This window comes from Pongo abelii, chromosome 21 (genome assembly GCF_028885655.2).
Source record: "Pongo abelii isolate AG06213 chromosome 21, NHGRI_mPonAbe1-v2.0_pri, whole genome shotgun sequence".
Lineage (NCBI taxonomy): Eukaryota > Metazoa > Chordata > Mammalia > Primates > Hominidae > Pongo > Pongo abelii.
Window position 1 is genome coordinate 68,313,409 of NC_072006.2, and position 272,724 is coordinate 68,586,132.

At 56.5% G+C, this 272,724-nt stretch overlaps 14 protein-coding genes, 1 non-coding gene and 1 pseudogene across 53 annotated transcripts; 9 read left to right on the forward strand and 7 right to left on the reverse strand.

Moving 5' to 3' along the window:
- Positions 1-7,858: 7,858 nt before the first annotated feature.
- On the forward strand, positions 7,859-14,801 carry ABHD16B (abhydrolase domain containing 16B). The gene has a single exon (XM_024238792.3). The coding sequence runs from the start codon at positions 11,802-11,804 to the stop codon at positions 13,209-13,211; it is 1,410 nt and encodes a 469-aa protein (XP_024094560.1). The 5' UTR covers positions 7,859-11,801; the 3' UTR covers positions 13,212-14,801.
- A 96-nt stretch (positions 14,802-14,897) lies between these two features.
- TPD52L2 (TPD52 like 2) lies at positions 14,898-42,108 on the forward strand. 4 transcript variants are annotated; one of them, XM_054541411.2, is made up of 9 exons: positions 15,432-15,585; positions 19,500-19,645; positions 23,826-23,974; positions 25,995-26,054; positions 33,307-33,408; positions 36,585-36,611; positions 38,153-38,194; positions 39,780-39,828; positions 40,423-42,108. In XM_054541411.2, exons 1-9 carry the CDS (start codon positions 15,567-15,569, stop codon positions 40,516-40,518), a joined length of 690 nt encoding a protein of 229 aa, XP_054397386.1. In that variant the 5' UTR covers positions 15,432-15,566; the 3' UTR covers positions 40,519-42,108.
- Positions 26,821-27,322, forward strand: LOC129052172 (protein GVQW1-like; annotated as a pseudogene).
- A 4,909-nt stretch (positions 42,109-47,017) lies between the features above and the next one.
- On the forward strand, positions 47,018-90,076 carry DNAJC5 (DnaJ heat shock protein family (Hsp40) member C5). 2 transcript variants are annotated; one of them, XR_008517067.2, is made up of 6 exons: positions 47,076-47,297; positions 82,273-82,390; positions 83,252-83,465; positions 85,057-85,228; positions 85,315-85,388; positions 85,674-85,748. XR_008517067.2 is itself a non-coding variant. In XM_054541954.2 (5 exons), exons 2-5 carry the CDS (start codon positions 82,284-82,286, stop codon positions 85,775-85,777), a joined length of 597 nt encoding a protein of 198 aa, XP_054397929.1. In that variant the 5' UTR covers positions 47,018-47,297; positions 82,273-82,283; the 3' UTR covers positions 85,778-90,076. The 2 variants fall into 2 exon arrangements, 1 of the variants encoding a protein (XP_054397929.1); XM_054541954.2 differs by lacking the exon at positions 85,315-85,388 and having other exon boundaries at positions 47,018-47,297; positions 85,674-90,076.
- Positions 62,184-62,348, forward strand: LOC112130423 (U1 spliceosomal RNA). Its single transcript, XR_002912693.2, has one exon. It is a non-coding gene; the product is annotated as a U1 spliceosomal RNA (small nuclear RNA).
- A 3,775-nt stretch (positions 90,077-93,851) lies between the features above and the next one.
- Positions 93,852-111,168, reverse strand: UCKL1 (uridine-cytidine kinase 1 like 1). Of its 14 annotated transcripts, none has more exons than XM_024238781.3 (15): positions 110,810-111,168; positions 100,201-100,391; positions 99,910-100,016; positions 99,554-99,724; positions 99,400-99,471; positions 98,368-98,557; positions 98,221-98,282; positions 96,335-96,354; positions 95,192-95,290; positions 95,026-95,119; positions 94,877-94,939; positions 94,677-94,799; positions 94,485-94,592; positions 94,257-94,413; positions 93,852-94,078 (listed from the first exon to the last, which is right to left on the reverse strand). In XM_024238781.3, the coding sequence occupies exons 1-15, from the start codon at positions 110,920-110,922 to the stop codon at positions 93,999-94,001; spliced, it is 1,650 nt and encodes a 549-aa protein (XP_024094549.1). In that variant the 5' UTR covers positions 110,923-111,168; the 3' UTR covers positions 93,852-93,998. The 14 variants fall into 14 exon arrangements, with proteins under 14 accessions (XP_024094549.1, XP_054397941.1, XP_002830587.1 ...); XM_054541966.2 differs by having other exon boundaries at positions 96,335-96,357; positions 110,810-110,992; XM_002830541.5 differs by lacking the exon at positions 96,335-96,354 and adding an exon at positions 97,478-97,494 and having other exon boundaries at positions 110,810-110,992.
- A 269-nt stretch (positions 111,169-111,437) lies between these two features.
- On the reverse strand, positions 111,438-123,359 carry ZNF512B (zinc finger protein 512B). Of its 5 annotated transcripts, none has more exons than XM_024238770.3 (17): positions 123,280-123,359; positions 121,302-121,424; positions 120,853-120,995; positions 120,349-120,477; positions 119,615-120,255; positions 119,265-119,491; positions 119,095-119,166; positions 118,846-118,992; positions 118,564-118,688; positions 118,393-118,485; positions 118,117-118,215; positions 117,870-118,040; positions 117,364-117,558; positions 117,051-117,152; positions 116,721-116,783; positions 116,089-116,187; positions 111,438-114,908 (listed from the first exon to the last, which is right to left on the reverse strand). In XM_024238770.3, the coding sequence occupies exons 2-17, from the start codon at positions 121,420-121,422 to the stop codon at positions 114,657-114,659; spliced, it is 2,679 nt and encodes an 892-aa protein (XP_024094538.1). In that variant the 5' UTR covers positions 121,423-121,424; positions 123,280-123,359; the 3' UTR covers positions 111,438-114,656. The 5 variants fall into 5 exon arrangements, with proteins under 5 accessions (XP_024094538.1, XP_024094537.1, XP_063576651.1 ...); XM_024238769.3 differs by having other exon boundaries at positions 117,364-117,582; XM_063720581.1 differs by lacking the exon at positions 123,280-123,359 and adding an exon at positions 122,984-123,117.
- A 4,151-nt stretch (positions 123,360-127,510) lies between these two features.
- SAMD10 (sterile alpha motif domain containing 10) lies at positions 127,511-133,061 on the reverse strand. The gene is made up of 5 exons (XM_009233838.4): positions 132,795-133,061; positions 130,639-130,820; positions 130,385-130,556; positions 129,107-129,247; positions 127,511-128,947 (listed from the first exon to the last, which is right to left on the reverse strand). The coding sequence occupies exons 1-5, from the start codon at positions 132,883-132,885 to the stop codon at positions 128,925-128,927; spliced, it is 609 nt and encodes a 202-aa protein (XP_009232113.2). The 5' UTR covers positions 132,886-133,061; the 3' UTR covers positions 127,511-128,924.
- A 1,391-nt stretch (positions 133,062-134,452) lies between these two features.
- PRPF6 (pre-mRNA processing factor 6) lies at positions 134,453-185,175 on the forward strand. Of its 2 annotated transcripts, NM_001131843.1 has the most exon segments (21): positions 134,531-134,692; positions 136,454-136,622; positions 138,221-138,339; positions 146,718-146,796; positions 148,218-148,394; positions 148,626-148,781; positions 152,297-152,391; positions 152,854-153,010; positions 154,308-154,470; positions 163,481-163,599; positions 164,565-164,783; positions 168,972-169,094; positions 174,735-174,856; positions 176,580-176,718; positions 177,971-178,090; positions 179,009-179,185; positions 179,623-179,756; positions 180,506-180,597; positions 181,817-181,931; positions 183,992-184,118; positions 184,916-185,172. In NM_001131843.1, coding segments are annotated over 21 exon segments (2,826 nt in total). In that variant the 5' UTR covers positions 134,531-134,621; the 3' UTR covers positions 185,069-185,172.
- Positions 185,176-189,593: 4,418 nt separating this feature from the next.
- C21H20orf204 (chromosome 21 C20orf204 homolog) lies at positions 189,594-191,260 on the forward strand. The gene is made up of 3 exons (XM_054542012.1): positions 189,594-189,603; positions 189,983-190,623; positions 190,802-191,260. The coding sequence occupies exons 1-3, from the start codon at positions 189,594-189,596 to the stop codon at positions 190,937-190,939; spliced, it is 789 nt and encodes a 262-aa protein (XP_054397987.1). The 3' UTR covers positions 190,940-191,260.
- An 8,548-nt stretch (positions 191,261-199,808) lies between these two features.
- SOX18 (SRY-box transcription factor 18) lies at positions 199,809-201,901 on the reverse strand. The gene is made up of 2 exons (XM_024238796.2): positions 201,417-201,901; positions 199,809-201,189 (listed from the first exon to the last, which is right to left on the reverse strand). The coding sequence occupies exons 1-2, from the start codon at positions 201,772-201,774 to the stop codon at positions 200,393-200,395; spliced, it is 1,155 nt and encodes a 384-aa protein (XP_024094564.1). The 5' UTR covers positions 201,775-201,901; the 3' UTR covers positions 199,809-200,392.
- Positions 201,902-215,334: 13,433 nt separating this feature from the next.
- TCEA2 (transcription elongation factor A2) lies at positions 215,335-226,158 on the forward strand. 3 transcript variants are annotated; one of them, XM_009233839.3, is made up of 10 exons: positions 215,335-215,578; positions 218,596-218,658; positions 219,036-219,141; positions 220,162-220,249; positions 223,196-223,326; positions 223,577-223,633; positions 224,072-224,226; positions 224,301-224,447; positions 225,681-225,752; positions 225,983-226,158. In XM_009233839.3, the coding sequence occupies exons 1-10, from the start codon at positions 215,507-215,509 to the stop codon at positions 225,989-225,991; spliced, it is 900 nt and encodes a 299-aa protein (XP_009232114.2). In that variant the 5' UTR covers positions 215,335-215,506; the 3' UTR covers positions 225,992-226,158. The 3 variants fall into 3 exon arrangements, with proteins under 3 accessions (XP_009232114.2, XP_054397946.1, XP_054397947.1); XM_054541971.2 differs by having other exon boundaries at positions 215,407-215,578; positions 218,526-218,658; XM_054541972.2 differs by having other exon boundaries at positions 215,437-215,578; positions 218,529-218,658.
- An 838-nt stretch (positions 226,159-226,996) lies between these two features.
- RGS19 (regulator of G protein signaling 19) lies at positions 226,997-233,748 on the reverse strand. Of its 4 annotated transcripts, none has more exons than XM_024238805.3 (6): positions 233,587-233,720; positions 230,578-230,675; positions 230,246-230,367; positions 228,276-228,350; positions 227,954-228,188; positions 226,997-227,854 (listed from the first exon to the last, which is right to left on the reverse strand). In XM_024238805.3, the coding sequence occupies exons 2-6, from the start codon at positions 230,605-230,607 to the stop codon at positions 227,663-227,665; spliced, it is 654 nt and encodes a 217-aa protein (XP_024094573.1). In that variant the 5' UTR covers positions 230,608-230,675; positions 233,587-233,720; the 3' UTR covers positions 226,997-227,662. The 4 variants fall into 4 exon arrangements, with proteins under 4 accessions (XP_024094573.1, XP_024094572.1, XP_024094574.1 ...); XM_024238804.3 differs by lacking the exon at positions 233,587-233,720 and adding an exon at positions 233,002-233,552; XM_024238806.3 differs by lacking the exon at positions 230,578-230,675 and having other exon boundaries at positions 233,587-233,748.
- Positions 233,743-253,131, forward strand: OPRL1 (opioid related nociceptin receptor 1). 7 transcript variants are annotated; one of them, XM_054541974.2, is made up of 7 exons: positions 238,629-238,902; positions 239,361-239,479; positions 240,250-240,344; positions 244,633-244,798; positions 245,367-245,632; positions 250,300-250,655; positions 250,774-253,131. In XM_054541974.2, the coding sequence occupies exons 5-7, from the start codon at positions 245,400-245,402 to the stop codon at positions 251,295-251,297; spliced, it is 1,113 nt and encodes a 370-aa protein (XP_054397949.1). In that variant the 5' UTR covers positions 238,629-238,902; positions 239,361-239,479; positions 240,250-240,344; positions 244,633-244,798; positions 245,367-245,399; the 3' UTR covers positions 251,298-253,131. The 7 variants fall into 7 exon arrangements, with proteins under 7 accessions (XP_054397952.1, XP_054397954.1, XP_054397953.1 ...); XM_054541975.2 differs by lacking the exon at positions 239,361-239,479; XM_054541977.2 differs by lacking the exons at positions 238,629-238,902; positions 239,361-239,479; positions 240,250-240,344 and adding an exon at positions 233,743-234,101.
- LKAAEAR1 (LKAAEAR motif containing 1) lies at positions 237,134-238,742 on the reverse strand. Of its 6 annotated transcripts, none has more exons than XM_054541984.2 (4): positions 238,650-238,742; positions 237,561-237,970; positions 237,336-237,458; positions 237,134-237,247 (listed from the first exon to the last, which is right to left on the reverse strand). In XM_054541984.2, the coding sequence occupies exons 2-4, from the start codon at positions 237,960-237,962 to the stop codon at positions 237,188-237,190; spliced, it is 585 nt and encodes a 194-aa protein (XP_054397959.1). In that variant the 5' UTR covers positions 237,963-237,970; positions 238,650-238,742; the 3' UTR covers positions 237,134-237,187. The 6 variants fall into 6 exon arrangements, with proteins under 6 accessions (XP_054397959.1, XP_054397960.1, XP_054397957.1 ...); XM_054541985.1 differs by having other exon boundaries at positions 238,244-238,654; XM_054541982.2 differs by having other exon boundaries at positions 237,134-237,458.
- Positions 253,132-257,536: 4,405 nt separating the features above from the next.
- On the reverse strand, positions 257,537-258,613 carry NPBWR2 (neuropeptides B and W receptor 2). Its single transcript, XM_002830553.5, has one exon. The coding sequence runs from the start codon at positions 258,536-258,538 to the stop codon at positions 257,537-257,539; it is 1,002 nt and encodes a 333-aa protein (XP_002830599.1). The 5' UTR covers positions 258,539-258,613.
- Positions 258,614-272,724: the final 14,111 nt, after the last annotated feature.

The window sequence follows — 272,724 nt, forward strand, 5'->3', positions numbered from 1 at the left end:
AACACGGTGAAAACCCATCTCTACTAAAAACACAAAAAATTAGCTGGGCGCGGTGGCAGGCGCCTGTAGTCCCAGCTACTCAGGAGGCTGAGGCAGGAGAATGGCGTGAACCCGGGAGGCAGAGCTTGCAGTGAGCCGAGATCCCGCCACTGCACTCCAGCCTGGGCGACAGAGCGAGACTCTGTCTCAAAAAATAATAATAATAAAATAAATAAATAAAAATTGAGTTTTATTGAAGCATAATTTTACATACAACGATATTTACCAATTTTAAGCATCCTACTTGAAGAGCCTGGACAAAGAGAAAGCAGGAAACCACCTCCACTGCCCCAAGGTTCCCTGCCCTGCCAACCAACCACGCATCTGCTTTCTGCAAGGATAGTGTGGCCTTTGCTAGGATTTCACGTAAAGGAGGCCCTAAGCACGTGGTCTTTTGTGTGTGGCTTCTCTCACTTAGCATCTTGCTTTTGGGATTCATCCTGTAGCGGCGGCCTTGTCTTCCCACCGTAGGGATGAGCGACACCCTGTAACAGCGGCCTTGTCTTCCCACCATAGGGATGAGCCACGGTTCGCTTATCCACTCGCCAGCTGATGGATACTTGGTTTTCTCAGCTTTGCGAATGCTGCTGCTACAAAGGTTTGAGGTGAGTCTTCATGCAGACGTGTTTCATCTCTTTTGGGTAAATACCTGGGAGCCGGACGCTGAGTCACGCTACGTCTCCTTTTCTGAATCTCTTTTTTTTTTTTTCTTTGAGACACAGTCTCTCTCTGTCACCCAGGCTGGACTGCAGTGGCGTGATCTCGGCTCACTGCAACCTCCTCTTCCCGGGTTCAAGCAATTCTCCTGCCTCAGCCCCCCAAGTAGCTGGGATTACAGGTGCTCGTCACCACGCCCAGCTAATTTTTTTGTATTTTTAGTAGAGACGGGGTTTCACCATATTGGCCAGGCTGGTCTCAAACTCCTGACCTCGTGATCCACCCACCTCGGCCTCCCGAAGTGCTGGGATTACAGGTGTGAGCCACCGCGCCCGGCCTGAATCTCTTTATATGTTTTGGTCACCCCATGACTGCATCCCTAAGAGCAAGGACCTTGCCTGTGCTGCTTGCTGCAGTGACCAGAGCTCAACACGACTGCTCGCCCGGAGGATCTTCTGAATAGACATTCACCCACTGGGTGAACGGGTGGATGGCAGCGGTGCCAGGACGGTGGGTCCTGGTGATGCTAATGGGGAAGTGATGATGGGCTGGAGGCACCCCCGAAGATGCTGACAGTGACTGCGGTAAATGAGGTGGCAGCGACCGCGGCTGTCAGCAGTGATGCAGCTGTGGTTGGGTGATCGTAATGGGGAAGACCTCACACAGGCTGGAGACGCCTCCTTCATCCCTCCTTGAAACTAAACTCACCTGGGGAGATGTCATGTGGCTCCTCCACTGCCCCCTACTTCAGGCACCCACGCTCACTCAGACCTCGGAGCCAGCTGTCACCAAAACCCACGCACTCTGAAATGACTACTTCCAGTTTCCCCCTCTATGGTGCAACTGTCCCCCTCCCCGGCTGTCACACCTCACCAAGTGCTTCACTCCAGGACAACCCTCCTTTCTCCAAAACAGGCGGCCTTCCCCTTTCTTTGGCTTCCTTCTTATCCAGTTCAGATTTTGTGGTCCACTCTTAGTCATTCTCTCGAAAATGTGGGAAGTCTTCAAATGTCCCTCCTTTTGTGGCACCCTTCTGAGAACTTCAGCCTTGCCAGCACCTAAACCACTGCCCATTGTGGGGAAAATCAAGCCAGGAAGATGGGGGCCACCCAAAACCCATGTCTGGACGCTCTGCTGCACCCCGCTCCTGGGGAGTCCACACCTGGCAAACGGAGACGTCTATCCACTCAGTCCCCTCCGGACTTAGTCTCTGGATGGTTTGTATGTTAAGCTGTTCCCTGCCTTCCAGCCTTCCCACCAGCATTTACCACCCATTACCTCGCTGACATGCAGACAGGAGCCGAGAAATGTTTAGCTGAGAAATTTTCAGGAGCTTCTTAGAAGTGGCTTCCTTTCAGTGGGGCGCGGTGGCTCATGCCTGTAATCCCAGCACTTTGGGAGGCAGAGGTGGGGGGATCACGAGGTCAAGAGATTGAGACCAGCCTGGCCAACATGGTGAAACCCCATCTCTACTAAAAATACAAAAATTAGGCCAGGCATGGTAGCTCACGCCTGTAATCTCAGAACTTTGGAAGGCCGAGGTGGATGGATCACAAGGTCAGGAGTTCAAGACCAGCCTGACCAACATGCTGAAACCCCGTCTCTACTAAAGATATAAAAATTAGCCGGGTGTGGTGGCGTGTGCCTGTAATCCTAGCTACTGGGCAGGCTGAGGCAGGAGAATCGCTTGAACCTGGGAGGAGGAGGTTGCAGTGAGCCGAGATCGCGCCACTGCACTCCAGCCTGGGTAACAGGGCGAGACTCCGTCTCAAAAAAAAACAAAAACAAAAACAAAAATTACCCGGGCATGGTGGCACACGCCTGTAGTCCCAGCTACTCAGGAGGCTGAGGCAGGAGAAGCACTTAAATGAGGGAGAGGGAGGTTGCAGTGAGCCGAGATGGTGCCCCTGCACTCCAGCCTGGTGACAGAGTGAGACTCCGTCTCAAAAAAAAAAAAAAAAATTGGCTTCCTTTCCAACTCCTTGCACCAGTTTGCGAAGCCCTACCCATCTCCCCACTCCCCATCCCTAGCCTCATTCCTCCTGGTCCCTAAGGTCCCAGCCACTCTGGTCTCTGTTCTTATTCCTTCAGCACCAGGTCCTCTCCCAGGGTCAGCCCCAACTCCACGGCCTAATTCATAGGGTGAATTCCTACCCATCTCTCTGGTCTCAGCTCCTGATCCACCTCCCCTCCAGGATGGCAGCTGCTGGTGTTTGCTTCCTGCAAAACCCTTCTTGGCTGGGCGCAGTGGCTCACGCCTATAATCCCAGCAATTTGGGAGGCCGAGGTGGGCAGATCACGTGAGGTCAGGAGTTCGAGACCAGCCTGGCCAACATGGTGAAACCCCGTCTCTACTAAAAATACAAAAATTAGGCCGGGTGTGGTGGCTCACACTTGTAATCCCAGCACTTTGGGAGGCCAAGGTGGGTGGATCACCTGAGGCCAGGAGTTTGAGACCAGCCTGGGCAACCATGGCCAACATGGTGAAACCCCGTCTCTACCAAAAATACAAAAATTAGGCCAGGCATGTTGGCTCATGGCTGTAATCCCAACACTTTGGGAGGCTGAGGTGGGAGAATCACCTGAGGTCAGGAGTTGGTGGCGCGAGTCTGTAATCTCAGCTACTCGGGAGGCTGAGGCAGGAGGATTGCTTGAACCCGGGAGGCAGAGGTTGCAGTGAGCAGAGGTCGCGCCACTGCACTCCAGCCTGGGCAACAGAACAAACTCTGTCTCAAAATAAATAAATAAACAACATTAAAACATAAAATAGGCCAGGCTCAGTGGCTCATGCCTGTAATCCCAGCACTTTTGGAGGCCGAGGCGGGTGGATCACCTGAGGTCAGGAGTTTGAGACCAGCCTGGCCAACATGGTGAAACCCCGTCTCTACTAAAAATACAAAAATTACCCGGGTGTGGTGGCGGGCACCTGTAGTCCCAGCTACTTGGGAGGCTGAGGCAGGAGAATGGCTTGAACCCGGGAGGCGGAGCTTGCAGTGAGCTGAGATCGCGCCACTGCATGCCAGTCTGGGCGACAGAGCGAGATTCCGTCTCAAATAAATAAATAAATAATAAAAATAAAATAAAACCCCTCTTTGGGTTAAACCCCTACTTGCTCAGGGCAAGTACCCTGAGGGCAAGGATGGGACCGGCCAGTGCTTTGCCCAGCCCAGCAGGCCCGTGACACAGGTCTGCTGAATGAATGATTCCTGTTAAGGATGGTAAAGGGGGAAGGTGGGGAGGGTGGGGACATCAGGTCATTACCAGATGCAGAGAATGACTGAGGCAGGGAGAACTGCCTTCATGCTGCCCTCCTAGTGTCCATGGCAGGAGACCACCCAGGCCCAGAAGGACGTCAGCTGGTGGAAGGGGAAGCCCACCTGGAATGTGAGGGGTTCCAGCCACCCTCACCCTCCTGGTCCCAGCCTCCTCTCAGGTCAGCCACCCTCACCCTCCTGGTCCCAGCCTCCTCTCAGGTCAGCCACCCTCACCCTCCTGGTCCCAGCCTCCTCTCAGGTCAGCCACCCTCACCCTCCTGGTCCCAGCCTCCTCTCAGGTCAGCCACCCTCACCCTCCACTCAGGTCAGCCACCCTCACCCTCCTGGTCCCGGCCTCCTCTCAGGTCAGCCACCCTCACCCTCCACTCAGGCCAGCACAGCCTGGGACTTTCCAGGGGCTGAGCGGCTGACCAGGAGCCTTTGCTGGGGCGTCCAGGGCACCCGGGCACTTCCTGCAAGGCCTCCCTCCTTGCAGCCCCAGCTCCTGGCCTGCTCCTTCCTCCTCCGCCCCAGGGGCTTTCCGCAAAGCCTGAGGCCTGCTATTTTTAGCTGAGGGAGAGGGCCCAGTTCCTGGCCCCACTACCGCCCTGAAGGAGCTGGGGCTAAACTGGGGCTGGGGTTGGGTCTAGGGGTTGGGGGAGAGGCTGCAGTCCCCAGCCCAGGCACACCTGGGGTGCAGAGGGGACGCTGCAGGCTGGGCTCCCAGCCCAGTTGGTGGACCAGGCGCTTACCCTGGGGATTAGGGCCTGGGTGGGCTGCCGCCCACTTCCTGTGGCCGCACCCCAGCACTTCAAAGGCTGCTGGCCGCCCTGTGGTCAATCCAGGCTCCCACGCAGATGGAGGGGCTGGGCGGGCACACGCACCCCTGGCAGCTGGCCCCCCCTCCCCTCAGGGCAGCTTCAAAGCAGCAGGGGTGGGCAGCCCCCGTGATTAGCACGGATCCCAGGGCTGGGACGGGAGACACAAGGCGGTAATGGAGGTCCCGGCAGAGCCCCTCCTCTGCTCCTATGCTCCCCGTCCCACTGCCTTCCTGGGTTGGCTCAGGGCAAAGGCCCAGGTACCTTCCTGGCCCCCGGATCCTGTCTTGAGGCAGGGGCCACCTTTAGGGGTACCTGTGTATCTGCTCGGTGCCCGTGGGTTTCGGCGGCCTGGCCATGGAGTCAGTCCCAGTTAGAGAAGCCACGGAGCCATGGTGGGGGCACCCCTGCAGGACCCCTCAGGACAGCCTCTCTTACTCCTTTCCTCTCTTCCTTCCTCCCCACTTTCCAACTGGAAGTGGGGCTGGAGGGGAGGGGCCATAAAGAAGAAGGGGCTCCCTGTCCAGGCCTCCGGGCTGTGGTGGGCTTGACCTGACGCCAGCTCCCCAGGGACGGCCTGGGCGGAGGTATTGGGGGCAGGGACCTAGAAGCAGCTGCCCCAGAGTCCGGCAGACGCTGAGAACAGAGAGTGCCTGGGGGGCGGGGGGCAGCTTTCAGGGTCCCCTGGGGTCAGCTCTGGGACAGTTGCCGTTTTTAATCTGCACAAGTGATTTAGAAGGAGCCGCCAGGGCTGCAACCTAGATCCGCTCAGAGCGAGCTCGGGAAGTGTGGGGAGGCGCGGCCCAAGAACTGTGCCCTCCCCCCCGAGCTGTGGCCGCAGGGCAGTGGGGACCCCGGACGAAGCTTCCCCCCCAGCTGTGGCCACAGGGCAGTGGCGACCCCGGATGAAGCTTCCCCCTCTCCTGCCAGCCAGAACCTGGGTTCATGGCGACCCTGCATGTCCGAGGTCTGTCCATCCCGCCCCAGACTGGCTCTCCCCTCCCCTCCCCTCCCCTCCTCCTCCACTCTCAGGCGTCCAGGGACCGTCGCCCAGCCCGGCTGCAGGGCCGGAGGCTCCCCCAGATCTAGGGCCTTGAAGGAGCCCCGGTGCCTGAGCTCACAGCTGAAAGCCCTAGCGGATGCCGGCTTTCGGCCCACCCACCCGGCAGCTGGGAGCCACGCACCCCAGGAAGGAAGGGCTGGGGGTGGGCTGCGCATCCAGCTCGCCGGGGTCCCCACCAGGACCTTGACTAGGCTGCCAGCGACCACCCCACCCCTGCTGACACAAGCTGGGCGCTCCTCCCTCGGTCTTTGGGCGCAGGGAGGGAGGGCTGGGTCTCCAGTCCTTCTGACCACTCCGCTGGCCTCCTGTGCCTGCTCGAGGCCCGTCCCCACCACCCACCACCCACCACCCGAGCTGTAGGTGCGGTGGAGGCAGGGAGGGGAGAAGGCGCAGAGGCACACGGGCCGTCGCCCTCGCCATGAGGGATTTTCGATGGTTCCACGACTTGGGGAAACCAGGAAAAAGGGGCAACTTCTGCGGCCTCCCATGGACTTGGCGCCCCTGGTGGAGTCGGAATCCCCACAAGAGACTCCTGTGGGGAAACACATCCTAGGCCCTCTGGGCTGGGCCCCTGGTCCACCTGGGACGCAGGCTGGAGAGGCCAAATGCAGGGGCCAGGAAGCACCAAACCGGCTCTTAGGCCAAGAGCCAAGGGACCCCCACCCTTTCCATCCATCCCCCAATCCAGGCCCAGCGTCATCTCCCCTCCTCCCCCACACCCAGGGCTGACTGTCCGAGATCCAGGCTGTGGTTTCCATCCGGTCACCACGCGCCCCCCAGGTGAGGGTCTCCGAGGGGCAACGCGTGAAAAGCCGGAGCGGATCGCCTCATGGGGCGGAATGGCTGCTGGTGCCGGCCTGGTCAGAGGCCGGGATCGGTATTTGCTGAATATACAACACAGAGGGACCAATAAAAATACAGAGAAAGGCACGGAGCCGCCAGCGTGGCAGAAGAGCCTGCAGAGAAGCTCCCTCAAAGACTCACAGGCGACACAACCACAACCTGTGGAAAAGCAACTGGGGCAAAGCTCTTGGCTTTAAGAATACCCCCTTGGGGCTGGGCGCGGTGGCTCACATCTGTCATCCCAGCACTTTGGGAGGCCAAGGTGGGCAGACCACGAGGTCAGGAGCTCGAGACCATCCTGGCTAACACGGTAAAACCCCATCTGTACTAAAAATACAAAAAATCAGCCGGGCGTGGTGGCGGGCGCCTGTAGTCCCAGCTTCTCGGGAGGCTGAGGCAGGAGAATGGCGTGAACCCAGGAGACGGAGCTTGCAGTGAGCCGAGATCATGCCACTGCACTGGAGCCTGGGCGACAGAGCGAGACTCCATCTCAAAAAAAAAAAAAAAAAAAAAGGAAAAATAGAAAAGTCCCTAGAAGCCACGGTCCTTGAACAAAAGTGCGCGATGCCCCGTGTCTGCAGTGGGGAGAGATCTGGAGCCCGTGTGTCCAGCGGCAGAAGTGGACACAGTGGTGCCAGGGCAGGAACTCCGGGGGGCATTTGCAGGCCTGTGCTGTGAGACTGCAGCGGTGCTCAGGACGCACCTCAGAGAAGAGCAAGCCTGCTGCAGACTGACATGAACACCAGGTCTGTTTCTGTACAAGCAAGTGACAGAAGACCCCTAGATAAGACTCTATGTACGTATATGTTTGTAGGCTAATGGAGGGTGAGAAAGACACGGTCCCGACTAGCAACTCTGGATATCTAGGAGGAGTGTGGAAAGAACAGTTAATCGCCTTACATCCCTGTGTCACTGCATATGATGAGAATGTTACATTTCGAATAACAAAAATGAGCACTTATATCAAAAACTGGCTATTGCAGTGAGAGAAAGGACCCTGCTCTAGGGTCTTCCAAGCCGGGGTGAGCCTGGGCCTTGAACATACCCTTCAAAGTGTGTGTATGGGGCCCAGGGGACGATCTACCATTTCTGCACTGGAGTCTGAAGAAATGGTGCAGACCGCCCCAGAAGAATTCAGCCTACATCACACAGGCCAGCAGGACTTTTTTTTTTTTTTTAGTGCAGCAGTGCGATCATAGCTCACTGCAGCCTTGAACTCCTGGCCTCAAGCAATCCTCCTGATTCAGCCACCCAACTGGTTAGAACGGTAGGCTCGACCCACCATGCCTGGCTCCTGCAGGACTCTTGACCCCAACCCAGACTTTACCTTGATGTGGGGAGCTGTCCCCACTCCCTCCCCTGACAGTGCAGGGCACTGTGTCAAGGATTCTGGAGAGACCCTGGCTCATTCCCACAGGAGACGGGGAATAGGCCTAGGGAGGAGCCAAATGCCAGCGTGGGGGTGCCGGAGGCTCCAGTGGCAGTGCTTGTAGGCAGGGAGGACGGTGAGCCCTCCACACATACGCAGCATGGCCCCCAGGGGTGTGTACTTGGATGGGTGTTGGGGGGTACTCTGGGGAGGGCTGCTCACTGGTGTCCTTCATCCTGGGCAGGAGAGAGGCCCAGAGCACAGGCCCTGCAGGGAGCCAGGACGGAGAAGACTCCAGTGTACACCACTCCCCCACCAACCCCACCGTCCTTGAGGGCTCTGAGCAATTAATTCTCTGTGACTCCAGATGTTCAGCAGCTGTCTTGGCCATTTCCGCCCCTTCTCCTGACCCTGCATCCTCCAGGAAGCATCCCCTCCTGTCCTTGGGCTCCAAGCCACCCCCACCTTCCCTGCACCCCATTTCCTGAGCAGAGGCGTTTGTGCAGACTCAGCTCCCGCACCCACCAGGGTAGCTTCAGTTTTGCCAAGGCCTGGGCACTGCTGAGTCCAGGGCTGCTGGGGTCGGCTCACTCCCTGATGGATGCCCTCTGCCAGGGGCTCTGATCCTGGTTCCTGCCCCTCCGGGCTCTGGGACTGGTTTTCTCTCTCTCCTCTCCTTCCTTCTCCAAGGTTGGCTCTGCAGGCTCCACTGGCATAAATCAAGGGCCTCCAGGGAGGGTTCAGTGCAGGAGGGTTAGCAGAACTGGCCAGGGGGAGAGCCCTGCCCCAGTGCAGGAGGGTGGGAACCAAGGCGTGGAGGGCTCAGAGACTGGCAGGCCCTGTGGGGTTGGGGTGCACGCTCAGATGTCGGCCTGGAGGGCACCGCGGTGCAGGCAGGGATTGCCTCCACAAACAGATCAGCAGGGACACAGCACCCCCCTCCACCTTGTGGACACTTCCCTGAGCTGATGGCAGTGGAGGCACAAGAGGTCATGGCTGCTGCAGCTGGTCCAGTCTGGGGGCTCTTCTGGAGAGGGGACAGCTCCCTTCCTGTCACATGCTTTCCTGTCTCAACAGAGCTGGGGGTTCTGGGGCACTTGGACTCCCGTGGGCTGGTGGGGTCAGGGGCTGGGCCAGACACAGGATGAGGCATGGAACCCCTGGGGGCCAGTGGCTCCAGCCCGCTGACCTCTGCCCCTCAGAATCCGGTCCCAGGCTCTCCCCTCCTCCTCTCAAGAACTTCCTGCTCTGTGTGTGTGTGTGGGTGGGTTGTTGTGGGGGAAGCTAAGGGCAGGTGGGCCTGGCTAAAGAAAAGCCTCCATTTCCAAATCAGTCCCAGAGCAGATCAAGCTGGGAGACTGCCCCCAGGAGGACGAGACTCCTCCAAGCAGGATCTGCTCAGGGGAATCAAAATAAAGTTTAGCGCATCCAACATCCTGCGTGGACAGTCCTCCAGGACTCCTGCCGCTGCCAGGATCTGAACTGAGGCGGCAGGCACCACCCCATGTCAGATCCTCGGCTCTGTTGCTGGGTTCACTCCTGTGGTCTCACACAAAATGGGCCGGGAGCCTTTGGGCCCACAGCCCCAACCTGCCTAGAGTAAGCAGCCGCTGAGTTTATGAAAGAGGCTCCTGGGAAAGGAATCATCTCCCACCCTCTGCAGAAGTTTCCACCCCCACCCCTATCCACACCAGGCTCCTTTCCCCACAGGGTCGGGGTGGACACTTGAGCAGGAGCAGAACCACCAATCCCCAGGGGAAGCCTTACCCATCCCTTGGCCCCACAGGCAGTACACTGTGGGTTTTCTCCTGGGGCAGGGCTCCTGTTGCTGCCCAGGATCCAGTGGAAAGGATGGTGTGACAAATGCACCAGTGGACCCTGAGACACCCTCTTTGTCCTCAGGCCTTGACCAATGAGCACAGTAGCCAATCTGAGATCAAAGCTGGATAACCAGGAAAATCTGGATCTCAACTGTGTGTGTGCCTGGGGGTAGGACTGCCAGATTTAGCAAAACAAAAACAAATTTAAAAACAGGGTATATCTAGACCGGGCGCGGTGGCTCATGCCTGTAATCCCAGCACTTTGGGAGGCCAAGGCGGGTGATCCGCCTGAGGTCAGGAGTTAGAGGTCAGCCTGACCAACATGGTGAAACCCCGTCTCTACTAAAAGTACAAAAAGTTAGCCAGCCGGGCACGGTGGTGGGCGCCTGTAATCCCAGCTACTTGGGAGGCTGAGGCAGGAGAATTGCTTGAACACCCGGGAGGCAGAGGTTGCAGTGAGCTGAGATTGCACCATTGCACTCCAGCCTGGGTGACAAGAGTGAGACTCTGTCTCAAAAACAAACAAACAAACAAACAACCACCAAAAAAAACAGGATATCCAGTTAAATTTGAATTTCAGATAAACAATTTTAAAATGTCTCAAGCAGTAGTTGGAACATACTTATACCCAAAAAGTATTTGTTTATTTGTAATTCCAATTTAACTGGCATATTATTCTGTATTTTATCTGGCAACCTAGAATGGGGGTAATAGTCAGCCCCCCAAATTGCTCCCTTTGTTAATTGGTCCCTGTCTTCTGTCCCCCAACCCCTAAAGGCAGCAGCTGACTCCCCAACTAGGGGTGGGGCCTGTTTGGGTCAGGTAGTGCCTCTAACCCAGACACTGAGCAGGAGAGCAGAGAGGGGGTGCTTCAGCTTGAAACTACCCTTTCCCCAGAAGGCTGGGGTCTCAGGCAAGCCTGACACCTGGGCTCAGAGGCGCTGGCTGGATTTGCCAAACTCCCTGATTGCAGCATCTCTGTTTCTGGTCTGGGGAGCTGTTGAGTTCCCGGAGCTGCCCCTTTCCCTGGGGCTCCCCCTGGCGGGCGGCCTCCGACCCTGCCCTCAGGTGGGCTGGCCCTTTCCAGGGCAGGAGAAAAAGGGGAACCCACCATACCTCTCCAGAAAAGAGGGAGGTGCAGCCTGGGAGTGGGGGCTCAACCCGGGAGTGAGAAAGAGGAACCCCAGCCAGGCAGGATCCGCCCGAGAAGATCGCTGCTGTTGCTGGCAGCCAGTGAAAAGAGGATCCAGAAAAGGTGAGGGCTTGTTTCTGGTTAGCACAGAAGAAGGAAGGTGTGGAGGGGAGGGGCCGGGCCGAGAGCAAATACCGCCTTTTTGGTGCAGCGGCAGCCCTGTCTCTGACCCCAGCAGTCCTGGGGAGATGAGGTTGAAACCAGCAGACCCTGACGGGATGGGGGCAGGACCCACAGCAAGCCTGGTACAGGCGGAGGAGGCCTTGCTGTCCCTTTTTGGCCTGTGGGGTTGTCCATCTTAAATTTAAGGAAGAGGGAGGCGGGGTACAGGGACTCACACCTGTAATCCCAACACTGTGGGAGGTGGAGGTGGGAGGATCGCTTGAGCCCAGGAGTTCAAGATCAGCCTGGGCAGCATTGCGAGACCCCATCTCAATTTAATAAATACATAAGGAAGAAAGAGGGAGACAGTAGCTGCTCAAATCATGGGTGGGAAAGCTGGGCCTGGGAGCGTTTGGCTGGTGGGGTCTTGGCGAACACGGGTGACGGGCAGAACCTTGGGTTCATCATCTCTGGGAACGCTTTGTGCACCCATCACCTAGCAACAGGATGCAGCCTTCCCTCGGCCCTGGAAGGCCAGGTCACAAAGGCCATCAGGGCCTGTCCGGGAGCCGGTATCCCCTAAGACTGCCCTGTGCCTCTCGCAGCGATCCCGGCCTAGCGGCTGGGCGTTGGGGCCACCGCTCATGTGCGTCATCTGCTTCGTGAAGGCGCTGGTGCACGTGTTCAAGATCTACCTGACCGCCAGCTACACCTACACATTCCGTGGCTGGCCCGTGGCCTTCCGCTGGGATGACGTGCGCGCCGTGGGCGGGAGCAGCAGCCACCGGGCGTTGACCTGCGCGGCAGCTGCGGCGGGCGTGTGGCTGCTGCGGGAAGAGGCGCTGGGCGGGGATGCGCTGGGGCGGCCTCCACGTGGGGCGCGCAGCCAGGCGCAGTGCCTCTTGCAGCAGCTCCGCGAGCTGCCCGGCCAGCTCGCTAGCTACGCGCTGGCCCACTCGCTGGGCCGCTGGCTCGTGTACCCCGGCTCCGTGTCCCTGATGACGCGCGCGCTGCTGCCGCTGCTGCAGCAGGGCCAAGAGCGCCTCGTGGAGCGCTACCACGGCCGGCGCGCCAAGCTGGTGGCCTGTGACGGCAACGAGATCGACACCATGTTCATGGACCGCCGCCAGCACCCGGGCAGCCACGGGCACGGGCTGCGCCTCGTCATCTGCTGCGAAGGCAACGCGGGCTTCTATGAGATGGGCTGTGTGTCTGCACCACTCGAGGCCGGCTACTCCGTGCTGGGCTGGAACCACCCCGGCTTCGGCGGCAGCACTGGCGTGCCCTTCCCTCAGCACGACGCCAACGCCATGGACGTGGTGGTCAAGTACGCACTGCACCGCCTGCACTTCTCGCCCGCGCACCTGGTGGTCTACGGCTGGTCTGTTGGCGGCTTCACGGCCACCTGGGCCACCATGACCTACCCGGAGCTGGGTGCACTGGTGCTGGACGCCACCTTCGACGACCTCGTGCCGCTGGCGCTGAAGGTCATGCCCCACAGTTGGAAGGGGCTGGTGGTGCGCACCGTGCGCGAGCACTTCAACCTCAACGTGGCCGAGCAGCTGTGCTGCTACCCGGGGCCGGTGCTGCTGCTCCGACGCATGCAGGACGACGTGGTCAGCACCTCGGGCCGCCTGCGCCCCCTGTCACCCGGCGACGTGGAGGGCAACCGGGGCAATGAGCTGCTGCTGCGCCTGCTGGAGCACCGCTACCCCGTCGTGATGGCGCGAGAGGGCCGCGCCGTCGTCACCCGCTGGCTGCGCGCTGGCAGCTTGGCGCAGGAGGCCGCCTTCTATGCACGCTACCGCGTGGACGAAGACTGGTGTCTGGCGTTGCTGCGCTCCTACCGTGCACGCTGCGAAGAGGAGCTGGAGGGCGAGGAGGCCCTGGGGCCACACGGACCCGCCTTCCCATGGCTGGTGGGCCAGGGCCTGAGCTCACGGCGGCGCCGGCGGCTCGCACTGTTCCTGGCTCGGAAGCACCTCAAGAACGTGGAGGCGACTCACTTCAGCCCTCTGAAGCCTGAGGAGTTTCAGCTGCCCTGGGGGCTGTAACCTATACGCCCCAGTGGGGGATCACGCACTTGAACACCTTCCTGGCCTTCTTGGTTCACCTCCCCATACCCCCAACCACTGCGGGGGGCCGGCGCCGACGGCGTGGGGGGGGCGCGGGGTACTCCTGATCTGCTGTCTGGGGGAGGGTAGGCAGAACACGGGGACTTGGTGCTCTTCTTCCTTCACAGGGGCGTTCTGACCATCCTCCCATTCTTCCTTACTCCGTCCCCTCCTTTCTCTCTTCCTCCTAGAAATACTTTTGGCTGCCCCCACCCAGCTCCTAAGGGAATGAAAGGTTAACCTGACCCGGTTTATGGCAATACTGTGTGATGGGTGCCTCGATTACCACAAAAGGATGATGGGAACGGGGCTGTGGGGTCCCAGAGAGGAGCCCTTCACCTGGCCTGGGTTACAGGATGGCTCCTGGGAACACGATGCCAGCTGTGCGCTGAAAGTCTGTGCAAGCTGCTCCCGTGAAAAGGAGGACATTGGCATGGCAGGGCTGTGGGCAGGTCTTAGTGGCTGGGCATTCCCAGGAGTTCACACTGGCTATTATTCTGTAGGGCTCCCTCCCACCTCCAAACTCCTGGCTTCACAGACAGATTGCAGACTCACATGGTGGCATGTGAGGCTACAGATACACTTGCACAGGCCAGAGGACACTACTGCGTGTCCCCTGGAGCCGGGCCTGGGCTGGACTTTGTTCCTGGCTTAGGGATGCAACACAGTATGAGACAAGGCCTCTGCTCACAATGGTCTGTAATGTCACATCTCTGTGGTCTGCCCTGAACTGCCTAAAGCAGGGACTATTGTCCCTACATGTCCCTAGTCCCTGGGCTGGCCTGGTTGGGTTGAGCAAGAATCTCTGGAAAGAATGAAAGGCAGCAAATGGAGAAAACACTACTGAGAGCACCAGAGCAGGATAAGGCAGTGGTGGTAAGGGACTCGGGCCTGTGCAAGAGTACCAGGAAGACACCTGTGGGAGGAGGTGGCCGAGTGAAGGAAGGGGCAGTGGGAGGAGCTTCCATGCCTAGGGACCAGTACCACCCCAGGATGGAAGCCCAGAGTGGAGTCCTAGGACATCAGATCCTAAAGGGCTTGAATACCGTTTAAGGCCTTTCTTCCGGGAGCAAGTAGGAGCCAAAGAAGGGAAGTTGTGGGACTTGTTTTCGTGAGGCCAGTTGCCTGGTGGTTACGCGTCTCTCCTCTGAAGTCAGGCATCCTGTTCCAGAGTATCCTGGTTGCGCTTCAACTTGCGGAGTGACCTGGGGCAAGTGACTTTAACCTCAGCTTCCTCATCTGTGGAGTGGGGAGGGCGCAGCGCTGGTCGCCCTGAACAGGAAGTGAGACAACCTCGGGGTGCACACGCGCAGGCCCGAGCCGCAGGGTCCACGCCCGAGGCGAGGCGGCGAATCGCGATCTTTTTCAGAGTAATCCGCATACAATAAAAAGTCCCCATGAAAAGGACAAACTAGCCAGGCGTGAGGGGCGGTGGCTCACGCCTGTAATCCCAGCACTTTAGGAGGCCGAGGCGGGTGGATCACCTAAGGTCAGGAGTTCGAGACCAGCCTGGCCAACGTGGCGAAACCCCCGTCTCTACTAAAAATACGAAAATTAGCCGGACGTGTTGGCGCGCGCCTGTAATCCCAGCTACTCGGGAGGCTGAGGCCGGAGAATCGCTTGAAACCTGAGGGCAGAGACTGGAGTGAGTTGAGATCGCGCCACCGCACTCCAGCCTGGGCAACAAGAGTGAAACTCCGTCTCAAAAAAAAAAAGGACCAACTAAAAAAAGAATATAAATACAGGACTTACGGGGGGAGGCTGACCCCTAAAGTAAGGGGTCGGGCTGGAAAGGATCTCAAGGGGTCTGAGTTTGAGCCGCCGAGGCGCGCGAGCCCCAGCACTCCTAGGCAGCTGCATCCGCCCCGGAAGATCCCCTGGGGGCCCTGCGCTGGCTTTCCACAGCGCCATGTTGGACGGTCCTCCCACTTCCCACCTTCCCCGCCCTCCCGCTACTCTGACCGTTCTACCTGTGATTCTCGCTGGTGGAGTCAACTTGGAATGGATTCCCGCCGAACCACGCCTCCCTTTCCTGCTGCGCCCGCAGTTTCGGCCTATCAGGTTGAGTCGGGTAAACCGGGACGGGCCAAACGACGCTCTCATTGGACATCACTGGTGGGGGCGGGAAGAAGGCGGAGCACGTGCCCGGGCGGAAGTAGCCGTCGCATCGCGGATTACGTAACGCCGCGGAGCCGAGGCAGTTCCGCTGGCTAGTGTGTACGCGGCGAGCTACTCCCGGCGCCGCCCGCTCGGCTCCCATAGCGCCCGCGACAGCGGCCCGGACGCCGCCTGAACATGGACTCCGCCGGCCAAGGTACCTGCCGGGCCCGGCGCCTCCGCCGCAGATGGGCCCAGGCCGCCCGGTGTTCTCCGTCTCCCGGGGTCGCGTCTGCGACTTTCTGTCCTCTCGGTCTCTGTTCACCCACTCCGCGGCCCCTCTTCAGCACCCGGGCCACTGACCTCGAAGCTTTTGATGGTCGTGGTGTGTGTCTTTTGCCCGCGGCCCAGACCGCTTCCTGGGCTCTCTCCAGCCGCCCTCCCGGTCTCCCCTGGGACCGCTCCGAGGTGTGGTTCCCTGGCGCCCGCCGTTGCTCCCGTAGTTTGGGTTCTCTCCCTCCAAGCAGGTCTCGCTTATGCCGCCCACCCCGCGCCCTGCTCTTGCTTGCTCTGCCACCCCCCGGTCCCTGCGCGGGGCCCTCGGGTTCACGCTCTCTGGCCCTGGACCCAGTCCGAGGTGTTGAGGCCGGCACCCGAGCAGAGAAGGGCTTCGCGTTCAGCAGAGCTCCCCTTGGGCAGCAACTCTGCTCGGAGCTCAGCCTGCTTAGGGGTTGCCTCATGGAGAGGGGGTGGAGTGAGTCAGGGGCACACCCAGCATACCAGGCCTGTTTCCAGAACAGTCGCCCCAGAGCAGTATGAGATGGCCACTGAGGGGCGTGGAGCGAGCCCAGGAGATTAAAATCTTGAGAAGATGATAAAAGTCTGCCTTCCATTATGGGGCTCTAGAGAGGGATGCTAAATTTCTTTCTTTCTTTATTTTTTTGAGACGGAGTCTTGCTCTGACGCTAGGCTGGAGTGCAGTGGCGCGATCTCAGCTCATTGCAACCTCGACCTCCCAGGTTCAAGCGATTCTTCTGCCTCAGCCTCCTGAGTAGCTGGGACTACAGGCACGCACCACCACACCCAGCTAATTTTTGTATTTTTAGTAGAGACAGGGTTTCACCATGTTGCCCAGGATGGTCTCGATCTCTTGACCTTATGATCTGCCCGCCTCAGCCTCCCAAAGTGGTGGGATTACAGGTGTGAGCCACTGTGCCCGGCCACATAGTAAGCGTTATAATTCCTAGGTGCTGCATTATTCTGGAGGGTGTTTTTTGTTTGTTTGTTTTCGTTTTTTTGAGATGGAGTCTCACTCTGTCGCCCAGGCTGGAGTGCAGTGGCTAGATCTCGGCTCACTGCAAGCTCCGCCTCCCGGGTTCACGCCATTCTCCTGCCTCAGCCTCCCAACTAGCTGGGACTACAGGTGCCCGCCATCATGCCCGGCTGATTTTTTGTATCTTTAGTAGAGGCAGGGTTTCACTGTTAGACAGGATGGTCTTGATCTCCTGACCTTGTGATCTGCTTACCTCGGCCTCCCAAAGTGCTGGGATTACAGGCGTGAGCCACCGCGCCTGGCCTTTTTTTTTTTTTTTTTTTAATTTAATTTTTTTTTTAGGGACAGCGTCTCTCTCTGTCTCCCAGGCTGGAGTGCAGTGGTGCAATCATAGCTCAGTGCAATCTTCAACTCCTGGGCTCAAGGGATCTTCCTGCATCAACCTCCCAGGTAGCTGGGACTATAAGACTACCGGGACACCATGCCAGGTTAATTGGTCTTTCTACTTTTTTTTTTTTTGAGACGGATTTTCGCTCTTGTTGCCCACACTGCAGTGCAATGGTGCGATCATGGCTTACCACAACCTCTGCCTTCTGGGTTCAAGCGATTCTCCTGCCTCAGCCTCCCGAGTAGCTGGGATTACAGGCGGGCGCCACCATGCCTGGCTAATTTTGTATTTTTAGTAGAGATGGGGGTTTCTCCATGTTGGTCAGGCTGGTCTCGAACTTCCGACCTCAGGTGATCTGCCCGCCTCAGCCTCCAAAAGTGCTGGGATTACAGGTGTGAGCCATTGTGCCCAGCCTCATTTATCTTTTTTTAAATAGAAGAGAAAGGCTGGGCTCGGTGGCTTACGCCTGTAGTTCTAACATGCTGGGAGGCCGAGGCCAGTGGATCACTTGAGGTTAGGAGTTTGAGACCAGCCTGACCAACGTGCCAAAACCCCGTCTCTACTAAAAAAAAAATTAGCCGGGCATGGTGGTGCGCTCCTGTAGTCCCAGCTACTTGGGAGGCTGAGGCAGGAGAATCGATTGAACCCAGGAGGTGGAGGTTGCAGTGAGCGGAGATTGTGCCACTGCACTCCAGCCTGGGCGACAGAGTAAGACTCGTCTAAAAAAAAAAAAAAGAGAATCAGTGGATAAAAAAGTGGGTACGCTTCGTTTAGTAAGCATTTGTCGAGTGCCAAGGAAGTGCACGTCTCCAGTCCTGTGGGACATTTGAAGGGAGTGAGATGCAACCAGCTTTTAAGAAGAATATGTTTGTTAAGTGCATTTAATCTGGTTTCTTTGTGTTGTCTTTTAAAAGGCATAGTTTTTTTTCTTTTTTTCTTTTCTTTTTTTTTTTTTTGAGACAGTCTCAAAGAAAAAAAAAGAGTAGAGACAGGGTTTCACCATATTGGCTAGGCTGGTCTTGAACTCCTGACCTCAGGTGATCCGCCCGCCTCAGCCTCCCAAAGTGCTGGGATTACAGGCATGAGCCACCCCGCCCGATCAGTTTTTCTTTTCTTTTTTTTTTAAAAACAATTTTTTTTGGCTGGGCATGGTGGCTCAATGCCTGTAATCTCCCGGGTTCAAGTGATTCTCCTGCCTCAGCCTCCCAAGTAGCTGGGACTACAGGCGTGTGCCACCACGCTAACTAATTTTGTATTTTTAGTAGAGATGGGGTTTCACCATTTTGGTCAGGCTGGTCTCGAACTCCTGACCTCATGTGATCCACCTGCCTCGGCCTCCCAAAGTGCTGGGATTACAGGCGTGAGCCACTGCGCCCGGCAGTAAGCCTGTTTCTTTTCAGAATGTTCTGATCAGCAGGGAAAGTGTTACAATAGTCATGTGCTTGGATTTGGAGAAAATCGAAATAGACTATTTTTCCTTATGTGAAATCTTGTAGACTTTTAGTGTAGTCAGGAAGATGCATTTGGCATGAATTTAAAACAGTGGCTGCAGGAATTTGAATGTGATCTGGGTGTAGTTGAGGTGTGTGGCGGCAGCACACCGCTCTGCACCTCTCTGCCTGCTGGCGGCCTTCTGGCAGTGGGATGAGAATCGGGAGGTAAATGAAGGGAATTTTGTTTTGCCGACTCCCTGAAGGAGCTGAATGAGCAGCATGTGTTCCTAGTGTGTAATTTTAGCATGTGGCCTATCAGATGTGTTGAGAGGAAAGTGATGCTTATTGTGCATATTAACCATATTAAGTTCCTTTTTTTAAAAAAAGTGGAAATTTGTCAGGGTACGGTGGCTCACACCTGTAGTCCCAACACTTTGGGGGGCCAAGGCGGGCGGATCACCCGAGGTCGGGAATTGGAGACCAGCCTGGCCAACATGACGAAACCCCATCTCTACCGAAGATACAAAAATCAGCCGGCGTGGTGGTGCGCGCCTGTAATCCCAGCTACTCGAAGACTGAGGCAGGAGAATCACTTGAACCCGGGAGACGGAGGTTGCAGTGAGCTGAGATCGCACCATTGCACTCCAGCCTGGGCGACAGAGTGAGACTCCATCACACACACACAAAAAAGGTGGAAGGTCTGTTAGATTGAGCTGCTTTCTTTGTAGCAAGGGTTTCCTGCCTCTGAAGATAGTATTCTCACTGGGAAGCCAGAATTCGGGTTTGGCTGCCTTGGGCCGGCATTTCTTGTGCCCTGAAGCAGCACAAGTGGCATTGGCTTTTCATCTTAGGTGGCCTGAGGTGTGGCTGCCCTCGTCTACTGCCCATGCCGTCCTCACAGACCTTTCAGAGAAGAGGTGTTAGTCTCCAGGGTCTCACCCACTCCCACCTTTGCTTTTGTCCTGCTAGAGACCTCTACCGTATTTACTTGGAAGTAACTTATTTGACACTTTGTGGCCTCATTTTGTCTCTGGCAGATATCAACCTGAATTCTCCTAACAAAGGTCTGCTGTCTGACTCCATGACGGATGTTCCTGTCGACACAGGTGTGGCTGCCCGGACTCCTGCTGTTGAGGGTCTGACAGAGGCTGAGGAGGAGGAGCTCAGGGCTGAGCTTACCAAGGTGCTGTGGCTTGGCTGTCTGTCCTGGGGTGAATTGGAGTTAAGGCCCTCTTGGATTAGTGAGAGGCCAGGGTACTGGCCACGCTCGGGAGGAATTGCCCTGGGTGGTCACCTACCCTGCTCTGTGTTCCCACTGATAATGGGGTTCTCTTTGTATGTGCCCAGCTCCATGCACTGGACTCAGAGCCACCTGGCAGTGGAGACAGGGCATGACTCCTTTCCCATACGTCTGTGCCTGGCCCTTCCTAAGTGCTCCCTGAGGAGTGTTCACACATGAACCACCTCTGAGCAGCCATCTCCTGGGAGTGTCTGTGTTGGAATTAACACTTGATAATCATTTTTAAGACCCCATGAATCTCTCTGTCCTGTATCTTAAGTTTTCTTTTAAAAATATTTATTTTGGCTGGATGCAGTGGCTCATGCCTGTAATTCCAGTGCTTTGGGAGGACAGGGTGGTAAGGTGGGAAGATCACTTGAGCCCAGGAGTTTGAGAGCAGCTTGGGCAACACAGTGAGACCTTGTCTCTACCCCCTAAAATTAGCCAGGTGTGGTGGCATGTGCCTGTAGTCCCAGCTACTCAGGAGGCTGAGGTGAGAGGATTGCTTGAGGCCAGGAGGTCAAGGCTTCAGTGAGCTGTGATTACATCCTGCACAGCAGCCTGGGTGACAGGGCGAGACCCTGTCTCAAAAACAAAACAACTTCTTTTCTAAAAAGTATTTATGTGATCTTCTTTAAGTGAGAGTCCCTTAAGAGTAATTTAGGAATTAAGAACAAAAGCCTCCAACCATAATTTTTAGTCAAACCAACTGCCAAGAGTTTTCTTTTCACCTTGTGATGTAGTTTAATTCCGGAATCTGGGTCCAGGCCTAGGTCTGAGTAAGGTTGGTTGTGCCGCTGAGCCTGAGGACCAGGTTTCAGATCCTGAGGACATCACACAGCTATTTCTAGCCTAGAAGATTAAAGGAGAGTAGCAGGAAGTCCAAGGACTCTTTGCTTTCCATTTAACTTCAGAATATGTGAGTTTAGAAACTAAATCCACAAGGTTTTTTTCAGAGTTGAATTACAATAAGGTGAAGTTCTTTTTTTTTTTTGAGTCGGAGTCTCTGTTGCCTAGGCTGGAGTGCAGTGGCGCAATCTCGGCTCACTGCAACCTCCAATACCCGGGTTCACACTATTCTCCTGCCTCAGCCTCCTGAGTAGCTGGGACTACAGGCGCCCACCACCACGCCCGGCTAATTTTTTTGTATTTTTAGTCGAGATGGTTTTTTTTTTTTTTTTTTGGAGACAGAGTCTCGCCTTGTCGCCCAGGCTGGAGTGCAATGGTGTGATCTTGGCTCACTGCAATCTCCGCCTCCCAGGTTCAAGCGATTCTCCTGCCTCAGCCTCCTGAATATCTGGGATTACAGGCACGTGTCTCCATGCCCATCTAATTTTTGTATTTTTAGTAGAGACAGAGTTTCACCATGGTGGCCAGGCTGGTCTCAAACTCCTGATCTTGTGATCCACCCACCTTGGCCTCCCAAAGTGTTGGGATTACAGGTGTGAGCCACTGTGCCCGGCCCCTACAAGGTGAAGTTCTGTATTGCTTTTTTTTGTTGTTTTTCTTGAGACAGAGTCTTGCTTTGTCGCCCAGGCTGGAGTGCAGTGGCGTGATCTCAGCTCACTGGAGCCTCTGCCTCCCTGGTTCAAGTGATTTTCATGCCTCAGCCTCCCAAGTAGGTGGGATTACAGACGCCTGCCACCACACCTGGCTGATTTTTGTATTTTTAATAGAGACAAGAGTTTCACCATGTTGGCCAGGCTGGTCCCAAACTCCCAGTCTCAATAGTTCCTCCCAGCTCAGCCTCCCAAAGTGCTAGGATTACAAATGCGAGCCACTGTGCCCAGCCAAGAAAGATAATTTTTTTTTTTTTTAAGGATGGAGTCTCACTCTTGTCACCCAGGCTGGAGTGCAGTGGTGTGATCTCGGCTCGCTGCAGCCTCAACCTCCTGAGTTGAAGTGATTCTCTTGCCTCAGCCTCCCGAGTAGCCGGGATTACAGGCACACAGCACCATGCCTGGCTAATTTTTGTATTTTTAGTAGAGATGGAGTTTCACCATGTTGGCCAGGTTGGTCTCGAACTCCAGACCTCAGGTAATCTGCCTGCCTCAGCCTCCCATAGTGCTAGGATTACACGCAAGAAAGTTTTTTTTTTTTTTGAGACGTTTTGCTCTTGTTGCCCAGGCTGGAGTGGAATGGTGCGATCTTGGCTCACTGCAGCCTCTGCCTCCCAGGTTCAAGCGATTCTCGTCTCAGCCTCCCGAGTACCTGGGGTTACAGGCGCATGCCACCACGCCTGGCTAATTTTTGTATTTTTGGTAGAGATGGCGTTTCATCATATTTGTTAGGCTGGTCTCGAACTCCTGACCTCAGGTGATCTGCCCGCCTCAGCCTCCCAAAGTGCTGGGATTACAGGCGTGAGCCTTCGTGCCCGGCCAAGAAAGAGGATTTTTAAAGAGAAGCTAGTCATATATGAGCCGAAGATACTGAGAACTCATTCTACAGTGGTAAATCTTTGAATGATGCCCCTTTCAGAGGTCATGTTCTTTTTTTTTTTAAGACCTGAGAAAGTTCAAGTCTTCATGATCAGGAATCTTTCTGTTACTCAGTTCTAACTACCTTAAGCACAAAAGATAATTTACCTTTTGGTCCGTGTAACTGACTCTTGCCAAGGTTTGGAACTGACCTCAGGAACACAAGTGTTTTCTTAAGGGCGTTTTTTTCTGTCACCTGTGTCACTGTCCATCTGCTTCCTCCTCTCTGCATATGGAATTCTATGAGTGCAGACGGTGCCCGGCTGCCAACAGTTCCAGCTTCTATTGTCCAAGCCCAGACCGAGAGCCCTGAGGGAAAAGGATCCTCACTGTTTTTTGTTTGTTTGTTTTTGAGACAGTCTCGGTCTGTCACCTAGACTGGAGTGCAGTGGCATGATCTCGGCTCACTGCAACCTCTGTCTCCTGGGTTCAAACAATTTTCCTGCCTCAGCCTCCCGAGTAGCTGGGGTACAGGCGTGCACCACCATACCTGGCTAATTTTTGTATTTTTAGTAGAGACGGGGTTTTGTCATGTTGGCCAGGCTGGTCTCAAACTCCTGACCTCAGATAATCCACCTGCCTTGGCCTCACAAAGTGCTGGGATTACAGGTGTGAGCCACTGTGCCCGGCCAGGGTCTTCACCTTTTTTTTTTTTTTTTTTTTTTGAGATGGTGTCTTGCTGTGTCACCCAGGCTGGAGTGTAATGGCACAATCTCAGCTCACTACAAGCTCCGCCTCCTGGATTCACACCATTCTTCTGCCTCAGCCTCCTGAATAGCTGGGACTACAGGTGCCTGCCACCATGCCTGGCTAATTTTTTGTATTTTTTAGTAGAGACAAAGTTTCACTGTGTTAACTGTTAGCCAGGATGGTCTTGATCTCCTGACCTCGTGATCCGCCTGCCTTGGCCTCCCAAAGTGCTGGGATTACAGGCATGAGCCACTGCGCCCGGCCGGTCTTCACCTTTTTAATACCATGCCCAGTCCCAGTAAAGAGCTCGGACAAGCCTGGCATGGTCATCCTGGGCCATTCGTCATGACCACAAATGGACATGGTGATTGGTAGCTCTCCCAGAACTGTTTAGTTGTGGGGCGTGGGACAGTTCTCTGGAGTCAAGTTCCTAGTACCAGATAAAAACAGATGTCTGCTGGCTGGGCGCAGTGGCTAACGCCTGTAATCCCAGCACTTTGGGAGGCTGAGGTGGGAGGATCACCTGAGGTTGGGAGTTCGAGACCAGCCTGACCAACATGGTGAAACCCCATCTCTACTAAAAATACAAATTAGCCGGGCATGGTGGCACATGCCTGTAATCCCAGCTACTTGGGAGGCTGAGGCAGGAGAATCACTTGAATCTGGAAGGCAGAGGTTGTGGTGAGCCGAGGTCGTGCCATTACACTCCAGCCTGGGCGACGAGCGAAACTCCATCTCAAAAAAAAAAAAAACCAACACCCAAAAACCAGATATCTGCTGTAGATGCTATTATTCCCAGGACGAGTTAATGCTTCGGTAAGCGGAAAGTTCTTGTGTAACTCATGGCACTGTGCATGAGGATGTCAGTCACTTCCTGCAGTAGTGATGGCTCATCATGTCAACTGCATGCTTTGCAGGTGGAAGAGGAAATTGTCACTCTGCGCCAGGTCCTGGCAGCCAAGGAGAGGCACTGTGGAGAGCTCAAGAGGAGGCTGGGCCTCTCCACCCTGGGGGGGCTGAAACAGAACCTGTCCAGGAGCTGGCATGATGTGCAGGTCTCTAACGCGTAGGTACCTGCCCCAGGCGCACCCCTGGGGGCTGAAGAGAACGTGCACCACACGTGCCCCTGGCATGCCGGGGGGTGTCATCGTGCACAGGGACGAGTTGCAGCCATGGAGTTGAGTGGCCCGTTTGGAAGGAGCCAGAGAGAGGCTCTGAGCCCTTGGCCCAGGGACTGTGCCTTGTTTGTTCAAAAAGCTTGGTGTCTACATGTGTTTTATTTATTTTTAAGTTTTTGTGTACTTTATTTATTTATTTATTTTTTTTTGAGACAGAGTCTCACTCTGTCGCCCAGGCTGGAGTGCAGTGGCGTGATCTTGGCTCACTGCAACCTCTGCCCCCCGAGTTCAAGCGATTCGCCTGCCTCAGCCTCCCAAGTAGCTGGGATTACAGGTGCCTCCCACCGCGCCCGGCTGATTTTTTTTTTTTTTTTTTTGTATTTTTAGTAGAGATGGGGTTTCACCATGTTGGCCAGGCTGGTCTTGAACTCCTGACCTTGTGATCCACCCGCCTCAGCCTCCCAAAGTGCTGGGAATAAAGGCATGAGCCACCGCGCTGGCCTTTTTTTATTATTATTATTCTTTTTTGAGATGATTTTGCTCTGTCACCCAGGCTGGAGTGCAGTGGCGCAATCGTGATTCACTGCAACCTCAACCTCCTGGGTTCAAGCAATCCTCCCAACTCAACCCCCCTCGTAGCTGGGATGACAGGCGTGCACCACCACACCTGGTTAATTTTTTCACGTTTTATAGAGACAGGGTCTTGCTTTGTTACCTAGGCTGGTCTCAAGTTTCTGGGCTCAAGCAGTCCTCTTGTTTTGGCCTCCTAAAATGCTTGGGATTACACGTGTGAGCCACCACACCCGGCTTATATATGTGTTCTAAAAAGGCAGACACACTGGCTAGTTGTCCCGGTGGAAAATGATAGGAAGACTGTGTTTCAGGGTGCAGACTTGAGAGAGCACTGATCAGGTCCTTAGCAAGAATGGTTTTTCTGTGGTCCTTGTTGTGGGTGTGGCATGGTCACAGCCTCTGACCCAGATATGGCCATGTGGGCCGGGCATGGTGGCTCATGCCTATAATCCCAGCACTTTGGGAGGCTGAGGCGGGTGGATCACTTGAGGTTAGGAGTTCAAGACTAGCCTGACCAACATGGAGAAACCCTGTCTCTACTAAAAAATACAAAAATTTAGCTGGGTGTGGTGGTGCGCACCTGTGATCTTGGCTACTGGGGAGGGTGAGGCAGGAGAATCTCTTGAACCCGGGAGGTGGAAGTTGCAGTGAGCCAAAATGATGCCATTGCCCTCCAGCCTGGGTGACAGAGCAAGACTCTGCCTCAAAAAAAAAAAAAAAACAACACATATATATATATATATATATATATATATATATATATATATATAGGACCATATGGTCCCACAACCCTAGGGACTCTGACCCTCCCCAATGACGACGTGGTCCTACATGACGACGTGGTCCTATAACCCTGGGACACCTGTCCCAGATGTCGCTCAGCTTTGAATCTGGGGAGTGCTGCTTTCTCACTTGGCCCTGTCCACGTCACTTCTCTGAAACATACCCTTCAAGGTTGGGGCGGGTGTGGAATGTTTCCCAGAAGCCATGTTCCTACAGAAAGACAGAACAGGTCACATTTCATAAATCTCACATATGAGAGGCCCATGTTTTTGTCCTAGGACGTCGTAAGTTTTGAATCCCAAGGGTGTTTTGGAGCTGTGGGCTGTGCCCTTCCAGTCCCCCACAGCAGTGCTGTTGCCTGAGAATCTCCTAGCGAGAGACCAGGGGCTACTGCCGGGTGACAGAAAAGGGAACATCAGTTCCGTCATACCCACAGCTCACCTGGTGGCCTGGGGCCTGGTTGAGGCAGTGGACCCCATTTTTGGGCCGTCTGTGGAGTTGATGTTCCTGCCAGCTGGTCCTTCTCTGTCTTCCCTGGAACTTCACCTGCAGTTTGATGCCTGAGTTAAAATTGTTCTTCTAAATAATTCACTGTAGACTTTCTGTTTTTAGCTATGTGAAAACTTCTGAGAAACTTGGAGAGTGGAATGAGAAAGTGACCCAGTCAGACCTGTGAGTGCCTGTATCGTCAGCACCTCCTCCTTCCTCCTCTCCGCCTCCTGACACTCAGTCGGGGAAGGGGGCTGTGCACACTTGGCGCAAAGCTTGTTTTGGTATTTGCTGGCTATTTTTCTTACTATAACTTTTCTTCTCTCAGGTAAACTATCCTTTAAACTTTTGTGGAACAGGGAATAGTAGCTGAGAGAAACTCACTCAGCCACCTGACCACGCTTAAAACTCCCCTCTGCCTGATAATGCGTCCCTTATGTAAGAGGCCTGCACTGGTCCTGGCTATATCTCTAACTAATAGAGCTCCTTGGCTTCCGGCAGTGCACAAGCTGGACAACACCACTTGGCCTGGTTTTGTTGGTGGCGAATTTTTGTTTGTTCTAACCCTAACCCTTTTCTCTGCTTAGCTCCAGCTGTTGGGTTCTCAGAATTCTTTTCCTCCTTTAGGGGTAGTTCTTGAGTGGAGGGCGTGGTGTAGGATATGCTGGTGGAAATTTGAAATCCTTACGTTCTGGGAGGCACCGCATTGTCAGAGCATCAGCCAGTGTGGATCAAGTGTGGATAGTTTCGTATGTGTGTGTCAGTGGTGTAGCTCAGAGTGCCTCCTAATATTTGGAGATCCTTAAACTAGATAATAGTACTTCATTTACTTATGCTCTGATCTGATTATAATGTCTTTAAACTGAGGAGGGGAATATTTTTAAATAGTCTCTGTGGGATTTTTTCATCTGTTATTTAGAAGGAAGCGCTGTAATGGTTGCCACAGAACATGGGCAGAAAATCCTCCCATGTTGGGCTGAAAGGAAACGGTTGCTGCCGAGCTTGTCTTGAAGGTCCTGGGGGACCAGGCTGGCACTCTGTGCACGTGGAGCCTTTGCGTCTGGTGTCACGGTGGGAGGCTGGTGTCAGGAACCCCGGGCGGTTCATGGCATGTTGCCCTGGGTATTCCAGGGACCCGGGCAGTTCATGGCATGGCTACAGCAGCCAGCTGTACATCTGGGTGCTCTGGGGACCCGGGTGGTTCATGCCATGTTTACCTGGGTGTTTTTTTTTTTTTTGAGATGACGTCTCGCTCTGTCGCCCAGGCTGGAGTGCAGTGGCGCAATCTCCACTCACTGCAAGCTCCGCCTCCCGGGTTCAAGCCATTCTCCTGCCTCAGCCTCCCCAGTAGCTGGGACTACAGGCACCCGCCACCACGCCTGGCTAATTTTTTGTATTTTTAGTAGAGACGGGGTTTCACCGTGTTAGCCAGGATGGTCTCGATCTCCTGACCTCGTGATCCTCCCGCCTCGGCCTCCCGAAGTGCTGGAATGACAGGCGTGAGCCGCCACGCCCGGCCTGAGCTGGGTGTTCTAGGGACCCTGGTGGGCTGTGTCTCGGGCTGTTGGACAGTGACTTTGCTGGGCGGCAGATGGTTCCTAGGTTGGGACAGTGACAGTCATCCTTGGAGTTTGCTGGGCGGCAGTTGGTTCCTAGGTTGGGACAGTGACGGTCATCCTTGCAGTTTGGGCATCAGGCGGACGCACAGTGCAGACTCAGTCTGGAAATAGTCTTAGGAGACTTCAGTGCTGTTTTGTAAAACCAACTGACATAAAGCTGCCGGGATCTTATTTCAAATAAATAGTGTTTCAGAGAGCTTATTATAATACTCAGCGTCCCGACCCCTCTGGAGAAACCTGTGGCTCAGCATGGAAGTACATGGCCAGTGCATCACCTGGCCGAGGCCATTCCCCTGGGTTCTGTGGGGAGAGCTGTCAACTGACGGTTCCAGTGTGGAAGCGTTTCTGCCGGGACAGCCCAGGCCGAGGGCGATGGTTTCTGCCAGGACAGCCCAGGCTGAGGGTGATGGTTTCTGGTGGGACGGCCCAGGCCGAGGGCGATGGTTTCTGGTGGGACGGCCCAGGCCAAGGGCGATGGTTTCTGGTGGGATGGCCCAGGCGGAAGGGATGCGGCTCGGGAGGTGGGGCCTGAGGATGTGGCCGTGGCGCGTGCTCTTCCTGGCTGGTGCCTCTCCTAGGCAGCTTCAGGAGTTGGGCTGTAGGTGTGCCTCCACCGCCCAGAGCTCTTGCAGAAGAAGGCAGTAAAAGCTCCCTGCATCCTGACCCACATGTTTGTATATCCTTTCAGCCATTGGCGCCCTGGAGGATGGACGGGAAGGAGAACGTGGCCGGTGGGTGGAGGATAGCGCCAGTGCCTGGCCCCATGAGGCTGCAATGCGGCCGCATTCTCAGTGGGTCATGTCTGAATGCGAGAGCAGCTGTGTTCTGCGAGTGGTGAAACGATTGCCTGTTGCATTCTATTTATAGGCAGAGGCAACCAAAAACCTCAGTGCTGAGAGGGGTATCATACAGATCCTGCAGTTATGAGCTGGTTCACTTGGAGTTGTTTTGGTTGCAGGTGACAGAAAGCACGACTCAAGGTAGCATCAACCAAACAGGGAGGTGGGAGCACTCACCTGGCAGAGAAGTCCCTGCCCCTACTGCTGCAGCCCAACAGTGTGTCCCCATATGGGTCTCCCTGGACTAATGGCTGTGGCCTCGGAGGTGGTGTGCTCTGGCCAGGCCTGGATCACTTGTCCATCCTGACTGGGAGTGGGGGCAGCCCCCAGGGACAGACTCAGGAGAGGGGGAGTGCAAGGATGTCCCCCAGATGCCCTGTGCTGCCCAGGGGACGGCTCACTGGCAGTGGGATGAAACTGCTGTCTGTCCAGGGCTCTCTTCCTAGGAGGTCTTAGGAGCTCCCAAATGGGTGCTGGCTGGGGTTGCCTGGCCCGGTGCTCTCAAGGAGAGCTGAAGCTAGTTATTGGGTGCAGATGCTGGCTCTGACCCCTGCCCCTTCCTCTCGGGCTCAGCTTCCCCATCTGTCATGGAGTAATAACAACCTAGCCTTCTGGTCCACTGAGGAATGTGTGTGCCTGTGTGTTTGAGGCTCTCAGAACAGGTCTGCAGCGCTGTGAGCCTTGGAAGGGGGCCTCACAGCTGCTGCTGCCACCTCGGAGGCCCAGGATGGGACCGAGAAGGGGAAGGGAGAGGTCAGAGCCACAGCTGTGGGGCAGGGACCTGCTGTAGGAAGAGAAGGCCAGGGAGGCGCTGGTGGTGGCCTCAGGCTGTGCAGGTGATGCCCATTGTTTCCAGGGCCATCCCAGTTTGGAGGTTCCTGTTTCTAGAGGAGGTTCCCTTGTGACCCCTCGTTTCCACACCCAAGCAATGCTGAGGGCTGTGGGGCCCCCAGGGGCTTGGGTGTGGTTTATGGCACGGCAGGGACTGACCACAGTGGCACCTGGTGTCAGTGGTCAGTGGTCATTGGGTACTGAGGGTCCCTCAGGGCCCTCCTCCTTGTGTGGGTGGCACCCACCCACAGGTCACGCTCAGGACCCGCATCTCATTCCGATCCTCCTTGTGTGGGTGGCACTTACCCACCCACAGGTCACGCTCAAGACTGGCATCTCATTCCAAAGGCCGGGCACAGGCGGATGTTTTCTCTCCCACTTTGGTTTCCTCATGCCAACTCTTAGGGCACACATGCAGGTGCAGCTTCCCCATCCCCGCTCTTCAGGCACAAATGCAGGTGCAGCTTCCCCATCCCCGCTCTTCAGGCACAAATGCAGGTGCAGCTTCCCCATCCCCGCTCTTCAGGCACAAATGCAGGTGCAGCTTCCCCATCCCCGCTCTTCAGGCACAAATGCAGGTGCAGCTTCCCCATCCCCGCTCTTCAGGCACAAATGCAGGTGCAGCTTCCCCATCCCCGCTCTTCAGGCACAAATGCAGGTGCAGCTTCCCCATCCCCGCTCTTCAGGCACAAATGCAGGTGCAGCTTCCCCATCCCCGCTCTTCAGGCACAAATGCAGGTGCAGCTTCCCCATCCCCGCTCTTCAGGCACAAATGCAGGTGCAGCTTCCCCATCCCCGCTCTTCAGGCACAAATGCAGGTGCAGCTTCCCCATCCCCGCTCTTCAGGCACAAATGCAGGTGCAGCTTCCCCATCCCCGCTCTTCAGGCACAAATGCAGGTGCAGCTTCCCCATCCCCGCTCTTCAGGCACAAATGCAGGTGCAGCTTCCCCATCCCCGCTCTTCAGGCACAAATGCAGGTGCAGCTTCCCCATCCCCGCTCTTCAGGCACAAATGCAGGTGCAGCTTCCCCATCCCCGCTCTTCAGGCACAAATGCAGGTGCAGCTTCCCCATCCCCGCTCTTCAGGCGCAAATGCAGGTGCAGCTTCCCCATCCCCGCTCTTCAGGCGCAAATGCAGGTGCAGCTTCCCCATCCCCGCTCTTCAGGCGCAAATGCAGGTGCAGCTTCCCCATCCCCGCTCTTCAGGCGCAAATGCAGGTGCAGCTTCCCCATCCCCGCTCTTCAGGCGCAAATGCAGGTGCAGCTTCCCCATCCCCGCTCTTCAGGCGCAAATGCAGGTGCAGCTTCCCCATCCCCGCTCTTCAGGCGCAAATGCAGGTGCAGCTTCCCCATCCCCGCTCTTCAGGCGCAAATGCAGGTGCAGCTTCCCCATCCCCGCTCTTCAGGCGCAAATGCAGGTGCAGCTTCCCCATCCCCGCTCTTCAGGCGCAAATGCAGGTGCAGCTTCCCCATCCCCGCTCTTCAGGCGCAAATGCAGGTGCAGCTTCCCCATCCCCGCTCTTCAGGCGCAAATGCAGGTGCAGCTTCCCCATCCCCGCTCTTCAGGCGCAAATGCAGGTGCAGCTTCCCCATCCCCGCTCTTCAGGCGCAAATGCAGGTGCAGCTTCCCCATCCCCGCTCTTCAGGCGCAAATGCAGGTGCAGCTTCCCCATCCCCGCTCTTCAGGCGCAAATGCAGGTGCAGCTTCCCCATCCCCGCTCTTCAGGCGCAAATGCAGGTGCAGCTTCCCCATCCCCGCTCTTCAGGCGCAAATGCAGGTGCAGCTTCCCCATCCCCGCTCTTCAGGCGCAAATGCAGGCGCTGTGAGGACTGGAGAATCCTCTGCTGCGGGTGACTTTGCTTCAGCGAACCACAGAATGTTCACGTGGTTTTATGCATTTGTTATTTCAGGGAAAATCAAGGTGAAAGATGTCTTCAGAATTTGTATTTTTGGGCCGGGCACGGTGGCTCACACCTGTAATCCCAACACTTTGGGAGGCTGAGGCAGGCGGATCACGAGGTCAGGAGATCGAGACCATCCTGGCTAACATGGTGAAACTCTGTCTGTACTAAAAATACAAAAAAAATTAGCTGGATGTGGTGGCGGGCGCCTGTAGTCCCAGTTAGTCAGGAGGCTGAGGCAGGAGAATGGCGTGAACCCTGGAGGCAGAGCTTGCAGTGAGCCAAGATGGTGCTGCTGCACTCCAGCCTGGGCTACAGAGCAAGACTCTATCTCAAAAAAAAAAAAAGGATTTGTATTTTTGAAACTAAGTGTAGCAGGTCATTAGTTACTTATAACTGGTGTTTTATTAATAAAAAAATAAAAAATTAAAAAACAGCCATGGTTCCAGCTGCATGGAGCCTGCATGGGAAAGTGCATCCTCTGGGCTGGGCGCAGTGGCTCACACCTGTAATCCTAGTGGGCTGGGCGCCGTGGCTCACACCTGTCATCCCAGCACTGTGGGAGGCCGAGGCGGGTGGGTGTCTGGATGGGAAAGTGCATCCTCTGGGCTGGGCATAGTGGCTCACGCCTGTCATCCCAGCAGGCTGGGCGCGGTCCTGTCATCCCAGCACTGCGGGAGGCCGAGGCAGGTGGATCATCTGAGGTCAGGAGTTCAAGACCAGCCTGGCCAACATGGTGAAACCCTATCTGTACTAAAAAGACAAGATTAGCAGGGCGTGGTGGGGGGTGCCTGTAATCCCAGCTACTTGGGACGCTGAGGCAGGAGAATCTCTTGAACCCGGAGGCGGAGGTTGTAGTGAGCTGAGATTGCACCACTGCACTCCAGCCTGAGTGACAGAGCGAGACTTTGTCTCAAAAAAAAAAAAAAAAAAGAAAGTGTGTCCTCTGGTAGGCCTTGGGCTGGGGGCGGGCATGAGAGAGCTGTGCTGGGATATGCTGCCAGGGCACACTTGGTGGGTCACACACTCTTGTCAACTGGGGGTTGGAGAGTAGTAGCACTCAGCTCACACGGGCCTCCTGCAGGGAGTGGTGGGAGGGCCTGTGAGTAAGGGCTCCAGAAGGCTCATCGTTGGGACCTGGTGTCACCAGTGGGAGTGGGAGGGGCCTGTGCCTTCTCTGGCGCCAGTCATCCCAGATGCCACTCAGGGCTTGGCTGGGTTTGCCAGCTCTCCAGGTTGGCACTGGTAACGCCGAGATGGTCTTGGGAGCCCGTCTCCATTCAGCCTCGAGTTCCCTGGCTTCACTGAGGGAGGAGCTGTGATGAGGTGGCTGTGGGTTCGCATTTTGGGCTTTGTTATGTCGGAGTCTACTGTGTTTTGTGTTTATGGTGGCAGCTAGATGAGGGCCAGCGACTTCAGGTGTTGACTGTCATGTTGGGCCCACAGTATCCCTGCAGCCACAGCATCCTGCCTGCTGCCCTTCGCTTGTCCTGCGGACGCCAAGGCCCTGGAGCTTTGCTTTGATGGGATGGACACTGGAGGGGATGGAAGCGGGGCCTTCACTAGGGGCCGGGACAGACCCTTGCACTGTGAAAAGAGGCCTGGGAATGGAACTGTCCGATGTTCTGAAGGCACACGGGGCCGCGCCGTCTAGAGCAGGGGCACCTTGCGGGCTGCATGGCCACTCTGTGATGCTTGTTCCCCGCAGACGTGGTTGAGCTTGCATTTTCTCCCCTCAGCACAGTCTCATTTGGGCAGAGGAAAGGGAACCTTGCACGCATGGGCTGGTCAGGGCACTGAGAGGCCTTTCTGCTCTGGCACTGCCTGCCAGGCGTGCACCTCAGGGGGCCCGTCCGTTCTAGCAGGCAAATGGGGCATGTTCTCTGTAGTCAGAGGGGCTGTGAGAAGACAGGAAAGCGGGCTTAGTGGGTATCAGGCGAGGGGGTGAGATTGGATTGTGAGATGAGAAAGCAGTGTCATTGCAGGGCTGGGCGGCCGAGACTCGGCAGGGTCGCTGAGAGCTCAGTGAGCGAGCAACGCACAGGCGGCTCCTCGCCGCAGGGGCCTCTGGGGGCCGAGGGGCTCTGGGCCTGCACCCCCTCTGTAGACACATGGCGAGTGCCCACCTCTTGCCCCAGCTCCTTTCCTCAGTTTTCCTCGGGCGTGCTCCCGGTGCTTTGTTTGCTGGCTGTGGGTGGTGACCCACCCATGCTGTCTGGTTGATTTAACTGGTGTGTCTTCCAGCTACAAGAAGACTCAGGAAACTCTTTCACAGGCAGGACAGAAGACTTCAGCTGCCCTGTCCACCATGGGCTCTGCCATCAGCAGGAAGCTTGGAGACATGAGGTGAGACCCAACCCTGACTCTGCTGCCTTGAGACCTGGCCAGGAGTGAGGTGAGGTGTTGGAGGCACTACAGGAAGCCTGCCTGGAGATCAGGGCTCAGATGCACTGGCTCAGGGACGTGGCCATCATGGCCCCGACCAGTCTGTGTGCGGACCCTTGCCTGGAAGGTTCGTCCATCCCCGTTAGCTGCTTTTCTGCCATTTCTGTGTTCTTCAAGGAGGGTTGGCTGCCAGTGCTGTTGGGTAACTTGTGGTGCTCGGGGTTGGTGAGGGAGGAGTCTGCACCTTGAAGCTTCACTGAGAGGCAGCGACTCCAACCTGGAGGTCAGAGTCAGGTCAGCGTGGGATGGCAGTCCTCCACCATCTCCAGGACAGGGGCTCGGCGTGGTACTTCCTCAGGGTGTTTCCCAGGTCTCAGAAAGTGCAGTCAGACGCCAGGAGGCCCTGAATGAGCCTTCTCTCCCAGAGGCTGGTGAAAGCCTCCTGGCCATCAGAGGTCCCTCAGCAAGCAAGGCTGGGGCCAAGGAGTGAGCAGGGGGCCGGCGCTTTGTGGCTGGCACGTTTGCTCTTCCTTCCCTGTTCTAGGCTCCCTGACTACAGCACGGTGATGAGGGGATTGAGCCAGAATGAGGGGCTCAATGAGGGGATTGAGCCTGGGTATGATGCTTGGCTGGGCTACCTCCTGGCTGGGCACCCCAGCTGGGCCTCGGGCACGCCTTCTTTCACAGGGGTTGTAGGAGTGGATGATATAGGTTGTCACCATCACCAGCATCCTGGCCCCAACTTGGGTGCTGCTGCCCACCCTGCCCTGACCCCTTTCCCATTCTCAGAACTGGTCTTCTGGCTTTTGGATCTCAGGGAGTGCCTCCCTGTAGCTCTGACCCAATCCTGGCAAAGATGGGTGCAGGATTCCTAGAGGACCGGTGTGTGGAGCACAGTGCTGACCCCACCCAACCCTCCCCTCTTCCCCTCTTGTGGCCCCTGCAGGATTCAGAGATACGCACATCTGCTGGGCTGGCTCCCTGCCTGCCTGCCGTAGGTTAGGTGTGTCCTGCCTCCCCGTCTGTGGTTGCCACGTGGGGGTCGTCCTGCGCCCCTGACCACTGAGCCACAGGCCACGACACAGACGGCCACACACACCCAGGGACCCACCCTGCCAAGCAGAGGGGATGGCCAATGCCCAGGGGCTGTGCCCACTTTTATTTTTGTTTTTTTGAGGTAATCTACCTTCCCATCCCTGCAACTTCTGTTTCGAGAAGTTTTAAACCTCTGGAGAAGCTGCACACTCATCCGTATGCAATGTGTGTTTCCTCTGTGCACCCTCACACGCCCAAGGCTCCACACTCCCCAGCAGCTGTGACTTGGGGGGTCCTTGTGGGGCACCCTACAAATGCAAGTCTTCCCCACCACTGCTGAGCTTTGGACCCAGGAGGGACTCCCTGAGCTTCAGCTGAGCTCAGCCTCGCAGGGCTGTTTTCTTTCTGAAAATGCTGGTCTCACCACAGAGCATCTTCAGGAAGTAACAGGTGTCTGTTGTGCCTAAATTATGCCGGCCATCAGGAGGCGTTTGGCCACTCTTAGTGTCCACACTCCCTTTTGAGTTTGTTCAGAGCATCGTGGTGGAAATGGGCACGCGAAGTCCTTGGCACTGATTGGAATAGCCGTGCACAAGCCAGTCCTGGGGTTTTGATCCGGGCATTTGTTTGTATGGCCTGTTTTTCTCTGGAAGCACAGGGACACGGTCCTGGTTCTCTGTCTGCTCCTCCTTCTCTGATGGGGAGAAAGGCTTTTGCTCTCTGCTCAGTCCTGGGGTTGGCAGCTGTCCCCTGTGTCGTGTAGCCTCAGGGCATGGCTGGCAGTGAGCAGAGTTCCGGTTGCAGTGACGCTGGCACAGCTGTCAGTGTGCCCAGCCACACTGTGCCACGTGTTTGCACGTGTGCCCTGGTACGTGGGGCCAGCTGGGTGAGCGGAGCCTCAGGCTGACCTGGGAGGAGCCAGCTTGCTCCAGTTGGCTGGCCGTGTTAGTGGTGTCCTTGGAGGGTCCTGTTTGCTGGTGTGTCTTGCCCTGCTTGCTCCTCCGTTTATGCTTGTAGTGGTGGTGGGAACTCTGACGTCTGGAGCCCCTTGGTGTATCCCCATCATCTCCCCAAGCAGTCACAGGTGGTTTCTGAGGTCTGAGCCCATTCACCTCTTGACTTAGAGACTGAGGTTGAGAGCTCACTGCTTCCTGAAAGTAAAAATTGGGTTCTGGGAGGTTTATATCATGAGTTTAGGGCTGGATGAACCCCAGCGGACCCCTGCTGACTCTTGGGCGGAAGCCCCTCCGGACAGCTACCCAACGCCTGTGTCCATGATGGGCCTGTCCCAGGGCAGCCCCGGTCTGTGAGGCCTTTGGTGTGCCCTGGGGCACTGGTGATGGGAATGGGAGGAAGGGAACTAGATTCAGGTCAGAGTGGGGGGTTTACACCAGGGTCAGGTCACCATCCGACTCCGTGGTCTCAGATGAGGCATCGGCCCTCTCAGGACCTCGGGCGAGTTGAGCGTTTCCCAGTTCTTCGGTGGCTCCCTCCGTGTCGGAGTGGGCCTGGCTGCAGTGAGTGGCAGCAGCTGCCCTTGGACACACAGGTTTCCAGGTTGGCGTCTGTGGGCACGGATGGAACTCAGAGCAGAAATGCTCGGTGCCAAGGGTGTCCCACATCCTCCCACAGTGCGTGTGCTCCCTCAGCAGACGCGCTTTGGGGAACACGGGCCGCTCGTGTTCTGTGGAGCTGGCCAAGCCCAGCTGTCATGCTGTGGCACGTTTCATACCTTTGCGCACTGGATGGGGCCAGTTGTGCTCCAGGTGCTGTGGCTTCTCCAAACAGGTGTGCCTTGGGGCAGGCGTGGACAGGGCATGGGCCCAGGGGCCTCTTGTGCACAGCCGTGAGGCTGAGCAGTTGCTGGTCATGAGCTTGCGAGAGCCTCCTGTTGAGTCAGGACTTGAGGAGACTGGAGACAGGGCTGCTCTCCCTGGTGGTGTGCGGACTGGAGGAGCTGTCCTGGAGGGTCTTCCCCTGCCGGGCCTGACTGAGCATGAGCAGGAGGCCTCCCCTGGGGCTCCTCGAGGAGGGCTGTGAGTGGGTGCTGGCCTCCCTTGCTTACACTTCGTTTCCTCTTCTCTCCTGCTGCCACCTTCCAGGGCTCATCCATTTTCACGCTCCTTTAGGTAAGACTGAGCCTGGACACACCTGTGGAAGACTTTTCTCTGAATTGGGGCAGGGTGGACTCTAGCAGGGCCCGTGGGCGGCTGTGCTGGTAGAGGGTAGGTGAAAGTGGGATCACCCCTTCCAGGACAGCAGTGCCAGCCAGGCAGTTGCTGCATCTCAGGGAACAAAGCAGCAGCGTGGGATCGATGCAGAGGCCCCCTGGAACCGCCCGGCCCTTCTGTGTCCCCTCCTCGTGTTTCCCCCCAGGCTCACAGGCTGCCTGCTGCCGGGTCTGTGAATAACTGGCCTGGCGTCCAGGCCTGAGTTTACTCCTGAAAAGGAGCCTTTCTTTTTTTTTTTTTTGAGATGGAGTCTTGCTCTGTCACTCAGGCTGGAGTGCAGCGGCGTGATCTCGGCTCACTGCAAGCTCCGCCTCCCAGGTTCATGCCATTCTCCTGCCTCAGCCTCTTCAGGTAGCTGGGACCACAGGCGCCCGCCGCCACACCCAGCTAATTTTTTGTATTTTTAGTAAAGACGGGGTTTCACTGTGGTCTCAATCTCCTAACGTTGTGATCTGCCTGCCTCAGCCTCCCAAAGTGCTGGGATTACAAGCGTAAGCCACCGCGCCCGGCCTTTTTTTTTTTTTTTTTTTTTTTTTTTGAGATGGAGTCTTGCCCTATCGCCAGGCTGGACTGCAACCTCCAACTCCCTGGTTCAAGCGGTTCTCCTGCCTCAGGCTCCGGAGTAGCTGGGATTACAGGCACAAGCCACCACGCCCAGCTAATTTTTGTGTTTTTAGTAGAGACGGGGTTTCACCGTGTTGGCCAGCATGGTCTTGATCTCCTGACCTTGTGATCCACCCGCCTCGGCCTCCCAAAGTGCTGGGATTACAGGCGTGAGCCACCGTGACAGGCCTCAAAAGGAGCCTTTTCACGTGGGAGGGCTGTGCTGACTCTCACCACCTTCCTGTTCAACATCTGTCCTGTTTCCTTGTTTTCCTTCAGATGGAGTTTTGTCTTATTACCTGAGAGCCCGTAGGTGTGCCTCCCACAGGGCCCTCCTGCAGACCAGAGCAAGCTCCTCTAGGCCAACCCGGGGCGCCACCAGCACGTGCCCTTCTGGCTGGAACCGGGAGGTCTAGAGCCAGGCCCAGAACAATCTGTGATTTCTTGTGTTTTTACTTGACTTGGTGGTTTCTCTTTTGCCAAAAGGTCCTTGCCGAAGTCAAGTAAGGACATCTGAAGGCTGTTTGTACCAAATACTTTTCAAAAGCCCAGGCCTGGTCTCCTCACAGCTTCCTATGGCAGTGCTCTCCCCCCGCCCAGTGCTATGCGCTGGGCAACTTGGGGTGCCCCCCGTGAGGCCAAGGGAGGACCCTGGGGTCGAGTTTCCTTCGGGGGCATTGTGTGGAGGGGCAGGCAGCTCGCTCCAACTGCTGGGAGTGGGGGAATCCCAGCTCTGCCCATCCCCGCCAAGTTGGGGTTGTGTGTGGATCTTGGTGTTAACTCTTGCTTCCTCCTTGGTGTTAACTCTTGCTTCCTTCTGCCATGCTTCCAAGCAGCAGCTACTCCATCCGCCACTCAATAAGTATGCCAGCCATGAGGTAATGTATGCCTGCTCGCTGCAGCTCCAGAGCCGGGTGTCTCTGGTGGGGCTTGGGGCGGCTCCCGCCGGTTACACCTTGCCCTTCCCATATCCCTGGATTAATTAAGGACGCCATTCCCTTGGCAACCTCTGATGGCTAAAGGCTGGTAAAGACCCCCTCTAGGCTGACGAGGAAGAGCTGGTAGGGGGTCAGGCTCTTTACCTGCAGCCTCCAGAGGAGATCTTTGTGTCAAACTGGGCCGTGTCCTTTCCAAGTCCTGACTCTGGCTGCCTGCAGTGGGTGGAGTGGGGTTCGAGGGGCTCGCACACAGATCCCGGCACGTGGGGTTCGAGGGGCTCGCACACAGATCCCGCCACTTGCCCTGGTGAGCTGTCACTCAGGACACTTCACGGTCTCAGCCTTCACGGAAACACCCAGAGCCGTGGTCCCTATCAGGCACCACCCTGATTCTCAGGATTCTGTGCCTGTGCCGTGGGGCACTGCCCTGATTCTCAGGACAGCCCTGTTCTCCTTGTGGGGACTCCGGCTGGGTGTCGCAGACATGGTGGCCTCTAGAGGCCCCGGACCTGGGAGGGGTATCTGGTTGTGTGGGAGGGACTGAGTGGGATGGAGCTGGCCTGCTTTCTCCTCTTGTCTCCTTATCACTCTGCTGTCCCAGAAGTGTCCTTAGTCTTCCCTTCGCTTCTCTGAGAAATGTGCATGAAGAACTGCAGACTTTTAGTAATCTCAGTACAAGAGCCCAGGATGTCCCTGTAGGGTACAGCAGAGAGGGGCCGACAGCCCCCCATAACCTTTTCATAACCTCAGTACAGGAGCCCAGGGTGTCCCTGTGGGGTACAGCAGAGAGGGGCCGACAGCCCCCCATAACCTTTTCATAACCTCAGTACAGGAGCCCAGGGTGTCCCTGTAGGGTACAGCAGAGAAGGGCCAACAGCCCCCTATAACCTTTTCATAACCTCCATACAGGAGCCCAGGGTGTCCCTGTGGGGTACAGCAGAGAGGGGCCGACAGCCCCCCATAACCTTTTCATAACCTCAGTACAAGAGCCCAGGGTGTCCCTGTAGGGTATGACAGAGAGGGGCCGACATCTCCCCATAACCTTTTCATAACCTCAGTACAAGAGCCCAGGGTGTCCCTGTAGGATACAGCAGAGTGGGGCCGACAGCCCCCCATAACCTTTTCATAACCTCAGTACGGGAGCCTAGCGTGTCCCTGTAGGGTACAGCAGAGAGGGGCCGACAGCCCCCCGTAACCTTTTCATAACGTCAGTACAAGAGCCCAGGGTGTCCCTGTGGGGTACAGCAGAGGGGGGCCGACATCTCCCCAGCTGCACAGTCAAGGGGTTTCCAGTTGCCTTGTGTGACGTCTGGACCTGTCCCTGTGGTTGTTGGGCATGGCTGACCTCACTTTTGACCTGGGGAGTCTCCGAAATGACCTGGCTGTCTCACAGTTTTGCCATGAGATCTTGGGATGTTGTTAGGGGCCCTTTGGAGGCTGGCCCTAACCCTGAGGCCCTCCCGAGTTAGGAGAGCAGCACAACCCTTTCCTCTTGACACCAACACTCTTCCCTCTCTCTTTAAAGGAACTCTGCAACCTTCAAGTCGTTTGAGGACCGAGTTGGGACCATAAAGGTAATTGTACCCGGACTGTCTGATGGTCTTGGTAAGGTGTGACCTGTCACTTACAGCAACTTGTTTATTATTAGTCATTTAGTCATTGTAGACTCACATGCAGTTGTAGGAAGTAATGCAGGGAGGTTCCTTGTGCCTTTTACACAGTTCTCTCCTGCGACAACATCTTGGAGAATGCTGTAGTGCAGCCTCCCCACCAGGACATTGGCACTGACTCAGGACACAGAACGCCTCCACACCGCCCTTCCTGGTCCCCACTGCCCTTCCTGGTGCCTTCTTGGCCATGCCGACCTTCCTCCCGCCCTACCCCCAGCAACCCCATTCCACTCTCCCTTTGTATAATCGTGTCATTTCAAGAATGTCACGTAAATGGAACGATACAGTGTGCAGCTTTTTGGCATTCACTGTCTTCATTTGGCATCGTTCTCTGGAGACCTGTTCGGGCTGGTGCCCGTCCGTGATTTGCTCCCTGTCACTGCTGAGCAGTGTTCGTGTTACATAAGCTTTTGTAGAGCATTGAGCATGGGCTTGGGATCTGCCTTGTGTTGTGTGCTCTGTCTCAGGTTTTCTGTCTTCATCTTTTCTCTCCTGTAGTCTAAGGTTGTGGGTGACAGAGAGAACGGCAGTGACAGCCTCCCTTCCTCAGCGGGGAGTGGTGACAAGCCCCTGTCGGATCCCGCACCTTTCTAAGCCTGTGGTTGCTTCACCCGCTGCAGAGCACACGCAACACACCCTCAGCATCACAGCCCGCAGCTCTGTTCAGCGGAGCAGCCAGCCGGGGCGGATGAGCAGAGCCGGCTTTGAGGACAGTCCTGCCCATCCACATGGAGATGTGGCTGCCGCGTTCGCATGAATTTAAAGAACACAGGCTTGTACACAGATGTTTTACACTCAAGTTTGTAGATGAAACAGATCACTGTGCTGTCCTTCTTAGGGGTGCAGGAAGTGGACAAGGCGGAGGATTTGAAAGAATATTGAGCCAAAGCCCAGGCTCCCTTTGGGAATCATGTTAGCCCATCAGAATGTTGAAGGATTGAAGGGTTCTAAGCATAGAATAAGTGGCATTTTCTGACTTCTCCCTCCTCCTTCTTCCCTGACTCACAGAGGGAATGCAGTCACCCAGCAAGTCCTACCTGTTACGCAGTTTTTTATCTCAAAATGCCGAACGAGAAAACTGTCCATTTTCTGAGACCCCCAGAAAGGAAACTGATCCTCAGCAGCTGCCTAATTGTTGTGCTAATCTAGCTTTAACGGAAGCAAATTCATTATTTTTTAAATGCAGTGGACTTTTCAAAAAGTTTAAATTAGGCAAAGCAGCTTTAGCCTCACAGAATATTATTTCTTTGGACTCAAGCTGAAATACAAGCCTTACATTGCCTTATGCTTTATTTCTTTCTAATTTTTATATGTATATAGATGAGGGTTCCTTAATGGTTGTGAGCCTTGTGTGGAATTTTACACCTGGCCTGCATGGCAGCCTCTTCCAGTTGGGGTGTTTTATTTCACACACACTCCATCCCAGTGTACAAAACCTGCTTCTCTTCTCAACCATGGCAGCTCCCACTGGCTCCCCTGCCCTGCCCTAAAGGGCTCTTGAGCCTCTGGGAATGGGAGGGGCCAAGAGAAGGAAAACCCTGTCTTTAGCACCCTTTAAAAGAGCTGTGCCCCCCTTCTCAGTGCTGCCTTTGCATGGGCCTGGCCCGGCTCGCATTCGTCAGTGACTCCAACCCTCCTGCTTGCTGCACTTGGGATACCACCCCACAGGTCAGGTGGAGGGTGGGGCGTGGGCATCAGCCAGGATTGCTGTTGCCTTTTTCTCAGGAGCTACAAAGATCTCTTCCTGTTACTAAATGGTCACACCCCAGCAGCCTCTCTCCCACACCAGGGCCCTGCATGTCAGATGGCATGGTCTGCAGGGGGAGCTCTGTGCCTTAGTGGCCATTGGCAGGACACTGAGGGCCTGCCTGTGGTGTGCCCAGCTCTGCCACTCCCAGGAGGGGAAGGGCTGCTCAGCTCAAGGTGTCCTGTTTGGTAGAGCAAGTGTCCTCTGACAGCCGTGTCCCCGGACAGTTCAGACACCCTTGGGGATGGCACTCCACACACGACAGATATGCAGGGGCCAGGGAACCCCAGCGCTCGGTGCCCTTTGTCCAGGGTTAAAATCGGCCTGTGGGGTGTGGTGAGAAGGCAGGTTGTGCGGGTGTTAACTGATGTATTTTTTCCTGAAAGTTATAACAGTGGGTAATTTGTCAATAAAGCATTCCTTTGGGGGAAAGTCCACCTCGGCTTGTGTGATGTGTTGTTCAGGACCATGACGAGTAGTAAATGAACCGACACACGGTACCTGCCCTAATGAGTCCGCACCCTTGGGAGAGGCAGGCAGGGGACAGTCCTAAAGACAAAGGGCAGGTCCTCAATGCTGGGACAAGTGGAGCCAGCTGTGAGGGGAGAATGGTATATGGCCAACCTGTGAGGTTAGACCCAGCGTCTTGGGAAGAGGAGTTGAAACTGAGCCCCAGGAGGCTGAGGAGGAGCTCACCAGGCTCCAGGTTGGGCCAGGAGCTCCAGAGGCTTTGCCAGCTGCCCCTGCAAGCGCTGAGCTGCTGCTGGGCACACCTGTAGTCCCAGCATTCTGGAGGGCGAGGCAGATCACCTGAGTCCAAGAGTTCAGGACCAGCCTGGGCAACATACCGGGATTCCGTCTCAACTAAAAACAGTAGGCCGGGTGTGGTGGCTCATGTCTGTAAGCTCAGGACTTTGGAAGGCCAAGATGGGAGGATCACTTGAGCCTGGGAGTTTGACACCAGCTTGAGCATCGGAGCCAGGCCCTGACTCTACAAAAAAGTGAAATAATTAGCCGAGTGTGGTGGTGCACACCTGTAGTCCCAGCTACTCAGGAGGCTGAGGTGGTGGGGGGGTCCCTTGAGTCCAGAAGGTTGAGATTGCAAGTGAGCCATGATCACGCCACTGCACTCCAGTCTGGGTGAGACTGAGACCCTGTCTCAAAAAAATAGTAATAATAGTTGTAGGCCGAGTGTCGCGGCTCATGCCTGTAATCCCAGCACTTTGAGAGGCTGAGGCAGGTGGATCACAAGGTCAGGAATTCGAGACCAGCCTGGCCAAGATGGTGAAACCCCGTCTCTACTAAAAATACAAAAATTAGCCAGGCGCAGTGGCGGGCGCCTGTAATCCCAGCTACTGGGGAGGCTGAGGCAGGAGAATCACTTGAACCCAGGAGGCGGAGGTTGCGGTGAGCCGAGATCGCACCAGTGCACTCCAGCCTGGGTGACAAGAGCGAGACTGTCTCAAAAAAAAAAACACGAGACTGTCTCAAAAAAAAAAAAACAACAAAACTTGTATTATAGAGTGCTGTGCATTGGTAAAGCCGCATGCTGGCCCTCTTGCCTCAGGTGAAGAGCTAGGCTGCATCAGACACAAGTGCGGGGAGCCCGCCGGGCGGAAGTGGGTGGAAGTGGGTGGGCAGGGTCCCACTACCTGGGCCGGCACGTGATGGCTGTTAGGGGGTCGTGTTACTCCAGGCTCAATGGCCTTCAAAGGCTTGACGTCAATCTAGGGATGAGGGGATCATTTGGAATAACAGTGGGTACCTGAAGCCCCTCAGGTGCTGAATGAACAGGGCAAGTTTGGACTATTTGGCTCAGGTCAGAAGAGCAGCCAAGATGGCACAGGTGAAATGAAGCAGGGCCCTCCCTCAGGCCTGGCTCCGACAGCAGCTGCAGCAGCAGCCCCATCAGCTGCCACAGGAAGGATCCACCTGCCGCTGTGCAGAACGTTTGCTTCTGTGGGTTAGACAAGTGCACGTGTGACTCCGGGATGTCCCACAGTGGTGCAAGGGCTGCTTTGTTGTTAGGTGTTTTAAGGTAATTTACAGGATTCTAAAGTCAAAACTGGATACAAAGCCATGCTCAGAAACAGGCTCCGCTCCCCACCCACCGTCTGCCATGACTTAACTGCTCATCCTCCCAGTGTGTTTCATGCAAAAGCAAGCACGTATGAAGATGTGTTCTCATTCCCTTCCCTTCCTCAGTCAAACAAAGGCATATGGTGTTCTGCACTTTGCTCCTCCTTCCCAGCAACACGCTCCAGAGTGCTCACTGCATCATCTGTACAGACCCTTAAGGGGTGGCCGGGTGTGGTGGCTCACTCCTGTAATCCCAGCACTTTGGGAGGCCGAGGCAGGCAGATCACCTGAAGTCAGGAGTTTGAGACCAGCCTGGCCAACATGGTGAAACCCTGCCTCTACTAAAAATACAAAAATTAGCCAGGTGTGGTGGCGGTGCCTGTAATCCCAGCTGCTCAGGAGGCTGAGGCAGGAGAATCATTTGAACCCGGGAGGCGGAGGTTGCAGTTAGCTGAGATCACGCCATTGCACTCCGGCCTGGGCGATAAAGCGAGACTCTGTCTCAAAAAAAAAAAAAAAAAAAAAAAGACCCTTGAGGGGGAACCTCCACTCTGCCCCTGGTCTGGCGCTTTGCACGTATCCATTCCTAGTCTTTGGAGTTCCCATTGGAAAACTACTTTAGTGGGAGCACCAGTCTTCCTTTGGAGGTCAGAGGTAGCTGGGCTCACCCCAGATTTAAGTGCAGGGAAGGTTAGGTGACCTCGAATTGTATGGTACATAGGCCCCAATACAGCAGGGAGCTGGTACCAATAAAGGGTGAAATGCACTATTTCCGCCTGCAGTCAAGATTTACACTAATTTATTTTGGAATGAGTTCATGTGGTCTTCATTTATTGAACAGATACTGTAACTGCCCTGTGGTAAGAGTCTGCTAGGTTTTGTGGGGTACAAGGGTGAATCTGATGTGGACCCAGTGCTCAAGGACTTTGCAATCCATTTGTTGGGGAAGACATTCCCCTATGTAACTGGTTCGTGTTTGACGAGGTGAAACACTTGGAGAGCTTCGAGGACGGAGCAAGTGGAATAAGTGGACCTGAGGAGTGGGCAGCAATGCCCGAAGGCTCAGTCCTCTCTTCTCAGAGTGAGGGTGGTGGTATCTGCCTCATCATATTGAAGGGCTTAAGCTTATAAAGCACTTAGCACAGGGCCTGATGTATCAGAGGTAAACATCAGACTCTTCCCGACTGTAGCCGCTGTCAACCTTCCTGTCTTTTTTTTTTTTTGAGACAGGGTCTCACTCTGTCGCTCAGGCTGGAGTGCAGTGGTGCAATCTCAGCTCACTGCAACCTCCACCTACCGGGGTCAAGCGATTCTCCTGCCTCAGCCTCGAGAGCAGATGGGATTTACAGGGGCATGCCACCACGCCCAGCTAATTTTTGTATTTTTAGTAGAGACAGGATTTTGCCATGTTGGCCAGGCTGGTCTTGAACGCCTGACCTCAGGTGATCCACCCACCCTGGCCTCCCAAAGTGCTGGGATTACAGGTGTGAGCCACTGTGCCCGGGCGTACCTTCCTGTCTTATTTTCTCCAAGCAGGCTGGAGTGTTCATGGATAGATATATGTGTGATAACATACTTTTTACGTATCATGCATCGTGCTCATTTTAGTTTCAGGAGTTCTTTGCTCCTGTGTAGCCTTTCTACACATTATCTTTCTTTTTTTCTTCTTTTTAAATAAGAGATGGGGTCTTGCTCTGTCACCCTGGTAGGAATGCAGTGGCACAATCATGGCTCACTACAGCCTTGACCTCCCACCCGATCCAGCCTCCTGAGTAGCTGGGACTACAGGGGCATGCATGCCACTGTGGCCCGGCCAATTAAAACAAATTTTTTTTTTGTAGAGATGGGGGTCTCACTATATTGTCCAGGCAGGTCTCAAACTCCTGGGCTCCAGTGATCCTCCTGCCTTGGTCTACCAAAGTGCCGAGATTCCAGGCGTGAGCCATGGGTCCCGTTGTATACTTTCAGTAACTATATTATTCCATTTGAGTGCTCACTTGTGCAGTTGGGCAGGTTTCCATTCTCGCTATTAAAAATAGTGCCTTCATGAATATTTCAGTGCATATACCTTTTTCTGTATTTAGGAATATTTTCTTTGGAAGAATGTCCTTAAAGTGGAACTACTAGGTCTCAGAGGGACTCACTTAAGGCCTGGTTCATTCATTCTTGCAGCTCCCAGCACAAGTGGAATACAGCTTCAATCTGAGGTCGGTACCAGGCCCATTTCATTCTCTCATCCCTCCAATTCTGGCCTGAAATATTTCATTCTCTTGAATCTATAGTTGTAGATATGAATCTGGCCTTTCTGCTTCTTGGGTTCCATAGGCGTTTTCTTGCTGCCTGCTTGATGTTGCGCAGCTTAATGACTGCTAGGAGGCTTCCCAAGCTCTGACACTTCCAGGCTTTGAGACTAGAACTAGCTTGGCAATTCAAGACCGGCATTATGGCAGTGAGTTATGAGGGCAGAGGAATGAGGCCAGAGCGTGTTGAGAGAGAATTTGGGTTTCACGCAGTGTGTCACGGGAAGTCTTGGATGCCACTGGGTTTGTTTTAAAAAGATGACCGCACTAAACTCAGGTAAACGGGCAAGGGTGGAAGCGAGGAGGCAGGAGCACCGGCCGCAGAGGTCTGGGAGCTTCTAGGATGGGAAGTGGCCCAGGCAGCCTACGCGAGGCAGGCCGTCAGTGAGTGGCGGAGCGCCTGCAGTTACAGGGACAGGGAAGGGTGGCCGACGGGATGGGCAAGGGCAGAGGGAGGTGGAGTGGACGTTCGTCGTCCTGCCTCTCCACGCTGCTGTTTGGAGATGATTCCGGGAGGGTGGGAGGGCGCTGGCGACGGCATTTCAGTGGTTGGACAGGAAGGAAGGAAGTCCCATCTCGGCGCTCCAGGGGTGAGCAAATGTCAGTCCCAGGACGGTGGCTCTGGGTGGGGGCGGGGGCGACGGTCCGCAGCCATCTCCTACCAGCTCCCTGTTCAATTCTTTGATGAGAATGATTACGTTTTCTCAGCCTTACTTAAAGCGCTGAGTAAACTCACCTGCAAGACCAGCAAGCCCTGCGCTTCTCTTTCTGCGCGGTTCCCCGCAGCACATGGCGTGTCCACCGGGGACCCACCTGCGGCCACCTGAAGACTGGGAGGGCTGGCTCCGCCCCCGCGCGTAGTCCCCGCCCACTCGTGGGCGGAGCCTCCACCGGGAGCCTAGGCCCGGGCTGTCACTCGGGACTCCGCCCCTTCATGGGCGGAGCCTCCGCTCGGCTCTCTGAGCGCATGCGCAGCCTGTCCCACCCGCGGCTCCGACCCGCCGGAGCCCACGTCCTTCCGGGAGCGCGCGCGCCGGTGCGGGTGCGTGCGTGAGCGTGCTCGTCTCCGCTGCCGCTGCCGCTGCCGCTGCCGGTGCTGCACCCGCGCCCTCTGCCGCCGCCGCTGCCGCCGCCGCCGCCGCTCGGGGTCTCCACGCTGAGGAGTGCGTCGGCCGCTGCCCAGCAGCGCCGCGGATCGGGGAGCGGAGCCGCGGAGCCGGCGGGAGGGCGGGCGGGCGGACGGGCAGGTGAGCTCGCTGCGGGCCGGGCGGGCGGGTCGGCCCCGCGTCAGGCCCGGGCAGGCGGGCGCGGGTGGGGGCGGGGGCGGCACTCCAGAGCCGGAAATGGCGGCGACCCCCAGGCCGGGGCTGCGCGGCCGCTCGGGGCCCGAGCTGCTGCGACGCCGCGGCCTGGGCCGGGGCGGGGGCGCGGGAAGGTCGGCGCCGGAGTCTGCGGGAACCGGGCCGGGCCGGGCCGGGGGTCTGAGCACCGCGGTGGGGGCTGGGGCGGCGCTCTCCGCGGGTCTCTCCGGGCCCGGACGCACCCTCCGCTCTCCCAGGTCCCCGCGGCCGCCCCCAACCCCCCGGGGTCTCCTTTCCTGGGGGAGGACTGGAGAAGCTGGGCCATCGCTGGTTTTAGGGAGGCAGATAATTTAGTCCCTGGGTCGTTGTGTTTATAGCTCGAGGAATTGAAAATTGTTCTTTAACGCATCGTAAATTAATCTTTCCGACGTTGTAAATTCCAAAAAGCATTTGGTTTGTTAGAAAAAACCTGTTTTATCCGCTTTATAAAAACATTTGAAGCCATGCTTTATATTGAACTCTTAAGGAGAGTATTAGGAACTCATCCGTTCAGGTTCTAACTTGTTGGTGTTAAGTGTCTGGATTAAAGACTTTCTTTTTCGTGTGCCGAAGCCATGATTTCTCAAATTCATTCAGTTGTGTCATACAGGAAAAGGAAGCAAAAATTTCAGCTTTATTTTTGTTTTCCGGCTTAGGTTTGGTTGGGAAGATTTGATGGTGGTTAGACACTTCTGCCCTTATTTGCCTGTTTAGAAAAACCTATTCTCATGACAAAAACAGTTATATTGCTCCATCTATTGTCATGGTTACCTGAAGGCAAAAGTTTACTCAAAGCTTCTGAGATTTTATGTTCGTTTATTTGCTTCTCTTTTTAAAAAATGTCAGCTGAGTTTCAGGAATGAGTAAACTGTCAAACGAGATGAAATTAGAAGCCTGAATCTAAGGGCTCTGGGAAGTTTCGGTTGAGTTCATGGTTCCCCTTTCACTTGTGTCGGTGCTGTAGGACTCGGGGTGGCTCCAGCTGGCGTCTGGCCCAGCAGAGAACTGTAGGGGCCCGCTCTGTTTGCTGGCTGTGTGGACTGTGATGGACACCCCTGGCGAGGGTGTTAATGAGCCTGCAGCATCTGAGTCCACCCACCCTCAGACTGGCCCCTGACTCATTCTGCACCTGCCATACCAGCCTCCTTGCTAGTTCTGAACAGACCCACATGCTCTGTCCTTGGATCTTCCTGGAATTCTTGGTTCCTTAACCCCCTAGCCTGGCGACTGCCTGCCTGCCTTGCCACCCAATTCCCTTCCTCGCTTAATTTTCCCACAGCGCTGAATCCTTCTAGTGTCCTGCTTAATGCATTTATCATACTTAATATTTTACTGTGAGTTAGTAAGGTCCATGGAGAGAATGTTTTGTGAAAAAAACAGTTGCTGGCACATGATCTGGGCCCAGTAAATATTTGTTCAGTGAATGAACGTGAGGAGCTTAGCAGCAGCTGTGCGTGGTGCTGGCCTTGTCACCCGGAAGTCCTTGTGGGTGAGGACTGAGCACGTAGAGGTAAGGATTCCTGGAGTGTTGGCCCTCAGGACAGAGAGCCACCAGCTCTCACCTGCCCACTGGGGAAAGACAGCCAGGTAAGGGGTGGCTTGGAAGCGTGCATGGGACCCTTGTAAATCTTTTCGCAACTTTGAATCTATAATTATTTTGAAGTTAAAACGTTTCTAAAAAGTCAGATCTGTTGGGGCGCAGTGGCTCATGCCTGTAATCTCAGCACTTTAGGAGGCTGAGGCAGACGGATCACTTGGAGTCAGGAGTTCGAGACTAGCCTGGCCAACATGGTGAAACCCCATCTCTACTAAAAATACAAAATTAGCTGGGTGTGGTGGCGTGTGCCTGTAATCCCAGCTACTTGGGAGGCTGAGGCAGGAGAATCACTTGAACCCAGGAGGCGGAGGTTGCAGTGAGCCGAGATCGCGCCACTGCACTCCAGCCTGGGCAAAAAGAGCAAAACTCCATCTTAAAAAAAAAAAAAAAAAAAAAAATTAGCTGGTTGTGGTGGTGGGCGTCCATAATCCCAGCTACTCAGGAGGCTGAGGCAGGAGAATCCCTTGAACCTGGGAGGTGGAGGTTGCAGTGAGCCAAGGTCACGCCACACTGCACTCCAGCCTGGGTGGTAGAGCAAGACTCAGTCTCAAATAAATAAATATAAATAAAAAGTCAGATCTGCCCGTGGTAATAATGCTTTTAGAAATTTTGTCTTTGATTACTAGGAAAAACCCTGCATGCTAGTCCTTATAGTCTGTGGTGACATTTGATAATTAAGTAGAGTGAGGTGGAATGACCTCCCTGGCTCTTAATTCAGGAGAACTGCCTGAGAGGGACTGTGGCTGATCCCCTCAGCACGAGGCCCTTCAGCTGTGGTGCTGTGACAGAGCCACAGAGGCTGCTTGGTGACTTGCAGACTCTGGAGTCCTCTCCACAGCCTCCACCTCATGCCTACATTAACTCAGAGCGAGTGGGCTTCAGGGCTTTCCTGCATCCCCGAAGATGGTTGTGTTATCGTGGTTCAGAGATTGAACAGATGCACGTTTCTCAGGCATTTTTCCTCAGTTCCCCTTGCTTGGAGGGTGGATACCACTGAGCCCGGTTGTACAGCTGCCTCTGTGACCAGCACCTTTGCCCAAGGTCTCCCCGTTAATAATCGTCAGAGCTGGAACTTGAACTCAAGTCTTCTCTAGACCAGGTTTCTTCTAAGTATTTGGCGTCACCAGGTAGAGCCCTGTACAAGGTGCTGGTTGTTTTATCCTTAGAGCCCAGATGTGAGGTGCTCACGTGTATGCCTGGGGTTAGCAGTGTGGTGTTTGTTGAATGAATGACTAAAATGCAGCCTGGGGTTAGCAGTGTGGTGTTTGTTGAATGAATGACTAAAATGCAGCCTGGGGTTAGCAGTGTGGTGTTTGTTGAATGAGTGACTAAAATGCAGCGGGGTGGGGAGTCATGATAAGGTAGCATTTTATCCAGGGTGGAGTTTGCTCCTGAAATCAGGCAGTAAGGTGAATGTGATACCCAGTTAGGAGTATGTCATGCCGCAGGTAAACTATTATCAGCAAATGAAAGCAGTTTTTCTCCAGTAAGGAAACAGACCCCTGGGTCCTCGGGCTGGATTAGAAGAAGCCATTTGTAGAGAAATGGAACATGATGACTAGTCCTGCACAAGAGGTAGAGAAGAGACCCTTAACACTCCAATTATCTCCAAGTGGGCAGTTAAAATGAGTGCTTCTAGGCCGGGCGCGGTGGCTCACACCAGTAATCCCAGCACTTTGGGAGGCCGAGGCAGGCAGATCTTGAGATCGAGAGATTGAGACCATCCTGGCTAACATGGTGAAACCCCTGTCTCTACTAAAAATACAAAAAGTAGCTGGATGTGGTGGCGGGCACCTGTAATCCCAGCTACTTGGGAGGCTGAGGCAGGAGAATTGCTTGAACCCGGGAGGCAGAGGTTGCAGTGAGCTGAGATAGCACCACTGCACCCCAGCCTGGCCGACAGAGCGAGACTCCCTCTCACAACAAACAAACTGTAGTGCTTCTAAAATGAGACTCATTGTGATGTTCTGATTAGAACATTCTCATGCCACAAAGTCCTGAGATGTGTCCAGGGAACACCATCTTCTGTCAGACACACCTTCTGCCCCGCCATAGGCCTTCGCACTGTGGCAGCAGAGTCTGTGCTGGGCCTTCCTTCGTGAAAGAGGACAAGACCAGGGCTCATGTGACTGGGGCTGCTGTGACTCTGAGCCTCTGCGTTCTGTCAAATGAGGGTAGTGGTGTTTCCCTGCGTCCTGCTGGGAGAAAAAAGGAGGCAGTAAATGAAAGGTGTCTCATCACCTGCTTCCTAAATAGAAGTGACAAAGAGGCTGAAAAACAGTAATAGTCTTGTTTTATGAAAATGCTACCCCTAATCTAGGAGCTGGGACTGCCATGCCAGGACCCCGCAGATAATGACATCCCTGAAGAGGATTAGCAGCTAGTCTGTTATCAGTCACAGGCAGTTCAACCCAGAAGATTTAAGGATTAGATTACCCAACAACCTTGAGTGTAGATTTTGTCTCTCATCACCCTTTGCATTAACTTTGGGTGCATGTGTGTTAATGAGGAAGTGTGTTCTGCTTTATTCTTGGTACATAACAGACATTTAATAGATACAGGTCATTAGAAATAAAAATTGTTTTAACTTGAGTTTTGCAAGCATTGATATTTCACATTGAAATTGCAGAAATTAGGACAGCATCTCATTTTCTTTTGTTTTTTGAGACGGAGTCTCGTTCTGTCACACAGGCTGGAGTGCAGTGACGTGACCTTGGCTCACTGCAACCTCTGCCTCCCGTGTTCAAGTGATTCTTCTGTGTCAGCCTCCCGAGTAGCTGGGACTACAGGCACTCACCGCCACACCCGGCTAATTTTTTGTATTTTTAGTAGAGACGGGGTTTTACCTTGTTAGCCAGGATGGTCTTGATCTCCTGACCTCGTGATCCGCCCACCTTGGCCTCCCAAAGTGCTGGGATTGCAGGTGTGAGCCACTGCGCCCGGCCTTTTTTTTTTTTTTTTTTTTTTTTTGGTGGGGGGACGGAGTCTCACTCTGTTGCCCAGGCTTGAGTACAACGGTACGGTTTCCACTCATGGCAATCTCTGCCTCCTAGGTTCAAGTGATTCTCCTGCCTCAGCCTCCTGGATAGCTGGGATTACAGGCGCCTGCCATGACGCCTGGCTAATTTTTGTATTTTTAGTAGAGATGGGGTTTTGCCATGTTGGCCAGGCTGGTCTTGAACTCCTGACCTCAGGTGATCCACCCACTTTGGCCTCCCAAAGTGCTGGGATTACAGGCATGAGCCACTCCGCCCGGCCCCAAGTTGGTCTTGAGCTCCTGGACTCAAGTGATCGTCCAACCAGCATCTCATTTTCTAAAGAAAGAAGTACTTAGACCAGGTTTGGGACATGTCTCTGAAAATTCTGGGCTGGTGCAGTGGCTCATGCCTGTAATCCCAGCACTTAGAGAGGCCGAGGCAGGTGGATTGCTAGAGTCCAGAAGTGAAGACCAGCCTGGGCAACATGGCAAAACCCCATCTGTACTAAAAATAGAAACAATTAGCCGGGCATGGTGACGTGCAGCTGTAGTCCCAGCTACTCGGAGGCTGAGGTGGTAAGATCACCTGAGCCTGGGAGGTTGAGGCTGCAGCAAGCCATGATTGCACCACTGCACTCCAGTCTGGGTGACAGAGCAAGACACTGTCTCAAAAAAAAAAAAAGGAAGTTGTGTCTTGATCAATAATTTCCTCCTCAGGACAGACCTGCATATGCCAGAATTTAACTTTGTTGCAACATCATTCTACATTTTACATGAATGGTTTCAAAAAACTTACTTCTATGGCAGAGAACTTTGTCATTTATTCTTGACATATTAAACCTGAGTGATATTTTTAAATTTTTGTGATGTGTTGTGAGTGCTTAGTGAAGATTCCTTGAATATGGATATGAATGAACCTTATTTTTCATGGGTTTATAATTGTATTGTCCCTATAAGTATTCTACATTGAACATGTATCACCAGCAGAAATGATCATTTACGAGGTGAAGTGTCCAGAGCTATGTAGTGTCTGCATTTCTGTGTCCAGGGATTCTTTGTTTGAGACGGAGTCTCGCTCTGTCATCCAGGCTGGAGTGCAGTGGCACGATCGTGGCTCACTGCAGCTTCCACCTCCTGGATTCAAGTGATTCTTCTGCCTCAGCCTCCTGAGTAACTGGAATTACAGGAGTGTGCCACCTTGCCCAGCTAATTTTTGTATTTTCAGTAGAGATGTGGTTTCACCATGTTGCCCAGGCTGGTCTCAAACTCCTGAACTCAAGTAATCAGCCCACCTTGGCCTCCCAAGGTGCTGGGTTTACAGGCGTGAGCCGCTGTGCTCAGTCTGCGTTCTGAGGCATTCTGTGCCTGTTACGAAATCATGATGCTGGCAGGTCGGAAGATGGAATCGACTTCCCAGCCCCATCGGCTGTGCCCTGCCCTCCTTGCTGTCTCTAGAGTGCGGCTGACTTCCAGGAGAGCTCTCCCTGCCCTGTGCCTCTACTTTTTCACCAGGTAGAGTGGAAGTGTGTTCTAGTGAAACCGCAGAACGAAAATATCCCGTCTTACTCTTGACCCTTGAAGAAGCAGGAGCTGAATTCAGGTGCTAGAGGCCACGTCCGCATGCTCCACATCAGTCTCAGAGTGGAGGCGAGCCCAGGCCAGAGGCCTCTACCTCGGACGAGGCTGCAGGTGCCTGGCAGGAGGAGTGACTGCAGCTCAGCAGAGGGAGTGTGTGGAGTGTGCGGCCCTGCCTGGCTTTTATTTTGCTATTCCTGTTATTGGGAGGGATTAGCAGCAGAACAAATGTTTGGATTTTTGCTGGGCAGTCCCATCGGATTTTTCTTTATTAAATAGGATTGTGTTTTATTGTAAGAAGATTTCCCTGAGACAAGTAACGAAGGAATTCTGGGTCCAAGAGTACAGACTGTAATTTCTGTCATCTCTTGCCAAGTTCATAGCCCTCAGGTAGTGTCTGTCTGTCTTTCCCCTTTGCTTGCAGGGCATTTTAACACAGTATATTGGTGTTCTTTTAGCTACTGCAATAGGGCTTGCTGTGAAAATCTGAGATTTTAAATTTTTGCCAATTGCAATAAATTTTGTTAGTTCTTTCTTGATGTGTTCTTTAAAATAATAATTCTTTTCTTTTTGGGTGGGGGACAGAGTCTTGTGCGGTTGCCCAGGCTGGAGTGCAGTGGTGCGATCTTGGCTCACTGCAACCTCCGCCTCCCGGGTTCACGCCATTCTCCTGCCTCAGCCTCCTGAGTAGCTGGGACTACAGGTGCCCGCCACCACGCCCAGCTAATTTTTTGTATTTTTAGTAGAGATGGGGTTTCACCATGTTAGCCAGGATGGTCTCGATCTCCTGACCTTGTGATCCGCCCACCTCGGCCTCCGAAAGTGCTGGGATTACAGGCGTGAGCCACCGGGCCCGGCCTAAAACAAGAAATTTCTTATGAGCCCAGTGTGGTGGCATGCATCAGTAGTCTCAGCTGCTTGGGAGGCAAAGACTGGAGGATTGTTTGAGTCCATGCTGGGCAACATAGCAAGGCCCTCTCTCTTAAAAAATAATAAATTTCTTGTTATAAATGGACTTTAAAAAAATGCACAAAACCAGTCAACATCTGTTTTTTAAGTTAACGGAGAAAGAAGTTATATTCACATAAAGGCTTTACCTGGGCTGTATTCATCTCTTTTTTTTTTTTTTTTTTGTTTTTTTGAGATGGAGTCTCACTCTGTCCCCCAGGCTGGAGTGCATGCAGTGGCACCATCTCGGCTCACTGCAAGCTCCGCCTCCCGGGTTAACACCATTCTCCTGCCTCAGCCTCCCAAGTAGCTGGGACTACAGGCACCCGCCACCACGCCCAGCTAGTCTTTTGTATTTTTAGTAGAGATGGGGTTTCACCATGTTATCCAGGTTGGTCTCGATCTCCTGACCTCGTGATCTGCCCACCTAGGCCTCCCAAAGTGCTGGGATTACAGGCGTGAGCCACCCCTCCCGGCCTCATTTTTTTTTTTTTTTTGAGACGGAGTTTCACTCTTGTTTCCCAGGCTGGTGGAGTGCAACGGTGTGATCTTGGCTCACCGCAACCTCTGCCTTCTAGGTTCAAGTGATTCTCCTGCCTCAGCCTCCTGAGTAGCTGGGATTACAGGCGTGTGCCACTGCACCCAGCTAATTTTGTATTTTTAGTAGAGATGGGGTTTCTCCATGTTGGTCAGGCTGGTCTCGACCTCCCAACCTCAGGTGATCCACTCACCTCGGCTTCCCAAAGTGCTGGGATTACAGGCGTGAGCCACTGTGCCTGGCCTCATCTTGTTTTTTTTTTTTTTTTTTTTTTTCCTTTTTTTTTTTTGAGACAGAGTCTTGCTCTGTCGCCCAGGCTGGAGTGCAGTGGCTCAGTCTCGGCTCACTGAAAGCTCTGCCGCTCGGGTTCACGCCATTCTCCTGCCTCAGCCTCCCAAGTAGCTGGGACTACAGGCGCCTGCTGCCACGCCCAGCTAATTTTTTTTTGTATTTTTAGTAGAGACAGGATTTCACCGTGTTAGCCAGGATGGTCTCGATCTCCTGACCTCGTGATCCGCCTGCCTCGGCCTCCCAAAGTGCTGGGATTACAGGCGTGAGCCACCGCGCCCAGCCACATCTTGTTTTTTTTACAACAGGGTCTCACTCTGTCTCTCACCCAGGTTAGAGAGGAGTGACGCAGTCTTAGCTCACTGCATTCTCCCAGGCCCAAGCAATCCTCCTATCTCAGCCTCCCAAGTAGCTGGGACTTTAGGTATGTGTTACCACAGTTGACTAATGTTTTAATTTTTGTGGAGATGGGGCCTCAACATGTTGCCCGGGTTGGCCTTCCTGGGCTCAATCCTCCTGCCTCAGGCTCCCAAGGTGGTGCATGCCTACAGTCTCAGTAGATTAGAATCACCCTAACCCTCAGTAACTGAGATTGTAGGCACGCACCACCTCACTGACTCACCTCAAACTCTCTTTTTTGAGTTGGAGTCTCTGTCGCCAGACTGGAGAGCAGTGGCACGATCTTGGCACGCTGCAACCTCCACCTCCTGGGTTCAAGCGATTCTCCTGCCTCAGCCTCCGTAGCAGCTGGGACTACAGGCCTGCGCCACTACGCCCGGCTGATTTTTGTATTTTTAGTAGAGACGGGGTTTACACCATGTTGGCCGGGATAGTCTCGATCTCCTGACCTCGTGGTCTGTGCACCTTGGCCTCCCACAGTGCTGGGATTACAGGCATGAGCCACTGCGCCCGGCCTATCTCAAACTTTTAATAAGGCTCTTCACATAGAAATTTTTTAAAAATTAAAAGCATTTTTGGCCAGGCTTAGTGGCTTAAGCCTATAATCCCAGTGCTGTGGGAGGCCAGGGCAAGCAGATTACATGAGGCCAGGAGTTCGAGACTAGCCTGGCCAACATGGCGAAACCCTGTCTCTACTAAAAATACAAAAATTTGGGCAGGTGCAGTGGCTGACACCTGTAATCCCAACACTTTGGGAGGCTGAGGCGGATAGATCTCTTGAGTTCAGGAATTTGAGACCAGCCTGGGTAACATGAGGAAACCCCATCTCTGCAGAAAATACAAAAGTTAGCTGGGCGTGTTGGTGCATGCCTGTGGTCCCAGCTACTCGAGAGGCTGAGGGGCTGAGGTGAGAGGATCCCTGGAGCCTGGCAAGCGGAGATTGCAGTGGGGGATGAAAAAGAATACCCCATGTCCAAATAGCAAAACACTCTGAAATGAGGCAAACCGTGGTTGAACAGGTGTTCTGGGACAAGGTTGCCGAATATGCATTAGCCGTAATCCCCAGGACAGCCATGCACGGTGGGTCTTAAACAGATTTTTAGATTCTCGAGTATAAAGGTATAATATTGAAGAATAAGCACAAATAATGTCATCATACATGTTAGAGTGACAACACAGGATTTACAAAATTACTCTTTTTTCCCCAAAATTACCTCTTACGATGTGGTTTCTGTTGGTGCTGTTTTCTCTTGCATCATCCCGCCAGGTTGGGTAACCCTAACCGATTGTCACCAACAGACCAACAGACAGACTCACAGCATCCTTCTCCCTGGTGTGAGCACTGCTTAATTCACATTTATGAAAATACTTTAAGACAAGGGCACTGTAACTCACATAGAATCTGAAGTGGTCTTGAATAGGGAGCTGGTCCAGCTGCCTCTTAGTGTGTCTGACCTCCAGGTGGGCGGATTGAGATGCATGCAGGTGTTCATGGTATAGGTATCCTTGTAAACCTGCTCTAGTTGAGGATGAATAGGCAAAATTGTACTAATGCTGTTCCTACACTGGTCTTTGCCCTGAACTAACTCCAGAACAGCTGGCTGGCTGGCTGACTGACAGCTACCTCCCCCTAAAGCCTTAAACAGGCTTCTCTTATATTTTTAAAAGGTAGAGGACAATAAGGCAGATTAATAAACTATGGGTTTGTTTTTTTTTTTCTTGAGACGAAGTCTCGCTGTTGTCCCTCAGGCTGGAGTGCAATGGCGTGATCTTGGCTCACTGCAACCTCCGCCTCTCGGGTTCAAGCGATTCTCCTGCCTCAGCCTCCAGAGTAGCTGGGATTACAGGTGCCTGCCACCACGCCTGGCTAATTTTTGTATTTTTAGTAGAGACGGGGTTTCACCATGTTGGCCAGGCTGGTCTCGAACTCCTGACCTCAGGTGATCCGCCCGCCTCGGCCTCCCAAAGTGTCAGGATTATAGGGTGAGCCACCGTGCCTGGCCTTTTTTTTTTTTCTTGTCTTTTTTTGTGTATGTGATGGGGTCTCTCTCTTGTTGTCCAGGCTGGAGTGCCATGGCACAATCTCGGCTCAGTGCAACCTCTGCTTCCTGGATTCAAGTGACTCTCCTGCCTCAGCCTCCTGAGTAGCTGGAACTACAGGTGTGTACCACCATGTCCAGCTAATTTTTGTATTTTTAGTAGAGATGGGGTTTCACCATGTTGGCCAGGCCGATCTCGACCTCCTGACCTCAAGTGATTCACCCGCCTCAGCCTCCCAAAGTACTGGGATTACAGGTGTGAGCCACCACACCTGGGGCTGGATTTTTTTGTTTTAAGAGACAGGGTCTCACACTCTTGCCCAGGCTAGTTTACAGTGGTGCAGTCACTGCAGCCTTCAACTCTGGGCTCAAGTGATCCTCCCACCTCAGATTATAGGTGTGAGCCACCACACATGACCACACATGGCAGATTTTTTTTTTTTTTTTTTCCACGGAGTCTGGCTCCTGTCGCCCAGGCTAGAGTGCAATGACGTGATCTCAGCTCTCTCTGCAACCTCCACCTCCTGGGTTCAAGCAATTCTGCCTCAACCTCCTTAGTAGCTGGGATTATAGGGGTGTGCCACCGCGCCCAGCTAATTTTTTTTTTTTCTTGAGACGAAGTCTTGCTCTGTCACCCAGACTGGAGTGCAATGGCGCGATCTTGGCTCACTGCAACCTCCGCCTCCTGGGTTCGAGCGATTCTCCTGTCTCAGCCTCCCGAGTAGCTGGGATTACAGGCACGTGCCACCTCACCTGGCTAATTTTTATATTTTTAGTAGAGACGGAGTTTCACCATGTTGGCCAGGCTGGTCTTGAACTCCCTGACCTCAGGTGATCCGCTTCAGCCTCCCAAAGTGCTGGGATTACAGACGTAAGCCACTATGCCCGGCCCAGGATTTTTTTTTTTAATTAAGGAAAATACGTTTTATATCTAAAATTCTGTGCAACAATAATTAATGTGTCTTCAAGTTGATAATTAATTAAAATATAGCCAACAAAACATGTATTAAGCTTTGTAAACTTTGTCTATATATGTACTTATTTTACTTTTATTTAAAAATATGGGGCCAGGCACGGTGGCTCACACCTGTAATCCCAGCACTTCGGGAGGCCAAGACGGGTGGATCACTTGAGGTCAGGAGTTTGAGACTAGCCTGGCCAACATGGCAAAACCCTGTCCATCTCTACTAAAAATATGAAAATTAGCCAGGTGTGGTGCAGGCACCTGTAATTCCAGCTACTCAGGAGGCTGAGGTAGGACAATTGCTTGAACCCAGGAGGCGGAGGTTGCAGTGAGCTGAGATTGCTCCAGTGCACTCCAGCCTGGGCAATAGAAAGACTCCGTCTTGGCTGGGCGCGGTGGCTCACGCTTGTAATCCCAGCACTTTGGGAGGCCGAGGCGGGCGGATCACGAGGTCAGGAGATCGAGACCATGGTGAAACCCCATCTCTACTAAAAATAAAAAAAATTAGCCGGGCGTGGTGGTGGGCGCATGTAATCCCAGCTACTTGGAGAGGCTGAGGCAGGAGAATGGCGTGAACCCGGGAGGCGGAGCTTGCAGTGAGCTGAGATCGCGCCCCTGCACTCCAGCACTCCAGCCTGGGTGGCAGAGCGAGACTCCGTCTCAAAAAAAAAAAAAAAAGAGTCTCCGTCTTAATAAATAAGTTAGTAGCCGGGTGCAGTGGCTCACACCTGTAATCCCAGCACTTTGGGAGGCCGAGACGGGCAGATCACGAGGTCAGGAGATCGAGACCATCCTGGCTAACACGATGAAACCCCGTCTCTACTAAAAATACAAAAAAAGCCGGGTGTGATGGTGGGCACCTGTCGTCCCAGCTACTTGGGAGGCTGAGGCAGGAGAATGGCGTGAACCCGGGAGGCGGAGCTTGCAGCGAGCTGAGATCGCGCCACTGCACTCCAGCCTGGGCAAGTGATTGAGACTCCATCTCAAAAAAAAAAAAAATTAATTAATTAATAAAAATATGACAGTGGCCTGGGTGCCGTTGCTCACACCTGTAATCCCAGCACATTGGGAGTCTAAGGTGGGAGGATCACTTGAGCTCAGGAGTTTGCCTAGCCTGGGGCAACTTAGGGAGACCCTGCCTCTACAAAAAATAAAAAATTATCCAGGTGTGGTGGTTGCACACCTGTAGTCCCAACTACTTCGGTGGCTGAGGTGGGAGGATTGCAGGAGTCCAGGAGGTCAAGGCTTCCGTGAGTTGGGATTGAGCTACTGCACTCCTGCCTGGGTGATACAGTGAGACTCTGTTTCTAAAATAAAATAAATGACAGTGGTCCATATAGTACCTTATTCAGAAAAGGCTTGATGTACAAGAAAATAAGTTATTTGTGATCAGGACAGAGAAGAATTACTGCCTTTTGTGAAATGGATGCTGAGAATCAGTCACGATGGTACAGTGCTTGGGAAGCTGACTTTGATTTCAGTTACAGTCCTGCTGATCCTTAGCACAGTGACTGCAAATAGGTTACTCCACCTTCCTGAGTCTCAGTCTTCTTAGCCGAAAAGTACAGATCATCATTATAATAGCTAAAATTAACTGTGTGCCTGGCGTAGGGTCTGACCGCTTTATTCAAGCCAGCTCCCAGACATACCTTGCTGGACTGTTTAATGCCCATTCGACAAAGAGGAGATTGACATGGGGAGGTGCTGAGTAACTTGCCTGGCCACTGAGTCCCTGTCAATGGCAGCTCAGACAGGTGACCCCAGAGCTACCCTCCCACCCCCTGACCAGGCCTGTCTCACAGGCCTCTTAGGAAGGGCTCTGTTCAGTAGATGGCAGGCACGTGGTGAGTGTTTCCTAAGCTGCAGCTGCTGTGTAGGTAAAACTCACAGCAGATATCACAAGTTTTGTCAGATCATACTGTCTCAATTTTGAGGTGCATGCATGTGTTTTACCACTTAACTACCTCTGAAATTTAGGGTTTTTTTGTTTGTTCGTTTTGAGACGGAGTCTCGTTCTGTCGACAGGCTGGAGTGCAGTGGCGTGATCTCGGCTCACTGCATCCTCCGCCTCCCGGCTTCAAGTGATTCTCCTGTCTCAGCTTCCCCAGTAGCTGGGACTACAGGCATGTGCACCATCATGCCTGGCTAATTTTTGTATTTTTAGTAGAGTCGGGTTTTCACCAGGTTGGTGAGGCTAGTCTCGAACTCCTGAGCTTGTGATCCCCCCACCTTGGCCTCCCAAAGTGCTGGGATGACAGGCGTGAGCCACTGCGCCTGGCCCTGAAATTTCACGTGTTTTACGGTCGGCTTGTCAGGGTTGAATTGGTGCACCTTATACTTGATTGCATACTAGACTCACTGGCATCATTTGACTTTCGTCACAGTTGCAGAGGCACTCTGAAACCCTATGTGTGTGCTTCACCAGGGACAGCCCCACGCATGGGAGGTGGTGGCCAGCCGTCACCCCAGGGTGAATTTCTCTAAGAGCAGCCCTAGGCCAGGGGGTGAGTGGGAAAGTCAGGGCCGTTTCCATCAGTTACGTTTCAGAGCGGGCTCCCACTGGAAGTGCTGGAAATATCCGGATGCCATCTGTAGCATCTTATGAACTGTGGCGGATCCACTGTCTGTGTCTTGAGCTTCTGCTCTGCAGTCTGCTCGGTGGAGGCGTCCTGTCAGTCCACTGGACAGCGGGGCGGCTTCTGCTCTGCAGTCTGCTCGGTGGAGGCGTCCTGTCAGTCCACTGGACAGCGGGGCGGCTTCTGCTCTGCAGTCTGCTCGGTGGAGGCGTCCTGTCAGTCCACTGGACAGCGGGGTGGCTTCTGCTCTGCAGTCTGCTCGGTGGAGGCGTCCTGTCAGTCCACTGGACAGCGGGGTGGCTTCTGCTCTGCAGTCTGCTCGGTGGAGGCGTCCTGTCAGTCCACTGGACAGCGGGGCGGCTTCTGCTCTGCAGTCTGCTCGGTGGAGGCGTCCTGTCAGTCCACTGGACAGCGGGGCGGAGCCGCAGCCAGGGTGGGTGTGCCGTTTGATGGGTCATGGAACGAACAGGACAAAGGTCGCTAAGTAAATATGATAGTGCAAGTAGGATTGTGGTCATAGGTATTTTTATGAATTTATGTGTTATGTGAAGTTGAGGATTTGAATTTTGTGATTATTGTATCCAGATAAAGTTCTAGTCTGGCACAGTGCGGGCACGTGCCTGTGGTCCCAGCTGCTTGAATTGGGAGGAGAGCTTGAGCTCAGGATTTCCAGGCTATAGGGAGCTGTGGTCCCACCATTGCACCCCAGCCTGGGTGACAGAGTGAGACCCCATCTCAAAAATTAAAGAAAAGAGGCTGGGCACAGTGGCTTACACCTGTAATTCAAGCACTTTGAGAGGCTGAGGCAGGCGGATCACTTGAAGTCAGGAGTTCGAGACCAGCCTGGCCAACATGGTGAAACCCCCTCATCTCTATTAAAAATACAAAAATCATACTTACCTGGCAGGGGAGATACTGTGATTGTGAAGGTGGTTTTCCCAGGGCAAGGCTTAGCCATTGCACTCCGGATGTGCTGACCCCTGCGATTTCCCCAAATGTGGGAAACTCGACTGCATAATTTGTGGTAGTGGAGGGACTGTGTTCGCACTGTCCCCCCCGCAAAAAAAAATAAAAATACAAAAATCAGTCGGGCGTGGTGGCTCACGCCTGTCATCCCAGCACTTTGGGAAGCCGAGGTGGGTGGATCACCTGAAGTCAGGAGTTTGAGACCAGCCTGGCCAACATGGTGAAGCCCCATCTTTACTAAAAATACAAAAATTGGGAGGCCGAGGCGGGCAGATCACGAGGTCAGGAGATCGAGACCATCCTGGCTAACACAGTGAAACCCCGTCTCTACTAAAAATAAAAATAAAAATAAAAATTAGCGGGGCATGGTGGCCGGGCGCCTGTCGTCCCAGCTACTCGGGAGGTTGAGGCAGGAGAATGGCGTGAACCCCGGAGGCGGAGCTTGCAGTGAGCCGAGATCGCGCCACTGCACTGCAGCCTGGGCGACAGAGCGAGACTCTGTCTCAAAAACAACAACAACAACAAAAAATTAGCCAGGAGTGGTGACACGTGCTGTAGTCCCAGCTACTCTGGAGGCTGAGGCAGGAGAATCACTCGAGCCTGGGAGGCAGAGGCTGCAGTGAGCTGAGATTGCGCCCCTGCACTCCAGCCTGGGCGACAGAGCAAGACTCCGTCTCAAAGAAAGAAAAAAGAAAAGGAAAGAAAAGATTCTTCCCCATGAGAGTAGGTTTCTACTGAATCGATTGCTGGTTTTATGCCTTTTCTCCCATGATAGGAAGTATGTCCAGACTCATCTGGCTGGGGATCCTCAGCAGAGCCTGCGGGGGGCAGCAGAGGCCTGCCTGGGCCGGGGCGCGCACCAGACCAGAATCCTGTGGATTTAGTGTTGTGAGGGTAGAACACCAGCAACCAGACCAGCAACCGGCATGCCCTCGTGGTTACTAATGTTATGAAGAATACTTGTCTTTCATATTTGGGACTGTGTTAAGATTTTCTGGAATATTTTTGGTCATAGTAACGATTCTGCTCTAGGACCTTTCTTCTTTAGCATTGTACAGACGTGATTGATTTGAACAGCAGCGCTGCGATAACGGAAGATCACTCGTGTCTTCAGACTCGTTCTGTTCCTGGGGGTGCTTGCTTGTTCTAGGCCCCCTTTGTATGGAGAGGTTCAAACCTTGATTGAATAGTCGCTGCCCAGGTGTCATAACCTGTGGCCTCATTGGTGTCACCTGGACTTTTTGTCTGCTGTTTGCACCATCAAAAGTGATGTGCGCTGGCCGGGTGTGGTGGTTCATGCCTGTGGTCCCCACACTTTGGGAGGCGGGGGCAGGCGGATCACAAGGTCAGGAGATGGAGACTATCCTGGCTAACATGGTGAAACCCCATCTCTGCTAAAAATACAAAAATTAGCTGGGCATGGTTGCGGGTGTCTGTAGTCCCAGCTACTCGGGAGGCTGAGGCAGGAGAATGATGTGAACCTGGGAGGCGGAGCTTGCAGTGAGTGGAGATCGCGCCACTGCACTCCAGCCTGGGCAACAGAGCGAGACTCCCTCTCGAAAAAAAAAAAGTGATGTGCGCTTGGGACTGGGAGGGCGAGGCCCGAGGTACTTGGGTGCCCGGTGCCCAGGAGGAGCAGTGTTGGATAACCTGCTCTCCAAGTAATAGGGTTTTGAGAATGTTTGATTTTTTTTGTTTTTTTAATTGAGACAGAGTCTCACTCTGTCGCCCAGGCTGGAGTGCAATGGTATGATCTCGGCTCAGTGCAACCTCTGCCTCCCGGGTTCAAGCGATTCTCCTGTCTCAGCCTCCCAAGTAGCTGGGACTACAGGCGCCTGCCACCACACCCAGCTAATTTTTGTATTTTTAGTAGAGACGGGGGTTCACCATGTTGGCCAGGCTGGTCTCAATCTCCTGACCTCGTGATCCGCCTGCCTTGGCCTCCCAAAGTACTGGGATTACAGGCCTGAGCCACCGCGCCCGGCCTGTTTGATTCTTTGTATTTAAATGTATATCTAGAGTTATTTTGTTCAACTTCTGATCTGCTTTTCCTTTTGAATTAGTGTATTCTAAGCATCAGTTTACAAGAAAAAAAATCTTTATTAGGTTTCCAGACCCAAGTCAATACCGATAAAATTAATGCAGCAAACATTCACTGAATGCTATGTTAGGACCTGGGGCAGTAGATGAGTCTGTGAATTAAAAGGGCTTCAGCATGTGGGGTTTGGTTTTGTTTCTCTGTAGCTAGTCATACCTTTGGAATGGTTTTATAGTTTCAGGAAACCGTGGTTCTGGGCAGGGTAGCAGCTATGGGTTGAGGCAGTTGGATCCTTCCTCAGGTGTGGCCGCTGGTCTTGTTGCTTCTTGACATTAACTTTGTGACTCACGAGGGCAGGCGTTCGTTTTCTGTGGCACTCTGTGTGTGAGCAAGCACAGGGCTTGTTACTGTGTGAAAAGGGCTGGTTGCCTTGCCTGTCTGCTCCTCCCTGGCTCGGCCGGGCCGCCGCCATGGCTCCAGCTCAGATTCACTTCCTCTCGTACTTGGATGCTTGGTGATGGTCGTGGAAGCAGTTTTATTTTCTCTTGCTGTTCTCGTGTTGCGTTAAGCTCAGCATCACTGTTGCTTTTTATTCTTAGAATTAAGGAGGAAAGCTGAAATCTTTTGGGGATTTCTGTGTTTCCAGGGACTTTAGGAATTCTTTTTTTTTTTTTTGAGACAGGGTCTTGCTCTGTCAATCAGGCTGGAGTGCAGTGGCGCGATCTCGGCTCCCTGCAGCCTTGACCTCCTGGGCTCAAGTGATCCTCCCATTCCAACCACCTGAGTAACTGGGACCACAGGTGTGCACCATCACATCTGGCGAATTTTTGTTTTTTTTTTTTATAGAGATGGGGTTTCACCATGTTGCCCAGAATTATCAAACTTCTAGGCTCAGGCAGTCTCCCCACCTCAGCCTTCCAAAGTGTTGGGATTACAGGCATGAACTGCCATGGCTGGCTAGAAAGTCTTTACATTTGAAATTCATTTTAAGTTAGGAGGAAAGGCCGAGCACACTGGCTTATATATCTGTAATCCCATCACTTTGGGAGGCTGAGGTGGGCGGATCACTTGAGGCCAGGAGTTTGAGACCAACCTGGCCAATATAGCAAAACCTCATCTCTGCTAACAATACAAAAATTATCTGGGCATGGCGGCAGATGCCTGTGATACCAGCTACTCGGGAAGCTGAGGCAGGAGAATTGCTTGAACCCGGGAGGCGGAGGTTGCAGTGAGCTGAAAGTGCACTACTGCACTCCAGCCTGGGCGACAGAGCGGGAATCGGTCTCCAAAAAAAAAAAGAGTAAAGGCGAGGGACACCTGTGATGTGACACACAGCGTTTTTTCTGTAGCTTGCTTTGTTGACTCTTGCTTATAATTTCTTCAAGTGTATTTACAGAGTTAATCGGGTTTTTTTGGGATAGATCTATTCCAAATAAAAATCCAGAAGTACACATTCAAACTGTGGGGCTTTTACCCTTTTAACTGTGTTCCAAGTCCCTGTCCCTAGCATGCTCTGATTGTCAGCCCTTCCCTTGCCTGACCTACCTGTCTGAGTATCCTTTGGCAGTCAGGTTTTTGTTTGTTTGTTTTTGAGACGGAGTCTCGCTCTGTTGCCCAGGCTGCAGGCTGGAGTACAGTGGCGTGATCTCAGCTCACTGCAACCTCTGCCTCCCGGGTTCAAGCGATTCTTGTGCCTCAGCCTCCCGAGTAGCTGGGACTACAGGCGCCTGCCACCACACCCAGCTAATTTTTGTATTTTTTAGTTGAGACGGGGTTTCACCATGTTGGACAGGATGGTCTTGATCTCCTGACCTCGTGATCCGGCCACCTTGGCCTCCCAAAGTGCTGGGATGACAGGTTTGGCCACCGCGCCCGGCCGGCAGTCAGTTTTTACATGGTTCATCACAGATTTTAAATTAAGATTCCCCAGCAGGATAAAAGAAATGCCAGTTGTATTTTATTTTTCGTATTTGTATTTTTAGCAATTTTTTTTTTTTTGCATAGAATGAGCCAAGGGCATCTAGAGCAAAGAGGTAGTTCCCTGCCCCGTCTCCATCTCCCTGTCTGCACTGCTTCCCCTGCTCCATCTCCCCGTCTGCACCATCTCTCCCAGAGGTGTTTGCTGGTGCCTCCTTTGCAGTTGCCTGTGTTGTGTCATGCCCGTTTGCTGACAGTCCCTCCTGTGTCTTCCCCATCCCAGGGTGACTGTCGCTCTTGGTAGTTCCTCCGTGTTTCCTTTGTATCCTTAGGTGACTTGTCTTTGTCTCACTCCCCAGCAGTCTGCAGCACCTGTTGTCTCCTTCCCTCTCCTCCCCCTTCTCCTCAGACGTCATCGGTCCTTTCTAGCGTTGTTCCCCTTGCCCCAAGGTTCCTAACAGCCTTCTTTTTTTCTTTCTTTTTTTTTTTTTTTTTTTTGGGTGAGACAGAGTCTCGCTGTGTTGCCCAGGCTGGAGTGCGGTGGTGCGGTCTCAGCTCACTGCAGCCTCTGCCTCCTGGGTTCAAGTGATTCTCCTGCCTCAGTCTCCCGAGTACCTGGGACTATAGGTGTGCACTACCATACCTGGCTGATTTTTGTATTTTTATTTATTTTTTATTTATTTTTGAGACAGGGTCTCTTTGTTGCCCAAGCTGGAGTGCAGTGGCGCCATCTTGGCTCACTGCAACCTCCACCTCCCGGGTTCAAGTGATTCTCCTGCCTCAGCCTCCCAAGTAGCTTACAGTAGGGATTGCAGGCACCTACCACCACGCCCGGCTAATTTTGCATTTTTAGCACAGATAGGGTTTCACCATGTTGACCACCTGGTCTCAAACTCCTGACCTCAGGCGATCCGCCCACCTTGATCTCCCAAAGTGCTGGGATTGCAGGCGTGAGCCACCGCGCCCGGCCCTAACAGCCACCTTCTTAGCATCTGTGTATTCAGACCGTCCATTGCAGGATGTGTGATTTTGTGGCCTGGAATGGCTCTCTCTGAGCACTCTCCATCCTCCCACCCCTCAGGCAGTGTCTCTTGAGCCCACCTGCCCAGCCACTGTCTTGGGGTGACCACAGGAGGCTGGGGAGAAGAGTGAGGCAGTAGTGAGAAGCTGGGACGCTCACCGTTGGCTGAGCACCTTAGAGCAGCCCTGACGCCTGCTTCTGTCTCTTGGTGAAAGCGGCACCCAGACTTCAGTCCTTACAGCCCAGAACTCAGAACCGTGGAGGTGCCGTGACCCACAGGGTTTACCTCGTGATTGCTGTTCGGAACCGTGGAGGTGCTGTGACTCACAGGGTTTACCTTGTAATTGCTGTTAAAACCCTTCTGGGCTTCATAATGGAATGCTTATGTTGAAATATTATTTTAAGTACTATTATCTATGATGTGGTTAGAAATGCCAAAGAATTTTTACCTTTTTTTTTTTTTTTTTTTTGAGACGGAGTCTTGCTCTGTTGCCCAGGCTGGAGTGCAGTGGCGCGATCTCCGCTCACTGCAAGCTCCCCCTCCTGGGTTCACGAGATTCTCCCGCCTCAGTCTCCTGAGTAGCTCGGACTACAGGCACCTTCCACCATACCTGGCTAATTTTTTTTTTGTATTTTTTGTAGAGACGGGGTTTCACGATGTTACCCAGGATGGTCTTGATCTCCTGACCTCGTGATCCACCCGCCTCGGCCTCCCAAAGTGCTGGGATTACAGGCGTGAGCCACCGTGCCCAGCCTTTTTTTTTTTTTTTTTTTTTTTTTTGAGATGGAGTCTTGCTCTGTCGCCCAGTCTGGAGTGTGGTGGCATGATCTTGGCTCACTGCAGCTTCCACCTCCCGAGTTCAAACAATTCTTCTGCTTCAGCCTGCTGAGTAGCTGGGATTACAGGCACCTGCCACCACACCCTGCTAATTTCTGTATTTTTAGCAGAGATGGGGTTTCACTGTGTTGCCCAGGCTGGTCTCAAACTCCTGACCTCAGGTGATCTGCCCTCCTCGGCCTCCCAAAATGTTGGGATTACAGGTGTGAGCCACCACGCCCGGCCAAAATGTGTAGCTTTTGTAAAAGTTTTGGAAATGACCTCAGATAATTTCAGAGGTTTTTAAATAAAGGACGCTCAAAATGGAGCAAAATGGAGAGCCCCTGTATAGGCCTCCCGCATGGAGGTTTGCAGTAAGCCAGAGGCACCTGTGGGTCCCAGGGAGAGATGGGCTGCTCCATGGATGCTCCTGGGACCTGGGGCACTGGGCAGGCCTCAGGCAGATAGGAGCTGGTCCGAATCTCCTGCCACGCCCAGGCCAACTCCTGATGCAGCAGATTCCTGTGGGTGACAAGTGTCAGAAGATAGAATAGGACCTTAGGGTCAGGAAGGATTTCTTGAACAAAAAAGGGGGAAAACAGATTGAGAGATTCAGAAAGCTGTGATATATTCCGTGACCTCAGAGGTGACTTGGAGGAGGCTGTCGTTCAGCAATGGGCATGTAGTGAGCACTGGGGCATTTAAATGGTTCAGATGCTGAATTCGATGTTATATGTTTTTTACTACAATTGGTAAAAAAAAAAAAAAAAAAGCTTGTGCTCATCAAAACACACCATAATAAGTAAAAAAAGAACTATGAACTGGAAGATACTTGTAACATTTTTAACCAGTGAAGGGTCGGTGTCCTGGATATGTCCACTGGGCACCGCAGACAGAATGGCCTTGAAACAGGCTGGAGACGCCCACCCTCATCAGGCCAGGCAAGCATTGAGGAGCCTGGCCATACCAATCATTGTTGAGGCTGCAGGAATGGCAGGGAGCCCTAAGCTCCAGTGGCCACTGGTGCAGTCCTTGGAGAGCAGTTGGCACACCTTGTCAGGCTGAGCCTGCCCGTTCTTGGGCATCCAGAAGTTCCACTCTTAGATACACACCAGAAGAATTCTTCCTAGACTGTTTGTGCTGAAGGACCAGATTTAAGTTTTTAAAATTTCCAATGTCACAGACTGATGATATTTTTGTAAACTACAACAAAAGTGACTAGCTAGTAAAGGAAATCACAGAACATAAAATACAAACCCATGTCATTATTATTAATATTTTGAGGCAGAGTCTCGCTTTGTCACTCAGACTGGAGGGCAATGGTGCGATCTCGGCACACTGCAGCCTCGACCTCCTGGGCTCAAGTGATCCTCTTGTCTCAGCCTCCTGAGTAGCTGGGACCATAGGCACTCGCTGCCACACCCGGCTAATTTTTGTTTTTTTTGAGACAGAGTCTTGCTCTGTCACCCAGGCTGGAGTGCAGTGGCGTGACCTTGGCTCATTGCAACCTCCGCCTCCTGGGTTCAAGCGATTTTCCTGCCGCAGCCTTCCAAGTAGCTGGGATTACAGGCATGCGCCACCGTGCCTGGCTTAATTACGCCTGGCTAATTTTTGTATTTTTAGTAGAGATGGGGTTTTGCCGTGTTGATCAGGCTGGTCGCAAACTCCTGGCCTCAAGCGATCTGCATTCCTCAGCCTCCAAAAGTGCTAGGATTATGGGCATGAGCCATCACGCCTGGTTATCGGGGGAACCTGCCCCCAATATTTCAACATAGGTTCTTTCTATTTTCCATAAGTGTCGGCCGGCTGAGAAATAAAGAGAAAGAGTACAAAGAGAGGAATTTTACAGCTGGGCCTCCCGGGTGACATCATGTATCGGTAGGACCGTGATACCCACCTGAGCCACAAAACAAGCAAGTTTTATTAAGGATTTCAAAAGGGGAAGGGGTGCAAGAACAGGGAGTAGGTCACAAGATCACAGGCTTCAAAGGCAAAAAGGAGAACAAAGATCACAAGGCAAAGGGCAAAAGCGGAACTCCTGATAAGGGTCTGTGTTCAGCGGTGCACGTATTGTCTTGATAAACATGTGAAACAACAGAAAACAGGGTTCGAGAGCAGAGAACCAGTCTGACCAAAAATTTACCAGGGTGGGGTTTCCCAATCCTAGTAAACCTGAGGGTACTGCAGGAGACCAGGGCGTATTTCAGTCCTTATCTCAACCACATAAGACAGACATTCCCAGAGCGGCCTTCTGTAGACCTCCCCCCAGGAATGCATTCCTTTCCTGGAGTATTAATCCTTGCTAGGAAAAGAATTTAGTGATATCTTCCCTACTTGCACGTCGGTTTATAGGCTCTCTGCAAGAAGAAAAATATGGCTCTATTTTGCCCGACCACACAGGCAGTCAGACCTTATGGTTGTCTTCCCTTGTTCCCTGAAAATTGCGGTTATTCTGTTCTTTTTCAAGGTGTGCTGATTTTATATTGTTCAAACACGTTTTACAATCAGTTTGTACAGTTAACACAATTATAGTGGCCCTGAGGTGATGTACATCCTCAGTTTATGAAGATAACAGGATTAAGAGATTAAAGTAAGACAGGCGTAAGAAATTATGAAAGTATTATTTGGGAACTGGTAAATGTCCATGAAATCTTCACAATTTATGTTCCTCTGCTACGGCTCCAGCCGGTCCCCTCTGTTCAGGGTCCCTGACTTCCTGCAACACCAGGCTTCTATTACTTTTAAAAAATTTAATTAACTTTTTTCTTTTTTTTGAGATGAAGTCTCGCTCTGTCGCCCAGGCTGGAGTACAGTGGCGCGATCTCGGCTCACTGCAACTGCCGCCTCCTGGGTTCCAGCGATTCTCTTGCCTCAGCCTCCCAAGTAGCTGGGACTGCAGGGGCAATACAAAAAATGCAGAACTTTTGTATTTTCTGTAGAGATGGGGTTTCGCTGTGTTGTCCAGGCTGGTCTCAAACTCCTGAGCTCAAATGATATGCCCACCTTGGCCTCTCAAAGTTCTGGGATTATAGGCATGAGCCTCTGCATCCAGCCTTATTTATTTATTTATTATTTTGAGACAGAGTCTCGCTCTGTCCCCCAGGCTGGAGTGCAGTGGCGCCATCTTGGCTCACTGCAAGCTCCGCCTCCCGGGTTTACACCATTCTCCTGCCTCAGCCTCCTGAGTAGCTGGGACTACAGGTGCGCACCACCACGCCCGGCTAATTTTTTGTATTTTTAGTAGAGATGCGGTTTCACCGTGTTAGCCAGGATGGTCTCGATCTCCTGACCTCGTGATCTGCCCGCCTCGGCCTCCCAAAGTGCTGGGATTACAGACGTGAGCCACCACGCTCGGCCCAGCCTTATTTTTTTTTTGAGACGAGGTCTCGCTCTGTCGCCCAGGCTGGAGTACAGTGGCGCGATCTCGGCTCACTGCAACCTCTGCCTCCCGGATTCAAGCGGTTTTCCTGCCTCAGCCTCCTGAGTAGCTGGGACTACAGGCATGCGCCATCACACCGAGGTAATTTTTGTATTTTTTGGCAGAGACGGGGTTTCGCCATGTTGACCAGGCTGGTCTTGAACTCCTGACCTCAAGCCATCCGCCCACCTTGGCCTCCCAAAGTTCTGGGACTACTTTTTAAGCAGTTTTGATAGGTGTGTGCATAGTAGCGCTCTGTGGTTTAATTTGCATTTCCCAGGGAGTGGGGGCGCTGCCTGTCTTCTGACGCCTCAGTTACTTGTTGCTGTGACGGTCGCCCACTCTTGCTGCCAGTGTCTGTGCTGCTCACGGTAGCTGCATCAGCCTCACGCTGTCGGCCCTTCGCCACCCACCGCGCCTGCTGCTCAGGAACGTTCCGAGCAACTTGGTGATAACAGAAGCTGAGAACAGCCCAGATGTCCTTCGGTGCAAGAGTGGATGGATCAGTTGTGGTCTATTCACAGAATAGAATGTGACCACACTGGAGATGAATGAATTGTAGCTACAACCTGCAGTGTAGACGAATCTTAGGAACATAGGCGTTTCAGAAGCAGATCAAGCCAGGCACGATGCTGTGTGCCTATAGTCCCAGCTACTCAGAGCCTGAAGGTGGGAGATCACTTCAGCCTGGGAGTTTGAGGCCAGCCTGGGCAACATAGCAAGACCCTGTCTCAAAGGGAAAAAAAAAGCAGATTACAGAAAAGTAAATCCAGTGCTAGGCCGTATTTTTAAGCTCAAAAAATTAAAACTAAATAGCGTTTAGGGATAAACATGAGGTAATTTTTTAGAAGCAAGAGAATAGCATTGAATTTAAGGTATATATGGGGAAAATGAAACTTCCAAGTTATTGATAATTTTCCAGTTTTTAAATTAGAGATGGGATCATGGTGTTTATGCATCATAATTTGTATGTTCCATATATTTCTTTTTTTTGTTTGTTTTTTTGAGACGGAGTCTCGCTCTGTCACCCAGGCTGGAGTGCAGTGGCGCGATCTCGGCTCACGGCAGGCTCCACCTCTCAGGTTTACGCCATTCTCCGCCTCAGCCTCCCGAGTAGCTGGGACTACAGGCGCCCACCACCATGCCCGGCTAATGTGTTTGTATTTTTGTAGAGACAGGGTTTCACTGTGTTAGCCAGGATGGTCTTGATCTCCTGACCTTGTGACCCGCCCGCCTCGGCCTCCCAAAGTGCTGGGATTACAGGCGTGAGCCGCCGCACCCAGGCGGATATGTTCCATGTATTTCTTTCTGTATTTCACATAATACATAGTAAAATATTTAAAACAGAACAAAAATAGACTTCCTTTTAAGATGTTTTCATATCTGTTCTTACAAAGTTGGCCACAGTTTTTCCCCAACAGTAGTTTGAGTTCAGCAGCAGCTCTTTTATAAAACGTTTGCTGCACACACTGAGATTGCACCTGGAAGTACAGAAATAAGAAAACATGTACTTTATTTTATTTTCTTACCCCTGAAGATCTTTAAGTCTTCTGAGGAGCAGGGACCTGCTAGATTGCAAGCTGCTGCAGGCGGAGATTTTTGCCTGTTTGGTTTATTTGTTACCACTGAGTCCCCAGAGAACAAAGCGAGGCATGTGATTGATGCTTCGTAACTGTTGAACAAATGAATGCTGATCTATGACGGCACCGACGTGCGTCCGGGGAGAGGACGCACCTGGCTGTGTGGACATGTGCCCAGGGCCCAGGACAGCGCCACGGAAGAGGACACACCCTGCTGTGTGGCAGGAGAGGTTCTCAAGGGCAGGTTCAGGGTTCTGGGGTCTGAGCGAGAGCTCTCCAGCTAGCAGGGAGCAGGGTAGGGTGTTGAAGAGACGGCAGGTGCGTCAGGGGCTGACATGGGACTTGGCACTCTGTCTGTCCGGGAACAAGTAGTCCTGCGTTGGACTGGGAAGTGCGGTGGGTGTGGTGGGGGAAGGGGCTGGCGTCAGCAGGACTCTCATCCACCAATGTCTGGTGGGGCTGCCCACCATGCGGGGGCCTCAGGCTACAGCCAGGGCTGTGAAGGAGCCGAGGTCATTGAGTGGCTGCCCTGGCGTAGGGAGGGAGGACACAAGTCCCCGCCATTTCAGAAGCTCAGCATCCCTGCATGTGTGCGGTCTTGTCTGCTTAGGCATGTGTGCAGGCACCGGAGCTGCTGCCAGCAGAACGGACTGGGATACGCTGGATTTGTAAAATGTGACCCTTTTTGTTTGCTTTTAATTTTTAATTTTTATTTATTTATTTATTTTTGAGACTGAGTCTTACTCTGTCACCTAGGCTGGAGTGCAGTGGTGAGATCTCGGCTCACTGCAACCTTCCCCTCTAGGGTTCAAGCAATTCTCCTGCCTCAGCCTCCTGAGTAGCTGGGATTACAGGTGCGTGCCACCACACCCAGTTAATTTTGTATTTTTAGTAGAGACGGGGTTTCTCCATGTTGGTCAGGCTGGTCTTTAACTCGTGGCCTCAAGAAGCAGTCCACCTGCCTCAGCCTCCCAAAGCCTTGTTGCTTTTTTTTGTTTTGTTTTGTTTTGTTTTGAGACGGAGTTTCGCTCTTGTTGCGCAGACTGGAGTGCAACGGCACGGTCTCAGCTCGCTGCAACCTCCACCTCCCGGGTTCAAGTGATTCTTCTACCTCAGCCTCCCGAGTAGGTGGGATTACAGGCATGTGCCACCACGGCTGGCTAATTTTGCATTTTTAGTAGAGATGGGGTTTCTCCATGTTGGTCAGGCTGACCTCAAACTCCTGACCTCAGATGATACGCCCTCCTCGGCCTCCCAAAGTTTTGGGATTACAAGCGTGAGCCACTGTGCCCGGCCACCTTGTTTGCTTTTTAAAGATAATGATGTCACTAAAAGAGTTCCGACTGGGGCCGGGCGTGGTGGCTCATGCCTGTAATCCCAGCACTTTGGGGAGGCCAAGGCTGGTGGATCACGAGGTGTGGTGATCGAGACCATCCTGGCTAACACGGTGAAACCCCGTCTCTACTAAAACTGCAAAAAATTAGCCGGCCGTGGTGGCGGGCACCTGAAGTCCCAGCTACTCAGCAGGCTGAGGCAGAAGAATGGTGTGAACCTGGGAGGTAGAGCTTGCAGTGAGCCGAGATAGTGCCACTGCACTCCAGCCTGGGAGACAGAGCGAGACTCCGTCTCAAAAAAAAAAAAAAAAAAAAAAAAGAGTTCTGACTGAAGGTTGAAACTTAGCCCTCCAGAAACGAAGACTGCGAATAACGCTGATGGCAGCTCATCACTTGCAGCAGGTGCTGCTTGTGTAGCTGCAGCTGCACACACCAGGCCTCTCCTTTAACTGTGTTATAACCTTTCTGTTGACATGCGATCCCCTTGAAATTTTTTTTTTTTGGAGACAGAGTCTCGCTCTGTCACCCAGGCTGACGTCCAGTGGTACAATTTCAGCTCACTGCAACCTCCTCCTGCCGGGTTCAAGCCATCCTCTTGCCTCAGCCTCCTGACTAGCTGGGATTACAGATGCACACCACCACACCCGGCTAATTTTTGTATTTTTAGTAGAGATGAGGTTTCACCATGTTGGTCAGGCTGGTCTCGAACTCCTGATCTCAGGTGATTCAACCACCTCAGCCTCCCAAAGTGCTGGAATTACAGGCGTGAGCCACCACTCCCAGCCCCCTTGAAATTTAAACCAAGTTTAGGAAGAATGAAGTTGTGAGGTGCTACTTCAAACATCGGGTGGTAAACTCCCGGACTCATTACCCCAAGGAAATAGGCAGTCCAGGTTGGTGGCTCACGCCTATAATCCCAGCACTTCGAGAGGCCGAGGTGGGCGGGTCACCTGAGGTCAGGAGTTGAAGACTATCCTGGCCAACATGGTGAAGCCCATCTGTACTGAAAATACAAAAAGGTAGCTGGGTGTGGTGGCGCGCGCCTGTAATCCCAGCCACTTGGCAGGCTGAGGCAGGAGAATCGCTTGAACCTGGGTGGTGGAGGGTGCATGGAGCCAAGATTGCACCATTGCACTCCATCCAGTTTGGGTGACAGAGTGAGACTCTGTCTCAAAAGACATCAGAAAGGATTGGCTCCTGTGACCTCGGCACTGTGGTGACCGTGACCCAAGGCAGGAGGATCGCTTCAGCCAAGGAATTCAAGATCAGCCTGAGCAACATAGTGAGACCCTGTCTCTGCAAAAAATTTCTAAAACTTAGCTGGCATGGTGGCTCACGCCTGTAGTCCCACCTCTTCAGGAGGCTGTGTTGGGAGGATCACTTGAGTCTGAGAGGTTGAGGCTGCCATGATCCCTTATCACACCACTGCATTCCAGCCTGGGTGACAGAGCAAGACCCTGTCTCCAAACAAACAAAAAAGCAAAAAATGGTCTTTTACCCAGGTATTTACCATTTCCAGTGGTCTTCATTCCTTTCTAAAAATCTAGGTTTTAGCCGGACACGGTGGCTCACGCCTGTTATCCTCAGCACTTTGGGAGGCTGAGGTGGGTGGATCACCTGAGGTCAGGAGTTCAAGACCAGCCTAGCCAACATGGCAAAACCCCATCTCTACTAAAAATACAAAAATTAGCCAGGCGTGGTGGTACGTGCCTGTAGTCCCAGCTATTCAGGAGGCTGAGGCAGGAGAGTCACTTGAACCCAGGAGGTGGAGGTTGCAGTGAGCCAAGATCATGCCACTGCACTCTAGCCTGGGTGACAGAGTGAGACTCTGTCTCAAAAAAAAAACACCAAAAAACAAAAAACTAGGTTTTAATCTGGTACCATTTCCCTTCGGCTCAAATAACTTTGACGTTGCTTGTATTTTAGGTCTTTGTGATGGGTTCTTCTAGCTTCTTTTTATCTGAAAAAGTCTTCATTTCACCTTTATTTCTATAGAATGTTTTTGCCAGGAATAGAATTGTTTATTTTTTTATCTTATTAAATAAATTATATTGTATATAGGCCAGGCGCAGTGGCTCACGCCTGTAATCCCAGCCCTTTGGGAGGCTGAGATGGGCGGATCACCTGCAGTCGGGAGTTCAAGACCAGCCTGACCAACATGGGGAAACCCTGTCTCTACTAAAAATACAAAATTAGCTGGGCAGGGTGGCACATGCCTATAATCCCAGCTACTCGGGAGGCTGAGGCAGGAGAATCACTTGAACCTGGGAGGCGGAGGTTGTGGTGAGCTGAGATTGCACCATTGCACTCGAGCCTGGGCAACAAGAGGGAAACTCCATCTCAAAAAAAAAAAAAAAGAAAACATTGTGAATATTTTACCAGGCACAGTGGCTCACACCTATAATCCCAGCATTTTGGGAGGCCAAGGCAGGCAGATCACTTGAACCCAGGAATTCGAGACGAGCCTGGCCAAGATGGTGAAACCCTGTCTCTACTAAAAATACAAAATTAGCCAGGAGTGATGGCGCACGCCTGTAGTCCCAGCTACTCAGGAGGCTACGGCAGGAGAATCGCTTGAGCCTTGAAGGTGGAGGTTGCAGTGAGCCGAGATTACACCACTGCACTCCAGCCTGGGCAACAGAGTGAGACTCTGTCTCAAAAAAGAAAAAAAAAGAATAAGTCACATTTTGGTGAGGAGCAGTGGCTTGCACCTATAATCCCAGCACTTTGGGAGGCTGAGGCAGGAGGATCACTTGAGACCAGCCTGGGCAACAAAGGCAGACCGTGTCTCTATAGAAAATTTTAAAGTTAGCTGGGCATGGTGGCACATTCCTGTAGTCTTAGCTGCTTGGGATGCTGAGAAGGGAGGCTCTATTGAGTCCAGGATTTCAAGGCTGCAGTGAGCCAAGATCGCACCACTGCACTCCAGCCTGGGCAACAGGGAAAAACCTTGTTTCTAAAAAAAAAAATTAGGTTGGGTGGGGTGGCTCACACCTGTGATCCCAGCACTTTGGGAGGCTGTAGCAGGCAGATTGCTTGAGTCTAGGAGTTTGAGACCAACAAGATCCTGACTGTATAAAAATTTTAAAAAATAGCTGGGCGTGGTATTGCACACCTGTAGTCCCAGCTACTCAGGAGGCTGAGGTGGGGGGATCACCTGAGCCCAGGAGGCCAAGGTTGCACTGAGCCGAAATGTGGCCACTGCACTCCAGCCCGGGCAATAAAGTCAGGCGGGGAAAAGAAAGAATGAGTTAACATTTTCTCAGCTTTATGTGTTGAGTAATTTTAGATTCTATCCTGAAATGGTAAGAATGAGAAGAAAATCTGCCAAGTCCATCCCTTCCTACACTCTCACCGCCTCCAAGTCATTCTGCACTCTTCAGCCAGAATGACCTGGCCATTTTTAAAAATGGAGTTTTTTGCCTTAGTAATTGAGTTGTGTAAGAGTTCTTTATTCCACTTGTGAATTGTTTTTTATATGTACGTAATGTAAATATTTTCTCCCCTTCTGTGCCTTTCAGTATGAATCTGTCTGAACTCAATTCTGCTGTTGTGTGTCTGTCTTTTCCTCAGTACCAAACGGTCTTGATTACTGTAGATATATAGTATATGTCTTGAAATCAATAGGGTAAATTCTCTAACTTTTTTTCTTTTTATTAATGTTCCTGTGGCTAATCTGTCTGCTACATTTCCTTATACATTTAAAAAAAATTAGTTTATCAGTTTCTGCAAAAAAAAATCCTCTTGGATTAGGGTTAGGCTTGTGTCAAGTCTGTAGATCAGTTTGGGGAGAAGTGACTTCTTTATATTGAGGCTTCTAATCCATGAACATGAGGAATCTTTTTCTTATCTTTAATATCTTAGCAATGTGTGGTTTTCAACTTACAGATTTCATAGGTCTTGTTATTTCTTTTTATTTTTTTGAAATAAGGTCTCACTGTGTCACCCAGGCTGCAGTGCAGTGGCACGATCACGGCTCACTGCAGCCTCGAGCTCCTGGGCTCAGTCATCCTCCTATCTCAACCTCCTGAGTCACTAGGACCACAGACATGAGCCACCATGCCTATTTAACTTAAAAACAAAAACAAAAAGAAACCGGGCACGGTGGCTCATGCCTGTAATTCCAGCACTTTGGGAGGCCGAGGGGGGGGATCAACTGAGGCCAGGAGTCTGTGACCAGCCTGGGCAACATGGCAAAACCCTGTCTTTAAAAATACAAAAATTAGCTGGGTGCAGTGGTGTGTGCCTGTAGTCCCGTGCCTGCGGCATGGGAATGGGTTGAGCCTGGGAGGCAGAGGTTGCAGTGAGTTGATGACTTAGGATTTTTCTTCTCAGTCACTTTGCAAGCCGGGGACCCCTGGCCAGTGATGCCCCACCTGGGCCCTGCTTGGCCACGCTGGCGTGCCCCAACTCACCTGTGTTATAGCTTGCACTGTGTTCGGCAGTTCCTGAGCTCATGTACCGCACTCAAGATCAAGGATACACTGGACATTGAAGGGTGAGGAGGGTGGAGAAGAACTTCATTGAGCAGTGAAACGGCTTTCAGCGGACCAGGGGGATGCAGGGGTGGTTCCCCTACCTGAAGGCAGGAAGATCCGCCTGTGTGGCTGGGTCTGGGGCCTTTTATGGACTCAGGATGCGGAGTGCTTGCAGAGCTTGCTGATGGGTTTGTGAGTATGCAGAAAAGGTTAAAGTGGGCATGACAGTGTAGAAAACCAATTATAAGAGGTCGGGCGCGGTGGCTCACGCCTGTAATCCCGGCACTTTAGGAGGCTGAGGCAGACGGATCACAAGGTCAGGAGTTCAAGACCATCATGGTCAATGTGGTGAAACCCCATCTCTACTAAAAATACAAAAATTGGCGTGGTTCGCGTGCCTGTCCCAGTGACTTGGGAGGCTGAGGCGGCAGAATCGCTTGAACCCGGGAGGCAGAGATTGCAGTGAGCTGAGGTCACACCACTGCACTCCAGCCTGGGCAGCAGAGCGAGACTCCACCTAAATAAAAATTAGGAAAGGGTAGGTATGTGTAAAATAGGTGAAGAATGGGGATCAATCAGAGGAAAGTGTGGCAAACAGGAAGGCAAGTTCTTCATCTAGTCCGAGGATTTAACTTGTAGCTCAGCTGTCAGGCTTTAAACTGTCTTTGGCTTGGAGGTGGGTTTCACCGAGGACCCGCCCCATCTGCCTGGCATTCAGCTGCCTCCTGCCAGTATCACCGAGATCGCGTCACCACACTCCAGCCTGGGCAACAAAGCGAGACTGCGAGACTGTCTAAAAAAAATCCCACATTGATGTCATTTCCTAAATATTTGGTTTAAAAAAAAATCTGGGCCTGGAATTTTCTCTGGGTTTTTTTTTTTTTTTTTTTTTTTGAGACAGAGTCTCGCTCTGTTGCCCAGGCTGGAGTGCAGTGGCGCGATCACTGCTCACTGCAAGTTCCGCCTCCTGGGTTCACGTCATTCTCCTGCCTCAGCCTCCCGAGTAGCTGGGACTACAGGTGCCCGCCACCACGCCCGGCTAATTTTTTTGTATTTTTATTAGAGATGGGGTTTCACTGTGTTAGGATGGTCTCGATCTCCTGACCTCGTGATCTGCCCACCTCGGCCTCCCAAAGTGCTGGGATTACAGGCGTGAGCCATGGCGCCTGGCCCTCAGGGGATTTTTTATTACAAATATAACTTTATTTAAACAGATGCAGGCCTATTCAGATTTTCTATTTCATGTCAGTCTTGGTAAATTGTAATTTTCAAGGTATTTGTCCATTTCATAAAATTTTTCTAATTTCTTGGCATGAACTTGTTCGTATTTTATCCTTTTGGTGCCTCTAGGGTCTGTAGTGATGTCTTTCCTCGTGTTGCTGAAAGAAGCAACACTTTGTCCTTGTTAAAGTTATCTGTTTGTTTTCATTGATTTCTGTTCCTTATGATTTCCTTCCTTGCATTCATGTTGGGTTTATCCTGTTACTTTGTAGCTTCCTGAGGCGGAGCCTTAGGCCTTGATTAACGTGTTGTACTAGTCGGCTTTCTGCAGAGGAACGTTGCTGTTATCTGTGTCTTCTTTCTAAAGGAGATTTGTTATGAGGAATTGGCCCACAGAGTTATGGAGACAGAATCTCATGCTCTGCCATTTGCTGAAGATTGAGGAAAGCAGTGGAATAGGACAGTCCAAGGACAGGAGACACGTGGCCCCGCTCAGGCTGGCAGGCGAGAAGGAAAACCCAGGCCAACTTCTCCTCCCACCCCTTTCTATTCAGGACCCCCATGGACTGGGACGACACCCACCTGCACAGGGCAGCCCAGTTGGTCATGGAGCCCCCAGCTCAGGTGCTGCTGTTACCCAGAAACACCCTCCCAGACACACTCTGAAGTCTTGTTTAATCTGGGTACCCCACAATGCAGCGAAGGAGACATGAAATTCGCCGTCACATACACTGTATTTATTATTCAATCCAAAACATTTCCTCATTTCCCCTGTGAGTTCTTCTTTGAGCTACATGTTAGCTGGAGGTGTGTTGTTGAATATCAAGAGTGCTTGAGGTTTTATGATGTATCTTCCTCCTGGGTTTCCAGTTTGTAGCTAAGTCAGGGATTGTGCTGTGTGTGACCTCATTCCATTTACATTTATTGAAACCAGTTTGAAGCCCTAACATGTGGCTTGTCTTAGTATACAGCATTCAGTTAAAAACAATGTGTGTTCTCTAGATGTTGGGTGTTCTGTGACTGTCACGTCATGGTGGTTGATTAGTTAGAAACAATGTGTATTCACCAGGCGCTGTGGCTCACGCCTATAACCCCAGCACTGTGGGAGGCTGAGGCGGGTGGATCACCTGAGGTTGGGAGTTCAACCTGAGGTCGGGAGTTCAAGACTAGCCTGGTCAACATGGAGAAACCCCATCTCTACTAAAAATACCAAAATTAGCTGAGCGTGGTGGTGCACGCCTGTAATCCCAGCTACTCGTGAGGCTGAGGCAGGAGCGTTGCTTGAACCGGGGAGGCGGAGGTTGTGGTGAGCCGAGATCGCGCCATTGCACTCCAGCCTGGGCAACAAGAGCAAAACTGTCTCAAAAAAAAAAAAGAAAGAAACTGTGTGTTCTCTAGATGTTGGGTGCTCTGTGAAGATCAAGTCATGGTGGTTGATGGTGTTGTTCAGAACATCGATGTTTTTCCTGATTTTTGGTCTGTTCTGTCAATTTCTGAGAAAGTATTAAAATTAGAGTTGGGTCTTGCATTTTTATCCATTCTGGCAGTCCCTTCCTTTAATTGGAGTTTTTTGTCCACTAACATTGAATATAATTGTTGATATGTTTGGATTTAGATCTTCCAGGTAATTTTCTATTTGTTTCCTGTGTTTAGTTACTTTTTCATTTTTCTTTTAACTTTTTAGCTTATACCTCTTTGCATTTTTTATGCAGAGGTTGCTGTAAAGATTACAATTTGCATGTTTATTTTAATTAATTAATTTATTTTATTTATATATTTGTTTTTAAGGAACAGGGTCTGTGTCTCCCGGGCTGGAGTGCAGTGGTGTGATCATAGCTCACTGCAGCCTCAAACTCCTGGGCTCAAGTGGTCCTCCCGCCTCAGCCTCCCAAAATGCTGGGACTACAGGTGTGAGCCCCCGTGCCGGCCCACAGTATACAGCTCCAATTCTTCAGGATCTCTTGGGGTGGCCGTATTGCGGCACTTCGCATGCAGCGTAGAAACCATGTCCGCACTGGGGACTGCTGTCTCACACTTCTCCATGCCGTGGCGTCTGTCTGTGCACGTGGCAAACTCCACAAGGCAGGGTTGGATTCTTCTGCTTTGAACGGTCTTATGGAACAAAGTCCAACTCTGCCCTTGGTACTTTCATCTATACTTTGTGATACTTTCTTTTTATTTTTTCTTCTAGAATAGCCTAACATGGCAGACCAGAGACAGCGCTCACTGTCTACCTCTGGGGAGTCATTGTACCACGTCCTTGGGTTGGACAAGAACGCAACCTCAGATGACATTAAAAAGTCCTATCGGTAAGTGGACAAGTGTGGCCCCCACATCCCCCCAGGAAGACACACATGCCCTGTGTGGTTTAGTCTGCATTTTACCAAGAACCATTGCACATACTTTATCCTGGCCGACTCAGCGTTGAACTGGTCACAGCTCCGTAACACCTTTGTATGTGTAATGTGCTCCTTCTAGCTTAAAATTATTGTATTCATGTTCTCTTGCCAACAAAAAATAGCACTTAGTAGAAACTTACACACTGTCCACAGTTCCATAGGGAATCAGGGTCTAAACCTGTTAGAGGCCTCACAGGAGCCGCAGAGCGTTGGCATGGTCCTGTGGTCTCCTTGTTTTAGCACAGTGATGACAGAGACCCCTTACTCTGTTGTGGCCTTCTGATTGAACTTGAATAACTGCACTCTTAGGTACAGTTTCATTGAGTAACCTGTAAGAGACACCATCACTAATCCAGACAATTCAGATAGTCCTCCTCTCGTGTGCTAGCGTCGTGTAGTTCATAAAACACACCTTAAAATGCCCTCATTATGCCCCGCCATGCTTACCGTTCACTTGGCAGATGTGCAGTTAGCGGCTGGGACACCAGGGCTGGCCTTGGTGCTGCTGAACTTAGATGTGCCCTGGCACTCACAGCCCTTGGGGCTCCCTCCTCTAAGGCTGGGTCAGGGTGAGGAGGTTTACCTGAAACAACCGTGGAGCTTGCTTTTGTCCCTGGCCCCTGCAACCCTGGAGAGTCGGACAGTGAGGTGGCCTGGGTGGACTTGCCTTCCACTGCACCTGGCAGTGCGTGCGGGTGGGACAGACGCGGCAGCGGGTGCAGGTGGAACAAAGTCCAGGGTAGAGAGCCAGGACATGGTTTTGGTTTGCAGAAAGCTTGCCTTGAAATATCACCCCGACAAGAACCCCGACAACCCGGAGGCCGCAGACAAGTTTAAGGAGATCAACAACGCGCACGCCATCCTGACGGACGCCACAAAAAGGAACATCTACGACAAGTACGGCTCGCTGGGTCTCTACGTGGCCGAGCAGTTTGGGGAAGAGAACGTGAACACCTACTTCGTGCTGTCCAGCTGGTGGGCTAAGGTGAGGGCGAGCTCCTGCCGTGCGGGCACCCGAGTCACTCCTGCCGTGCGGGCACCCGAGTCACTCCTGCCGTGCGGGCACCCGGGTCACTCTTGCCGTGCGGGCACCCGGGTCACTCCTGCCGTGCGGGCACCCGAGTGTCTCCTGCCGTGCGGGCACCCGGGTCACTCCTGCCGTGCGGGCACCCGGGTCTCTCCTGCCGTGCGGGCACCCGGGTCACTCCTGCCGTGCGGGCACCCGGGTCACTCCTGCCGTGCGGGCACCCGGGTCTCTCCTGCCGTGCGGGCACCCGGGTCTCTCCTGCCGTGCGGGCACCCGGGTCTCTCCTGCCGTGCGGGCACCCGGGTCACTCCTGCCGTGCGGGCACCCGGGTCACTCCTGCCGTGCGGGCACCCGGGTCACTCCTGCCGTGCGGGCACCCGGGTCTCTCCTGCCGTGCGGGCACCCGGGTCTCTCCTGCCGTGCGGGCACCCGGGTCTCTCCTGCCGTGCGGGCACCCGGGTCACTCCATGCCTGCAGGGTTCCCCTCATTGCAGAGCCCGTGCGTTGATACCAGCAACTCTACACTCCTGAGAAAAGGCTTCTGGGCATATGGAGCCTTTCTCCTCACCTGTGTGATGGGCGAAGCTCTGTCACTGGCTTGGTGTCCTGCCTGGAACAAGCCATAGTGTCCAGATTGTCCCAGGGAAGAGCCGTGCGGAGCCGCCAGGTTTTCTTCTGTAAATGGCTCCCAGTCCTTCGCGAGACAGGAGGAAATGAGCCTCGATGTTACATCCGCATTTCTTCGTTTCCTTGTTTTGTTCCAAATGTCATATATGAGGCCAGAGGATTTGAATCACCGCGTGGCCTTTGTTTGTAAGAAGCCTGTATTTGGCTTTGACTAGTCGGCCTCCTCATTAGAACCCTTATAAAGTACTTTTTATTTAGTTAATGTTAGACAGAGTCTCCCTCTGTTGCCCTGACTGGAGTGCTGTGGTGAGATCCTGGCTCACTTTAACTTCAAACTCCTGGGTTCAAGTGATCCTCCCACTTCAGCTCCAGAACTGCAGGAATTGAGGCGTGAACCACCAACCATCGTGCCAAGCCTGGAGGCTGCTTTGTTTTTTTTGAGACGGAGTCTCGCTCTGTATCCCAGGCTGGAGTGCAGTGGCGCGACCTTGGCTCACTGCAAGCTCCACCTCCCGGGTTCACGCAATTCTCCTGCCTCAGCCTCCCGAATGGCTGGGACTACAGGTGCCCGCCACCACGTCCAGCTAATTTTTTGTATATTTAGTAGAGACGGGGTTTCACCGTGTTAGCCAGGATGGTCTCGATCTCCTGACCTCGTGATCCGCCTACCTCGGCCTCCTGGAGTGCTGGGATGACAGGTGTGGGCCACCGCGCCCGTCTTGGAGGCTGCTTTTCTTTAAGCCGCAGGTTTTTCTGTCTCTCCTCCTCCCGTCTTCAGTTCTTTCCTTCTGCTTCCTGTCTGGAAGGCAGTGTCCCCACCTGGAACGCACCCCCTGCCTTCTGCTGAGGGCATTTGGGAGTCCCGCCCCTCCCTCTCCAGGGGCCTTGGAGGCCATGCAACGCCACCTTCTTCTCCCTCCAGGCCCTGTTTGTCTTCTGCGGCCTCCTCACGTGCTGCTACTGCTGCTGCTGTCTGTGCTGCTGCTTCAACTGCTGCTGCGGGAAGTGTAAGCCCAAGGCGCCTGAGGGCGAGGAGACGGAGTTCTACGTGTCCCCCGAGGATCTGGAGGCACAGCTGCAGTCCGACGAGAGGGGTGAGTGCCTGCCCCAGGGCCCGTGTGTGTGTGTGGGGCAGAGCCAGAACGGGCCCTGAATGGTGTCAACCTGTCTTGTCAAACAGGAGGGCACTGACACTGTGCCGCGAGTGTTTGTGGTGGCAGCTGGGACTGTTGAGGTGTGAACGTGGACCCTGAGGTAAAGCAGGCGCATAGAGCTGTCCCCACCGTGACCTGCGGTAGCCGTAGATCCCAGGGACTGTGAGGCGGGGCAGGGCGGCAGGCAGTTGGGGCGGGGCTGAGGGCCGAGGGCTGGCGGTGACCCAAGGCGACGGAGGAAAGCCGTGTGGGGTGGAGGTCAGCAAGTAGCCTCTCCCCGTGGAGAGTTTGTCCAGGTGCCCGAAAGTCGCTCCACAGGACCAGCGTTGGTGGGTGTGCGCCAGGCTGTGGCCCTCGTGCAGTGCCCTGTGTGCTTGCTTTTCAGAGGCCACAGACACGCCGATCGTCATACAGCCGGCATCCGCCACCGAGACCACCCAGCTCACAGCCGACTCCCACCCCAGCTACCACACCGACGGGTTCAACTAAATCCGGGAGGAGCTGTGGTCAGAGGAGGAGCCAGCGCCTGGCCACGCCAACCTTAGAATCACGAACTGTAGTCACAGAGATGGGAAGGCAGCCTCCTGCCTGCCCTGGCCTCGCCGGGGCCCCTCCTGCCTCCACGCCCACCCAGCGTCGACCCTTGACCCACGAAGTGCGTAGCATGCAGTATTTAAAGCAGTGTCGCTACGGTCTTCTGTTTTTTTTCCTTTTTTAATAGCATGTACGGGGTTATGTTCCATGTCTGTGTTGTGGACATTCCGCGGCACGACCGCGTTAACCGCACGGTGGAGCTGCCTCAGGGCTGTCGGTCAGGTCGGTCCAGTGAGGGGTGACTTCAGCCGGTCAGGTGGGCGAGGAGAAGGGGGGCTGCCCCTTTCCTACCTGTGCTCGAGGGGCCGGAGGCAGGTGCTGCCTGGCAGAGCTGTGTTACCGTCTTGGCCTCGGGGTCTGGTCCACACTCTGTGCTCCCAGCCTTGAGGCTGCAGTAGGACTCTGATCTCACCTGCCAGAAGAGGGGTGGCGCCGCGTCTTCCTGGCATCACCGGCGTCACTGTCATTCCTTGGTGTCTGTGCTGGGCACAGTTGGCTTGGGGTCTGTGGTTTCCTGGGCCTTGTGGGAGGGTTTCTCCCGTGGGAGAATTTGGTGTGGAAAGCATAGGAGGCCCCTTCCGAGGTTGACACCGTGTCCTCCGCACAGTGTTTCTAGCCTGGTCTTGTCATGTGGACGCTGCGGTTCTGGTTCTCGGAGGTGTGTTCTTTGCCCGTGTTGGGGTTATTTGTCTGTGTTCCTGCACTTTTCCCGGGCTCTGAGCTGGATTCCCCCTCCCATCTTGGGGTCATTCTCCACATTCCTTCCAGCCCACCTGTCCTTTCCGTAGCCCTTTTTGGACCTTTAAAACCACAGATGGTAGGACCAGCCACAGTCAGAGAGTAGACTGTGCATGTGTGAGCACCCAGCTACTGGGGATGGGGGCTCTCCCAAGACCCCTCCTCCTGTGTTTGCCAGAGCTCCCATCTGCCCCACTCGCCTTTGCCCCGTCATCGATGATTCAGGCAGAGCCAGATTCGTTAGGTCCCTGTAGGAAGGACTGACTGGAACAGAGGGACCCTCTGGCTCAGGAGGGTTGGGTACCTGGGAGGCCGGCAGCCAGGCCACGGAATCCACATGTGGACCATTGTGGGTCCGTGGGAGGCCAGCAGCCAGACTATGGAATCCATGTGTGGACCATGGGAAGTCAGTCTCTTGTGTGTCCTAGACCTTCTGGGTGGCGCCCTGGGTAGGGGAGCAGGGGAAGCGGGTCTCATGTGCCTGTGCCTGCCTTTGGCCCCATGCTGCAGACTCCAGTGGGCCTGGTTTCTGCAGAATGTCCATGGTGGCCACTGCAGAGTTGCAGAGGTCCCTGTAGAGATAAAGCTGAGGAGGAGGCTGTGTGTGGTGGCTCTGGCTGGGACCAACCAGATGAGCCTCCTGAAGCCCCCTTTCCCCGCCTGCCTGCTGACCCATGACCCCAGCTCACTCATTGCCCTCAGCGGCCACCCGAGGCTGTGCAGATGGGTAGGTTCAGGTTGACCAGGAAGCTGCCAAGAGGGACATGGATGTGAGGACACATCTGGACGTGCTTAGGAACAAGGTGCTGGTTGAGGGCCCCCAGCTGACCCCTACTGCAGATCCGCATGTGGACCATGGCCGGCTGCCAGCACCAGGTCCTGGCAGCTTTGTTTGTCCCACTTTTCTTGTTTCTTCTCACTAAAATGATCATGAAGACTTTTGACAAGAGGAGAGAGATGCACTGTGATATTAAATTAGAAATAATTTGTCAAAATCAGATCTCTCCTAAAAGAATAAGAAATTCATTGTTTGGTGCGTCCTGAAATGTGAGGCAGCGAGACAGTGGGGTGCCTCCGTGCCGCTCGGCGCAGCAGCAAGTTCAGCCTGAGATGCCAGCTGTACTCAGCCTTTGCGATTTTTGTAGATGTAGCTTAGGACGTGAGTTATTTTTCCCCAGACTGGCCAAGAGCCAGGTTCTAAGCTTGGACCTAAGGTAGAAAGCTGCCCATCGGGGGCCATGGCTCAGCCCCACCAGGCCCTCTGTTGGGCCTGCACACAGCTCTGTGGCTAGAACACTCCAAGGCCCTTTGGTACCCATCAGAGTGGGCCCCTTGCCAGGTGGCTTTTCAGTTACAGAGTCCAGTGGACCATTTTGTAGAACCATGCAGCTCCCTGCAGAAGGTGGGGTAGGGTGGGAAAGAGGAGCAGGTCTGGAGGTTTGTGGAACCCAGTCCCCTGCAGAATTTGTAAACCCTAATAAATCATGGCTATGGCCATTCTCACGGTGGTGATTGTGATTATAAGACCCCCAGGAAGCCCAGACACTTGGGGCCTGGAGTTCCTCCCCCTGCCTGACTGTTTTCGGCGCCCTGCCCTGTTGGCTTTAAGGCTTTGTCTTAATTTAAGGAAAAAGATCCTCCCGGGTTTTATTTCTCTCTTTCTTGAGTGGACTGTTTCCCTATAATTAAAAGAGGTGGTGAGTCCTGGGGCAGCTTCCGCGCCTCCCTGTCCACATGCTAACAGATCAGGACGCCCCCAGCACCCCTGCCTGCTGGTGGCAGTGACGGGACCCCGACTCCTCACTCTCGGGCTGCAGACAATGCTGTGAGCGAGTGTGGCCGTGGGCACAAAATGTCCCTTTGGACACCGCTGCTGGGGGCTGCTAGGGGCCCTCTGGGGTCGTGCTTTGAGGCCTGTCTGGTTCACAAGGGGGTCCAGGCAGCACTGACAGCTTCCGACCTGCAGGAGGCATAGGAGCAGCCCCGCGGGCCCTTTCACGGCAGCTGCTGCTGTGTAGATTTGTCTCCACTCAGTGAGGTGGAATTTTTTTGTCTTCCTTTTGGCTTTATTTTTAAACTGCTTTAGATATTACTGCTCAGTGTTTGTGAACTTTCCTAGTTCTCTATGTTCAGTTAGCGCAGCCAGCACCCAGTGGGGACCTATTAGAAAAAGGAACTGGCATGCACACGTGCCCAGCAGGAAAAGCTTCATCTGCACATCGGCTGCTGCCGTCCAGAAGAGGCCCTGGAGCCTCACACCGTTGAGGCCGCTCTCAGGCGTTCTGTTCCGGGTGAGGCTTGTGCTGCAAGGGCACCAGCGTGGAGGCTGCCACTGGAGGGTCCGGGTGCTGCGGGCAGAGTTCAGCGCTTGTCCACCCTCCCTTAGCTCTGGCTCAGTGCATCCTACTGTGGGGACATCTCGTGAGGGGACACGAAATGACTGATCTCACCCTTTCCCAGTATTCAGAGCTGTGAACCCCTGTGGCGCAGGACTGGCTTGTGTCTGTTATTTTGGTTGTAAATCATTCTCCTGTGGAATTGGCAAAAGCTACATTTTTACTGTCCTTACCAGCAACGGTTCGTGTCGTCACATGCTGTGAGTGTGGGCTGTGTGTCCGTGTGTGTACATATGTGTATATGTATATATCACGCAGCAGGCGTATCATTCATGCTGCTGTCCCATGGTGAAGTGACAAGTACAATTAAAGGTGGCTCTGAAACGGCCTCTGGTTTCTTGGGAGTCGGGCAGGGACCTGCAGGAGGCTTTCCTGGCGGGTGCACAGAAGGAAGCGCTGAGCCCACTGTGTGCAGAGGGTGTGTGCCCAGGGCACTGCCACGGCCCCCACCGGCATTGGCCTCTGCTCTGCAGGGTGGGGTGCCCATCCTGGGGGCTGTGTGTCACGCTCACCTGACCCAGGTGTGTGTCCCAGTGTGAAATCGAGGAGGTGACTGGAAGCCCTTCCCTCCCTTGAAGTATGAAAGCTGATTTTCTGAGCAGCAGATACGGTCAGTGGCAAAGCTGCATCTGAAGGGCAGCCTGGGAAGGGGGCCCTGTGCTGGCCCCGGGTCCGCCCCAGAGGAGTCCACACAGCACCGCCTCCAGAAGGGGCTGGGCCCGGAGTCCTGCAGGCGGCAACTTTTGGTAGAGTTTGTTTCCCTGGAAAATGGGGAAAATGTTTCAAGCCAGGTGAGGCGGGAAGTTAACACTGAAGTATGTATTGTTTTTAAAAATCAAATGCACACGCATGGAAGCTGCTTGTCCATGCACTGGTTTTGTCACTGGCGTCCTGGAATCCGACCGTGTTGGGGTGCAGGCGCTGTCAGACTCCAGCTGATCCTGGCTCGAGCACACACATCTAAGGGCCAGACTGGTTCCGCATGGTGATCTCCGTCTTGTATGTCTGAATGTTGACATAAAATAAAGATTACTGTTGTAAAATAAATGTTTTCACTGCAGACCCCACGTATGTCTTATTCACTGGTCCCGCAGATCCCTGGTTTTGGAGAGCAGCAGCTGATCTTAGCCCCCCGCACCCCTTGTGGCTGGAACCTTGCTTCCCTCCTGCCTGGTCCAAATGTGGATAAATGTCCCCTCCTCTTGATTGTGTTTTCACCTCCACTTTCTAAATCCCAAGACTGGAGCAAAGAGGCTGAGCGTGGTGGCTCACGCCTATAATCCCAGCACTTTGGGAGGCCAGCGTGGGAGGATCGCTTGAGCCCAGGAGTTAAAGACCAACCTGGGCAACAGTGAGATCGTGTCACTACAAAAAAGAGTTTAAAATTATCTGGGTGTAGCTGTGCCTGAAGTCCCAGCTCCTCAGGAGGGAGATCACTTGAGCATGGGAAGTCCATGCTACAGTGAGCTGTGGTCACACCACCAAACTCCAGCCTGGGTGACAGAGGGAGACCCTGTCAACAAACTGACAAAAACTCAGAATAATGTAACAAACATCTTGAAATCCTCTATTCTGACTTAAGAAAAATGAAGGAAGGGCCGGGCATGGTGGCTCACGCTTGTAATCCCCAGCACTTTGGGGGGCCGAGGTGGGTGGATCACGAGGTCAGGAGATCCGAGACCATCCTGGCCAACATGGTGAAACCCCGTCTCTACTAAAAATACAAAAAAGATTAGCCGAGCATGGTGGTGTGCGCCTGTAGTCCCAGCTACTGAGGAGGCTTAGGCAGAAGAATCACTAGAACCCAGGAGGCGGAGGTTGCAGTGTGTGAGATTGTGCCATTGCTCTCCAGCCTGGGTGGGAGAGCGAGACTGTCTCAAAAAAAAAAAAAAAAAAATTGAGTCAGATTTTCCATTTTAAAAAAATGACAGCATCCAAGACCGTCTTGTGCCTCTCCCCATTTCCATCCTCTGCTTCCATAGCTTTAAACTCTGTCTACCACTGTCAGTCAGGTCCAATAAAACGTACTGTTGGTTTATACCGTTTTACATAAATTGTACTACACCATAGTATTGAGGACACCACCTGCCTTATGAGTTTGTTTTTTTTTTTTTTCTGAGACGGAGTCTCGCTTTGTCACCCAGGCTGGAGTGCAGTGGCGCGATCTCAGCTCACTGCAAGCTCTGCCTCCTGGGTTCACGCCATTTTCCTGCCTCAGCCTCCCGAGTAGCTGGGACTACAGGCGCCCGCCACCATGCCTGGCTGATTTTTTGTATTTTTAGTGGAGATGGGGTTTCACCATGTTAGCCAGGATGGTCTCGGATCTCCTGACCTTGTGATCTGCCCGCCTCGGCCTCCCAAAATGCTGGGATTACAGGCGTGAGCCACCGCGCCCGGCCTGTTTTTGTTTTTGACAGAGTCTTGCTCTGTTGTCCAGGCTGGAGTGCAGTGGCACAATCTCGGCTCACCGCAACCTTCATCTCCTGGGGTGAAGCGATTCTTGTGCTTCAGCCTCCTGAGTAGCTGGGATTACAGGCATGTGCCACCACGCCTGGCTAACTTTTTGTATTTGGTAGACGGAGTTTCACCATGTTGGCCAGCCTGATCTTGAACTCCGGACCTCAGGTAATCTGCCTGCCTCGGCTTCCCAGGGTGCTGGGATTACAGGCGTGAGCCACTGCACCAGGCCTAAGTTTTTCATTCGATACAGTAGTAGTTAAAAAATCAAGCCGTGTGGTTATATTAGGTCTGGTTCATTTTAGCTTCTGTACAGAACAGTCACGAATTAATCACTATCAGTCCTGGGCAAACTGACCACAGGTTTTTAGTTTCTCACTGTGGAAACAAAGCTGCCTGAATGTCGCTGCTGAGTTGTCTCGGGTGGGATCGCTGAGAGCGGGATCTGGAAACTTTCCCTTGACTGGTGGCCCCACACTGCCCTGCAAAGAGGCTCCCCGTCTTCTCGCTGCCCCTTCTAGCCTTAGCATTGTCAGACGTTTTTTTCTGGTTTGGTCTTTGAATTTTCTTAATTAAGTAGAATCCACGTTTATTACGTTCAGTTTTTTTTTTTCCTTTGAGACGGAGTCTTGCTCTGTCATCCAGGCTGGTGTGCAATGGCGCGATCTCGGTTCACTGCAACCTCCGCCTCCTGTGTTCAAGCGATTCTTGTACCTCAGCCTCCCGAGTAGCTGGGACTAAAGGCGCGCGCCACCACGCCCAGCTAATTTTTTGTATTTTTAGTAGAGACGGGGGTTTCACCATGTTGGCCCAGGCTGGTCTCCAACCTGCCTAGGCCACCCAAAGTGCTGGGATTACAGGTGTGAGGCAGCGCGCTCGGCCTACGTTAAGTATTTTATATATGGGATTCTTACAGAGAAATGTTAAGTAACAGCAAGCCGAGCACTGGACACTGGGTGGCGGGCAGCGGGACCCTTGCCAGTGAGGGTTGTCGGCCCTGTTTCTCCTGGTCCAGGGGACCGGGGTTAACAGGCGCTGCAGCAAAACTCTCCGTCCGTCCGGCGCCTCAGGAATCTCCTCCGTTTCCAAGACGGCGTCGGACCACCCTCCCCGCTCCCCGCGGCTATGCCTTCCTCGCGCCCCGCTCCCTGTGACCGAGGAACGCCAGGAAGGGACCACTTCCTAGCGCCAGCCCGGCTGCTCAGGGTCGGCTGGGGGCGGGGCCGGCGCAGGGGCGTGGCCACTCGGTGGGGCCCAGCGGGACCTGGCCTACCAGGCGGAGCGGGGGCGGGACAGGGGCGTGGCCAATCGGGACCGGTGGGGCGGGCGAGTGGCGGGAGCGCTGCACCCGCAGATGGGCCGCACACGTGGGGACCAGCGCCCACCCGGCCTGGTCGCATGGGCAATGGGAGACCCCACTGCAGCGCAAGGTCTCGCGGCATCTGGGAAGACCGGCCTTACGCCGTCCCTCCCTTCGTCAGCAGACCGCTGTCCAGAATCCGGGATCCGGCATAATCGAGGTGCCAGGCTCCGAGGACGCCGCGCTCTTGGCCGTGGACTTCCACGCAGGAAGACATTGGCGCCTGAGAGGACGGGGACGACCGCGTCCCGTGTCAGATGCGCCTGGCCCACGGCTGAGCCCGCAGCATCAGCCCTCAGCTCCACGGCTGAGCCCCGGGAGGCTGATTCAGTTATCTGGGCCTCTCCGGGGCCCGTCGTGTGGGCGCCGCGCGTGCACCTCCTTCCTCAGTAAACCACGGCGGCGACTCCTCTCGGGGAGCCCGGGGGGGGGACCTGCTCAGAAAGCAGGGTGGGCAGGACCTAAGGGAACCCACGCTTGCGAGCGTGGGCACGGCAGAGAGCACGGGATGCGGGTGGGCCTCCAGGTCTGGAGGGGTGCGCGAGGCGGGCCCTGAGCAGCAGTGGATCCAGGCTCGTGGGCCCCGGGTGGCCCCGCCTCCAAGCGCAGGTCCCCACTTCCGCCCTGGTCCGGCTCCTGGCTTTGCTGCCTCCAGCGACTTGTCCTGACGGGGAGGACCCTGATGATGATGGTACAAATATGTGGGTGGGGGGAAAACAGGCTGCCTCTTGTGAGACCCAGAGCACCAGGGGGCCGTGTCCCCTCCCTAGGTCCAGGCCAGGTGGCCGCCAAACTATGGGTTTTAGGGGCCCCACCTAGCAGAGCTAGGAGCTGCAGGGCCCAGTTCTACCCCTTCCTTCATCTGGCACAAGTGCAAGACTGGAAACGCCTGGTCCTGCCGGGGAGAAGGCAGGGCCCTCAGCTCCCTCCCTCCCTCCCTCCCCCCCCATGGGGAGTCTCCACAAACGCATGCCTCAGCCAGAACGCCACTCCTGTGCTGTAACTAACCAATCACACCTTCATTTTTCTAAAGCTTTATTTATTTTATAAAATGCATAGAATAAATTATACTGGTAACATTTTAAAAATTAACATCTTTGTATTCAGCAGTCCTAGGTCAGGAGGCAGGAGGAGGGTGGTGGGGACGGGTTGGCTCACTGGGCGGCTAACCCGTGTAGGCCACTTCCTCCTCGTCACTGCCATCGGGGACCGCGTCTGTCCCAAAGTAGCGGTCGCCAAAGTTCCCTGGAAAAAGCGGGGGTCCAGTGTGGTGGGGCCTCCCAGGGCCACCCCCCCTGCCCTCATGCGCAGCTGAAGGGCCTGGGCAAAGTTCCCTGGAGAAGGAAGTGGGCCAGTGTGGCAGGGCCTCCCAGGGCCACGCACCCGGCCCTCATGCGCGGCTGAAGGGCCTGGGCAGCCTCACCAATGCCTGGGATGATGCGGAAAAGGTCATTGACCCGCTTGTCCACCGCCGTGGTGATGATTCTCACTCGTGGAAATGCATAGGCCACTGAGTGCACGCCCATCTCTGCCATGAGCAGTGACAGCAAAAAGATCTTGTCCTCAGGCACGTCGTGGTCCTACCAAGTGTATTGGGCAGGTAAATCCCACCTCTGCCTGAACCTGCCCCGCCTACCCAGGGCCCACTCACCAGGAGCACGCGCACCGCCATCATGGCCGCGGCACCCGTGGACACGGTGCAGTCCATGAGGATCACGTGGTCATCGCTGATGTCCTTGGGCAGCCTCAGGTAGTGGAGCTGCGGGCAGCAGGGGTCAGGCTGCAGGTGGGGCTCCCTCTGCCCCCTACCCCTGGGCTCATCACCCAGGCTGCCCCCAGGCACCTCGGGCTCCCCGGTAAGCTGGTTGGTCTGGATGAGGATGGTGCCGATGCGCACATCTTTGCACACAGCGCGTAGCGCAGGCTCCATGGTTTCACCGGCGCGCAGGATGGACACACCGGTGATCTGCGGGGAGGGGAGGCTAAGCGCCCACATCCCGCCCCAGCAGCCTGTCCCGCGCCCAGGTGTGCCCAGGCAGGTACCTGCTTCCCCGCATAGCATTTGCCCGCATAGTCCTGCCCCTGCGGGGTCTGCACGACGCAGTCCTGTGGGGTGCAGGGTGAGGACTCCGGTGAGCGCAGGGAGCCCGCACTGGCTCCAGGACCCACCCTCCATCTCGTGGGCTACGAACCTGAAAGGGCAGAAAGGAGAGCGCGTGCTCGATGAGCAGCCGCATCAGTCTCTTGGAGTAGAAGATGAACTCGTCGCGACTGGTCTCCTTGTCCCTGTGGGGCCAACAGTTGAGCGGAAGCGCGCGCGCGGGCCCCCCCCTCCCCCGTCCCCAGGTGGGCCCTCACCTGATGATGGTGTGCATGCCCCGTACCTGCGGCGTGCTCTTCAGGACGCTCAGCGTCCGGGGCAGGGGGTGGCACTGGTGTGCCGAGGCCAGCGCAGCCCTGGGGACAAACCGATGGTGAACACTCAAGAAGGGGATCTTCTCCCAGAGCCCTCCCTCCCCACAGGACGGCTGTGCGTCACTGTGAGGGGAATACACGGGCCAGGCACAGCACGAGGTGCAGAACGGGCCTGACTTCTGCCTGGGGCTGAGCTGGGGGAAGACCTCGCCCTACCTGAGCTGTCAGGCAATGGCGAAAGATGGCGGCGAACAACGGGGCAAGCGCACCATCAGGCAGAAAGCTAGGGGGGGTAGGGTGTGAGGGCCCCTCCCAGTGCGGGACCCCTCCTGAGCTAAGCAGCAGCAGAAGTGGGACGGGCACAGGGCGGGCTCACACGTGCTGATAGGTCTCATACCCCAGAATGGGTAGCTTGTCCCCAGCCTCTCCCCGGAGGAACAACTAAAGCTTTGTGGGGTCAGGCCCCGCCCTGGCTCCTCCCCGAGGTGGTGCGCGGCCCCTCAAGAGAGGGGGGTGGGGGGCAAAGCTGGCTCAGTGCCTCTTGACTGCCCCGTCCCGCCCCGCTGCCCAAGCCTGGGGATGGCCGGGGCAGGAGCAGGTCTAGGAGCGGGCAGGAAAAGGGCGGGGTGGAGGCAAAAAAGAGGTGGGACAGGGAAGGGGCAGAGCAGAAAAGGGGCGTGACAGGCGCAGGGAATGGGGCGGGGCAGGAAAGGGGGTGATGCAGGGGCAGGAAGAGGAAAGCGGCAGAGCACGGAATTGGATGTGGCCGGGGCAGGGAAATAGGCGGGGCAGGGAAGGGGTATGGCGGGGGCAGAAAAGAGGCGTGACACGGGCAGGGAAAGGGGCGGGGCCGGGAATGGGGTGTGGCAGGGGCAGAAAAGAGGCGTGACAGTGGCAGGGAAAGGGGCGGGGCAGGAGCAGGAAAGGGGCGGGACACGGGAGGGGTATGGCGGGGGCAGAAAAGAGGCGTGACAGCGGCAGGGAAAGGGGCGGGGCAGGAGCAGAAAGAGGGCCTAGCAGGAGCAGCGGGGCAAGGGGCTACGGGAAGGCGGGTCACACAGCAGCACCACGGAGCACACTGCTCACATATCCCAACGTAGCTTCCTCTGCTTGCCAGGTGAAGAGCATGTTCAGGGAGGGAACAAGGCAGGAAACGGGGGTTTACAGAGAGAAGGAAGAGAACAAAGAGAAGGCTGCTTAGTTGGGGAGCAGGGCGTTCCCCGCAGGCCTGAGGAGGAGTGTGGGCGGCCAGGCCCCCAGCCCTGCCTGGCCCTCCCTCCTGCCCCAGACCAAGGCTTCCTGGGGCTGAAGGAAGTGAGTGGAGCCACAGGCCAACACTTCCTTGGCTGACCAGACGTTGGAAAATGTGTCTGGCTGCGTTCAGGTGTTTTTCCAAGTTTGAAACCCTGGAAAGTTTCTTCTCTCAGAACAAAGGCTTCTGGAGGAACCTGACGGGACAAGACCTGCGGGTTCCCTGGCCGCGGAGAGGGCCAAGCGGAGACTCATGCAGGCACCGGAAGCCGGACGCCTGGCGGACGGGCCCTGGAGGCATTTCCAACATTTGGCAAACTCTTTGGAGGGCTCTGAATGTGAGGACTCTCCCACCAGGTAGCTCAGTCAGGAGCCTCCCAACCCACAGAAGGCGGGGAGAAGGGCAGGTCCCTCGTGGCTGACCCCCCTGCACGCCTGCCCTTGGGGAGGGGCAGTGGGATGCGGCCCCGGCCCAGCCCAAGCTTCTTGCTGCAGTTGCCCAGTTCCTGCTGGCAGAGCTGTGCGGGCTGCGAGGACAGAGCTGGGGCAAGCAGGACCCGGGTCGGTGGGAGGACAGGGGCGAGGCCCTCCACCTGCAACCAGGGAAAGCTGACTGGTCCGTGAGGCTGGGCACAGGAGGTACAGCAGGCTCCCTGGCTGTGCTGGCTTAGGACAGCTGTGCTCTCTGGGGTCAAATCCCATAGACAGACTCAGGAGTCAGGGGAGCCTCCAGCAAAGTCTGGCCAGGACAGGGTCAGGACCCCGTGATGCTGGGCAAGCTACTTCACGTCTCTGTGCCTCAGTGTCCTCATCTGCCAGCAAAGGGAGGCAGAAGCAGGGCTAGGACCACTCCACACCACCCCTTCTGTGACTGGGGAAGAGCCAGCTGCCTGCCTGGCTGGATCACAGCCCAGACCCAGAGATCCTTGGAGGTGTTGGAAGTGCCTCCATCTGTGCAGACAGCCGTGCAAGTCTTACCTGACGCTGAGTTCACGCTGTGGCAGCAACACAGGAAGACACAAGGGAACGGTGGCGCGTCAGTGACCAGGGCAGGCGGCCAGGCCACCCCCACCCAGGAATGGACATGCCGCAGGCCCGCAGGGACACAGCCAGCCATGGGTGGTGGCAAGCTTCTAATGCCTGTAACCTGTGGACCACCTGGGCCAGACCTGCAGTTCTGCATTGGGGCAGTCAGAGCCAGGACCCTGGGCTCTGTTCTGCAGGCCTCAGGCCTCCAACATCCTGGTAGGGAGTGTGTTCAGAGCCACTCCAGGCTCCAAGGCCCAGCCATACAATGCCTCAGGGAGCAGGGGACCTCTGGTGGGGGTGTCGCTCCTGGGGTGACCCCCTGAGAAAGAGAGGAGCCTGGCCTGGCGTGGGACTCAGCAGTGAAACCCCACAGTCCTGGGCCAGCAGGTCATGCCTGTCTTCCCAAAAGCTCAGGCTGGGTGTGCTGAGCGGGCTGCACCCTCGGCTGGGTCCTGAGCACCTGTACCCCCACCCCAGCTTCCTCAGGGAACCCAGGCCCTGCGCAGCACAACGGGATGGGGTCTGGGCTGGACAATCTGACTGACCATGCAGGCTGAGGACACTCAGGGCTGGCACCTGGCAGGAGACAGTGAACGCAGGGGGATGAGGTGAGCAGGCCACTGAGGGTGGTGGCAGCGGAGAAGTGGGTGGAGGGGCTGGGCTAGGCCGTGGGGACGCGGGACCCCACTCACCTCCTCCAGCTGGCTGTGCACGTGCTGCACGATCAGGTCGATGGCCACCGTGTTGCCGCTCCCTGGGGCGGGATTGGGGGAGGGTGACCGGGGGCTGGGCCGTTGGCCTGCCCGACGCCCACCCAACAGGCAGCCCAGGAGGCTCACCTCTGGGGACCACGATGTCTGCCAGGCGCATGGTGGGCTGGATGTACTGGTCGAAGGAGGGCTTGACAAACTTGTTGTACTGCTTGATGACACCCTCGATGTCCCGGCCGCGCTCACTGATGTCCCGGCGCAGCCGCCGTACCAGGCGGATGTCGGAGTCTGTGTCCACAAAGATCTTCATGTCCAGGAGCTGATGGAGACAGCGGGCCAGTGAGCGGCCAGATGCCATCAGCCGGCATGGAGACACCGGGACCAGCCCCTGCACTGAGGCCGCCTGGTCTGTGGGCCTGGCCAGAGCCACTTCCCCAGGGCACCCTGGCAGGTGGGGAGGAGTGGGGAGGTGGGGGTGTCTGGGGGTGGGGTGCTGCCCGTCAGGGGCTTAGGTGAAGAGGCATGGCATGGTGGCTGGCTAAGGAGTCAGGCAGGAATGGGGCTGGGCGCATGTGATTTCCTTTACTTTGCTTGAGGTAACTCACACCAACACTCTGGGGAATGGGGGACATGGCGAGTTTAGGGTCTGTCCCCATGCTCAGCACACAGTAGTTGGCCCGTGAAGAGGCCTTGTGGAGGCTGGGGGCTGCTATATGCCGGACGATGGAGTCCTCTGGGCCTGTGCCAGGGGCAAGACCTGGGCCCTGGGATCAGGCCAACCTGAGTCACACTCAGCTCTGTCCCGAAGGCCCCTGTGAGCTACAGAAAAATCAAACACACCAGCCCTGGGTCCTCACCTGTCCGTCAGGACCACGGCAAGGGACGAGAACGCCAAGAACACGCCAGGTATGCGCACAGGCCTTAGCCGGTGGAGAGGAACCACTGTCTCAGGCAGCCACGCTCTGCCTTGCGGGGCCGGCAGATGGACCCAGCTGTGGCCTGCCTGGGGTTGGGGTTGGGTTGGAGTTGGGGTAGGGAGTGGCTGGCCTAGGCCTATAGAGTGTGGAGGCCTTGGGGACGGGGCAGGAGGACGCACACCTCATGGACGAGGCGGCCAGGGCTGAGACACCAGTGGGGTGGGTATTCCCGGCGGGTGCTCACCTCCAACAGTGTCTTGTCAGCAAAGGCCATGATGCCCTCAAAGATGATGACGTTTGCACCATACAGTGTTTTCTGTGAAGAAACCCAGGAGTTGTGGAGCCCGGCTCATGTGCCTGCAGCCCCCCGAGGCCCCCTCTGCAGGGCCCTGGCCTACCCAGTCCTTCTTCCGGCTGTGCGTGGTGAAGTCATAAATGGGCACCTTGACACTCTTCCCCTGCTTCAGCTTCTTGAGGGTGGAAATGATGAGGTCGAAGTCAAAGGCATCTGGGTGGTCGAAGTTGAAGTTGTTGTGTGCGGCCTGTTCCTGCTGCTGTTCAGTCAGCACCTGGTGGGGGAGGCTGTGGAGCAGTTGTGGGCACAGCAGGGCCCTCACCCAATGCCAGCGGACAGGGGCTCTAGGCCTCCCAGGAGTAGCCACGCTGGGGCTGAGACCAGGGACCTAATTTTGCAGGGGGTCCAGGGTCAGGGAGAGGACAAGGAGGTCCTCTGGGGAGCTGGGTGGGGGCCCACCTTGTAGAAGGAGTCCATGGACAGCAAGACCACCCAGGGCACGTCCAGGGCCTCAATGATCATTCTGGCCACAGTGGTCTTCCCAGAGGCACTGCCGCCTCCCAGGCCTGCCGGCGGGAGTGGAGACCCTCTATGAGGAACAGGCAGGCTGCCGGCACAGATAGGTCCTGGAGGCGCCCACCCCACTGCCACTGCCTGCGGTTGCCCGGCTTCCTTGTCCTGCTCCACAGGCACTGGAGGGGAGCCGGAGGCAGGCGTCTGGCAGCAGGTCCCACCCCCTGCTGCTCTCACCGATGGCGAAGGCCTCTTTGGATTGCGTGCCGTGCTCGTTGTACCAGGGTGGCCGCCCTGCAGTGTAGATGGTACGCTTGCTTGTGCGCAGCAGGGGAGGCTCTGACTTGCACTGGCTGGTGGTCCGCTTCCGGGGAGAGCGCCCAGTGCCCACAGGTGGCAGGAGCCTGTCCAGGGACTCTGCATTGCTGCTGCAGAGCGGGATGTGCTCGGATGTGGCCCAGGGCTGCCCACCTCCCAGGTACCCGCTGGTATGGCCGGCCCACAGGGCATCCCCCCACCCCCTCAACAGGCATGGCTGAGGCGGGCAGGATCCTTGGGGGTACATAAGAACTCTGCCTGGGCTGGGCATGGTGACTCATGCCTGTAATCCCAGCACTTTGGGAGGCCGAGGCAGGTGGATCATTTGAGGTCAGGAATTTGAGACTAGCCTGGCCAACATGGTGAAACCCCATCTCTACTAAAAATTAAAAAAAAAAATTACCTGGGTGCGGTAGTGGGTGCCTGTAATCCCAACTACTAGGGAGGCTGAGGCAGGAGAATCGCTTGAACCCGGGAGGTGGAGGTTGCAATGAGCTGAGATTGTGCCACTGCACTCCAGCCTGGGTGACAGAGCGAGACTCCACCTCAAAAAAAAAAAAAAAAAAAAAAAACCCTGCCTGCAGCTGGGCCACAGGACACACAGACCCAAGTGCTCAGCCTGGCACAGGGCCTCAGATCATCACTGTCCACACAGCAAGGACAGAGGGACAGCAAACAAGGACAAGGGAAGGAGGAGAGACGCTATCTTGGGGCCATGCTCATCCTGCTGTGTGGACGGGCACTGGCTGGGCCAGGCTCTGTCCCCAAGGGGACTCAAGGTGGGCCTGTGAAAGGCAGGTGAGACCCCAAAGTGGACCATGTTCCCTCGCAACCCGGCACACTCTGGGCAGCCACATCGCTGCCATGCTGAAGGCTGGATGCCCAAGGAGACATGAGGGCAGCGTGTGGGTGGAGGCGAGACCAGACCAGGTTGTGCGCACACACCCAGGGTGAGGTCCCCAGACAGGACCAGGCTGAACGGCTCAGGGAGAGCAGAGGGCTCAGCCAGGACCTGATTCTCCTGCAGTGACAGCAGGCCCAGCACAGTGCCTCGGCCTGGCCTCTCTGGCTGTCAGAGTGCCGGATTGGGGACCCTGGGCTGGGAGCCTTATTGGAACCCCATTCATTTTTGCTGTGGCCCCTTCTGGGTCCCCAAGACAGAAACCTCCGGCATCTGGCAAACACCAGAGAGGAAAGTGCTGCCACCTGTCTGGGCTGCCATGAGCCTGCCCAGGGTAAAGGGGAGCCCCTAAAGTCTGCAAGGGGGACATCAACGGGAGGAAGACACAGGCCTACGCTGTATGGCATCTACATGCACTGCACATGCCGGACCGGCACTCAGGCGCCTGCCAACTTCTCCGTCAGTTTACAACCTCAAGTGGGCAGGGGGCCGTGACTGGCCATGGAGCCCTGGGAGGGGCAGCCTCTGGGGAGGCTCAATGTGGCCGAGTGCCCTGCTGGGGGGTCGGGGGGGGCATCAACGTGGCGCCTGCTCAGTCTGTTCTGAGAGGCTCGGATGCAGAGCCTGGTGTGAAGACACAGGTCGGGCAGAAGGCACTTCTGGCCACTGCCCAGGAGAGACCGAGCTGGCTGTGGTGGCCTCAGCACCATGTTTCAGGCCTCCCTGGGAAGCTCTCAGGGGTCAGCACCTTGGCCCTGCAGGTCATGGCCCACCCACATGGGGAGCAACTCAGAACCACAGCCACTGTCCGTGCAGGCAGAGCCCCCGGGGGCAAGAGGGAACGCTCCACAAACGGCAGGACCGCCTCTTTGTAGCTTCCTGCAGCGGCACAGTCTGTCCACCACGCTCTGGAGTTCCACAGGAGATGGAACACTCCACAAATGCCAGTTACGCCCGAAAATGACACAGAAACACAGGTGTGGACAGGGAACGGCATCCTCACAGCATGCTCAGGGGAGAAAAGCAAGCTGGAAGGAGATATGATTCCATCTGTATAAAATCCAGGACACTAAGGACACTCACCCGCATGCGCCTGGGTGTGAGAGGGAGGGGGGGTGTGTGAGAGGGAGGGGGGGTGTGTGAGAGGGAGGGGGGGTGTGTGAGAGGGAGGGGCGTGTGTGTGAGAGGGAGGGGGTGTGTGTGAGAGGGAGGGGCGTGTGTGAGAGGGAGGGGGGGTGTGTGAGAGGGAGGGGGGGTGTGTGAGAGGGAGGGGGTGTGTGAGAGGGAGGGGGTGTGTGAGAGGGAGGGGGTGTGTGTGAGAGGGAGGGGCGTGTGTGAGAGGGAGGGGTGTGTGTGAGAGGGAGGGGGTGTGTGAGGGAGGGGGGGTTTGTGAGGGGGGGGTGTGTGAGAGGGAGGGGGGTGTGTGAGAGGGAGGGGGGTGTGTGAGAGGGAGGGGGGGTGTGTGAGAGGGAGGGGGGGTGTGTGAGGGAGGTGGGTGTGTGTGAGAGGGAGGGGGGTGTGTGAGGGGGAGGGGGGTGTGTGAGGGGGAGGGGGGTGTGTGAGGGGGAGGGGGTGTGTGTGTGGGGGGGTGTGAGAGGGAGGGGGGTGTGTGAGGGGGAGGGGGGTGTGTGAGGGGGAGGGGGTGTGTGTGTGGGGGGGTGTGTGAGGGAGGTGGGTGTGTGTGAGAGGGAGGGGGGTGTGTGAGGGGGAGGGGGGTGTGTGAGGGGGAGGGGGTGTGTGTGTGGGGGGGTGTGAGAGGGAGGGGGGTGTGTGAGAGGGAGGGGGGGTGTGTGAGGGAGGTGGGTGTGTGTGAGAGGGAGGGGGGTGTGTGAGGGGGAGGGGGGTGTGTGAGGGGGAGGGGGGTGTGTGAGAGGGAGGGGGGTGTGTGAGAGGGAGGGGGGTGTGTGAGAGGGAGGGGGTGTGTGGGGGGGGGTGTGTGAGAGGGAGGGGGGGTGTGTGGGGGGGGTGTGTGTGAGAGGGAGGGGGGGTGTGTGGGGGGGTGTGTGTGAGAGGGAGGGGGGTGTGTGAGGGGGAGGGGGGTGTGTGAGGGGGAGGGGGTGTGTGTGGGGGGGGTGTGAGAGAGAGGGGGTGTGTGGGGGGGGTATGTGGGGGTGTGTGTGTGAGAGGGAGGGGGTGTGTGTGGGGGGGGTGTGAGAGGGAGGGGGTGTGTGTGGGGGGTGTGGGGGGGGTGTGTGTGAGAGGGAGGGGGCGTGTGTGTGAGAGGGAGAGGCGTGTGTACACATCAGCCCTAACCATGGTTACTCTGGCCACCAGGATTTGGAACAGCAACTCCTGTCACGTTTGAATGTTTTTAAAGCAGGTGCCACTCTGTTGCCATAAACCAAACCGTAGTCTGTCTTTGAAGCTGGCATCTCCGGTGTGGGAACACTGATGTTCCCAGCTGCGCACTCCTCCCCATGCACCCGTGATACCCACAGCCAGGAGGACAGTGTCCGTGTGCACACACAGGGGGCAGTGGAAGGAGGGAGCCCAGCCCAACACGTGACAGCTCTCCTGGGCCCAGAGAACAGTGTGGCAGCATTTACAGCAGCAAGGAGACCTGCTGTCTGCACCCGACGGGGAAAACGCGCCGTGCCTCTCCTCAGAGACAGACAGGCCTGCCTGTTTCCATGCCACCATCAGGGGAGTGAGCACGGGGAATAATCAGCCAGGCAGCCTCACTCAGCCTCACCTCGGCTCTGGAGATCGCTCTGGAGCTGAGTGGTGACGTCAGCACCAGGGCTGAGCACAAACAAGGCCAGGCGCCCAGACAACCAGGCGAGGGGGGCCCGGGGGACAGCGCCACTGCACGGTGCCCTGAAGGGGGAGCAGGTGCCACGACACTTCCCCGAGACCGCGTGCGGGGGCTGTGGCTGGAATGGGACCTGCACCCCACTCCGGTCTGCCTGAAGGGCTGTCAGTCAAGAAGGAAGAGGGGACCCAGCAAACAGAAGCCACGACCTCCCAGCGGCTCTGGACTGACACGACCAACGCACCAGCAGTAAACAAAAGGGCCTGCAAGGCTCAGCCCCGGGGCCACCCCTCCCAGCAGGTGGTGATGGACGGCCCACAGCTGCGCACAGTGGGGCAGTCCTGCTTAGGCTCAGCAGCAGGTCCCCAGTGGACAGAAACGCTCTGGTGGCCCTGGAGGCTGTGGTGGGCAGAGAACAAATCCAGGCGGCCCCTCCCCTCTATGCCTAACCCCAGTATCTGCAGGGAATCACCCACTGTCTTCAACCTCAGGGAGGAAGCTCTGACACAATCTGACTTGCAAAGAGGCTCCCCAGCGAAGCTCCCAGCACCGCCCTTGCGGCTGCCTGCACTTCCGCCGTGCACCCTGGATTCCGAGGGTGAGCCCGCTAATGCACAAAGCTGGGACTAACTTGAGGGACAGGCACCAGATGGCGGAGGCCGGGCTGGCACTGTGCCTGCTCCCCATTGGTAGTCTCCTGGTGCTCAGGCCTCTCCAGCAGAAACCTTCCAACCCTGCATTTGTGACTCTTCCTCATCCTACTGAAGTAACAACCCCGTCACCACAGATCCCTCCTGAGGCACACGCTGCTGACGGCCAGGCACTGGCCCTTCTGCTGGGAGCGGTGCCCATGCAGTGGAACGGTCACAAGCAGGCCAGGATGATCCGCCAGAAACCCGCCTCACCGCAGGCCTGTGATGGCGTCAGGCTGAGTCTGCACCAAGCCCAGCCCCACTGCCTTCTCCAAAGCTGGTCTGTCTCAGAGCCAAGGACAAAGCCTCACCCCACTGTTCACAAGCAGCACCCCTTGACAGAGGAAAGTTGGCCGGGTGTGGTGGCTCATGCCTTGAATAGCCCTTTGGAGGCTGCAGTGGGAGGATTGCTTGAGGTCAGCAGTTCATGACCAGCCTGGGCAACATGGTGAGACCGTCTCCACACAAAAAACTTTAGAATATTAAAAATAAAAAGAGAGGAGAAAGTTGCACAACAAACCTCATTTCCTTTGCACAGATGGACAAGAGTGCTTCTGGCCACAACAACAAAAGGTTAATTCCAACCCGGAGGGTTCCAAGCCGTAACCAACACAAGAGAGACGCGCCCGGACCAACAGCCTCAAGCAAAATGGCGCCTTGGACCCTGGGCTCTGCCCGGTGCCCGAGAGCACCTACCAGCCTGTTTGATTCCTGATATCCACAGACATGCACCAAACACAGGTCCGAGTGGCCAGGACCACAGCACAAGTGGACGCCCCTCACAGCAGAGACCTCCGGCCGAGACTCACCTGCCTTCTGCTCCAAGGGCCCGGCACCCTGAGATCCTGATGCCAGGGTAAGCTGGGGGGCTGCTCATGGTCGAGGACACGGGTGGGTGCTCCTGGACAGCAGAGTGGCCCCAAGGGTGGATGCGTGGGGGCTCAGGTGCAGGCAGCCGTGGGGGACATCACCACCTCAGACCCACAGCAGTCCCCTAGGGCAGCTCAGGAGCTCCGGCCACCTGAACTGGCCCTTCCACGGGCAGGACCACTCCTGTGGGCAGCACAGTGGGTGCAGAGCCAGGGGGCTGGTGGTAAGACCCTTGGCTGGCAGAAGCTGCCTGCCAAATGTCAGCAGAGGCACAGCAGCTAGGAGGCCCTTGGAGCCCCCACTGTACTGAGGGGACAGCACTCACCGCCGTCCTGAGGCCAAGGCCACAAGCATAGGAGGATCAGCCAGCTGGGGGCTTGTGTATGCCTGATATTAATAGCGCTGGCTTTGCCTGGTGTGGCCCTGACAATCCTCGGGCCAGCCCTCGGTGTGAACTGCCCCCTCCTGTGTGTGGGCTGGCACATTCGGCCAGCCTAGGGCTGCAGGCCTGCGGAGGACCACCGTGCGCCGTGTGCCTGCACCCCTCCTGGATCCCCTGGAAAAAGCTACAGTACCCCGGCCTGCCTGGTGCTACAGTGAACCCCCTGCAGCATGACAGGGAAATCTGAAGCGCCTCTTGGCCAGGTGTCCTGAATGTCAGTGCTGAGCTGGGCACCCCATCCCTAGCCCCAGAGTGCTTCCGACAGGCATAAACAAATCTGAAACTCCACCCTCTGGCACCATCTGCAAATAACTGCCTTGCCCTACCCCCACTCACGGGGGATCCTGCAGGGACCTGCAGCCACCCAGGGCTCACCACCCAGGGCTCAGCAGAGCACAGGGGACACAGCCACCTCCCCGCCCACAGAAACAGGGGTTCGGCCCCACCCTCAGCAGAGTCAGTCAAGGATGTGCACAGAGAAGTCCTGGCAGCCCTAAGCTCTCTCCCAGGGGCAGACAGGTCAGCCATGGGTGTCAGCTTCCTCCTACCATGGGTTTCTCTTGGAGTTTCTAGTACTGAGGCAGGGGCTGCCAGAAGCTCAGGGAAAGGGGAAGACTCCACATGGAGGTCATACTCCTCAAAAGTAGGCCACTCCTGGGAGCTGCCTCAGAGGCAGGACCGGCCCATCTGTCTGTGTCCACAGGCGCTTCCTCTCCTCGTTCTGCTCCCGGGAGGCGGCTACATCCCTCACCTGGGAAGTGGGCAGAAGACAGCCCAGGGTCGGGGAGGCAGAGGCTGTCCTGAGCAGGGGCGCAGAGTCCGGGCTCCTGGGGGCCATGCCACTGGCTGGGCTGTCTGAACAGCAGAGTGGACTCAGGCTGGTCTGCCTGGCATGGCATGCACCCTGGCTGCCTTAGCTGGCCAAGAGGCAAGGCTACAGGCCTGTGGAAGCCAGCATGGTGCTGGCCAGGCAAGGGACGCATGAGCCCAGGTACGCAGCTGTGAATGGAACCACCAGGCCCCACCCTGGAATCACGTCGGCTCGCTGCAGGCCACGTGGTCCCCAACATGCCCCTCCATGGGGCTGCTCTCGGCCACAGCAGCCCACGGCACGAAGGGGCCGCTCATGGTGGGGAGGGGTAGCCTGCCCTGGTCCTATTCACTGGTGTTCCTCCCAGGTTCTGACTTGCTGAGCTGGGCTGGTCCAGAGAACTCCCATTCCCACGCCACCCACAGGTGGTGACGCCGCACTGGGGTAAGCACTGCCCAGAGCACCTTCTGCCTAAGGCTTCCTCGTTGCAGGTGGGGCTGTCTGAGGCCCGTGGTGCTGGAGGCTGCCTCAGTCACTTCAGGGCACCCCTTGCCCTTCCCTCGCCTTCAACCATCCTACTCTGGGCCACAGCACAGTCGAGTGTGGCTCAGTCCCCTCCAAGGAGCCACAGCTTGCCTCAGTTTCCTCCTCAAGGACTAACAGCAGGTGCATTACAGGTGGGTCAGCTCATGAAGACCAAGGCAGACGCCTCATCGGTGATCAGGCCCCATAACTGATGTCATCGTCAAGAAATAAGCACAGGTGGCCGGGTGCAGTGGCTCACGCCTGTCATCCCAACACTGTGGGAGGCCGAGGCGGGTGGATCACCCAAGGTCGGAGTTCGAGACCAGCCTCAACATGGAGAAACCTTATCTCTACTAAAAATACAAAATTAGCTGGGCATGGTGGCACATGCCTGTAATCCCAGCACTTTGGGAGGCCGAGGCAGGTGGATCACCTTAGGTTGGGAGTTTGAGACCAGCCTGACCAACATGGAGAAACCCTGTCTCTACTAAAAATACAAAATTAGCCGGGCGTAGTGGCACATGTCTGTAATCACAGCTACTCGGGAGGCTGAGGCAGGAGAATTGCTTGAACCCGGGAGGCAGAGGTTGCTGTGAGCTGAGATTGCGCCATTGCGATCCAGCCTGGGCAACAAGAGCAAAACTCCATCTCAAAAAAAAAAAAAGAAAAAAGAAATACGCACGAGCAGCCAGGCGCAGTGGCTCACGCCTGTAATCCCAGCACTTTCGGAGGCTGAGGCGGGCGGATCATCTGAGGTCAGGAGTTCAAGACCAGCCTGGCCAACATGGTGAAACCCTGTCTCTACTAAAAATACAAAAAATTAGCCAGGTGTGGTGGTGGGCGCCTGTAGTCCCAGCTACTCGGGAGGCTGAGGCAGGAGAATTGCTTGAACCCAGGAGGCGGAGGTTGCAGTGAGCCGAGATGGTGCCATTGCACTCCAGCCCAGGACTCTGTCTCCAAAAAAAAAAAAAGAAAGGAAGAAAAATAAGCACAGCCATGTGTGGAGACCTGGAGGCAGGGCTGCCCCTCACGAACCATCCACAATGCCAAGGAAAGCAGAAGCAAACGTCCAGCAGCAGGGAGCACAGGGCATGTGAAACCGACACTGAGGAAACAGCCACGGGAGACAGCACACAGGGAGAAAGAAAGGCTCGGGCACTCCCTTGCTGTGGTTCAGGCCTGTTCTACCACCCCGGGGGTCACCATCGCCCACGGACCTTCCTGCTGGGTGCCTGTAGCACAGCGCCTCCTGACAGCTCAGGTTTAAGGGAAGTTTGCCGGATAACTAAAATGAGGCTGGAGGGAGGAGGGAGGAGGGAGCAGGGAGGAGCTAGCCCACAGGAGCCAATGCAGACCTGACCCCACTGGTGCCGGACTGACTCTGGGAGAGTCATTAGGGCAGCTTTCTCAGGCTGGATGAGCACTGGGGGTTGGGGGCTTGCACTGGCCCACCCCACCACTCAGGAAACCTTCCCTCAGCAGGACCTGCCCTGCACAGATCATGGGCAGCCTCCCTCTGCTGCCCACTTCCACAGCCCCAGACTCCATCTCAACTGCAGCCAGGAGTCACTGCTAACACCACAAAGGACCTGTTCCTGCACCAGCACGGGCCAGCTCTGGGGCAGGTGCCCGGGACAGAGTCACGAGTGGCAAGCAGACAATAACCAACAGGCAAGATGGACAGACTGATTGCCGGGATGATGTGGCAGGAGGAACTGGAATGGTGGTGGAGGAACCCCAGCCCTGGGGACAGACCTCCACCCGTGCACAGACCTCCGAGCTGTAGCCTGCTCTGGAACACTAAGGGCAGCACCAGAGGTTGAAGAGGAGCAGACGCAGGAACTTTGGGGGACACGCTCGGGCAACAGTGAGAAAAGCCCTAGGCTGGGGCAGAGGAAGTCCTCGATGGAACAAGCATCAAGACACGAAGTGCAAGAAATTTGCCTAAGACAAGAGGCAGTCCCAGGGCAGACCGGGGCCCCTGGAGAAGGGTTCTGCAATCTATCCTCACTGCCTGCAGCTTCCCTCCTGTCCCTTGATAACCACACCAAAGAAAGATAACAACAGTCTCTGCCTCCTGGGACACAGCGAGGGCCACTGTGCCCAGCCCACCATCTGTGCACAGGGCAGGCTCAGATGGCTGCCGCCACCAACCTGTGTCATCCGGGAGTGCCTTTCTCAAGAGCCCTCAGTGCTTATCTAGCGCTGGCCTGCCCCACCTCGGGTTAAATCAAAACCTCTTTGGTGGCCGGGCGCGGTGGCTCACGCCTGTAATCCCACGGAGGCCGAGGCGGGCACATCACCTGAGGTCAGGAGTTGGAGACCAGCCTGGACAACATGACAAAATACCTCTCTGCTAAAAATACAAAAAAATTAGCCGGGCGTGGTGGCGCACACCTGTAATTCCAGCTACTCGGGAGGCTGAGGCAGGAGAATTGCTTGAACTGAACTGGGGAGGCGGAGATTGCAGTGAGCAGAGATCAAGCCACTGCCCTCCAGCCTGGGCGACAGAGTGAGACTCCGTCTCAAAACAAAACAACAACGCCTCTTTGGAACCAGCAGAGGAACAGACTCAGGCCCTATTAGACTCCAGCCATGCAAAGTTCCTAGTCACTGCCCACTGGGAGAGTGGGGACCTGAAAGGACACAGGGCCAGGGGAAAGCTCTTTCTGCCCAGCAGCTCCTGGAGAAGAGCGACTCTGTGCCGGGACACCCTTCCCCCTGCGGCACCCAGCGCAGCCTATCTCTGAGGGAGTCCTGGCTCACAGCGTTTCTGACCGGAGTCACAGCCTGAACCCAGGCAAGAGGCGCCTGAGTGGGAACAACCCCTTCCTGGGGACTCCGCAGGCTCCCCAAGGGACACTTCAGACCCGGAAGGGAGGGGCAGCGCCCAGAGCGCCCTCCTGCAGCCCCGGGCACTGCGTGGCCACCGCCCCCTGACGGCCACGGCCCCAAAGGCGCCGCGCAGGGCCCGGCTCCCAGAGGGACCACCCGGGGTGACGAACCGGGGTGGGGGCGGGTTCCTCCCGCTGCACCCGCACAACTTCCCCACTTCATGCTCTCGCAAAGCCCCTGCAGAGGCTCGAAGGTGCCACGCGCGTGCGGGGTAATCAGAAGGCACCGTGCGCCGCAGCACCTCCAAATCCCAAGCCCTGGCCTGGCGGGTCGGGCAGGGCCACACCCCGAGCCGACAACATAGACCAACTCGCACAGTCGAGCAGGCGCACAGCCCGCCGGGCGCTCGAGGCCGAGGGCCCCACCCACTGGGGGCAGAGACCAAGGTCAACGCTGGGGGTGCGCACCCGGGCTCCTTCCCCGAGCCCCGAGGAGCCTGCCGGCTTGGGCCAGGTCCGTCCTCCCGGCCGCTTCAAGCCCGCGGGGTTCCGCCCGGCACATGGGAGAACGGGGCGCCGCCGCCTGGCCTCCGGGAGTGGGGGACTTGGGCTCGCGGCGAGGACGGACCACCCGCCTAGCTCGGCCAGATCTGCAGCCCCCTCCCGCTCGCCAGTGGAGTGGAGGCGGCGCCCACGCCTACCGGTCCTCGCACGCGGTCTCGCTTTTCTCAGCCTGCCGGCCTGGTGTGTCTTGGGCCGTAGGTGGCGACGTGGGCGAGGGGTCAGCGTCCGCGCGGGCCGGGGGCGCAGCCATGGCGCTCGGAGGCCTCTCCGCGGGCCGGGCCGGGCGGCGCGCATGGGCCGCCGGGAGCTAGCGGTTCCCTCTTCTGCGAACCGTGGGCTACAAGCCCCACAAGGCCGCGCGTCGCGGACTACAAGCCCCACAGGGCCGCGCGTCGCGGACTACAAGCCCCACAGGGCCGCGCGTCGCGGACTACAAGCCCCACAGGGCCGCGCGTCGCGGACTACAAGCCCCACAGGGCCGCGCGTCGCGGACTACAAGCCCCACAGGGCCGCGCGTCGCGGACTACAAGCCCCACAGGGCCGCGCGTCGCGGACTACAAGCCCCACAGGGCCGCGCGTCGCGGACTACAAGCCCCACAGGGCCGCGCGTCGCGGACTACAAGCCCCACAGGGCCGCGCGTCGCGGACTACAAGCCCCACAGGGCCGCGCGGCGGGCATGCGGGACCCGTAGTTCGGCAGCCTCCGCCACGTGCCTGGAGGGCCCCGCCCCGTTTTTCACCACAAACTGAGCCGCACAAAAACCCTGGAAAAAAATCAATAAACATTTATTTGATACAGTCATTTTAATACATACAGTGATGGCCCGTCCCCACGCCACTCGGGACCAGGGCGCGGGGCGGGGACGAGGACCGGGGACAGATGGTCACAAGGCGGGCGGGGCCCGAACTCACCGTCGAAACATCTCGCAAATAAACACTTTGTAAATAGAATATATATGTATATATATATGGTTACAAGTGATAGCTGGAACCTCTTTCAAAATGCACTTATGTACTGATAACTGGCATTAAAAAACCCAAACCAAGAAACCCAAAGCACGGGACGCCGGGCCGTGAGGCAGGGGAAAGCCTGGGGCCCCAGACCCGGGCCTGGGAGAGCCGCCTGGGGCCCCGCCAAACAGGGCACACGGTGATGACCCCTCCCAGGGTCAGGCTCACTGGCTCCTTCCCTTCAGCGCCACCAGGCAGGAGAGCCAACGGTCACACAGGAGGCACCCTCGCCTGCCTTTGCACCAGCAAATAAAGTGCATCCCATTTTCGTGTGAGTGTCGGCCCGGTGAGTCAGCCCTTCCGGGCCCTTTCTTGTTCTCAGGGCAGGGGGCGTGCGCTGAGCCAGAGGTAGATCTGCAGAAAGGGCCCCGACTGGGCCTCGGGCAGGGCTGGCGCCCACCACACTCTGGGGGTCAGCTATGCTGGTCCCTCTCACTGAGGGCTCCTGGAGGCCCATGTGGGCCAGCGTAGGGAGTGGGCAGACCCTGCTGAGCTCCACCCAGGGCCCTACCCCTTGGGAGGAGGGCTCTGTGGACCAGCATGTGGGAGAGGGAGGGCAGAAAGGAGGGGGTCAGACCCAACAGCCACTTCTGGCAGTAGCCCCCACGCCTACCTTAAAGACAAAGGGGGTTAAAGTGCTAAACATCAAGGTATCCAGGACTCCTCTTCCCACACCAGGGATTATCTGTGGGCTTTGGGAGTGTCCCGGAAACTCACCCCCAGCAAAAACCAGACCCTCTTCTCTTCTCCCCAAGGGCCAAGTACCTGAGAGGCTGGGGCAGGCACCACACCCTGCAGGTGTTCAGGTCCACCCTCCTCCCGCCATTGGTGGCAAGGACAAAGTGCACCTAGGCCCCCGCCCAGTGCCTGCTCCCCTCCCCTCCCCTCATGAGGCTGTCCCAGCAGCAGCTGCCAGACCCCACCCTCCACCTCCAGCTCCACCAGCTGCACCAGTGAAGCTCTGGGACACAGGAAGGAAAGCCTCCCCTGACCCTCTGACGCTGGGTCACGCCCATCTCTGCCCAAGCCTCCATCCTCTCATGAGGCTGAGGTGTGCGTGGGTGGGGGGAGTCCAGATCTCCACACCCACTTCCTAGCACATCTGGCAAGGGCTGCTGAGGGTCGGAGCCTTCGGGCCCAAGGATAAAGCCAGAGACAGGAAGTGTACTGCAACCCCAGTCCCCAAAGCGCTCCTGGAACTTGTCTCCCTACTACTGCAGGCCAAGCCCCGTGGGGCCCCTTCTCCCTGGGGAATGGGGGAGGGTGGGTGCTGGGGGCAGAGGCAGTGCCCAGTCAGTACTGCCTCCCTGAGCAGCAAGGGACCCAAACCCCAGAGACCCACGCCCTGGCCCAGCCCAACCCCCAGGCCCACCGTCTGCACCAGGAAACCCTTAGCACCAAATGTCAGATTGTGAGTGTTTGTATAAAAAACAATTTAAAAAAAAGGTTGTTACTTGTCACAGCAACAAGACTGGCATCCACTACACCCAGGAGACACACGCACATGGGCAAACATCAAAATTCTCATCGTCCAGGGTCAGTGGGGACGAGCCCTCAGCCCACTCCCACCCACCCTGGAAAATGGCCTCCCTCCAAACCTACCCCCTCTGAGCCTCATCCTCCCTGCAATGCTGTGGTTGGAAGGCAGGACCCAGGGAGGGAGCCACCTGCAATGCCGTGGTTGGAAGGCAGGACCCAGGGAGGGAGCCACAGGCTGTGGCCACCTCTTCCAGGCACCCTGGACTCCCTGCCTGACCCCTGCCCTACCTATAGACCCAGCTGTCCTCCGGGCCACAAAGGGGCAAAGACAGCTCTGGAGCTGCCATCAACCTGCTGTGACTTTGGCCAAGCCCCTCCCCTGGCTGGCCTTCAGTTCCCATATCAAATGACCACACAACCAGAAACAATGGGGGCAGGTTAAAAAAAAAAAAAAGTGGGGAGGGGGCTCCCATGAGAGCTTGGCCACTGGGCCTACCCAGATTGGCAGACAGAAGGCTGCCTTTCCCCCAGTGGCCACTCAGAGCCAGGCCAGCTCTGCCCAGCTTCCTGCCCCACATGCCCATGGGCCCCAGCAAGACCCCAGGGCCCGAACTAGTCCGTCCCTACTCCACGAGGCTGCTTCAACCTAGGCCTGCAGTGCCAGAAGGCTGAACACTGGAGGAGAGCACACTCCAGGGGCCCCACACCCCCAGGGCTGGCAGCTGTGTTGAAGGGCATCAAGCTTCTGCTGCCCTGTAGGTACAAGAAGCAAACCCCCCCCTTACCCCAAGCTGGGAGCATTACAGACAGGCCTGGGGGGCAGGGTCTGAGCACAGCAGAGATCGCACTGACAGAGGAGAGGCAGGGGTGGGGGTAGTGGGCAGGCCTGGAGAGGTAGAAAACAGAAGCAAGGGACCAAGTGGGTGGCCAAGGGCAGGCCGGAGCCTGTCAGGTCAGCATGGCAGTGGTCAGACGGGGGTCTGTCCTGGGAGGTAGCTGGGGGTGCTGGAGTTCCAGTGTTGGGTAGAGGTGAGGCCAGGGTGGTGGCTGCCAGTGCCAGGTTGCTCAGGTGCCCTCACCAGCCCAGAACCACAGGTCACCAGGGATGCCTGAGCCTTGGGGGAGCCAGGATAGGGACCCAGCAGGGCCTGAGGAAGTAGAGCCGGGGGGCCAAAGGCCATCTGCCTACTCTGCACTGCAGCCCCTGTGGCACCAAGACCCCAGACACGTTCCCATGAGGAGGGGCAACCCTCCTGGCTATTGCACTTCTGCTGGGCACACCTTGGGGAGCCCCAACCCAGGTGTGCCCTGTGGCAGCCTTAACAGGGGAAGGGCCACCTTCAGGGAAGGGAGAGTGGCTGGCTGCCCCACTGGACGGATGAAGAGGCGGGGGTGGGGGATGGAGAACTGGAGGACAGGGGTCCCGGAGCTGGCCCTGCCTTGAACAGAGGGCGGTGTGGTGGCTGCATGGGGGCCAGGCCCCACCTACCAAGCTCACTTTTCAGGCGCCTTGCTGGCTCCCACCTTCCGGCCGGTGGAGCCCCGGGCCCCCTTGTCTCTGCATCCTGGAGGCCAGTCGTCCCGGCGCGGGGGCAGCTTGGCCACAGGTTCCTCTGGGGTCCGCTCCTTGGGCTTTCGGCCCCGCTTCTTTCCACCTGCCAGATTTTTCTTCTTTTCCTTCTTGGGCACCAATGAGTCCTGGCTCCTGTGTTTGGGAGGTGGGTCTGCTGATGTTCGGAACCAGTTCTGGGGAGAGAAAAGCGCTGATGAAGACCTGGGACTGGATGCTGAGCACCTGAGCCAGGCGTAGCCTGAGAGCTGAAGACCTGTCAGCCTTCAGGACCAGGCAAGCACCTGCAGCAGGGCTGGACACAGCCTTCAGGACCAGGCAAGCACCCACAGCAGGGCTGCACACAGCCTTCAGGGCCGAGCAAGCACCTGCAGCAGAGCTGGACACAGCCTTCAGGACCAGGCAAGCACCTGCAGCAGGGCTGCTGGACACAGCCTTCAGGACCAAACAAGCACCTGCAGCAGGGCTGGACACAGCCTTCAGGACCAGGCAAGCACCTGCAGCAGGGGGCTGGACACAGCCTTCAGGACCAGGCAAGCACCTGCAGCAGGGCTGCTGGACACAGCCTTCAGGACCAGGCAAGCACCCGCAGCAGGGCTGGACACAGCCTTCAGGACCGAGCAAGCACCTACAGCAGGGCTGGACACAGCCTTCAGGACCAGGCAAGCACCTGCAGCAGGGGGCTGGACACAGCCTTCAGGACCAGGCAAGCACCTGCAGCAGGGCTGGACACAGCCTTCAGGACCGAGCAAGCACCTGTAGCAGGGCTGGACACAGCCTTCAGGACCAGGCAAGCACCTGCAGCAGGGCTGCTGGACACAGCCTTCAGGACCAAACAAGCACCCGCAGCAGGGCTGGACACAGCCTTCAGGACCAGGCAAGCACCCGCAGCAGGGCTGGACACAGCCTTCAGGACCAGGCAAGCACCTGCAGCAGGGGGCTGGACACAGCCTTCAGGACCAGGCAAGCACCCGCAGCAGGGAGCTGGACACAGCCTTCAGGACCAGGCAAGCACCCGCAGCAGGGCTGGACACAGCCTTCAGGACCAGGCAAGCACCTGCAGCAGGGCTGGACACAGCCTTCAGGACCAGGCAAGCACCCGCAGCAGGGCTACTGGGGGCTGGACAGGTGGACACCCTCAGGGCAGCTCCAGCTCAGGGTGCAAGCCTCCTAGTTCTCCCAGGGAAGCCAGACCCCACTTTGAGGAAAAACTACCAGATTTCTCCACGTTGGCCGCTCTCCCAGGCACACTCCATGCAGGCCACTGACCTCTCCACCCCCAAGGGGTGCCCAACCCCAGCCCCGTCCCCTCCTGGGCTAGCCCCCAGCCACAGGCCCTGGTGATGGCCCTCGCACCTCTGCGTGGGTCTTGAGGATGTGGTATTTGACGCCACTCTCAGAGCTGAACTCCTTCGGACACAGCAGGCAGCGGTACTTCCCAGCCAGGTGGGCCCCCTGCAATGCACAGGCAGGCCAGTGCCCCAGCCCTTGGAGGACCCAGATCTGTCCTAAGCCCCTACTCATGGCTAAAGGGTCAGAGTCAGGGGTGGCCAAAGGAAAGCTGTGGCTGTCTGTGCTGGACAATGCAGGGGGCCACTGGGTTACCAGGGTGGCAGGGGTGGTGGGGGAGAGGAAGGGTAGGGAGAGGCAGGTGCCCAGGGGAAGAGTTGCAGACCTTTGCCGAGCATCCCTTATTCTAAGCCAGTGTGCCATCTGCGTGGGTCGGGGTGCCCACTCATGCCTACATGGACGCAGAGCTCCGAGGACAGGACTAGGACTCATTGGCTTGTGGCTGGGGTTAGGGGTGAGGGAGGTGTCCTAGGCTGGCCATCAGCCACCGGCCAGTCTCTGGGTTCGTGGAAGAGGAAGCCACGTTGAAGAAGTAGGGGACAGGGCAGGGTCCCTCACCACTGTGCGGGAGGCCCGCATGGGGTGAGCTGGGAGCTCTGAGTGCAGCACCTGGCCGTGGGGCAGGCCCCAGAACTGACCTTGCTGCAGCTGGCGAGATGAGCCTTCAGTCCAGACACGCTGGAGTAGATGGCTTCACAGCACTGCAGGGAAGGCAGCCGTGGGCGAAGGCCTCTGGTGGGCACCCCACACCAAGATATACCCCTGCCCTACCCCAGGGGATCTCTGAGGCTCTTTGGGGCAAGTGAGGGGGTGTGAGTCCTGGGGACTGGGCAGGCTGGGCATGTGAGGCCTGGGGTGGGCTGGGCACCTCCTGAAAGCTCTCAGCCTCTGCTCCTGCTCAGAGGGCCACACCCAGGCTCTGTCCCTGTATGGCTCCCCACACCCCCCACCCGGCTGCCTCCGCTCACGTCGTTGGGACAGTTGACGTGGCCTTTCTCCTTCACTTCATTCTTCCATGCCTCTAGCAGCTGGGGGTTCAGCGTGGGGAGCCCTGGCCGAGTGTAGTTGAGCTGTGAATTCGACAGCACCAGGGTGAGCCCGAGGCCAGAAGACACCCCAGCTGCTCTAAGAACACTCGCCTCGGCAGCAGGTGACACTCGCCGCAGATGGCGGGGGCAGCAGGTGGCCCAGGTCACGGCAGTGGCTGTCCCAAGGCTCAGTCCAAAGCATGCCCCACCCAGAGGCCACGGCGCCGTCCACAGCCCTGGGTGGGCATCTCACCCGTGCGGTCTCGGGCACAAGGTCGTCCTTCATGCGCCGCTTGGTCCAGTCGCGGGCCAGCTCGTCCTCCGCTATCTCTTGCAGGTGGAACACCGCCACCTGGGCCGACGTGCGGCGGACACGCCCGCTTGGGGTCCGCTCCACACCCAGCGGGTCCTCAGCCTCAGGGGACTTGTCTGTGGGCTCCTCAGGGGGCTGGAGGGCGGGAAGGCATGGAGGCTAGAGTAAGCCACAGGAGCAAGAGTCAGGTGCACGCGGTGAGGCCACCCTAAGGCCGGTAGACCCACAGGCCTCACGGTGTGCTGGGGACACAGCTGACGTAGGCAACCCGAGGGAACGTGGAGGTTTCACCCTCCCGCCCACCAGGACACATGTCTCTTACAGAGAGGGGTGGGAAACACACGCGTTGGGCGGCACAGGGACAAATACAGTTGGCACCCAAGGCACACGGAACACACATGGCACACAGGAACAAGCACTGTGCCACAGAACAGAGAGCCACTCACAGGGGCCGTGTGCTCCGAGCGCACGTGGTAGTCGTGGCCGGCCTTGGATCGGTATGTCTTGCCACAGTGGGTGCAGGGGAAGGAGGGGCTGTCCACCTCGCAGGGCGGCTTCCCGCAGCGCCGCTGGTGGTACTGGTAGCCCATGAGGCTGGAGAAGGCAGCCCCGCAACCCTGGGGGTCAGGCCAGAGGGTGGGTGAGTGGCCAGCAGGGCCCCCCCACCCCACACTGCCGTGGCCCCTCACTGACCTCCTGGGGGCAGCGCAGCCGTCCCATCTGCTTCAGCACCTTGCGCAGCCGCTCGCGCTCCTCCTGCTCGCCCCCCTCGGAGGCCTCGGCGTCAGAGGGCTGGGGACAGGGTGAGCGTCGGTGACCCACCACCATCACCACAGGGCCCCGCCCTGGCCCCGCCCTGCCCAGGTGTTGGGCCACCGTTGTCCGAGGTTAGGAACCGGGGGAACTGCGGTGAAGGTGGGGTGCGAGGTCAGAGGTCACGCTGGACGGGAGCTGGGGGCCCGACGGTACCTTGGCACTGTGCTCGGCCATAGTGTGGTAGTTGAGGCCGGCTTTGGACTTGAACTGCTTCCGGCAGTGCTGGCACTTGAGTGCATCCTGAAGCTGCAGATGGCCCATGTGTGAGAAGCCTGCCTGGGGCCGGGGCACCTCCCTCCCAGCGCCTTCCGGGAGCTGCCTTACCTTCTGACACACCTCCATGTGCTTCTTGAGCCCCACGAGCGTCTTCCGGGTGACCACGTTGCAGGTGGGGCAGACGGCTTCCCCGCGCTCGTGGATGGCCTTCTGCCACTGCTCTTCAGGGCCACCTGTGGGTAAGGCAAGAACCTCGAAGGCTTCTGGGGGCTGCTGGGTGGCCCGGACGCCAGGCACAGAATCCAGTCTCCACACTCAGCCCCCATCCCTGTGCTGTGGGATCTACCCGCCATCTAGAGCTGCCCTGAGCCCCTGCCAGGCAGCCCCTACCTGGAGCTGGGTGGGCCACGGGGGCCGGTGCCTCCTTGCTGACAGTGATGGGGGCAGCTGGTACCTTCTTCCGGGCGTCCTCAGGGCCTGGCCCCTCCTGCTTCTTGGAGCGGTGAACTCGGGCCTTGTCCTCAGCTTTGACAAGGCCTGTGTGCACACATGGGGTGGAGAGAAACAGGGGTGGGCTCAGGGGCTGCCACTCAGTGGACAGCCCCAGCCCTGGAGGTGCACACCGGGCTGGGGTCTTACCTTTGAGCCCAAAGGTCCCTGAGATGGATGGCTGCTCCCCTGTAAACTTCTTGGGTGTTTTCTGTTTCCTTCCTGACTCGGGGAGAGAAAACAGGGGCCAAGATTCTGGTGAAATAACCGTCAGGAGGCCGAGCCTGCCCTGGCCGCCACCCCTGGAGCTCTCATCTTACTGTGCTTTGTGCGCTCCGGGTCCTCCTCAGGCGGGGACGCAGGGCCTGCAGCCCTCAGTGCCTCCATGCCCCCCGACGGCCTGCTGCCTGGCGACAAGGAGCCACTGCTGGCGTCTGCACTCAGCTGGAAGGCCGAGCTCTGGCCCATGGAGGAGGGGCCGTACTCCCCATTCTCTGGCCTGGCCTGCTTGGGTGGAATTGGGCAGGTGTCCAGGCTGTCCGCAGCCCTGCAGGGAGCAGGTGAGGTGAGGGCCAGGAGGGCCTAACTGTGGGCCCCATTACCCCCAGGCCGTGGCTGAGGAGCACCCTGACCTGGAACGAGCCTCCCAACCTGGAACGAGTCCCCATACCTTTTCTTACCACTGTTCCTCCCTGTGGCACGAGGTGCTTTGTTCTCCGACCTGGTCAGCAGCACCATTTTGCAGGGCGGTGTGTGTCTGCTGATGGCAATGGGCCTGCTGACTGTCACCGGCTTGCTGACCACAATGGGCCTGCTGACTGTCACTGGCTTGGTGACCGGCACGGGTTTTGTAACTGTCACAAGCTTTGTGACCGTAATGGGTTTGGTGACAGGTACGGGTTTGGTGACCGGCACAGACTTGGTGACTGTGATGGGTTTGGTGACCGGCATGGCCTTGGTAACGGGCATGGGCCTGCTGACTGTGACAGGTTTGGTGACCGGCACGGGCCTAGTGACCGGGATGGCCTTGGTGACTGGCATGGGTCTGCCGACCGAGACTGGCTTGCTGATGCCAATGGGTTTGCTGACACCCACAGGTTTGCCAATAGTGACAGGTTTGCTCACTCCGATGGGCTTGCTGACCCCAACAGGCCGGCTGATGGTGACCGGCCTGCTGATGGGCCCAGGTTTGGAGGCAGGCAGGGGTCGGTCCATGTGGTTCCAAATCCGGTGTTTCTCCAGCTGGGTCTTAGAGGTAAATGCGGCCTCGCAGAAGGGGCAGGGGAAGGCCAGCCGATCTGAGATGGCACCCTGGGCAGGGAGGGCAGGTGTGGGACAGGGCCCCAAGGGCCTCTGCCCAGACACACCTCGAGGCCTCCTCTTCCCCGACCCACAGTGCCTTACCCCTTGGCACCGCTGGTAATGGTACTTGAGCCCGTAGATGCTGGGGAACTCCAGCCAGCACCCTGAGTTTGGACACTTCACCCTCGAGTGTGCCTTGAACTCATCCTTCCAGTCATTCATCAGGGAGAGCTAGGCGTGGGGAAAGGTGGCACTGCTGACCCGCAGCCACCTGGGCCACGCCAGCCCAAGCCCCAGACTCAGAGCCCCCCCGGGCCTGCAGGGTGCACACATCACATGAGCCCCTCAACCTCGGGACTGCAGTGGGAATTCAAGCCACCTGGCAGGGGCCATGCACAAGACCCGTTCTAGGAGCCCACCAACGCGATCCCCAGAATCTCCCGGCACATCAGATACAAAGCCCGGCCAAGTGAAGTCCGCCAGGCCAGTGCCCACACCTTGAGGCATGGAGTTGGTACCAGATGTGCAGAGGACAAATCAGGGCAGGGCAGTGGCTGGATAGGGAGACCCCAGCATGAGCCCCACCATGGCCCTGAGGGAGCTCACAGGAATGTCTCGGAGAGCCTGGTTCTCGGCTTTTGGCCGCCCCTTTTTCTTCCCTTCTGTCTTGTCGCTGGCTGGACTTCCTGGGTCAAAGCAGAGAGGGGCTTGGCCGGGCACTGTCTGTCCACCACGGACCACCGACATCCCTGCAGCACACAACACAGCAAGGCTCGGAAGCTGTGTAGCACTGCCTACCACTGGCAGCTGCACAGGCCCACAGTGAGCACCGCTGTCCCAACACCAGGGCACCGGGGGCAGGGGCTGCGGCCAGCTGAGGACAAGAACCCAGGACCCTGGGCTATGTCCAAGGCAACCCCTACCCTGGTAAGGTCCTTGGGAACTCTAGGGGCCTAGCTGGGTACCTGGAGACAGGACGCCCAGGGCGGTGGTCCACTCCTACCACTTGCTGCCCAGAACCATCTGGAATTGACTCTGGCCCTGACTCCTCTTACCCATCTTCGGTGGGTCATGCAGCATTGGAAGTCGGACCTCTTTTCGGCTGCCATCCTTCCCGGGACCACTCTTGCTGGACCCCGGGAGCCGACGGCCTCCAACGCAGAAAGGATCCGTCATGTCTGCAGAGCAAGTAGACAGTCTGTGAAGCCTGACAGGCCCCACTCGGAACACGTGGTGAGGCTGCCCTGGAGCCCTGCCCTTGGCAGGTCCTCTCTGGTCAGGGAAGAGGGGCCTGCCCTCCTGTGGTTTTGTTCACGTGGGAAAAGCAAGTGATGGGGGCTTCTGACTTAGGGGAGGGGCTGCCAGCCAAGTTCTCCCCAGATAACCCAGGAGGCATCATCAGTTTAGAGGGATCTAGTCCTGTCCTGAGACCCTCACCAACTTCCAGACCCCCTTCCCAACACGCAGCTCCACAGCGTACACAGCTCCACAGTGCGCGTAGCCCCACAGCTGCGAAGATGATGCTGAAGGTGATGTACTCCTACCCAGTGCTGGGAGGGGTGTGCCCCTGGGAGAGGTACCTTGTGCAGGAGGAAGGAGGCTGGCAACATTCCTCCAGGGGCCAATTATGTCTCTGATGATGGCTGCTGGCTCACAAGCTGCCCGGGCCCAGCACTGGGGGCACAGCTTCTCACTGGGGCCCTCATACCTTCCCATGCTGACTTGATGCAATGCCAAGCTACCCAGGCAGGTACCCTTGGAATCTTCTCTCCAGACACAGATGGAAAACAGCCAAGGTGGGCACTGAGGACCCCCAGCCCACTCTGGCATTGCACCAAGCTCCTGTCCCTGTGCCAGCTGAGCTATCCTACCTGATGCTCTTGGCAGACTTGTCTCCAGGCTTGGCAGGCTGACCCGCCCCCCGCCTCTCTCTGGAGCCTCTCAGTCCCTGCCTACAGACCCGCCACTACCACTTCAGCCAAACAAGTCGTGGATGCACCGGCAGTGAAGGCCCAGGATGCTGGCCAGAGAAAACGCCCTGCTGCCCAAGGCTGGGGCCCCCGAGGGCCTGTGCTGCTGGGAACCCCATCCTGAGAGCTGGGGAGCAGAGGAGACTCTGGGCCCAGCCCTGTGGAAAAACTACGGAAGGGGGTGGGACACGAAGCAGGGTGAGGGTTGGGTGGGCAGGTGGCCCCCTCCTGATAGCTTCTAATTAACTTAGATCAGAGGGGATGGGAAGGGGCTGCTGTGTCCAGGAGGGCCAGAGAGCTGAGGTCAGAGGTCAGGACAGTCACTGCCCATTGCCAAAGGGGAGGCCAGTGTCTGGGGACAAAGTTCTCTGGAAGTCCTCACTTTGCAATTTTGAAAGGAGACAAGGCCGGCATGAGTCATCCCAGTACCTGATGACCCCGGTGGCCTGGGGTGCAGGTGCCTGCTGAGGCCCCGCTTCCAATTTTTCTGAAGCCTGAGAGAATTCAGAATAGTGGGACCTGAGGCCAGGGCCAGCCTGGGAGGCAGAGACACGACTGGCGCCCCGGATGCGAAGGGGCTTCGGCCCTCCCGAGCCCAGCGGGGACACGGAGCCCTCACGGGGAGAGGGGGCTCCGCCGCGCTGCGCGCAGGAGACGCCAGCAGCGGGTCCACCGCGTAGGCCGTTCGGCCCGGGACCCCAGCCCAGGCCCGGCGCGCGAGTGAGCGCGGCCAGGGACGCGCACCTGGGGCCAGCCTCGCCACCCACCTGTCACCTGGGGCCGGGAGCGGGCGCGGGGCGCGGGCCTCGGCCTGGCCGGGCAGGGCCGATCGCGGGCGCGGGGTGGGGGGGCGAAGGCAGTGAACCAAAATGGCGACTTTTTCTGGAGAAGGAGGAGGCAGGAAGACGGCGCCGGCGCGGGGCGCGGGGGCTCGGGCGCGGCGGGGGGCGGGGGGGCTCCGGGCCCGGCCCCCTCCTTGGCCTGCGCGCAGGGTCGAGATCCGGGGCGCGGTGGGCGCCGGGGCTGCGGCCAGATTGGGTCCGGGGAGCGGCCGGGCGCTTACCTGCGGCGCCCAGCGGGGCTGCGGCCGGGCCGGGCCGGGCCGGGGCGGGGGGCGCGGGGCGCGGGGCGCTGGGTCCGGGCGGCGCAGGCTGCGCGCCGCGCTGCGCACATGCGCGCTCCCGCCCCTCCCACCTTTGACAGTTTTACTGCGGGGGGGAGGGGGCGAACTCTCGCGTTATTCCCGCGGCCGCTCCGCGATGGGGAGGGGGCGGGGAGGGGGCGGGGGCGGGAGAGGGGGCGGGAGAGGGGGCCCGGCGCTGGCCTGTGGTCCCCCGTCTCTGCGGTTCCGCCCCCGTCGGCCGGGTCCGCAGTCCAGAGTAGCCAGTTCTGTCGTCCTGGGGCGGGGGACGTTTTTTGGACAGTGCGGTAAACTGAGGCCCGATAGGGGCGCTAAGCACTGCCCGGAGTCCGGCGCGCACGGATTGAGGCGACCTGATTCCGCCGCATCCTGGCCCGCGCGGCGAGGGTGGTCTCTGGGCTCGGGACCCTGACCTCTGGCCCTGGGGGTCGTGCACCGGCAGCGCAGGATTCACCCTTTTTCCAACTGGCCCTGAGACCACTTTTGCGACTGACCCCCGGAGGTGCCTGGCCGCTTGAGGCCATGGGGTTTTACTGGGGTCACTGACCATTGGGTCACCCTTTCCCAGCTCTGGGGGCAGTGGTTCTGAACCAGTGCCAGGGCCTTCTCTGCCCCACAGCTTGGGCTTCTGCAGGCAGGGGGCACTGGGGTCCGGTGTGGGCTGAGTGGTCTGGAGGTGGCGGGGCACTGACAGCACAGGACTTGGGAATGAATGAGACAGAGAAAGGTGTGGCTCTCCTAAAGTGGACTGGTAGGAGGCACCACACGGGACTGGCACAGGACCCACAAGAATCTCCCCCAGGAGAGCCTGCCTGCCTGCCTTCCTTCCTTCCCTTCCCTCTCTTACTTCCTTTTCTCCTTCCTTCCTTCTTCCTTCCGTCCCTTCTCTTCCTTCCCTTCCCTCCCTCCCTTCCTTCTTCCTTCCTTTCCTTCCTTCTTCCTTCCTTTTCTCTTTCCTTCCATCTCTTCTCTTCCCTCCCTCCCTTCCTTCTCTTCCTTCCCTTCCCTTCTTCCCTCCCTTTTCTCCTTCCTTCCCTTACTTTTCTTCCTTCTCTTCCCTCCCTCCCTTTCTTTCTCCTTCCTTCCTTTCTCTTTCTATTTTTCCCCTCCCCTCCCTTCTCCTCCCCTCCCTTCCCCTCCTCTCCTTTCTCCTTCTCCTTTCTTTTTTTCTTCTTGAGATAGGGTCTCGCTCTGTCATTCAGGCTAGAATGCAGTGGTGTGATCTTGGCTCACTGCAGCCTCTACCACCTGGGCTCAAGCAATCCTCCCACCTCAGCCTCCCAAGTAGAACTTGGAACTACAGGTGTGTGCCACCTCACCTGGCTAAGTTTTAAAGTATTCATAGAGACGAGGTCTTTGTGTGTTGACCAGGCTGGTCTTGAACTCCTGGGCTTAAGCCATCTTCCTGCCTCAGCCTCCCACAGTGTGGGCATTACAGGTGTGATCCACCGCCTCCGGCTAGGAGGGCATTTTTTTTTTTTTTTTTTTTTTTTTTTGAGACGGAGTCTCACTGTGTAGCCCAGGCTGGAGTGCAGTGGTGCAATCTCGGCTCACTGCAAGCTCCGCCTCCCGGGTTCACGCCATTCTCCTGCCTCAGCCTCCCAAGTAGCTGGGACTACAGGCGCCCACCACCACGCCCGGCTAATTTTTTTGTATTTTTAGTAGAGACAGAGTTTCACCATGTTAGCCAGGATGGTCTCAATCTCCTGACCTCGTGATCCGCCCGCCTCAGCCTCCCAAAGTGCTGGGATTACAGGCGTGAGCCACTGCGCCTGGCCTTAGGAGGGGCCATTCTTACCTGTTCACAGCACCCATCTCCCAGGGAAGGCCTCAGGCCTCAGGAGGGAAGAGTCAAGGAGACTCTGGGTTTTCATCTTGTGCCCATAGAGCATTTTTTTTTTTTTTTTTGAGATGGAGTCTCTCTCTGTTGCCCAGGCTGGAGTGCAGTGGCACCAGCTCTGCTCACTGCAACCTCCGCCTCCCGGGTTCAAGCAATTCTCCTGCCTCAGCCCCCCAAGTAGCTGGGATTACAGGCACGTGCTACCATACACAGCTGATTTTTTGTATTTTTAGCAGAGACGGGGTTTCACCAAGCTGGCCAGGCTGGTCTTGAACTCCTGACCTCATGATCCACCCACCTCGGCCTCCCAAAGTGCTGGAATTACAGGCGTGCGCCACCGCGCCCGGCCAGCATTTTTTTTTAAACCATGTGCATATATTACTTTTACAATTAAAACAGACTTTTAAAAGTTTCATAATGCCCCTTTTTGCATACTACAAACATTCTGGACTCCTTAAAATTGATGTGGGCTGGAAGTTGCTAGTCAGGAAATGGAACTACCAGGTGTGCCTCCTTCCCTGGGGCCCTTCTGGCTCAGTTGGCCCCTTTCCCTGTCCCCCGTGGAGCAAGCTCAGAGGCACTGCTGGGGGTTGGGCAGTAAGATTTTTGCCTTTCCTCAAAGGGGCCTGGGATCTGCTTCACTCAAGGCTGGTGCAGAGCACTCACATGGAGATTGGAGATTGGCTCTTACGGAAGAGGCAGTCAGTCAATCCTTCCCCCGGGAATCTGAGTCAGAGAGAGGCCAGTGCACACCAGCCTGTGTGACCCGAGGAGGAAAGGGAGGGCATTCCCTGCGAGGCTAGCGTCATCACGTCCTTCCCTTGTTGACCTTTCCCACCCTGGGGACAGGACCAGCAGGATTTCCTGAGGGGTCAGTGTGTGTCCCCTTAGGTGCAGCCAAGGCCATCAGCTCTCCCTGTGTAAGTCTGGGTGTCCATACATGCGACCTGTTTGGACATTGCCGTGTCAGGATATGACAGTGTCCCATGCTAGGTGAGGCCAATGCCTGTCTGTATTTTAGCATCTGGGCGATTAGACCTCAGGGTGCCTGGGACAATGTGTCTGGATTTCAGCATCCATGTGTCCAGGCTGCAGCATGTCTCAGTGTCAGGGTGCTGGTGAGGGACGGCTGTTTTCTGTGAGCATCTACCTGCCAGGGTGTCGTGGAATACAGTGTGTTTGTGTGTGCCGGGGATGTGCTGTGTCCCATGTGTTTCTACGTGTTAGGAGGTCGTTGTGTGTCTGCATGCTAGTATTTGTGTGTTTGTGTAATGACATCTTTGATGGGGGCATGCTGTTACATACCTTTGTGTCTGTGTGTCTGGCCAACTACATGCATGTGTTTGTGTGTGTTGGTGTTTGCTGGTGTCAGTGTCATTGAGTATGTATGAGTGTGTGTGGTTTATACTCTTATGTGTCTGATTGCTGTGTGTGTGTGTGTGCTGTGATCTGTGTGTGTTTGAGAAAGGGTCTTGCTCTGTTGCCCAGGCTGCAGTGCAGTTGTGTGGTCAGAGCTCACTGTGCCTTGAACTCCTGGGCTCAAGGAATCTTCCTGCCTCAGCCTCCCAAGTAGCTGGGACTACGGGTATGCGCCACCATGCCTGGCTAGTTTCAAAAGTTTTTTGTAGAGATGGGGTCTTGCTATGTCGCACAGGCTGGTCTTGAACTTCTGGCCTCCAGCGACACTCCTGCCTTGGTCTCCCACAGTGCTGGGATTGCAGGCGTGAGCCACCGTGCCAGGCCAGATGTTCGTGTTTTATCCCTGAACGTGTGAATGGGATCTTATTGGGAAAAGGGTATTTGCAGATGTGATTAAAGATCTTGTGATGAGGAGATCATCCTGTATTACTCAGCTGGCCCCAAATCCAGGCATCCTTATATGAGAGAGACAGAGGGAGATTTGAGAGACAGAAGAGGAGGAGGTGATCTGATTACAGAGGCAGAGACAGGTAATGCCCATGCGCCCGCCCGAGTTCCCCCGGCAGCCACTGGAAGCTGGAGAGGTGAGGAGTCGCCCCAGGAGGCCCCAAGGGAGCTGGATTTTGGACTGCGGCCTCTAGAACGCCAGAGAGAATGAATGTCTGCTGTTCTCAGCACCCCTCGGTGGTCCTCTGTCACGGCAGCCGCGGGGCCCTCACGCGCTGTCTGGGCTGTCCCTTCCAGCGTGTCTGGCGTTGTGTCCAGCACTGGGGACCGCCCGCAGGCGTGGCTTGAGCCCTGTTTCCAGCCTCTGCGCGGGGTTGCCCAGACGCCCCTCCAGGGCGCGACGCCACTGCCCCCTGGTGGCCGCGGCGGCCCGGACGCCCTCTCCTCGCAGACGCAGCACGGCCAGCATTTGGGAACCAGCTTTATTTCTGATTTTTTTTTTTTTGTCAGAGTATAAAAAAGTGAGCCCAAAACAAGGAAGACGAGACAGGCGTGCGTGGGCCAGGGCAAGACAGAGGAGGAGGGAGGGAAGCAGAGGCGGAAGGGCCCCTTGGGCGAAGGCTGATGGTGGGAGGCGGGCAGAATACTTGCGCAGCCACACAGGGGCAGGGATGAGGGTCTCCCCGTGGTGGGGGCTTACGGGATGGGAGCGGCCAGGCCAGTTGTCCAAATTCCACCTGGGACCTGCAGTGACCAGCCTCGAGTCTGGAGACTCAAAGCACACAGAGGGGACTGGGGGCTCAGCCTCATCTGTCCCTGAGATTTTCAGAAGCCCCAAGGGGCTTGGGAGAGGGCAGAGGCGCAAGAGGGCGGGGGCGGCCAGGGCCGCCCTCACTGTCCTTCCGCCAGGCAGCACCAGCCCCAAACCACCCAGAGAGGGGTTGCTCAGGCCTCTGGGCGGGTGTAGGGGGAGTGGCTCTGGGGAGGCCTCTCCCCTGAATCCAGGCCTTCTTGGGAAAGCAGCAATGGGAAGGCCCACGCACAAGGCCCTTGTTCTTGAGGCCAAGAGGGGGGAAGACCGTAAAAGCAAGATTTTCCCAAAGATAGGGCAGGGAGCACTGCTAAGCCTGGGCCCTGGGCGCGGAGCCACCTGGACAGGGCTGGGGTCCTCGTTGTGCCACATTTTGTCTCTGGCGCTTGGTCAATCTGGGCCTTTCTCAGCTTTACTTCTCATGAATAGAGGGGGTGCGGTGATGATGTATAAATAATGATGAAAGTGCTTGGCATGGTGCCCGTTAGGCAGGTGCTGATGGCCACTACTCTAGATGATGGGTTGGCCTGCTGGGCCCTGGCAGGGGCATGGGCACAAGCCACAGGGAGCCGAGGCAGCTTATGGCACCTGTGTGGGCCAACCTAGAGGTGCTGGGGAACGACCTAGAACTGGGCTGGGTGGGTGGACAGACAAGTGACTCAGCAGGCGATGGGGGACGGACATCACGTGGAGAGGGGAATGTAAATAAACAGACTCCCTGGGAGTCTGGGGGGGACATCCAAACCAGCTCTGGCTCCAGGCAGCTGCCCCACATGCTGCCAGCAGTACCAGGGGAGGGCTTGGGCTCAGGTCCCAGGAGGTGGGGCCACACTCAAGCAGCCCCCTACCCACCCAGCCCCAGGGCACGACCTGGAATGTCCAACCAGAGGCGCCTGGAGGTGTGATCCTGGTCCTGTCTGTCCGTTGGGCCAGCCTGGCCGCCCCGGCATCCTGCAGGGTCCAAGAGGTGCTGTGGGGCCAGCTCGGCCTCCTCCCTAGCCGTGGACTCCCGTCACAGTGCTGGGGTCTGGGTTCAAGCCTCAGCAGCAGCTAGGACATTTTCCCAAAGGAAGCTGTGTGATGGAAGAGGGTGAGGACGGGGTGGAGTCTTTGGCATCATCTGCATCAGGGCCCTTACTGGGGCCCGCAGCCGCCCTCCTGAGGTCATCCCACCCCGCACTCAGAGGGGCTTCTCCATCAGCCCCCAGGCCTCTCTGGCACCTCACACTGACCTTGGCTGAGCAGCTGCAGGCTCCGCCCCTCCTCACGCACCTGCAGGCGGAGCACCTGCTGCAGCACCTCCTGCCTCTGGGCCTCCTGGGCCAGCCCCATCCGCTGCAGCTTCTCTGCATTCAGCCGCAGCAGTGCCCGGCCTGGGGAGAGGAAAGAGGGGCTGAGCTGAGGCCAACAGAGGCATCAAGAGCCAAGGCAAGTCTGGTGCCGTGGCTCATGCCTGTGATCCCAGCACTTTGGGAGGCCGAGGCGGGCAGATCACTTGAGGTCAGGAGTTCAAGACCAGCCTGGACAACATGGTGAAACCCCGTTTCTACTAAAAATATAAAAATTAGCTGGGCTTGGTGGTGTGCGCCTGTAGTCCCAGCTACTCGGGAGGCTGAGGTGGGAAGATTACTTGAACCTGGGAGGCGGAGGTTGCAGTGAGCTGAGATCGTGCCACTGCACTCCAGACTGGATGACAGAGCGAGACTCCTTCTCAGAAACAAACAAACAAACAAACAACAAACTAAGCCAAGGCAGAAGCAGGGACTGAAAGAGAAAAAGGGAGGAGAGAGACAGGAAGCGGGAAGCGGGGGCACAGAGAGACTCGGAGAGAGGGAGGAGAGAGAGAGGAAGCAGGGTACAGAGAGACTCAGAGGGAGACAGAGAATCAGCAAAACACATAGAGACTTAGAGGAGAGAGGCAGAGGGAAAGGAAGGAGAGCAAAAGGCAGGGACGGAACAGAGAAAAGCCAGATAAAGACAGCACAGAGAGATGGGAAGAGACACAGAAGAAAGGCAAAGAGGTCCGGACGCAGTGGCTCACACCTGTAATCCCAGCACTTTGGGAGGCTGAGGCGGGCGGATCACCTGAGATCAGGAGTTCGAGATCATCCTGGGCAACACGGTGAAACCCCGTCTCTACTAAAAATACAAAATTAGCCAGGCATGGTGGTGCATGCCTGTAATCCCAGCTACTCGGGAGGCTGAGGCAGGAGAATTGCTTGAACCTGGGAGGCAGAGGATGTGGTGAGCCGAGATCGCACCATTGCACTCCAGCCTGGGCAACAAGAGTAAATCTGTGTCTCACCAAAAAAAAAAAAAAAAAAAAAAAAAAAAAAGGCAGAGAGATAGAAAAGACAGATTCTGCGGAGACGAAGAACAGAGGGGAGGTTGATTCACAGGAGAAACTAGACAGACGAAAACAATAGCAAGAGAAAGGCAGGCTGAGTGTGAGGAAGAGACACTCTGAGGCAGGTAGCCCCACTCCCACAGCACCCTCAGCGCCACTGTACCAGTGATGGCATGCTGGGAGAAGGCCTCCACGTAGACGAGGTAGTTGTGGGGACAGTGCTTCTTGAGCCACTTGCAGACGTCCTGCTGACTCCACAGGACCACGGGCCGGGTCAGGCCACCCAGCGAGGGGCTTGTATGGTACAGGCCATAGTGGTCAGAGTACAGCCGGCCCTGCAGGGGAGGGGCGTGGCAGGCAGAGTGAGAGTGGTGGAGAAGGAAGGCAGGGACGGAGGTGGGTGGAGTGGGTGGGTACCTGGGGGGTCTCTGTGCCAGGCTGCTGCAGGAGCTTGATTGGCCTGCTGCTGGCCGCCCTCTGGCTGCGGGAGTCATGCCACGTGAGGCTGGTGCCAGGTGTCCGAGGCAAGTGGCAGGGGATGCTCTCAGCTGACACCGTGTGCTCCAGGAGGGTCCGGCAGAAGCTGAAGTGGGCAGTGGCTGTGTGTGGGGGTGCCTGGTCAGGGCAGTCAAGGGCAGAACCAGAGGCTTCCTCTACTTGAGAGCTAGCTCCCTGCCCCATCTCCTCCACACTAGTGCGGGAAATCACTTCCCCAATGAGGGGTTCCCAAGCCTCCAAAGGCAGAAGGAAGTGTGCAGGACCTGTTTCGAGGACCTCACCCAGCACAAAAAGAGAAGAACTGGAAACACCTTTCCTCTTGCAAGTCTACAGCCCTCACCCAGGGGAGCAGGATGGATTCTTAGATCAGAGAATGTGCCCTCTAGGGAAGGGAACCTGAGACATATGGCAAGAGGAGCTATCCTGGGACAGCCCTGACCTCACCCTTGCCTTGGGCTGGCCCACAAGTCTTGCACACACCACACCAGACCAGGAAGTGCACACACGGCCTGCTTTGAGGAAAGTCGGATCCCGAGTCCAGGGAGGTCGTCTGTGCTGGGGAAACCGGGCTGAGGATGCTGCTTGCCCATCGCCATTGAAGGCACCCAGTTCACACAGCCCTATCTGGTGTTGGGGCCCAACTCACTGACTATGACTCACTGACAGCCTGAACTGTGGGCCAACTGACAAGCAGGGCTCACTCCGCAAACACGCGCTGGGCTCTCCAGCTGTGCTACCCCCGCACAGGGCCTGCAGGCCCAGGACAACACCGGCCATGGGAATGGTGGGTACCCATTGAATATGGGCGGGTCAGCACAGGTATGTGGGGTACAGCCATTGCTTGGGGACCCACGGTGATGCTCTGTGCTCCCTCTTCCCAAGTAACTGCATTAAAGTGTTTCATCTGAGCTTTGTCATCATCTCTGGGGGCACTGTTGACCTGAGTCTGGGGAGGCAGGCGTCTTGATCCAGGTCTGGTTACATAGGGGTACCCCACATTCATTGTGAATGAATGAATGAATGAATGAATGAATGAATGGAGGCTGTGCATGGTGTCTGCAAGTGAACAGAGCCTGTGGGGAGACAGAAGGTGGGCACAGGCCTGCCTCTGTCTTTATAGCACCCAGGCCTTCAGCAGGGCAGGTGAGGTTCCCATGCTAGGGCCCTCACCCCATCCACCCTAGAGTGAGAGACCCTCCCGGCATCAGACTCAGCCACTCACTCCACACCCAGGGCAGGGGTTGGGGATGTGTCAAGGAGGTCTAAGTATCGGTGAAAACCACATCCTACTTCCCCGTCCTCCCGCCCCTGTAAGACTTATGAGACATAACACCTTCCGCCCCCATTCTTGCAACTTTCAGGAACCGGACCCCTGGTGACTCCAAATTTGAGGACCGGGGTCAGCAGAGCGTGTGCTCAGTGGGCCACCGCCCCGAGGTAGCCCCTAGTGCTGTGGGAAAAGGCTTATTCTAAGCCCGCGCCTTCCAGCGGGCAGGCGCCGTGGTCTCCGGGCTTTGCCGGGCCTCGAGCGGCGGGGCTGGTGCAGGAGCGCGCGGCAGTCCGGGGAACCCGTCGGACTCCTCAGCCCGCACGGCACCTGCCACGGCCAAGCAGGCTCCGCCCATTTCCTGCCCGCACTCCGGGAGGGAGTTCCGTCCGTCCCGCGGTCTGTCGGTCCGGTCCCTCCCGCCCCAACGTCAGGATTCCAGAAGGAAATGGGGCGGGGGCACCGAGGCGGGATGTGACCTCGGCCCCCTCTCGGCCCCACTGCAAAGGCGGGGGAGGGTTTTCTCCGCGCGCAGGAAAAGGTGACCCGAGCGTAGTGCCAGCCTGGACACAGGCGCCCCGGCTTGTCACCCCCTCACCCCAAGCCAAGGGCGCGCTGACCCCCAAGGCCTGAGGTTGGCTGCCCCCTAAAGCAGGACAAAGGCCACGGGACCCCGTTGAGCCGAGACGTCCGCCGAATATCCCCAGCCGCCGCTCGAAGCCCGCCGGGTCCCGCCCCGCCCCCGTGCCTCTGGGTCCCTGGGACCCCCGCCCGAGAAATCCCCGCTCCCCGGTCCAGCTCCGCTCACCGTCCACATCCCGGCGCTCCCCGAAGCCCGCGCGCACGGCCCCGGCGCGGCCACGCGGGGGGCTCAGCTTGGACCTCAGCTCGGTGAACATGGGGCCCGCGGGTGCCAGGCCCGCGCACACGCCCCTCGCCGAGTGCAGGGCGGCCGGTGTGGCCGGCGGGGAACGCGCGCCGCCGCCCCGCCCCGCCCCAGCCGGCCCCGCGCCCGAGCCGGTCCCCGCGGCCCGCGAGTGTGCGCGGCGAGGCACCTGCCGCCGAGCCCTGTGTGCCGGGCGCGCTCCGGGAGCTCCGAGGTGTGTCGGCGGCGCGCGGGCCTGCGTGCACCAAGGCTGTCCGCCAGGGCGAGGGGCGTCCGTGCGCCCCTGGGCACGGCTCCGCGTAGGAGAGTCCCCGTGCACCTGCCGGGGGTCCTCTGAGGTCGGGCCCCTCTGTGCGTGGGGGTGGGCTGAGGGGCATCTTACAGGGGCCTTCTACCTACCGGAGCCAGGACAAGGGGCAGGTCAACCCCTCCCACACACTTCCTTCGGTCTCCTACCTCTTTACTCGCCCTCAAATAGGCACCCGCTTCCCCGGAGAAGCCAGCTTGACTCTTGCTTACCGCCCACCCCACTGTGAACATCAGGGTGGTTCTCCCTTCCCTCTGCAGCCCCAGAACCTGGCTCAGTGCCCGGGGGAGAGGGGGCGGTACAGTGCTCTGTAACTGAAAGGAGCTTGCCTGGAGATGGGGCAGAGGGGAACTCCAAGGAGGCTGTAGCAGGCCGGAGCGGTGTGTTTGCTCCAGGACTCCAGAGAGAAATGCTAGGATGGGGCTGGGCTAGGGCAGCGGGCCAGGCTTGCAACCAGCTATTCGGCTTGCTCTGCCCAGGAGCCTGGGTGCTCTCCCTGGGTGTATGTAGGGGCTCTGGAGGATGTCTTACAGCAGAAGGACCAGAGATGCACACAGACATGTAGAAATGCATGCACAGAGTACAGTCATGCACTTGCACCCAAAACACGAGCACACGTGACCTCTGTGCACACACCCCACTAATCACACACACAGAATTCACCCACATGCTTGACAGCCATGTTCATGTGCTGACGTGTTCCCGACAGCTCAGCTGCGGTTATTTATTTCGTCAATTAGCTCTCCCGGAGCTGAGGATGTGGCCCTCACCAGAATGCCCAAGGCATGTTGGCGGGCGTGGGTGGGGTCTCTAGTCCCACTGGAGGGACAGATGCCTGAATGGGGGTTCAAGAATATGAGTGCTAAAAGCGTAGGGCAGCAGTGTGCGCACAGGACGCACACAGACAGGTGTGCCCATAACCAGTACACACAAGCTCTACACAACTGGACAGGGTACAGCTCTGCTCGGAAGTGATCAGGGCCCACCCGGGGCGAGGGCGGGCAGCTGGGCTGGTTCAGAGGGAGGGGACGATGGGTCCTACTCTCACAGACAGGACTCGGGAATGCATCAGAGCACTCGGGAAGCAGCAATGCCCAGGCTGTTTTTGGCCCCCCGGGGCCAGTTAGGGTCCCAGTGCAGGATCAGCCGGGCTCCTTCCGCCTCTCCACGAGGAGGCGCTTCCGCGCACGCGCCCGCCACGTCCCTGCCCCGCTAGCCGCAGCCGGAAGTCGTCGAACCAGCACGTCGGGACTTCCGCCCAGGGAATCAAAAGTGGGCGGGGCGTGTGCGGACTGCGCGCTCTGCTTCCGGGGCGCAGGTGACGCGACGACGGCGACACTTTGCTACGGAGTGCATCGGACGTCGAAGCCTAGAGTCTCTGCGTCTTCCCCTCTTCCGCTGCCTCATTCCTTTCCTTCCTAGCCTTGGTCGTCGCCGCCACCATGAACAAGAAGAAGAAACCGTTCCTGGGGATGCCCGCGCCGCTCGGCTACGTGCCGGGGCTGGGCCGGGGGTGAGGCCTGGGGCCGCGCGCGAGGGGCGGGGACCGGGCTATAGGAGCGCAGTGCGCGTGTTTGGGGACGGGGGTCTATGGCCGCGCAGTCTGAAAGACGCTTGGTGGATCGGCTTAATCCCTGCAGGAAGCAACGGGCTTTGGGGTCAGGACATACCTGTGTGTGCACCCTGCTTGCCGCCTAGATGTGACATATTGACTCTCAGCCCAGTGTTTTGGTCTGTAAGATGGGTAATGCTGTATGCAGTCTGCAGTGAGGAGTATAGGAATCTGATGTGTAGTGGAAACACGCGACCACCTTCCTCAGGTCGGGCTGACACCCACCCCCCCCCCGCCCCGCCCGCCTTAAGCGTGCCTGGGTCCTCTATGCCTACAACACAGATGAGCACCATACGTAGTTGGATAAGTGAGCAGTCGTTATTATCCTATTTGGCTATTAATTTGATGAGGAACACTACTGGGTTTTTCTTGGTGGTGGTATTATATTAGAATCTGTGGGGCACACACAAGGCTCCGATATTGATAGCATCTTCAGAGGACCCGAAGCTCACTAAGGAGGGTTTGGTATTAGCATAAATAAGTACGTAAAGAGGACCAGATTTGGAACCCAGTGCTTAATGGAGAGTAGCATTGGAGCCAAGTTTAGTAAGAGAGCTGGACTTAGGGCTGTAGAAACGGTAACGATAGAAGAGAAACTGACATTCTGTGTGTGGGAGTTCAAAAAAAGTGAGGCAAGGAGGAAGCCCAGGGAACAGGAGGGAGTCCAGTGTGAGTGGAATGTGCAGCGAATAGAATAGAGCTCAGGAGGTTGGAGGGGCCTTGAGCGTCAGGCTAGAGCTCCTGGAGACGTTAGAAAGATCATGACCCTTCAGAATTATTATTATTATTATTATTTTTTTTTTTTTGAGACAAAGTCTTGCTCTGTCGCCCCAGCTGGAGTGCAGTGGCGCGATCTCAGCTCCCTGCAATCTCTGCCACTCGGGTTCTAGCAGTTCTCTGCCTCAGCCTCCTGAGTAGCTGGGATTATAGGCGCCCGCTACCACGCCCGGCTAATTTTTCTATTTTTAGTAGAGACAGGGTTTCACCATGTTGGCCAGGGGGGTCTTGAACTCCTGACCTCATGATCCACCCGCCTCAGTCTCCCAAAGTGTTGGGATTACAGGCGTGAGCTACCACGCCCGGCCCAGAATTTTTCAGTCAGAGCTGTGTTTTGGGAAGAATCATCTGGCAGAGCGTGGGTTGAAGTAGAGGAAGGCTAAAGGCAGGGAGAGCTAACTTGGTTTCCAGCTGTGATGGGAGTCATAGTCTGGGAAGGAGGGATTTTGAAGGTGGATTCATTAGTACTTGGGGACAGACAGGATGGGGAAAGTGGGAGAGGGAGGTAAAGATTACATCATGGTCCCATGGCATGTGGGACAGCTGTTATCAGCTGAAACACCCCAGAGCAGCTGTAAGGTAGGCACAGAAGAGCTCAGTGTGGGCCAAGTTGGGTTTAAGGGCCTGGTTGGATGTGGAGGGGGAGATGATCGAAGCCTTAGGGTGGAGAGAGATTGCCTTGGTAACATCATCAGGGTAGGCTGAAACCTTCAGGTAAGCAGAGAAGATCAGAAGTGTTTGAGACTGCAGTTCATTGTCACCAGGATCTTTGGAGGTTTCCCAAAGGTGTTAGAAAAAGGGGTGTTAGTAAGTGATAACCAGGGGTGGAGAAGAGCACAGGAACAGAGTTATTCAGACACCGGGTGTCTTGGGGGTCTCCTGCAGCGCCACTGGCTTCACCACGCGGTCAGACATTGGGCCCGCCCGTGATGCAAATGATCCTGTGGATGATCGCCATGCACCCCCAGGCAAGAGAACCGTTGGGGACCAGATGAAGAAAAACCAGGCTGCTGATGATGACGACGAGGATCTAAATGACACCAATTATGATGAGGTGAGATGTGTCCGGCTTTTGTGGCTCCTCCAGCCAGTCTCTGGGAGCAGCTGAGCTAACCAGTGTGTGTTGGTGTCTGTAATGAATGTCTTGGAGTGGCTCATGCATTTAAATTTTAGCTATTCATGGAACATCTTTACTGAGAGTGAGAGGAGCAGGAAAAACATGGAGAAATGTGCACTTTTTGTCCTTCAGAAGAGATGTTCTTGCAGGTGTTAGGACCACTGCCTTGGCATTTCGTATTGACCAGTCTTTTTTTTTTTTGAGATGGAATTTCGCTCTTGTTGGAAGAGATGTTCTTGCAGATGTTAGGACCACTGCCTTGGCATTTCCTATTGGCCAGTTTTTTTTTTTTTTTTGAGACGGAGTTTCGCTCTTGTTGGCCAGGCTGGAGTGCAGTGGTGCGATCTCAGCTCACTGTGACCTCTGCCTCCCGGGTTCAAGCGATTCTCCTGCCTCAGCCTTTGAGTAACTGGGATTACAGGCATGCACCACCACGCCCGGCTAATTTTGTATTTTTAGTAGAGACGGGGTTTCTCCTGTTGGTCAGGCTGGTCTCGAACTCCTGACTTCAGGTTATCCGCCTGCTTCGGCCTCCCAAAGTGCTGGGATTGCAGGCGTGAGCCGCTGCGCCCGGCTGTCAGTCTTCAATGATAAAAACTTAAAGTGGAATTGGTGATGGTATTTGCTTTTTTCAGCTTTAGTGCTCGCCCTCTGAAAAGACATCTAAAGAAAAACTTCAGCTGACTGAATACCGATTAACTGTCTTCTAAGAGATGACATTTTTCCTCTGAGGAAAATTTTTAAAAATAATTTTAGTTTTGAGGCCAGGCGCGGTGGCTCACACCTATAATCCCGGCACTTTGGGAGGCCGAGGTGGGCGGATCATGAGGTCAGGAGATCGAGACCATCCTGGCAAACATGGTGAAACCCCGTCTCTACTAAAACTACACAAGAATTAGCTGGGCGTGGTGGCGTGTGCCTGTAGTCCCAGCTACTCGGGAGGCTGAGGCAGGAGAATGCTGTGAACCCGGGAGGCGGAGGTTGCAGTGAGCCGAGATTGCGCCACTGCACTCCAGGCTTGGCGAGAGTGCGAGACTCTGTCTCAAAAAAAAAAAAACAAAAATTAGTTTTGAAATAATTTTAAATTTGCAGGAACTTGCAAAAATAGTGCCAAAAAAAAAAAAGTTTCTGCATATCTTTCACCAAGCTTCTCCCCATGTTACATGACCTTAGTGCAGTTATTGAAACGAAGGAGTTAACATTGACGCAGTACTATTAACTAATCTGTCAGTCGTATTTGCATTTCATGTTTTTCCATGAATGTCCGCTTTCTGGCTTAGGCTCAGTCCAGGATTCCCTGTTGCATTTCATCATGTTTCCTTGGTCCCTTCCAATTGGGGGGCTCCTCTGTCTTTCATGCCCTTAACGCTTGAAGAGTAGTCACCAGTTATATTGTAGACTGTCCTTTGATTTGGCTTCGTTGGCTGAAGAAAATAATTTAGCAAGTATTTCACAAGTAGAGATCTTCTCCGTTTTGCTGGTGGGGATGGTGTTGGAGGAAAAGCTGACCTCTACACGTGTTGTTTGCTTCTCAGTTTAATGGCTATGCTGGGAGCCTCTTCTCAAGTGGACCCTATGAGAAAGATGATGAGGAAGCAGATGCTATTTATGCAGCTCTGGATAAAAGGATGGATGAAAGAAGAAAAGAGAGACGGTAAAAGAAATTGTTGCCTTTCACAATATTTATCCAACTTTAAAAAAAAGTTTTGAGGCCAGGCGCAGTGGCTCACGTGTGTAATCCTAGCACTTTGAGAGGCTGAGGTAGGACGATAGCTAGAGCCCAGGGGTTTGAGACCAGTGTGGGCAACATAGCGATACCTCATCTCTACAAATAATTTAAAAATTAGCCAGTTGGTGCACACCTGTAGTCCCAGCTACTTGGGTGGCTGAAGTGGAAGGACCGTTTAAGCCCAGGAGGTAGAAACTGCAGTGAGCCATGATCATGTCACTGCATTCCAGCCTGGTTGACATAGTGAGACCCTGTCTCCAAAAAAAAAAAAAAAAAGTTTTGTTTTGAATTGTTTTATATTTGGAGAAAAGTAGTGTATGCGTGTCTGCTTAGCTTTTACGCCACCCGAGGGTCTTGGTCTGTCGTAGCCATGCCTGGATAAGCACTGGGCTGTTACAGAACAGCCTTAGGGCCTGGGGGCTGCAGTGGAGAGCTTAAGAACTCTTAAGTTTTTCCAGAAATCAGCAGAATTTTGTGGATTACTTTTACGATACATCAGGGTTACCATCTTTGAAATGAAAAGGGCCTACTGACTTGAGTATTATATGTTGAGTAATTTGCAAATGAATTAAAGATGTCAAATGACACATACAAGCTACCAAGATTGAACCATGAAGAGATCCCAAACCTGAACAGACCAATAAAAAGTAATGAGGTCAAAGCTGTAACAGAAAGTGTCCTAGCAGAGAACATCTCAGGATCTGATTGCTTCATTGCTGAATTTTACCAAATATTTGAAGAAGAACTAAAATCAATTCTACTCAAACTATTCTGAAAAGTAGAGGAGGGAATACTTCCAAACTTATTCTACAGAACCAGTATTACCCTGTTGCCAAAACCAGACAAAGACACACTGAAAAAAGAAAATGTTAGGTCAGTATCCCTGATGAACACTGATGCAGAAATCAGCAGAATACTGGCAAACCATATTCAACAACACATTAGAAAGATGGTTCATCGGCCAGGCGCAGTGGCTCACGCCTGTAATTCTAGCACTTTGAGAGGTCGAGGTGGGCAGATTATGGGTCACCTGAGGTCAGGAGTTCACGACCAGTCTGGCCAACCTAGTGAAACCCAGTCTCTACTAAAAATACAAAAATTAACCAGGCGTGGTGGGTGGTGTACGCCTGTAATCCCAGCTACTTGGGAGGCTGAGGCAAGAGAATTGCTTGAACCCGGGAGGTGGAGGTTGCAGTGAGCCGAGGTCACGACACTGCACTCTAGCCTGGGAGACGAGCAAGACTCTGTCTCAGAAAAAAAAAAAAAAAGATCGTTCATCATGACCAAGTGGCATTTTGCCCAGGGATACAAGTGCAAGCGTGGTTCAACATATGCAAATTAATCAGTGTTATACATCATATCAACAGAATGAAGGACAAAAACCGTATGATCTTTTTTTTTTTTTTTTTTTTAAGACGGAGTCTCACTCTGTCCATCCCAGGCTGGAGTGCAGTGGCGCAGTCTCAGCTCACTGCAACCTCCACCTCCCGGGTTCAAGTGATTCTCCTGCCTCAGCCTCCTGAGTAGCTGGGACTACAGTCGCCCGCCACCACGCCTGGCTAATTTTTTGTATTTTTAGTAGAGACGGGATTTCACTGTGTTAGCCAGGATGGTCTTGATCTCCTGACCTCGTGACCCGCCTGCCTCGGCCTCCCAAAGTGCTGGGATTACAGTTGTGAGCCACTGCGCCCGGCCTAATCATTTTAATTGATTCTGAAAATGCATTTGATAAAATTTAACATTCCTTGATGATAAAAACTCTCAAAAAACTGCGTATAGAAGAAACATACCTCAGGCTGGGTGTGGTGGCTCACATCTGTAATCCCAGCACTTTGGGAGGCTGAGGCGGGAGGACTGCTTGATCTCAGGAGTTTGAGACCAGCCTAGGCAAGAGGGTAATACCTTTTCTTTACAAAAAAATACAAAAATTAGCCAGGCTTTGTGGCACATACCTGTAGTCCTAGCTACTCAGGAGGCTGAGATGGGAGGATTACTTGAGTCCAGGAGGCAGAGGTTGCAGTGAGCCGAGATCATACTACCACACTTCAGCCTGGGCCACAGAGCAAGACCCCGTCTCAAAAAAAAAAAAAAAAAGTAACATAACACAATAAAAGCTATATACAGCTGGATGGGGTGGTTCACGCCTGTAATCACAGCCCTTTGGGAGGCCCAGGCAGGCAGATCATTTGAGGTCAGGAGTTTGAGACCATCCTGACCAACGTGGTAAAACCCTGTCTCTACTAAAAATCCAAAGATTAGCTGGGTGTGGTGGCTCAGGCCTATAATTTCAGCTACTTGGGAGGTGGAGGTTGCAGTGAGCCGAGATTGTGCCACTGCACTCCAGCCTGGGCAACACAATGAGACTGTGTCGCAAAGAAAAAAAAAAAAGCCACGTACGGTGGGCCCACAGCTCGTATAGTACTGAATGGAGAAAAACTGAAAGCCTTTTCTCTAAGATGTGGAATGCAACAAGGATGCCCACTTTCACCACTGTGATTCAACATAGTACTGGAAGTCCTAGCTAGAGCAGTCAGACCAGAGAAATAAAGGGCATCCAGATTGGAAAAGAAGAAGTTAAATTATCCTTGTTTGCAGATGATATGATCTTATATTTAGAAAATCCTAAAGACTCTACCAAAACACTATTGCAGCTGACAAATTCATTAAAGTTGCAGGCTATGCCCCCAGGTGTGGTGGCTCACACCTGTAATCCCAGCACTTTGGGAGGCTGAGGGTGGGTGGATCACCTGAGGTCAGGAGTTCGAGACCAGCCTGGCCAACATAGAGAAACCCCCGTCACTATTAAGAATACAAAAATGGCCGGGCGTGGTGGCTCACGCCTGTACTCCCAGCACTTTGGGAGGCCGAGGCAGGTGGATGACTGGCGTTCAGGAGTTTGAGACCAGCCTGACCAACATGGTGAAATCCTGTCTTTACTAAAAAAATATAAAACTTGCCGGGCACTGTGACTCACGCCTGTAATCCCAGCACCTTGGGAGAGTGAGGCGGGTGGATCACTTGAGGTCAGGAGTTTGAGACCAGGCTGACCAACATGGTGAAACCCTGTCTCTACTAAAAATACAAAAATTAGCTGGATGTATTGTCACATGTCTATAATCCCAGCTACTCAGGAGGCTGAGGCAAGAGAATTGCTTGAACCTAGGAGGCAAAAGTTGTAGTGAGCTGAGATTGCGCCCCTGCACTCCAGGCTGAGTGACGGGGCAAGACTCTGTCTCAAAAAAAAAAAAAAACAAAAATTAGCCAGGCGTGGTGGTGCATACCTGTAGTCCCAGCTAGTTGGGAGGCTGAGGCAGGAGAATCGCTTGAACCCAGGAGGTCGAGGTTGCAGTGAGCTGAGATTGCACCACTGCACTCCAGCCTGGGTAACAGAGTGAGACTCCATCTTAAAATAAAATAAAATATCAATACTACCCAAAGTAATTTACAGATTCAGTGCAATCCGTATCAAAATACTGGGGACATTATTAACAGATAGTGAAAAAATAGCCAGGTGCAGTGGCTCATGCCTGTAATCCCAACACTTTGGGAGGCTGAGGCAGGTGGATCACTTGAGGTCAGCAGTTCGAGACCAGCCTGGCTAAACCCCATCTCTACTAAAAATACAAAAATTAGTTGGGCATGGTGACGGGTGCCTGTAATCCCAGCTACCTGGGAGGCTGAGGCAAGAGAATCACTTGAACCTGGAAGGCAGAAGTTGCAGTCAGCTGAGATCGTGCCATTACACTCCGGCCTGGGCAACAGAGTGAGACTCTGTCTCAAAAAAAAAAAAAAAAGAAAAAGAAAAAATAATTCTAAAATGTACATGGAGCCAGAATAGCCAAAGCTATCCTCAGCAAAAGGAACAAAACTGGAGGAATACTTGACTTCAAATTATACTACAGAGCTGTAGTAACAAAAACAGCATAGTACTGGCAGAAAAACAGACACATAGACCAGTGGAACAGAATGGACCCAGAAACAAATAGGTACATCTACAGTGAACTCATTCTTGACAAAGGTACCAGGAATATTTGTTGGGGAAAAGACAATCTCTTCAATAAATGGTGCTGGAAAAACTGGATATCCGTATGCAGAAGAATGAAACTAGACCCCTCTCTCTCGCCACATACAAAAATCAAATTAAAAGACTTTAAGACCTCAAACTGAAACTACTAGAAGAAAACATTGGAGAAACTCTACAGGACATTGGACTAGGCAAGGATTTCTTCAGTAATACCCTACAAGCACAGGCAGCGAACAGAAGCCAGGTGTAGTGGTTCACTCCCGTGAGCCAAGAGTGCGCTACTGCCCTCCAGCCTGGTCCACAGAGACTGTCTCAAAAAGGAAAAAAATAAAAAGTTCTCATTATAGAATATTAGGAAAATAAGAGTAAGTATGGGTAAAAGCATAACATTTATTCATAAGTCTAGAAAGTAACAGTTAACATTTTGGCTCATTTCCTCTTTCTGTTGCTTTTTTTATCTCGGCTCACTGCAACCTCTGCCTCCCGGGTTCAAGCAATTCTCCTGCCTCAGCTTCCCAAGTAGCTGGGATTACAGGTGCCTGCCACCACGCCTGGCTGGTTTTTGTATTTTTAGTAGAGACGAGGTTTCACCATGTTGGCCAGGATGGTCTCAAACTCCTGGCCTTGTGCTCCATCCACCTCGGCCTCCCAAAGTGCTGGGATTACAGACGTGAGCCACTGCGCCCAGCTCTGTTGCTTTTTATACATGTAATCATAACTTCCTGTGAGGTATGTAGAATGTTTTATTTTTTGAAGATAATTTTAGAATAGTAAAATATAGTTCTGGAATTTTATTTATTTTTTATTTTTTTGAGTCTCCCAGGCTCAAGTGATTCTTCTGCCTCAGCCTCCCAAGTAACTGGGATTATAGGCATGTGCCACCACACCTGGCTAATTTTTGTGTTTTTAGTAGAGACAGGTTTTACCATGTTGGCCAGGCTGGTCTCGAACTCCTGACCCCAAGTGATCCACCCGCCTCAGCCTCCCAAAGTGTTGGAATTACAGGCATGAGCCACCGTGCCCAGTCTTGCCACACACTTTAAACAACCAGATCTTGCGTGATGTAAACTTGCTGTCTCGAGGACAGCACCAGGCCATCAGGGATCTGCCCTCATGACTCAGTGACCTCCCGCCAGGCCCCACCTCAAACACTGGGAATTATAATTCAGCATGAGATTTGATGGGGACACAGATGCAAACCATATCCTTTGGCCTCCCAGAGTGCTGGGATTACAGACATAAGCCAATGTGCCTGGCCTGGAAATCTTTTTAGAAGCTCATTATTAAATCATTGTGCATAAATTTATACCTATAGTAATTAAATGTGAATGGCATTGCATTTTACTTTTTTTTTTTTGGATACAGGATCTTACTCTGTCACCCAGGGTGGAGTACAGGGTCTTACTCTGTCACCCAGGGTGGAGTACAGTGGCTTGATTATAGCTCCCTGCAACCTTGAATTCCTGGCTCAAGCGATTCTCCTGCTTCAGCCTCCCAGGTAGCTGGGATTACAAGCACGTGCTACCACACCCAGCTAATTTTTCTTTTTTCTTTTTTTCTCTTTTTTTTGAGATGGAGTCTCACTCTGTTGCCCAGGCTGGAGTGCAATGGCGTGATCTCGGCTCACTGCAACCTCCGCCTCCAGGGTTCAAGTGATTCTCCTGCCTCAGCCTCCCAAGTGGCTGGGATTACAGGCATGCACCACCACGCCCGGCTGATTTTTGTAGAGATGGGTATTTTTAGTAGAGACGGGGTTTCACCGATGTTAGCCAGGCTGGTCTTGAACTCCTGCCCTCGTGATCTGCCTGCCTTGGCCTCCCAAGGTGCTGGGATTACAGGCTTGAGCCACCACGCCCGGCTCACACCCAGCTAATTTTTGTCTATGTTGCCCAGGCTGGTCTTGAACTCCTGGCCTCAAGTGATCCACCTGCCTCCCCTAACCTTGGCCTCCCAAAGTGCTAGGATTACAGGCATGAGTCACTACACTCAGCCCTACATTTTAAAAATTGATTGGAACCTCCAGGGTTAATGCATTTTTAGAAAACATCAGGCTGGGTGCAGTGGCTTACATGTGTAATCCTAGTACCTTGAGAGGCCAAGGCAGGAGGATCACTTGAGTCTAGGAGTTTGAGACCAGCCTGGGCAACATAGTGAAACCCTGTCTCTACAAAAGGAAAATTAAAATTAGCCAGTTGCACAAGCCTGTAGTTCCAGCTACATTCCCAAGGCTGAGGTGGGAGGATCTCTTGAGCCTAGGAGTTTGAGGCTACAGTGAGCTATGCTTATACCACTGTGCTCCAGCCTGGGCAACAGACCAAGACCCTGTCTCTAAAACAAAAACAAAACAAAAAATAGCAGGTGACATGGACCCATGTAGAAAGTCATTAAATGTTTTTAAAAAGTAGTGTACTTGGCTGGGCACGGTGGCTCACACCTATAATCCCAGCACTTTGGGAGGCTGAGGCGGGCAGATCATGAGGTCAGGAGATCGAGACCATCCTGGCCAACATTGTGAAACCCCGTCTCTACTAACAATACAAAAATTAGCTGAGTGTGGTGGTGCATGCCTGTAATCCCAGCTACTCAGGAGGCTGAGGCACGAGAATCACTTGAACCCGGGAGGCGGAGGTTGCAGTGAGCTGAGATCGCGGCACTGCACTCCAGCCTGGTGACACAGCGAGACTCTCAAAAAAAAAAAAAGTAGTGTACTTATTAAAACTTTTTATTCTGAAAACTGTCATAATACAAACAAGTAGGAAGAACAGTACTATGAGTACCATATGCCCACACGTAGTCTCAACACTGAAGTACAACTACACGGGTGATGCAGACTGTTCTGGCACATGGAGCCGTGCACCTGAGCTGAGTAGGGTAGAGGTGAACTATGTGAGCGATTTACTTGGAAGAGAAGGAAGCGAGGAGGGAAAGGTGGATGAGTTCAGTAGAGTATTTGGAGTGTTTGGTTATTGTTTTTCCTTGTAGGTGTTTTTTTGTTTGTTTGTTTTTTGTTTTTTTTTTGCGACAAGGTCTCGCTCTGTCACCCAGGCTAGATCTGCTCACTGCAGCCTCCACCTCCTGGATTCAAATGATTCTTCTGCCTCAGTCTCCCAGGTAGCTGGGGATTACAGGTGCCCACTACCACGCCCAGCTAATTTTTATTTTAATTTTTTTGAGACAAAGTTTCACTCTTGTCACCCAGGCTGGAGTGCAATGGCATGATCTTGGCTCCCTGCAACTTCCACCTCCCAGGTTCAAGCAATTCTCCTACCTCAGCCTCCTGAGTAGCTGGGATAACAGGCACGTGCCACCACACCTGGCTAATTTTCATATCTTTAGTAGACACGGGGTTTTACCACATTGGCCAGGCTTGAACTCCTGACCTCAGGTGATCTGCCCACCTCGGCCTCCCAAAGCGTTGGGATTACAGGCATGAGCCACCACACCTGGCCTTCTTAGGTGTTTATGGGATGATCCTACCTTTGGGATTTTGTGAATTTTCAAGCAGTAAATATACTCATGTCCAAATGGAGGTATTTAGATCAAAGTAAGATCTTTTTTTTTATTTTAATGAATTTCTGCGTGTTTTTATCTGGTGGATAATTGAATGAGTAGACTTCCAAATGTATTTATATTTATTTATTTAGAGAGAGATTCTCGCTCTGTCGCCCAGGCTAGAGTGCAGTGGTGCAATCTTGGCTCACTCTACCCTCTGCCTCCTGGGTTCAAATTATTATTCTGCCTCAGCCTCCCAAGTAGCTGTGATTACAGGTGTGTGCTACCATGCCCAGCTAAGAATGTATTCATAATTACCTTAAAATATATTTGATTTGGGCTGGGCGTGGTGGCTCACACCTGTAATCCCAGCACTTTGGAAGGCCAAGGTGGGTGTATCACGAGGTCAGGAGTTCGAGAACAGCCTGGCCAGGATGGTGAAACCCCGTCTCTACTAAAAATACAAAAATTAGCCAGGAGTGGTGGCGGGCACCTGTAATCCCAGCTACTTGGGAGGCTGAGGCAGGAGAATCACTTAAACCCAGGAGGTGGAGGTTGCAGTGAGCTGAGATTGCGCCACTGCACTTTAGCCTGGGTGACAGAGCAAGACTCCATCTCAAAAAAAAAAATATATATATGTGTGTGTGTGTGTGTGTATATATATATATTTGATGTAGCTGTTAAGAGTATGGAATTGTTCTTTTTGGTGATTTAATTGAGATGGATAATAAATTTGCTTCAGAACAGACATGCAGTGTTTCTGATGTGTGCATGTTTTATTTCCTAGGGAGCAAAGGGAGAAAGAAGAAATAGAGAAATATCGTATGGAACGCCCCAAAATCCAACAGCAGTTCTCAGACCTCAAGGTGAGCTGATGAAGAGGTGAATGGTGTGCGGTTTCTAACGCTCTTATCCTAACCTGCAGAGACTCAGACTCCTCTTACGTGAAATTGATGAGACTTTGTGTTTTTAATTTAGAGGGTCATTGCTTAGAAGAAGAAAGTGCTTGCTTCAGTATGTTTCATTATATGTGTGTAAAAAAAAAACCCTTCCCCTACTGTACAAGATAGGACAAATGAACTTATTTTCTTTGTAATTTTGACTCCATTTATACCTAAGATTTTCTTTCTTTCTTTCTTTTTTTTTTTTTTTTTTTTGAGGCAGTCTAGCTCTGTTGCCCTGGCTGGAGTGCAGTGGCGTGGTCTCAGCTCACTGCAACCTTCACCTCCTAGGTTCAAGCAGTTCTCGTGCCTCAGCCTCCTAAGTAGCTGGGATTACAGGCGCCTGCCACCATACCCAGCTAATTTTTGTGCTTTTAGTAAAGACAGGGTTTCGCCATGTGTCCCAGGCTGGTCTCGAACTCCTGACCTCTAGTGATCTGCCCACCTCAGCCTCCCAAAGGGCTGGGATTACAGGCGTGAGCCACCACGTCTGGCCCCATTTATATGTAAGATTTTCTAAACTGAGTCCCCTGGGCTTTGAGAGACTAATTTACATTTTAGTGCAGTTGAACAGATCCAATAAATTGATCTTTCTTTTTTTTTTTTTGAGATGGAGCTTCACTCGTGTTGCCCAGGCTGGAGTGCAATGACGTGATCTCGGCTCTCCGCAACCTCTGCCTCCCAGATTCAAGTGATTCTCCTGCCTCAGCCTCCCTAGCAGCTGGGATTACAGGCACGTGCCACCATGCCCGGCTAATTTTGTATTTTTAATAGAGACGGGGTTTCTCCATGTTGGTCAGGCTGGTCTCGAACTCCCGACCTCAGGTGATCCGCCCGCCTCGGCCTCCCAAAGTGCTGGGATTACAGGCAAGAGCCACCACGCCCAGCCTAAATTGATTTTTCTAAGTGAAGTAGAAAACTATTTTTGGGGCTGGGTACAGTGGCTCACATCTGTAATCTCAGCACTTTGGGAGGCTGAGGTGGGAGGATCACTTGAGCCCAGGAGCTTGAGACCAGCCTTGGGGAGAACCTGTCTTTACAAAAAGTAAAAACTTAGCCAGGCATGGTGGCCCACGCTTGTGGTCCCAGCAACTTGAGAAGCTGAAGTGGGAGGATCACTTGAGCCTGGGAGGTTGAGGCTGCAGTGAGCTGTGATTGTGCCACTGAATCCAGCCTGGGCAACAGAATGAGACCCATCTCAAAACAAAAGTAAAAACAATTGCTGCATCAAAATCCCTTCTAAAGCATGGTGATCTGGAGGCTAGAGGTGAGGGAGGGCATGGTCCTACCTGGGCACATGAAATTCTGTCAGAGAATTAATATTTTTGGGGGCTGGATATTTCCAGAGGAAGTTGGCAGAAGTCACGGAAGAAGAGTGGCTGAGCATCCCCGAGGTTGGCGATGCCAGAAACAAACGTCAGCGGAACCCACGCTATGAGAAGCTGACCCCTGTTCCTGACAGTTTCTTTGCCAAACATTTACAGACCGGAGAGAACCATACCTCAGTGGATCCTCGACAAACTGTGAGCTTCCAAAAAAGGGCAAATGTGGCCCATTTCGTCTTGTTAGATCAGTGGCAGGAATGGTGGGTGGTGTTGGATTCAGTGCTTCTGCGGGTCATGGTTATGCTGTGGCAAGTCTGTCTGCACAGCTGTGCATATGTCAGGCCACTGGGGAGTATTCAGAGAATAAATTTCTTGGGCATGCAGTGCCAACTGTTGTTTTATTCTTGCCTATCCTCTCTTCCCCTCCAGCAATTTGGAGGTCTTAATACACCATATCCAGGTGGACTAAACACTCCATACCCAGGTGGAATGACACCAGGATTGATGACACCTGGCACAGGTGAGCTGGACATGAGGAAGATTGGCCAAGCGAGGAACACTCTGATGGACATGAGGCTGAGCCAGGTGAGTTTGTCACACAGCATTTTCCTGTAGACAGGTTTAGACATTTTAATTCTGTTTTGTTTTCTTTTTCTCCTTCTTCTTCTCCTTTTTCTTCTCCTTCTCCTCCTCCTCCTTCTCCTCCTTCTCCTTTTTTTTTTTTTTTGGCTTGATTTTTGCCTGAATAATTCTGCAGATTTTTAAAATTTTGACACAGAGTCCTGCTCTGTCACCCAGAGGCTGGAGTGCAGTGGCGTGATCTTGGCTCACTGCAACCTCCACCTCCCAGGTTCAAGCGATTCTCCTACCTCAGCCTCCTGAGTAGCTGGGATTACAGGTGCCCACCACCACACCCGGCTAATTTTTGTATTTTTTGTAGAGACGGGGTTTCACCACGTTGGCCAGGCTGGTCTTGAACTCCAGACCCGTCTGCCTTGATCCTCCCAAAATGCTGGGATTACAGGTGTGAGCCACTGCACCTGGCCTTTTTTTAAAATAAAAAATAATAATTTTTTAAAAAATGTGTTTTCTTCCTGCCTCTCAGCAAATTGTCTTGTGGCCCTGCATGGAACGTGTCTTTGATCTGGAGACTAGGTGCTCTAGACACCAGTGAAGTACAGAACTCTTTCTGATATGCACATCAGAAACCATGAAGGAACATACTACTTTTGGCCTGGCCAACCTGGTAAAACCCCGTTTCTACCAAAAATACAGAAATTGGCCAGGTGTGGTGGCGGGCGCCTATAATCCCAGCTACTTGGGAGGCTAAGGCAGGAGAATCGCTTGAACCTGGGTGTTGGAGGTTACAGTGAGCCGAGATTGCACCAGTGCACTCCAGCCTGGGCAACAGAGTGACACTGTCTCAAACAAAACAAAACAAAACAAAAAAAACAAAAAGTGGCACAATCATGGCTCGCTACATACAGCCTCGACCTCCCTGGGATAAGGTGATCCTTCCACCTCAGCCTACCAAGTAGCTGAGATTACAGGCATGTGCCACCATACCCAACTAATTTTTGTATTTTTTGTTGAGATGGGGTGTCACTAGGTTGCCCAAGCTGGGCTGGAGCTCCTGGGCACAAGTGATCTGTCCACGTTGGCCTCCCAAAGTGCTGGGATTACAGGTGTGAACTACCATGCCCAGCATGAAATTTGTTTACATAGAAATTGTAAAACTTTTTGGGCCAGGCACTCATGCCTGTAGTCCTAGCACTTTGAGAGACCAAGGTGGGAGGATTGCTGAGCTCAGGAGTTCAAGACTAGCCTGGGCAACATGGTGATGGTGAGACTCCGTCTCTACAAAAACTAAAAGAAATAGCTGGGCCTGGTGGTGCCTGTAGTCCCAGCTGTTCGGGAGGCTGAGGTGGGAGGATTGCTTGAGCCAGGGAGTTTGAGGCTGCCATGGGCTATGATCGCGCCTCTGCACACCAGCCTGGGTTACGGAGTGAGACTGTCTCAATAAATAAATAAAACTGTCACAGTAATTTTTTTGTGGTAAAATATACGTAACACAGAATTTACCATTTTAATCATTCTTGACCGTACATACCTTCACTGATAAAATTATGTTCATGTTGTTATACAGCCTCATCACCATTCATCTCCAGAACTGTTTTCATCTTCCCAAATTGAAACTCTGTACCTGTTAAACAGAGTCCCCGTGCCCTTTCTCCCCAGCCCCTGGCATCCACCGTTCTTTCTGTTTCTATAAATGTCACTACTCTCTGGATCTCATATGACTGGAATCATACAGTATTTACCTTACTGTGACGGGCTTGTTTCAATTAGCTCGTGGTGCAGCGTGTGTCAGCATGTTCTTTTTTTTTTTTTTTGAGACAGAGTCTCTCTCTGTCACCCAGGCTGGAGTTCAATGGCATGGTCTTGGCTCACTGCAGCCTCTGCCTCCCGGGTTCAAATGATTCTCCCACCTCAGCCTCCCAAGTAGCTGGGACTACAGGTGTGCACCACCAAGCCCAGCTAATTTTTTTTTTTTTTGAGACGGAGCCTGGCACTGTCACGCAGGCTGGAGTGCAGTGGTGTGATCTCGGCTCACTGCAACCCCCGCCTCCCAGGTTCAGGCGATTCTCCTGCCTCAGCCTCCCGAGTAGCTGGAACTATAGGCGTGTGCCACCACGTCTGGCTAATTTTTGTATTTTTAGTAGAGACGGGGTTTCGTCATGTTGGCCAGGATGGTCTTGATCTCCTGACCTCGTGATCCACTCGCCTCAGCCTCCCAGGATGCTGGGATTAGAAGTGTGATTTTTTGTATTTTTAGTAGAGATGGGATTTCACCATGTTGGCCAGGCTGGTCTCGAACTCCTGACCTCCAGTGATCTGTGCAGCTCGGCCTCCCAAAGTGCTGGGATTACAGGCATGAGCCCCGGTGCTCCGGCCAGCATGTTCTCTGTTTAAGGCAGGATGAGACTTGACTCTTTGGTGTGTGTGAACCGCATTCGCTGATCTGTTCATTCGCTGATGGACACTTGGACCGCTTTCACCTTTTGACTATTGTGAATGATGCTGCTGTGAATACAGGTGTACAGATATTTGTCAGAGACCTTGCTTTCTATTCTTTCTTTTTTAATAAAAATTATATGTTTTTTTTTTTTTTTTTTGAGGCGGGGTCTTGCTCTATCACCCAGGCTGGAGGGCAGTGGCGTGATCTCGGCTCACTGCAGCCTCTGCCTCCCAGGTTCATGTGATTCTCCTGCCTCAGCCTCCTGAGTAACTGGGACTACAGGGATGTGCCACCACGCCTGGCTAATTTTTGTATTTTTAGTAGAGACGGGGTTTCACCATCCTGGCCAGGCTGGTCTCGAACTCCTGATCTTGTGATCCACCCACCTTGGCCTCCCAAAGTGCTGGGATTACAGGTGTGAGCCACCACAACTGGGCAAAAATTATACGTTTTTTTGTAGAGACAGAGTCTTGGGAGGCTGAGGCAGGAGGATTCCTTGAGTCCAGGAGCTGGAGGCTGCACTGAGCTGTGATTGCCACTGCACTCCTGCTTGGGTGACAGAGTGAGACCCTGTCTCAAAAAAATAAATAAAAATATAGATCTTGGCCAGGTGCAGTGGCTCACGCTTGTAATCCCAGCACTTTGGGAGGCCGAGGCGGGCGGATCACGAGGTCAGGAGATCGAGACCATCCTGGCTAACACGGTGAAACCCCGTCTCTACTAAAAATACAAAAAAATTAGCCGGGCATGGTGGCGGGCGCCTGTAGTCCCAGCTACTCAGGAGGCTGAGGCAGGAGAATGGTGTGAACCTGGGAGGCGGAGCTTGCAGTGAGCCGAGATCGCACCACTGCACTCCAGCCTGGGCGACAGAGCGAGACTCCGTCTCAAAAAAAAAAAATAGGTCTTTTTCCATACAGAAGAAATTTGTTATTATCACAAGGTGTTGTCTGAGTGAAATGAAGGCTGTTTTCTTCTTCTGACTGCTCTCTCAGGGTTGTGGGAGGGGCTCCAGGGACCCTCTGAGAACTTTGTTTTGCACTTGGTCATGTCCAGTTGACTCTCAGCTTGGCCTGTCTCACAGGTGTCTGACTCCGTGAGTGGACAGACCGTCGTTGACCCCAAAGGCTACCTGACAGATTTAAATTCCATGATCCCGACACATGGAGGAGACATCAAGTGAGTGCTTTGCAGAATCGCTGGGCTGGGATGGAGACTCTAGTTGCCTAGGATATTTTGGATTTTATATGGACAGCATGCAGTCAAAATGTGACATGGTGGTTCTAAGAAATATAAAGTGGAGTAGTTTGGTTTTTCCGTTTGAAATGTATCTGTATCCATTCATTGCGTACACTAAATGTGTTACATGTGATACCGCAAGTCCCTGCCTGTGCTAGGCAGGAAAGCATCCGGCTGTGTCCCACATGTCCCATCTGGACCTTCAGTTCTCAGCGTTCGTCTGCGGGGAGGCTAAACATGCTTGGAATAGTGTGCACTGAAGTTTTGAGTTGGTTTGTGTAACTCAGAACATCAGGACTGATAGTTCTTACGTTGTGACTGTGAAGTGGGTGCCTTCATCCCAGGTCTCGGGTGCACCCCTGACAGCATGGCCTGATGCCATGTGCACTCTCCCTCTCGTAGTGATATCAAGAAGGCACGGCTGCTCCTCAAGTCTGTTCGGGAAACGAACCCTCATCACCCGCCAGCCTGGATTGCGTCAGCCCGCCTGGAAGAAGTCACTGGGAAGCTACAAGTAGCTCGGAACCTTATCATGAAGGGGACAGAGATGTGCCCCAAGGTGAGGCGTGCTGTGAGGCGTTTCCTGGGAGGCTGCGTGATTGTGGCCCCTATGGGAGTAAACTCGTTAGAGCCAATCTCTTTGTCTTTTGGTATTAAAACTACAGACAATAGGACAGGCTGGAGGAGGATGTGAAAAGCAGCCAAGGGCTTTTTCCTGCTTGTTTTCACGTGGAGTGAAGGCTAATCCACCACTGTTTTTTTTTTTTTGAGACAGAGTCTCGCTCTGTCACCCAGGCTGGAGGGCAGTGGCACGATCTTGGCTCACTGCAAGCTCCACCTGCCGGGTTCACACCGTTGTCCTGTCTCAGCCTCCAGAGTAGCTGGCACTATAGGCGCCCGCCACCACGCCTGAATCCACCACTGGTTTAATGGCAGGCTAAGCTTAATTACAAAGAGCTCAGTTGGTCAGCTCTTCACCTACCTAATGGTGGCCAGGCATGGTGGCTCATGCCTGTAATCTCAGCACTTTGGGAGGCTGAGGCGGGTGGATCACTTGAGGTCAGGAGTTAGAGACCAGCCTGGTCAACATGGCAAAAACCCGTCTCTACTAAAAATACGAAAGTTAGCCAGGCGTCGTGACAGGTGCCCGTAATCCCAGCTTATTCAGTAGATGGAGGTTGCAGTGAGCTGAGATTGCACCACTGCGCTCCAGCCTGGGGGACAGAGCGAGATTCCGTCTCAAAAAAAAAAAAACAACAACAAAAAAGAATGACCCGAGCAGATTTGTCCGTGGAGTTGTCCTGAAGGCAAATCATGTTCTTTTCACAAAGTGGTGTTTCATGTTTTTTGTTTTTTGTTTTCTTTTTTTTTTGAGTCTCGCTCTGTCACCCAGGCTGGAGTACAGTGCCGTGATCTCAGCTCACTGCAACCTCCGCCTCCTGGGTTTGAGCGATTCTCCTGCCTCAGCCTCCTGAGTACCTGGGATTACAGGCACACGCCACCACACCCGGCTAATTTTTGTATTTTTAGTAGAGACAGGGTTTTGCCATGTTGGCCAGGCTGGTCTCAAACTCCTGACCTCGTGATCCACCCGCCTTGGCCTCCCAAAGTGCTCGGATTACAGGCGTGAGCCACCGCACCCAGCCATTAGGTGTTCTTCAGTCAGACATATGGTAGCCATGTTCCCGAGTGTGGTTATAAAGGGGCGACTCCTGGTGCAGGTGTGTTAGAGGCTGAGCTGATTGGCTTTTGTAAAATCCGGGGCCCGAGGATCTGCTCTGGAGATCTGTGCGTGCTGCCCTGTTGTGGCTTCCAGCCTGCACTGAGCCTTATTGGTCTTACCTCTTGCCTCACAGAGTGAAGATGTCTGGCTGGAAGCAGCCAGGTTGCAGCCTGGGGACACAGCCAAGGCCGTGGTAGCCCAAGCTGTCCGTCATCTTCCACAGTCTGTCAGGATTTACATCAGAGCAGCAGAGCTGGAAACGGACATTCGTGCAAAGAAGCGGGTTCTTCGGAAAGGTGAGTCTCCCTCGGAGGTGCTGCTTTCTCCCTCCTTGGGGCCCCTCCTCTCAGCAGCTTTCCTGCTCCTGGCTCAGGCTTTTGGTGAGAGTGGATAAGGAACCAGGGACATATTTCAGGCCTTTTCTCAGATTGGGTTGCCTCTGCCCTTGGCCCCCCATGGGGGAGGGATACTGTGGTGGGCGAGTTCCCATCCTGGAAGGGATGCTTGGGTTGAGCCCTCACTCCTGCCTTTTTCCAGTGTGTGATCTTGGATGCTTGTGCAGTCACTCTGTGGTCCAGGCTTCCCTCATCTGCAGGGTGAGAACAATAGTAGCTCAAAGCCTGTGTCCTGGAGCTCTGGAGATGGTCTGTGTGAAGAGCTGAGCCGGCACCTGGCATGTGCAGACCCTTTGTGGATGTTACTCATTTTCTCTCCTGAGAAGGCACCAGAGCCACACGTTGACTAAACTCTTTCCTGCTGCTGACAAGGCTGTGCCTCCTGCTCCTGCGAGTCAGCGTGTGCCGTCAGCTCAGGTCAGATAATGACAGACGGTGTGCCTACCAGGGAACCTGATTCCATCCAGGGATTCCTGCCAGGATAGAGCTTTTGTGGGTAGTTTGTTTATTTTTCTTACTGTGGATTCATAAAAGGAGCACCGTTTCTCCTGTCACTGGAAGTGTGTAGTAGATGCTGCTCTTGAACTGGGTCCAGAACAAGTGCTAGTCAGGGGGCTGTTCTGAAGCTAATCTGTGCAGGTGGCTTCTTTTTTTTCTTTTTTTGTTGTTTTTTTTTTTTTTTTTTTTTTTTTTTGAGATGGAGTCTCTCTCTGTCGCCCAGGCTGGAGTGCAGTGGCACGATCTCGGCTCACTGCAAGCTCTGCCTCCCGGGTTCACACCATTCTCCTGCCTCAGCCTCCCGAGTAGCTGGGACTACAGGCGCCCACCACCATGCCTGGCTAATTTCTTTTTGTATTTTTAGTAGAGATGGGGTTTCACTGTGTTGTCCAGGATGGTCTCGATCTCTTGACCTTGTGATCTGCCTGCCTCAGCCTCCCAAAGTGCTGGGATTACAGGCTTGAGCCACTGCACCTGGCCTATGCAGGTGGCTTCTATCCAATTTTTTTTTTTTTTTAGATGGAGTCTTGCTTTGTCGCCCAGGCTGGAGTACAGGGGCACGATCTTGGCTCACTGCAGCCTGTGCCTCCCGGGTTCAAGTGATTCTCCTGCCTCAGCCTCCCGAGTAGCCGGGATTACGGGTGTGCGCCTCCACACCTGGCCAATTTTTGTATTTTTAGTAGAGATGGGGTTTCCCCATGTTGGCCGGGCTGGTCTCAAACTCCTGACCACAAGTGATCCTCCTGCCTTGGCCTCCCAAAGTGCTGGGATTACAGGTGTGAGCCACTGTGCCTGGCCTTTTCTTTTTTTTTTTTTGAGATGGAGTCTCACTTTGTCGCCCAGGCTGGAGTGCAATGGCACCATCTTGGCTCACTGCAACCTCCGCCTCCCGGGTTTAAGCAATCCTCTTGCCTCAGCCTTCTGAGTAGCTGGGACTACAGGCACCTGCCACCACGCCTGCTCAATTTTTGTATTTTTAGTAGAGATGGGGTTTCACTGTGTTGGCCAGGCTGGTCTTGAACTCCTCACCTCAAGTGATCCACCCACCTTGACCTCCCAAAGTGCTGGGATTACAGGCGTGAGCCACTGTGCCCGGCCTGATTTTTTTTTTTTTTTTTTTTGAGACAGCGTCTTGCTCTGTCACCCAGGCTGGAGTGCAGTGGCGCGATCTTGGCTCACTGCAACCACCACCTCCCAGGCTCAGGCGATCCTCCCAGCTTAGCCTCCCAAGTAGCTGGGAGTATAGGTGCCACCCCCATGCCCAGCTATTTTTAATTTTTGGTAGAGATGGGATCTTGCTGTGTTGTCCAAGCTAGTCTCAAACTCCTGTCCTCAAGTGATCCTCCTGCCTTGATCTCCCAGAGAGCTGGGATTCCAGGCATCAGCCGTCGCATCCAGCCTATTCTTCCTGAATTTATAGCCTAGGAAAAATAAGGTGTATTTTGTGGAATCAAGGGCAGTTTTCAGTGAGAGCTTTCCAGCTCTTGTTTTTTCAAATGTGTTTAAGCGAAATATCCCGTTGAGGCTTCTGTGCTGATAGGACCGTGTAGATGAGGGCTCTTTGGTAGAAAGCCCCTTATCAAATATAGTTCCATTCACTTACTGTCCACGTCTGTTGGAAGACAGGTGAAGGCTGCTTGCCTGTGATGCACGCTCCCCCGACCCTGTGCACTCACATGTGAACGTGCTTTCCTGTGTCGGGGCTGGTTTCTTGACCGCAGCCCAGCTGCTCAGTGAATGCTCAGAGACAGCCTCTTTTTTTTTTTTGTTGAGACAGAGTCTCGCTCTGTCGCCCAGGCTGGAGTGCAGTGGCTCGACCTCGGCTCTCTGCAAGCTCCGCCTCCCAGGTTCATGCCATTCTCCTGCCTCAGCCCCCTGAGTAGCTGGGACTACAGGCGCCCGCCACCAGGCCTGGCTAATTTTTTTGGTATTTTTAGTAGAGACGGGGTTTCACCGTGTTAGCCAGGATGGTCTCGATCTCCTGACCTCGTGATCCACCTGCCTTGGCCTCCCAAAGTGCTGGGATTACAGGCGTGAGCCACCGCGCCCGGCCAGAGACAGCCTCTTATAATGAGGCCAGGAACAGAAAGTTAGCACCTGTCTTGGTTTGTAGAAATCAGTTTATCTTTTTTCAGCTAGGAAGAAATAGTTCTTTGATGAAGAGCCCGTGAAAGTCTGGGTAATTAGTATTGTTTACTTAGAAAAGCTCCATTGAATTCTTCCTGCCACAGTTTGATGAATGATCATGAATGTCTTTGTGGCCACTCCCTGCTCACCACCAGATTGTCTGGGTTCATTTCCAGTTGGTGTGGACTTGGAGATGGGAATATGCTGTTGGAGGCGGGGGCCTGCGGGGAGTGTTGAGGGACTGTGTTTCCACGGCTGTCCTCTCAGGGAGTGGGCTCCTGGCTCTGCTCTCAAGCAGAGAAGCTGGGCTAAGGTGGAATGAACCCAGGATCTCCAGGATGGCCTTTGCCACTGCCCCTAATACTGGTCCTGGCCTGCCCTTTCCCAAGAGTGTTTCCAAAAACTGTATTCTTTTCCTGGGGTGAAGCCCATCACTGCTTCATTTGGTTATTAGCGAACACTTACACGTTGCTTGAAGGGTCTGGTTTTTGAAATTAAAATGACAGCTACCTCCACCGGTGACAGGACACCAGCCAACCAGGGAGCCTGGCAGCACATGGTCTCTGTGAGCTCTGGGTCACTGTTGGGCTGAGCTGACACCTTAGTCCTTTGTTGGGAGAATAGACGTTTTGGGTGCTGATCTTGAGACCTGAGGAGGCTGAGTAACCTTAGGCATGGTGCTTGGCCTCTGAGCTTCCATGTCTTCCTCTGTAAGAGGGAAGAGGGCTTTCAGGATTGGGGAGGGTGCAGCATGTGAGCTTCCTGGCCAGGGTGGGGTGTCCTACGTGCAGAGTCCCCTGGGGAGGCCTGGCTGGTGGCTCCCCTACAATAACGCACTCACATGCCTTGTACTCCGCTAGTTAATGCAGATGTGTGGAGGTGGAGTTATTTTACACTAAAGCCATATGCTCTGGCCTGTGAAGTGTGGCATCCTTCAGCGGCCATCGCCAGCGTGTCCCTCTGGGGGCACAGGAATGGCACAGTTCAGGTCGAGGGTCTTCCCTGCAGTCACGTGGCCCCCAGAGAGCATGTTGGCCTCTGCACGGTCACGTCTTTGTGGTTGTGTCTAGCATTCAGAATACTCTTTTCCTGCATGTTGGCCTCTGCACGGTCACGTCTTCGTGGTTGTGTCTAGCATTCAGAATACTCTTTTCCTGTTCTAGGCCAACTTCGGGGGTGTGTGCTTCCTCCACATACGTTGGCTGGCTGTGGTGCTTCCTCCCCTTCTGCTCATAAAGTCACACTCCTTGAAGGCCATTGTATCGTGGTATGCCGTGTGGCTTCCGAAAGCACCTGGGGAAGGTGACCTTGTTGGTTTTAGTGCCATGCCTGTGGGCTGCTGATGAGATGCCTTTGGAGATATGTCAGCTCTCTCCCAAAACTTGAAGACACAGAGTCCTGGGAGTCGTAAGTTAATGACTCCATAAATTGAGTCCCGCATGAATATTCTGTTCTTTAGAGACGCGAAGTTCATCTCCACCAATGTACAAAGTATTAAGGGAAGTAGTTCATATTTAGACAAATAGAGCACTCATCTCCCACGCACGCGAGGTGAGAGCGCACAGGACAACAGCTGTGTCATTCTGTGTCTTCTCTCTGTGCCTAGTCGCCTGGTTGGAGGTTAGGACTTTCTTTCCTTACTGCTGTGCCCTCTGCTATCACCCTGCTGGGTCAGGGTTCTTGACCTGGATGAGTAACCCAAATCTTTTTTTTTGTTTTAGACAGAGCCTTGTCCTGTTGCCCAGGCTGGAGAGCAGTGTTGCAATCAGCTCACTGCAGCCTCAACCTCCTGGGCTCTAGTGATCCTCCTGCTTCTGGCTCTTGAGTAGCTGGGACCACAGGTACATACCACCATGCCCAGATAATTTTTATTTTGAGACAGGATCTTGCTCTGTTGCCTAGGCTAGAGTGCAGTGGCATGATCATAGGTCACTGGAGCCTCAACCTCCCAGACTCTAACTGTCCTCCAGTCTCAGCCTCCTGAATAGCTGGGACTCCAGGGACATACCACCATGCCTGGCTGAGTTTTTAATTTTTCGTAGAGATGAGGTCTCCCTATGTCGTCCAGGCTGGTTTTAAACTCCTGGGCTCAAGTGATCCTCCCACCTCAGTCTCCCAAAATGCTGGGACTGCAGATGTGGGCCACTGTGCCCAGCCAGGACCCATCTCTTTATCCCCAGAGGGTCTGACTTGTTGGTAGTTTTGCTTTTTTGGTGGCTGTAGTTCCTATTACTGGTAGAAGCAGAAATACTAAACTGTCTTCAGGACCGGCCTCTAGATAGTTTCCCACAGCGGGTGGCAGCAACTCAGTCTCGCTTTGGGAGTCAGGGTTAGCCTCTCCAGCCAGGGCTGGTACATGAGGAGACCAGAGGGAGCTGTGGCCTGCACCCTGGTGGCACATACTCCCTGTGGACTAGCTCGTAGCTCTCTCTTTTTTTTTTTTTTTGAGACTGAGTCTCGCTCTGTCGCCCAGGCTAGAGTGCAGTGGCACCATCTCGGCTCACTGCAACCTCCGCCTCCTGGGTTCAAGGAATTCTCTTGCCTCAGCCTCCCAAGTAGATGGGATTACAGGCACCTGCCACCACACCTGACTAATTTTTGTATTTTTAATCGAGATGGGGTTTGGTTTCACTGTGTTGGCCAGGCTGGTCTTGAACTCCTGACCTCATGATCCACCCGCCTCGGCCTCCCAAAGTGCTGGGATTACAAATGTGAGCCACCACACCCGGCCTTTGGACTAGCTCTCTTGACAGGAGGGTCCAAAGAGGCGGAGACGGGACTCGTGACAGCGGAGACGGGACTTGTGGTAGCGGAGACGGGACTTGAGCCATTCAGACATCACTGTTTATTCCTAGACCTGTGTGTTCTGGCTGTGAGATCCAGCCGGGATGGGTGTCTATTCACAGCATTTGTGGCATCCTACTGGGCTGCCAGGCCATGGCTCTGAGTGATGGGCGCATGGTAAGACCATGTTCTGCCTGAATCAGTGAATTCACATAGCTTTGTCTTCTGGCTGTCTTTCAGCTGGTCAAGTGGACATCCAGATAATAAGGCCAGGGGTGTCAGTGCCAGTGTGCTGTGCAGAACCATGTGTAAACCACAACAGACTTTTGTCTTCTCAGTCCCTTGATCCTAAGGAACTCCCCAGAGGTTATAAGTGTGGGCTGAGGGAGAAAAGTGGTTGAGCAGCCACCAGTGTAGGAGGCGTCTGCCCCATGGCTTAGGCAGCTGTGCTGCACCTGCCTTCCTTCCACATCATCTCCTGGGTGCCATTTCCACCCTATGAGGTCACTGCTGCATCTGCCCAACCTTGTGGCTTAGTCTGTCAGTAACACCCGGAGTGGGCAGCAGGTTGCTCAGTCATTTTATGTCCCTTAGCTGAGTGTTCATTCCCTGCCAGGGCCTCACAGCCAGCCTGGGGCTGTTTCTCAGCAGGAGAGCAGGTACCTGCAGGAGAGCGTAGCTAGCTCACTTGCTCTCTCCCCTCTCCGCCTCCCGTCCTCTCTTCCCCTCCCCACCTCAGCTCCCCTCCCCGCCTCCCCTCCCCTGCCCTGCCCTTTTCCTCTTTTTTTTTGAGACTGAGTCTCCCTCTTTTGCCTAGGCTGGAGCTGGAGTTCAGTGGTGCGGTGTTGGCTCCCTGCAACCTCCACCTCCTGGGCTCAAGCGATTCTCCCTCCTCTGCCTCCCGGCTAGCTGGGACCACAAGTATGTGCCACCACGCCCAGCTAATTTTTATATTTTTTGTAGAGACAGGGTTTCGCCATGTTGTCCAGGCTAGTCTCGAACTCCTGGGCTCAAGCGATCCTCCCACCTTAGCCTCCCAAAATGCTGGGATTATAGGTGTGAGCCACCACAATCAGCTGCCTGGCCTAATTTCTTTTTTTTTTTGAGTTGGAGTCTCTTTCTGTCACCCAGGCTAGAGTGCAGTGTCACAGTCTCAACTTATTGCACCTGCGCCTCCTGGGTTCAAGTGATTCTCCTGCCTCAGCCTCCCCAGTAGCTGGGATTGCAGGTGCGTGCCACCATACCTGGCTAATTTTTGTATTTTTAGTAGAGACAAGGTTTCACTGTGTTAGCCAGGCTGGTCTCGAACTCCTGACCTCAGGTGATCTGCCCGCTTCGACCTCCCAAAGTGCTGGGATTACAGGCGTGAGCTATGGGCTGTACCTGGCCCGGCCTAATTTCTCAACATCATTAAATGTCTGCTGCATTCATATTTTTCCAGCTGTCATGTCAGTACCTGCACGGGCACATGCATGCATAACCACATGCACACATGGTTGGTTTGAATCAGGATCTAAGCAAAGTCTGAACGTTGCCGTTTGGTTGATGTCTTCTCTGGGTTTGTTGATGGAATTGGGTTGTTTTTCCTTGAGATTCCTCACATCGGGGTTTGCTCACTGCAGCCGTGAGATTGTTTCATGTGGGTCTCGTTTCCTGTATCCTCTGTTTCCTGTATCCTCTTGTAAATTGGAAGGTAGATTTGGAGACTCGTAAGAGTAAGCTTTGTGTTTTTCTTTTTTTATCAAGGAAGTATTCGTGGCAATGCAAGCAGCATCAGGAGCTGCAGAGGCTGTCACTGCTCAGTGGCGCCAGTGTCCTTCATGGAGTTCTCCACAGGCTTTCAGCTCCTGCCTTTGGCAGTGGCTGGTGACCCGTGCCCGCATCTGTTCTTTCATTAGGGTGTGCAAAACGGTGACATTATAATTAGGTCACTCTTTTTGCTTTTATTGCCAGAATTATTCCAAAGAGAAGAATTTTCCTATATCCATGATTTGGTTATTCTGAGTTTATTTGGGAAAGACAGAATAGATACTTGATTTGCTTCCTTTCAACTTTCAGGATGATGAGTTGGTTCTCTAGCATTCTCCAAAGGTGACTAATGGTCTCTTGGAGCTTTGTTATGAACTTTTGAATGCTGTGGTATTTCATGGGTTCGAATACATTGCAGGTAATATTCTTAATATGCTTATTGACCTTCAGACTCTCCGATCATTGTCCAGTGGGAGTCTCTTCTCGTTTGCTCTTGAATTTTTTTTAAGTTTTAGGTATTTTTATTTAAGGGAAAATATGTAATAATGAGGTATTTTAGGTTGGGCGTGGTGGCTCATACCTGTAATCCCAGCACTTTGGGAGGCCAAGGCGGGCGGATCATGAGGTCAAGAGATCAAACCATCCTGGCCAACATGGTGAAACCCTGTCTCTGCTAAAATTTCAAAAATTAGCTGGGTATGGTGGCCACACGCCTGTACTCACAGCTACTTGGGAGGCTGAGGCAGGAGAATCGCTTGAACCCGGGTGGCAGAGGTTGCAGTGAGCCGAGATCACACCACTGCATTCCAGCCTGGCAACAGAGCGAGACTCCATCCCAAAAAAAAAAAAAAAAAAAAAAAAAAAGAGGTATTTCAGACACCGGCGTTTTTTCGTAAATATTTGAAGTGAATTACTTTGATCTTAAGTGTGCAGTTTGATGTCTTCACAAGTGCATGCACCCATGTAACCCACACTCGACCAAGGCATAGAGCATTTCCAGGGTGAGCGCCATGGCTCACGCCCGTAATCCCAGCACTTTGGGAAGCCGAAGCGGGCGGATCGCTTGAGATCAGGAGTTTGAGACCAGGCTGGCCAATATGGTGAAACCCCGTCCCTACTAAAAATACAAAAATTAGCCAGGCGTGGTGGTGCGCACCTATAGTCCCAGCTACTTTAGAGGCTGAGGCAGGAGAATCTCTTGAACCCAGGAGGCAGGGGTAGCAGTGAGCTGAGATCGTGCCATTGCACTCCAGCCCGGGCAATAGAATGAGACTCTGTCTCAAAACAAAAACAAAAACATTTCCATCCCCGCAGAAAGTCCCCTGGTGCCTCTCAGTCAATCCACACTATCCCCATTCGTTGGCAGTCATGCTTCTGACTTACTTTACCAAGATTAGTTTTGCCTGTTTTCAAACGTCACATAGAGTTGTACAGTATAAACTGTTCTGGGACTGGTTTCTTTTGTTCAGCGTTTTTGAGGTTCATTCCCGTTGTTGCTGGTTTCCTGAGTCCTGTTGATGTGACCCTGGCAGTCTTCAGTCACTTCCTTGCTTTCTGCTACCACAAGATGCTCTGTTTGTCCTTGTTTGTGTCTGCCCCAGACCTGAAGGAAGCCACATAAAGGGCAGGTGTGTGGTCCCTGACTATCAGCCAGGGATGTCCGTCTCATCCTGACCAGCAGCATGCTCACCACATGAGCCTCCTGCTTTTATCTCCTTTTCTGTGACATGGTTTCTTGTTTGACCTTTCCTAGCCCTCGAGCATGTTCCAAACTCGGTTCGCTTGTGGAAAGCAGCCGTTGAGCTGGAAGAGCCTGAAGATGCTAGAATCATGCTGAGCCGAGCTGTGGAGTGCTGCCCCACCAGTGTGGAGGTGAGTCTGGTGGGCTCAGGGCCACCAGAGCCCAAAGTGACCAAGGCCTGAGCCCAGGTTCAGTGTCTGGAAGTGATGATATAAGTGGAGCATTGAGCTCACTCAGGCTGCGATTTCTGGGAGCAGAAGGCCGTGTGGAACCCCAGGATGCCGTTCTGTACACAGCCGCTAGGCAGGGCGGTCAGTGGCCTCAGCTAGTTGTGCTCCTAACGGAAGTGCAGAGAGAACCTTAGCTCATTCCTGACCACTGCAGAAAATTCTCCGTTGGGCCCTCGCTCAGGGGCCATTTCCTCTCATCAGCCCACAGTTTGTCATGGGGGCCGAAGGTGGCAGGGTGATAGAAAACATTGCTTTCTGTCAGCTCCGCATGACTGCTCTTTGCCTCCAAGCTAAGTGGGATTTCTTTGGTTTTAAGCGTTCCAGTTCACAGCATTCTGTGCAGTGATTTTTAGTCTTGGTTTTATGATACCTAGTATGTCTTTAATTATCCTAAGGGGTATTGTGAAATTCTCCAAACAACATTAATCTTATTTTATTTACACAAAAATGAATAAAGCCCATACACATCTTAGGGATGGAATGCTGCAGAGCCAAGGGTCTGGGAACTTCAGGAGGCTGAACACCCTTCTGTGTGTTTAGCCTGTGAGGGCAGTAGCCTCATCCTGCTCATCTGTGCCAGCCCCTGGTATCAGGTCTGGCGTGCTGTGTGCCTGGAGGCTGTGTTTGTGAACATTCAACTGAGAATCTTTTGGTGCTCACCAGAGTCACTAAATGAGTCAGAAGCATAAAGGAACAGTTGGTCAGGTGAGAAGTGCTGCTGTGAACACTTCTCAGGCCATGTTCAAATGGTTCTCGAGAGCTAAGAAAGAACGTGGTGGCCACGCTGGAGGGTGGGTCGCTGTCTGGCCTGCAGCTGTCCCCCCAGCACAGTGTCCTCTCCTTTTTCTGGCGTCCTCTCCGTGTAGCTCTGGCTTGCTCTGGCAAGGCTGGAGACCTATGAAAATGCCCGGAAGGTCTTGAACAAGGCACGGGAGAACATTCCTACAGACCGACATATCTGGATCACGGCTGCTAAGCTGGAGGAAGCCAACGGGAACACGCAGATGGTGGAGAAGATCATTGACCGAGCCATCACCTCGCTGCGGGCCAACGGTGTGGAGATCAACCGCGAGCAGTGGATCCAGGTGGGCCGCAGGCGGGTGTCGTGGTGTCTGCTTTAACAGTGTACATGCCGCACGTGGGAGTCCCACGCAGGACTGGGGGCTGCTGGATGGTACTGGGGAGTCCTGCGCCGAACCAGAAGCAGGCACAGGTGTGGATGGGCCCTGAGGGACCTGGGCATGCCCACTGTCGCTCTTGATGGATTCAGGCCTGGAGTTCGTCTTGGGGTGAACACTTCGGAAGCCCTTTCAGTGTGTGCACACCTGACTGCATTTCTTTGCTAGTAGAAATGATACACCTACGAGAGGAGGACAGGAAGTCTCATGGCTTCTTTTACTCTTCCCCTCTCACCCACACCCTTTTTTTTTTTTGAGAGGGAGTCTCGCTCTGTCACCCAGGCTAGAGGGCTAGAGTGCAGTGGCACCATCTTGGCTTACTGCAACCTCCACCTCCTGGGTTCAAGCAGTTGTCCTACGTCAGCCACCTGAGTAGCTGGGATTACAGGCACCCGCCACCATACCCAGCTAATTTTTGTATTTTTAGAAGAGACAGGGTTTCACCATGTTGGCCAGGTTGGTCTCGAACTCCTGACCTCAAGCAATCTGCCCGCCTTGGTCTTCCCTGTCTTTTATCTTTGTCTGTAGACTTAAGGCTATAGAAAAGTTTCCAAAGATCATCTAACTCAGGAAGTAGGGCTTGGGTTCCTTCTAATGCCTTCTTTTAAGGAGTCACCCTCTGAGTTATGTTTCTCTAAAGAAAAATAAATAATGAAATTACTATTTTCTGTTTTATTTTATGACAGTTTGTCTTCCTTCCTTTCTTTCTTTTCTTTTCCTTCCTTCCTTTCTTTCTTTCTCTCTCTCTCTTTCTTTCTTTCCCCTTCCTTCCTTCCTTCTTTCCTTCCTTCCTTCCTTCCTTCCTTCCTTCTTTCCTTTTTTCTTTCTTCCCTTCTTTCTTTCCATCGTTCTTTCTTTCTTGAGACAGGGTCTTGCCGTGTTGCTCAGGCCGGAGTGCAGTGGTGGACTGATGGCTCACTGCATCCTTGGCCTGGGCTCAAGCGATCCTCCCGCCTTAACCTCCCAAGTGGCTGGGACTACAGGCATGTGCCACCATGCTTGGCCAATTTTTTTATTTTTGTTTTTTGTCTTGTTATGCTGCCCAGGCTGGTCTTAAACTTCTGGCCTTAAGCAATCCTACCACTTCAGCCTCCCAAAGTGTTGAGATTACAGGCATCAGCTGCCATGCCCAGCCTGTGACAGTTTATTAAGCTATAATTAGCGTTCTATAGAATCCACCCATTTAAAGTTTACGATTCAGTGGTTTTTAGTCTATTCACAGAGCTATGCATCTATCACCACAATCTTAGAACTTTCTCATCACCCCAGAAAGAAATCCTGTATCCGTGAGTTGTTGCTCCCCATTTACATACTTCTGTAGCGTTTTGTTTTTGTTTTTGTTTTTGTTTTTGAGACAGGGTGGGTCTCTGTCTCCCAAGCCGGAGTGTATGGCGCAGTCAATCTTGGCTCTCTGCCACATTTGCTTCCTGGGCTCAAACAATTCTCTTGCCTCAGCCTCCTGAGTAGCTGGGACTACAGGCGTGTGCCACCACACCTGGCTAATTTTTTCTATTTTTTGTAGAGACGCGGTTTTGCCATGTTGTTCAGGCTGATCTCAAACTCCTGAGCTCAGGTGATCCACCTGCCTTGGCCTCCCAAAGTGCTGGGATACAAGCGTGAGCCACCGTGCCTGTCTAACCTTGCTTTTTTACTTTCTTTCTCTATACATTTTTTTTCTGGACATTTTATATACAGATGTTCAACTTATGGGCTTATATCCTGATAAACCCATTGTAAGTTGAAAATATCATAAGTCTAAGATGAATTTGAGGCTGGGTGCTGTGGCTCACACCTATAATCTCAGCACATTGCGGGGCTGAGGTGGGTGGATCACTTGAGGTCAGGAGTTCGAGACCAGCCTGGCCAACATGGTGAAACCCTGTCTCTACTAAAGATACAAAAAAATTAGCGAGGCATGATGGCGGGCACTTGTAATTCCAGCTACTCGGGAGGCTGAGGCAGGAGAATTGCTTGAACCTGGCGGAGGCAGAGATTGCAATGAGCTGAGATCGTGACACTGTACTCTAGCCTGGGCGAAAGAGCAAGACTCTGTCTCAAAAAATAAATAAAGTAAAATAAAATGAAATAAAATGCGTGTGACACACCTAACCTACTGAACTTTACAGCTTAGACTACCTACGTTAAACATGCTCAGAACACCTACCTTAGCCTACAGTTGGGCAAAGTCATTGGACATAAAGTGTTGAATAACTCATGTAATGTATTGAATGCTACGATGAAAGTGAAAACAGAGTGGTGGTTTGAGTCAAAGTATTGCTTCTACTGAGTGTGTGTGGCTTTTGCATCGTCCCACATTGGGGGCCACCTGTGAGTGGAATCACATGACACGTGGTCTTTTGTGACTGGCCTTAATTTAGTGTGTTTTCAGGGTTCCTCCATGTTGTAGCATGGAGGTATTGAAATCCTTTGCCTACTTTTACGTTGGATTGTGTCTTTATTATGGTCTATGTATTATTTTTGTCTGTTGTTTTATTATTGAGTTGTAAGAGATGTTTTTATATATTCTGGATATAGTCACTTATCAGAGACATGATTTGCAAGTACAGATGGTCCCTGACTTCCCATGGTTTGACTTTACCGTGGGTCAAAAGCAGTTTTTGCATTCAGCGGAAACTGTACATGGAGGAAGAGCCAGCACTGTTGCTGCAGGCCCTGAGGTCTGGGTGCCGGGTCCTTGCCCCATGCATTCTTCTCACCACTGACCGTCGTGCCAGCATCTCTGCCTCAGATCCTTGCTCTTGGCTCTGCTTTCTGTCTGGGATGGTTTTCTGGTGCTGGTGGGGCCCTGGGAGGGTCTGGGCGGCGCGTGGCTCCTGTCGCACTTTGCTCGCGGTCCATGTCGTGGCCCCCCAGGTTGGCACGCCACGGTGGTGCCTGTGCTCCTGCGCCCTGTTGCTCTAGCTGGCTTATCGGTCTCTTGTTGGTGGACACATTGTCTTGCACACATGGGAATGTATTTGTCACATGAATGCCTTAAGGTGGAACTGCTGGGTCAAATATGTGCCTGCTTTATTTTGATAGAGAATGAGAAATTGCCCTCCATAGAGATATGTGCTTCTTTGCAGCATAAGATTTATGCCCCCCTTCGCCAAGTGAGCCAGTCAGCAAATGTTTCAATGTTGCTCATCTGATACGTGCACAGTGGTACTTAGAATAGTTTAATTAGCATCTTGAAAATAAGAATAGGGGCTGGGTGTGGTGGCTCATGCATTAATCCCAGCACTTTGGGAGGCTAAAGCAGGAGGGTTACTTGAGACCAGGAGTTTAAGACCAGCCTAGGCAACATAAGGAGACTGTATCTATGAAACATAATGTAACGGTGGGCATGGTGGTGCATGTCTGTGCTACTCGGGAGGCTGAGGTGGGAGGATCCCTTGGGCCTGGGAGTTGGAAGCTGCAGTGAGCTATGATTGTACCATAGCACTTCAGCCTGAGTGACAGGGAGAGACCTTGACTCTCTCTCTTTTTTTTTTTTTTTTTTTTGCGAGACGTAGTCTTGCTCTGTTGCCTAGGCTGGAGTGGAGTGGCGTGATCTTGGCTTACTGCAACCTCCGCCTCCCGGATTCGAGTGATTCTTCTGCCTCAGCCTCCCGAGTAAGCTGGGATTACGGGCACCTACCACCATGCCTGGCTAATTTTTGTATTTTATTTTTTAGTAGAGACAGGGTTTCACCAGGTTGGCCAGGCTGGTCTCGAACTCCTGACCACGTGATCCACCCTCCTTGACCTCCCAAAGTGCTGGGATTACAGGTGTGAGCCGTCGCACCCGGCTGAGACCTTGTCTCTTAAAAAAAAAAAAAAAAAAAAAGACTTTACATTTCTTTTCACATGTTTAAAAGTTGTTTATATTTTTATTTTCTGGTGAACAGTGTGCCTATGTCCTTTGTGACATTTCTCTATTGTTTTTTCTGATTGGCGTGCAGTAGACTCACTTCCTCAGATCCCCAGTAGGCAGTGTCAGCATCTTGTGCTGATGTCTGTCAGTTTTAACCATTCAGGAACTCCGTACTCCCCGTTGGGAATCTGCAGCTCTGATTTCCAAAATCAAAACTAAGTTTTGTGTTCCTCTTTCAGGATGCCGAGGAATGTGACAGGGCTGGGAGTGTGGCCACATGCCAGGCCGTCATGCGTGCCGTGATTGGGATTGGGATTGAGGAGGAAGATCGGAAGCATACCTGGATGGAGGATGCTGACAGTGTGAGTTGGCAACAGGGGCCTTTGTCCATAATATGGAGTCTCTGCTTGTGGGAACAGCAGGCACCTTATAACTACTAAGCTATTTTAAAACTTTTTTTTTTTTTAATCTGAGACGGGGTCTTGCTCTGTCACCCAGGCTGGAGTGCAGTGGTGCTATCTCAGCTCACTACAACCTCCACCTCCTGGGTTCACGCCATTCCCCTGGCTCAGCCTTCCAAGTAGCTGGGACTACAGGCGCGTGCCACCACGCCCAGCTAATTTTTTGTGTTTTTAGTGGAGACTGGGTTTCACCGTGTTAGCCAGGATGGTCTTGATCTCCTGACCTCGTGATCTGCCCACCTTGGCTTCCCAAAGTGCTGGGATCACAGGCATGAGCCACCGCGCCCGGCCTCCCAGCGTGCTGGGATCACAGGCGTGAGCCGCGGCGCCCGGCCTCCCACGGTGCTGGGATCACAGGCATGAGCCGCCTCGCCCGGCCGCAGAGTTGCTTTCTTATTCTGTTCACTCTCATGCACTTCCCTCTTATTTTTTTTTCTGGAACTGTTTGACAATGAATGAGTTGCAGATGTGATGCCCTTTACCTTAAAACACTTTGGTGTGTATTTCTTTAAAAGAGGACATTCTCTTACACAGCCATAACTCAGTTATCAAAATCAGGAAATTGATGTTGGGACAGTGCTGTCAGGTAACTTCAGACCTTACTCAAATCTCACCCACAGGCTGGGCATGGGGCTGACTCCTGTAATCCCAGAGTGCTGTCAGGTAACTTCAGACCTTACTCAGATCTCACCCACAGGCTGGGCACGGGGGCTGACACCTGTAATCCCAGCACTTTGGGAGGCCAAGATGGGCAGATCGCTTGAGCTCGGGAGTTTGAAACCAGCCTGGGCAACATGGCAGAACACTATCTTTACAGAAACAAAAGCCAGGCATGGTGGTGCATGCTTGTAGTCCCAGCTACTCAGGAGGCTGAGGTGGGAGGATCACTTGAGCTCAGGAGTTCGAGGCCGTAGTGAGCTGTGATTGCGCCACTGCACTTCAGCCTGAGTGACAGCAAGACCCTATCTCAAAAAAAGAAAAAGTCTCACCCGTTGTCTCTGTGTCCTTTTAGCAGAAGAAAAAACCAACTGTCTTCTGTGAGGAATACAGGGTCATCCTCAGGCTAGCCTGGAAGAGAGCCTCAGCCTTTGTTGTTCATGAGTGTGAATTTTTTGAGGACCACAGGCCAGTGATGCTGTAGACTCCTCTTTGATCTGGTTCTCTGTGGTGTCTCCTCCGGGTTGGTTTGAGACTTCTTGGGGCATCATACAGAGAGTTGTGTACCTGTTCAACTCCGACCGTCTGGTGCAGGCAGTGGCTGCAGGTGTTTCCACTGTATGGTTGCTGTTTGTTTCTTTGTTATTATTAATAAGTATTTTGAGGACCCATTAATGATGCTTCTTGGCCTGAATCAGTTATTTCTGTGGTGTTTGCTAAATGGTGATTTTTTTTAAATCTTTTTTTATATATTAAATTTTTTTTTGTAGAAACAGTGTCTCACTATGTTGTCCAGGCTGGTTTCGAACTCCTGGCCTCAAGTGATCCCACCTCAGCCTCCCAAAGTGTGTAGGATTACAGGCGTGTCACTGTGCCTGGCCACACCTGCATAATGATTTTGTGAACAGTTTCTCCTACATTTTATTAGTTGGAATTCTACAGTAACGAAGAGCTTCACTTTCTCCTTCATCTGTGTGCGTTCACTTCCTTCCATCTGGATTGGTCGATGGCTCCTCCTTTGGTCCTTGGGATCAGACCCCACTGCTGGCATTGCCCATGTGATACACACATGGTTCTTTCGCACCCCGTGTGGCACGACCCAGAGCTTGTGTGCTGGCTGGGCCATCCTCCTGCCCCAGTGTGTGCTAAAATACACACATCAATCCTTAGGTGAGTTAAGACGCAGGGCAGTGGTAATAGTTTTTGTTGGTTTTTTTTTTTTTTTTTTTTTTTTGTGACAGAGTCTCACTCTCGCCCAGGCTGGAGTCCAATGGCGCGATCTCGGCTCACTGCAACCTCCGCCTCCCGGGTTCAAGGGTTCAAGCAATTCTCCTGCCTCAGCCTCCTGAGTAGCTGGGACTACAGGCGCCTGCCACCACACCTGGCTAATTTTTATATTTCTTATAGAGATGAGGTTTCGCCATGTTGGCCAGGTTGGTCTCGAGCTCCTGTCCTCAGGCCATCCACCTGCCTCAGCCTCCCAGAGCCACTGCTCCTGGTCTGTTTTTCTCTTATTATTTTGTCATCTCTTTCACATACACTGGAGTAAGCACAGCTGTTTTTCAGAGTGCTTGTGATGCTGGAGTAAGGAGGACAGTGTTTTCTGTGCCCAGAAGTGTGCTGTGGTGCTGCTTCCCTCCCAGACACCAGGGCCCTGGGCAGCATCACTTGATTCTGTGGGTGTTCAGGCCACTCTCGGGTTGCTTGTGAAGGTCCGAGGAGGCGATGGAGAGTCTGAAATGCTTTGTCACCAACCCTCAGGACTTGTATCAGAAATCACAGGGGCGTAGGCCAGAGGGCTCTATCCAGGGCCTGACCGTCACCGGCATCCTCCCTGACCCCCTCAGATGCTCCTGGTCAGGATACAGTGCCTGAGGCAGGGCCCTTGCTGGTTTCTGTGCTGGTTGAGTCAGACTGAAGCCATGTGACTTGGGAGGCATCAGGTCTGAGTGAAGAAATCTCAGTGACATCCCCACTCCTTTTCCTTCTTACCTGTTTTCATGCTGGGGGTCCTTAACACTGGGAGGCTCCTCTCGTAGAAGGCAGCTGTTCCTCTGGGAAGTGTTCTTGGGTGCCCCTGTGTGGGGACTTGGACAGCTTTGAGCTGCCAGTCCAGATCTTTGCCATTGTCATGTACACAGTTGCAAAACTTTGTTCCTGACCCACTTCCTGGTGGCCTCTCACTTACCTTCAGCAACAAACTCCTTCTTGGTACAAGAATCCTTTCAGTGGCCGGGTGCGGTGGCTCATGCCTGGAATCCCAGCACTTTTGGGAGGCCGAGGTGGGTGGATCCCTTGAGGTCAGGAGTTCGAGACCAGCCTGGCCAACATGGTGAAACCTCGTCCCTACTAAAAATACAGAAATTAGCCGGGTGTGGTGGCAGGCGCTTGTAATCCCATCTACTTGGGAGGCTGAGGCAGGAGAATCGCTTGAACCTGGGAGGCGGAGGTTTCAGGGAGCCGAGATCGCACCACTGCACTCCAGCCTGGGTGACAAAGCGAGACTCTGTCTTAAAAAAAAAAAATCCTTTCAGCATCTGCAGGGCGCAGAGGACGGTGACTTGTCTCTGTGTGAGGCTGAGTGGGAACAGGTGTCTGAACCCGGCCCAGTGAGTCTCCAGGTGTCATGATTGCCGGTCAGACGAACCCCCAGAGGCTTTAGCGCTGCGAATGGTGACTGGCTTTTTTGTTTTCTTTTGTTGTTGATGCTAACCAAGAGATAAAATCATTCTTGAGTATAGGGAAAAAAAAGCCTGAAGAAAATAGAACTGTGTTTACTGTAGTTCTGTTGGAGTGGATGGGTTTTTTCTCTTTGTATTCACTTGTCTTTTACAGGTTTCTAATGAATGTAACTTTTTATCATGGTAAATATATACTATACCTAATTTTTTTTTTTTTTTGAGACAAGGTCTCTCTCTGTCGCCCAGGCTGGAGTGCAATGGCGCAATCTTAGCACACTGCAACCTCTGCCTCCTGGGTTCAAGCAATTTTCATGCCTCAGCCTCCCAAGTAGCTGGGATTACAGCCATGCACCACCATGCCCAGCTAGTTTTTGTATTTTTAGTAGAGACAGGGTTTTACCATGTTGGTCAGGCTGATCTTGAACTCCTGACCTCAGGTGATCCATCTGGCTTGGCCTCCCAGTGTGCTGGGATTACAGGCATGAGCCACCACCGTGGCCACTACACCTGATTTTTAAAAAAGAAACCAATATGTTTGACCTGCAGTTACAACATGTGTGTGTGTGTACACGTACATATGCCTGGGCCACAGCCCCGTGTGTGTGTGCACGTGTATGTGCATATGGCTCGGCCACAGCCCCGTGTCTGTGTGTGCGTGTACGTATGCATATGCCTCGGCCACAGCCCTGTGCATGTGTGTGCATGTATGCATATGGCTCGGCCACAGCCCTGTGTCTGTGTGTGCGTGTGTGTGCACGTATGCATATGGCTCGGCCACAGCCCCGTGTCTGTGTGTGCATGTACGTATGCATATGCCTCAGCCACAGCCCCGTGTCTGTGTGTGCGTGTACGTATGCATATGCCTCAGCCACAGCCCTGTGCATGTGTGTGTGTGTGCATGTATGCATATGCCTCAGCCACAGCCCTGTGTCTGTGTGTGCGTGTGTGTGCATGTATGCATATGCCTCAGCCACAGCCCTGTGCATGTGTGTGCGTGTGTGTGCGTGCACATATGCATATGCCTCGGCCACAGCCCTGTGTTTGTGTGTGTGTGTGTGTGCACGTATGCATATGCCTCAGCCACAGCCCTGTCTGTGTGTGTGTGTGTGCACGTATGCATATGCCTCAGCCACAGCCCTGTCTGTGTGTGCGTGTGTGCACATATGCATATGCCTCGGCCACAGCCCCGTGTCTGTGTGTGCGTGTGTGTGCACGTATGCATATGCCTCGGCCACAGCCCCGTGTCTGTGCATGTGTGTGCACGTATGCATATGCCTCGGCCACAGCCCCGTGTCTGTGTGTGCGTGTGTGTGCGCGTATGCATATGCCTCGGCCACAGCCCCATGTGTGTGCGTGTGTGCATGCACATATGCACATGTCTCGGCCACAGTCCTGTGTGTGTGCGTGTGTGTGCATGTATGCATATGCCTTGGCCACAGCCCTGTGTGTGTGCGTGTGTGTGCGTGCACGTATGCATATGCCTTGGCCACAGCCCTGTGTGTGCATGTGTGTGCACACCTCCATCACGTGCAGCTAGTGACTCGTGCACCTCTCGCAGGCCAAGGAAGCAGCAGGCAGCCCCATGTGCCCCTTTTTCAGTGTTCCTGTTTCTTGTCCTCATCCTCAGGCTTGTCTCTTTCATGTACACTGGAGTAAGCACAGCTGTTTTTCAAAGTGCTTGTAATGCTGGAGTAAGAACTACAGTGTTTTCTGTGCCCAGAAGTAGGTTTCGCAGTCCTGGATTGTGGTTCTACTTTCTTTCTGGGGGGGAGGACAGAGTGTGACTCTGTTGCCCAGGCTGGAGTGCAGTGGCGTGATCTCGGCTCACTGCAACTTTTGCCTTCTGGGTTGAAGCGAATCTCCTGCCTCAGACTGCCGAATAGCTGGGATTACAGGCGCATGCCATCGCGTTTGGTTAATTTTTGTATTTTTAGTAGAGATAGGGTTTCACCTTGTAGGCTAGGCTGGTCTCGAACTCCTGACTTCAGATGATCCACCCGCCTTGGTCTCCCAAAGTGCTGGGATTACAGGCGTGAGCCACCGCACCTGGCCTGGATTGTGGTTCTAATTAGATAAAACACTGTGGTACACCTTCTAGCAGATGTCATCTTTGAGAATCGTATGAGCCTGGGGAGGGCATCATGCCACTTGTTCTGTGGTCAGTGCTGGGCTGCCCATTCTCATGTCTGTCTCTCTGCTCTAGTGTGTAGCCCACAATGCCCTGGAGTGTGCACGAGCCATCTACGCCTACGCCCTGCAGGTGTTCCCCAGCAAGAAGAGTGTGTGGCTGCGCGCCGCGTACTTCGAGAAGAACCATGGCACTCGGTATGTGGGGACCCGCCTGCCCCAGGGCGCTAATGAAACCTCCAGCTCCATTTGTGTAGTCCTGAATTTAAACCTCTTATGTCTGCTCATCCAGTCTTGTGCCCATTTAAGGTCTGGTCCTCTGGTCGTGATGAAGGATTTTATGACATTTGGGACTTTGCAACTGGATCCATCTTTATAGCCCCTTCTGGGACAGCAATGATACTGTTTTCTAGTTGAGAAACAAGGAACCCCGGGGGCCTGTCCTGCTAAGTGTCCTGTAGCCTGAGGAGTGGCCTGGGTGTAGACTCGAGGCTGGAGCCCACGTGGCCCATGGCCGAGCACTGGCTGCAGCGGACTTGAGGCTGGAGCCCGCAGGGCCCATGGCCGAGCAGTGGCTGCAGCAGTGGGTGGGGCAGCATCTGGGCTCAGGCAGGCATGTTTTCCATTTAAGCTGTGCTGGCTTTGGGTTTTGACTGGTTTTTGTGCTCAGAGGAGGTCCTTGACAATTTTATTTAACTGTACTCTTTAATTGAAAACATCTTTCAGGTCTGCTTTATTGGCTGTAAATGCTGATTAAATTTGGCGTTGCAGTTTATTGTTTTAAATGGGTAGCTCTCAAGGGCATTGGGCTCGTGTCCCCACGCACCCTCTGTCTGTCCTCTCCCAGGTCCTCGGGTGATGCTCCCTGTACCAGGTGAGGACAGGCCCTGCTGGTTTCACTGGGGCTGCAGCTGAGAATGTTGAGCCATTGTCTCTTTCCTTTTCTGGTGTGATTTAATCTCAACCTCTTCAGGGCATCTTTCCATGTGTCCTCCTGAAGCCCTGGCCCCCTCCCCATGCCCACCAGCTGGTCGGGTGTTGCGGGATTGATCTCCTTTGGGGACGTCTTGAAATGGCTGTCATGGTGCTCCTCTGTAGAAGGTCACCTGGGGCAGTCTGAGTGAAGAACAGGGCAGTGCCAGGTGTAGGCTGAGGTCTCTCGGCCCGTGACCTGAATATGAACTGCTGACCTTGACTCCTGGGCACAGTGGGCAGTGCCCTCTGGCTGCCCTGCCTTCTCCTGAGTGCACGCTCGCAGGGATGAGGGGAGGCAGTAGTGCTGGGGAGCTGGTCCTCTGGAGAGCACAGTTGCCTTGCTGGCCCTTGCTCCACACAGTGTGATTGTGTGTGGTCACTTTGTCTTGCTGTCGCACTCACTGAAGCCCAAAGGAGTCACTGACGTGACTGAGGGTGGTGGGCCACGAGAGTCCAGGAGCATCAGACCTGCTGCCCAAGGCTGGCAGTTTTGCTCAATAGTGACCTGAAATCACTTTCTTCCTATAAGATAATTCCTTTGGATGCCGGGAGAGTCAACCTGGGATCATAATCTTTATCAGTGGGTCCGGGGTGCACTTGTGCTCTGTGGTTCAAGATGAAAAGGCCTCCCCTGTCACAGACTGAGGTTATTGCTGCTTCCAGGACACACGGCTGTAAAAGGTTCTCTTGTGAAGTTTGTCTCTCCAGCTCTGCTATTTAAACAATGCATTGCTTTGTAGAACCCTCTTCAGTAGTTGATTTTAGAATCTTTATGGAGAGGAAAGATTTCCCCACACTCTCCCCATCGTAAAATCTGGTCAATCATTTATAGCATCGAACTTTGGAGCAGTAACTGTCTTTCTGGCGCGCCCACGCCATGGCTGAGTGTGATGTGTGTTCTGGTTTATGGCCCTGACTCTGGTGACCGTGGCCTCTTATCTTGCAGGGAGTCCCTGGAAGCACTCCTGCAGAGGGCTGTGGCCCACTGCCCCAAAGCGGAGGTGCTGTGGCTCATGGGCGCCAAGTCCAAGTGGCTGGCAGGGGATGTGCCCGCAGCAAGGAGCATCCTGGCCCTGGCCTTCCAGGTGGGTGAGGGTCACCTGTGCAGTGAGGGGCCTGTGCACACAGGAGCTGACCTGGGTGCTGACTGGGGCCTGAAAATCTCCCACATACAATGTGGCACGTGCTGTGGTTGGGGTGCACTGGAGTCCAGGGGCTGCTCCACAGGAGCGGGGGCCGTGAAGGGGCCCGAGAGCAGGAAAGCAGCCCACCTGGCAGATACTTACCTCTCGGTCCCCCCACTCAGTGTGACCACGGGTAAATGTTTCAGAACGTGGAACACGGGGTCACACAGGCTGAGGGCGCCCTTATGTGAATGGACGTATTCAGGCAGCCTCACTGAGCCAGGGCTGAGGTTGCCTGGTTGTCATGAGGGGTGCATGTGTGTTTTTTTTTAAGTACCTTGTCTTCATTTTCACATATAACATCCTAATACTTTATAACATACTTTTTAATAAGCTATAGAATGCTACATAAAAGTCTGTTACTGTAGCTCAGGCTAATATCATAGAGTGTGCCCTTCTTTGAGCGAATACCATGAGAGGGGACTGGCCTGGGTTTAACCTTTTGCTCTCAGCTGCCTGTTTGAGATGGCATCACTCCTGTGAGTAACTGCAGCGTCCCCTCCACCTGCCTGCTCTCTGCCTGTCAGGTGGCTTTCCTTCCACCCGCTCTCTTGGGCAGCTGTGCTGATTAGGATGCATTCAGACAGCCCTGGGCACCAGCCCTGGGGAGGCTTTGAGGGCAGAGCCTGCGTGTCCACTGGGCTCTGGGCTGTGGGGAGCTTCCTTGGCTTGTGGACGCCTTCTCCACATGTCAGTGGCACCCTGGGAGTCCTCTCTCTCCTGCCCATGTGGGCTCATGAGGACAGGACAGCTGGCTTCCCTTCATCAAGCTGAGGGGAAAGAGTGAGGTTGCGTGTGGTGAGTCTACCAATATAGGATGTGAGTGCCCCATTCAGGAGCTTTGAGTGGGCGTGGGTGGATCCTGGATAAGATGGCCTTGCACCCACCCCATTATTGCTTGAGTGCTTTAGCAGCCTCCTCGCTGTCCTCACTGTACCAGAGTGAACATGGGCCTGTGTGTTTCCAGGTGAGTCCGGATTCTTGCACTGGAGTCTGCTCTGTCATCTCCTCCCTGGGAAAGGCTTGGACCAGACTAATCCTGCAGCAGAGCAAGGCCTGGCTCGGTTCCTGCCTGCCTGCTTTTGATTAAGTGTGATCAGGCGCTGGTCCCTGTGTTCTGACCCCTCTTGACGCTGCTGTACTTGCCCTCCAGGCCAACCCCAACAGTGAGGAGATCTGGCTGGCAGCCGTGAAGCTGGAGTCCGAGAATGATGAGTACGAGCGGGCCCGGAGGCTGCTGGCCAAGGCGCGGAGCAGTGCCCCCACCGCCCGGGTACGCAGTGGCAGGCAGGGCTGGGCCGTCTGGGGTGCGTGGTGTGCACACGCGGGCCCCACGCCTGGCTTGGGTGGTGATGGGAGTGAGATGACGGCAGGCAAACGAGACCACAGCACACTCATCTTTGTGATGTGACTTTAAAACGTTCATATGGGTGGGCGTGGTGGCTTATGCCTGTAATCTCGACACTTTGGGAGGCCAAGGCGGACAGATCACCTGAGGGTGGGAGTTTGAGACCAGCCTGACCAACATGGAGAAACCCCGTCTCTACTAAAAATACAAAATTAGCTGGGCGTGGAGGTGCATGCCTGTAATCCCAGCTGCTCGGGAGGCTGAGGCAGGAGAATCGCTTGAACCCCGGGGGCGGAGGTTGCGGTGACCTGAGATCGCACCTTTACACTCCAGCCTGGGCAGCAAGAGGGAAACTGTCTCAACAACAGCAACGACAACAACAACAAAAACATGTTCATTCGGCTGGGTGCGGTGGCTCATGCCTGTAATCCCAGCACTTTGGGAGGCCAAGGCGGGTAGATTGCGAGATCAGGAGTTTGACACCAGCCTCACCAACTCTGCTAAAAATACAAAATTAGCTGGGTATGGTGGCGTGCACCTGTAGTTCCAGCTACTTGGGAGGCTGAGGCAGGAGAATTGCTTGAACCTGGGAGGTGGAGCTTGCAGTGAGCCGAGATCGTACCACTACACTCCAGCCTGGGTGACAGAGCGAGACTCTATCTCAAAAAAACAAAACAAAACAAAAACATATATTTATCCCCACCTTTTGTGTACACAAACAGGCTATGAAAAGCTTACAGAAGTACACACAGTACTGCAGGTAACAGTGTTGAGGATGAGCGTACCATGAAGCACGTACCCTGTAGACGATGCCCTGCGTGATAGTGCGTGTCTGCCCCACAGGTGTTCATGAAGTCTGTGAAGCTGGAGTGGGTGCAAGACAACATCAGGGCAGCCCAGGATCTGTGCGAGGAGGCCCTGCGGCACTATGAGGACTTCCCTAAGCTGTGGATGATGAAGGGGCAGATTGAGGAGCAGAAGGAGATGATGGAGAAGGCGCGGGAAGCCTATAACCAGGGGGTACGTCTCTGCCTGGGGCTGCAGCTGACCCGGCATTCACAAAGCTCAGCCCCCTGGTGCAGGGCCATTGCCCTTCGCCTGTGAGGAGATGTGGAGGGCTGGGGGTTACAGCTGATGGAGCTGCAGACTCAGGACCCAACCCCTGGTCCCCTCACTGAGTTCTGTGCTTTTCCTTATACTAAGCTGCACACACTGCTCAGAAGTGCAGAGTGTGGCACACCTGCAGTAAAGGCTGGTATGTACAGACCTGTGTACACAGGTCCATAGCACCACCGCACACCTGTAAACCCACAAATGCAGAGTGTGAGGGGTGTTTTTCCATGGACATGGCAGCCCTGAGGCACTCGCTCACCCACTGCAGATGAGAAGCTGGGCATGGCTGTGTCTCAGTTCTTCATAGACACCACCTGAGCTGCTCTCTTACTTGTTGGTTGCAGTTGAAGAAGTGTCCCCACTCCACACCCCTGTGGCTTTTGCTCTCTCGGCTGGAGGAGAAGATTGGGCAGCTTACTCGAGCACGGGCCATTTTGGAAAAGTCTCGTCTGAAGAACCCAAAGAACCCTGGGCTGTGGTGAGTCCTGGTGGGGGCAGCCCGGCCTCTGGGCACAGCTTCCCCATCAGGTGGGCCGCCCTTACCCAGCTGCTTGTGTGGAGTCACTTGTGCAGTGCTTCCAGGCTCAGGGGCTTGTGGGGCGGTAGGTGCTGGCCATGAAAAATCATGGTCCCTGCCTTGGGAGAGTTCGGCCTAGATACTGTGACAGGCCTGTGGATGGTTTGATGCAGTTTTAATTTGTGTTCTGATGGAGGGCACCTGGGAGAGGGAGGGGTTAATGATGGCTGGGACGAGGGAAGGATGGACCCTGGAGAGCCAACTCCACAGAGGAGGTGGCGTGGAGGGCCCTGGAGGTGGGCAGGAGTCTGCTAGGTGCAGGTCTGTTCATGGAGGTGCTGCGTCCAGCTCCGGGTGACGGGGCTGGAGCACTGCGCGGGCACTGCTGCAGACAGGCAACTCCTGAGTGCCCTGTGCGGCCCTGGCTCTCCCAGGCTGGTCTTGCTTGTTCTGGATGCCTTCACCTGCATCTGGACAGCGTCACGATCTGAGGTCTTGCCTTGGGGCGGTTGCCAGTGGGGCTGGCAGGGATGTGGGCACCAGCGCCTTGTTTCTGTGGTGGATGAGCTCTGCTGTGCAGGGAATGGAGTTTTTGCTACTGTGACTGGGTGGAGAGCCTTTTCAGACAGCTTCAGACAAAGCTACCCAGAAGCTACCAATATGTGCTGTTGGTAGACGGCTGTGGGACCTCCCCGGGCCTGTCTCCTCAGGTTGGAGTCCGTGCGGCTGGAGTACCGTGCAGGGCTGAAGAACATCGCAAATACACTCATGGCCAAGGCGCTGCAGGAGTGCCCTAACTCTGGTAAGGGGGTGCCCTGACTCCGGTAAGGGGGTGCTCTGACTCCGGTAAGGGGGTGCCCTGCCTCTGGTAAGGGGTGTCCTGACTCCAGACTCCGGTAAGGGGGTGCCCTGACTCCGGTAAGGGGGTGCTCTAACTCCGGTAAGGGGGTGCTCTAACTCCAGTAAGGGGTGCTCTGACTCCGGTAAGGGGGTGCTTCCTGGCCTCCCAGACTCCGCAGGGCTAGCGCTTCCTGAGGGAGTGGAGGCTCAGGCTTCAGACAGACTTTATTAAAATGTGTTGTGTGAATCATTTCAGTCAAAAGTTTCAGCTATACTTGGCCATTAAGACATTTTAATGAAATTCTTGGCCGCAAAATTGGAGAATTTGATTTCATATTCTGAAGTGTTATCATTTCTTTTTCTTTTAAAATTTAAAAGAAATTGGCCAGGTGTGGTGGCTCATGCCTGTAATCTCAGCACTTTGAGAGACTGAGGCGGGAGGATCGCTTGAGTCCAGGAGTCCATCGCTTGAGACCAGCCTGGGCAACATGGTGAAACCCTGTCTCTACAAAAAATACAAAAATTAGCCAGGCACAGTGGCACGTGCCTGTAGTCCCAGCTACTTGGGAGACTGAGGCATGAGAGTCACCTGAACCTGGGAAACAGAGGTTGCAGTGAGCTGAGATTGTGCCACTGCCCTCTAGCCTGGGCGACAGGAGTGAAACCCTGTCTCAAAAAATAAATAAATAGGTCAGGAGGGGTGGCTCACACCTGTAATCCCAGCACTTTGGGAGGCTGAGGTGGGCAGATCACCTGAGGTCAGGAGTTCGAGACCAACCTGGCCAACATGGTGAAACCCCGTCTCTACTAAAATACAAAAATTCGCTGGTTGTGGTGGCGGGCGCCTGTAATCCCAGCTACTCGGGAGGCTGAGGCTGGAGAATCGCTTGAGCCCGGGCAGTGGGAGGTTGCAGTGAGCTGAGATTGCGCCACTGCACTCCAGCCTGAATGACAGAGTGAGACTCTGCAGGGTGTCCTGTCTGTGCCCTCAGGGCTGCCATGGTTTTGGGTGGGCCAGAGCGCTCATCCTTTGTGGTTCTCCTTGCACAAGTTCTGCGAGCCGTGTGTGGGAGGCCCCTGTCATGGTCTGAGGACGTCCCGGGTTAGAATCTGTAGGCTGGGCACCTTTCCGGAACCAGAGGCTGGAGTGCAGATCTTTGTTCTTTGTTTCTGAATTGTAGGTATCCTGTGGTCTGAGGCCATCTTCCTCGAGGCGAGGCCCCAGAGGAGGACCAAGAGCGTGGATGCCTTGAAGAAGTGTGAGCATGACCCGCATGTGCTCCTGGCCGTGGCCAAGTGAGTGGGGCCCTCACAAGACTGCTGAACCTCGGGGTCCTAATGGGCTTTTTCCAGAGTCTGTCTGCCTCTCCCTGGTCATTGTAAAGATGCCCAGCAGCAGGGTGGGCTCCCCTGATCCTCGGCTGCTGTCGCTCCTGCTGTGGTCTGGGGCAGGCGCCTCTCCTGGCAGAGACAAACCTGAGGGTGCTGGGTCGGAGACTCACCGGGGACGTGACTCTGGAAACTCGCAGGCAGCCACGTGTAGCCATGGGGCAGAGCAGACTCTGGGCAAAGGCCTGCCAGATGTGGGGCACAGCAGGGAGCTCGGGGCCATCCCCGACCCACAGGGTCCCTGTTTCCTTCTAGAAAGAGGATAGTCTGGGAAGGAGCTGGGCCTGAGTGCGGGTCAGGAGGCTGGGAGGTGACCATGTGGGGTGAAGGGAGCTCTTGGAAGAACTCGGGGTTCCTGAGGCTGCAGCTCAGGACGTGGGCTCACCTGGCAGAGGTGGCGTGTCTGGCCCCAGGAGCTCTCGTGTGCCCGGCTTCCCCTCCACCTGCCCCGCCATGGGTCATGCAGAGCCAACAGCCTTCCTAGTGCTGGTTCTTGATTCTCTCCATCCCTTCTCCCCAGCACTGGGTGGCAGTGGTGCTTGGTCTCCAGAGGTCTGGGTGCTACCCCCGGAAGGCTTGCCTGTAGGGGCACTTCCTCTCCCCTGCCCGCAGGCCCCCAACAGATGAGAGAGGCTCCCCACAGGGAGGCTTGTGTCTGCCTGGTGCTACCTTGGTCCTGCCCTGTGCATCCACCTCCCAGAGTGACTTCTGGGTGACACTCTGATAGTGCAGCCATAAAACCTTATAAAAGGCTTTGCTAAAGTAAATAAGTCACTCCTTGCTATTCCTAAGCCAGTGTTTTGTGTGTCTGCTATCTGGGTTTGTGCTCTTTAAATCACAGTTTATCTAACACCGGGCAATTAAGAATACCACAAGGCTTAAAAAACAATCAGGTTATCAGAGTGTGAAATTATTCCGTTTGGCAACTGAGACGAACCTGAACAGCTGCCTGGAATGGAGGGTTCCTCGTGTTGTCTCTTGACTGCGGTGCCTCTGGCTCCAGGGGGAGGTGACCCTGAGGAGAGGGTGGCAGTGACGCAGAGTCCCGGGCCTGCCAGCGTGCTCAGCAGCCAGCACCCGCCATCCTTTCTCCAGCAGCGGGTGGGGGTGCCATGCACACCCTCACCTGGCATCTCACAGCATGGACCTCTTCGGGCCTGGTTTGCAGGTGTCTGTGTGTCTGGCAGGCACGGTGGTGTGAATCCTGTGGCCTGAGGGCCCTGGTGCTGCCCAGAGCCCATCTTCTCAGTGTTCACTGGGGTTGCTGCTGGAGGCCAGGCGGGGCAGGATGATCCAGCAGGTGTTTCAGTGAGGAGCTGAAACTGCATAACTGTCCCTCATCAAAGTTGCAATTTAATTTTGTGTCAGGTTTAGTTTCATTTCCTTGTATTTGACCCTAATTTTACGGAGTTGGAAGATCTTTCCCTGCGTGTGAATTTTTTAAGAAACAATTTGGGACAGGCGCGGTGGCTCATGCCTACAATCCCAGCACTGGGAGGCTGAGGCAGGTGGATCATGAGGTCAGGGGTTTGAGACCACCCTGACCAACACAGTGAAACTCCATCTGTACTAAAAATACAAAAATCAGCCGGCTGTGGTGGTGGGCGCCTGTAATCCCAGCTACTCAGGAGGCTGAGGCAGGAGAATCGCTTGAACCCGGGAGGTGGAGCTCGCAGTGAGTCGAGATGGCGCCACTGCACTCCAACCTGGGCGACAGAACGAGACTCCGTCTCAAAAAAAAAAAAATTTGAAACAATTTGGTCAGACCTGTGAAGGGGCGGCTTCAAGTTAGTTAATGATCTGGGGTAATTTCCAGATCGGCCGAGGCCCTGCTCCTCGGGCCTTCTCGAGGGGAGCACTAGGGCTGCGGGTCAGGGATGAAGCTGATGGTCCTGAAGCCGTTCCCCTGCCCCAGAACAGCATCCTGCAGCCACTCACTCTGGGTTCACGTCCTTCTTCCGGAACAGGCTGTTTTGGAGTCAGCGGAAGATCACCAAGGCCAGGGAGTGGTTCCACCGCACTGTGAAGATTGACTCGGACCTGGGGGATGCCTGGGCCTTCTTCTATAAGTTTGAGCTGCAGCATGGCACTGAGGTGAGGCCCCTCGACAGACTGCCGCTCAGTGCCTTCTGGGACTGTGGTGGGGAGTTCCGCCAGCCCTGGGGGCTCTAGGAGGTGGCCACGGCCCGCGTGACTCTGCCTGGGGTCGGGAGGATGGACCGGGTGTGTGGGGTACAGAATCCTCGACACCTCCCCACAAGGCAGTCTCTGCCTCCACATCCGTTTTCTGGTTATAGCCTCACAGCTCCACATCCTGGAATTTAGGCGCCCTGTCCATTAGAGTAGCCTGTCTGCTGGCGTATTTTAATGAGTTATTTGCTGGCTGGGGCCTGGGCTCACTTTAGGAGTGGGAATGGAGTTGGCCTTTTTCTTGGGCCTGGAGCCTGGGTGTGGCTTTCTAGGAGAGCCTGGACAGCAGTCCCTCGGCTCCCACCCGCGCCCCTAGAGCCAAGCGTTATCAGAGCTGTGCTGGAGGCAGTCAGGCTGTCCTGGTCCTCCCTGGAAAGTGTTGCCAGCCCACGTGAACCCTAACTCCTTGTTTGGAGAAGGCAGACGTGAGCACTTGTGTGAGGCACAGACATGGGGAGCCTGGCTCAGTTCCTCATCTGTGTGCTGAGGCTGGTGGGGTCCATGCTCCTCAGGAGGTGGGACTCCTTTGAGGAACACACCGGAAAGAGCCTTGCCTTCCGGTGCAGGGCCTGTGCCCTCTCGCCCGCCAGTTGGGGTTGGTGCTGCCAGAGCCAGGTCTGCAGGGGGCAGGCGAGAAGCAGGGGAGGTCCGGGGAGTAGCGTGGGAGGACCCCTGCCTGACGTGCCCTGTGGTCCCCCCAGGAGCAGCAGGAGGAGGTGAGGAAGCGATGTGAGAGTGCAGAGCCTCGGCATGGGGAGCTGTGGTGTGCCGTGTCCAAGGACATCGCCAACTGGCAGAAGAAGATCGGGGACATCCTTAGGCTGGTGGCCGGCCGCATCAAGAACACCTTCTGATTGACCGGTCGCCGTGGCCGGTCTCCGTGGGGCAGGGTTGGGCCGCACGTGGAAGGGCTCTGAGCTGTGTCCTCCTTCATTAAAAGTTTTTATGTCTCGTGTCAGAACAGGTAGCCTGCTGGTTTTCTCTGGGGCCCTTCCCTGGCTCCTGCTTCTGCTGCCCCAGTCTGGCCTGTCCTGGCCTGTCCCACGCTGTCCTGGGGTGGCTGTGATCGCCCTTGCTTGGACAGAAGCCTCTTGCAGACAGCCGGTGTCTCACAGAGGAGGCACTGTGGAGGTGCCCGGGTTCCCCAAGACTGTGGAGAAGGTGGTGGGGGTGCAGATGTTCTGGCCGAAAGCCTTGTGTGAGGACAGCTGGAGACAGTGGGGACCGAGCTGCATGCAGGAGTCTGGCAGCTGCCTGCAAGGGTCTTGGTCAGGGGACAGCTGGGGCCTCCCTGGGGTCTGAGTGCAAACAGGAGAACTCAGCTCTGCGCAGGGCCTCTCCACACAGCCTGCCGAGCCCCTCAGGCATGTGCTGAGTGACAGTGTCACCAGTAAGAGGTGTTCTTTCTTTTGGAGGTGAGTTTATTTATTTATTTATTTTTGAGACAGAGTCTCGCTCTGTCACCCAGGCTGGAGTGCAGTGGCACGATCTCGGCTCACTGCAACCTCTGCCTCCTGGGTTCAAGCAATTCTCCTGTCTCAGCCTCCCGAGTAGCTGGGACTACAGGCGCCCGCTGCCAAACTCCTGACCTCAGGTGATCCGTCTGCCTCAGCTTCCCAAAGTGCTGGGATTACAGGCGTGAGCCACCGCACCCGGCCGTGAGTTTATCTTTGCTAATTTATCATTCGCAGTTTAACCCTAAAGCCCTTGTAATGGTTCTCATCTCTAGGTTGAACACTGATGGTTCTCATCTCTAGGTTGAACGCTGATCACCTGAGACTTGGCTTTTTTTCAGCCTTAGCTGTGTAAGGCTAAAGGACGTCCTCAGGCCTGGGATCATGTGTGTGCATTCAGTTGGGAGCCAGCTGGTTCTTGTGTAGGCTGGGGCTAGAGACATCTGGCTGGAGGTCATGGCTGGCCCAGAGGGTGTGGGTGGACAGTCGTTGAGGCCTGCCAGGGAGGAGGAGGGCGCTGTCACATGGGCTGAGAAGGCTGCTGGAGAGCAGCTGTCCCTGGATGTTCCTTGTGAGAGGGGAACCCTGGAGAGTCCCAGGCTGTCTTGTGGTACCAATGGCAGGGCCTGTGGTGGTGGTCAGTCACTGACCCACAGCTCTGCCCACCTGCACATGGGGGCCTGTGCTAGTCCTTGTGGTCTGCCTGCCCTGTTTCTGACGAGTGAGAACGGCTGGGGTGGGAGATCCCTGTCTGCACGTGGGGCGGTCCTGGTAGACCAGATTGTGGGTGTGGGTCCCCCTTCCCTGTGGTTCTGGGGACCTTGAGGACATGGTCAATCCCGGGCAAGAGACCTGCCACCCCTGTGTGGGGTCAGCCGCAGGAACTACGGGTTGGTCTCTGCTGGGCAGGCAACCTGGGGTCCAGCTCAAATCGTTGGAATGTGGAAGTCCTTCCTCTCGCCCCGTCCTGAGGAGCAGCTGCAGGAGCTTCATGAGTGTTTTCACTGGAACTTGTGGAGGAGTTTCCTTTGATCTCTCGTGGAGAGATGGAAGCATGGGGGAGCTTTCAACATTTATTCTGAAGATGAAGAGAGTCCTGCAGCTTTTTGGAGTTTGTGAAGCCAGCCCGGCCCTGTACAGAGGTGGAAACCGAGGCCTAGGAAGTTTGTAAAGTCAGCCCGGCCCTGTGCAGATGTGGAAACCGAGGCCTAGGAAGTTTGTAAGTCAGCCCGGCCCTGTGCAGATGTGGAAACCGAGGCCTAGGAAGTTTGTAAGTCAGCCCGGCCCTGTGCAGATGTGGAAACCGAGGCCTAGGAAGTTTGTAAAGTCAGCCCGGCCCTGTACAGAGGTGGAAACCGAGGCCTAGGAAGTTTGTAAAGTCAGCCCGGCCCTGTACAGAGGTGGAAACCGAGGCCTAGGAAGGAAGCACTTCTCTGACCTCGGAGCTGAACATGGCCAGTGCTGGGTTGGCACTGAAGGGTCACACAGAAAAGAATGTGTCAGGCCATGTTCAGGGGATACTTCCTGCAGGGCCCTTGGAAAGTTCCAGAGCGCTTACATTGTCCATGTGTGAGTGTCTCCTCTTTCTTGCCTGTGTGGGGTTTTCTCAAATGCTTTGAGTTGGCCAAACCACAGTTGTGCGCCACTTAACGGTGGGGATACGTTCTGAGAAAAACCTTGTTAGGTGATGTCGTCTTGCAAACATTTAAAGAGTGCATTTACACAAGGCTGGCAGGCACGGCCTCCTGCAACCCCAGGCTGTGTGCCCGGGTGCCAGAGCCTGGGGCTCCTGGGCTGCAGACCTGCACAGTCTGTCACAGCATTTAATCACATCCAAACACAGAAAAGGCAAAAACATAAAGATGCAGTGTTACAGTCTAGAGGACTCCTGTCACCTGTGTGGTCTGTTCTTGACTATTGTGTGAGTCACTGACTTTTCCCCCTGGGAAACTACCTTAACTTGTCTTCAACTGAAATTTTTTCAGCCTGCAAAGATGAGTTGTGCCTCAGAGGTTGCTCTTGTTCTGAGGTGTCTCTTCACCACTGCCTGTCAGGCTGCTAACCAGAGTGCCTGCCCCAGACCACAGCAGAAGCGACAGCAGCCAAGGATCGGGGGAGCCCACCCTGCTCCCGGGTATCTTTACGGCAGGCAGCAGAGTAACAGCCTCAGACTTGACCTCCCCAGCCAGAGACCCCTCAGCCCAGGAGGAGTGAGGCCGGGCCAGCAGCGGGGGCCCGGGAAGCCCCATGTCTTGGGACCTGCTGGGGCAGGGACCCCTGGATGTCAGGCTGCAGGTCCGGCAGCTGGGGAGGGGATGAGGGCCTCCCACCAGCTCTGCCCATCAGCCAGATCCCTGGGAGAGGCAGCACTTGCTGGCCACAGAGTCGGCCCCACTCTCACCTGCCTGCCTCCCCCACCAGCTGGGCCCTGCACCGCCCCAGCCCACGCGGCGCCTCACCCCTCCTGGACAGAACAGTATCTCTGGGACTGACAAGTTAATCCGAGACCCACAGTAGCCCTGGATGCCCTGGGAGAGGTGGCTGCTCAGCTCCAGGGCCAGGTTAATTGAAGTGATAGGGAGTGGAGAGAGGGAGGGGGCAGGGCTGGGATTGCGTGGCCTCTCCTTCCCTCTCTTGCTCCCTCCCTCAGCTTGGAGGAGCCAACTTCAAAAGACTCCGCCTGGCCTGCCCCTCTGCAGTCCTCCAGGCAGCCTGTCCAGGGAAGCGGTTGGCTGGTGTTGGACCTGGTGCGGCAGTGCACACCCCGTCCGAGGACCCCAGGATCATGTGCATGGCCTGCTGGCGGGAGTGAGGGAGGGCAAGACCCTGAAAGGCCCATGGTGAGCAGCTGTGGGCCTCCTCTAGGGAGGGGGCTCACTTGGGTGGAGGGGCTGGGGGCACACACAGCTCAGGAGACACTGCTTGTTCCCCTGAGCCCCACCAGGAAATCTCCGGTTGGCTCTGGTCACTGTGTCACTGTGGGTGGCAGTGGGTGCATGTGCCCTGGCTTCTGGTAGTTGGGCGAGGGGGGCTTCTGGGTGCCGGGCCACCCAGTTCTAAGCTGGGCTGAGGCTTGAGCCCGGAAGTAGTACTAACAGGCCAGGTGGGACTCCCAGGGCAGCCAGTCTGCCCCACCTGGGTGGGACACAGCAGGTGCTGGACATCCTTGCAGCTCCAGCTGGCCTGCTCAGCAGTCAGGCTCTGGTTCTCGCTATGACCTCTGACCCAGAGCAGGCAGAGGGGATGACGTGGCAATTCTGAGCCCACCAAGTTGGCTGTGGCGTGTGTGGTTGGGGGGTCAGGCTTCAGGAAGGGGCCATAGCAAGCCATCTGCTCTTCCAGCCATTGCTGCTTCGTGCTCTGAGCAGGAGCTGCCACCCCCCGCCAGGCCCCCAGCTCTATGCAAGGGTTGGGGTGCTGCTTGGTCAGGCTCCCCTGCCAGGGCTGGGAAGCCGAGTCGAGTCCTCTTATCTTGGTCGGGTTCGCATGATTAATTTCCAGCCCTAGATCTGCTGTCTGACTCCATCCTGGGGGCCCAGGGGAAGGTTTGGGGCTGGCCCCTTTTGGGTGGCTGGGAACCTGGGGGCCGTCAGCTGTCTCCTTGATGTTTGGGCTTTATCCCTGCAGGAGCAGGCCCTCCACTTTGGGTCGGGGGAGGCCTGTGGCACAGGCTGCCTGGAGGGATGGCGTGGGGCGGCTGGTACAGGCAGAGGGGCCTTTTGCAACTGTTGGTTGGGGCTGGCTGTGGTGGCTCCTTCCTCCTCTGTAGCTTCTGGGTGTCCCCCCAGCTTTCCCCTTCCAATAGGGTGTGGCTTGGAGCTCTGAGCCCCTGCCCCAGTTGGGTTGGGGGTACAAAGAGTCCCCAGTTCCCAGGTCTCTGTGAGCTAATCCAGAGGGAGTGTGGGAGGTGTGGAGTTGAATGGGCATGGCCATGAGTGAGACAGGCTGTACTGGGACAACTTCCTACTGTACCCCCAAGAGCCTGCAGACCAGCCCCACTCGAGCTGTGCGGGGCCAGGGGGGCCCTGCTCTGTGCGGTCCTGAGGGTGCTCCACCCCTTGCTGGCCCCACTCCCACGTGGACCACAGAGCCAGGCTCTCCTGCCTCTGGGCCTGCCCCCTCTGTCTCCTGCTGGGTTCTTCGGGACTCAGTGACATCGCCTCCCAGTCCACATCACTCACCCCTTTCACATCTTTGCAGGGAGCATAGAGCTGTCTGGTTTGCAGACCTATCTGTTGTCTCTCCTGATTTATCCCGCCAGGCCTGTGCCTACAGCCTTTCTTGATTGGTGACATATCCATTTAATTCGCTCAGAGATCCCATGGGGTGGGGCAAGGGGTGGGGCTTCTACAGAAACAAAGTGCAGGTGGGCTGGCTGCTCCCTGTGCTGGGAACATCCCCCAGGCCTAACCCCAACCTGCTGTCTCCTCCAGGTACCCCCCAAGCCTGCACTCTGGGCGCTCCTGCTGGCGCTGCTGGGGACCGCGCCAAGCCGCGCCTATTCCCCGGCCTGCAGCGTCCCCGACGTGCTCCGCCACTATCGCGCCATCATCTTCGAGGATCTGCAGGCCGCCGTGAAGTGGGGCGGGGCGGGGGCCGAAAAGACCAGGCCAGGCTCCAGACACTTTCATTTCATACAGAAAAACCTGACTAGACCCGGGAGCTCGGGACGGCGGGGACGGCCTCGGGCCTCCTGTGGCGCCCAGAAGGTATGGAGGAGGCGCCCCTACCCAAGCTCGCCGGCCTGCTCCTCTCTCAGTTTCCCCCCACCCCCACCCCGCCTTCCTCCCTTCCCTCCCCAGGAGCACAGTATCCTCCTTTCCATCTCGTCCCTGGGTCGGACCCTGCGCGGGGCGGTGGCCGGGGACCGCCGCGGGGCCCTGGAGAGAGCTGCTTGGACCGTGGCTGTGCGCACGGAGGCGGTGATGCGGCGCCACTGCAGGACGCTGCGCCAGGTGTGCGTCCCTGAGTGCACCCGGGTCCAGACCTCCCTTAACCCCCACAGGGCCGCCGCGCGTCCCGGGGCTCCACGGCCCTAGGCTGAGGTCGGGCTGGGCCGCGCCTCCCTTCCGGGGCCAGGCCGGGCCGGGCGCGGGGGCCGTGCGCATTCGCTGACCGCCCTGTCCCCGACAGCGGAGCCGGCGGCCCAAGATGCGCCCTGCCCGGCGTCGCGGCGGTCGAAGGCAGCTCCTGCTGCGCGCCCTGGACGCCGTCGCCACCTGCTGGGAGAAGCTCTTCGCGCTGCGCGCCCCGGCCTCCAGGGGCTCCTAGCGCGGCCCGTCTTGGCCCTGCCTCCAGCCCCCTGCGCGGGGAGGAGAACCAGCGGGGCCTTCGGCAGAGCCTGGAGACGCGCCTCGTTTTGTCGACATGTTGGTGACCTCGGCCCCTCGCTCGACGCAGCCCGCGCTCCCCGGAGGGCCCAGGACTTGGAGAAGGGAGCGCGCCTGGCCGCCGCTGGGTCTCGGAGGAGGCCCGCCCTCCACGCGCCGAAGGCCTCAATAAACGGAGCTGGCGCTGCGGGTCCGGCACTCCCTTCGCCTGCCTCTCTGTGGGCCTAGGACCGCCCCTGGATCTGCGCTTCGGTGGCGGGGGGCGGTGGAGGGGGAATGCGGAGACCCGCACTTCCTGTGGCACCTGGACGGGGCGGAGCCGCCGCTCCCAGCCTCGGGCAGCAGAGGGCGGGCGCGGGACGCTGGGCGCGCTCCGGCTCTGTCAGCGGCTCCCGGCTGGGCGGAGGGCAGAGCGGGGGACTCCTGGGGCCCCTAAAACGTCACGTATCCGTCCTGCTCCACTTTGGACCGGGGCCGGGGGTGGAAATTGAGGGGAGGGGAAGGCTGGACTTGGTGAATTCGGAGCAAAACAACCGGATAAAGGAAACGGGCCCGAAGGGAAGCGGGAGCTGCGGGCCTTGGCTGTGAGCTTGGCCAGGCTATTTCCTGCTGCCTCCGGAGGGGTGGCCACGGCCTGGGCTCAGAGACTGCCCAGCCCCCTCTGCAGGACTGGCCAGGCTGGGGCCTGCTTTCTGGCCCCTGGAACCCTCCATTTGCTGGGGGACTGTCCCCTGGTTCCCCCATCTGATGCGCAGGTCTGGGAGTCTGTCACCGCCCCCCCCCAATCTCGGCCCATGGAGGAGCAGGGGAGGTAAAGTACCTGACACCTGTTACCCTCCCCTTCCTGGAAAGGCAGCGAGCAGGCTGTGCCTCTGGCATTCTGTGGGATCAGGGGCAGCAGCAGAAGAAAGAAGCTCCCAAGCTGACCCTGACAGCCCCACACTCTGTGTTAATGTATTTAGTCTGTGCAACGGGAGCTACTGTCTCTGTTTTATAGATGGGGAAACTGAAGCACGAAGAGGCTGTGAGACTTGCCCCAAATCACAGCCAGCAGTGTAAGAGCTGGCCTCAGACCCAGGCCCAGGGCATGGGATCTGCCACACGTCCCCTACCTGGAGGCTTGGGGCCAAGCTTCCTGGACTTCAGAGCCTTGGACTCCCCTGCAGAGTAAGCACTTCTGACAGAGTCCCTGGCCATGCTCTGAGCACAAACACCTAGCAAGCGTTCCCAGCCCTAGTTCTGCATTGCCTGCTCTGTGGGGGCCAGTGGGGGCAAGTGTGGGAAGGATGAGGGGGAGATGCAGGGTGCAGGAGCCCCAGCTGGAGCCAAAGCACTTGAGGGAGGCGCTGGGACTTATCCCGAGGCAGCGGAAGGTCAAAGGTCTTTGGTGGAAGAGGGATGTTAGAGTTGGAATCTAGAAAGATCCCCATGGCTTGTGTGGAGGGCTGGTGAGGATGAAGGGGTGGAGAGAGGTCCAGGCTGCCCAGGGTCCTGGCTGGAGTACCTGGGTGGGTCTGTGGGGAGCCTTAACATGGGAAGCACTAAAGGGGGAGTGGGTCTGTTTGAGGGCCCTGAGGGAGCTGGGGAACTGTGGACGTGGCTGGGCTCAGCTGGGCGTGCTGGGGTGTGGAGCATAAGGTATGGACAGCAGAGCATGACTGGGAGGCAGCTGAGTTGGGGCCTGGAGAAAGAGTCCAGGGTTCTGGGCTGGGCTCAGGGACAGGATGGGGACAGGCCCTCCATGAAGGCTTCCACTGTCACATTGCCCCAGGGGCAGCTGACTTCTTGCGCTTGGACCTGCCCTAAGCCCTGGGCCATGGGGAGGGCACTCCTCTCCTGTCCATGCATGGCCTGGGCTGCCCCTTGGCTCCTGCCCACCCACAGTGCTCCCGTTCTGCTGTTCAGAGCAGTCAGAGGCTGGGGATGTGGGTGGGCAACAGAAACAGCTCCCTCTACCCTGACTGAGAAAGGTTCAAACAAACCACAGCCCCTTGGGGGCAGGAGGAGGAACAGAGGCCTCAGGATTTTGGGGACACATGTCTGTGCCTAGTCCTGGACCACGACCACATGGATGGGTGAGAAGTCCTGCATCCTGGCCCATGGCTCCTCTCCCTCATGCAGAATGGGAGCAAGGTGGGCTTTGGGCTTCTGGGACAAAGTTCACTTGTCTAGGGTGGGGACAGCCCAACCAGACTAGGTCTAGGGGCACGTGTGGAGCTACACGAAGAGATGGGAGCAAGGTGGGCTTTGGGCTTCCGGGACAAAGTTCACTTGTCCAGGGTGGGGACAGCCCAACCAGACTAGGTCTAGGGGCACGTGTGGAGCTACACGAAGAGGCCCAGAGCTACCGAGAGCTACAGAGACTAGGAGAGAAGCTGCAGGTGCCTGCTCAGACCTGAGAGGCTCAGGTCCTCTTTGGGCTCAGCACTGGGACCGTAGCTCCTCTGTAGCTCCATGAGGATAGAGGCATGTGTCCCTCAGCGTGATACACCAGCACCTGGCCCAGGCTAGCACATGAGCTGCTCAATAAATGTTTGTTAGCTGGAACTGACCAGAACCAACCCAGAGATGGAAAGAGACTCACTGGCCCCACGGCTGATAGGGACAGAGTCACTGGCCACGGAACAACTGAGGGCAGATCCCATGGACTGGCCCTGTATGTCCATAGACCAACTGGTGGTGCCTTCCCTGCAGAGGCCCAGGGCAGGTGGCCTGAGCCTGGTTCTTTGTAAAATACTGTTTCTGGGTTGGGGCTGCACACAGTACTGTCCCGTCCCACCCTCATGCCTTCTCAGGGCTTGGCTGCTCCAGGGAGGTGGGGGCTGTGCCAGGGTAACAGATGGGGCCTGCAGGGCACTGGCTGGGGTTGTGCAACTTCCCACAGCCCAGGAGCCAGGCCCCTCCATGTGCCGCACTGGGAGGAGGGGGCCGGGCAGGCTTTGAAGGGGGCCTGGGTCCCGAGGCCTCCCCAGACTGGGAGCCTTTGAAAGAACATCTGGAACTCGGGCAATTGGCTAACTAGTCTCTGGATTTGCAAAACCAAAAGTTAATCCTGACTTTGCCTCCTGTGTGTTCCCCACCCCTGCCCCCAAGCTCCTCTCTCTCCCCACCCCACCTCCACCTCTTCAGCGGTGGGGGGTGCAGCCTCTCATGGTCTCCCAAAGCACCTTCCCGCACCACCGCCACCGGCCCCCACCCCAGCCTGGGAATTTTGCTGAAGCTGACCAGAGGGAGGTGGTGGGACAGATGGATGTTGTCTGAGTACCTGCCATACCCAGGTCCTGTGAGCGGACAGGACAGACCACCACACCGTGGCTGGAGATGGCTTGGGAGGCAGTGTGAGTGGTCCTCAGAGGAAACAGCTGCGCCCAGACCTGGGAGGTGCCCGGGCTTGTGTGGGCTCTGAGCCCTGCAGGTGTGCAGGGAGGCCCCCCTGCTCCAGCTGTGGCTGACTCGGAAACAAGTCCCCCCAACTCCAGGAAACACATACTCACTGGTGGGGGGATGTCAGGTGCTGGGGCCCATTGTCTCTGCCAGTGCCTTCAGGACCCTAGGGGAGGCCCAGCGACAGCCCCCATCCTGCCCCCTCCCCAGGAAAAGACGCAGCTTCGTAAACACAGAAACAACCATCGCTCCCTCCCGGCTCTTCCCCCTCGGCATTACAATCCGGAAGAGCCAGCGGGAGGTCGCACCTGCTGGGGGAAGTGAGTCCTTGTTTTGGGGGAAATGAGGAGGTCAGGCCTCTGGGGGCAGGGCAGAGCCGCGTGCGCCGGGGAGGGGGGCAGCCCTGGGGCTGGACGCGGGTTCCCGGGTCGCCCTCCGGCCTCGCTCCCGTCGGGAAGTCCCGACACGGGCTTCCTCGCAGCCTCCCCGCCTGGCCCGGCCCGATTTTGACAGCTGCGGGCAGGGGAAGAGGCGGCCAGGGCTCCCCACCAGGTGAGCAGGCCCTGTCCTTGGGCCGCCCCGGGCGCCCCCTGCCCGGCTTGAGGCCAGGGGTCCGGGCTGCGGCCCGAGATAAGCGCCGCGCCCGCCGCCGCTTCCTGCATTTCCAGCGCCGCCGCTTCCTGTTTTCTCGCGCTGGCGGGCGGGGTCGCGGGGGACGGGGTGGGGTCGCGGGGGTTGGGACGGGTCGTGGGAGACGGGACGGGGGTCGTGGGGGATGGAACGGGTCGTGGGAGACGGGGCGGGGTCACAGTAGACGGGGCGGGGGTCGTGGGAGAGGGAGCAGGGTCGGGGAGGACGGGGTGGGGTCCCGGGGAACAGGAGTTGCGGGAGCGGGAGCGGGAGCAGGAGTTGCGGGAGCGGGAGCGGGAGCAGGAGTTGCGGGAGCGGGAGCGGGAGCAGGCCAGAGGAGTCTCAGTAAGAATGAACCTGGCCGCCAGCGGTGGCTCACGCCTGTCATCCCAGCACTGTGGGAGGCCGAGGCGGGTGGATCACTTGAGATCAGGAGTTCGAGACCAGCCTGGCCAACATGGTGAAACCCCGTCTCTACTTAATACAAACATTAGCCGGGCGTGGTGGTGCGCGCCTGTGGTCCTAGCTCCTCGGGAGGCTGAGGCAGGAGAATCACTTGAACCCGGGAGGCGGAGCTTGCAGTGAGCCGGGATTGCACCACTGCACTCCAGCTTGGGCGACAGAGCGAGACTCCGTCTCAAAAAAAAAAAAAAAAATGAACCTAGGTGAGACCCTGCTCCTTCTGCACGCCTGGAGCTGGCTCCTCGGGCTCCCTACCTGGCCTGGGGCAGAAGTGGTGGGTGGGCTGGATGGAGGGTTGAGCCAGTCCCTGTAGGGCCTTAGTTTTGAGGGGGCCTGTTTGGGACTGGAGGTTTGCAGCTCTGGACCCCCCTTTCTAGGGCAGCTGTTCTAGCATGGGTTCCAGGTACTTAGCATATTGTTCAGACTTTGTTATTAGAGATACGCATTTTTGTAATTTTAATAAAAACACATCTACACAAAACATTGTACACAAATGTTCATAGCAACATTATTCATTATTCATTATCATTATCAATAACATTATCATTATTCATGATAGCCGAAAAGTAAAAACCATCAGTGTCCATCAGTTGCTGAATAAATAAAATGTGGTACAGTCATACAAGGAGGGGATGTTACTCAGCCACAAACGGAATGGAACGCTGACAGGCCACAGCATGGGCGAACCTCGAAAATGTGCAGAGTGAACCAAGCCAGACACGAAAGGCCACGTATAGTATATTATCCCACTTACAAGAAATGTCCAGGCCAGACACTGCAAATCCAGAGACCAAAAGCAGTTTAGTGTTTATCAGGGGCAGGGAGCAGGAAAGAATAGGGAGTAATGGGTTTCTCTTGAGGGTAATGAAAAGCTCTAAAATTAAAGATGGGTGTGGGGGTGCATGCCTGCAGTTCCAGCGAGGCAGGGAGGATCACTTTTCGAGGCTGCAGGTGCTGAGATCGTTTCTGTGAATAGCCCCTGCACTCCAGCAGCCTGGGCAACATAGCAAGACCCCGTCTCTAAAAAATAAATAAATAAATAAAGGCCAGGTGTAGTAGCTCATGTCTATAACTCCAGCACTTTGGGAGGCCAAGTGTTCAAGACCAGCCTGAGAAACACAGGAGTCTCTACAGCAAACCAACAAGGAGCATAGCTCCGAGGTAGAGCATTTGACCGCAACAGACGGAATGCTCTAAAATAAGACAGTGGAGATGGTTTCCAGCCTTGTGACTACAACAAAACCATTCTGTTGTATACTTAATATACTTAAATTTCATGTAGGTTTTGTAGAAGGTTTTCTGGGGTGCTTTTCCTGCTGAGAGGTGGGGGCGGAGTGGTGGGGGGCTCAGGTCTTCACATGTGCCCTCCTTGCCTGCCCCAGCAGGACCTTGCTGGGGTCAAGTGTGCTCTTCGTCTGGTGTGTGGCTGGGTGTGTGTGTGTGTGTCTGTGCTGGTGTTCCTAAGGGTGTGTAAAGTGTTGACTGTATCTGCTGGGAGAGAGGTGCACCATAGCCGCTCTTAGCCCCCATTTTCTCTGACTCTGCCCCTGGGCTGCCTGCTGGGGAGAGTTCAACACCTCACTCAGCTCACTCTAGGGACAAGCTGGGTCCTGGGCATGGGAGACGGGAGGGGAGCCGCGGCCAGTGCCAGGCAGGGCTGCTAGAACTTCTCGCCAGGAGCTAAGGCCTGACTCAGCAGGAGGAGGGTGGAGACTTCCCTTGGAGCCTCAGGGAAGAAGGCAGACAGGGCCAGGAGCGGGAGGGGTGTGCAGCTGGTGCCAGGGCTGGAGCACCCAGGCCCTGGGGCGGTGGTCCTGCCTAGGAGGGCTGTTCAGCCTTTGGCGGGTAGAGGGGAGATCCCTGGGCTGGGCCCTGGAAGAGGCTCCGTAAGGAGACCCCACCCACCGCTGCCGAGGAGCCGCTATTGGAACCAGGTGCCCTCAGTGGAAGCCCCTCTTTCATGTCCCCTTCTGATCCTTCTCCTGGGCATTTCCAGCCTCTGGGCTGGGACTTGCTTCAGCTCGGGCCCCTCACTAGCCCCCCACCCTGGCACTTGGGGGAGGGACTTCTCACAGGTACCCACTGTGTCCCGTCCTAACACAGACCATGAGGCTGTGTTGCCACCCAAGGTATCTTCCAAGCTCTCCACCCCATTGGCCTAGAGGGGGGTGCAATGGGGGTGAGGAGTCCAGAATAGGGGATGCGTGCTGGCCGTGAGACTGCCACTGTGGCCTCCACCAGGCTGTCTGTTTGTGTCTGTGGGAGTTGCTGGGGAAGGCGTGGCTGGGGAGATGCCCAGCCCAAACAGGGAGGCACTGGAGGCCGGGGGCAGGGGCTGTTCACATGAATTTAGGCAGCAGGACAGGCTGGATCTGTTGTCTCTCCTGCCCTGGTTGGGGGTTGGGGGAGGGGCAGGTGGTCTCATGCCTGGGTCACCCTCTGGCTGAGGTCCTCATGGAAGGGGGTGCATCTTGGGCCTGCTGACCCCAGGGCTCCAGGGGGTGGGCCAGAGCAGGAGTTGGTGGCCATGAGAGCTCGGTGTGGCTTGCACTCTTGCCGGTGTGAGCATTTATCTCATGGTATGATCCCAGGAAGAGTCCACGTTGGTGCCTCAGAGACCCCCTCTCCCCCTCCCACCGAAAGACAGATGTGGCTTGTGTCCCTTTGGGTCTCACCGTCTCTGCCTCCCTGCTGTGTGCTGGCAGACTGCTTGGAAGACATGGGCGATGACCTCGGTGTCCTGTGGGCTGTGTCTGCCTGCCTGGTGCATCTCCGTCTACCTCCGAGCCTGTCTCCTGCCCTCTTCAGTGTGTCTGTTTCTGTCCCCTCTGTGTGTCTCTCTCTGTCCCTTTGTCTTTGAGTTCTGTGTGCTCTGCTGCCGATGGGGTGGGGAAGGGGCACCAGGTGCAGCCCCTACTGGGGGCCCATCTGAGGGGTGGCACTCGTGCTGATTAACACAGAGGTGACACGCCTTGCTCAAGGGGAGGGTACCTGTAAAATAGCCCCATCCCACCTCTCCACACACACACACTCAGGCAGCAGGCACACGTCCATCCTGCCCCAGGCTTGCTGCACATCCATGTGCCACACACACTGTCACCTGCATGAAGGGCCACACTGGGAGTCTCATTCACACACATGCAGAACCACAGACACACTCTCAGAGGCATGTGCTCCCCCATACCTGGGAGGCTGAGCCGTGAGTGAGTTTCCACACCAGGGCGGTCAAGGTTCAGCTCTCCCCACCGACTCCCCACCTATGCAGAGGGGGTGCTGGGGCAGGATACGCCCTTCCCCCAGGAGGGAGGTGCATGCCCCTCCTCTTGGCTTATACCTGCCAGGCCCTAGGGAGTGTGTCTGTGTCTGGGTGTTCACTTCTGGGGGTGATTACTCCAACCTTCCCTGAACACGTGGCTTCGAGGTGAAGAGGACCAAGAGGTCAGCATGGAAAGACGGTGTCCAGGCCTGGCGCTGGGCTCATGCCTGTAATCCTAGCACTTTGGGAGGCCAAGGCGGGCGGTCAGGAGATCGAGACCATCCTGGCTAACACGGTGAAACCCCGTCTCTACTAAAAATACAAATTAGCCACGCATGGTGGTGGGCGCCTGTAGTCCTAGCTACTCAGGAGGCTGAGCAGAATGGCGTGAACCTGGGAGGCGGAGCTTGCAGTGAGCCGAGATTGCTCCGCTGCACTCCAGCCTGGGTGACAGAGCGAGACTCCGTCTCAAAAAAAAAGAAACAAAGAAAAAGAAAGAGGGTGTCCAGTCCTCCTGGGGGCTAGTGAGATAACGGCTCCAGAGTTGGGGGTCTTGGAATGTGAAGCCTGGGCTCTCCTGCCTTGGCCATTGGCCCTGTCTCTGGGCAGAGCTGGACCCGGGTGGGGGGAGCGCTGTGGGTGTAGCATGGTGCTGTCCTCCCTGGGGTGAGTTAGAACAGCTGATGGAGACCCTGGAATCTGTGTCTGCACGTGGGCTGCTAACCTGCCAGCCTCCCGCAGGAAGGGGGCCGTACTGGGCAGTCCTTGGGCATGGAAGTTTTAAGGCGGAGGCAAGGGCGATGAAACCCTGCCGGGGGTGTGACGGGATTGCTGGTATAGTCTGACCTCCGATAGGCTTAACATGGGGGTGGGACAGGAGGGGAGAGTGGAGGGCTGGGGGGAGTGGGGACCCCATACCTGCTACCCACGCTCTCTGGCATGTGTCACGGAAGGACGAAGGAGTGCTATGGGGTTCAAGCTAGGAGTCAGGCTCCCTGGGGGCGATTCGGAGGGAAGGGGTGTCCAGGGCTATTGGGGAACTGCTTTTCCCTCCCTGCAAACCCCACAGATGTCAGTGTGCAGAGGAAAGGCCCGAGGATTTACTGTAGCCTCTCCGCCCGGGGACCCAGCTCCAGGCTCCTCCTTTACAGCAAGCATACATCTGTATTCCTCACATTGCAAAAGCCTTTGCCACAGTGACGCTTCTGATCACTGAAACTTCTTGGAAGAAAAGTTTAAGAGTTTAATTAAAAATTAAATATATTGTATTAGGTATATTTTTTAAAAGGGCAAAGTAAAAAATATTAATACAATCTGGTTGTAGAAAATACACTGCAAGAAAAGGAACAGGTGCTTCAAAAATGTAACCCTGGCAACTCTGCCAACAGGTCCTGGGCTCGGGCTTCCTGGAAAAGCCCCGGGACACGTGGGAACTCCAGGCACCCTCGCAGGGGCCCCCCGAGGGCAGGTGGCCCAGAAGCCCAGGAAGGGTGGTCTGGGAGGCGGAACGGGCGCAAGGCCGAGCATCACTGGCTCCTAGGGGGCTGTGACATGGAGCCAAACATACACGCGTATGAGAGAGCAGAGCGGCAGCGACGCGGTCGGATCGGTCGCGGGGGCTGCGGGAGGAAGCGCTGCAGGGATCCGGGCGGCGCGGGCGGCCTAGCCGGAGATGCACGCGCTGTAATAGACCGCGCTGCTGGCGTCCGACAGCGCGGAGATCAGGCTGCTCTCCTCGGGGCAGGACATGGCGCGCGGGCCCAGTTTGGCCAGTGCCACGTGGTACGGGAGCCCGGGGGCGTCGGGCCGAGTCCGGCTGCAGTTGAGGTACTGGTCGAACTCGGTGAGGTCCACGTCGGCCCACAGATCGGCGGCGGGCCCCAGCGGCTCGGCGCTCTCCAGCGGCGGGGCCTCGGGCGGCGGCGACAGCGGGCCGGGGTACGGGCCGGGCGTGCCCAGGGTGCCGTAGTACAGGCCAGCGAGCGGCGCCGCGGGGGGCGCGGTCCTGAGCGCCTCCGCCAGGGGAGCCCCGTAGCAACCGCCGGGGTCCCGGGACAACTCGGTGGGCGCGTAGGGCGCGCGAAAGGCCCGCAGCGCGCAGTCCTCGGGCGCCGCGGGCGGTGGGAAGAAGGCAGCCTCGCCGGGCTCCAGGCCGTCCAGAGGCGAGCGCTCGGGCGTGGGCAGCCCCAGGCCGTCGAACTCGGCGCCCAGCGGGGGCAGCTCGCGGAAGGCGCGAGCCGAACCAGGCGCCGCGGGGAAAGGCTCGGGCGGTGGCTGCGGGGGCGCTAATCCCGGGAGCAGGAGGCCGGGCTCCAGCCGCCGGGCCTTGCGCGCCTGCTTCTTGCGGCGCGGCCGGTACTTGTAGTTGGGGTGGTCGCGCAAGTGCTGCACGCGCAGCCGTTCGGCTTCCTCCACGAAGGGCCGCTTCTCCGCCGCGTTCAGCTCCTTCCACGCTTTGCCTGCGGGCCGCGGGCGCCAGTGAGTGGAACGCCGTCGGGCGGGTGGGCGCCGAACCCTCCGTGCGCCTGGGACGCCCCGCGAAGGTTTGGCGCAGTCCCCGTACGCCGCGGCCCGGGACCCCCGCCCCGCCCGCCCCACCCCGGCCCGGGACCCCCGCCCCGCCCGCCCCACCCCGGCCCGAGACCCCCGCCCGCTCCCCCTTCTCTGCCGCCCTCCCGCCGCTCACCCAGCATCTTGCTGAGCACCGCGTTGTGCAGGTCCGGGTTCTGCTGAGCCAGCCGCTTGCGCTCGTCCTTTGCCCACACCATGAAGGCGTTCATGGGCCGCCGGATGCGCGACTCGTCTGCCGCCTGGCGTTCCCCGCGGCCGGCCGGGCTGAGGCCATAGCGCCCCGGCTCGGGGCTGCGCGGCGGACTGCGCTGCGGGCTGGGCGGCGAGGCGGGCGCGGCGGGCGCGGCGAGGGCGGCGGGGACGGCGGCGAGGCCGCGCGTGTCAGCGGCGGCCCCGTGTCCCGGGGCCCATGCACAGTCGCGGCGGGCGGGCGGGTCGTCCTGTGCGCCGTAGCCGGGCGGCGATCTCTGCATTCCAGCTGGGCGCGGCCTGGGCGGAACGGAGCGCGGGAGCGCGGCGGGCGGGCGGGCGGCGGGCACTGCGGAGCCGGGCGCAAGGGCGGGCCAGGCCGGGAGCGGGGATGGCAGTGGGGACGGCGGTGGCCTCGGGCCGGGCGGGCGCCCAGATATAGCGGGTCAGGGCCAATCGGCGGCGGGGCGGGCGGGCCGGGGCGGGTCGGGGCCGCCTCCTCCCCGGGGGCTCCCTTTCTTCTCAGGCCGGGCGGGATTCCGCTGAGGCCTCCCCCGCGCACAGCCCCCCCACCTCCCCCGCGACATCTCAGAAGGAGAGACCCCCGGGTGGGAAAGAAAGGGCTGCTGATGAGGGCCGGTGCTGCCAGACTTTCGGAGGCGAGCTGCCACCCACCCACGGAGTCGGACCCCCGGGCAGTAACTGGGGGAGGGCGGCAGTGTCCCGCTGGTTGCCGTTCCCCGCACCCCCCCAGGAGGCTCCACGGGGAGGAGAGGGCCCTTTTTCACACCAAGTTCTGGGGAGGCTGCCTTCCCAACAGCCGGTAAGTCCTTCCTGGAGTGCAGCGCCTTCAGAAAAGGCCCCGTCTTTGGGGAGGCGCTCTGAGTCCCCAGGGGCGCCCATGCTGGAAACTCCACACCCATGTGTAACCGTCAGCACCAGGGACTTTGAGTGCCTTTATGGGACACGGTGGTCGTCGTGTTTCTGTCCTCACTCCCAAACCAACTCTGGCACAAGGCAAAGCTGACACAGGGAGGGAGAGAGCAGAGGCCCTGGGCGGAGCCCACAAAGAGAAGGGGGAGCAGGGACGCAGAGGCTGTAGCGTCCTTCCTGCCCCCCCAGGGCCCCTGGGGAAGGGGCTGGGACCCGCAGTGGCTGGCTGGCTCCCCTGCCCAGCCCAGGCCACCGCTGCAGCAAGAGGCAGGGCCGACCTGGGTCCTTCCCGCTGGCCCCTCCCTGGACCCTCTGACCTGGGGTGGGGCGGGTTCCAGAGGAGCGTCCAGCTTCCTGAATTTTCACTGTCCCCTTCCCACCCCATCAGGAGGGGATCTGGGCTCCAGAGCTGAGGGCTCCCTCTGGAGGTCCTCCCCTCCCACTGCCAGGCATGGTTCTACTGGAGAAGGGTTGGATGTCCCCAGCAGCCCTCCAGGCAGGGTCAGAATCTCCCCCACCTCGCGGCACATCTCCTCATAGCCTGGAGGCTCCCCAGCTCCCCACTACACACTGTGCCGGGAGCCCCATGGGTAGCGGCCACAGGTCTTGTGACCCTGAGCCTGTGTGGCCAGAAGCTCTTGGTTCTCTGTCCCTGCCAGCCTCGCTAGGCCACATCCAGCCTGTGTTATGAATGGGGTGGGCCCCACGTGGGCCTTGCAGTGCCCCTTAGAGGCTGTTCCTGAACTGTCCCCAGGGGCGCTCCTGCCCTGAGGCAGCACCCCCACAGGGGCACCCCCACCGAGGGCTGTCGCGGTCGGTGTCCAGCCCTCCCCAAAGCCCCACATCACAGTCTGTCTCGACGCCCATCGTCCCAGCATACGGGGCTGGGTCTCCCAGTCTGGTCTCCAGATCTCCCATCCCTCCAGTTTGCTCCACAGGCCTAGCACCTCGTTCACAGACACTGAGCCAGTGCTGGCTAATGGGGGGCCCGTGGGGCACCAGGAGGTGCGGCCTCTGGCTTTTCTGGGGAGGCAGGCAGGGTTGTGGCCACAGGGATGGATGGGCTCACAGGCCTCTGCCGGATGGTGCTAGTTCTCCTTTAATCTCAGTGTGGGTGGCTGGACCCTTGGCCAAGTCTCAGTGTGGGTGGGCCTCCTGGGCAGCTGGCAGGAGGGTGCAGGGGGGTGGGGAGCTGTGCGAAGACCCCCAAAGGGCTACCACTTGGCAGAAGCTCTCTCTACTCACAACCTTAGGGATGCAGTCTGGGGTCACCAGGATCTGGCTCAGCCTGGGCAGTGGCTGGTCACTGGGCCCTGGGAAAAAGGTCCTCGGGGGCCTCTGCAGCAGCCCTCACACGTGGGGAAGGATTTGCAGTTCCCTGGGGGCCCTGCTTGGTCCTCTGCCGCCCCCGAGAGCCCAGAGTCACTGGAGCTGCTCTAAACATAGTGGCAGGCAGTGTCCGGCATGACCTCATCGCCTCCACGTCCCCCACAACACCCACCAGCAGCCGCCTTGCCTGGCGCCAGCCAATGACCCACCCTCTTGGCTGGGCTGTGGACTCAGGTGTCTGGCCGTCATGTCCTGTGAGCCGGGGCTGGGCGAGGAGCCTCCTGAGGTGCTCCTTTCCCTCTGCGCGGCAGGGAGGAGGCTGGCAGCCCTGGCCCAGTGTCCAGATGGGACAAAGTAGGGGTAGGGACCACAGCCAGGGTGGCGTGATCTGGAGCTGCAGGGCTAGGGGGACTTGCCAGGGCTCTACAGGGGATGGTGTGGGTGTGGCCAGCTGTGCTGAGGGAGGGGCATCCGATGTGTGTCTGTGTGTGGCCTGTGTCTGTCTGTCTGCCTGGGTGTGGGGTGAGGGGGACTCTAGTGCTGGAGGCTGCCCAGGGCCTTGGGAGCCAGGCAAGCTGGATGCTCCCAGGAAGAGATGAGGACCCATAATAGGTCCAGGACCAGGGGTCCTGCTCCGTGAAGTTTGGAGGGTCCCCAAGGCTTCTCTGGCCATTGAGCTTGGGCCCCAGCATTCTCCAAAAGAAGGCAGGCAGTTCATGAGTCTAGGGGCATTCCTCTGCCTCTGGAACTCCACCTCAGTCTGTCCTGGACTAGGTGGACTACGGCCCACCCTTGGGAGGGAGCCTATCTGTAGCCCCCAAGCCCCAGTCAGAAAGGCAGAGTTTGGGGGCGAGCTTTCTCTACAAGGGTGGGGCTGGCCTGGGCACTGAGTGGACACTGCCCTCCTGCCTGCCACCTGCCCCTCTCCCTCAGCCTGGACAGGAACCCCAGCCTCCGAGTGAGGTCTGCAAAGGATGCTGGGTAGTCCCCCTCCGTGGCTCTGGGTGGGGGCTTGGCTTGGCGCGGCTCCGGGCCGGGATGGCGGGACCTCCCAGGCACTGCCTGGGCACAGACCTCCCAGGCTTGCACCAGCCCAGCCCCTGTGGCTGCAGGAGCAGCGAGGCTGGGACCAATTACCGAGTCCTGCAGGGCCTGGACCCTCCTGCTCCTTAAGGGTGAAGGTGGGGGTTCCTGTTGGATGCAGTTTCAGGTGGAGGGGGCTCTCTGGCCTCCCGAACCTCGGCTCTCTCCAGTTCAGCTCCTACCTTCTGCCCACAGCTGAACACCTCTTCCTACAGGGAGCCCCCGACCTCCCAGCCACTGTCCTCAAGAGGCCATAGCATCTTGGTCTCCTTCTGTCTGCTGCCTCGGTAGGCTTCCTTCGGGACCCACGGAGACATGTCTGGCTCCTCAGGAGCTCTGTATTTAGTGGGCCTCGTCCTGGGGTTGTGGCTCCAGGCCTAGTGAGACATGGCAGAGGCCAGGGCAGGGAGAATGTGAGGCTGGGGTCAGGGTCTGTGACGAGGCCGCCTGATGCCTCAGAACCAGGTGGACACAGTTGTGTGCATGTCCCTCTTGGCCAATGACAGGTCTGGTTCAGGTGGCCCTTGCCCAGGGACAGAGGCTTCTCCTGGCTCCGTGCCTTCCAGCTCTCAGTCCTGGTGTGCACAGCGTCACCGGGCTTCCGATAGCTGCCGGCCTCAACTCTGGGAAAGGGCAGGTGGGGCAGCAGGAGGTGCCTGTGCTTTCCTGGGCATGAGCAGGCATGAGAGGTGCACGTGCTCCTGCTCACCTGGGCAGCGCCTCTCAACTGTCAGGTGTGGGGTTAGGGTTCACCTGACGATTTGCCACAGTCCCGTGGACCCGAGAGTTGCATGCAGAGCTGGGGTTGCGGTGCGAGTGGGGAAGGGTCTGAAGGTGTGGGTGTAGGGGGCTGTGCTGGGGCCTGCAGGCTGGGGTGTGCGGTGCGAGTGGGGTGCTTTTGTAGTCTGAGGGGTGATGTGCCAGTCATCGTGTGGTGTCAGGTGTCAGTCATCGTGTGGTGTCAGGGTCTCTTCTACTCTGGGTGCTAAGGGCCAGCAGGACTGAGAGGGGTAGGGGCTTCTCTGGGTCGAGGGCCACAGGGGGCTGGTGGGGGTGGGAGTGCTGAATGCACAGGGTGATGCTGGGCTGCGGGCAGCAGATGTGCTGTGGACAGTCAGGGTCGGGTCACCTGCGGCGAGCGGGGCTTCTGTAGATGCTCCCAGGGCCATGGTTATATGGAAGCTGTTCTCAAATTCTGGGGTGTTGTGCTGTGGTGGGCATGTACCTAGGGTGTTATTAAGGGCTGTGCCCACTTTTAGGGGCACTGGACAAGAGCCGGGGTGTCAGAGCAGCTGCTTGAGCTCTGTGGGGGCCATTGTGTGGCCGTTGGGGTGTCCTGCCCTGGGGGCGGCTGCAGGGCCACTTGTGTCCCTGGGTGTTGCTGCCTGCTGTGCGGCCTTCCCAGTGCTGTTTGTGTGTGTTGGGGGGGGGGGTTCCATGGGAAGCAGGCTGGGGGGCTGGGCTGCTCTGGGTTTCTGAGGCAACAGCAGGGAGGGGCCAGGAAACTGCAGCTCAGGAAGGAAGGCTGGCCTTGCAGGAGGAGGGAGCCTGGGGCCAGCTTAGGCTGAGCAGGCGCCAGACATTCTGTCCTGCGGCCTGGCCCCCACTGGCTGGGAGCTCCTGCCCAAGTTCCACTGGTCCCACCCTTGTCTCCGCCTCCATGCTTGTATGGCTGCCTTTATTCAGACCTTGGTGGCTTGGGCTTGGGTCTGTGGGTGACCTGGTCCTGTGCTTATGTGAGCCCCGGTCCGTTTGTGGCTCTGTAGAGGCTCAAATGGGGCTCTCAGTGTACCCTGCACTGTGGGGCATGTGTTAACACATTCTGGTCCCCAGGGTCCCTGGAGGGCAGTGTCCACTCTGACTGCCCTGTCCTGGGCTGGCCCAGCCTCCTTCTCCCCTGCCAGGCTGGTAAATGGGGAGAGGGAGAACACCCTCAGGGGTCATCTGTCTCCCAGCCACGGAGGGGCACTGCAGGGCCGGATGCCTGAAGCTGTGTTTCTTTTTGTTGCTTGTCCTGGCATTGGTGACAGCCAGCTGGGGCTGCCACATGGGCTGGAGGGGGCAGGCCTGTGTTCTGGGGGCTCATCCACCCCTTCTTGCTCAGGGACAGGCAACATCTATCTATCCATTTGTTATTGAGCACCTGCTGTGTAGCAGACCCTGTTTTAGGGGTTAGGAATTTGGCAGAGAACAAAACAGACAGGTCCCTGCCTGTGGGAAGCTTCCATTTTGGTGAGAAGAGACAGACAATCAACAAATCCACAAACAGGTGTGGTGGCTCACGCCTGTAATCCCAGCACTTTGGGAGGCTAAGGCGGGCGGATCACCTGAGGTCAGGAGTTCGAGACCATCTTGGCCAATATGGTGAAACCCCTGTCTCTACTTAAAAAAAAACCCAATAATACAAAAATTAGCCAGGCGTGGTGGCGCATGTCTGTAATCCTAGCTACCCCGGAGGCTGAGGCATGAGAATCACTTGAACCTGGGAGGCGGAGGTTGCAAGCCAAGATCGCACCACTGCACCCCAGCCTGGGTGACAGAGTGAGACTCCGTTTCCAGACAAAAACAAAAACAAAAAACAAAAATTAGCTGGGCGTGGTGGCACATGCTTGTAATCCAGCTAGTAGGGAGGCTAAGGCACACGAATTGCTTGAGCCTGGGAGGTGGAGGTTGCAGTGAGCCGAGATCGCACCACTGCACTCCAGCCTGGGCGACAGAGAAAGACTGTTTTAAAAAACAAAAACGAAACAAAACAAACCTAACCAAAAACAAATCCACAAACAAGCCAGAACTTGGGGTGCCAGGTGTAGGGAAGGGGGCTGTGTCAGGGCCACGCATGGCTTTTGCCCTTGGGGGTTAATGGAAGGAGTCTTTTCACAGAGGGAGGAGCATGTGCCAAGGCCCTGGGGCAGGGAAGTCTGCTGGTGTGAGCAGAGCAGGAGGTGCAGAGAGGAGGGGTGAGGCTCAGAGGGAACAAGGGCTGCGTTGGCTCTGGGAGGGTCTTGCATTTTCTGAGTGAGATGGGACCTTGGGAGGTTCTGAGTGGAGTGTGATCTGCCTCAGCTCAGCTGCTACGTGAAGACGGGGCTGTGCGGGGCAGGAGGGACAGGCTCACCACCAGCGGAGAAGGCAGGGGGCTCTGCTTCTGCAGGGGAGCCTGGCCAAGGTTCGCTCTCAGCCCCCATCTGGCTGCCCCAGGAGTCTCCCTGGTCTCTCTCTGGGAGGCCTGGGCCCCTGGGAGCTGCTGCCTCAGGGAACCCTGGTTTTGCTGCCCTGTGAGTCAGGTCTCCAGGCTTCACCCATAGCCCCGACCCCACGGCTGCCTGGGGCCTCTGGGGAGGGGGAGGGTGGAGTGGCCGCCAGGCTGGCGGGCTGGCAGGGCAGCATTTCTGGGAATTGTGTGGGGGAAGTGCATTGTTAGAGCAAGCCTGGAGCAGGCCGCCAGGGCCGCCACTGGCCTCTGGGGATGCCTCTTGCCTCCCCCAGCGTTGCTTCTGTGTGAGGGAGCTGGGACTGGGCCAAGGCTATGGGCTGGGCTGGGGACTTTCCGAGAGACGCTGCCCTGGGCAGGTGGCTCTTCCCATTCTACAGACTGGGCGACTGAGGTCCAGAGAGCCGGGTGCTGCAGTGGCATAGCCAGGAGCAGTGGGCCCAGTCCCCATCCCCTGCCCTCATCTGCTGGTGCATGGGACAGGGGAGCACTTGCTGGACCTAAGCCCCGTCGCTGCCCTGCCGGTGGGCGTCCAAGGGAGGCCTGAGTGGGGTCCACTGGGGTCACAGCTCGGCAGAGCCCCCAAGGTGGACTGGAGGGTCTGATGGAAAGGGGCGCAGAGACGGCGCCTAGGTGCTTGGGCTGTGGGAGGGCTGCCCATGGGGTGGCAGGGGGTGGGGGCTCCTGGGGCTGCAGGATCCCCCAGCCCCCGCTCTGTGGTTGCAGGAAGCAAGGGGGGCTCCGTGTGAGTTTGGCAGCAGGAGCCTTCCCACCGCGGTGCAGCCTCAGCCAGAGGGGAAGCATGGATAGCGGCCACTGGGGTCATGGCCGGCTTTGGGCGGGCAGGGGGCAGGGGACACAAATAGAAAAATAAATGGCCTGAGTTTCCGACGTTTCCTGGACTCAGGATGGGGGAGGGGCAGGCCTTTGGGCCAAAGGTGCGGCCAGCCCTGTGGGGTAGACTGGGGGTTTCTCCCCAGATGCCTGTTGGGGCCAGGGCTGCCCCCTCACACCTCCAAGGTGGGTCACATCTCCCCCTTAGAGCCCTCAGGACAGGGCCCTGTTGCCCACAGAGAATTCCTAAAGGCCTATCCATATGTCCCTGTCCATAAAGACATCGAGTGTGGAGGACACCCTGGAGGAGGAGACGGAACCCTCCTGTTTGCTGGGGCTCGGCCCCCGCTGAGGCTGGCCGCAGGTGACCACAGAGACCTAGCCTGGTGTCGTGCGGCCGCTGGGTCTGTGAAGGGGAGTGAGGCACTCCTCACCCCGTGGCAGCCCCTAATCAGGAGGCCTCTCCCCTCCACCTGCACGTCGTGTGGCTGTGGCTCCCAGGACGAGACAGGCCCAGCGCCTGGAGTGGGTGAGTGAATGTCTCTCTCCTCCGTGGGCACTGCCTCCGCTGTGAGCCACCCTTCAGGCTACGTGCATTTCCGACTGTTCTCAGGGTTTAACCGAAACCGAACATTAACTGTAGCCCTAACGCGGCTGAGTGGGACCCAGGCCTTGCCCTCCGGGCTGTGTGAGAGACAGACACTCGCTAACCAGTCTGCGGTGGCTCCCCGTGTGTGTGAGGCTCCTGCCTGTGTGTGTGCGTGTGCGTGCGCCTGCACACAGGGGAGGGAAATTCTTCAGCTGCCGAGGGGGGGAGTAGGGGCCGGAGCAGCACCCTGCGGGGAGGCCCCACAGGAGAATCAACAGTTCTGATGTTGTCAGCCTCTGGGTGCAAATTCTGAGGGCACAGGAGCGTCTGGTGGCCCTGAGCAGCTTGCTGGGGAAGCTCTGTGGAGGAGGAAGTCCCGAGGTCGGTAAGGTCCAGGAGGGGTCTGCTGGGGGGCGGGAATGCTCTGAGCAAGGTCCCAGAAGTCCAGAGCTCCTGAGGGACCTGGGACCAGGGGCACTGGGGAGTTTCAGGGTTGGTCGCCGCCACAGCCCTCACAAACGAGGCCACTCTCTAGGACTGGCCACCTTCTCACCTCGGCCACTTCACAGTCCTGGGGGGCAGCTGTGGCTCTTGCTGGGAACCAACTGGACCTCCCTGGGGCCTGGGGGTGGGGTGGTGGTGAAGTGAGGCCCACCCGTCCGTGGCTCACTCCTGCCACCTAGAGGCCACTGTTCCTCACAGGCTCTGGGGCCAGTCACCTGCCTCTGCCCGGGGGGTGGGACCATCCCACAGGATTGCAGGTTCCCTGATCAGCAGGATGGGCCTACACCTTTCCGCCTGCAGTAGCTGCTTCCACACAGGACTGGAGCATGTCAGGGTTCGGGGCTCCTGTCATAGCGGAGTGGCTGCGGCCCGCAAGTCAGAGGCACCCGACCTCTTCTGCTAACTCCCTTCCCTGCCTGTCCCGTCCACCACTCCTTTCTCTCCATCACCTGCCCCTGCCATGAACCAGGCCACCAGTGACCCCATCCACACCTGTCCGACCCCATCCACACATGTCCCCATGTGCCCTAATGCAACCCCGTAGGCTGGGCCCACGGCTGACACCCCTTCCTGAGGGATCCCCAACCTGCCAGCCATTGTCCTTAAGACGCCACAGCATCTTGACCTCCCCCTATCTGCAGCCTCTGTGGGCCTCCACTGGGACCCACTGAGACATGTCAGGCTCCTCACGAGCTCTGTCTTGTGTGGCCATGCCCAGGGCCCCCGGAGGTAGAAGACCACCTGGCATCTCATGGAGGAGGAAAAAGGGCCCAGAGTGGGACCTCCACTCTGGCTCAGCAAGGGCCGAGTCCCAGTTCCCGGAGTCCTAGTTGAGGCTCCTCCTACACAGTGCACAAAGTAGAATTCATGGGATCATAAAGGAAGCCAGTTCTACCAACACACAGTTACGCAAATATTTTCTTAAAGGATGATATCAAAACCCAAGTGCTTTTTTACCAATCTGCTGAACAAGATGTGACCCACTGAGCAGCCTCTGCAGTTCCAGCAGCAGCGAGTGTCGGGGTACGAGGCAGTTCCCATCTGTGCTGGGTCAGCCACGGGCCCAGCTGACCAGATTTGGTTCATGGCCTCGTTCATAACTGAACGAACGACACCTTTCTGCTAGAGGTTGGTATAAAGGAGATGATGGGCTGGGCACGGTGGCTCACACCTGTAATCCCAGCACTTTGGGAGGCTGAGGCGGGTGGATCACCTGAGGTCAGGAGTTTGAGACTAACCTCACCAATATGATGTAACCTCGTCTCTACTAAAAATACAAACATAATAGCCGGGTGTGGTGGCGCATGCCTGTTATCCCAGCTACTTGGGAGGCTGAGACAAGAGAATCGCTTGAACCTGGGATGCGGAGGTTGCAGTGAGCCAAGATCGTGCCACTGCACTGCAGCCTGGGCAACAAGAATGAAACTCTGTCTCAAAAAAAAAAAAAAAAAAAGATGATGGTTCCTTCCCACCAGTTTATTTTCTGTCAGGGGTTTGGTCTCTGACCCCCTGGATTGTTGAGACACCTCGCACTGTTCCCTCCCATCTTGCCTGACTGCCCCCCACCAGCTCCCAGGCCCAGTATGTCTCTGTGCCACCCCATCGTCTCTATAGGCCCTGTCCTGCAGTGGGTTCTGTCCCTCCCTGCAGCTTGGTAAGGTTGTTGGGGCTTCAATACACACTCCAGACCACATCCCTCTCCCTCCCAACTCTGGGACACTCTCTGCACCTCTGAAAAAAACTCCCAGCCCTTCTTGAGCCTCTCCCTTCCTCTGGGCACCCCTTGCTCCTTATCAATCCTGGCTGGCCTGTGGCCTGTACTTCTGATCTGCACACAGGTATCACAGAGGACAGAGACCCCAGGGCCCCAGCCCTTGGTGGGGGCGGGGAGTACAAGGGGGCAGTAGTCTTTGTTTTCAACCAGCTCCCTCGGTAATGCTTTGAGAGTTACTGTGCTAGGGGATCTTCGTGGCTGAAAACATTCAGATGAACCAGATATTTAAAAGTTTCCCTCATGCAAAGTCCCTCCACTGGTTGGGCCGGCCCGGGGAGGGTCAAGGGTGGGTCTCTAGCCCGGTTTTCCGGGGCGTCTGTGTGCACTCCCTCCCCAGAACCTTGCGCTTGTCCATCCCAGGGAGAAATCAGGTGGGGAGCGGCCTCACTGCTGGCTCCTTGATGGGTGACTTGCTCCAGGGGTCCATGCTGATACCCCAGACCCCACCCCACCAACACTTCAACCGGGACTGGGGCATATGCACAACTGCACAGCCTCCTCTGACGGCTCCTTGATGCTTCTGGGATGTTGACCCTCTCTCCTTTCCACCTCCCCTCTTAGGAACTTGCAGCTCTCTGGGGTTAGTTCTCCTCTGTGCTGTCTGGGCTGCACCTCCTGCCCAGGAGGGGCCTCTCTGTGCTCTAGCCCTTACCAGCATCTCAGGATCTGCAGTCCTGATACTTGGAGGTCTCCCCCACCCCCAGCTTGAGGGCTGGCTTCCTTTCGGTGGTCTTCAAATCAACTCACCCCCGGCCGTTGGAGAAGCCCGTGTGTCTGGCCAGGCTGGCTCCATGGATGTGTCCAGTGTCTTCATGGATGGTGGGAACCAGCTTTGAAACCCTGGCCACCCGGACCTCCGAAGCCATACTTTCTGGGGTTCCTGCACAAGGGCAGTTCCAGTGCGGCTTCTACAGGACCCTGGCCAGCTCCTTGGTCTGGTTGTCAGCCATTGAGAGAGTGGTTGAAGGCTGGGTGGTTCTAGCCTCCCCTCGTGCCTCTGATGAGGCTGGACCCTTCAAGTCTTCATATATGCCCAAACTATGGGATTCTGACCACAAGGACTTGCTTGGATTGTCTAGGCTGGAAGCTATGTCCTCAGCTCACTGTGAGGGGCAGAGTCAGTCAGTATGGAAACCGTGTTCATCTATTAATAATAATATAATAATATAATATCATGGGGCCTCTGTCTTAGAAAGGCTTTGCTCCTCACGAGGAATTCTATGCTTTTTCCCTATGATTGAGTTTTTTTTTTTTGTGATGGAGTCTCACTCTGTTGCCAGGCTGGAGTGCAGTGGCATGATCTCGGCTCGCTGCTAGCTCCGCCTCCTGGATTCAAGCGATTCTCCTGCCTCAGCCTCCTGAGTAGTTGGGACTACAGGCACATGCCGCCACGCCCGGCTAATTTTTTTTTTTTTTTTGTATTTTAGTAGAGACGGGGTTTCACTTTGTTGCCCAGGCTGGTCTCAAACTCCTGAGCTCAGGCAGTCCACCTCCCAAAGTGCTAGGATTACAGGCATGAGCCACTGCGCCCGGCCTGAGTCCTTTTTTTTTTTTTTTTTTTTTTTTTTTGAGACAGAGTCTCGCCCTGTCATCCAGGCTGGAGTGCAGTGGCACAATCTGGGCTCACTGCAACCTCCGCCTCCTGGGTTCAAGCGATTCTCCTGCCTCAGCTTCACAGGTAGCTGGGATTACAGGCATGTGCCACCACGCCCGGCTAATTTTTGTTTGTTTGTTTTTGAGACGGAGTCTCGCTTTGTCACCCAGGCTGGAGTGCAGTGGCGTGATCTCCGCTCACTGCAAGCTCCGCCTCCCGGGTTCACACCATTCTCCTGCCTCAGCCTCCCGAGTAGCTGGGACTACAGGCGCCCGCCACCACGCCCGGCTAATTTTTTGTATTTTTAGTAGAGACGGGGTTTCACCGTGTTAGCCAGGATGGTCTCGATCTCCTGAACTCGTGATCCGTCCGCCTTAGCCTCCCAAAGTGCTGGGATTACAGGCGTGAGCCACCACGCCCGGCCTAATTTTTGTATTTGTAGCAGAGACCGGGTTTCACCATGTTGGCCAGGCTGGTCTGGAACTCCTGACCTCAGATAATCCGCCCACCTCAGCCTCCCAAAGGGCTGGGATTACAGGGGTGAGCCACTGTGCCCGACCAAGATGAGTCTCTCTTTCTCTTTTTTTTTCTTTTGAGACGGAGTCTTGCTGTTGTTGGCCAGGGCTGGAGTGCAATGGTGCTATCTTGGCTTACTGCAACCTCTGCCTTCCGGGTTCCAGCAATTCTCCTGCCTCAGCCTCCCAAGTAGCTGAGATTACAGGTGCCCGGCACCACACCTGGCTAATTTTTGTATTCTTTGTAAAGAAGGGAATTCACCATGTTGGCCAGGCTGGTCTCGAACTCCTGACCTCAGGTGATCCACCCTCCTGGGCCTCCCAAAGCGCTGGGATTACAGGCATGAGCCACCATGCCCGGCTAAGATGAGTCTCTTAACTGACCATATTTTCCTTTTTTATTTTGGCTGCTGGGAAGCTCAGTTATATCTGATTAGTGCCACAGACAGCCCAAGAAATGCTCAGCCCATTCCACCTGCCACCTGGCCTCACAGTTCCTTGGCCTGAACTTGAATGACTACAGGCTCCTTGGTCCACACTCTCCCCCAGGATTGTGCCCTCTCCAGGAAACCACCCAGCATCTGCATTACTGGGGAGCTGCCAGGCAGTGGTGGGGATGCTGGCCCTGCACCTGTCCCCGTCCTCAACCCTTCCTAGGCCTGGGCCATCTCTCTGGCTGCCTGCAGTCTGGCCCTACCTAGGGACCTCCAACAACAATGGCAATGAACACTAATTGTCATGCTTCATCCCCTCTCTGTTCTCAGGCATGTGATGTGAATCAGTTTACATCACCTTGACGGGAGCCCTGTGAGGCGGACACTTATTCCAGTTTCACACGTGGGGAGACTGAGACACAGAGTGGTCAACGTGCAGAGCCCAGAATCTGCTCCCCGGTAGCTGACTTTGCAGGCAGGCGCCTTGCCCACGCAGCCTCTGCAGAGGGCCCCCGCGCCTCGCGAACCCCAGCAATGGCCCCTTCCAGACGCCACGTCCAGCTACCGCGCGCTTACACCTGCAGGGCCCCACAAGAGGCCTCCCAGTGTGCGCGGGCCTCTTGAAGAGGTAACTCCACTCAGGGACCCGAATGATCCAAACTCGGCTCTGGGAGGCTGGGGACGGCCTTCCAGGCCAAGGGGGGCGCGCGCAGGGCTCAGCGGGGCCCAAGAGCAGGACTGAGGGCTCTGGGTCCTGAGCCACCCACCGAAGGACGCCGGGGGACAGCAAAGTCCGAAGCAGGAGGAGAGAAGGGAGCAGACTCCTGGGCCTCCTGGGGCCCGGCCGCTCCGGGATGTCTGGGCTCCGGGAGCGGCGTGCCCGGGGCGCCTCCCTCGCGGGGTATTGTGGGACCACGAGTCGCTGGCGGCGGCGGGTCAGGACTACACTTCCCAGGAGGCTGTGCGCGCCGCGTGGCACCTGGGAGTTGTGGTCCAGAGCGCCGGCGCGGCGGGCGGGGCGGGCGGGCGCGTGGACTACGCATCCTAGGATGCCGCGCGCGGCCACGGGGCCGAGGGTTTGAACCGGGGGTCTGTCGATCGCGGCGGGGCTGCGTCGGCTGCGGCGGGTGTGGGAGGTGGCGACGGCCGGGGCCGGGGTCCCTGCCCGGCTGCGGAGGCGGGCGCGACAGGCGCGGGGGTCGCTGCTCCTGAAGCGATGATGGGCAAGGAGGAGGAGATTGCGCGGATCGCCCGGAGGCTGGACAAGATGGTGACCAAGAAGAGCGCGGTGAGGGGCGCGGGCCGTCAGGACCCCGGGAACCCCGCCCCGCCGAGACCCCGTGGAGCCCGCCGACCCCCGTTAGGGCCGGAAGACGACCTGAGGGGCAGGACGAGACCCCTTCCCGGCAGAGACTAACCGGGACGCAGGGGAGACCCCTCACCCGTGGCCGAGACCCCTGCCCCGGGCCAGCCCTGCCGTTCACCCCCGCAACCCCGGCAGAGGCCGCGATCAGGCCTGGACCTTGTCCCGGGAGAGCCAGCCGCTCTGGACTCAGACCCCCCCCCCTCGCCCGCAGTCACAAGCTCCTCACTCTTCCCTGTCCCTTAACTCCAGACCCCCAGCCTGGCCCGTCGACTCCTTCCTTGGCCCCGTCCCGCCTCTCGGAGCCCCCGGGGTGTTCGGGCCTCCTCTGCGGGCCGCCCCAGCCCCTTGCCTTCCTCCATCCCGGCCTGGGCATCCTCACGGGCCGAGCCCCGCCCCCCAACTCAGCCCTCTCCCACGCTCCGTCTCTTATAGCATTTGTCACCCTCCGTCTCCCATAGCATTTGTCGCCGGCAACAGTTTGGAGTCTGAGGTTGGATCCCCTTTTCTTCTGGAGCTTCCGTGCCTCCCCTGCCTCTTCCCAGACCTTGTCATCCTCCTTCACAGGCCAGCCAGATACTTGTCTTGCCTGTGGGCCCATTTTCTTCCCTGTCTGTCCCCACCCCACAAGAACCAGGTTTCTCTAATAAATTCTCTCCCTTCTTTAGCCAGGACTTAGCCCGCAGCAACTTGGGTTGTGGGTAGTTATGTGGACACCCTCCGAAAAGAGCTGGTGTGCTTATATAAGACCCAGGAGGTCGGGCAAGCCTTCTCTGGGAGTGTCTGGGCGCTGGAGCCTCTGGCCAGCTCTGTTCACTGCGGCCTGGGCCTCTGTTGTCTTGCGGCCACAGCGAGACTTTGGAGGAGGCTGTGTGTGAGGACTTTGAAGGGGCCAGGCCAGTGGGGGTCCAGTTCCGGCGTCATGACCTTGGCAACCTCTGCACCCTCCCACAGAAGCATCTTTAGAGGATGCTGCCTGCCTCCTGGGGGGCGGGGAGAGGTCTGGCCGCAGGTCGTTTGGAGCTCCTGGCTGGCTCAATAAATGTGACCTGTGCTTTCCCACCCAGACTGTGAACTCCTGGGGCAGGGCCAGCTGTGTGTCTGCCAGGCCAGCCCACAGCAGTGAAGGTGGCTGAGTCATGGGCTTTGGGTGATTTGTGCAGCCACCCCAGGGCTGTGTGACTGCAGTGGGGTTTTGGGGGAAGCTTTTTGGGCTGAGCAGAGTTGAATCTGGGTTCCTGTGACCAGCGTTCTGGACTGGGGTCTGCCCTGGGAAGGGGTAGGCTCCCACTCATTCCTGCTGGGTGCAGCACCCCCATCATTGCGTTCACACACACCCCGGAAAACTGGTCAGCACAAAGTAGGGGTCTGCGAACCATTCATAGCTGTTTCCAGAGATGACCTGAGAATGGAGTTGTTCCCCTTCTTAAAGGAGACAAAACACAAACGATAAAAGCTCTAGGTGGAAGACGCAAAGATGGGTCATGGAGCCAGGGGAGGGCTGGGTGGGGCTGGGCAGAACTGATGGGGGGTTTCTGGTGGAAGAACAGCTTGAGTAGAAGCCCCAGGGGAGAATGAGGAGGGGAGGAGGGCGCTGTGCAGTGGGGAGTGGGAGCCAGCAGAGCCTCCTGGGGGTCCCAGTGCCTGGGGGCCAGGTTTGGGGATTTTTATGCCTCTGGTCCTGAGCCCACTGAGAGCCACGTAAGCTGGTGCAGGGCTTTCAGGGGACAGTGGCCTTGGCTCTGGCTATCACCTCAAGGCTGGACTCTGTACAGCCCAAGGGGCAGGGCCTGCCTGGGAGGGCTTAGGAGGGGCTGCAGCGTGAGCAGACATGCCACCTGGATTGCTGGGGTTGTGCGGGAGTGGGTGGGACAAGCCCCTCCCATGGTCTGTGGGTTGTGGGACTCTGATCAGGTCACCTTAGGGCTGAGGGAATGATACACACGTGGAAACACATGCATGTGTTACAGAGGAGATGGGGTGTTGCAGGGCACAGTTGCAGTTTTAAACAGGAGAGGCCTTGCTGAGAAGGTGTTGTTTAAATAAAGCCCGGGAGGGAGGGAGGGAGGGAGATGTCCTGGGAGGCTGCCCCAAGCAGTGGAGCTGTGGGTACGGAGGACCTCAGTGGTGGCTCAGCGCCCTTGGGGAGCACTGAGTTGCTGTGCCTGGTGTGGAAATGTGACCGGTTTGTGCCTGGCCTCATCAGTGTGGAGGACCTGGAGGAAACGCAAATCTTGGGTGGGGAGATGAGGCAGAGAGAATGGGGTGCATTGGAATTGTCCAGGCGAGGGGTGCTGGCCTGCTTGGGGGCAACTCAGAGGCCTGGAGGATAGATGAGGAGGGGGGCTGTGGGCCTTGTAGGTGTTGGCTGTGGCCGTGCCTGGAGTGGAGGGACCCTGAGAGTTTGGCCTCAGCTGGGGACACTGATGTTCCTGGGTTGGCCCTTCACAGCTGGCGGGGGGTGGGTGCTTTGGGGAGAGGCTGCCCTGTACATCAGGGCATCAAGACACAGGGGAGGGAATGAACCTGGGGCTGCACTTTCACCTGGGTGTGGCCCTGGCTGCTGGAGAGGGGCCATGGCTCTGAAGCCCCCTGATTGGCCAGGGGAGCTGGCATTTCTGTTCTGGTTTGGGTCAGTGACCTGAGATGGTTACAACGAAGTCAGTGAGGTCATTGCCACGGATGTGGATTACAACCTGGAATGCTTGAGCTGCAGAACCCCTCCCCTTCTTGACTGAGCAGTAAGGGCTCCCTGCTGTGGTGGCAGGAACACATGGGCAGAGCCCTGGGTGTCTCCAGGTAGAGGAATTTTGGTTTCTTTTTGACCCCAGGTTGAATCTCCAAATTGTCACTGCCTTGTATTCCCTTCCAGTAGGCAGAAGGAGGTGATCTTGTCCGTTGAGATCTAAAGTCCTTTATGAAGGTCCTCCTTCTCCTTCCAGGAGGGAGCCATGGATCTGCTGCGGGAGCTGAAGGCCATGCCTATCACGCTGCACCTGCTCCAGGTAGGTCCCTGCCTGCCCCAGGTCCAGGACAGCTCCTGGATGCAGCCCAGGGGATGGCAGTTCTGAGGGCACCTGGCAGGGCTTCCCCACCCTCCCCACCGGGCCTTAGTTGGCACAAATGCCTGTTCCTGAGGAGAGGGTCTCTGCCTTTCTCTGGGCTCAGTGGGACAGGGAGGGGAGTCTGAGGATAACCCATCTTGTCCTCCATGGCTGAGGCTCCTGGGTTCCAAATGGGACAGTCGCCATTGGGAGAGGCATCTACCTCCCTGGCAGGTCCCGGGCTCCTGTCCTGTGGGAGCCACCAAGGGTCTGCCAGGAGAATCTGACCCCTAGGGTGGGCCCCTGCCTCCCCCTGACCCAGACCACTTGCCTTGTAGTCCACCCGAGTCGGGATGTCTGTCAACGCCCTTCGGAAGCAGAGCTCGGACGAGGAGGTCATTGCACTGGCCAAGTCCCTCATCAAGTCCTGGAAGAAGCTCCTGGGTGCGGCTCAGGCAGTGCCCACTGAGTGCTGGGGCAGGGGTCCGAGAAGTGCTGCCTCTTGCTGGTCAGCACGGTGTAGGGTGCTGGCAGTGCCCACCCTGAGCCAGGTCACTTGGGAGTGGGGCAGTGGCAAACCCAGACCATGAAGCACCCAGCTTGGGGCTGGCAGTGGATCAGTGGATGCCTGTCAGCATTGGCTGGGAGGTGTGGCCTAGGAGGCCAGGGTGTGTGCTGGGGGCAGGGTTCCAGATAGAATAAGGAGAGAAGAGAGTTGAGGCCAGGACTTGAACTGACAACACTGAGAGACTGGGGTGAGTTGGGAGGTCACACAGAGGAAGGTCATGGCCAGGAGGCTGGGAAGTGCCGGGAGAAGGGAAGCGGGAGGGAGAAGGCAGGGCCGCCTCAGCTACTCAGAGGGAACAGAGGGGCAGCCCCCTGCCAGGGAAGGGAAGGGCTGAGCTGGGCTGGACTGAAGGCTGCCTCTTCCTGGAGACAGTGGGGTGACTGGGATTGCAAAGATGCTGCTGTCCAGGATGGAGGCAGCCCTCCTAGCTCTGTCCACACCCTTGTGAAACAGTCTCTCTCCAGCCCTGTGTGGCCCTCAGGCCGTGCATGGCACAAGCACGTCCTGGTCCCCAGCCCTTGGGCCTGGCTCTGGGCTTTCAGGAAGAGCCTCGTGGGGGACATGCTTGGTCTCTCTGGCCAGGACAGGCAGGAGGGTGGGCCCCAGAGAGGCCCCAGAGGTGGCCTTTGTGAGTGGGTGCTTGCATGGGAAAGGGTTCTGGGGAGGCAGCCTTGGGGCTGCAGAGACGGACAGGTTGCTGGGGAGGGTGAGGACCTCTTCAAAGAGGCTGGGCAGCCTCCTGGCCCCTGGCTCCTCTGGCTGGGTGGGGGCTGGGGGGCTGGGGGCTGGGGCTGGGGCCACATTGGTGGTCGGGCTGAGGCTGTACCTTGGTGGTGGTCTGCGCTTCTCCCTCCTCTGCCTCCCTGTGATCAGCCCATCCCCTATCTTTCCTGCAGATGCTTCCGATGCCAAAGCCAGGGAGCGGGGGAGGGGCACGCCTCTGCCCACGTCCTCGAGGGATGCCTCAGAGGCCCCGGATCCCAGGTAGCACACCTGGAAGGCAGGTGCACACAGTCCTGCTTCCCAGCCTGTTTCCTTGCCGGAGAAAGGGTGCCAATCTCCGTGTGCCTAGGCACTGCTTTGAGGCCACACACAGAGTTGGTCGGCCTCATGCTGGACACTGGCCTTGTGGTGTGTCCTGCCTGCACTGACCACTTGAGACGCGGGTCTGTGTCCACCTGGCTGTCAGCTAGCCACCCTGGCCTCTTCCTCTGCCAAGAGCTGCTGTATACCCTGAGTGGGCCTGTTGGAGCCCCCTGGCCTCTTCCCCCAAGGCCCCCTGCTGGGTCGGGTTCTTGCTGGCCCACTCTGGCTTCCCCCTCAGCCTCACTCAACGAGGGTCCCTCCTTCCTGCAAAATTCTGCCCAGAACCAAAGGCGGGGGCCCAGCTCCCCTCTCCTGCCCTGCATGGGCATGTGTGGTCACCGCTGCCAGGGGGCGATGAGGGCTCTGTGGCCTGCAGCTGGGAGCTGGGGGTGCTTATTGTGGCAGGCTATAGCCGAGAGATGGCTTTGCCCTTGACCACACTGGGTTGCGGTGACTGGGCCACCAGGAGCTCATGGACACCTTTGCAAGTTGATTTTCCTCCAGGAAGCTGCCTGCTTCTGCCAGCTTCCACAGAAGGGATGAGGGGAGGGCTAGGTGGATGCAGCCTGGTCGTTGGGCAGCCCCATGTTGGGGTCCAGCCCTGAGGGGCATCCTTGTTCCATTCTGTATGTGCCCAGGGGGTCATCTGTGACAGCAGAACCTGGCCTTGGGCGGCCCCGCCTCGTCTCCCCCCAGACAGCTGTGGATGGCCCCGCCTCGTCTCCCCCGAGACAGACAGCTGTGGGCGGCCCCGCCTCGTCTCCCCCGAGACAGACAGCTGTGGGCGGCCCCGCCTCGTCTCCCCCCAGACAGCTGTGGGCGGCCCCGCCTCGTCTCCCCCCAGACAGCTGTGGGTGGCCCCGCCTCGTCTCCCCCCAGACAGCTGTGGGCACCCCACCTCGTCTCCCCCAAGACAGACAGCTGTGGGCACCCCACCTCGTCTCCCCCAAGACAGACAGCTGTGGGCGGCCCCGCCTCGTCTCCCCCGAGACAGACAGCTGTGGGCGGCCCCGCCTCGTCTTCCCCCAGACAGACAGCTGTGGGTGGCCCCGCCTCGTCTCCCCCCAGACACCTGTGGGTGGCCCCGCCTCGTCTCCCCACAGACAGACAGCTGTGGGTGGCCCCGCCTCGTCTCCCCACAGACAGACAGCTGTGGGCACCCCACCTCGTCTCCCCCAAGACAGACAGCTGTGGGCACCCCACCTCGTCTCCCCCAAGACAGACAGCTGTGGGCGGCCCCACCTCGTCTCCCCCAAGACAGACAGCTGTGGGCGGCCCCGCCTGGTCTCCCCCCAGACAGACAGCTGTGGGCGGCCCCGCCTGGTCTCCCCCCAGACAGACAGCTGTGGGCGGCCCCGCCTGGTCTCCCCCCAGACAGACAGCTGTGGGCGGCCCCGCCTCGTCCCCCGAGACAGCTGTGGGCGGCCCCGCCTCGTCCCCCGAGACAGACAGCTGTGGGCGGCCCCGCCTCGTCTCCCCCCAGACAGACAGCTGTGGGCGGCCCCGCCTCGTCCCCCGAGACAGACAGCTGTGGGCGGCCCCGCCTCATCTCCCCCCAGACAGACAGCTGTGGGCGGCCCCGCCTCATCTCCCCCCAGACAGACAGCTGTGGGCGGCCCCGCCTCGTCCCCCGAGACAGCTGTGGGCGGCCCCGCCTCGTCCCCCGAGACAGACAGCTGTGGGCGGCCCCGCCTCGTCTCCCCCCAGACAGACAGCTGTGGGCGGCCCCGCCTCGTCCCCCGAGACAGACAGCTGTGGGCGGCCCCGCCTCGTCCCCCGAGACAGACAGCTGTGGGCGGCCCCGCCTCATCTCCCCCCAGACAGACAGCTGTGGGCGGCCCCGCCTCGTCTCCCCCCAGACAGCTGTGGATGGCCCCGCCTCATCTCCCCTGAGACAGACAGCTGTGGGCGGCCCCGCCTCGTCTCCCCCCATACAGACAGCTGTGGGCGGCCCCGCCTCGTCCCCCGAGACAGCTGTGGGCGGCCCCGCCTCGTCCCCCGAGACAGACAGCTGTGGGCGGCCCCGCCTCGTCTCCCCCCAGACAGACAGCTGTGGGCGGCCCCGCCTCGTCCCCCGAGACAGACAGCTGTGGGCGGCCCCGCCTCATCTCCCCCCAGACAGACAGCTGTGGGCGGCCCCGCCTCGTCTCCCCCCAGACAGCTGTGGATGGCCCCGCCTCATCTCCCCTGAGACAGACAGCTGTGGGCGGCCCCGCCTCGTCTCCCCCCATACAGACAGCTGTGGGCGGCCCCGCCTCGTCTCCCCCCATACAGACAGCTGTGGGTGGCCCCGCCTCGTCTCCCCCCAGACAGCTGTGGGCGGCCCCGCGTCGTCTCCCCCCTAGACAGCTGTGGGTGGCCCTGCCTCGTCTCCCCCCGGACAGCTGTGGGCGCCCTGCCTCATCTTCCCCAAGACAGCTGTGGGTCTCTCCCTCTCCCTGACCAGGCAGCAGCTGCAGCTGTCCTCAGCAGAGTATTTGTGTTGCGGCCCAGTGGGTGGGCACCCCAGAGGTGGCAGGAACTGCCAGGTTCATTCTGATTGACTGGTGATGCTGCCCAGATGCTGACTGCTGGGTCTGGGATCCTGTTCCCACCTGGGGAGTACACCCTGACCCACTGAGGACCTCATGGCCCCCTCCCTCTTGGCTGCTGGGCACACCCCATGGGCATCTGGGCTGGACTCAACACAGGCAGGGCCACAGGCCACTGTTGGACTCTGGCAGAGTAGAATAAGCAGGGTTTGGAGAGGGATTATGCTGTGGCACCTGCTGCTTCTGGGACCAGTGTCTCGCTGGGGTGCCTGCAGCCTTGAGTCTGAACCCAGCTGACTCTGGCTCTCTGCAGCCGCAAGAGGCCGGAGCTGCCCAGGACACCGTCGACTCCGAGGATCACCACATTTCCCCCGGTGCCTGTCACCTGCGATGCCGTGCGCAACAAGTGCCGCGAGATGCTGACTGCTGCCCTGCAGACGGACCGTGAGTGCGGCCAGCCCTGGCTCCTGACACCCACTGGGGTTCACAGGGTGGCCCGGGCCCCTGCCTGCCTGCTGAGGCTTCCCTCAGCCCATTGCTGTGGCCCCGGCAGGGGTGTGGGGCCTGTGCCTGGATCATGGGCCTCTTGCAGGGACCCAGATGTCCCCTCTAAGCTGCCAGGGTGTTTTGCAGGCAGAAGGGGTGGCAGGCGGAGAAACCAGTGGGGGCAGCTAGTCAGGGCTCCCTCTTGCAGATGACCACGTGGCCATCGGTGCGGACTGCCAGCGCCTGTCGGCTCAGATTGAGGAATATATCCTTTGGGTAGGGGCTGTGGGCCTGGGTTTCTGGTGGGGTCAGGAGGCTGCCTGGCCTGGCGCCCTCTGGTGGCTGCTGGATGCCACTGCCCAGCTGTCCAGGGGTCACCTGCCTAGGTGGTCACCTGCTGGGGTGGTCAGGCTGTCTCACCCCAGGAGGGCCCCCGGACCAGCTGAGGGGCTGATTCTGCCTGCTGGTAGGGCCTAGGTCCCCTGGGGCTGTAGCCTGAAGCTGGGTCTCAGTCAGGAATGGGCCTTGGGCAGAATTGGCCCTGCTGCCCTTCACCTCTCCACCAGGTGTGGGTGGGCAGACCGACCCCTGTGTGGCTGGGCAGAACCTTTCCAGACCCCACCCCAACATGGCCCCCAGCGGGGCAGGTGGTAGGTGGAGGGCAGCGATGTTGTCCTCAGGTGGGTCCTTAAAACACTTGCACGCATCTTCCGGGACGTTGGAAACACAGACATGAAATATAAGAACCGTGTACGGAGTCGTATCTCCAACCTGAAGGATGCCAAGAACCCTGACCTGCGGCGGAATGTGCTGTGTGGGGCCATAACACCTCAGCAGATCGCCGTGATGACCTCAGAGGTGAGCCCCTGTTGGAGGGGCTGGAGGGCTGCTCCCTCGGAGCGGTGGGCTAAGCCACTGGCCCCGTGCTCCAGGAGATGGCCAGTGACGAGCTGAAGGAGATCCGTAAGGCCATGACCAAGGAGGCCATCCGAGAGCACCAGATGGCCCGCACTGGCGGCACGCAGACAGACCTGTTCACCTGCGGGAAGTGCAGGAAGAAGAACTGCACCTACACACAGGTGAGCGGCCGCTGGGCACCCTCCCCCGGGCCCGGTGTCTTCAGGGCATCCAGTGCCCCTCCTTGGAGCCCATGCCTGTTCCTGCCTCTGCTGCATGAATTTCCCGAGCCTCTCAGTCCCTGACTAGGCTAAGGCATGATGGCCACCTTCAGGGACCACTCCCCTCTACCCAGGACCTCTGGGCCCCAGGGGGCAGCGTCTTGGGTGATGGGGCCCACTTGTTGCAGGTACTCAAGTCAGAGGGCCTGGCCTGGCCTAGCCCAGCCTGAACAGAGGGCCCTTGAGGTGTTGATGTTGGTGGGAGGGCCATGCTGCCTGCTGCCTGGCAGTGACCGCAGGACCCTCAGTCCCTGCCATGGAGGGTGGACACTGAGTGTGCTGGGGAGACTGTGGATCCCATGAGATGGCAGGGACCCTGTTCAGAGGGGAGTGCAGCTGGGCGCAGTGCTCACATCTGTAATCCCAGCACTTTGGGAGGCCGAGGTAGGCGGATCATGAGGTCAGGAGTTCGAGATGAGCCTGACCAACATGGTGAAACCCTGTCTCTACTAAAAATACAAAAATTAGCCGGGTGTGGTGGCGCATGCCTATAATCCCAGCTACTCAGGAGGCTGAGGCAGGAGAATCGCTTGAACCCGGAAGGTGGAGGTTGCAGTGAGCCGAGATTGTGCCACTGCTCTCCAGCCTGGGCAACAGAGCGAGACTCCGTCTTAAAAAAAAAAAAAAGAGGGGAGTGTGTCGAAGCAGCTGCTGCGCCTGGCAGATGGGACTCGTGAGGGGCTGCAAGGACAGCCCTTCCTTCCCCTCGAAGGCTGCATGGGGCCTGGGTTGGCGCAGAGCTTGCCTCTCTCCTGCTCCCAGCCGCTGGTCAGAACAGGCTCTGCCTGTGGCCGGAGGCTCACCCTTGGGCCTTCCGGAAGGCAGCCGCGGGCACTGGGGACCCCTGCTAGTTCCCCCCACCATTGGGACCCTCTTGCCCTCAGCCAAGTCTGGGCCCTGCTGGTCCCCAGCCAATGTGAGCTGCTTCAGGCCCACACAAGGGCCTCTGCCCCGATAGACTCTGTCTTCCTCTCCCAAAGGCTCAGCTCTGGAAGGTTGGAGTCACGAGGCGGCCTCAGATCAGGTCACCTGTGGGAGCTCAGTGGCTGCGAGGCCCGCACTGCCTGTGTTGAGGGGATACCATCTGCAGCAGAGCATGGAGGTGACCCTGGGCTCACCCAGCTCTCTTTACAGGTGCAGACCCGCAGCTCTGACGAGCCCATGACCACCTTTGTTGTCTGCAACGAGTGTGGAAACCGCTGGAAGGTGGGTGAGCGGGCTCAGGCTGCTCCTCCCAGCTCCATTCTCTGGAGGTGGGGTGTCTCAGCCTCTGTGGGGTCTGTGGTGTGAACTGGGGATGGCCCTGCCCGACCAGCCTCCTGGGAGTCTTGGGCATGGTGGGTTGAGACCCCAGCCTTGGGTGAGCCTGTGCGGCTTTCCACTCTGGGGGATCTCATGTGGCCACAAGGCTGGAGGCCTCACCCCCTTTCTCGCAGTTCTGCTGAGCCCTCGTGTAGATGTGCTGCAGCCTTGGGCCCTCCCCTGCCCACGTCCTCCGTTGACACAGCTTCTCTGGAGACCCTAGAAGGCGGCATGTCCTGCCCTCAACCTGCCTGCCTGGATTGCACCTTTCTGCCCTTTCCCCCTCGTTATTAAATGTTTCTTTTTGCCATCTTGTTCTCCTCAGCCGTTATTCCTGGTGGGCCCCCGTCCCTCATGTTTGACCCGTTCCCGCTGCTGTGGACAAGGCCCCTCCCTGGGGTCGGGCAGTGCTTGGGTTTGGCCCTGGTGGGTCAGCCCCAGGAGAGGAGCTTGGCTGACCTTCAGAGATCACCTGGGGTGGCTCTGCCTGTGAGGGCAGGTGGGGAGAGGGTCTTGTGTGTGTCCTGTGCAGGGCAGTGTCCTCCCCACCGCCTCAGGCATGGGCAGCTCGGGACCTCCCGGCACTTCGGGACAGCTTGTCCCCATGCTGCCTTCTCTGTTCTTGTGGGAGTTGTGGTCTCAGGGCCCTGAGCCAATTTTAGCTTCAACTCACTTAACTTCCCAGAAATGCAGGGGATGGGCTGGTGAGCACTCAACTCATGCGGCCTGTGAGATGGTAAAGATGACATTGGGCCTGGCACCAAGTGGCCCCTCCTGCCCCAGCCAGCCTGCCTCTGGGGACCCCGTCCAGCTGGGCCTGGGCGGCACTTCCTGTCGCCTCTTGACTTCTGAGGTGCTGTGGGTCGCACTGTTCTGGTCCCACTTTCAGCTAAGGAGGCTGAGGCCGAGGGCGTGGAGCTCATGCCCCGGGCAGGGTTAAGCACAGCCACCCACTGGGACCACTGTTCTGAGGAGGGGCCTGGTGGAGGCCAGGGCATGGGAAGAGGGCGAGCACATGGCTGGTGTCTCCCCTCCAAGGGGCACTGGAGCCCCTGCCCTGGGACAAGGAACTTCTCCCCAGTCCTGAGTCTGGGGCCACTCCTCATTCTCCAGTCGCTCCCCAGACTTGGACAAAAATGAGTAGAGACTTTGCTTTAAAAATATCTTCGATAATAAGACATCCTAGTTTTGGGGGGTTAGGGATAGAGATAAATATGAAACCTTTTTTTTGATAAAACACCTAGTAAGGACATGTTTCCAGGGTTAAAGTTCACGAACATATAAAACAGAAATTGGGTCCTGCCACCTTGAGTGCAGGATTCTGAGGTCCTACATCTGGTTCTGAGGTTCTGGGTTTGATTCTGGGGTACAGACAGCTCAAGTAGGAGGTCTCCTTATGTCACAAAACTACACGATGCGGAGGTTCTGTTCCCCACCAAAGGCTTGTCTGGGGCCCATTGGCTGCCTGGGGAGGAAGCCCCAGCGAGGCTCATGGGTCCAGCATGGCTCCTGGGAGGACCCCTACTCTCACCACGCAAGAGCCCCCAGCCAGGAGCACTGGGCCAGCCAGCTGCGGGCCGATGAGGGGGCTTCTGGCCCGCCCTGCACCTGGAGTTCCTGCTTGGCCACGGGTGGGCAGAGCCAGGAGACACAGCACTCCCCACTGGGTCTAGGACCGTCTCCGCGGGTGGGGATCCCAGCCGGCCAGGCTGGGCTTGCAGGTGTGCGCCCCGACAGCCCTGCCGATACCAACACCTGAAGGGAACCCAGAGTCGGCCATAGGAGGCGGCAGGGTCTGTGCTGCTGGGGGCGGCCTAGGCCTCGGAGGAGGACTGTGAGGGCCCCTGCAGCAGCAGGGCACGGTAGGTGGGAGAGCTGAGGAAGCGTGGGTATGAGTCCCGGTGCATGAGCGTGTAGATCTGCAGCTGCGCGTCGTCAAACGTGTGCGCGGACGGCTCCTGCATCTTCTTGTTGATGCCCTCCCGCACACGGGAGTCCAGGCTCACCTGTAGGACAAGGCACTGAGGTCAGGGGGCTCGGGAGCTGCCTTCCCCACCTAGTGCCTGGAGCAGGCGGCCCCCTGCCCGTTCTGGTGTCTGGCGCACCTCCTTGGGGGACAGGATGGACACGTAGTCCTCGTAGATGAGCCTCGCCTTCTCGTCCACCACATGCTGGTTGGCCTCGGCCTTCAGCTCCTCACAGGCCAGCCAGAAGAGCATGTTCTCCTCGCTGTACTCTGTCCGCAGGAACGCCCGGAACACGCTGCGTCCCGCTGGGCTGTGCATCAGCTTGTCAAAAGACTGCGCCCAGCTCTGCACATCCTCAGGACTTGGCGTGGCACTGCAGGCATTGGGGCCAGGCTACGTCAGGCCCAAGTCTCCCGGTCTGGGGCCCCCCAACACACACACACCAGCCGGCTGGACTCACCATACTTCACAGCTGGGGAGGGGCTGCAGCTTGCTCTCCCGGGAGGCCTGCCACGCGCGCCGCCGCTCTTGGTTCCTAGTGGCAGAGAGGAAGCAGCAATCCTGTGGGCACACACGCCTCCACGGCCACACGGGCCCTCAGCACATGGGCAGGCACCTGACACACATGGGCACCCACTGCAGGAGGGCAGCCCCTGGAGCTGGCTCCTCCCACACTCTCCTGGGAAAGGGTGTCCATGCTCCCTGTCAGTCGCTCCCAAATTCCCCACAGAATCTGCAGTCCAGGTTACTGTCCCTGCCACAGTGCCCAGACTACAGACTCTGCCGTCTTCCATTCCAGCGGTGTGACCCAGTGCCCGCGAGTCTCTGGCCTTCCAGGAGGGGCCCTTCGGCTCCTGGTGCTCCTCCCCACCCCTGGCCCACTGGGCAGCCTCCTCCACCCACCCATGCCCACCCCACATGAGGCTGAGAAGCAGGTATGCCACCTCTCCTTCTGCTTCTGCTCCCCTGGGGAAGATGGGGTGGGGCAAGATGAGGGGCCACAAGGAGCTGGGAGATCCCTGAACACCTGGGAGGCCAGAAGGGTCATGTGCCTGGGAACAGGGCCACCCATGGGAGTGTGCCTGGGAACAGGGCCACCCTGCTCCTGGGCCTGATCTTGGCCTGTCCCTGTCCCACCGATGGGGCCACACGCTGCAGGTCTGGCATGTCAGCAGTGTGTCTTGTCAGCTGACGCAGGTGAGAGCCCCAAACCCCGGTGTCTACACTCCTTCAGGTCCTGGAGGCTGATTCCTGGTTCTCTCAAGGGAAGCAGCTTCTTTGCCTTGGCTCCTAGCACCCTATCAGTGCTGGACCCAAATGCATACCCGGCTGACCTCTCTCCAGGGCACTTGGACGGCTGGCAGACATCGTGCACCCAAACGTCCTGACAGAACTAGGCCCCTGGACTGCTCCCACCCCCTTTCCCGACTGCCCCCTGGCCGCCCCCAGCTTGCCCGTGGGTCAGCTGACCCCACCTTGGGTCCAGAAGCGCTGTCCTCTCATCAGCCAGGGCCTGAAGCCTGAATAGGGCCAGGCTTCTGCAAGGCGTGAAAACATCCACCAGCTCCCCTACACTCCTAGGAAATCTGTTACCATCTGAGAGCCCCACTCCCACCCTCACAGGGATTCCCAGAGACGCCCCGGCCACCGCCCCTTGCTCTTCTTCCCCACGCATGCTGTCCGGGAAGCTCTTGGCCATCACCCCAGGGCCAGCAGTTCCTTTATTCGGGTCTCTGCTCAAACGTCCCTCCACCCCACACAGTCTATGGGATCTGTGTCTTTCTTTCTTTCTTTTTTTTTTTTTGAGACGGAGTTTTGCTCTTGTTGCCCAGGCTGGAGTGCAATGGCACGATCTCGGCTCACCACAACCTCCACCTCCCAGGTTCAAGCCATTCTCCTGCCTCAGCCTCCCGAGTAGCTGGGATTACAGGCATGCGCCACCACGCCTGGCTAATTTTGTATTTTTAGTAGAGACAGGGTTTCTCCATGTTGGTCAGGCTGATCTCGAACTCCCAACCTCAGGTGATCCGCCCGCCTCGCCCTCCCAGAGTGCTGGGACTACAGGCGTGAGCCACTGCACCCGGCCTGTGCCTGTCTTACTCCACCGCAGGCCCCCAGGGCCTAGCCTGGGCTAGCTCACAGCAGCATGGTTAAATCACATGCCGCGTAAATGGGCACAGGCATGTACACAGCACACGGACATACCCTTGGCATGACAGGTACAAGAGCCATACATAAGCCCCCTGGGGCCAAGGCACTGGCCACTCATCACCAGGGCCCAACAGACCCTGGACAGGACAGTGCTGTGAGGTGGCAGGGGCATCCTACCTGCGGGGATGCCTCGGAAGCCACCACTGGGTCCCCTCCTGGGTCTGCTTGGCCCCATGCCCTTGACCCCCTCGCCAGCTGGGCACCCCAGGCCCTACTTACCAGGAGCAGCTACAGCAGCAGCACCAGCACAGGCAGCAGGGGTTGCGGCTGGGAGCCGCTGGAGAGGCTGCATCATGACTGGACATTGAAGGGGGCCGGTCCGCCTCCTCTGGCCCTGTGATCTGGGGAAAAATGGGGCTACCTCAGCCTTCAAGTCAGAACCCACCAGACCCTCCACCTCTCCCCCACCTTCCCATGGGTGGCCCTGTTCCCAGGCACATGACCCTTCTGGCCTCCCGGGTGTTCAGGGATCTCCCAGCTCCTTGTGGCCCCTCAGCTTGCCCCACCCCGTCTCCCCCAGGGGAGCAGAGGCAGAGGGGGAGGTGGCATACCTGCTTCTCAGCCTCATGTGGGGTGGGCATGGGTGGGTGGAGGAGGTTGCCCAGGCTCCGTGGTACCAGCTCTCAGACCCTCACCACAGCCTGGGGGTCTGGGGAGAGGGGCCAAGGTTCTGACTGAGAACCTGAAACCCCAGCCCCTGCCTACCCCTTAGGAGGGGTCCTGAGAGGGTGTCTCCCTAGTGGGGCCTGCTCCTGCCTCTGGACCTGGCTCTGCCTAGAGCTTCTACCCCAACCCCAAGCTTACAGCAGGGCTGGGAGGGGGTCCAGGATCATCGAGGAGGGAGCTGCAGCAGCTTCTGGCCCCTCCTCCCAGGCTGGGCCCCAGATGAGGCCCCCACAGGAGGTTCCGAGACACCCCCATCCGCTCACTCCCTGGGAAGCCGGAAGCCTGGGTTCCTCTTTCTTGGTTTCCGGCTCCCAGCCCCTCCCAAAGGGGCCCCGAGAGTCTGGGGCTACCAACTGGTGCGTGCGGGTGGTGGCCAGACTTGCTTCTAGGGTGTCTGGGGTGGGGAGTGGGCAGAGTGGCTTCCCACCAAGAGTCCAGGTCTGTCTGTGGGTCCCAGAGGTCTCAGCCAGGGGCAGCAGGCTAGACCAGCAGCAGTGAGGATTTAAGCGGGACTCAGGCTGGACTTCCTGAGCGTGTGGGAAGGGGGGGCAGGGCCCCGGTGAGGAGGGACATGCCCCCCAAACATGGATCTTTAGTCCTGCTACCTCCCACCCAAGACTTCCCTCCCTCCTTGCCTACTGCCTCTAGGCTGTGGAACCAAGGCCCTACCACAGGGTGCACCAGCCAGGGAAGTGGGGGTGGCAGTGGGTGGGGGGCACCCTGCTCCCCAGTCGAAGCCTCGGAGTCCCTGGGGGGGGGTGTGGTGTGGTGCATGTCCCTCCCAGCGTTGGGGTGCACCATCTGCAGGGGAGGTGCACCAGGAGCGCCAAAGCTGTGAGTGGCCCTCGTGCCACCTAAGATGCCACTTCGAATCCCAAGTCTCCTTGGGCGATGGCACAGGGGGGCCAATCAGTGCCCCGGAGGCAGTTGTGAACACCTGCGCCCACTTCTGCCCAGGGCAGGGAGGGGCCTCCGTGCACATCCGCCACCCTCCTCATCTGCCACCCTCCTCCCTGGCCAGGAAGCACACAACTTGGTTCTACTTTATTTTCTCAATCTTCATCCCCCCTGCCACGCCTCCCCTAGCTCGTGGCCTTTGAATGCTTGTTTCTGGCTGGTTGGCCTCTCTTGGCCTCCTGGGACGGTGTGTGAATGGCCCTTAGAGGAGACAGTGCTGGAGTTCTGCACTCTTAGGGCCCCCAATACCCCCGAGGCCTGGGCATGCAGAGGCCACTGCCCCGGCCCAAGTCTGGGGCAGGTGCAGCATCCCCTGGGACCTCGGCCCCTCACCACTGGCCCAGCTTCCTCTGAGACTGGGGGTCCCACGGGCTCCTAGCAAGTAGATAAGGAGACAGAAAGTAGCCCTGCAGCTGGGCTTTCTTTCAGGGGTCAAGTTTCTAGGGAAAGGAAGGGGCGTGGCAACCTGAGGTTTGGTAGCTGTACCCAGACGGGGCTGTCTGTGGCTTCCCCAGGCAGCGGTTCTTCCTCCTCTCTGTCCCCACCCAGGGTCCTCCCCCACACTCTAGCACCCCAGAGACTGTCCCCCTGGGCTACCATCTCCACCCCAACTCTGAACTGGAGGAGGGGACGTGTTTAGGGGTGCAGGGCCGGGGTGCTAGGGGCTGCATTTGCTGCAGAGCAGGGAGCCAGCCCCTTCTTTCCCAGTTGCAGGCCCTGGACCTGGTCACCTGTCCCTGGATCTGGTTTCCTGTACCCTTCTCAGGTCAACTGGGGCAACCCATGTCCCCAGGCTACCCCCCCGTCTCTCCTGGGGGATACAGAGTCTCAACTAGGGTCCTCCTGCTTGTCATCCTGGCATTGGGGACCCCCTTCCCCAGCCTCCCAGGCTTTGGCCCCCAAGTCTGGGATGGGAGAGTCTGGACAGGCGGCACGTCTGGTCTCTGGGGATAGAGGCTCCCTTGGGAGTGGCTGCCGCTTTGCTCCACAGAAGGAAAAAGAACGTCCCAGAGCCTGCCCAGTCCAAAAAAAGAATAAGAAAATGTGACAATCCTAGAAAAAAACGTCCTGACCTTTGGTGGGGTTGAGGAGGGGCTCCATTCTCAGTTCTTAGCTCCCACCCAGGGCCTTTCCCATCTGCCACCCTCCACATCTGGCTGGTGGGCAAGCCCTGGCCTGGCCCCTCCAAGGAAGGCCAGCTCTCTCCACCTCTGAAATGGTGGTGGTGACCCACCCACCACACTCCTCTCTCTGCTGTTAGGGTCCAGTCTGGAGGAGCCTGTGTCCTCCTCCAGGCGACTCTTTCTCCAGCCTCTGGCGCCCCCACCCCTACCTCAAGGCTCCCTACTCACCAGCGACCCAAAGGCGGGGTGGGGGCAGGAGGGGCCAGGTTGGGTCTGGGCCCCACCCTGGCTGCCGAAGGGGCGTGCACTGCAGCAGCAGGGACTCAAGTCAGACGGCAGGAGGGACTCCTGCGGCGCTCTGGAGGGAGGCTAGCGCCAGGAGCCCCCGATCGGCTGGGGCTGGGGGCGCAGCGCCTCCCCTACAGCTCGAAGGGCTGAGTGGCTGCCAGATCCAGCGGGGTGGGGGCGGGGGCGGACAGGGTGTCCCGCCCCGGTCCCTCCTCACCGGGCTGAGAGGGGGAGGGAGACGCGGAAACCTGGGTTCTTCCGGCCCCCACCTTTGAGCAATCACTTCCCCAGGCTTTGAGCTCCAGAAAAAGGGGAACCCGGCTGCAGCGCCCCCTCCCCCAGGCGCGGGGGGCGGGCTCCAGTTCCACTGCGGCCCAGGGTCCACGTGGACCTGGCGGCGGGAGCCCTTGGGGTTCGAGTCCCGTGCGCCGGCTCCCGAAGCTCCCGCCCAGCACGGTCCCCGGGCCCCGGCCGGGAGGGGCAGGGCCGCTGTCCCCGGCGCCGCGCGCGCGCGCGCGCACTCACCAGCCGCGCTCCCGAACCACTCGCGCCGCCACCGGCCCGCGCGCTCCAAGGTCCGGCCCGACAGTCGGGGAGGGGGCGCGGGGGCGCAGTGCGCAGGCGCCTGGGCAGTACTTCCCCAAAGCCAGGGGCCGGGACTTCCTCGCGCCGGCAGGCGCCGGGCCCGCCCCGCCCGCCGCGCCCCGCCCCGCCCCGCGCTCGGCCGGCTCCGCACCCCACCCGCCCCGCCCGCGCGTCGGCCCCCACAGTCGCCTGGGGGTGGCCCGGAGAGTTGAGGTGCTCATAGTGGAGCCCTGGCTCCCGGGCGGACGGAGCTGCGCGGTAGTAGATGGGGGTGTGGCCGTGGCCCCCGACTCTGCTCGGCGGGGCCGTTCCTGCCTTGCCATCCGTGTGGGACTTCCACGACAGCGGAGGCACGAGAGCTGGGCCCCATACGCTGCTTGCCCAGCTTGGGAAAGAGGAGGCTGCTGGAAAGGACCGATCGGCGAGTACGCCAGCCCGGCACACCCCTCGCCTCCGTGAGCCTCGTCTGTAAAACTGGGTTAAGAGCCGCCTGTGGTGCTGTGGGGGTGTTCCCAAGGAAGGGGGAGATTCCTGTGCTGCGGGGCTGGGGAGAACTGGGGGTGCGGGTTCTTGCATCCGGAGTTTCTTGCATCCGGAGTCATGCTGAATGTCTCCTGTGGGGCCTGGCAGAGTCCCTGCTGACCCATGTGTCCCAAGATGTCCTAAAGCTTAAGGCCACACTGTCCCCTTTGCCACGAACGCCCTGTCCCTTTGGCCGACTCTTCTCATCCTTTATGACTCGGTACAGACGTGGGTTAGGCTTCTCATCGTAGCATGCTTTGGCCCAGTGTCAGGGTGGCCCTGACCCTGCTCTGGAAGTGTCTGCAGAGCATCTGTGTCCCCCGCCCCTCCCCGGCCCGGCTGTGTGCAGCTCCTGTCCTCCCCAGCACAAGCACTCCACCCGGATAGTTCCCAGTGTCGGGGTCCTGTTCATAAAATGCCTTCCAATTGCACAGGTCAGGTGCACACCTTACACCTTCACAGAACTCTGAGGGGTGCAAAGGGAGCTGGAGATTCTACTTGTGTTCCTCATTCAATGGACAAGTATCAGTATCTGGGTGCCCTTGTGGGCCAGGGAGTGGGACCAGAAGCCAGCTACGTAGATGAGCCTGGATCTGATGCTGGGGGCGCAGAGTGAGTTGTGGGGAGCAGGCAGGGAAGGCCTGGGTGAGAGGGGGGAGGGCTGAGGAGGGGAGGGTGTTGCGCTGCTGAGGGGGAGTGAGGGCCTGAAGGGGGAGGTCAGAGGTCAGAGGGCCCTGGAGGACAGGCTGCCTCTTGAAGCTGTACCCAGAGGCCTGGCCGACTTGACTGCAGAACCCTGTGACTGCCATGTTGTCAGGCCAGGCAAGGAAAGGCAGGGTCCAGGAAGCCCACAGGGACAAGAGGCAGGCTGCTACTTATTCATCCCACATAACACTCCCGAGCGGTGGGTACAGGTGAGGTCAGGGAAGCTCAACGAAGATGGGCCAGCACCTGGCTCAGGCCACACACAACCAGGCTGACCCCGCTGAGCCGGCCTGTTGTCTCTGCTGTGGGAAAATGCAGCTGTGGGCAGCTGGCAGGGGGTGAAGGTCAGTGCCCTCCCTGCCCCCTCAGGTCACTCTACAACCCCCCAATCATTCCCCCGTCTCCTCTGGCCCCTTGGGCCTGCTCTCCACTCCCCTGGCTTCTGCCTCTCGGCACACAGCATCCCTGAAGTCCATGGGTGGAGCCAGGTGAGCTGGGCAGTTGATGGTGGAGCTAGGATTTGAACCCAGGACCCTCTGCCCCCTCACAGCCCTCAATATATTGGGCTTTGGACCACATGCCTTCCTTCCCATAGAGCTTTCTACAGGCAGGCGTCCCTCCAGGCCCCATTCCCCAGCCTCCTTTGCACATCGAGCCCCGCCCTGCACCTTTTCATGGGGATCAAAGGGCCCGAGTGCCGGCCTGACCCTGGTGCAGTCACTGAGGTCACTGTCTTGCTGGCCTTCTTCGGGTGCTGTGCCTGCTGTGCCTGTCTCTGCCCCTCTTGCCTCTTGCCTGTCTGATGCAGAGTGACCCATCCCCTTCAGAGCACTTGCTGCTCTGGGGCACTGCACCAAGACCGTTATTTTAAAGATGAAGAAATGGAGTCTCAGAGAAGTGGTGAAATAATACGTGATTCTCTCAGTAGATGAACTCATTCTAGGCACTCAGTCAATCCCCAAGACACAGAATCCTGGGGTCCAGGCTGCAGGGAGTTTGGCCAGAGGACACCAGGGCTGGCTGTCATCACATGTCACAAGCACATCAGGGTGTGAGTGGCTGCCACTCCTGGACAGACTGCCTCCCTTCCCTGTCTGTCTGCCCCTGCTCAAGCCCCTTCTCCCTGGCCTCCTTCCTCTCTACCCTTCCCTTCCTGAAACCCCTCCTGCCATCTCTCTGTCCCCTCCTTGTCAGCTGACTTTGGAGCTCTGTATACAGTCTGGGCTTGGGTCAAGGCCAAGGGCATCAACAGCCCAGAAAGAGTACAGTGCCCGGTGCACGGGTAGAAGGGCTGGCTGAGGGGCAAGTGCGCAGGGCTCCACCCCCTGGCCGGGGTTGGGGAGAAACACTGGCTGCCATTGAGCAGGATCCCTTCTGGACCCCAGTTCTGACCTCTGCCCCTCATTCCAGTCAGCTGGAGCCCCCTAGCAGGAGGAGCGGTTTGTCTGAGTTCCTGTAGTTCCCGCTTCTGTGCAGCCTGCTGGGCAGGGGGCTGGGAGGGAGGAAAAGGAAGCGGCGCCTAGGGAAGCCCCAGCTTCTGCAAAGAGCTCATGTCGGGGAGAAAAGTAAGGTCTGCCTAGAAACCTCGGGGCTTTTCAGAGTCCAGGGATTTTGTAGGTCGTGGGCCTGTTTGTCAGAATGGGACAGGGGTGGTTCCCTTTAGTACTCCACGCGTGAGTGTGTGTGGGGTGTGTGTGTGGGGGGTGGGTGTGGGGGTGTGGCGAGGGGCATTAAAGGGGTCACAGGAGGCTATTCAGGATGGAAAGGAAGGCCAGAGGGTGGGTTTTTTGTCTGGGGGCAGCAGGAGTTCCCCTTTCCCAGTCTCTTGGTCCTGTGGGCACAGCTGCTGCCTCTTCAAAGGCCAGCTTAGGTCACTTTCGCTGCCCACAGCACGGCCCTCTCCCTGGCCCCCTGGTGGGATGACCTGCACTCGGGACCACTGCAGCCTGAGGCTACCCTTACTTCTGGGGGTGTGACTTTTGCTGAAACACGCTCTTTCTCCGTCCTCCCCAAGACTGGGGGCCTCCCATAGACCCACAGAACGCCAGGTTGCCAGTGGGGGGCAGATCGGGATTAGGGGTAGGCGTGTCCCTGGCCTGTTACTTTCACACCCACCCACTTGCGTCTCCCCAGTTTTTTGGGAGAGGCCCCACTCTCTGTACCCTGATGTCTGTGAGGTGCATGGGAGAGGCAGCGTCCACACTCCCCGCTTCCCTCGGGGGTCCTGGGGAGTGGCAGCAGAAAGACCAGCGAGCCTTCGGAGAATTATAACTTTATGTGGGAGGCTGGGGCCGTCGCACGCTCTGAGTCGCCGTCACCGCGGGAAGATGGTGCCATCCACGTTCTCCTCCAGGATGGTCTCCACGCGCCTCCGCTGCAGGGGAGAGAGGCTGGGGCCCGGCGTGTGCGGAGGCGGGCGGGGTCCCTCCCCTTTCCCCGCCCCTACCGGGGCTTGTCTGCACCTCTTGGCGGTCCAGGGGGTCCGGGATCCGCGTGGGCTTCAGCTGCGGCGGCAGGAACAGCTCCAGCCGGATGGCGGCGCGCGCGGACTTCTGCCGCTGGAGGAGCAGCGCGATCTCCTCGGCCTGCAGGGCCCGGGTAGCTGAGCGCGCGCCCCGCCCCGCCCCGGCCGGCTCCGCTCCACGCTCCCGGTGCCCCCACTCCGCCCTCCGACCCCCTCGCCTCACCCGCATGCGGGTGTAGCGCAGCCGCAGGGCGCGGACTCGCCCGCGGGCCTCCGCTGCCTTGAGGACGCCGAGGAGCCGGTTCTGGCGCTCGGCAGGCAGCTCGAGCGACTGCGTCCACGGGCGCGGGTCGGGCATGCGGTACCCCGGCTCCACCGACCCGCACGGGAAGGTGGAGGCCGCCGCGCCCACGTCCTCCAGCAGGTCGCCGAAGAGCAGATGGCGGTGACGCTGCGCAGGGAGCATGGCCGCCAGTCCCTGCGACGTCAGGGCCCAGCCCGGCTTGGGGGGCTCTGTCGCGGGCGCCCCCTTGGCACGCTCCTCACCCCGCGCCGCGCCTGGCGCGCTCTTCCCGCTTCGCTCCCGCGGGCCCTTGCGCCCGCCCTCCTTCGCTGGCCGCGGCATCCTCCCGCCTGCGGAGGGAGGAGGGCGTCCCGTCGGTGCCGGGGCTGGCACCGGGCCCTGCCCGCCCCTCGGCAGGGCCCCACCGTGCGCCCCAGCTCCGGCCCGCTGGGCTCTCCGCAGTCGGTTTTGAGTTCCGCACCCCCAGCCTCTGAGCTTTGCCCAGGCCCTCTCCCTCTCCCGAGCGCACGTCCCCAGCAGCTCTGCCATCGGCTGATCCTGCTCAGTCCTGCAGTCAACTAGGACTTTCTGATCAACTCAGTTGTAGGAAATATCTTTCCTACCCTATGGACTGTTCTGTTTGAATTGAGAAAATGCTGAGACCCCCCTGAGTTGATCTCAGGCCCTGCCAGGGTGGGCGCCACACGGAGAGCTCTAGGTGGCGCCTGGGGGACCTTCGTTGTGCCCCTATGTCTGCGGTCCCCGACAGTCAGGGTCTCCCACCAGACAGCTGGCTCTTCCCCTTCGGGGCCTAGATGGTTGTGGGGAGCAGAGCCTAGGGGGCAGGTGACAGAAGAGGGAGGGTCCAAAAGCCCAGCTGGCTCCTTCCTTCCCGGCCCCAGCCTACAGCTGCCACCTTGTCCAGCTAGGGCTGGGCTCGCTGTGCCAGAGGCAGAGCCATGGCCAGCCCCAGCGGCGGCTAACGCCCCCGCCCCTCCTTAGCTCCTGCAGCCGAGGCCCAGCCCCCACCTCTTGGTCCCCACACCCGCTACTTGCTGCCTTCTCTGGTCGGTAGAACCTGCACCGTAGCCCAGACTCTTTGGGCTTGTTGACGCGGTTGCCCAGCAACCGGGAGTCCTGCCCCTCCCTCGACCAGTTGGGGCGGGTCGTGGCGGGGGGCAGGGTCCTCTCCGGAGGGCCCTGGGTTAGAGTCTGGGCGTGGACGCGCCCCTCATAGGGGCCATCGGGACATAGAGGCATAGAGCCGGCTTCTCCAGCTTGGGTGAGCGTCCTTTCCAGGCGGCCGCAGACGCGCCATCCTAGGGGTTGTGGGCCCAGGTTCCTGGCTTGAGGGGTCTTTGGGGTTAGTTTTGTGGGTGGGGCCCTCGGCTATGAGGAGACCTTTGTGGTTGAGGCCCATTCCCTTCTGATGGCCAGGGGGCCCTGGCCCTAGCCACTGGTGTTCACAGAAAGGGATAATGGGGCAGAACTCAGGACCTCTCACCTCTTCTAGGGCAAGTTTGGGGTCTCAGGGGTCCTGGTGTCCCCAGGACTAGAGCTGGGTTTTGCTGAACCCTGTGTCTTGGGATCTTGGGTCCTAGATACTAGATTTTGGAAATCTATTTGTGCATTCCTTTATTTTGTAACTAATTCTCAATTAACTACTTAATCATTTTATAATTTCTTCAGGCACTCATAAGTATGTTCTAGAATTTCCTAATTCACGTGCTTATTCCACAGTTTAGGCAAAAATTAGTGCACAAAGTCCGATCTGTTACGTATCTATTACTTCCACGAGATGTCTGTACTCTATATTCGTAGACCTGCCGCTGGGACACCTTGCTGGGAATTTGGAAACTGTGAGTCTGGGAGTAGGGCTGTCCTAGCTGAGGAGCAGGGTCTTAGCTGAGGTTCTGGCCTTTTGGCAGGAGGCTGTTGGGTGTTCCCATTGTTTCTGGGAGACTGCCCTGGCCTCTCAGTAATAGGGTAAATTTTGACATTCAGCCCTATGTCCCAGAGCTGGCACCCCATCCCATGGCTAGACCCATCCTTCCAGCCCTCAAGCTTTTGCTGCTCCCCAGGAAGGCCCTTCCTGGTGCTGTTCCCTCCCCTCCTGCAGGTGCCTTTGGGGTCCTGCCTGGGCTGCAGCACCAGCTTGGCTTGAGGAAGGTCCCTGGTCTCCAGAAGCAGCAGTGACTGCTTAGGGATGCTCACCCAGCAGCTGCTTTCTCTGGGCAGCCTTTGTGCTCCCATAGGGGTGAGTCCTTTGAGACAAGGACCTGGGCCATCCTCTCAGCTTCCCTGGGTCCAGGCCAGGGGGACACATGGGTGGGGCGCTTTCTGACTCTTGGCATTTGTGGGGGAGTCACGCAGGGAGTAGAGGAATATTCTTCTGTTCTGCAAGAAGGGGCTTGTAACCTGTTTTTATAGAACTGGAAAACCTTGACACCCCCTAGTCCGTAATTCGCAGCAGGTACTCCCAGGGCCTACCTGGCTCACATTCCTCACCCCTACTGTTTCTCCACACATGTGCAGTTCTGCAAGAAGGGAGGCATTCTCTATGTGTTTGGGGTCCAGCAACTGTGAGGGACCCAGCAAGCCGACACGTCCCATCTGTTTCTGTCCCCAGGATTCACGTGTTTTTCAAGGGCTAACAGAAATGCTGAGATCTAAAAGCATGTTTATTGCTGCCAAGGCCTGACAATGAAACTTCAAGTCAAATTAGTAAGCTTTATTAATGACTACAAAATTTAACATTATGTTGAGAAGCTACAACTCAATTTTTTTGTCATTGTATATAAATTATGTAAAGTTAAAATCACAAGGACAAAGTAATTCATTTTGATGAAACTCAGAATTGTTAAAATTCTTTCACTTTTTAAATAGCACAAATGTACGGCCTGGTGACTGGCTTCCCTGGGGGATGGCTGCTCTGTGAGGGGCTGCCAGACCCTCTGCCTTGATTCCTGTTCTTGGCCAGCCCAGGATGGTGAACCTGTGGAAGGAGGAGGGTAGACTGTGCCTGCCCTGGGGGTGGGAGTTGTGAGGACGAAGGACACTGCTCCAGCTACCGTCTGGTGTTTGCTGATTCTGAGTCACTGGATGAGAGTGAGGTGTGTGTATTTGCCTGGTGAGTGGGTGTGAATCTCACCCTGGAACCCAGGCCTGCCCAAATACCCAGGAGCTCCAAGAGCAGCCTGTGTCAGGCTTTAACCGTAATCTGTGGACACAAGCTCTGTGCTGTCATTTGCGTGTCATTGTTCATGTCTTGGGCTATCCCTAGTATCCTCGCATATTGTTTTGCCTGCCCAGGACATGTGTGTTTGAGGTTGTCTTGCTCTCTCATATAACATGTGTCTCTTGCTATCTCTTGTGTGACATATATGTTCTATATAGGACCCTGATTCTACCTTCCCCCTTCTGGAGGGACCAACCCACCCTTGGCAGGTTGGGGGAGGGCAGGACTCTATTAGGGGTCTAGAAAAACCTGGGCCATTTCATCTGCACCACCAGTTCTCCTCCGTGGGAGCCTTTCTGGGTCCAGGGCTGGGCCCCTGCCAACCCCAGGGAGCACCGTCAGTGTCACACCTGGCCACTCCCCTAGCCAGGTGACCAGGCCTGTCCTTCCCTCTAAGACTGTGCGTGTGAGGGGCCAGGCGCCTGCCTCCTGCGGGGCTCTGCTGGGTCCATTGACCACACTCTCAGAGGCTATCTGCTGAGACCAGAGCACACAGGCCTAGCCTGGCAGCCGTATTACTGAATCATGGCCAAGTTAGGAAGGTTCTCAGGGCTGGGGGTCCTGGGGTAGGCTTCTTGGAGGAGGTACGACTGGAGCTGGCTGGGGTGGGGCAGGATCCATGCAAGGGGTCAGGATCTGCACAGGGGCCGGGATCTGTGCACTCAGGCCAGGATCTCTGCATGTGGGCAAGAGTCTCTGCAGGGAGGACTTTTAGGGGGTGACAGGATCTGTGCAGTGGGTGGGATCTACATTGCGAGTCAGTGTCTGTTCAAGGGAGTCGGCGGACAGGACCCGTCCAGGGAGGGCAGCATCTGTACAGAGGGACCAAGGTCTATGCACGGGGATAGCATCTATGTGGGGTGGGGGCATGGTCTGTGCCAGGTTTCGGGGGTGCTAGATCTTTGCAGGTGTGGTCAGGATCTGCGCAAGGGGTAGGATCTGTGCAGGGAGGCCAGGATCTGTGCAGAGTGGCCAGGGTCTGTGCAGGGAGGCCAGGATCTGTGCAGGGAGGCCAGGGTCTGTGCAGAGTGGCCAGGGTCTGTGCAGAGTGGCCAGGGTCTGCGCAGGGAGGCCAGGGTCTGTGCAGGGAGGCCAGGGTCTTTGCAAGGGGGCAGCATCTTTGTAGGGGGGACAGGTTGTGTGCAGGCAGGTGCACAGGGTCAATGCAGGGGGCAAGGTCTGTACCAGGGGCTAGAGGTCTATGTGGGTGGGGGGCAGGTTCTGTGCAGGGGGCCTAGGCTGTTCAGCTTGCCAGGGTCTGTGCAGGGGGTTTGCAGCAGGCACAAGGGAGGGAGGAGCTGTCCTGGGTTCTATGGTTATGAAGATATCAGGGCAGGATGACACAGAACACACAGGAAGTTCAAGGGAACACATTATAAGATTGTGAACACCTGGACTGGGGAGGCCACAGCCTTCTGCTGGACCCTGAATGGCTCCCACAAAGGGAGTTGAGGTCTCTATTGACTCCTGAAAGGCCAGGCAAGGCAGAGCTGGGAGCTGCCTTGGTGGGGGTGCAGGTGGCTGGTTGCTATTGCTGGGTGAGAAGGCTTGGGGTCAAAAGAGGTGGGAGTGAGGGAGCTAGGTCTGACCTCGTCCCCCCTCCTTTCTTCCTATCCTCCTATCCCCAACGTGTTTTCCTCCCCCTTCTCCCCTCCTTCCTCACTCATCCTCTTGATCTCTCCATACTTCCTCCCCATTCCTTTCCCTTTCCTCCTCCTCCCCATCCCAACCCCTCCTCCTCCCCATCCCAACCCCTCCTCCTCCCCATCCCAACCCCTCCTCCTCCCCATCCCAACCCCTCCTCCTCCCCATCCCAACCCCTCCTCCTCCCCATCCCAACCCCTCCTCCCCATCCCAACCCCTCCTCCTCCCCATCCCAACCCCTCCTCCTCCCCATCCCAACCCCTCCTCCCCATCCCAACCCCTCCTCCTCCCCATCCCAACCCCTCCTCCTCCCCATCCCAACCCCTCCTCCTCCCCATCCCAACCCCTCCTCCTCCCCATCTCTGCCTGTAGGGAGGAAGTCGTGGGGTGACCCAGGTGGAAGGCAGACATGCGAAGGGAGAGGTGTCTGCAGTAGCAGGGATGAGGTGCCTGTGTCCCGTCCTCTGCCCTGGCCTCTGACACTGGTTCCTGGACCGGGGACATCAGATGGGGCTCCTTTGTTCTTCTTCCCTTACGAGGTCTCTGGTCTGCCCACCCTCAGTGCCTGCAGTGCCCAGGCTGGGTCCCAGGCTGGGAGGCAGGCTCAGGAAGCTCGGGTAGGAGGGTCTAGGGTCTCCTGCTGAGATTTTGATGAGCCCAGCTGGGGCGGAGGGCTGCAGGAGTCCGAGCCTGCCTGGATTCCTGCCCCCTCTCGGCTCCTGAGGTCAGGGGGCTCACCCTCGAGCTTTTCCTGGAGAGCGTGTTTGTGCATGTGTGTGTCCTCTGGGTGTCGGAGGGCCTTGGTCTGTGTCTGCGTGTTCCCAAAGGTGTCCATGCACACTCTAGGTCTACCCATGTGCCTGTGTGCACCTTGGCGTCATCTTGCATGTGTGTGGCCCGTGTGTTTGTGCATCCCTGTGAGTGTCTGCATTTCTGAGTGTGTACCCATGTCTCTGTGTGTTCACCCCATGCCTGTCTGGGCATCTGTGTGTGTGTTTGCAGGAATGTGTGTCCCCATGTGTCCCTTGAGTGTCTCTGTTGATGTGCCCCGTGCCTTCACACGTGTCCTTGAGTCTTGGTTGCCGTGAAGATGCAGGGAGAAATCCTGGGGGACAGTGAGGGATGCTGGGTCCTGGGGCATCTGCCTGTTCCATCCTCTCCTGATTTGCCAGGTATCCTAGCAACGCTGCTGCCAGTTGCCTAGCAACCAGGTCCCCACTCTTGGAGAAGGTGCTCTGAGCAGGGTCTGAGCTGTGTGGGGAGAGGTCTGGTTCTCCTGCAAAGCTCGTGCAGGAAGTACGACCCCATGACCGGGAGGGAGCTGATGATTCAGCTCAGGGGTCACCCACACGGCCTTGACCTGTGACCTTTCATCTCAGTGGATCAGGCATGGGACCCCCATGCTGAGAAGGAGGCAACTCTAAAGGAGCCATTCAGCTGTGCGGGTGCCAGGTGCTTGTCTGAGGGAGTGATGCTCAGGCATTGATCTGGCACCCAGCTGTGGCAGAGGTGCCCTGGGCGTGTCTCCAAGTGACGAACAGACCCGGGTTTCAACCCTGTCTCTGCCACTGTGACAGGTGGCCTCACACCTCTGAGGCTTCATGCTCTCAGCAGTGGCCGGGTATGGTGGGGGTGACTGAGCTCCAGGAGCACACAGTAGGTGCTGGGCCAGTGCCGTGTCCTGGACCCAAGCATCTTACCTGCTTGTTTACAATGAAGCTTTGATCTGTCGAGAGCTGGCCAGGTGGGGGCATTTCGGTGTGCCGGGAGCCCAGCTGTGGGGTCCTGGCCAGTCTGTCCAAGGCTGTGTCTGTGTGAGTCATGGTCCCCGTGTCTGTGTGTCCTTGTGTATGTCTCTCTGTCCTGTGTCTCCAATCCTGTGTCTGTGAACCCATGGGCATCTCTGTCCGTGTGTCCTGGCCTGTGCATGTGTCTCTGTCTGGGGTCTGTGGGTCTGAGCCTCCTTTTTCATCTCTGTATGTGTGTCCTGGACTGTGTGTCTGTCCCTGTCCAGTGTGGGGCCGGCGCAGCCCTGGGTGCGGTGACCCACCTTCCCGCAGCTCCCCCCCTCCTCCAGCCTGCGTAGCCCCTCCCCTTCTGGAGCTGCAGCCTCCTCCCCCTCCCCCCCAGGGCTCACTCGGCTGCTGCGTCTGGTCTGGCGTCTGCTGAGAAGATCCTGTACTGAGGCGAGTGGCGGCTGGGCCTCTTCTACCCTGCTCTGCACCTGTGCTCGACTGCCGGCCGGCTGAGGGTGGGGGTCTCCACGGTGGTCCCAGCTCCCAAGGAGGTTGCAGAGGTAAGGGCCTGAGCTGCTGGAGGTTGGGTGGGGGTCCTGCTGACAGACTGCAGCAAAGCAGGGCGGGTGGAGGGGCAGGAAGAAGCTGGGTCCCAGGCGTTTCTGGGTGTGTCTCAGTCTCTTTTGTGCCTGCGTGTGCGTGAGGGCAGGTTTGGGCATTTCTGTGTGTCTGTGTGTGTGACTTGTGTCCCTGCATCCCTGTGCCTGTGAACACACGAGTGGCTGTGTGTTCATCAGTCCCTGTGGGTGGACACGTGTCCTGGGGTGTAGCTGCCTCCAGGCAGCCTGTGTGTAAGTCTCTAAACCAAATGGGACCGTGTCCTTGCGAGTACATGTGTGTCTTTGTGTTCTGTGAGTCCCTGTCTGTGCACACGTGTCCTCGTGTCTCCATGTGTCCCTGCATGTGCATGTGTGCCTGTGTGTTCTGGTGTGTGCCCGTGTGCCTCAGTGTCTGTGGCTGCCCAGTGTGGGGGTCCATGTGCCTGCTGGGCTGCACGTGCTGGGTTGTGAGGCCTCCGCTGGGCGTGTGTCTGGCACTGCAGCCACTTGTCTCTGTGCTCTGTCCCAGGTACTGTACTGAGTGGACCTGCAGGGCAGTGGCATGGAGCCCCTCTTCCCTGCCCCGTTCTGGGAGGTTATCTACGGCAGCCACCTTCAGGGCAACCTGTCCCTCCTGAGCCCCAACCACAGTCTGCTGCCTCCGCATCTGCTGCTCAATGCGAGCCACGGCGCCTTCCTGCCCCTCGGGCTCAAGGTCACCATCGTGGGGCTCTACCTGGCCGTGTGTGTCGGAGGGCTCCTGGGGAACTGCCTTGTCATGTACGTCATCCTCAGGTAGGCTAGGCCCCAAGGTTCCTGTCTGGTGAGTCCCACACAGCTGCAGAGGGGGAAACTGAGACCGGGTCTGTTCTGGATGGGCCTGAGCAGGTGTTGATTTCCTGCTTCCCCCATTCAATGTTTTTGACCCTGTCCAGGAGGCAGGGTCAATCCTGAGGCCTTGGGTGCTCCCCTCCCCAGGGAGCGGGGGAGGGGGCTGGCCCTGGCCCACCCCGCTCTGTCCCAGGCAGAGACGTCACCACCCTGACCCCTGGTTTGAGCTGTGGACCAGGCTCTGTGTCAAGCTGTCTGCTTGAATGACCTCATGAGATCCCACAGCGGCCCTGGCAGAGGCTTTTTTCAGCCCATTCCCTAGATGGGTGAAGGGAGGTGCAGGGGCTGGAGCTGGGACGGTTCTGAAACCCCTCTCAGGCTCCAGGGCTCCTGCTCATGGCAGGTGTCTGTGGCTGAGCCCATGATCTGTTGGTGTTCAGAGATGGGAAAACTTGCGGGGGCCATTGAGAGAGCAGCTGATAGTTGAGATTGAGGGGGCAGCGTGGGGGCAGTGTGGGGAGCAGTGTGGGGAGCAGTGTGTGGTCAGTGTGGGGGCAGTGTGGGGAGCAGTGTGGGGAGCAGTGTGTGGTCAGTGTGGGCGTCAGTGTGGGGGCAGTGTGGGGACAGTGTGGGGGCAGTGTGGGCGTCAGTGTGGGGGCAGTGTGTGGTCAGTGTGGGGGGCAGTGTGGGGGCAGTGTGGGGGCAGTGTGGGGAGCAGTGTGGGGAGCAGTGTGTGGTCAGTGTGGGCGTCAGTGTGGGGGCAGTGTGGGGGCAGTGTGGGGGCAGTGTGGGCATCAGTGTGGGGGCAGTGTGGGCATCAGTGTGGGGGCAGTGTGTGGGGGCAGTGTGGGGGCAGTGTGGGGGCAGTGTGTGGGGGCAGTGTGGGGGCAGTGTGGGGGGGCAGTGTGGGGAGCAGTGTGGGGGCAGTGTGGGGGGGCAGTGTGGGCATCAGTGTGGGGGCAGTGTGTGGGGGCAGTGTGGGGGGGCAGTGTGGGGGCAGTGTGTGGGGGCAGTGTGGGGGGGCAGTGTGGGGGCAGTGTGGGGGCAGTGGGGGGGGGCAGTGTGGGGAGCAGTGTGGGGGCAGTGTGGGCGTCAGTGTGGGGGCAGTGTGTGGGGGCAGTGTTGGGGGGCAGTGTGGGGGCAGTGTGGGGGCAGTGTGTGGGGGCAGTGTGGGGGCAGTGTGGGCGTCAGTGTGGGGGCAGTGTGGGGGGCAGTGTGGGGGCAGTGTGTGGGGGCAGTGTGGGGGCAGTGTGGGGGGCAGTGTGTGGTCAGTGTTGGGGGCAGTGTGGGAAAGCAGTGTGGGGGATAATGGGGAGCAGCCAGGGGGATAGTGTGGAGGATACTGTGGGGGACAGTGGGGAGCATCCAGGGAGATAACGGGGGGATAGCATGGGGGATAGTGTTAGGGACAGTGGGGGAAGCCAGAGGAATAGCAGGGGGATAGTGTGGGGGACAGTAGGGGGATAGTGGGGGTGAGCCAAGGGGATAGCAGGGGAATAGCGTGGGGGAGATGGTGTAGGGGGATAGCGGGGGGATAGCGTCGGGGGGATAGTGTGGGGGGGATAGTATGGGGGATAGTGGGGGGAAGCTGGGGGGATAGTGGGGGCATAGTGTGGGGGAGATGGTGTGGGGGGAGTTGGTGTGGGGGATATGGTGTGGGGGGCGTTGGTGTTGGGGAGATGGTGCGGGGGGAGTTGGTGCGGGGGGAGATGATGCGGGGGGAGATGGTGCGGGGGGAGTTGGTGCGGGGGGAGATGGTGCGGGGGGAGATGGTGCGGGGGGAGATGGTGCGGGGGGAGATGGTGCGGGGGGAGATGGTGCGGGGGGAGATGGTGCGGGGGGAGATGGTGCGGGGGGAGTTGGTGCGGGGGGAGTTGGTGCGGGGGGGAGATGGTGCGGGGGGAGATGGTGTCGAGCGGATAGTGTGGGGGAGCCAGGGGATAGCGTGGGGACAGCATGGGGGGCAGCGTGGGGGTGGGCAAGGAACCCTTCACATGGATTGTGGATTGGGCAGGTAGAAGATGGAGATGACTTAAGCAGAAAGATAGGGTTTTCTGGGCAGAGGAAATGATGGACCCCAAATCTATCCAGAGGAGAGAGAACTGAAGGGGCTGGGGACAGCAGGTGGGATCTTGAAGGCCCAGTTGGGGGAACTCTGTTCTTCAGGCAGTGAGGGGTTCTGGGTGGTGCTTTAGCAGGAAAATGACTGACTGACAGCTAGAATGAGGTTTCTTATTGGTCCAGGATATTTGCCTGGACCCGGAAAAATGTGATTCTGAAGAAAGTGCCCAGGGCTCTAAAGCAAGTGTTCCCTCCTTATAACCTCAAAGGGCCCCAAACGGAGGTGTTATGTAGGTAGAGACAGGACAGGGTAGTGGGGGTGTTCAAGCTGCCACCATCCTAGCCCTGTCCTCTTAGTGTCCTTGAGAAAAGCTCTTCCCCTCTGGGCCTTGTTTTTCCCATCTGGAAAGTGAGCAAGGTGGACCATGCAGCCACGTGTATATGTATGTGTGTGTACGTGTGTGTGTGTGTGTGCAGGTGATGCGTGGTCAGACAAGAGAGTGGGAAGAACAGCTGTCCCTCCCCAGTGCTGACTCCTAAGGGAGGCTCCTGGGGAGGTTGCTCCATGATGTGCATGTCCCTTCATGGCTAGCGGGCGTGTCACAGCTGAGGAGTGCGGCAGCCTGGGGAAGTCCCTGGGCTTGAGCACCTTTCCTGATATTATCGCTTCTCTACTGTGTTTCTCCTCTGCATTGAGGCATTTAATCTCTCAGAGGCACTTCCTGGATTAGAGCAGACAGGGAAGGTCATCTGCTGGCCAGAGTCCCCAGAGAGACCGATGCTTAGGAGCTGCTGTGGCCACTCTGGCCCAAGAGGCAGCATGCAGCATGTTTTGAGCCAGTGGGCTGGGGTGACCATCCTGGGAGTCAGAACACTCCGTTCTGAGCCCTGCTCTGCTTTTTACCGGCTCTAAGGCCTTAAAAAAACAACATAGATCCTCTGGGCCTCAGTTTCTTCCTCTATAGAGTGGGGATCAAAGTAGTATTTTTGCAAATCTTCAATGACATAAATTCCCCCTGAAGAGCTTGACACAGGTATTTGCCATAATCATTGTCACTGTTGTTGTCTCTTCGTAATTGTGGCCTCTTTGTGCTTATTCATAATCCCTCTCTAAGAGGCAGAACTGAGCCCCATATTTCCTCATGGCAGCTACACTGACACAGAATAGTGTCATCTTGGGTGCTGCTGCCACTGCCAATATCGCCGCCACCATCATCATCACAGTCATCACCATCACCACCATCATCACCATCACCACTATCACCACCACCATCACATTCATCATCATCACCACCATTATCATCATCACATTCATCACCATCACCATCCTCACTATCACCACCACCATTACCATCACCATCATCATCACCATCATCACCATCACCATCCTCACTATCACCACCACCATTACCATCACCATCATCACCACCACCATTACCATCACCATCATCATCACCATCATCACCATCACCACTATCACCACCACCACCATCATCACATTCATCATTACTGTCACCATCATCATCACAGTCAACTCTGTCACCATCATTATCACCATCACCACTATCGCCACCATTATCATCACATTCATCACCATCACCATCATCACCATCATCACCACCATCACCATCACAGTCATCACCGTTGCCATAATTATCACCATCACCACTATCACCACCACCACGACCACCACCATCATCATCACAGTCATCATCACCACCACCATCATCACCATCACCACTATCACCACCATTATCACCATCACCACTATCACCACCACCACCATCATCACCATCATCATCACCATCATCATCATCACCACCATCATCACCACCACCGCTACCATCATGCTCACAGTCATCACCATCACCACCATGATCACTGCCATCATCACCACCACCATCACCACCATAATCCCCCCCAACTATTACAACCATTAACTTATTTAACAAAAATTTATTAATCACCAACAATTTCCTCAGCCCTTTCCAGCACCTTTTCAGGTGCTTGGATACAATCATATCTTATTAGCATCCCTCCTGTCCCTGTCACCATTTTCTGTCTCCATTGCTAGACAGCAGTGTGGACTTGGAAGCCTTTTGATATGTTCTTATAGATTCTGGAGCCCTCAGAAACCTCTGGCAACTGTAGGGTCAGCATTTGAGTCTGTGAGGGGTCATGGAGGGGACTCAAAAGCAAGGAGAGCAGGCTCTTTCCCTTAGGGCTCTAAACCTTTGCTCCTGTGCAGAATCCGGGGTGTGTTCTGGTACCCTACATGCCCTGACTCCTCTAAAGTAGACTTGTGTTTAAGGCTTGGAATCCTTTTGTGTGTGTCAGAGTCACTTGAGCTGGTTAAGATGTTTAACCCCAGGCCCCACCCCCTGAGACTTACTCAGTGAGTCTCAGGTTGGGTCCAGGAGCTGTCACTTACCAAGCCCCCATGGGAGCTCTGATGTTAAGGGACTCAGGGCCAGTGTAGCTTGTGGTGGCCAAGAGGAGCCCCTTGCCCTTTGCTGCCCGGTCCAGCCAGCATGGCCAAGTGAAGCCTTTCTTCTCCCTCTACTCCGCAGGCACACCAAAATGAAAACGGCCACCAATATTTACATCTTTAACCTGGCCCTGGCTGACACTCTGGTCCTGCTGACGCTGCCCTTCCAGGGCACAGACATCCTCCTGGGCTTCTGGCCGTTTGGGAATGCCCTGTGCAAGACAGTCATTGCCATTGACTACTACAACATGTTCACCAGCACCTTCACCCTGACTGCCATGAGTGTGGATCGCTACGTAGCCATCTGCCACCCCATCCGCGCCCTCGACGTCCGCACGTCCAGCAAAGCCCAGGCTGTCAATGTGGCCATCTGGGCCCTGGCCTCTGTTGTTGGTGTTCCTGTTGCCATCATGGGCTCGGCACAGGTCGAGGATGAAGGTCAGTGGGGTGTCCCCTCCTCCCCTCACCAGGCTCCGTGGCTCCCGGGTGGCTCCTCTGGGCCCACTTGCCCTCCACGTCTCCTGGGCCCACTCTGACCCCGTTTCTCTCCCTGCAGAGATCGAGTGCCTGGTGGAGATCCCTACCCCTCAGGACTACTGGGGCCCTGTGTTTGCCGTCTGCATCTTCCTCTTCTCCTTCATCATCCCCGTGCTCATCATCTCTGTCTGCTACAGCCTCATGATCCGGCGGCTCCGTGGAGTACGCCTGCTCTCAGGCTCCCGAGAGAAGGACCGGAACCTGCGGCGCATCACTCGGCTGGTGCTGGTGGTGGTGGCTGTGTTCGTGGGCTGCTGGACGCCCGTCCAGGTCTTCGTGCTGGTCCAAGGGCTGGGGGTTCAGCCGGGCAGCGAGACTGCCGTGGCCATTCTGCGCTTCTGCACGGCCCTGGGCTACGTCAACAGCTGCCTCAACCCCATCCTCTATGCCTTCCTGGATGAGAACTTCAAGGCCTGCTTCCGCAAGTTCTGCTGTGCATCTGCCCTGCGCCGGGACGCGCAGGTGTCCGACCGTGTGCGCAGCATCGCCAAGGATGTGGCCCTGGCCTGCAAGACCTCAGAGATGGTACCGCGGCCCGCATGACTAGGCGTGGACCTGCCCATGGTGCCTGTCAGCCCGCAGAGCCCATCTACGCCCAACACGGAGCTCACACAGGTCACTGCTCTCTAGGCTGACACACCCTGAGCCCTGAGCATCTGGAGCCTGGGATGGGCTTTTCCCTGTGGGCCAGGGACGCTCGGTCCCAGAGGAGGACCTAGTGACATCATGGGACAGGTCAGAGCATTAGGGCCACCTCCATGGCCCCAGACAGACTAAAGCTGCCCTCCTGGTGCAGGGCTGAGGGGACACAAGGACCTACCTGGAAGCAGCTGACGTGTTGGTGGACGGCCGTGACTGGAGCCCGTGCCCCTCCCTCCCCGCGCTTCATGTGACTCTTGGCCTCTCTGCTGCTGCGTTGGCAGAACCCTGGGTGGGGACGCACCTGGAGGAGGAGCAGCAGCTGTGTCATCCTGTGTACCCCATGTGCTGTGTGCTGTTTGCATGGCAGGGCTCCAGCTGCCTTCAGCCCTGTGATGTCTCCTCAGGGCAGCTGGACAGGCTTGGCGCTGCCTGGGAAGTGCAGCAGGCAGCTTTTCTTTGGGGTGGGACTTGCCCTGAGCTTGGAGCTGCCACCTGGAGGACTTGCCTGTTCTGACTCCACCTGTGCAGCCAGGGCCACCCCAGGAGAAAGTGTCCAGGTGGGCTGGCAGTCCCTGGCTGCAGACCCCGAGCTGGTCCTGGGCCAGCTGCACCTCTGAAGGTTTTCTGTGTGCTGCACTGTGCAGGCCTCATCCCTGACTGCAGCTTGACTCTGGGCCCAACCCCCATTTCCCTTCAGGAGACCAACGAGAGGCCCTGGCCCATTCCCTCCAGCGGTGCAATGAACTATCCTGCTGTGGACCGTCAACCGAGCTCTGCTTCTCCGTGTGTGGCAGGTGTCTCAGGAGGAAGGCGCCGCATGACCACGTGGGCAGCTCTGTTGTTCACAAAGTGGAGGCCTCGTTTTCCTGGTCTTGACTGCTCTGTTTGGGTGGGAGAAGATTCTCTGAGGGTCCCCACATCCTCCCAAGGCTCTCCTCACAGCCTCTCCTTTGCTTGAAGCCAGAGATCAGTGGCCGTGCTGTGTTGTGGGGATACTGTGTGGAAGGAGAAGCCGGTGGCCACAGCAGAGTCCTGCTCTGGGGACGCCTGCTTCATTTACAAGCCTCAAGATGGCTCTGCATAGGGCCTGAGCTTGCTGCCCAACGGGAGGATGGCTTCATGGCAGAGCCAGTATGAGGGGTGGGGCTTGGCAGGCCTTGCTTGAGCCAAACTGCAAGGGCTGTGGTGGCTGTGAGGACACTGCGGGGGTGGGGGGGCATCTGTACCTCGGGATGCCCCGCTGTGGTCACCCAGAGAATCACCCTTCCTGGTCTACAGATGGAAGCTGCAGGTTGGTGACTTTGCAAATGCACTTCCTACAGATGAACTATTAAAAGACCTGCAACATTGAAAAAACTCATTTTTTCCACCAAGACCTTGGCCAGGTAACCTACCTTAGGCACCTGCAAAGAACAGGAAGTGATGGCTGTCTCGCAACAGAGCCTGGGCTGCTCCTCCCGCTCTGGGGAGTCTAGGCTGTGGGACTGTTCTGGGGAGGCCCGTGCTGTCTCCATGACATCTGTGGCAGGAGTCGCTGAGGACGGAAGCTGCCTAGCTACAGTTTTCTTGCCAAGGCGAAGTGTTTTGTGAATCTGTGCCGATGTAATGTGCATCTTCACGTATTTATGCATGTGGCAAGCGTTACTTCCTGTGCATGTAGCCAGCCCTGGGTCTGTCTCTGGGGTAATGAAAAAGGACCCTAATAAACACCTGCTCACCGGCTGAGTATTCTTCATAACAGGTGTTTCTGGCTCCTGCCACCTGGGGATTTGCTTCTGGGGTGACTTTTCTGGGATTGGCACGTGGCTGGGAGGAGGCTGTGGGTTTAGGCTGAATTCTTGTACCTGTCCTGTGCTGCTCAACAGGCTGGGCTCTGCCCTCAGTGAAGGGTCCCCCAGGAGGCTGCAATCCTGGGGAAAGTTGAAGCCAGTTAATGGTGTGTTGGCCGGGCTGTTACCTTTTCTTCAGCACACACAGTTTCTCTCTAAACAACCGATGGCTGCACCTCTCCCCGGCCCCCTGGAAAGAGAGGTTTCCTGAGGATCCAGTGGGAGGGTGCTGCTCCCACCCAGGTTGCAGGGTTTTCTTCCCCCCATTTCATCTCAGAAGAACCCCTGCTCCTGCTCATTTCCCCTTCCTTGAGCAGATCTGAGGGGAGTTTTGGTGAGGGATGAGCAGACGGCCTCCTCTGGGGCTGGGCACACTCTTGCCATGGACATCTGCCTCCTGATTCCTGTTTGGCCCAGTTCAGCCCAGGCTGACCTGCAAAACAGAGCAGCTTTGGAGGGTGGGTACGGGCACACTCCAGTCCAAGTACTTGTCTCCAGGGTATGGGCAGATGGGCAAGTTCTGTAGGGTTTTCTATAGGTTTGAATGACAGACACTGTCTTATCCTGGACTGCTGTAGAAAAGTACCATAGACTCAGTTGCAATAGAGACAACAGACGTTTATTTCTCACCGTTCTGGAGGCTGGAGACCTGAGATCAGGTGCAGGCACAGTCGGGTTCCGGGGAAGATCTGCTCCCAGGCTGCAGAGGGTCATCTTCTCACTATATCATGACATGGGTTTGACAGCTTGAGAACGTGCCTTTCCTAAAGGCACTCCTCCCATTCAGGAGGGCTCCGCCGTCATGACCTGTCATCTCCCAAAGGCCCCCCTCTCCTGATACCATCAGCTTGGGGGACTGGGATTTGAAAATGCAAATTTTGGAGGAACACAAATAGTTCATAACAAACACATTGCCATTAAAGCAAAAATTTAGCACCAAGGGACAATTTGGGAGGGACAGGCTGCACCGGGGCAGTTACCGTGCCCTTGGGCCCGGGAGATGGTATGGTCTTGGTAGAGGAGGCTCACACATGGTGCTGACTGTCCTGTCTTCGGGTGGGTGTGGATCCAGGGCTAAGCCCACAGCTAGTGTCTTCCAGAAGGAGCTGGCCAGACAGAGGCCAAGGGCCGTAGGAGGAGTTGGGGGGCGTTGGAGGCTGACTAGCTCCCTTGCCCTCCAGGACTGGGTTCCACCCCGGCCCACTCCACCCCTCCTCTGACCGCACCCTGTGTCTCTTCTCCAGCCCCCGGCTCCCCAACCCACCTCTGCTGTTGGGCTTGGTCAAGTCGCCTGGCTTTTCTGAGCCTCAGTTTCCTTCCGTGTGCAAAGGGGACCGCAGAACCCTCTTTGTGGGGTTGTGGGGGAAGGCTGGGGCGCCCGGGAGGGTCCCGGGTCCGGTCCGACCTCGGGAAGGCCGGGGTTCGGCAGCGGCGTCGGACCCTCCCGCCAGGGGGCGCTGTGGGCTCACGCGGGCGCAGCCTTGGGCTCCAGGGCGCTGCGGTGGGAAACGCGGTGACTAGCGGGGTCTGAAAGTGGGTGGCTGGGCCAGGCTCTCCCTGGGACCAGGAGCCCAGAGCGTGGAGACGTGGCGGGCTGAGCCGCTCAGTGTGGCCCCTGCCCCGCGCCCACCCCGCCCCGTGTCAGGAGGTCCGCGGTGGGGGAGGGCCCGCCTCCCGGGGAGAGCGCGCCTGCCCCTCCCTCCCGGCTGGCTGCGGGGTGGTCTGCAGACCCTTTGGCTGTGCCTGATCTGCCTGGTCCCCGAGGAGAAGACGCTGAGGATCCCATTGCTGGACTGTGGATGGGGATAGGAGACGCCCGAGGTAAGAAGGGGTCCGGGTTCTTTGCAGGAATCCTGGTTGGCGCCTTCTCTGCAGCAGAGATGTCCGGCTGGGGCCGGAGGGCATGCTGGGGGCAGGGTGGGAGACCTGGGCCCTGAGGGCTGTAGGGGCTCTTGCCCGGGCGCTCCTTAAGCTCCCCGCCCCCTCCGCCCCCCCACCCCCTGGTGCTCACTCTCAGTCCTGCCTTGCGCACATTCCCACTCCCGAGCCTCTCCTGCCCGCCCCTCGTTGTTCACTTGCTCATTTACGCCTCACACCTGGCTCTGCCGCGGGCTTGGAGCGGGTGTCTGGGAAACACAGTCTCACTTGTCTCCTCAAGGGGCTCCGGGGCACAGTAACAGCGTGCAGAGCGCAGTCAGGCTGCCGTGCTGCTGCTTTGCGAGGTGCGACTGCAGTGCAGCCAGGAAACAAATCTAGGGACAGCTTGTTCTTCCTGCGGTGTCGGTGTTGGTGGTGGCTTAAAAATTGCCCACAGGCTGGGCTCATGCCTGTAATCCCAGCACTTTGGGAGGCTGAGGCAGTAGGATCACTTGAGCCCAGGAGTTTGAGACCAGCCTGGGCAACATAGTGAGACCCTGTCTTTCAAAAAAAAAAAATTTGCCTGGCGTGGTGGCGCATGCATGTAGTCCCAGCTACTCCAGAGCCTGATGTGGGGGGATTGCTTGAGCTCAGGAAGTCGAAGCTGCAGTGAGCCGTGACCGCACCACAGCACTCCAGCCTGGGCAGCAGAGTGAGACCCCTTCTCAATTAAAAAAAAAAAAATTGAAGCAAAAGAAAAATAAACCGTCTACAGCCCCCAAGTGTGGGCTGGACATGTGACTTGCTTCCAATGCACAGAATGTAGTAGAAGGGATGGCAAGTGGCTTCGGACACTTGGCCTCAAATGTATCGTGGCTTCCTCTTGGCTCCCCTCTGGGTCGCTGGCTCTGGGGGACCCAGTGCCATGTTTTGAGGACACTCAGCCCCTGAAGCATCCATGTGTTGAGGAGCAGAGGCCTCCTGCCCGTAGCTGTGGGAGGAAGACTTCTCAGAAGAAGATACCCCAGCCCCTGCCCAGCCTTCAGAGGGCCAGGGCCTGGGCCAACGTCCTAACTGCAACCTCAGGAGAGACCCTGAGCCAGAACCACCCAAAAAGCCATTTTAATTCTTGAACCACAGAAGCTGTGAAATAGTAGAAGTTGTTTTAAGTGGCTAAGTTTTGGAGAAATTTGTTATGCAGCAACAGATAATTAATACAACGTTGTCAGGGAGGATAAGTGGATGGAGATGGCCCTGGCGTGTTTGGCTGGCTAGCACGGAGGAGGAGCACTGATGCAGGCCTGAGCCGAGTGGGCTGGACAGGCTGGGCCCTCGTGGCCTGGAACGCTGGAGTACTTGGTGGATGGGTGGAGGTGGGCATACACCCTGAGACACCTCGTGGGGTGGTGAATGGTGGGTCCTGTGTGCCAGCTGGACAGATTGATCAGAGCTCTGGGTCATGAGGACTGAAACCAACCCAGAGCACTCACACCTCACTGCCAGGCTGGAATGCCAGGCATGGAACCAGCTGAGAGCCATGGGGCCAAGAGTTGGGGCCTGGCCACAGCACACCTGGGACCAGCCCCTGGCCTCTGCCACGTGACAGTCAGTGGTCTCTGAGCTGCCTGCACTTCATTACCACCCCTCACCCTGCCCCCACCAGAGTTTCAGCATGCAGCTCCTGCTGGCTGATTACAAGCCCCTGGCCACACCCCAGGAGAAAGAGTTCCAGGTTCCAGCCTGTCCAAGTGACAGATGGTTCCTAGGCTGTGGTGGCCCAGAAGTCCTGGCAAAAGGGCCCTGTAGCCTCTAGCAAAGTATGAGAGGACCGTCGGCCACAGCAGGGGGGTACAGGGGAGCACAGGCCACGGCGTGTGGGCACGGCGGGGCTGGGCCTCCTGCTGGAATGCCACTTGGGCTTCAGGCCACGGGAGTGGATTTCTTGGTCTCATTTGGTGCAGGTGTCCTTGGCCTTTGCAGCAACACAGCATTGCTGCTGCCTGAGGTGCCCACACTTACCACCTCCCAACCCCGTCTTGGGGAGAGACTGTGCAACATGGCGCTGGCCCAGGTCAAGATCACAGTTCAGGTTCCTTCCGCTCCCGACCACTGTCATTAGGGTTCCTGAGTCCCAAAAAGCCTTCCAAGGGGCTTGTGCATCTGTCTGTCTCTCGTGGGTAAGTGGACCCAGGATGCTTGCTGTGTGGGGGCCTTCTGCTAGGACCTGGATCCCTGCTGCTGTCCACCCAGGGGCTGTCCAGGAAGCAGAGACATGGAAGGTATATGCCCACGGCTGTCTGTAGGTCTGGTGGCCAGCGTGTGAGGGTCTGTGTCTCCCTGCGTGGAGAGGACAGCACTGGGATGTGAACAGGCCGGGCATCCTCTGAAAGAGACAACCCGAACTGGGTGGGGGGTGGGGGTGATGATGGGGGTGATGGTGGGTGCTCAGGCCCCTCAGCACCGGAACATGGTGCGGAAATTCTTCCGGAAGCTGTCGTCTAGAAAGGCGTAGAGGAAGGGGTTCAGGCACGAGTTGGCGTAGCTGAGGCTGGTGATGACGTAGGACATGCTGATGACCAGCGGGGTCTGGGGCAGGTCTGTGGTCAGGGCTACGACAGAGGCCAGGTGGAAGGGCGTCCAGCAGAGGAGGCACACGGCCAGCACGACGAGGACCAGGATGGTCACCTTCCGCCTGGCCTTGCCTAGAGCCTTGGCTCCAGAGCGGAGCCGCACGGCCCGCAGCCTGCGCAGGAGGTCTGTGTAGAGCACACAGATGGTGCACACAGGCACCACGAAGCCCAGGACCAACGTGTAGACACGGCTGGCCTTGAACCAGACCCGCTCGGGCCACGGGAAGCTCAGCCCACAGCTTGGGACCTGCAGCTCGTTGCTGTAGACGCCAGCAAAAGAGAAGAAGGGCAGAACCAGGACCGTGACACCCAGCCAGACACACAGGCTGGCGACCTTCGCCCCCCGGTAGGTGCGCCAGGGCATGTGGTGGGACCTCACAGTGGCCAGCACCACCAGGTATCGGTCCACGCTCATCACGGCTAGGAAGTAGATGCTGGAGAAGATGTTGTAGTGGTCGATGGCCAGCACCAGCTTGCAGAGCAGCTCCCCGAAGGGCCAGTACTGCAGCAGGTGCTCCGCGATGTTGACAGGCAGAACCAGTGTGAAGAGCCCGTCGGCGATGGCCAGGTTCAGGATGAACACGTTGGTCACCGTCTTCATCTTGGGCGCCCTCAGGATTACAAGGATGACGGCCGTGTTGCCAGTCAGCCCCACGGCACAGATCCCGGAGTACACGGCAGGCAGGAGCACATAGAGGAATGGCAGCGGCTCGGAGAAGGTGGCATTGTGGCCGGTGCCATTGTCCTGAGAGACGTTGGCACCCATCGTGGGGAGGGAGAAGGAGACCCTGCTGTCAAGGGGCTCTGGGTGCCCAGAGGCCTGCATCGTAGCTGGGACTATTGACAATTTGAGCCCTGGGCAGGTGGGAGGTGCCTTGGAGTTGGGTATCTGGTCGGGGGCCTCCTTGGGCTGGATTCTAGGAAGGAAAAACAGCCGGAGACTTTGAGATCTGGCCGTCTGTTAGGGCACAGCCACTCCAAGTTCTCTGGCAGAGACTGTGGCCACTTTGCCAGGTCAAGGACATGGGGCCAGAGGGAGCCTGGTGGGGTGTGTGGGGGCCTCCTCCCGCCTCTTCCTGGTGATACTTTAGCAGATCAGTTCCCTCCTCCCGCAGAGAGCAGCTGCTGGCCACCCTCCTGGGAAGAGGAGACGTGGATCCACCCCTGCGCCAGCAACCCGCAAATGCACAGGCTAAGTAGAATCAGGCGGTTCCTTTGGAAACACACCTCCCAAGCTCATCTCTGGCTCCCTTGAATCTGAAGGTCCTTCCTTCAGGGGTCTCGGAGTCTGCACCCTCCCTCACACCCTCCCGAGAGATGCTGCAGACCCTGCTGGTCCAGCTACTCTTCTCTCCACTGACCTGTCCAGTGCTTCGAGTCCAGAAGTTGGTAGCCTTGGTGTGTTCCTGGTTTTGGCCGGTACAGGCAGTCGCAGGGATGGAGAGCGAGGTGTGGTCCTCCAGCTGAGGTTTCAGGAGTTTCAGGACCTGCCCTGCTGGCTGCCTCAGCCCCGGCAGGTTCAGCCTCAGGCAGGTTCCCAGCCTGGTGTCAGTGCTGATGCTGGTGAGGGAGGGAGGCGGATCCCCCTTGCTGACGTGGAGCCCGGAAGGCAGGCCCCACCTTCCCCTGAGCTGCAGTAGCGCCTGCAGTCGGCTGTTCCAGGGTCTCCTCAGCACTCACTTACCCAGGCAGACTCCTCAGTGGGCGGCTGAGGCATGTGTGCGCCTGTGTGTCAGGAAGGCACTCTGTGCAGGGGCCTCTGGGTGTGCCCAGGTCTTTGGGCAGAGGGCACTGAGGGCATCTGTGCCTCTGTCCGGGAGTCACTGTGGGCCTGGGCACCCTTATCTGCGAACATGGGTGTCTTGGTGGGTCTCGTGCCCCACCCTGTGCATGTACATGGTGTGTGCCTGTGTGTGTGTGCCAGTTAGGACATGTACGTGTGTGGGCCTGTGTCTGCCTGTATGGGGGTTTCTGTGGGTGAGCTCTGCGTTGTATCTGAGTGGGTCTACATGTCCTTGGCTGAGTGTGGGCGTCTGGGGGGTCTGTATGCCCTCGTGTGGAAGCAGAACTTATTGGCCATAGGAAACCCACCTTCTTTTTTTGTCTTCTGCTAAAAGAGGAACTCAGCCTAGGCAAGCTGTGAAAGGCTGCAGAGAAGACGTTCGCACCCTGACACGTAACTCTCACGCTGTCCTGCAGAGGTGGTGAGCATCACACTCTGCTCTGGGTTGGTCTTTGAGTCCTTCCCTTCTCCCTGCTTTTCTTCCTTGCTGGACGCACCCTGGCTTATTCAACCCCTGTGTGTGCAGCTTGGCTGTATCTGGACCTGCTTTGCAGGCAACGCCACAGCTGACACGAACAGTCGCCAGTCTCAGAGCCGCTCCTCAGAGGAGATGTGTTGGGTCAGAGGGTCTGTGTTTTCTTTCCTTTCTTCTTTTTTGAGACAGGGTCTTGCCCTGTCACCCAGGCTGGGGTGCAGTGGCACTATCATGGCTCATTGCAGCCCTGACGTCCCTGGGCTCAGGTGATCCTCCCACCTCAGCCTCTCAAGTAGCTGGGACTACAGGCATGTGCTACCATGCCTGGCTAATTTTTGTATTTTTTTTTATAGAGACAGGGTTTCACCATGTTGCCCAGGCTGGTCTCGATCTCCTGAGCTTCAGCCTACCTTAGCCTCCCAAAGTGCTCAGGTTACAGACATGAGCCACCGTGCCTGGTCACTGTGTGTTTTCAGTTTGGGGAGACGTGTCTGCCCATTGAGACTGTGCCCGCTGCCTGTGGGGTTGCAAGGATGTCACCCCACACTCACAGTCTGCCTTCTTTCATGAGAGCTGCTCTGTCAAGTCTATTGGTTAGGACAGGAGCCTGGGCAGTCGCCCTGAGTACCCTGATGTCGCCAGCCTGAGGGTACACTGTGGGTGGGCCCCGAGCTACCCTTCCATGGGCTGTGCCATGTGGATGTTGAGTCCGGGGTCAGGGAGCCCTGCTGGGGTATCTCACACTCCTCTTCAGCCAGAGTTTGGGGATGGCATTCGGGGTTCTGTGGGTGTGTCTCGAGGGAGTGTGGGGCTTGTGGTAGCCACAGTTTGTCACATAAGTGGAGCTTGAGGCCCACAAGGTCAGGGGATGGTGGTTAGCAGCCGTGAGGAGAGGCTGCATTGGGGCTGAATTTTGTGATTTGGGGTGTTCGTGGGGTCAGGAGGGGTCAGTTCACAGCTCCTGGAAACCAGAGGCGTGACACAGGCCAGACCTGGCAAGTGGTGGCCTCGTCCCCCTTGGCCTTAGTGGCCCAGGGATTGACCGGGGTGTGGGCTGGGCCAGGCAGTCACTGGTCTTGGCTGGGGAGCGGCTGACCGTGGCCTCAGCACCGGGCACTGGGAGAATGTCCCAGGCCTGCTGTCACCGAGCTGCTGTCCTGGGGTGGGGCTGGCCACGCTGGCCTGACTCTGGGCCTCCCTGGGGGCGTTGCTGGGGGCCTCTCCCTTCCATGCATTTTGGGAGGGGCCCAGGCTAGTGCCGGTGCCTTCCTCTGCCCACTAGGGCTGGCTGGCAGCCTGCCCAGTGATCCCCGTGTGGCCTGAGCTCTGGGCACCCCTCCTGCTCTTTGCCCTGCAGGACACTGACTGCCACCCACACCTTCTTCAGAGCAGGATGTTCTAGGAGGGTCTTCCCTTAAGCCTCAGTGGTGGGGAGCCCAGTGTCAGAGGCATCCCTCAGAGCACAGAATCTTCCCATGCAAATATCCCACTGTGTGTCTGGCTTCCTCTGAAGCCAGCCACGAGTCTGGGTCCTCTTTTCGCACTACCGGTATCTGATGAGTCTGGGAATCTGAGCCCCTCCCAGACTCTAGCTCTGCTCTCCTGAGCCTGTCCTAAAGGCTGGTCTGGCACCACAGCCCCCGCCGGTCACATTGGAGATGTGGTGGGCACGATGGAAGGGATGGGGACCCTGAGGGCAGTGGGGATGGGGGAGACTGCCAGGTGCTGAGCTCAGGACCCCAGGGAGGCCGGCTGGAGGTGTCAGGTCCTCCTGGCCACAAAAGCAGCAGCCCCAGGGGCCTTTTCTTCCTCCCAGAAGCACCTCACCGATGCCCGCTGCAACACCAGGGCCTGAGCCGGGGGTGCTCCCCCATCTGTACCCCCAGCACTCAGGGCTCAGAAAGGCCCTTTGCTCTGTTCGTGGGCTGGGCATTGTTCCAGCTGTGAGCTTGTGAGAGCATCGTTCCGTGGAAATGGTTTCCATTTTCAGAAATAAATTGGCCTTTTCAAATGAACCTGTGAGGCCCTTTGGGTGTAGAGAGGATCGGCCAGGGAGGGAGGGAGCCGTGCTCAGCTCTGTCGGGCGGAACAGTGGTGGGGGCCTGGTAGCAAGGCCACTGACAGGGCACATCCTCTGTCTGGGGTGTGGGGTGAGGGAGTGATGGGTGCCAGTCAATGTGCATCTGAGCATTTTGTGGGGGTCTTGGAGGGACCCGAAGGAGAAGCAGACCTACATTTATGCGCAGCTGAGCACAGTGACACTGTACCCCTAGGGCAGGGGCCAGGGAGAAGCACCAGGACCCTGAGACAGCCTGAGCAACACACAACATAGCTGTGCTGGCTTTATTCTTATTGCCACTTCGTATAGGTGTGGCAGCTGCCCTCCACCTGTCCCCGTGTGTGCAGGGACACCTGTCCCTCAGTCCACGCTGCGACTCAGATCTTCACACGGGCATGCATATGTGTAGCAGACATACAGACCCAGAGATTCATACAGAGTCCAGTGTGCATGTTGACCATCTCATCTCCAGCCAGGCAGGCCCTGGTAGGAGGGGTGGATTCTGCCTTGTGGCCAGAGTCCAGGCCTGTCTGCCCTGCTCTCTCTCCTCCATCAACTCTCCAAGATGAGCCTCAGCTGTAGCTGTGGCCCTGCAGGTTAAGTGCTCCCAAGAGGCCTAGGCCATTAAGACCAGTGAGAGGGCCGGGCGAGGTGGCTCATACCTGTAGTCCCAGCACTTTGGGAGACCAAGGTGGCAGATTGCTTGAGCCCAGGAGTTCGAGACCAGTCTAGGCAATGTGGTGAAACCCCATCTCTACAAAAAAATACAAAAGGCCGGGTGCGGTGGCTCACGCCTGTAATCCCAGGACTTTGGGAGGCCGAGGTGGGCGGATCACCTGAGGTCAGGAGTTCAAGACCAGCCTGGCCAACATGGCGAAACCCCGTCTCTACTAAAAATACAAAAATTAGCCGGGCATCATCGTGGGTGCCTGTAATCCCAGCTACTCGGGAGGCTGAGGCAGGAGAATTTCTTGGACCCAGGAGGCGGAGGTTGCATTGAGCCGAGATCACGCCACTGCACTGCAGCCTGGGGGACAGAGCGAGACTCTGTCTCAAAAACACCAGAAAAACAAACATTAGCTGGGTATGGTGGTGCACGCCTATAGTCCCAGCTGCTTGAAAGGCTGAGGCGGGAGAATCGCTTGAGCCCAGGAAGTCAAGGCTGCAGTGAGCCGAGATCGTGCCACTGCACCCCAGCCTGGGTGACGGAGTGGGGACCTGTCACAAAGAAAAAAAAAAAGACCAGCGAGAGGCCCAGGCCTGGCGTCCTCTAAGCAGGTAATTGGGCAGCTTAGCTCTCTCGAAAGAGATAAGTAATTCAGGGCCAGTTTCCCTCAGAGTGGGAGGTGAATTCTCCAGGGAAGCTGGGAGAAAACACACTTTATTTATAAAACTGGGAAGGGGCCATTTCTCGTTTAAATTCAGGATTCCCCACCATGCCTCGGGGCACCCGCTGCCTCTCTCTTTCCCCCTCCAGTCAGCAATGAACTGTCCCCACGGGAGGTCATGTTAGACAGGACCATAGACACCGGGCACCTTAGCTCAGGGCAGGTGAGAGGGGCCAGGGTAGCCAGACTGGGTCCTCAGCCATCTCCCAGATACCCGACCTTAGGCCCTGAGTCATTCATCCACTGCACAAATACTTGCCCAGGAGGACTGCGGTGAACACAGGGAACAATTCCTGCTCTCGTGGGGCTGGCCCTTTGGTGGGGGAGGCAGATGGTGGATGAAATAGTGCAGTGCACTGTGGAGCAGGAGGAAGGGGAGCTCTGGGGGCAGCAGGAGGCCACTGGGCCTTGCAGAGAAGGCAACGCTTGTGCTGAAACCCGGAGTGGGTGGGGGAGGCTGGGCGAGTGGGGGCAAGGCCCCTGGGGGAAGAGGGCCCTTGGGACCAGGTCGTAAAGCCAGAGGTTCTGGAGGTGACAGTTGGGGGAGCAGAGGCCTGAGCAGGTTGGGGAAGTGGCTGTTGCAGGGAAGCCGGAGGTCACGGTGGCGTGTAGGTCTGGCTGCCTGTGGGCAGCCCCCACCCTGACCAAGGCCTTCGGCAGTGGGGGTTTACAGGGCTACTGGGGCTGGGGTATCGAGGCCTCCCTCTCAGCTCTGAACCTCATCTGCTAAAGCTGTGCCTGCCCTACCCACATGCCTCCTGCCGCCCCAGGCGCGTGTAGGCGGCAGGCTCAGGGAACCTGGTGCAAAGATCCCATCGTGACTGAAGCACGCAGACAGGAAGGAGGGCGACTGTTCCCTAGGGCCCAGGCCTGTCTCCTCTTGGGGCTGGGAGGGTTGCTTGAATCAATTATCAAAGCGCTTGCAGCTTCCTGCTCACTCACAAAGGCCCCAATCCAAGCACAGGAGGGCAGGCCTCCAGGACAGTCTTCCCCAGTGGTGACTGCTCCCTGTTCTCCTTGCCTTGTCCAGTCCTAGACCCTAATAACCAGGAATAGGCCCTGGAATGGGCCTGTCCTGAGCTCGGAAGCTTCCAGGTGCTCTCTGGAGGCTCAATCTGAGAGGGCTTCACTGAGGAGGTGTCACTGTGCCTGGCCTCAGGGCCGTGTCCCTGGGTGATCTCAGTGTGTCTGGAGATGTAGGAGAGGGCTGGAGGGGTCTCACCCTGTCCTCAGGGCTGGGTGCAGCTGTGGCCACTCGGAGATCGTGGGCAGAGTGGGCAGGCAGGTGCAGGCGCCTTTGAGTCTCCAGGGGAGGGGGTTATTCAGGTGTGTCAGTGCGTGTGGACACACGTGGCTGGGCGGGAGTGTGTGTATGTCCTGTGACACCCTTCACTGGTGCCTGCAGCGTCAGAGCACCCTGAGCCCCCAAAGAGGGCCCAGGAGTGTCCGAGGCCTGCTGTGGAATATGTCTGGCTTTCTCGTCTGGCCGTGAATTCTTGCTGAAGGATCCTCAGATGGGAAAGGCTGATGCATGCCCAGATCGGGAGGCTTCTGACTCCCCTGTTGGCTCCTGGCCTGGAGACGACCCTGCAGGCCGGCAGTCCATGTACCTCCACAGGAGGACCGTGCCCACGTGGCTGGTTTCTGGGCCTGGGGAGTGTGGCCGCAGCTCTGGGATGCTCCAGGGGTTAGATCTGTTGACCTTGGACCGGGCTTTCCATCGTGGGCGATGAGGAGGGGTGGGAAGGTTGGAGGAGAAAGGCTGGGTGAGGCAGCCCCCACTGCCCTTTCTGGATCTCTCCCCTTGGGGACATCCAGACAGGAGAGAACAGATCCAGGCTGGCAGCTGGTAGGGTCGGAATGATGGGCCCTGTTGGAGGTGAGGGAGCTTCTGCCCTTGCCCGTTCTCTTCCCCTTCTAACCTGCCTGGCACCAACCCCGACCTCAGAGGATGGATAATGGTCTGAGCCTGTGGCAGAAGCTTCAGCTACCCTTGAGGACTGGCTGATCCCAGTGCTGCGACTGCAGTACACAAACACATACATATATACACGCACACACACATGCACGCACACACACACACATACATACACACATACACATACACGCATATACACACACATGCACAGACACATACACACATACACATGCACATACACGCACACATGCACATACACGCACATACACGCACACAGACGCATGTGCACATACGCACACACACACACACATACACACGCACACATACACACACACGCACATACGCGCGCATACACACGCACATACACGCGCACATACGCGCGCATACACACACACGCACATACACACACGCACATGCACATACACGCACGCACATACATACACACACACACATACACACACACGCACACACGCACATACACACCTGCTCACAGATTCCAGCACACACAGACCTTAGCACACATGTACACACAAGCACACAGATGCCAGCATACACACCTGCCCTCCCACACATGGTCACACACTTACACTCCATTTTTGCATGAACTTCTCCAGATCAACTCTGGATTGTGCACTGCCATGTCCTGCCTGCCAGGTCGTCTCCAGGCCAGGAGCCGTTGCTTGTGGGTGGTGGAGTGGGGCTCTCTTGGGCTGACTGCTGTGAGACGAACTGGGCTGGGGAAGGCTGGGTGGCGGTGTGGGACCAGGCCCTGCTGGAGAGGGGTCGGGGGTGGGGTGGAATGTTAGAGTTAGGGGCAGTGGCCAGGTCAGGGGCAGAGCCCCACGGCCACACACTTGCTGCCCTGCATCCTCGTGGCATCCACGGCCACACGCTTGCTGCCCTGCATCCTCGTGGCATCCACGGCCACACGCTTGCTGCCCTGCATCCTCGTGGCATCCACGGCCACATGCTTGCTGCCCTGCATCCTCGTGGCATCCACCGCCACATGCTTGCTGCCCTGCATCCTCGTGGCATTGGCGTTGGTGCACATGCACGTTTCATTCCCCGTGTTCATGGCATCCAGCCCCCATGTGTCATGTTCGCACACCCTGTCTCATTTGCTCATGCAAGGCTAACATCGTTGTACCCACACATGTCTGCATGCATGACTTGATGCATTTTTGGGCCCCACTTCAGGCTTCACATGCTGGCTGCACACATTCCTGCTCACATGTCCCGTGGACATGCCCTGAGTCTCTCTGATAAGGTTCAGAGCCCAGGAGGGCACCTCTCACTCGGGGGAGCCTGTTCCTGACCCTGTTCTCTGCTCAAGGAGCCTCAGGAGGGTCACTGGGTGAGCATCACGGAGGAGCCAGCAGCTGCAGGGCTGGAAGGGCCACGGCCCACGCCTTTCTGTGGCCAGTGAGCAGGGATCCTGCTGTGATGAAATCTCAGGCAGGCTGTGGCACGGGGGATGCCAAAGGTGAATCTGTGTAGCTGTGAGGACCCTGAAGAAGAGCTTTGCCGGGGGCGGGCAGCTGGGGCAGTGCTGGGAGGTGGCACCTGGCTGGCGCATGTTGTATCCTCTGTCTCCGAATCCCTGTTCTCTGCACAGAGCTAGACATTTTGCCGCACTGGCGAGGCCCGGAGTGGAGTCACCCTCAGCTCTGGGGACCCCGCTATGGGCCAACTCCTCCCTGGACCTCCTGCTGATGGGCTGCCCTGATTCCTATCTCCACCCATTTGCTCCCAGCACCTCTGCTGGTCCATGTAACCGATGTGCCCTGCATGCCAGGCCCTGGGCTCAGTGCTGGGGGCCCAGACTGGGCTGGGACCTGGCAGGGGTTGGGGTGGTACCTCTGTCCAGGGCTTGTGGATGGGACTCTTTTGCTACTGCCCTGGCAGCAGCCAGGAGGGGGCCCAGCCGAGGACTGCAGCTCTACCCAGTCCAGAACGTTTGACCAGGCAGGGGATGGGCTCCACTTCCAGAGTCTGTGATGGGTTTTTTTTTTTGTCAGAGGAACTGAGCTAGAAAGAGATGTAAATGATAGTTCAGCTCTGAGAAGCAGATAAACCTTTATAAGTCAGAAGGGGCCTCAGTTTCTCCATTTGTCCTGGCCCTGTTTGTCACATGCCCTGCAGGACACACACATCTGTCTCTCCTGCATAGCCCTCCACGGAGTCTCCTGGGCCAGGTTCAGGGACCACCCTGTCCCCATCCCAGTGTGCTCAGCCCAGGGCAGTAGGGCACATCACACCAGGTCTTCAGTAGCCTCCCTCCTCCGTCCCCAGGGATGTCGCATGGATGGCAGGTGGAGGAGGCTTTTACCAGGAGAGGCAGAACTGGCAGGAGCAGGTTTTTAAAGTCTTGAGGTTGTCATAGCAACTGCATCCCTGCTGAGGTTCGGTGGCTGTGCAGACGTCCATGTGCTGGAGCTGGGCATGTACGAAAGCCATGTGGCGGCTCCAGGCTGCTGCTGTGGCACAGGTGTGCCTTGGCGTTGGTGAGCTGTGGCACGGCTGTGCGGTGGTGCAGGTGAGGTGAGGTGTGAGGTGGTATACGTGGCCTTGCGGGGCAGTTTTCCTTGCCCGTGACCTCGGCCTATATCCAGCTCCAAAATGTGGTCTGCAGTGGGGAAGGGCAGGAGCTGGATCTGGCCCTCCCCTGTGCTGACCTAGATTCTGCCCGGCCTGCAGGTCCTGCAGCAGACGTGTCTATAATGAATCTAGTTGTGCAGGTTCCATGGTCCCCATAGCTTTTGGTACCCAAGGGGGTAGACAGAGGTTTGAATCTAGGACTGGGCAGCTCCCTCGCCTTCCATCCCCACAACTGTGGCCTCAGTCATCAACGGACGAGGCCAAGTCGGTAGCGGAAGCCACGCCGTGCCCTTGGCTGGGTCCTGTGGCCTTCGGGCTGCCACCCTGAGCTGGGGATGGAGGTGGGGCATGGGGCTGCCACCCGCGCCTCGATGGTGCTTGCAGCTGTGGTGCTAACAATTCTAATGCCATGCTGTCATCTTTTTGGCTTCTGGAATTTTGAGCCAATTTGGGCTCACCAGGGTGATGCCGCCCCTCATCTGGCCGAGCCTTCTGGGAGCCTGAGGGAGTCGAGACCCCACCCTAAGCGGGGCATGGCATGGGCCACGTCACCATCCATCTTGTGTTTATGGGATGATTTAAAAGAACACGGCAGTCTTGGAAGAGTGGTGACGGCGTTTAGCTTAATGGCTTTTGATGCAGAAGCCAAAAGCGTGGTCTGGGCCAGACCTAGGCAGTCAGGGCTCTGGGCTGGGCAAGGGCACCGTTTGAAAGGCCGGGTGGGGATCAAGGGGAGCCAGGGTTCAGGCTGGAGGCCCCCTGAGGGGAGATGAGGGTCTGCAGGGGCTGTGGCATGAGGATCTTCATGGCAGCAGTCTTGGAGGAGAGCAAAGTCCAGACAAGCCTAGGGACGGGACAGAGGAGGTAGACAGAGGTGGACAGAGGTGTAGGAGGCCGGCCACGGCCCACTGCACAGGGGGTCTTGGGGATGCCAGCTCAGCCCCAGGCCTCAGCTTAATGGCTGCCTCCCGCCCCGGTCGGGGCCCACTTCTTGTGCCCAGGGCCCTCTCTAAGCTCTTCATCATGGCCCGTCTCCGCCTCTGCCCGGACTCCAGGCCAGCTGGGCAGTGCTGTGTCTGTGCTGTGCGTCTTTTGAGCTTCGTCTCCAGCCCTGGACCCTGGGGCTCCTCCTTCCCGGGCCTCTTCCTGAAGCCTGAGGAGCCACCCTCTGCTGGGGGAGGCTGAGTGTCCCTGCCTAGTCTAGGTGAGGGGAGTCACAGCCCGGCCCAGACCCCACCGCTTACATGTGTGGCAAGTCATGGCCTTGCTCTCCAGAAGCCACGGCAGCCGGGTGAGGGTACTGTGAGCACAGGACTTCGTGTCCATCTTGGTTGTGCCCTCTCAGGAGCGTCAGCCTGGTGACCTTGTGACCTCTTATGTCCCCTCTGCAGGAAGGGTGACCAGCAGTCTGGATTGGCCTGGGACTGTCCAGGTTTTAGCACTGAATGCCCCACATCCCAGGAATTCTCTTGGTCCCAGACACACTGTTTATCAGTAGGTTCTACCCGGGGGACATGTGAGAAAGTGTTCCCTCCAGGAGAAGCTGTGCAGGGCATGAGCGCACCCTGATATTGAGGGGGGGGTCTGGGCAAGCTGTGCGGGACATGAGGGCACCCTGAGGTGGGGGAGGGGGCCTGAGCAAAGCTGTGTGGGGCATGAGGGCACCCTGATGTGGGGGAGGGGGCCTGAGCAAAGCTGTGCGGGGCATGAGCGCACCCTGATGTGGGGTGGGCAGGCCTGGGCTCAGCCAGAAGACAGCCCCAGTTCCTCCAGCATGGCTGGGCCCCATCCCACCTCACTGCCTTCCATCTTCCACCTTTGCTGACTCCTGGGATCTGAGCCTCCTCCTGGTCTGTCTCTGGTTCTGAATGCCCCCTATGTGCCGGGTGCTGACAGCTAAAAACACATCCGTGTTTCATTTTGTCCCCACAATGACCAGGGGCACTACTACTGTCATCCCATTTAGCAGATGAGAACAGGAGGCTCTGACGGAGTTTCCCTGGAGCGTGCTTGCTAACCGTAGAGCAACGGGGCACTCAGCTTCCGCATGGAGCTTCCCACAGCCTGTGGCTTCCTCTCAGGGCTCCGGTAGTGTTGAATGTGGGGAGCTCACACTCTCACCAGGGAGACCTCATACCTGCTGCTTATCACCTGGGAGATGTTTTCTGCCTGCAGAGGCTCCATCACATCTTTGGCTGCTCAGGGGGAGGTGAGTGGGGCCCTGCTCACTCAGGACAAAGGAGGCTGAGGTGGAGCTCTAGGCCCCTCTTCCCCACCCACTTGAGTGCACCCCGAAGGCACGTGGAGCCCCTGGGGTGCTGCCTGTGATCGGGCCAGAGACTGCTCCACTGTCCAAACTGTGCTCATAGGTATGTGGCCTGGGGACTGTTGCCGTGGAACCTGGGTAAAGAGCCCTGTGGACCTGTGTTCCAGACTCAGGCCAGTCAAGGATGCCACTGTGGCCTAGACAGTCTCCTGAGGGGAGCAGACCAGGTGGAGGTCAGGAGTACAGGTCTGGGACTGGCTTTTTCCTTGCTGTGTGGCCCAGGGTGAGTTACCCAACCTCTCTGAGCCTCTGTTTCCTCACTTGTCAAATGGGATCATAATTTTCCTGCCTCAGGCTGGAGGCTTGCACATGTTGGGCCAGTGTGCAGTGCAGAGGGAGCCCCGTCTGAGGTCTCACCTGCCCGTGCTGCTCTGGACCTGGTCTGGGGTTTCGGCCTTGGGCCTGGGCAGCACAGGTGGATGCTTGGAGGGAACACTGACCTCAAGACAGCTGTGAGTAGGACGGGAGGCTGGTGAGCGGCAGCGAGCTGCAAGCCACTGGCAGGAAGAACTCCCAGAGGTAGAGTGTGTGAGAGTGTGTGAGAGTGTGTGTGTGTGTGTGTGTGTGGTGTGTGTGTTTGTGTGTGTGTGTGCGCGCGCGCACCCTTCTTAGCCTGGGTAAAGAATTGGGAGACCAGCAGGCCAGCGCTGGCTCTGCCATGGAGGGGAAGCACTTCGAAGCCCCGCTGTTCCTGGACTAGCTCTGCTGAACCACAGAGGGACCACCGTTTTCCCTTGGCTGGGGTAGAGGAACAGGGTCCTTCCTGTGGCTCCTGGCTGAGCCAGGTTCTGTGCGATGCAGCCCAACCCTGACCCCCAGTGGCCAGTTCCGAGAACTGCTGCAGAGGAAAAGGGACCGTTCAGTAGAGTAGGGGTGGGGGCTGGCGCGGTTTCCGGTGACCCTGCCCAGGGCCCTCTGCCCCTTCCTGAATAGGCTGGGTGCCCCCTAGGGAGGCCCCAGTGCTGGAGCTTCGGGCTTGGTGACAGGACTGCCGTGGCTTGCGCGGCATTCATTTTCGAGTGGACATGGGGGCAGGCAGGCCAGTCTCTGATGATTTAAGGATGCTGTGGTTTGAATATTTGTCACCTCCAAAACTCAAGTTGGAATTTAATCCCCAGTGTGGCAGTATTGAGAGGTGGGGCCTTTAAGAGGTGATTGGGTCACAAGAGCTCTGCCCTCATGAATAGATTAATTTATTTATAGATTAATGGGTTATCATAGGAGTGGGGCTAGTGGCTTTATAAGAAGAGAGAGACCTGAGCCAGCACGCGCAGCCCCTCAGCATGCGGCGCCCTGCACTGCCTTGGGACTCTAGGGTTCCCACCAGCAAGAAAGCCTCACCAGATGTGGCCCATTGGCCTTGGACTTCCCAGCCCCCAGAACTGTAAGAAATACATTTTGTTTCTTTTAAATTACCCAGTTTCTGTTATAAGCAGCAGGAAACAGTCTAAGACAAGGGGCAAGCCAGCCCCTGCTGCCCACAAGGAGCTCCATTTTGGTGTTGAGAGACCCAAACACACAACTATGCTCTTTGTCTTCCTAGAGACTTGTTTTGTGGTGGCCCCAACCTCAACTTGCCAGCAATTTGTAAAAGAACCAAGTCAATTTTACATAGCAAATTAAACCCCAGGGTAAATGTGTGTACCTGGATTCCAATAATAGGTAAAGATTCTTAATGGTGAAAACTACGACTCCTGTTAAAACTCTTGTGTTCTGTTCTTGCCACTGAGTTTAAACAACAAATCTGTGCTAATCGTATAAAGAATATTTTTGTCTGGACTATCTACGGCCATGTTCTCTACCCTGGATGTGCATAGAATCCCCTGGGTACTTCAGGAGCTCCCTAGAGCTGGCTCCACCCCCATGCCCAGGCTCTGATGTGCTTGGTCTGGGTTGGGGCCTGGGCACCAATATTGTCCTAGTTTTGTGTTGCTATGAAGGAATATCTGAGGCTGGATAATTTCTTTTTCTTTTTCCTAGGTGAGGAGCAAGGATAGAGGCTGGGTCATTATAAAGAAAAGAGGTTTGCTTGGCTCACAGTTCTACAGGCTGTACAGGAAGCATGGTGCCGGCACCTACTTCTGAGGAGGCCTCAGGGAGCATGCACTCATGGCGGGAGGTGTCTCATGGTAAGAGAAGAGGCGAGAGAGAGGGGAGATGTCAGGCTTTTTAAAAACAACCAGCTCGTGTGGGAACTAATAGAGCAAGAACTCACTCATCACCACGAGGAGGGCACTAAACCATTCATTCTGGATCCTTCCCTGTGACCCGAACACCTGCCACCAGGCCCCACCTCCAACATCAGGGATCAAATTTCAACATGAGGTTTGGGGACAAACATCCAAACTATAGCAGATATTTTTGAAGAACACCCAGGTGTTCAAACCTGGGGTGAAGCCATGGGTTAATACTGTTTTTCAGACACAGCTGGAGACCTGGGATTCCTACACCACAGAGCCTCCCTG

Bases quoted from the DNA above. Each gene is read 5' to 3' on its own strand.
- SAMD10 (XM_009233838.4), bottom strand. From the start codon at position 132,885: ATGTTCACCGAGCTGAGGTCCAAGCTGAGCCCCCCGCGTGGCCGCGCC. The intron at 130,557-130,638 runs GTACCCACCCAC...CCTCCCCTGCAG, and splicing joins CTGGCACAGAGACCCCCCAG to GGCCGGCTGTACTCTGACCA. The intron at 128,948-129,106 runs GTCAGTGTGAGG...TCCATCACACAG, and splicing joins CCTGCAGCTGCTCAGCCAAG to CTTCCTTTGGGAAAATGTCC.
- UCKL1 (XM_054541959.2), bottom strand. From the start codon at position 110,922: ATGGCTGCGCCCCCGGCCCGCGCGGACGCTGACCCCTCGCCCACGTCG. The intron at 100,017-100,200 runs GTGAGAGCAGCA...TCCCGCCGGCAG, and splicing joins CAAAGAGGCCTTCGCCATCG to GCCTGGGAGGCGGCAGTGCC. The intron at 98,283-98,367 runs GTGAGCCTCCTG...ATCCCGCCCCAG, and splicing joins AGACATCGTGGTCCCCAGAG to GGAGCGGCAACACGGTGGCC.
- NPBWR2 (XM_002830553.5), bottom strand. From the start codon at position 258,538: ATGCAGGCCTCTGGGCACCCAGAGCCCCTTGACAGCAGGGTCTCCTTC.
- PRPF6 (XM_024238462.3), top strand. From the start codon at position 134,622: ATGAACAAGAAGAAGAAACCGTTCCTGGGGATGCCCGCGCCGCTCGGC. The intron at 174,857-176,579 runs GTATGTGGGGAC...CTTATCTTGCAG, and splicing joins GAGAAGAACCATGGCACTCG to GGAGTCCCTGGAAGCACTCC. The intron at 178,091-179,008 runs GTACGCAGTGGC...TCTGCCCCACAG, and splicing joins GCAGTGCCCCCACCGCCCGG to GTGTTCATGAAGTCTGTGAA.
- LKAAEAR1 (XM_009233841.2), bottom strand. From the start codon at position 238,169: ATGGCAGAGCTGCTGGGGACGTGCGCTCGGGAGAGGGAGAGGGCCTGG. The intron at 237,459-237,560 runs GTGAGGCGAGGG...CGGGCCCTGCAG, and splicing joins TGCGCTACACCCGCATGCGG to GCCGAGGAGATCGCGCTGCT.
- C21H20orf204 (XM_054542012.1), top strand. The intron at 190,624-190,801 runs GTGTGCGTCCCT...TGTCCCCGACAG, and splicing joins ACTGCAGGACGCTGCGCCAG to CGGAGCCGGCGGCCCAAGAT.
- DNAJC5 (XM_054541954.2), top strand. From the start codon at position 82,284: ATGGCAGACCAGAGACAGCGCTCACTGTCTACCTCTGGGGAGTCATTG. The intron at 82,391-83,251 runs GTAAGTGGACAA...TTTGGTTTGCAG, and splicing joins GACATTAAAAAGTCCTATCG to AAAGCTTGCCTTGAAATATC. The intron at 83,466-85,056 runs GTGAGGGCGAGC...TTCTCCCTCCAG, and splicing joins TGTCCAGCTGGTGGGCTAAG to GCCCTGTTTGTCTTCTGCGG.
- OPRL1 (XM_054541977.2), top strand. From the start codon at position 245,400: ATGGAGCCCCTCTTCCCTGCCCCGTTCTGGGAGGTTATCTACGGCAGC. The intron at 245,633-250,299 runs GTAGGCTAGGCC...TCTACTCCGCAG, and splicing joins GTCATGTACGTCATCCTCAG to GCACACCAAAATGAAAACGG. The intron at 250,656-250,773 runs GTCAGTGGGGTG...CTCTCCCTGCAG, and splicing joins GGCACAGGTCGAGGATGAAG to AGATCGAGTGCCTGGTGGAG.
- TPD52L2 (XM_054541411.2), top strand. The intron at 23,975-25,994 runs GTAGGTACCTGC...TTCTGTTTTTAG, and splicing joins GATGTGCAGGTCTCTAACGC to CTATGTGAAAACTTCTGAGA. The intron at 26,055-33,306 runs GTGAGTGCCTGT...TGTGTCTTCCAG, and splicing joins AAAGTGACCCAGTCAGACCT to CTACAAGAAGACTCAGGAAA.
- ABHD16B (XM_024238792.3), top strand. From the start codon at position 11,802: ATGTGCGTCATCTGCTTCGTGAAGGCGCTGGTGCACGTGTTCAAGATC.
- TCEA2 (XM_009233839.3), top strand. From the start codon at position 215,507: ATGATGGGCAAGGAGGAGGAGATTGCGCGGATCGCCCGGAGGCTGGAC. The intron at 219,142-220,161 runs GTGCGGCTCAGG...TCTTTCCTGCAG, and splicing joins GTCCTGGAAGAAGCTCCTGG to ATGCTTCCGATGCCAAAGCC. The intron at 224,227-224,300 runs GTGAGCCCCTGT...CCCGTGCTCCAG, and splicing joins TCGCCGTGATGACCTCAGAG to GAGATGGCCAGTGACGAGCT.
- ZNF512B (XM_024238769.3), bottom strand. From the start codon at position 121,422: ATGACGGATCCTTTCTGCGTTGGAGGCCGTCGGCTCCCGGGGTCCAGC. The intron at 116,784-117,050 runs GTGAGCGGAGGC...CCTTCCCTGCAG, and splicing joins ACGTCAACTGTCCCAACGAC to TGCTGTGAAGCCATCTACTC. The intron at 116,188-116,720 runs GTCAGTTCTGGG...TGTGCATTGCAG, and splicing joins ATCTCGCCAGCTGCAGCAAG to GGGGCCCACCTGGCTGGGAA.
- SOX18 (XM_024238796.2), bottom strand. From the start codon at position 201,774: ATGCAGAGATCGCCGCCCGGCTACGGCGCACAGGACGACCCGCCCGCC. The intron at 201,190-201,416 runs GTGAGCGGCGGG...CGCGGCCCGCAG, and splicing joins GGTGCTCAGCAAGATGCTGG to GCAAAGCGTGGAAGGAGCTG.
- RGS19 (XM_024238805.3), bottom strand. From the start codon at position 230,607: ATGCCCACCCCACATGAGGCTGAGAAGCAG. The intron at 230,368-230,577 runs GTATGCCACCTC...ATTTTTCCCCAG, and splicing joins CACATGAGGCTGAGAAGCAG to ATCACAGGGCCAGAGGAGGC. The intron at 228,189-228,275 runs GTGAGTCCAGCC...CAATGCCTGCAG, and splicing joins CTCCCCAGCTGTGAAGTATG to TGCCACGCCAAGTCCTGAGG.